The sequence below is a fragment of the Antechinus flavipes genome, chromosome 2 (genome assembly GCF_016432865.1).
Source record: "Antechinus flavipes isolate AdamAnt ecotype Samford, QLD, Australia chromosome 2, AdamAnt_v2, whole genome shotgun sequence".
Taxonomy (NCBI): domain Eukaryota; kingdom Metazoa; phylum Chordata; class Mammalia; order Dasyuromorphia; family Dasyuridae; genus Antechinus; species Antechinus flavipes.
In genome coordinates, this window is record NC_067399.1 from 391,624,253 (window position 1) to 391,912,610 (window position 288,358).

At 36.2% G+C, this 288,358-nt stretch overlaps 1 protein-coding gene across 1 annotated transcript; it reads right to left on the bottom strand.

Annotated features, from left to right (window-relative positions):
- Positions 1–56,873: 56,873 nt before the first annotated feature.
- FGF1 (fibroblast growth factor 1) lies at positions 56,874–199,995 on the bottom strand. Its single transcript, XM_051978635.1, has 5 exons — positions 199,724–199,995; positions 191,948–192,251; positions 105,628–105,831; positions 81,310–81,413; positions 56,874–61,375 (listed from the first exon to the last, which is right to left on the bottom strand). Exons 3-5 carry the CDS (start codon positions 105,794–105,796, stop codon positions 61,181–61,183), a joined length of 468 nt encoding a protein of 155 aa, XP_051834595.1. The 5' UTR covers positions 105,797–105,831; positions 191,948–192,251; positions 199,724–199,995; the 3' UTR covers positions 56,874–61,180.
- Between the last annotated feature and the right edge of the window lie 88,363 nt (positions 199,996–288,358).

Here is a 288,358-nt window from a genome sequence, read left to right on the forward strand (position 1 = left end):
GACTAAAGTGGACCCAGTAAAAAGGCTCAGGGTAAGGAGAAAATGCAACATGGAAAACATGACTGACTTGGTGAAAATGGGCAAGTGATGATTGCCTCAGGAAGCCCACGGCCATTCAGGGCAAGCAAACCTCCTGTGAGGCACTGTTTAGATAAAACTGTTAGGAGACAAGGGAAGGAGGAGCAGGCTGATCCTCAAAGAAATAACAACTGAAGCCAGGAGGAGGAAGGGAGTGGGAGGAAGGCCTGAAGCCCAGGACAGCAATTTCCTGGTGTATTTCTGCCACCTCTCAAGATCAGGTCCCCAAATTCATCATAAAAACCATAATTTCCTCTCAGACAGAAATGGCTTTCCTCAGGACTATGCAATAGAGAAAAGATGAGTTCAGGAATTGGGGAACCCACTTCCTGATGTCAGCATTTGGGGCTGAGTGATGAGCTTTAGTCATTATTTATTTAATAGGATAATAATTCAAAATTCTGCTAATCTTTGTTTAGTAACTGGGAGATTGCATTGGAAGGAAAGCAAAGTATCTGGCACGTTTTGATCTATAGATGCCTTTTGCAAGCATGATTAAGTCATTTCTTTCCTCTCTCACAACCAGCAATGAAATGTGAATACTTAAGGTTATTTCTTGAACTACATGTGACCCTGCAGAACCTCAACTAGACTGGATATTACCTGAAGGCAAAAAAAAATATGTAATATACATATATAATATAATAGATATAATAGATATTAGATAATATATTTAAGATAATATATAATAGATAAAATATTTACATTTTAAACATATGCATGATACCAATAACCTTATGTGTACATATATTTGAGTATATATGAATTCTTTATATCTACATGTGAATAGGTATAGCTACATACACATAAATATGTATTATATACATATGTGCACACACATATTTGCATGTAAATAAGTATTTGTATGTAAAAAAAATCCATATTTCTTCTATTGTAAATAACAGTTCTAGACATTCACTGAACATTGAGTATGTTTTGTTATCTAAGACTCCTATGAAACTCATTGATCCAAGGCACATATAAAACTTTTCAGTCTGCATCCACATTCCAGATAAAGTAGATTATGCTTTATTCCCTCATGAAAGTAAGGGGATATAGGAGAATTAAGAATGTTAATGCTATTAGAGTATTGTCTTGGAGAACAATCTTCATGCCTTCCCATGCCTTCTTGGCCATTATTGCCAAGGGCAGAATGCTCAGCTGACTGAAAACATAATTAATCTTGTGGTATTTCTGATGTTTTCAATTGTATGAATGACTCAAGGGAGGCTACTCTGTAGATCAAATTTAGACACAGGAATATAATTCAGTTCTATGCTCTGAGTTTTGGTGAACCATCTTTGTCTAACCACAGAGTGTCAGAATTGGAAGGGATCTTCAGAATAATCAAATCTGACTTCCTTATTTTGCCAAAATGGAAACTAAAGTACCAAGAAGGGAACTGGCTTGTCCAAAGTCACATAGGCAGCAGCAAAACCAGATCTAAATCTCAGACCTTTGGGCTCTGGTCTAATCTACTTCCCAAAGATTTCCAGTTGCTACTAAAATTACTTTTCATCTATGTAATATGTTTTATGTGTTTACATATGTCTACACAGCCTTCATATGTGTATATATGTATACACATACAAATATAAACATGCATATACACACATACATTCACAAATATAAATTGGCTTAGAGTCTGGAAAAATGTCAGGACATGAAGGGTTAACTACATCACTACAGAAGAAAAAGTAATTTGGAAGGACCTAATGCTGGGAACCAGTCCTTGAGAGAGCTGTGCCACAGGAACAAGAATGAAAATGGGGTGAGAATGCCTTTTGGTGAAGGAGCCAAATGGTCAAGTTCTAAAACCTCAAATCCAGGTAGGGGGTTTGGACATTTATTTTCGTTAATAAGCAGGAAGAAAGATAAGCCAGTTGCTCCCAAACCAATGAGGTTTCAGTCTCTGAATACTAAAATTGATCCATCTGGGTGATTTGATATTTAGTCCCGGCTACTTGGTGGGCAGCAAGGACTCTAACTGGTATCACTTGATTTTTCCACTTTTCTTTCTCTCTCCTCTCCTCTCCAATTACTGAGTCTTTCTGCCTAAGCTCAGATATAACACATTCATTTCAAAATGAACCTTGAATCTTTGCACCAAGCACCATTTAATTATCAAGACTAACTAGGAGAGTCTAACTTTCAGACTTAGAGATGCTTTAGAGAACTTAACTTAGAGATAATCAAATTGGTTCTTATTACAGAGAAAAGAGAGTGATATAATGGAAAGATTATTGGTTTGGAGTCAGAAAACCTAAGTTAAATCTTGGATCCATCACTTTCTATCTGTGTAGAGAGAGTCAGACTAGGTTAAGTTATTTCTGAAGTTCCATTCAGCTCTAAGCCTGTGAGTACAGGATGCACAGGACTGCATAGTGAAGCAGACACCAGCATTCTTGTGAGGAAGGTTTTGCCAGACTGAATGAGGAGGAAGTGGGGACATGGAAAGTCTTCATTTTGTTAACTTCCAAGCACTAGTGCCTCTTTTTATTAGCACGGGGAAACCTGGCCCTGGCCCCAACTTTCAGAACTGGGAGTAAAGATGGGAGTTGAAAATGCAAAGTCCCACAGTTGGGAAATGAGCTGTAAGACCTCAACACCTGAAAAATATTGACTGTTTCTTTTTTTAAGCTAATATTCCAAATTTCTTATGAAAGTCAACTTTAGACATCCAGGACACAGGAAGCAAGGAAGAGATTGACTGCCAACAGCCTCTGAGGGCTCAACTTTTTTTTTTTTAATAACATCCAGATGGATCCACAGAAATTGTTAGCATCTCAAAAAAAATCAGCTGCAGGAGAATTGAGATTCAAGTGGTTTAGGAAGGGGAGCTTGGAGGAGAAGTATATACTTGAGAGTCCCAAGGGGTCTGAGACTAAGACTGAAATATAAAACTTGGTGGTGATGGGAGGACTGCCTCCTAAGAAAAACCTGGAAGAGACATGGTGCTATAGATAGAGGGCTTCTACTGGTAAGCCTTCTGATGGGTCTTTGAACCAAACTACACTGTGTAGCTCTTTGGGGAGATGTATTTCTCTAACACTTCTTCCACTCCTTTTCCCTGAAAGAGGAAGTTCCTTGTTCCTGGAATGTAGCTGTTTGAGTGCAAATCACTGATGTGGAATCAAAAATAGGGTAGAGGAAGAGAGAACCCAAAAGCTTGTCTTAACTATTATTCTTCTCTCAGCTATGTGCTTTATTGTTCCAAAGCAACTGGTCCTTCCACTCCCAGAGATCCAGTCTCTCACCTGTGGTACTTCAAAGCCCATTAAGAATCAGCCATCTGACAGTTACCCCTACGTAATAGGGTTCAGCTGCATTGTTTGCCTGTGACAAGGGATTAGAACTGTAGGGAAGGAGTTGGGGGTGGGGAGTAGAGAGAACGGAGATAGCTTTCTTTTGGTGTAATTCTGTAGTCCTAAATCAGGAAACCTACAGAAGGAGGATGTGAACGGCTAGAGGATTCATATCCTGGAACTTCCAGCATGTAACGCCTGGAGCAGTTAATGAAAAAATATATTTGTATATCATTGCACATAACCTCCTTAATGGGGGAACCAATATTTCCTGCAACAAACAACATTACCAGAGAAAGACTAGGGGCACAGGGAGCCAGGACTGGTTATGCAGCATTAGCCAGGTAAAGCTTTTACAAGGAGCCATCTCTTTCCTTTGGGATTACACTGACATTTAAGTTTTGGCTTTCTGGTATTTCACTATGAGATTCTTCAGTGGAATGTGATGACTCTATGACATGCTGTTTCTTCCTTCCTCCCAAAATGAAGCCGGCCTGGGTTATTGCACGACCAAATGAACATATAGTCCTGCCAAGTTAATAGTAAGTTAAAATGACAGTGTGGGTTCCCACCACTAGGGATGTTAGAGACGAAATGCCTAGGGAATAAGAAAAATTCCCCTTGTGAATTCCAATCCTTGCTATTTTTATTTTCAGGGCACTGGATTTTCATTCAGATTTGTGTGCACAGAATTCAGTGTGGGATTTCCACTAGCAGTTCTAAAATGAGCATGTGGCTTCTTAGCACAGCCCTAAGGATCTAGGGAGGTAGTGAGGAAGGGAGGGAAAGCAATTTGGGCTTTGAGTCAAGTTTCAGTCCTAGCTACAGTGCCTCTTCTCTACATAACTTTAGGCAAGTCATTTTTACCTCTCTAAAACCTCAGTTTCCCCATTTATAAAATGGAGTTTCCCCTAGTGTCTATTCTGCAAGTTTTACAATATTTCAATTTATTTTTTTTTTACTCTGGACTTAGGATGGATGTCTTCCCAATGCAAACATTCCTTCCATCAGTGCAGATGATAATTAGCCTGCAGTTTAGAATCTTAGAGAATTGCTTGGTACTATAAGCATCTTACCTGTGTCTCCTGGACTTGTATTTTCAGAATTTTTATGAAATCATAGACCTCAAAGGCTTTCTGGTCCAACATCCTAATTTTATAAAGGAGCAATCAGGGGCAGGACTTAAAACCAGATTTTTCTAATCCTATGCCAGCCCTCTACCCATTTTGCCACACTGCTACTTAGAACTATAAAAATGTGAGTCCTTGTTATTTATAACTTTTTTTTGAGTGAAGCATTTGGGGTTAAGTGCTCATCTAGCGTCACACAACTAGAAAATGTTAAATGTCTGAGGTCATATTTAAACTCCCTTCCTCCAGGGCCAGTGCTCTACCACTGAGCCATTTACTTGCCCTTTACTTATATCTATTTAAAGATGAAATCTTGGTTTTAGGAAAAAACATAAATCAGGTCACAGAAACAAGTACAGATATAATGATTATGATGCTAGCTAGCATTTACATAGTCCTTTAAAGTTTGCTTTTATGTATATTATCTATTACATATATATATTCATACATATATATGCTTTACATATATTATTTTTATTTGCTCTTCATAGTAATCCTATGAATTACTATGAGTCTATATAATGCTTTGCAAAACTGAAAGTGCTACGTGAATGCTATTATCATCATTTTACAGATGAGGAAACCAAAGTTGGGAAATCAAGTGACTTGCCCAGGATCCTACATTTAATAAGTGTCTGAGGTCTATATTAAAGATGAGAAGGCTAGTTTCTCTTTTCTCTAAAAAGTGGCAAGTGAGATTTGGTTTTGAGGAGAGACAAAGTTTGGTAAAATGGAACAGGAAGAAAGATTCTTAGATTTAGGTATGAGGGAGGGGTCACTGGGCAATTATTATCTTGAGAGATAAAAGAAGGTAGGGATAATAGAGTGACATTTAAATTATCTGCCTGCTTGGTGCACAAATAGCAGATGAAGATGGTCCAGAAGAGGAAATTCTCCATGAGTTTATGGGTGTTTGCTTCTGAGCATCAGTGGTGTTAGAGCACAGCCCAGGAAAACATTTGGTACTACCCATTCAAGGGAGTCCCTCAAGGATGGAGGCCAAATGTGAGGTCACTTGGAGAACTCTGCTGTCAAGCCGAGAGTCCCAGTGATCTCTGCCCAGATGTAAACCAGTAAAGTTGTGTCCTAATTTCAGCATTTTGTGCTCAAGAAAAGTTTCTTTCAATGAGTTAACAGGGAAATCTTTTATAGCGGAACCTTTGAAATGCCATTCCTCTGAGCAATATATAATTTGATTATTTAATTTATCTCGTTTGTCAATGTTTTTCTCCTTTTATCTATATGCTTCCATAGTGTTTTATTGAGGAAAGAGCTATAAGGTTATTTGTTTTTTTTTTTTTTTAACAAGAATTGGGATCCAGAAATACTGGTTATGTTTAAGGTTTGAACATTGTGTTTTTTAACTGTTAACACTTTGCTCTTTCAGTTTGAAGACTTTTTATAGGCATATGCACATGATCTATATGCCTCCACAAAGACCCATTATGGTGTTACATATTAGCTCATATATAACCAGCCAAAGTTTGCAAAGCACCTTACTTATAGCTTCTCTCATTGGATCCTCATAACAAGGAGGCAGAAGTAGGTGCTACTTCCATTCCCATTTTACAAATGGAATAACTGGGGCTCAGGGGAACTGAATGAATTCAGGTCACATAGGTAATAAGAATCAGAATGGGAATTGAGTCCCAAACTTTTTGGCTACAGGTTCAGTGTCCTATACAATAGTTCATATCCCCTCATCCTAATGGAGATGACTGCGTTGTCAAAATTATTAAATAAAATGAAAACTCAGGTACTTTATATCAACTTGGAAAAAGAGTTCTGGCCCAGAAAAGGACTGTACATCTGCTGTCAGAGAATCATCCTAGCTAAAGCTGGAGATGTTTGTTATCAAGGTGACCTCAGGTGATTTTTTTTTTTTTTTTGAGTCACAGCAATTCGGTCTTCCTCAAGTCATAAGGGGAGTTGCAATCTGCATTAATTGTACTAAGGAAATCTTAGTTTCTTTCAAGATTCACATATAAGCAGCCTTTTCACATTTTCCCATTACTAATACACTCCAAATTTCTTTGTACTAATTTTCTACATAATTACTTAACTATATACCATTCCCCCACATGCCCCAGCAACAATAAATCCCTTGAAGGTAAGGATTGTTTCATTTTTTTCTTTGTATTCCTAGTGACTTGCATTGTCCCTGGCACATAGTAGGTCCTTAATCATAGGTCTTTCAAGTACTGAAGTATGTGACTGTATACATGTATTTGTTTTAATTTGTTATACAAAACTCATTCATAATGACATACATATATTTTCATATTCTCTGACCTATTATCCCAAGAATGGGAGAACTTGACCACTAAGGACAGAAGCAGCAAGAGTAGACATCTGGCTGGAGAGAGATGCTTAATGGACCCCCAAATGTTGTTTACTTCTTATATAATTTGCATATAGATTGGCAGCAGGCATGAATGCCTGGAGCTCATGCTGGCTATCTTCCTATAAATAGGGATTAGTCCTTCCTATGACTCAAACTTCTAAGGTCAAAGTTCTTGGACCATCTTCATTTCCTCATTCTGTGAGTTTCTATTCGCCATGCATCCGTTGCTGAATTCCCTTTTCCTTGAACCTTTAGATCCAAAATCCTATAGGCCCTTTCCGTAATATAATATCCTATTCATATATACTGACCGAATATTATCTCCATGTATGTAGGAAATCCTCTCTGATTTATTTCACAGGTGGTTTCAGTGATATTTAATTCATTGAGGAGGCAAAAGCCCTGGCTATGAAGATGATATTTTTAGTTCCTGCCTCTCTAGAGTTGGATAGATTTTTGTGGGCCTCCATTTAAAACAGATGATCTTGGGGTCCCTTTGAGTGATGCTATCCATTTGACTGGGGGTATTGGAACTGGCAGAAGAAACTGAAAGGGCACAAGATAATGAAATGTCTGGCTCTCATTTAGCTGCAAATGATTTAGCAGGAATAAGATTCTTAGTGATCCTTTTTATTTCCCAAAGCACTTTGTTAGACATGAAGACTTGGCAAAACTGTTCATGTTTTCTTTGCCCATGCCAGAGGCAGCATGGCACAGTAGAAAGAACATCTGAATGGGAGTCAGAGGACCTAAGTTCGAAACTTATTTATGTCACTGCCTATGAAACTATGGACAAGGCTCTTCCTCTCTTGCTGCCTTAGTTTCTTTACCTTTAAAATGAGGAGATGAGATTTCTAAGGTTTCTTTCAGCTTTTATGTCCATGATCCTATGATTTTATGGAACAAAAGTATCTTTAAAAAAGAAAAAGAAGAAGAAGAAAAAGTTAGACTAAGCTAACTTCCACTCTGATGTATTGTGAATCAGCAGTATTCTTTAGGGTGCCATTCTTGGCTGATATTAAGAATCACAGACCCAGTCTTTCCTGCCAACAGTGATTCATAGAAGCCTTTAGTCCCTGTAAGCCAATTAATTATAAAATACTAGGGAAGCCATTCTTTGTATTAGGTGAGATAAAGCATTCTGCTTTTTACCTGAACACCAGAAAACTAAAGGACTGAATGACTAATGAAATTTGTGTCCACCTGGCCCATCAACCACTGGGGCTGGTCTCAGCATGTTGCACTTCCTTCAATTTTTTCATCTCTCTAATTTGAATTCTAGATATGGATTTTAGAATCAGTCATGTCTAACTGCCTGGAAAAAAAAAGATTTGCCAGAAGGTTTCTATAGAACTCCCAAGTGCAAAATCCCACCAAATTAGTCCAGCAAAGCATCTCAATGCCAGTGAAAGAACTTGCCACTCTCTGGCTGATTTATAAATTCAAGTTTCCATCTGGGCCAGGATTTGAGAACAGATTTATTTTTCATTCACTTAGCTCTTTTGATTTGGAGGTTGCTGCCCAGATATAGCATGGACTCTGATTTTCAAAATGGCAAATTGGAAGCAGATATATAAAACAAGATTCTACTTGGCTACATCATTATGCTATAATAAAAAATGTTGGACTTTGTATTCTTTAGAGTACATCTTTAAAAAATAGGCATTATGGCATATCTCTGGGAAAACAGCAGAAATTTTTCCCATTTTCCAAGGTGGGGAAAGTAAAAGCACATAGAAGTAAATGTTCTTATTGAAGAAATTCACCCTGGGAGTCAGTACCAATGCTTACAAAAGTCTTTTGGGAGTTTTTACAAAATTGCTTTATTTTTTAAATAGTATTTTATTTTTCCAAACACATGCAAAGATAGTTTTCAATGTTCATCTTTGCAAAACTTTGTGTTCCAAATTTTTCTCCCTCCTTCTTCCTCCCCTCTCATTAAGGCAGCAAACGGTCTGATATAAGTTAAACATGTACAATTCTTCTAAACATATTAACATATCATTCTATGTAAGAAAAGTCAGATCAAAATAGGAAAAACCACAAAAAGGGGGGGAGGGAACTAACCAAACAAATAAGGGCTGAAAATGCTTATTTCACCAGCTCCTTTTCTCTTCTCAACCTTTCCTTTCTTCCTTAAAAAAAAAAGTTTTATTGATCCTTATCTTTACTTTTTTTTTTAATACTGCTAGTAGTTTCCAGTGACTCCTACCTCACCTCCTCCAACAAATAAAACCCTCCATTGTCACAAAATACAATTAAGCAAAATAAATCAACCCATTGGCCATATCTGACAATATTTGCCTCATTTTGCACATATAGTCCACTATTTCTCTGCCAAGATGCTTACACTGTCAAACTTTGGAGGGTTACAACTAGTTGCTGTGTAACGGTTTTGGATGTTTTGTCATTGTTGCTTTCTTTATATTATTATAATCATTGTGTATGTTGCTGCCTTGATTCTGCTTCATTCTTCATCAGTTCATACAAGTCTTCCCAAGTTTCTCTAAATTCTTCCTATTTGTCGTTCTTTGTAACTACACAGTAGTGTTCCATTTCATTCATTTACCACCCTTCCTTTTCCAGGGGCTACTCAAGACTATTTTGATACTGTCTCAATGAATCCCTATTTCAGTTTCCAATTAACATCTTAGAGTGCTCTCCAGGTGAGTATTTGGAATCAAACAACACAAATCTCTATTTGGAATCCAGATTTGTCCGATTATATTTCCATGTTGCCTGAATCCTTCTGTTACTGTTTGACTTTCCCTGGCAGGTGACTCCGTAGAGCAGGCTTGCGACTAAAGAGTATTTCCTTCAGCGCTGGCTTAGGGAGAAGGAATGGGTTTTGAAAAAGAGGTATCTTGTTTTTACCTAAGTCTCCGGCTCATTTCAAGCGGCAGGCTCTGCTGGGTAAGTAGCTATCCATCTCCTCCGAACTGCTGCTGTCTTGGAAGGAGGTAGCACCCTCTTCTGGGCTAAGTCCAAAGACCTTCTGCTCAGCCACAAGGTAAGCTGGGACAATACCAACAACAATAGCATCCTTCTCAGCTCTTCTGCCCTGTCACTGCCCCCTCCTGGCTTACTATTTGAATACCATCCTGGACCTGTCACAGTCACAGAGGGATAGGTAGAAGTCAAATCTTGGTAAATGCTTGAAGTTTAGTATTTATTTGAGTGCTAAGTGGGTGCAAAATATGGGCTCCGGACACTAGAGACACACCGAAGGAAGCAAATTATTCTGCCCTTGAAGTGAGAAACGGCAATTATCTGTCAGTCACGCAGAAACACAAAAAGCCAGGAAACACCCTAAAAACAATTACTGAGCGGACTCACTAAGGACACGTGCTAAGTGCTAGGTATTTAATAGAAACTAACTGGTATATAAGATCTGAAGGACTTTTGTGTAAGGCGATGATGGAGAGAAAAGTTTATGTTAGCTATCACCGGAGCATAGATTTAGAATCGTAAGGGATTTTTGAAGCCATTTAGTTCAGTCCTCTAATTGTTGCAGATCATGAATTGAAGCCAAGGGACATATAAGGTCACACAAATAACGGTGACAAGGATCCTAACATTAGTCTTCTGATTCCATGACTCTGTGAAAAGAAAATAAATATATCAAAGAACTGAAATCCATGGGATCTCTGCAGGCTGACCTAAAGTTTACTAAATACTATTTAGCATAGACAGCATTTGAAATATAGTTGGTATTTTATGGATACACTATCTCATTCATGTGCTTGTTTTATATTATTTATTATTCGTTCATTTAAGTTGTGTCTGACCTGTGACTCTATTTGGGGTTTTCTTGGAATGTTTTGCCATTTTCTTCTCTGGATCATTTTGCTGATGAGGAAACTGAGGTAAACAGGGTTAAGTGAGTTGACCAGGTTGTAAAGCTCATAAGATAATGTCAGATTTGAACATGAAAATGTGTCTTCTGATTTCCTGCCTGGCCCTCTATCTACTGTACTATTTAGCTTCCCCAGCTACCTAGCTGCCCATATTATTTTGCTCCTTAGAAAAGGTTATATTTTGATGTCAACTTCCCTCATTTTTTCTTTCCTTCCTTCTTTCCTTAGTTCATCTATTCCTTCATTTTTTCTTTCTTTGTTCTTTCCTTTGTTCTTTCTTTTTCCTTTCTTTTCCTTCTCTCCTTCCTTCCTTTCTTCTTTCACTCCCTCTATCCCTTTCTCCCTCCTTCCCTCTCTCTCTCCTTCCTTCCTTCCCAATTAAAAATTCTTTGAGCCATGTACTTGTACTTTAATACTTGCATTATAATGCCTCATTTAATTTATTAATCTAGTCCTTGGGATCTTGTATACATTGATCCACATATATGATATTTTAGAACTATATAGAGACTCAGATCTAATCTCATTTTACTGAGAAGATTATTTACCCAATGAAGTTAAGGAATTTTCTTAAGATCACAAAAGCAACAAAGCCAAAATTCAAATCCAAGTACTCACCTTCCAAATTCACTACTCTTTCCATCACTCCATATTGGCTTTGACATTGATTCTGTATGCAATTCCTTCCATATAATAAGATAAGCATCATCTTTTTAAAAATATTGATGCGGGGGTGATTTTTATATCACCTTCAGCAGTAATATCTATGCCATATAGATTAGTCTCTTTTTTTCCTTAAAAAGAAAATGAAAACTTCTTTAAGATTTAATTGGCCCAAAGGACTAAGGTAAGAGCCCTTGACATGACTTCCCAATTACCTAACCCACCAAACCCCCAACATAGGAAGAGTTAAGCTTTCTCATGCTTAACTGGCATCCCATTGCTGTAAGAATCAACATACTTTTCTGTTTTAATGTGTTACCATGGCAAATGTGCACATGAAAGAAGTTATATCTAACCAAACTAACACTATCTTTACAAAATATTCTTTCCATGCTATTGATTAGGAAACTTTAAAAAATATATACATTCTCAATGTAGTAATTCAAGGCAATTCCAATTAACTTGGGATGGAAAATGCCAACCACATCCATAGAGAGAATTGTAAAGACTGAATATGAAGAATTGAATAATGGTGAAGCATAATATTTTTGCCTTTTGTTTGCTTTTTTTCTCATGTTTTTTCCCTTTTTTTCTCATACAACATGACAAATGTAGAAATAAGTTTATTTTAAATATTTACCCTATATCGGATTACTTGATGTCTTGGGGAGAGAGGAGAGAAAAGGAGGGAGAGAGAAATATTTGGAACACAGTCTTACAAAAATAAATGTTGAAAACCATCCCTACATGTATTTAGAAAATAAAATACTGTTGTAATTTTTCAAAAAATTAAAATAAAAAATATAGATATTTTCTAAAGGTCTCATTTTATTCCTTCCCAAGCCTGAACCTTTTGACCTGGCCTGAGTCAGGCCTGGACATAACATTCTCTATTTCTCAAGAAATTCTTGGTGACTGCTGGAGAATCTCTTGGGATATTTTGTTGGTGAGGACACATTTGACATAAGCATTGTTCCAATATTAACAAATTACCTCTAGCTAGCCTCATTACTCATCAAAATATCATGCCTCATTTCTGTTTTTTTTTAATTTTACATTTTTAATGTTCAGTTCCAAGTTCATTTTCTCCCTCTAGGCCTTCCCCATCATTGGGAAGGCAAGAAGTAAGGTACTCATTCCACATTTGAAATCATTTAAAATATTTTCACATGTGTCATGCTTTAAAAAAAAAAGCAAGCAAAATTAAGGAAAAAATGTTGGAATAGGGTTTGAAATCAAGATTAATCAATATCAACAAAATTTCTCATGAAGATTTCCAAGATTGCATTAAACATTTCCTAAGAAATTTCTATAGTTTCCTCAGTGAGGAAACTCTATCAATGAAGGTTATCATCCTTTCTGCAACTTTTCTTTTTAGAGTATTGTCTAGAGATTTGAGAGATTAAGTGTTTACTTAAGATGATGCATACAATATGTGTCTAAGGTGGCACTTGAATTCATATTTTCTTAGTTTCATGACTAGTTCTATGTCCATTAGAGTCATGCTGCTTCTGTTATCTATAAAGCAGACTTAATACCCATAACTCTTGTGAGGATCAAATGAGATAATGTATATATGGTGCTTTGTTTTTATTACTATGTAGTAATTAGGTAGTAGAGTGAATAGAGAGATAGGTCTGGAGTCAGGAAGATCTGAGTTAGAATCTGGCCTCAGACATTTATTAGCTATGTGACCAAGTCACTTAAACCTATTTGCCTCAATTTCTTCATCTGTAAAATCAGCTGGAAAAGAAAACAGCAAATCATTCCAATATTTTTGCCAGGAAAACCCAAATGGAATTATAAAATGTCAGATAGGACTGAACAACAATAAAGATATGATACTTTGTTTTTATTACTATATAACTATTTACAAATAAACAGAAGTTTATGTATATATGACTCCCAGATTGTATATATAGATATGGTGACCATAGTTCCCAATTTCCAACAAATATTCCAATTCAGCAAACATTTATTCAATGCTCTCTGTGTATGAGGCTTTCCAAGAATTCCTTTTCATTGAATCATGGAAGTGAATCTTGGTTCTGGAAGACTACAGCAACACAAAGCGCATTGTGGTGTATTCTACCCAAGTCAGTTGGTCAACTAGCATTTATCAAGCATCTATTATGTGCCTAGCATTGGGCTATATGCTGGAATATAAAGAAAATTAAAAAAAAAAAAACAGCCTAGTTCCTGATCTTACTGATCTAACTGTCTTATTAGACAATAGGGGAGGCAACTTTAAAATAACTGTGTATAAACAAGATGCATACAAAATAAATGAGAGATCATCAACAGAGGGAACACAATAGTATGAAAGAGGATCTGGTTTCCTGTAGAAGGTGGGATTTTATCTGGTTCTTGAAGGAGCTTCCCAGGGAAGCCGGGAGGTGAAAATGACTGAGGAAAGTGTTCCAGACAAGGGTGACAGCCGATGAAAATGCACAGTGTGGGAATCTGGAGTGTCTTGCCTACAGGAGGACAGTAGCCCTGATCCCAAAGTGCATGATAGAGGAGTAAATCTTAAACCCAGGTTGACTAAAGATAGTAGATGTTGCTTAGTCTCAGGATATCAAGAAAATCATTCCCTAAAACATAGTACAGGAATGCTATCGCCTGTGAGATCACTTATTTGTTAAAGTATTAAACTTTGAGGCATTCCTGAGTGCAAGGCTAAGATGGACTGATTTCAAGAAAAGAAAACATAAGAGGGATTTGCAAACACTGTATATTAGGACACATCTCTGTGAAGTGAAAAGATCAATGAATTTGGAGGCAGAAGAACTGTGTTCAATTGCTTAATTTTTCACTTACCACCTGTATGAATTTGGGTAATTCAGCTCATTAAGCCTCTCTATTCCAGAATACATAGTAATGTAGGAGGCTCTAGGAATATGGCTGACTCAAGCAAAGAGCAGTTTGTGCTTTCTAAGAGCTTTCATTATGGCGGGAGGGGGTAGATGGGGGTAAAAGTCATTTAATTTCCCTTTGCTTCTATTTTTTTTATTTATAAAATGAGGAGCCTGAATCATTTATTAATATCCTTTTCAACTTCAAATTTTTAGATTTAGGCTTTTTGAGGACAGACTCATTTATATCTTTGAGATCTCAATCCTTCATAAAATGGTCATGCTATAGTATTTTCACCTTTGTTGTTTGTTTTTTTTCTTTCTTGTATTTTATTCTCTTTTGGTCTGATTTTTCTTGCATTATGACAAATATGGAAATATGTTTAAAAGGATTGCACCTATGTAACCTATATCAGATTGCTTGTTGTCTTGGGAGGAAGGAGAAAAATTTGGAACATAGTGTCTTACAAAAATGAATGTTGAAAACTGTCTTTATATGTATATGGAAAATAAAATACCATTAAGAAAAAAAAAAGAAATGGTCATGGTAAGTGATTAGTAAATGCTTTTTCATGGATTGCTTGGTCAATAATCTTCATTTTTGGTTTTAAAAAAGTCAACTTATATGTATAGAATGAATGTCTTATTTGCCTTCAGTGAAAAACCAGAACCTATGTTTGATCTCTCCTGGAATTTTTGCAATCAGGAAACCTTACAAAGACTTACCAGGTTCTTCTTGCTTTTTCCTGTATGAAGCATAAATCTCTTAGCTTCAAATTAAAGAAAAATCTGGGGCTGGGAAGTAGGGGAACTGTAGAAATACATCCAATGTTAAATGGTGCTTCTTGTAACTCTAATTCACTGTAATTCTGATTCACTGTAACTCTAAGCAAACTGAGGGGGATGGGGATAGAGAAATGTAAGCAGGAGGGCCTCAGCTTCCAGGCTCCTTTTCACAGACTGACATACTCTTGTCAGATTGCTTTATGAGGGCAGCATCCTGCTTTTTTCCTGCCTTCTTTCCATATGGGACCATTTCTGTGGAAGCCATCTCTTTACCTCTGTAGTTAATCGCTCCCTTCCTGCCCTCACCCCACACCCTCAGGCACAGGAGACTTCCTAAGTCACTCCTGAATTGGTTTCAAGTGCTAGCACCAAGGGTGGCCTCCCAGGACTGAACTGACTGATTTAGTCTAAGTGGCCTGTGACCCCCGAGGTCAAGGAAGCTTCCAATGTTTGATCTCTTTTCCCAGGAGGCTTCACTATGTCCACCCCCTTTGCCTCTTCCCTCCTGATTTCTCCTGTGAGATTAGAAAGGGTATGAGGACAAGTAAAACTTCGCAAGAGAACATCTTTCTTTGCCATGTTTTGGAGTGGTGTAGATTTTAAGGGATAGAGTCAGACAGAGAAGAGCCATAAGGTTATTTTAAAAAATATATGTTTATATATATATATATCGTTTTCTTTCAACACATACAAACCTCTAGTGTACTTCCAATCAAATTCTGGAAAACAGTTCTGTAAAACAATATTAAAAAATAAGGATCACTGAGAACCCATACAGTTTTATATTTTCCCATTTATTTAAAGAAAGACTGGGCATATTCGACAATTCAATTCAACAAACATTTATTAAATGCCTACATGCCATATATCATACCAGTTGTTGGGGACAAAGAAAATGGTAATAATAATAATAATAACAATAAGGATGATGATTTTTTTCATTTTTAATAATAGCTTTTTATTTTTCAAAATACATTCAAAGATAGTTTTCCAACATTCACCTATGCAAAACCTATTTTTCTCCCTCTTTTCCTCCCATAAGGAATAAGCAATCCAATATAGGTTAAACATGCAATTTTTCTAAATATATTTCCATATGTACAAGAATAGATCAAAAAGTGAAAAAAAATGAGGAAAAGAAAAAAAGCCAAGCAAACCAATAACAACAAAGTGAAAATACTGTGATTTGATCCACATTAAATATGAAGAGTTCTCTCTCTCTGGAAATGGATGGCTCTTTCCATCAAAAGTCTATTGGAATTGCCTTGAATCACGTTGAATCACCGCATTGTTGAAAAAAACCAAGTCTAGGGGCAGCTGGTGGTGCAGTAGATAGAACACCAGTCCTGAAGTCAGGAGGACCTGAGTTCAAATCAGACCTCAGATTCTTCCCAGCTGTGTGACCTTGAGTAAGTCACTTAACCCCAATTACCTCAGCAAAAAAAAAAAAAAAAAAAAACAAAAAAAGGAAGAAAAAAGGAAAAATCCAAGTGTAGGTGGTGATAATTTTTAAACTCTAGTCTTTATCCTCTACTGGCTTACAAATGCCTTATAAGTCAGTTATCTTCTTCCCATCAATGCAAAGGTAGAAGAGGAAGAAACCATGGTTGTAGGAATATTCTATATATACTCAGAAGCAGTGAATATTTGGCTAGTTTTGCTGAATTTTTCTTCTTTTTATTTTAATCTTTGTTACAAGGGAAAGCTTAGAGGTAAGGGACGGATGAAAGGATTTATTCAGAAATAAATGTGATACAAAACAAAAATCAAGTCACAAGCATTAAAAGAATAAATATCATTATTGTGGGGGGGGAAATAAGCTAGTACCAATGTTATCCAACACTTTTGATTTGAATATTGTTGTCTTTGAAAGTAATCATCTTTTACAAAGTTGTAATTAACTGTCTATACTATTCTTTTGATTCTGTTTTCTTCCCTTTATCACCTCACACAATTCTTCCTGCATTTCTTTGAATTCATCATTTTTATCATTCCTTGCATAATTCATTCAGCCATTTCCCATTCATTAGATGTTTCCAATTTTTTTGCTACTATAAATGTGTTTCTATGAATAATTTCATTCAGATGGGTCTTTTTATTTTTGGCATTCACCTCCTGTATATCCAAACTTGACTGCCGGGTAAAAGGTTAGGAATAATTTTGTACCTTTTCTTGCAAAAATTCAAAATTATCTTTCAGAATGGCTGGACCAATTCACAGTGGGATAATGTATGACTCAGAGCACTCTTATGACTCCCTATTGCTTCCAGAATAAAGTACAAACTCTTCAGCTGGGTATTGAACCCTTAACCTGTCTTTCTAGTCTTGTTATTTATTCAGACTCTATATTGCAGCCAAAGTAGTCTAATGCTTGTTTCCTGACCTTGTCCTGGTTTCCAGCTTACATGTTTTTATTCACAATGAACCCTATACCTGAAATCCTACTCTTGGAAGTTCCCACTCCCACCCCACCCCCCACATCTTTATCTTCTGAAATTCTTCCTTGAAGCCTAACTCAGGTACTATCTCCGTTATGAAGCTTTCCTTCATCCCTCAACTATATGTTGTCTGTCCCTCCTTGAATTTCTCATACTATTAGTTTGGACTTCTCCCAAGAATTTTTGTTTGATTAGGTACTGAACCAGAAATAAGTGTGCATTCAAAAGTCATTAATCAGCAGAAGTAAATCTCTTCTTTTTTGTTGCCTGCATAATGGAGATTTGGCACATATCCAGATCACCTATGATGGAGATATCCATTGTGGAGGATCCATGCATGGACATTCTGTGTTAGCTTGCTAACACATGGGTAGAGACAGCTCCATTCCATTGGCTACATAGTTGGAATTGTCTTTAAATATACCTGAAGCACAGTAGTTATCTTTCCCAGGTGGACCCCTCCTTCTTTCTGGTGGTCAGAAAGGAAGGATTCATTTGCTCATGGAAAGAATATAGTGCAGTAAGCTAAGCTGGGAAAGGTCACCTTCCCCTTCCCTTTAAGCTTTGCAACCCTCAGAAATGGAATTGGAGTTTTGTTCCCTTTTATTGTCCTTTTAAGTTCTAGGTATAGGAAATAGAGTTCTGAACAAGGAATTTCAGCTACTGGGACCTTGGACCCCAGGATTCTAAGCTAGATAAATGCCAACAGTCCAGCAAGGAAGTTTTGAGAAGCTAGAATCCAGAGAATCTTGGTAGCAGGTGCTTTGAACTGGGAGCTTGGTGAGACTAAGACTAAATAGAACTGAGCTAAATCATCAATGTCATACATCTCTTCTTGCTAGGGAGCAAAGTTGTGTACAGGAATTAATGGATTAATCATTATTGATCAGAGAAATGCAAATTAAGACAACTCTGAGATACCACTACACACCTGTCAGATTGGCTAAGATGACAGGAGAAAATAATGATGAATGTTGGAGGGGATGCGGGAAAACTGGGACACTAATGCATTGTTGGTGGAGTTGTGAACGAATCCAACCATTCTGGAGAGCAATCTGGAATTATGCCCAAAAAATTATCAAATTGTGCATACCCTTTGATCCAGCAGTGTTTCTATTGGGCTTATATCCCAAAGAAATACTAAAGAAGGGAAAGGGACCTGTATGTGCCAAAATGTTTGTAGCAGCCCTGTTTGTAGTGGCTAGAAACTGGAAAATGAATGGATGCCCATCAATTGGAGAATGGCTGGGTAAATTGTGGTATATGAATGTTATGGAATATTATTGTTCTGTAAGAAATGACCAGCAGGATGAATACAGAGAGGACTGGCGAGACTTACATGAACTGATGCTAAGTGAATTGAGCAGAACCAGGAGATCATTATACACTTCGACAACGATGTTGTATGAGGACATATTTTGATGGAAGTGGATTTCTTTGACAAAGAGACCTGAGTTTCAATTGATAAATGACGGACAAAAGCAGCTACACCCAAAGAAAGAACACTGGGAAACGAATGTAAACTATCTGCATTTTTGTTTTTCTTCCCGGGTTATTTATACCTTCTGAATCCAATTCTCCCTAAGCAACAAGAGAACCGTTCGGTTCTGCAAACATATATTGTATCTAGGATATACTGCAACATATCCAACATATAAAGGACTGCTTGCCATCTAGGGGAGGGGGTGGAGGGAGGGAGGGGAAAAAAAATCGGAACAGAAACGAGTGTCAATATAAAGTAATTATTAAATAAAAAATTAAAAAAAAAGGAATTAATGGATTAAAAATGCTTGTATGTCTGTTTTTATTTTACCTTTACTTCCCTGAAAAATTTAATCCTACTGTTAAATAGATAAATAGAACTGGGGTACTTAGACCTCAAAATAGTAGTAGCCTAATTTGTGTTGGTAGAGACTGAAATGAGGAAAGACAGAGAACCAGAATCTTGGTTAGAGATCAGAAATGTGCCTAGCATGGAGTGGATGGGGCTTTGCCACAGCCCTCCAAAATTCACTCAGAGGAGAATATTTCCTCCCTAGGGAAGTGTCCGCTTTCTTTTGTCAACTGCTCCAGCACCTCATTTCAAGGTCTTCCAGTAAGAAATGTTGCAGCTATCCCCAGACCATCCTCCTCTATTGTACCCCTGTCTTATGTCATGTCTTCCCTTTCAACCCCAAGGATGCTTTGGAAGCAGACTATCCTTTCTCCTAGTGTTCTCACACCTTCAATTAGATTCTACTCTATACTAGCACCTTTCTCCTCCATCATACTGTCCTCTGTGCACTGGTCATACCTTGAATAGACTTTTACTCAGGTGAAAAAAATTCCTAGCTCCAGTACTGCTAGGGACTGGTATCTAGCTGGCAGAAAGAGTGATCTATTTTTAGAATTGTGGAGGAGTCTCAATTCTTCATCTCTCTTCCATTTCTATTTAGTAAAATAGTTCTCTCCCACCAGCTCTGACCCTTTACAATCTTCCTTCTTCCACCCCCAAGGCAATTTCTCCTTTCAGGCCTCCCCTTTCAATTCTGAATAGAAAACAGGATTTGTCTCAAATGAAGGAGAAAAGAAAAATTCCAATTAAACAAATCCCACTGTTGGTACAGTAGTACTTATTGGTGACCAGTATTTTTGCCATTCATGGACATGTTCAGACTGTCTCTGAAAGATACATGAGCCGATTTATTCCAGATTGATATTGTTCTCTAACGGCTGGACTTCAGAAGGTTTATTTAATGTAAAAGGCAAATTGAAAATTGGGAAGATGGGGAAGACACTATAGGTCTGAAGGGTCTGTGACACTTTATGCCATTCCTAGAACAAAATAAATATAAAGTTAATGGGGATGGGGGAATGATTATAGTTTTATATTAAGGCTTCCCCCACCCCCCAAAAAAAATTAGGTCTTCGGTGCTTCTGGTGATGTGGAACAAAAACTCTTTGTAGGAAAATTGTTTTTACTTTTTAGCTGCAGGCATTTATATGACTAGGTCATAGAATAACAGAATCTGCAACTATTAGACTTGAAAAAGACCTTCAGGGGCAGCTAGATGGTGCAGTGGATAGAGTACCAGACCTAAAGTAAGGAGGACCTTGGTTCAAATCTGACCTCAAACACTTAATACTTCCTAATTATGTGACCTAGGCAAGTCACTTAATCCCAATGGCCTCAGCAAAAACAAAAAAAGAAAGAAAGAGACCTTCAAGGCTTTCTAGTCCAACCCCTTCATTTTATAGATGAAGAAAACGATATCCAGAGAGAGAAATCATTGAAACTCAAGATTTTTTGACTCTTAAGACTTGTGTTTCTTTCTGTGTTGTGTGCTGCGTCTCTGCCTTATTTGATTTTTGGAAAAAGAAAATATGTCGATATATTCTATATCCTATAGCAGGTAGTATTTCTGAGCTCTAGCATACTCATCTCTAAATTGAGAATGATAATAGTATCATTACCAGTGAGGTAGGGGAATACCATGTAAAAAGAGCAGGATTTGGGGTCATAGGTTAGGACCAGGATTTAAATACTCTCTTGGACACTATCTATGTGGCCTTGGGTTTAGCCCTTAACCTCCACAAGGTCAACTAAAAAAAATGAGGAAGTTGGATGGTCTCTGAGGTTACTTCTAGCTCTAGAACTATGATCCTATAAGCACAAATGGGCATGTTCAGTCTGTCTCTGGTTGGGTCTCTCTGTCTCTTGTAGGTCTCTGTGTATATGTCTCTGTCTCTCTTTTTCACACAAGACATACACAGAAAGACAGGAGGAGAGAGAAAGATAGAGAGACAGAGAAAGAAACAGAGACAGAAATAGAGAGAGGGGGAGAAGAAGGGGGGGGGGAGAGAGAGAGAGGAGAGAGAGAGAGACAGAGACAGAGACAAAGACAGAGACAGAGAGGAGAGAAGAGAGAGAGAGAGAGAGAGAGAGAGAGAGAGAGAGAGAAGAGAGAGAGAGAGAGAGAGAGACAGGAAGGGAGGGAGGAACAGAGTGAAGGAAAGAGAGAGGGAGAGAGAGACAGAGACAGAGACAGAGATAGAGGGAGGGATGAAGGGAGGAGAGAGAGAAGAGAGAGCAAGACAGAGAGAGACAGAGACAGAGACAAAGACAGAGAGAGACAGAGACAGAGAGAACTTGAAAAGAGAAAACACTTCCCAGTTAAAGGAGAAAAAACAAAGTAAAATGCAGTGACTGATAAAAACAATCAAGAACTGATTAGCATCTATTATATACTAGGCACTATATGAGGTGCTAAGGTGCTAAGGTTATAAAGACACAAATGCAATAATCTTTGTTTTGGAGAAGGTTACATTTGATCAAAGGAAACAATATGTATACATGTGAATATGTGAAAAATAGAGATGAAATAAACACAAGATCATTTTAGAGAGGGGAGTCACTTATAGCTGGAGAAAAAGCTTCATGTAGATCACATTGGAGATGAGGTTTAAAGGAAGTTAGGGGTTCTAAGAGGGAGAAAAAAGGACAGAGTATGTTCCAAGCATGGGAGGGTAAGGTAGTCTGTGACAAGTCAGAGCTGGAAGATAGAATGTCATCTGTGAGGAATAACAAGATCAGTTTATAGGTAACATTTATATAGTGCTTTAATGTTCACTAAGTGTATACACATCCACAAACACGTACACATACACACACACACATACATACATGTATATGTATATTAGATGGTATATGGATAGATAGATAAATAGATAGGTGTGTGTGCGCACACACGTGTATTTCGGCTATTGATACAGCACCAAAGCAGCAACCCTGGAGGTAAGAAGATCTGAGTTCAAATTTGGCCTGTGTGACCCTGGCCCAGTCTCTTAATTCTATTTGCCTCAGTTTCTTTATCTGTAAAATAAATTGGAGAATGAAATGACAAACCATTCCAGTGTCTTTGGAAAGAGGGAGAAAGGAAGGAAGGAAGGAGAAATGATACCAAACAATTTTCGAGATCATAGAATCATAGATCTAGAAATAAAAGGAGCCTCAGAGACCACTTAATCCAGAGGCATCAAAATGAAGCTCTGCTCCTGAGTGTGATAGGAACCAGATTAAAATGTAATAAATAAAGATACAATGGTATATTTTTAAATTAAGTCAAGTGTGCATCCACAAGAACCTAATATATTGATTTGTTTTTTTGTTGTTCTTTCAGTCACATCTAACTCTTTGTGATTCCATGTGGAATATTCTTGGCAAAGATGCTGGCATGATGATTTGCCATTTTCTTCCCCAGGTCATTTTGCAAATGAGAAAACTGACACAGTTAAATGACTTGCCCAGGGTCGGGCAGCTAATATGTAAGTATCTGATGCCCAGATTTGAATTTAGGAAGATAAGTCTTCCTGATTCCAGGCCTGGAATTCTCACCACTACGTCTTAAAGTATTGATTATACTAATGTACTGATTATATAATGCTAATACATTGATTATATAATGCTAGTATATTGATTATATAACACTAGTGTATTGATTATATCCTATAATGCTAATGTATTGATTATATAATGCTATTTGAGTTTAACACCATTGGTTTCATTTTGCTATGATTATTCAGTCATTCAGGAATGTCCAGCTCTTCATGACCTTGCCAGTCCTAGCACATGAATACTGTCCATAGAGTTTTCTTCACAAAAATAATGGAGTCATTTGCCATTTCTTTTTCCAGTGGATTATTCCAAGCAGAAGTTACATGACTCATTTTTACAAATGAAAAAACAAGGAGTAAGAAAAGCTAAATGAATTAATTGCTCAAGGTTATTCAAGTAATAAGCATTAGAACTGGGGTTTAAACCCAGGTTCCTGAATGTCAGAGTTCTTATTCCTCCCACTGTTCCATGAGATGATGGGTCCAGGGTTGGGAAGCAATCCAGAATACATGAAATCCATTGCAGAGCTTTTGGGGAAATTTTCTGGATCAATATGTGCTATCTAGGGAAAACTGGGAACCTAAATAAAGACTGTTGGAAAGGATGAGAAGCAGGAGAGTACTGGAAAATATTTAACAACTGCCTCTCAAAAAAAAAATGCATGCATGACACACTTTTGAGTTTAATTTGCATCATTTGCATTTTCTTCACTACTTTGTTAAGTCTAAACAATTGACAAAACATTAAATCAAGCCCTGACTTGTAGCATTTGCTAATTTTTTGAGGTGTAAATACTCACACTGTAAATTTAACAACTGGCTGTCAAGTCCAAACTTTCTCCAGTATGCACTTCTGATGGGAAGAGAATTTTAAGGACATGTTGTAAAAAGCAAGTTACCAGAAGGGCAGGAAAACTGGAACCTGGAAATAATATGGAAAAAAAATAAATAATTATCCTTTATGAATGAGAGGCAAATGGTGTGAAAACTAAAAACGAAGTTGCAAAACTTGGTTACATGTGGTTGAAGGGAACCCATGAATACAAAAAAAAAAAAAAAAAAGAAGAAGAAGAAAAAGAAGAAAGAAATAAAAAAAGACAGTCATTGGCTGAGAATATTTATTCCAGTATAGGCCAAAACCACTCATAACAAATTACACGGGACTGTCCAATTGATTTGCTTGTGCTGAAATTATACGGCATTAAATTTTGCTGGAATAAATGGCCACCAGTGGAACCTCAATGTTTTTGCTCTAATGGCATTTTTTGTAACAGGATTTAAATGGTACAACCCCCCAAAACACTGCCAACTGGTGCATGTGAAAATTCTTGTGTTTGTGAGCTGGTTTGCTGCTGTCATTTTAGTTATTTTTCAAAATAATAATGATTCTGTTAATTCACATTTTAGAGAATCAGAGAGAGATTAAATGACTTGCATGAAATTATACAGCAAATTAGTAACAGAACCAGGACCAATACTTCTAAACTTTCTGTGAAATCTATGAATGAATGCTTAGAAACAAAAATATTCAATATCAAATATCCAACCAACACTTTAAAATTTTTTAATAAGGTCTTTATTTTCCTCTCACCTCCGTTTCTAAACACATCTCTCTTCTCTCCCTTTCCCTAGAGTTATCCCCTATAATAAAAATGAAGAAGGAAGGAGTAAAGGCAAGAGGAGAAAAATCCAATAAAATTAATCAACTCATTCTCTTTTCTGTGGTGCTTAATAATCATCTAATCACAGTTTCATATGATAGATGAAAAAATTGAAGGTCAGAGGAATAGGATGATTTGCTAAAAATCACACAGGTAGTTATTACTAAAATCCCAAAGCCTATTAATATGGACTTCTCTCTTTATTGGTGGAGATGAGTATCCTAAGATTGGATGAGGAGTGGGTGTCATTGACAAAAGCAGGAGAATGGAGAGCTCTTCAGTTTTTTCAGACCTTTTTTGAGTTCAAGAGTCTCTTCCAGTTTTGCAGTTATTTTGATCACTTCTGGCTTCTTTCCAACTTTGAGAGAAAAGATAGACTATACCACTCTCACTTCAGGCTGCTGAAAGAAAGGACTCTGGAAGGAGCCAACATGAGAGGCCATGGCAATCTCTATCATATTGCAATCCCCATCTTGCTATACTAGACACTTGGGAGGAACTTCTTTTCAGAGATCTAACTCTTTCTTAGTTGAGCTCAGTTACCTCATTCCCAATGGGAAAGTTCCTTTACTCTGTATTGCCACTTTTTCTGATTTCTGTTTTTGCTACTGATTTGGATAAATAGGTTTCTTGGCTAATTGCTATGTGTTTATTCATTGTACAACTAGTATTTCTAGGAAAAGGATTGGTTCTTGGACATTAATATTAGGATCCTACTTCTCTTCCCCCACCCAGTAATGAAACAGCAATCAGAAATTAGTTTGAATTTAAAAATCACATCCCCTAATGATATTTAAGGGATCAGATAGATAACATTTTATTTTGGTATCCTCTCTCTCTCTGAGGAGAGCAGAGTAACCAAGCTTCTGTTGGCCTCAACTTCCTGCTTTCCCTTCTGACAGGAAATAGTCTTTCTTGGGAAAAGATGGGTGGGGTGGGAAGAGGCTAGAGATGTCTATTCTGCCTATATTCAAATCACACAATGGCACAAGCTGCATATGAGGGACAGACTTCTCTATTACCCCATAAAGTAAATGGTGGGGCTAGGATTTGAATCCAGGTCTCCTTGCTACAAATCCAACACCATTTCATTCAGCCAATAAAAAGGAGTGTCTTGTAGTCTGTGATAAGGATAGGGATAGGGATTCAACCTGTGATTTTAAAGATATAAGAGATTCCCTCTACAACTTCATCACACTTTTCTACAAATTATAATCTTAGAGAGTTTTGAGCAGAGATGTCAAGCACTCCATTCACTGGCCAACCCTCCCAAGTGCTTTCTTCTTGTTGTTTAGTCTGCTAGTTTTCTATTTGCTTGCTGCCTCCCGGTCTGGTAAAATTTAGTTATTTTCATTTGTCTTTTTTAGGCTAGGTGGTATACTGGATTGAGTACTGGGCCTGGAGTTAGGAAAACCTGAGTTCATATTTGATCTTGGACATTTCATAGCTGTGTGGCTTGGACAAACTACTTAACCACTGTTTGCCTGTTTCCTCAACTGTAGAATAGGGTTAATAATAACACCTACCTTGGAGAATTGTTGTGAGGATCCAAATGAGATAATATTTTGTAGCACAGTGGCTGCATGTAGTAGGTGCTTTATAAATGCTTATTCCTTTCTCTCCCTTCAAAAGGTGGTGACTTGGACTCCTGAGCCAATCAAATTCTAATGATAGTTTTTTTGCCTTTTAGAGAAAACAAACAAACCCTGGTCTACTATTTCCACACAAAAAACCCACACTGCTATGATTTAACACTTTCATGTTGTTCAGTCATGTACTATTCTTCATAACCCTATGGACCATGGGAGACCGATACTGTCTTGGAAAATATACTGAGGTGGTTTGCTATTTCTCTCTCCAGTGGATGAAGGCAAACAGAAATCAAATGGTTTTCCCAGAGTCATACAGTTAGTGTTTGAGGTCAGATTTGAATTCAGATTTTCCTGACTCCAGACCCAATGTTCTTATCCAGTGAGCCACTTGACTGCCTCATTTTACCAGTTATTTATTTGGTATTTTGAACAGAATACTCTGTAGGAGTATTCAGTATGTCTAAATGCAATGTGTCCAAAATAAAATTCTTCATCTTCTTCTCCTCCAACTCATCTCTCTTCTGAACTTCCTTATTCCTATTAAGGATGTTGTCATAGTTCCATTTCATGGTTAACTTCTTATGCTTAACTTAGTGGATCAGCTTGGTGAGTCACTTAATAGATCACTTATTGGATTAAAGTCTATTTTAATATAATCTTTTGAGTCTTCCTTATATTTATTCATATACTAACCTCATCAACTCTGACCTGGATTATTACATTAGCCTCTTAATTGGTCTCCCTATCACAAGTCATTCCCCTTTACTACTCCTCTAAATATCTGCCATAGTGATATTCCTAAAGAATGGACCTAGCAATATGTGTTAGGAGCAATACCCTAACTCTCCTCCCCATCCAGTTTTGGTTAACTTTACTGAAAAAGGTTGAAACATTCTTTGAGACTTGATTGGCTTGGGAGTCAAAGACTTAGACAATTGACAATTACTTCCTCATCATCTAAATGCACAGAATATCACTGAGACTAGTAGATCTTAATGTAAACTGAAGCAATGGAGTTTTCCTCATCTAAAACATTTCAAAATATAAAAGAATTGAGGTCATTTACTGTGAACTTCCTCTTCTCCCTTCTTTCTTATCTATTTCAATGACCTGCCACTCTCTCCTCTTTAACCCTTATTTCAAATAATGAAATAGCTTTACTCCTTACCAAAACTAACCTTTCTTCTTGTTCAAGTGATACCATTCCATCCTATCTCCTCCAACAGATTGTCCCCAGTCATTCCACTATTTCATTTATTTTCCGTCTCTTGCTGTCTTCTCATTCATTTTCTACTGCCTACAAGCATGCCCATATCTCCTCTAGTCTGAAAAGACCCTTACTTGATCCTTCCATCTCTGCTAAATATTATCCTATTTTTCTTCTGCCTTGTGCAGCTATACTCCTCAAAAAGGTCATCTACAATAGTTCTTCTACTTTTCTCTCATTCTCTTCTCAGTCCTTTACAATCTGGATTCTGATTTACATTCTGCTTTTTCCAAAGTTACTACTGATGCCTTTTTTTAAATGTTGTGTATTTATTTCATTAAACATTTCCCAATTACATTTTCATTTAAATTTTCAATAATATTTTATATTCCAAATACATGTAAAGATAATTTTCAACATTCATTTTATAAAACTTGTACTCCAAATTTTCTCCCTCCCTCCTTTACCTCCCCCTTTACCAAGGCAGCAAGTAATTGGATATAGGTTAAATATGTGCAATTCTTTTAAAAAGATTTCCATATTTGTCATGTTATATGAAGAAAATCAGACCAAAAGGGAAAAAATCATGAGCAATAAAATAAACAAAAAGTGAAAATACTATTCTTTGATCTATATTCAGTCTCCATGGTTCTCTCTCTAGATACAAATGTCATTTTCCAAATCAAATCTATTAGAATTGCCTTGAATCACCACATTGTTGAGAAGAGCCAAGTCCATCACAGTTGATCATCAATCTTGTTGTTACTGTATATGATATTCTCTTGGTTCTGCTCACTTCACTCAGCATCAGTTCATGTAACTCTTTCCAGGCCTTTCTGAAATTCCATTGATATCTTAGTGGCCAAATTCAATGGTCTTTTCTCAGGCCTAATTTTCTTTGACCTCTCTTTGACACTGCTGATCACTCACTTCTCCCAGATATTCTCTTCTCTATAAGTTTTTGGGATACCACTCTCTTCTGGTTTCCCTCCTACCTGCTATAATGACCTGCCTCTCATCTAACTGCTCCTTCTATGTCTCCTTTGCTGGATCCTCTTCCAAATCACATCTCCTAACCAGTATTCCTTGGGGTTCTCTTCTGGGTCCTCTTTTCTTCTCCAACTATACTGCTTTCCTTGGTGATCTCATCAGCTCCCATAAATTTAATTACCATCTTTATGCCAATGATTCTCAAATCTATCTCTCCTGTCTCTTTCTCCACACTCCAATCTTTCATCTTCAGCTGCCTTTTAAACAGCTTGAATTAGATGTCCAGCAGACACCTTAAACTCAATATGCTCCAAACAAAACTCATTATTTTTCCCCCCATACCCTTTCCCTCTCCTACCTTTCCTATTATTATGGAGGACAACACCATTCTCCCAGTCCTTCAGGTTTGCAACCAAGAAGATGCAAATTAATTCTTCTCTTTCACCCCAAATTGTTGCCAAAGCCTTTTGATTTCATCTTTTAAAAACATCCCCATTTGTCCCTTAACACTACTACTACTCTAGTACAGGCCCCTATCACACCATGCCTACAATAGCTTGATGGTGGGTCTGTCTGCCCCAAATCTCTCTCCATTCCAAGCCATTCTCCATTCATTCACTAAAGTGATTTTCCTAAAATGATTGTGTCATCTTCTGCTCAATAAACACCTTAGTTTCCTATTGCCCCAAGTACAAATATAAAATGCTTTGTCTGGCATTCAAATCCCTTCATAACCTAACCTCCTTCTACCTTTCCAATGTTCTTACACTTTACTCCCAACATGTACTTCCCGATCTAGTGATAGTGGCCTCCTGGCTGTTGTACAAAAAAGACACTCCATCTCTTGGTACTGGATGTTCTCCTAGTCTATTCTCCAAGCCTAGAGTGCTTGCTCTCTTTTCAACTTGGACTATTGACCTCCCTGGCTTTCCTTTAAGTATCAACTAAAATCCTACCTGTTACAGGAAGCCTTCTCCAATTCTTTTAATTCTAATGCCTTCTCTCTATTAATTATCTGCTATTTATCTTTTAGACAGCTAGCTTTGCACGTATTTGTTTGCATGTTGTCTATCCCTATTAGATTATAAACTCCTCAAGGGCAGAGACTGTTTTTTGGCCTTCTCTCACCTCCCCATACTCAGCACTTAATTATTATTATTTGCCTGTTTATTAAATGTTATTAGAATTGAATTTATTCTTAATAAATGTTTATTGAATTTAATTGAATTAAACACTCTTCTGCTTTGTTGTTGTTGTTAGGTTGTTTTTATGTGTATGTGACTCTTCATGATCTCATTTGGGTTTTCTTAGTAAGGATACTGGAATGGTTTGCCATTTCTTTCTCCAGCTCATTTTACAGAAGAGGAAACTGAGGCACACAGGGTTAAGTGACTTGCCCAGGATCACACATCTAATAAGTGTCTGAGGCCAGATTTGAACTCAGGGAAATGAGTCTTCTTGACTTCAGGCTTGGTACTCAATCCATTGTATCACTTAGCAGCTATGACTAAGCAAATCTTTTGTTAACATTAAATAAATTATCAAATTATTATAAATCTCATTTTATTCCATTATCAAACTTAACTACCAGAGGACTGCTCTGAATAAGGTCAAACCCAGACTACCACATAATTCTTCTAACTATAAAAGAAGCTTTAATAATTCCCCCTTGCCTCCTGGATAAAGCATAAACTCCTTTTGGCCACTTAAAACTCCTTCACACACCCAAACTGACTTTGCTGTTCCTCACAAGGGACATTCCACCTTTCAACTCTTTTGCCTTTGTGTATAAACTGTCCCTCTTGGGTATTGGAATGCATTCCATCCTCACTTCTACCACTTAGAATTCCTTATTTCCTTCAAAGCTAAACTTCTATATGAGGCCTTTTGTGACTCTCTTCAGCTGCTCTTTAATCCATTGACACTAACATCCTTGCTCTTCCTCATGCTATTCATTCCTTCTCCCAGTTCTGGGGTATTTCCCCAGCTTGTCTCTCATGCCTAGAATTCTGCCCTTTCTTACTTCCATCTCCTGTTCTCCTTCACTTCCTTTAAGTCCCAACTTCCTCCATTTTCCTTATTGAGGTCTTTTCTCTGTTTATTATTTCCACCTTATCCTGCATTTCTCTTATTTATACATATTGTTTGCATGTTGTCTCTCCCACTAGATTGGAGAGCAAGGAATGCTTTTTGCCTTTGTTTGTATCTGTAGCACTTAATACAATGCCTGACACATACGCAATTAATAAATGCTTATTGATTGACTGCTAGTGCTAAAAAGTTACCATATATTTACTTAGTATAGTTTTAATATCCTTTTGTAAATGAGGTGTTAAGGAATATTTCTACACCTGTACAAGACAAGAATATGTATTAGGGTATTAAAGTTTTTCTACAATGCAAAGTATGAACAATTCTCCAATTAAATTAGAAGGGGAAAATTCGATTGGCTTAGCTTAATTACTGGAGGCTTTGTATTGATAAGAACAATGAGGTGGGGAAGGGGAGAGAAAAATGAGAGGGGATTGTGGAGAGAGAAACACACAGAGAGAGAGAAAGAGAGGGGGGGGGAGAGACTTGTCTTTCCTGTTCCTTTCTTTTGATTTCATCTTTTAAAAACATCCCCATTTGTCCCTTAACACTACTACTATTCTAGTACAGACCCTTATCACACTATGCCTACAATAGCTTTAATAATTCCCCCTTGCCTCCTGGATCTTGCCTCTGGAAGACAGATAGAGAGAGACAGACAGACAGAGACAGACAGAGAACCAGAGAGAGAGAGACAGAGACAGAGACAGAGAGAGTGACAGAGAGAGACAGAGAGAGAGGAAGAGGAGCACTTTGGGAGGAAATGTTCTGGGGAGAGAGGAAGAGAAGGACAAAATTTATTCTCCTCTCCTTCCCAATGGAACTCAACAGTTCGAGAGTTTGTCCACTGATTACGATTCCATTTTTTCAAATCTAGTCTTGATTATATTAAATAGGTTTTCAATGGTGTTTAAATCTAGGAAATTCCTGTCTTTGAAGTCTATATAATTAGAATTTCCCTCCCCCCTCAAAGTGCTACAAACTCCAAAGCTTTATTTTCTTACTTTTATCTCACAAAACTCCCACTCTCAGAAGGATATTGGATTATTTGGCTAAAGAAATTCACCGTCAAGTATGAATGATCAACAGTCCTGATCCTCTAGAGAGTATTTACATTTTAAAAGAGAAACAGATTAATCCAAGAGAATTTCCATTTGGTAAAAATCTGTGGGAGATAATTCACTTTCCATGTAATTATCTGTTGTAGTTGGAGGATCATTGAACTTACAATTAGTGGTGTCTTGGGTTTAAAACTTGATTCTAACACTGTGTGACCATAGGAAAATACCTCAACGTCCCTGGATTTCAGGTTCCTCATATGCCAGATGTGGTTAATAATAACTATGCTGCCAATCTTACAAAATTGTTGGGAGGATAGGATCTTGTAGCATTAAAATATTATAGAAACATAAAGTACTGCTATTATTTTACCTGACTCTGACCCAATTGGAAAACAAATGAAGAACAAACCTGAACTCAGTTCTTATTGTTCAGGCAAATTATACTACTGGATATTCCCTGAACTCACCATGCTATTTTCTACTTCAAAGCATTACTATAACTCTTCTTCTTGAAGGAATTTTTGACCAAAGAAGAACTAGAGTACAATATGAAATGCAAAATTTATAATTTTGATTAATTTTTCATACAAACAAAACCAATGCAGACAAGGTTAGAAAGGAAGCTGTAAGCTGGGGGGAAGAGGTGGGGGTGGGGGAGGGAATTTATATTCCAGGGTTTTGATAAAGGCTTCATTTATAACATATATAAAGAATTGACTCAAATTTATAAGAATATAATCTATTCTCCAATTGATAAATGATCAAAGGTCATTTTCAGGTGAAGAACAATTTTCAGGTGAAGAAATTAAAACCATTTCTAGTCCTATGAAAAAATGCACTAAATCATATGCAAATTAAGACAACTCTAAGAGATCTCTCAGATTGCCTAAGATGACAGGAAAAGATAATGATGAATGTTGGAGGGCTTGTGGGAAAATTGGTACACTAATACATTGTTGATGGAGTTATGAACTGATTCTATCATTCTGGAGAGCAAGATGAAACTATGTCCAAAGGGCTATCCAACTGTGCATACCCTTTGATCCAGCAGTGTCTCTATTGGGCCTGTAATTCCAAAGAGAACATAAAAAAAAAAGAAAGGTCATAAAAAAAGGACCCACATGTGTAAAACTGAGTGGATTACCATCATTTGGAAAATGGCTGAATAAATTATGGTATATGAATGTTATGAAATATTATTGTTCTACAAGAAATGATCAGCAGGATGATTTTAGAAAGGCCTGGAGAGACTTACATGAGCTGATGCTAAGTGAAGTTAGTAGAAACAGGAGATCATTGTACACAGCAACAACAAGATTATATGATGATCATTTCTGATGAATGTGGCTCTTTTCAACAATGAGGTGACTCAGACCTATTCTAATGGTCTTGTAATAGAGAGTGAGGACTGTGGAGACTAAGTATAGATCCCAACATAGTATTTTTACTTTTTTATTGTTGTTTGAATTTTGTTTTCTTTCGCATTTTTTCCTTTTTGTTCTTATTTTTTCTTGTGCAGTATGACAATTGTGGAAATATGTATAGAAGAATTGCACATGTTTAACATATATTGGATTATTGCCATCTGGGGAGAGGGTGGAGGAAAGGGAGGGAGAAGAAAAATTTGGAACAAAAGGTTTTGCAAGGGTGAATGTTGAAAACTATCCATGCATTTGTTTTGAAAATAAAAAGCTTTATAATTTTTTTTAAAATAAGTCATCCTCACTTTGAGTAAAGTCCCTCATCTCCTCTTTTCAGAACCCTTAGCTGTCTGGTTCTCTTTGAAAATGAAAGATGACTGGGCTTCTACCCCAAAGAGATACTACAGAAGGGAAAGGGACCTGTATGTGCCAAAATGTTTGTGGCAGCCCTGTTTGTAGTGGCTAGAAACTGGAAAATGAATGGATGCCCATCAATTGGAGAATGGTTGGGTAAATTGTGGTATATGAATGTTATGGAATATTATTGCTCTGTAAGAAATGACCAGCAGGATGAATACAGAGAGGCTTGGAGAGACTTACATGAACTGATGCTGAGTGAAATGAGCAGAACCAGGAGATCATTATATACTTCAACAATGATACTATATGAAGATGTATTCTGATGGAAGTGGATTTCTTTGACAAAGAGAAGATCTAACTCAGTTTCAGTTGATCAATGATGGACAGAGGCAGCTACACCTAAAGAAAGAACATTGGGAAATGAATGTAAACTGTTTGCATTTTTGTTTTTCTTCCCGGGTTATTTTTACCTTCTGAATCCAATTCTTCCTGTGCAACAAGAGAACTATTCAGTTCTGCACACATATATTATATCTAGGATATACTGTGACATATTTAACATGTATAGGACTGCTTGCCATCTTGGGGAGGAGGTGGAGGGAGGGAGGGAAAAAGTCGGAACAGAAGTGAGTGCAAGGGATAATGTAAAAAATTACCCAGGCATGGTTTCTGTCAATAAAAAGTTATAATTATTAAAAAAAAAAAAGAAAATGAAAAATGAACAACTTCAAAGCTCCACTTAAGTTTTATCTCTTTTTTGAAGCCTTACCTGATCTCTCTATTAGTGGTCTTTCCCTAACCAAATGATGCTATATTTATATATCTTTATAACTGATGCCTCCCAGCATAGTGTAAGTTCCATGAGGACAGGAGTTCTTTCATTTTTTCCTATTTTTAAGTTTCTGGTCTAGTACAATGAGAATAGCAGTGCAAAAAAAATACTTTTTATTAGATTATTTATTAGACTTATTAGATTAAATTCTCAGCATTTGCCTTTTCAGTAATGATTCTTCCCACATCTGAACTCATATAGCACCTCTGTTTCATACACATTTATCATACATCATCTTCTATTCTAGTTATTTGAGTGTGTCTTCTATGGGCCAACTAGATTATATGCTTCATGTGGGGGAAATATTATGTCTTATTTTATTTTTAATTCTCTTAGCAGAAAGAAGCATGTTTTACTATTTGTTCTACACATTAAATATGTTCAATAAAAATTTGTCAAAGTGAAGTCATTGTTGTAGGGGAACAGCAAAGTTTCCTGTAGTCATAAAATAACACCTTCTAGAGTAAGAGGCCAGCACAGTCATTTGAAGAGAGACAAGGTAAAACCGTTAGGAGACCATGTTTCTGAGTCCCTTGCCCTCTCTAGATCTTCCAGTAAAGGTCACCTAGAAGTTTAGAATGTTAGAGCTAGAAGGAACCTTCTTGTGGCACATTCCTTTCTTTCTTTCTCTGTCAGACCAAACATTCCTTATGAACGGTATTCCTTCTTATTCTCTGAATCTTTGCCCATCTGGTATGTACTCTTTTTTCACCTCCACCCTTCAAAATTCCTAATTTACTTTAAGGCTCAGATCAAGCATTGCCTTCTCAAAGGGAAGAAGAGAAGTGAGGGAAGAAAGAGATGGAAGGAGGGTAGGAATAAGGAAAAAGAAGGAAGGGTAAGAGGAAAGAGGAAAAGGGAGAAAAAGAAAGAGACTTAGAAAAGGAAAAGGAACCGGGACAGGGAAAAGAAGACAAGAATGGAGACAGAGATAGAGAGTCTAACTTTTTTTTTTTTTATACAGTGGAGATATGTTGCTCCTCCAACAAGATTCAGTCTCCTTGATTGTCAGCCAGCCAATCATCTTTTAAATGATGATTCAAAGTGAATGGAGAGTGGATTTTAAAAACAGAAGAGAGTGGATTCCAGGTTTGGCTTAATGTTCAAAACCATATTTGCATGTGTTTGGAAAAATAAAATATATTGAAAACTTAAAAAAAAGAAAAGCATATCCTTTCCCATAATAGTAGTAATAGTTGTTGTTATTGTAATTGTAGTAATTGTAATAGTAATAATAGTGGTGGTGGTTGTTATTGTAGTAGTAACAGTAGTAGTAGTGGTGGTTGTAGTGGTAGTAGTAATGGTAGTGGTGGAGGTTATTGTATTAGTAGTAATAGTAGTAATGGTGGTGGTAGTGGTGGTTATTAACCTACTATTATAGTAGTGGTGGTGGCGGTGATGGTTGTACTAGTAATGGTGGTGGTGGTGGTGATTATTGTTGTAGTAGTACAAGGAATAGTAATAGTAGTAATAGCAGCCGCAGCAGCACCTTACATTTGTGAAGTAACACAACAACTTATGAGATATATAGTGGGTGTTTTGTTATTCTCATTTTGCAGATAGAAGAATTATGTCTGTGGGGATATAGATTCAGAAACTCAGGGAAAGTGACATGGGATGTCAGTCCCTGACTTATTCCCATTGACCTTGGTACCAGCACAAGCTGGATAGACTTGACTTAGGGATCTAACAATATGTACAAGTGATGAAGAGGTCAAAAAAGAAAAATGAGTGCAAGAACAGAAATAACAGGTGATGGCAGTGGGGAGGAATGAAGCAGGATGGTCTCATCCATGTGTCTCTCTTGCTCAGTCCCTGGGCCTTAGAAGCAGGAATCCTCTTCACTCTCAAGGTGATAAAAGTATCTGTGTGAGTGATCATTCCTGTCCTAGGGAACAGAGCAAGCTGAGGCAGCCCAGCATGGGAAACCAGCATGTGATGAAGCCCACAGTTTTGCAGCTGTCTGAGTCAGGTGGAAAAGCCTCATGCCCAGCTGGTATTTCCCCCCTGCTTCAGTGCCCATAATCGTCTCTGGCATGGCTGGTCACCTGCTTCCCAAGCAAGTGTCCTAAGTGACTGTCAGTAACTCCTTGCCTTATCCTGCCTTCTTGATGTCAGGAGGCAGAAGTTTATATTAAGCAGGTGAAATTCTTCATTTCTCTCTATGCAATGTAAAAATTGCAAGGGAGTGAGGAAAGACTGAGTTTTGGGGGGAAACATGAGTGCTGAGGGTTGAGATTTGCTACAGTTTCTGCTACTGTGGTTGTTATGGCCAATTTTTCTCTTGAGTTTACTAATCAAATTAAATTGTTTTTTACTATTAACTTGAGGTCTGAATCAATTTGAATAGCTTGGAACCACTGCAAAGAATGGTCAATGTTAAGATAGTGATTTAATAATGATAACAATAATAATTACAATAATAAAAATAATTTATATATTGCTTCAAGATTTGCTAAGTATTTGATATAGTGCTTCAAAATTTGCTAAGCATTCAGTTTTGAAGGGCTGCTAAGTGGCACAATAGATTGGATTTCAGGTTTGGAGTTGAGAAAACTCTTCTTCCTGAGTTCAAATCTGGCCTCACCCACTTACTACCCGGGCGATCCTGGACAAGTCATTTAACCCTGTTGCCTTAAAATTTCCTCATCTATGAAATGAGATAGAGAAAGAAATGGCAAATGACTCCAGTATCTTTGCCAAGAGGACCCCAAATGGCATCATGAAAAGTCAGACATAACAAAAAATAAATGAAGAACAATCCCATTTAATCTTCTGCAGCAGATCTGAGAAGTAGATGACATTATAAACTGCAATTAGCAGATGAAGAAACTGAGCCAGACAGTGGTTATGTGACTTTCTCAGGGTCACACAGCCAGTAAATATCCAAGACTAAATTTGCTAGCTAAGCCTAGGAACAATAGGGAATGGGCAGCAGTTTGGATGACCAACAGTCTCCATGCAAAGCACAATACTTTCATCCACCTCATGTTCTGACCACAAGCAGAAAACACTTATTATTCAGAAAAGGGATAAAGTTAACTAAGGCTCCATTAGCATATGAACTCCTTGTTACCACTTCATATCTCTCAGATTGGCTAAGATGACAGGAAAAGATACTGATACATGTTGGAGGAGACGTGGGGAAAAACTGGCACATTAATGTATTGTTGGTAGAATTGTGAAGTGATCCTACCATTTTGGAGAGCAATTTGGAACTATGCATTGCCACTATTGGATCTGGATCCCAAAGAGATCACAAAAAAAGGGAAAGGACCCATATGTGCAAAAATGTTTGTAACAACTCTTTTTGTAGTGGCAAGGAATTAGAAACTGAGTGGATATCCAATGGCTGGATAAGTTTTAGTATAAGAATGTAATGGAATACTATTGTTTTTTAAGAAATGATGAACAGGCTGATTAAAAAAAAAACCTGGAAAGACTGATATGAACTGATAGTAAGTGAGCAGAATCAGGAGAACATTGTACACACTAACAAGAGTATATGATGACCAACTTTGGTAGACTTAGTTCTCAGAAACGAGGTAATCCAAAACAATTCCAATAGATTTAGAATGGAAAATGCAATCTGTCTCTAGAGAACTATGGAGACTGAAGATGCATATTATTTTCACCTTTTTTATTTTTTTGCTTTTTCTTTCTCATAGCTTTTTCCCTTTTGGTCCTATTTTGCTTGTACCATGTGGCAAACATGGAAACATGTTTAAAAGGGCTGCATATGTTTAATCTGTATCAGATTTCTTGCTGTCTTGGAGAGGAGGGAGATAAGGGAGAAAAATCTGGAACTTGTATTCACACACACACAAAAGAAACATTCACAAAAATGAATGTTGAAAACTACCTTTACATGTATTTGGAAAAAATAAAATGCTATTAAGAAGGGAAAAAAGAATATGAACTTCTTAATGACAAAGACTATTTGTAACTTTTTTCCCCCATCCCTAGGTCTTAGCAAGGCATCTTGGTATATAAATGCTTATTGAATGACTAACTAAATAAAGAATTTCTCCAAAGTCTACCTCTAGAAATTAGTTGGTCTGAGCCACAAGCTCTTACTCCAAATATCATTGTTTTCTCACTATCCCTCTCTTAATAACTAATTATATGTGTAGTACTTCACACTTTCTCAAAATACTTTCACATCTATTAATCAATCAGTTTTTATCAGCATTGATTATTTATATTATTATCAAAAACATTTGTTAAATGACTACTGTGGGCCACGGATAAATTGGAGATAACAAAAAATGGCAAAAGATAATCCCTATCCTTAAATTCACAATCAATGTAAACACTATGTTGAGAAACAAAGTTATCAACTTTGGGAAACAAAGTAAAAAGGAAAACAATCTATTCCTTCTAGGAGTTTACATGCTACCAAGGGAAAAATATGTACATACAAGATATAGGAATGTACAAAGTAGATTTAAAGGAGATATAGGGTTTGGAGGAGGGAACTAGCACTGAGGTAATCAAGAAAAGCTTCATGTAGAAATTTTACTACAATATCAGACCTGATTTCTAGTCCCAGTGTCACTAATTTGGTATTATCACTTTTTTTCAATTAAACCTCAGTTTCTCATTGTAACAATCCAAAAGATTGGAAATTCTAACGTTAGCAGTTTTGCTTTACAGGTAAGGAAACTGAAGCTCAGAGATATGAACTCAATCACACATATAGAAAATATCTGACCTGGGATTCATGGGTATGTGTTTTTTTAAGGTGAGAAAACTGACTTTCCCAAAGCCACCAGCTATGGTGGTAATTATAGAAGACTAAAAATTAAACCTTTTCTAACAAACACATTTATTTATTTATTTATAAGCACATTTATAATTGAACATAAATAAATAGGACTTGATCCTTACTTACAATTCACTCCCTTCACAATTTAGGAGCTGGAAGGAATCTTAACAGTTTAACCCAATCTACCCACTGTGTAGGTGGGGAAACTGAGGCTTGGAGAGACAAAATACCTTGTCTAAGGCTACATAGAGCAAACAGATTTTTCTTTTCAATATAAGTGTGAACAGAACTATAAATTCTACAATTGTAGTATAAGCAAAATGCTTGAGGTTTACAAAATGCTCTCCAAAATGACTCTGAGTTAGACAGCCCAAATACTAATATCCACATTTTATAAACAACTGATTTTAAACTCAAAGAGATGAACTGACTTGCCTAGTTATGATGCTCACCAGTGTCAGTATTGGGATTAGTACCCAAGTTTCTTGGATCCAATTAGAAATACAATTTCGTGGAAAGTAGCTAACAGCAATTATTATTTGTTTTAGAGTACTTATCCATCATTTTTCTCTTTATTTTAAATCTTTTATTGATAGGTTTTGTTTTTATATAACCTATATGGGGAACATATGGGATATTCAAGGAGGAGGAGTATCTTTGATATGAAGACTAGCCAAACCCTTTCTATTCACCTTTGATGTCTACCTATTACCCAACTCTCATTTATGGCTCCCAGCTATAGCATGCACAGTAGCCACACTTCTGTAAAATCACCATAGCAGATAGGCTTAACCAGTTTAAGGGTAACCAGCAGGCTTCCAACCCATTGGTGACTTAGGGGGATGTGTGTCCCAAGTATATGAAGACTTCTCCTGGGCAGAATGGATGGATGAGAATAATTTGTTTCAAAGGACAATGAAGGTAGCTGAAGTAGGTATTACAGCATACTTGGAGCTTGATCAGACATCAAAGTCATCCATTACATCCTGGCCACTATCAATTGTATGGACTTTTATGTTGTTTCTAGACTTCAATGACTTTGAAAGAAAGAGTAGGTAGATAACTCTGGAATTACCTCACTTAAATTCAATGCATCCACAAGTCAAGACCTCACCTCATGATATCATCAGTCTTCTTCAAAAATGAAGCTGAACAACATTTTCTAGTTTCTTCCTTCCAGAGAAACATCCCTTTAAAAAGAAGTAGAAAAACTAACCTTTAACCAAGCACAATTAAACTTATTCATGATTTCAAAGTTGGTTGTAAAGATTACCCTCAAATTAATTATCTGTAGAAATCACTTCATCTTGGTATTATACCGAAATATATTTTAGGTCATTTTTCAGATCTATAGAAACCCTATTAGTTTCTAGAAAAGTGTTCTGTAGTATCAATATGTCCCTTTTGCTTACAGAACAAAGTATTCTAGGATCAGGTTTCATTCTGTTTCCATTTCTCAATACTCTATTTAAAACAGAGATAGGGAGGGTTAGAGTTTTGACACATTAGTTCACATTAAGTTGAAAGGAACCATGAATGAATAACTTAGTTAATTACATAATATAAGCAAAACAGCATAATTTTACAATTTTCTCTATAGAATGAAAAAAAACCCACTAGCTTATTAAACTGCTGGTGAAGAGTCAGGAGGGGATCTTTTATCAATAGTTTTGGAAAGTCTTTCCATTGTTTCTGGAAAATAGCCATTTTTACAAATAAAATACTTGTTCAAAATAGGACAGGTTTCTTCCCAATATGCATGTAGAATTATAGTGTTCAACTACATGAGCATATCTGTCTAGGTTGTAAAGAAAGAATGGTGTTGAAACCCATGTGCCCCTTACTACTTCAGTCCTTGAGAAGAGCAAAAAGTACTTTATAAAGATTGAAGTGCTATGTAAATATGGGTAATTAAGAAGAGACCTCACCAGCCATCTCATCCATCACTTTCCTGGCTTAGAATCCTTTTGCAGCATACTTGACAATCTAACCCCTGTTAGATGTCTGGTCAGGGATAGTCTCATTTTTGTCATTGTTTCCCTAGCACCTAGCAAAATGACTGACATATGGTATTAATAAATACTTATTGAATTGAATTGGATAGTGTAAACAAAAAGAGCCCTAAGTTGAAGCAAAGCATTGTGCAATTATAATGACTAATTTTGGCTCACATAAGAGAAGAGGAAGAACCCCCTCTCTTTTCAGTAAAGAGGTGGACTACAGGTTTGGAATTTCATATATATTGTCAGATGTAAACACTGTTAGCTGTCACCGTATTTCTTTGCTACAAGGCAAGATTCACCTGAGATGTATGGGGTTATACATAGAAAAACATCAAAAAACTTTTTTTTCCTTTAAGATGAAGGCACTTCTAGTTCCTGTCCAATTTGTAAAGGGAAGAAAAGAGCTTCTAACATGCAGGTAATTTATTCTCTACCTTTCCCCCTTCCAAATCTTCTGCTGAATAGCATGGTTCCCCCTTCTGATTTCTGTTTTTAACTTAGCATTCAAGCTTATTTCCCTACTGCCGTATACTTTCTGTGTATGTTAGCAGGGAGTATGTGAAATGAAATATCAGACATCTAGGCGCAGTACTGTAAACTTAAACTCAGGGCCTCCCAAGAAAAACTTTCAGTAAAGAAACTCTTGTTACCATTTATTTGTCTTCTCCCTTGAACTCCCCAGTCTTGTTCATACAATAAGACACCTCCACTTGTATAGATTGTTGTTAGAGCAAACAAAATCATCTCCTCTCCAAAAACTGGTATTTTCTCTTAGCTTTCCTTTTTTTTGTCATTGGTACCAATTGCCAAGAGTCAGAATCCTGGAGTCATTTTTAAAAATTTACTTCTTCTTCACTCTTACTTTTGTATGATCATTTGAATGAACCAGTCAATTCAACATAATTCTCATTACAAATATGTTGTGTGATATGATGAAATGATTTGGAGTCAGAGGAGTTAGGTATGAAAGTTAGCTCTACTATTTCCTAGTAATGTGAAAAGTTAGACATGTTATATTAGCTTTCTATGTCTCAATTTCCTTTTGTGACCAACTGGGAAGAGATGATCTTTGAGTGTCATTGTGGATAGCATTTGATTTAAGATTCTATGAAATCTATACTCTTTTTATGTTGTGTGGATGTGTAGGTTTTAACAAAATCTCTCCCATGGTCTTCCCATTCTAATTTACATAATAGCTATTTGAATATCTCTTATTTTCTCTATTGGACTATAAGTACCTTGAGGAGAGAGGTGATGCTTAAGATTATATACAATTAATAAATGATGAATAAATAAGAGAATGAATGTTTTGATGTTTTAGTGGTATTCCACTTAATTTATTCAAGAAAATACTGATTTGGTTTCATTTTGAACTGATTTAATAGAACACATCTTTCCTTCCCTTTTCCTTCCTAAATCAATTTACTTTTTTAAAATTTAAGTTTAGTTTAATGTTTATAAAACTCAGCTCAACTTTTTGGCCACTATTTGAGTCATACCCCTGGAACTAACATAATTATCATTGTCATCACTGTCACCATCTTCTCCTCTTTCTTCTGTGTTTTATTTATATATCTAAAATGTTTTGCTGATACTGTTAAATATCATTGTTACTTTCCAATAATCCATCTCCTCACAGGACCTTTGTACAAAATATTATTTTTAAAAAAGAACATATTGTCCGTGTCTGAAAAGATCTGCCTCATTCCATACCTATAACCCTTGACCATTACCAAGAGGAAGGAAGCATGCTTTTCTATCAGTCCTCTAAAGTCAGTATTCATCACTGCATTGATGTGAGTTACCTCATTTTTCAGTGTTGTTTCTTTTATATTATTATGGTCCTTGTGTAAATTTTTCTACTGATTCTGATTTACATTAGTTCATGCAGGTTTCCCCAAATTTCTCTCAATTCTTCATATTTGCCATCTCTCATGAAGCAATAATGCTATATGGTACTCACAGTACAATTTCTTAAGCCATTGCCCAATTTATAGGCTCTCACTTTTTTCATATATAAAGGACTTTTTCTATCTGTCTTCTACCTCTTCAAGATATATACCCACTAGCAGCATTAGTAGGTCAAAGTATTTAGTTATTTTTCTATTATGGTTCCAAATGGGTTTTTGGTATGGTTGGACCAAGTTATAACACTTCCATTAGTGTATTAGGATGGTTGTCTTCCAACTACCTCTTCATTTTTGCCTTTTGTCTTCTTTGCCAATCTGGTGGATAAGAAATGAAACCTGAGTTATAATTGCCTTCTCTATGAAGAAATCTGAAACCTTCTCTTCCTTTATAAATGCTTAGAGAACATGGGCTGCCTAATGCTCTTATGTTTTTCCTATCTATTTTACTATTAAGGATAAAGACCCTTACATGGAATCAACCCTAAAAGAACCTTCATATCTATTTGCCCCATTACCTTACCTTGTTAAAAATATGAAACAAGTCTTGTGGTTTCATTGAGGAGTCATTTTTCAAGCAAAGTATTACTGTTTTTCTCTTCTTGAGTATAAGGGACACATCTGAGGTAGTAATTCCCAAGTCTTGTGCTCTGAGCAGAAGGCCAACCCTGAGGTTAATGAGGTGTTAGAAGACAGCAAATTTAATTCCAATGTTGTACTTTCCAACTTTTTAATTGGGAATTTGAATGTGTCATTTGCTAATAAAACACACATAAATATATACATATATATGTATGTATGTATGTTTGTGTATATATGTGTGTATTTCCTCTTGCTGAGTGATACTCTAGGCAAGAAGGAATAGCAAATAAGTAAATGGCCAGATAGAGCAGATCTGTTATTCTCTGTTGGTTTCACCCAAGTGTGTCCCAGCTCACATCTACAGGTTTGTGATTGCCATTAATAACATCTCAGGGCTTTCCAGGGGCCAGGGCTGCCAGCACAGCATGTATTACCAAGGAAACCTGAGATGACTAGGATCTTTCTCTAACCTTTTTCCCCCCTCCTGGAGCCTGTTGGTTCACCTCCAAGGTTTCCCACAAATTTTCAGTGTGTTTATTAGATGGAGCACAGTTTTTGGCCTTTGTGAGACTGGCTACCGCCAGGTGCTCCTGGTGTTTAAGTCCAAAGTGTTTTAGTGGCTATCCATCATTATTAAGCAATCTGAGTGCATCATGCTGTGTGAGCCTTATTTCTGAGTGGATACAGTTCAAAGGTTGGAAGTTGGTGTCCCCGGGATGGAACCCAATAGTTGCTCTTTGCCATGACTCTTCAAGGAATATCCTTTTTGCTGTGGTGTGATGGGTGGGTATTCATAGCACTTTAAAAGCCATAATGTTTAAAAAAAAAAGTATGATCTCATAGATGTTTGAACAAATTATTTTAATTCCATGGGTCTTGGTATCCTAATCTATAAAATACTGGAGTTGGACTAGATGGTCTCTAAGGTTCTCATGTCTATGATCCTAACTATGATCCTGTACTCTGCATATATTTGTACTTCTCTGCCCCCAAGTGAATAAAGTGTAAGCAAGGAAAAGAATCTGAGCTAAATACCCAACAGGATGATGACGTAAGCAGAACAAGACATGACTTCTGGGAAGAAACTGAGACAGGACCTTTGATGCATGATTTTTTTTTAAATTTAAATAGAATTTTATTTTTTTCTCTCAGCTACAAGTCAAGAAAAATTTTGGCATTAATTTTTGCAAGATTTTGAGTTCCAAATTTTTCTCCCTTCCTCCTTCCCCTTATCTGTCTTCCAAAGATGGTAGACAATTTGATACATATGCTATCATGTAAAACATATTTCCATTTTAGTCATAGGTGTAAAAGAAGAGACAAAGCAAAAAAAGGAGAAAATTTAAAGTAAATGAAAAAAAGTGTTTCATTCTACGTTCCAAGTCCATCAGTTCTTTATCTAACTATGAAAAGTATTTTCATTTATGAGTCCTTTGTAGTTGTCTTTGATCATTGTGTTGCTGAGAAGAGCTGAGTCATTCATAGTTTGTCTCACAATGCTGCTGATACAATACACAACACTTTCCTGGTTCTGCTCATTTCATTTTGAATCAGTTCAAACAAGTCTTTCCAGATTTTTCTGAAATCTGCCTAGTCATCATTTCTTATTGCACAATATTATTCCATTAAATTCATAAACCATCAATGCAAGTTTACAAAACAAGGTTTTTAAGATATAATCTCTCTATCACCAGAAGAGATGAAGTAAATCTAGGAAACAGATCAACTTGAGAGGGGCAGTCATTGTCAGAAATTGCATGAGCAGTAGCTGTCGATATTGCCATTGTTTTGTTTCTTCATCCCCACTTTATTTTTCATGAAATGAGCAGGGGTCAATGTGCTCCTTCTGAGAGTTCCCAAAATTTTTTTATTAAAGTATACATATTACTGAAGATGTGATATCTGTCTTTTATTTATGTTATATTTGGGGAGGAAGGGTCACAAGGTATAACAAGTGCGAATTGTTCCTTTGTCTCAAGGGAGTTGGAGAAAAAACTTTTCCTATTAATCTCTAAAAAATCCTACAGAAGAAAGGAGTAGCTATTGAGAAAGAGATGTGCATAGATCTGGCTAGAACCTGTCAATCAGGAAAGCTATTCCCTATATGTTAGATAGGCAGCTTCTGGGGCAAATTAACTTTAAACATTTTTTTGTAATTTTATTTTTACTGATACTTTTTTGGTTTTACATCATATTTGTTTCTGAATTTATCCTTACCTAGCAAGTCAACACATGAAATAAATGCTAAAAAAAAAAAAAAAGAAAAAGAAAAAAAAAGAAAAGAAAGCAGTTTGGCAAACTAATCAAGCATTGATTATATCTAAGACTTTATGCAATATTCCATATCTTTAGTCCTCTACCTCTTAAGAGAAAGGAAGATGGGCACATTAAATGTTATAGGATATAGCTGTGATAGTTTGTTCCTAGGAATTCTATTTATGGGAACATAGGATCATAAATTATAGAGCTAGGGGGACTTTGGAAACCATCACATAATCTTTCTCTGCACTCCCCATCCCATTTTACAGGCGAGAAAATTGTGTCCTAGGAAAGTTAGGACTTGCCTCATATCCCCTAGCTAGTAAATATCTGGTACAGGATTTGAACCCAGAACCTCTTGATTTCAAGCCTCCTATTCACTTTGCCATTCTGCCTCACATTCAGTAGTTTTAAAGAAACTTTGCTATATTTGATTCCATCCAAACCAAGCCAACATAGCAATCATTATAGTAAAGAAAATTGAAAAAAGTAATTACACATGATTGAGATGACTTTGTAAGTTAGTGGACAATAATTATTGTTTTTTGTCTTTCGTTTTTGAAAGGGACTAATGACATCACAGAGTGATGTCTTGACTTGTTTGTGAATTGGATTTATGTAAGGCAGAATTGCACAAAATTATAATTCTCACTCTCTTTTTCAAAGTCACCGCAGACCAGTGGCAAGAAAAAAGCCAAGATGACTGTCAATGGCCCAGAATATAGTGAATGACCTTGATGATTTCAAAGAGAGAGTAAAGCTAATGACTTTGTGCAACTCTGCCTCACTTAAATCCAATTGATGCAAAAGTTATCACCAGGTGATGACTTGTGTCAAAAATGAAGAATGAACGACAACAGCATTCCTACTTCAATGCTTTTTCTTGTTCATATTCTCCTCATTCAGCACCCAGTGCATTCCGTGAATTCCCTTAGCTCCTCTAAACTTATCTGTTCTGTGACCCCTTCTGGATTTTAATTTGTTAAACAAATGAGCATTAGTGTGAGAAGAAAAATTAATGGCTTAATAGAACATTCCTTTCATATAACATATATGCATTTTTAACTTCTGGAAACTATAAACCCAAGGAGTTATTTGATCATGACAATTTTCAGCTCTATGACAGATAAATTGGGAAGATATTTTAGGGGTAAAACAATATTTTCATCACTTGTAGACCAAATCACACAGGCAGTCACAAATTCTGCTCACATATAAAAGCTTTTTTATCTTAAACTCTACTAAATGGAAATTTGTCAAGTGTTAAGCTGGGCTGAAGTTTACTTTCTGAAGTAAGCATTTTCTGCATAAATTAATTATGTAAACAAGATTTCTGGGTTATCTATGAATAGAAACTATTTCTAAGTCCTTTCATACTTTCATTTTCTCAAATGAATAATTTTGGTAATTACGTATAAGAGATTTGTACCATTTATATTAAAGACAAACATCTTCATGGATAATTTCAAAAGGTTTTGGTCTACATTTGTGGCTTCCCTTTCTCTTTGAAGAGCCCAAGGTCATTCACTACATTCTGGGCTATTGACAGTCATCTTAACTTTTTTCTTGCCACTTTCTTCCAAAGTCACTGAAGAATTTGTAAAAGAGAGGAAGTATGATGGCTTTAAGCAACTCTGCCTCCCATAAATTCAAGTTACAAACAAGTCAAGACAATGAAGGACAAACAATAACAATTATTGATCACTAACAAAGTCATCTCAATCATGTGTAACTACTTCTTTCAATTTTCTTTATTATAATGTTTGATGTCCTGGTGGATAAAATGTTATGAATGTCAAGAAGACTTTCATTCAAATCTAACCTCAGAAATTTACTAGCTGTGTGACCCAGAGAAATCACTTAATCCTGTTTGCCTCCATTTTTTTCATCTATAAAATGGGACAAATAATAGCTTCTAGAGTTGTTGTGAGAATCAAATGATCTAATAATTATAGAGAGTTTGACACAGCTCCTGGCATATTTTAGGTAGTACATAAATGTTTATTACCTTCCCCTTCTTTCATTTATTCAATGACTTTCAGATAATAAATAGCAGCGTCAGGATTAAAACATAAATCTCTCAAATCCACTGTTCTCTTGACTACCAAATACTTAAGAGACTGCCAGGCTGGTAGATCTGAGGAATGCTGGGCCATAATAAACCTGAATTTCAGCAAAGGCATTTGACCAATCCTTTCTGACATCCTGAGAACAAGGAGAAAAGTTAAGTTAAACAATAGTACAGTAAGGAAAATTTATAACCAGATTGAATGAAACCAACCCCCCCCAAAAATAATTAATGGATCCATAGCAAGCTGAAGAAATCTTTAATGGAGTGCTCCAGAGATTTTTCCTTGATTCTACACATTTTTTATGCATTGATTCTATGAATTTTTTTATTATGACTTGAATGAAGGTACAGTTATTAAATGACACAAAAGTCAAAAGCAAACAATGTCATCAAGCTAGTAGGATTATATGTGAAATTTAATCAATGTGAATTCTTACATTTGTATTCCAAAAATTCAGCTGCACATGTATAGATTAGAGGAAGCATAAATGAAGAATACTTCATATATAGAGGCAGGTAGATGCTGCAATGAATAGAATGCTGGACCTGGAGTCTGAAAGACTTGAGTTCAATGTGAGTTCAACTTTAGTAGTTACATGACCCTGGGCAAGTGATTTAACTTCTGTCTGCCTCAGTTTCCTCAAATGTAAAGAGAGGATAATAAAAGTGGAGATTGTGAGGATCAGATAATTGTTTAAAGTATTTTAGTGGTCTTAAAGCTATTTTTTTTAAAGATTTAATGGGAGAGGGGGGTTAGTGTATTACAACATAAGCCAATCATGTGACATGGTGACCAATAAAATTAATCTATAGATATTACTCCAAGGCTAATATGAAAACTAATCTAAGGCTAGACTGAGAGAGTCTAGGGATACAAGCTAATTTGATAAGTTCTTTTGCCTAGAAAGGTAGGGGGCATATGTACAGAAAGATAACTAGTTGTTATTTTTAGTTTAGTTATTTCAGTGACTCATTTGTGACTCTTTGTGACCTCTTTTGGGGTTTTCTTGCCCAAGACACTGAGGTGATTTGCCATTTGCTTCTTCAGTTTATTTTACAAATGAGGAAACCGAAGCAAACAGAATTAAGTGGCTTGCCCAGCATCATCCAGCTACTAAAGGTCTGAGATCAAATTGGAACTAAAGAAAATGAATCTTCCTGACTTTATGTACAACATGTTATTTACTGTTCTACCTAACTTCCCCTACTTCTGACATGTACTGGCTTTTTAATACAAAGCATAACCCTTAACTGTTCTCTGCCTCCCAAAACTACTAAGTCTGTAAGTTGCAGAATAGTCACTGAAATGTACTATGAGTTTCTTCATCAGTTCAGTCATGAGTATGCACTCCTTCCCCTTCAATTGGTGAATTTTAATTTTTTTTTTAATTTTCTGGTGAGAAAATGAATAATAATTAGTAGAAGTAGAGAATTCTCTCACAGAATCTGGGGGAATAAAAGTAGCCTAATCCCTTGATATTGTTGTTTTTAGGTGCACTATTTGGAGAATATGCAGCACATTTCTGAAGGGCAGTGTGGATGGGAGCATTTCCCTTCTTACATGTGTATAAACATGTTTTCTTCATCTATATACATACTGCTACTAGTAACATACTAAGCATTTGGCCCTTCCCACCAACACTGCCCCCAAATCCAGAACCTGGCATCAATTCTGAAGGTTTTATAACTTGCTTCCTTGTTTTTCTGTTCAGTAAAAGATTTTTTTAAAAAAATGATAAACAAGCCCATGCATTTGTTTTTGGATCAATTAATAATACTGTTATCAAAACTTGGAAGGAAAATCTGAATCTGGATCTCTGGAACTATATCCACTAATAGCTTAATTGTAACATATTTCTAATATTAATGAGACAAAAATACACAATAGCTGTTCCACTTTTCTCTTTCCCCTCACTTGACTGCTTTGGCAGTCTTGGGCTTTGGGTACTAGGGACTTTGTTGGGAATGAAAAGCATTTTCCTTAGCTCCACCTGCTGGACAAAATGGTTAAAAGCCACTGGGAGTAGTCCAAGTATTAGCAAGTATAACATTGGCCCCTAAAACTTCATGTCTGGAATGCATTTCTCAGAGCCTATGAGTTGAGCATGGGCCAGAAACGTGCACTTCAGTATTTATAATTTGTGTTCTTTGGCAGAATGTCTAGGGAAGTGTTATAATTCAGCTCTGTGTGTATGAGTGTGTATGAGTGTAGCATGTGTGTAAAAAAAGGAGGTGAGGAAGGAAGAAGGAAGAGGAGAAAATCTATAACCATATAAACTGATTCTCATATTATAGAATATCCTGATTTCTTCCCCTTCTATTCATCTTCCTCTGGATATATCCTAGTTTTCTAGTGCCTTTTCTTAAATGGAATACCAAGAGTTAAACAGCTTACTCTAGATGTGGTCTGACCAATGGGACTATCACTTCTTTTGAGCTAGACATTATATCTGTTAATGTAATAGATATTATTAGCATTTTTAGCAGCAATATCACACTATTGTATTCATTACAAAAAATGTTGGGGGGGGTAACGCAAAAATTTGGGGACTGTAAGGTAATCTCATCCCACTTTGTCTTTACCTTGAAAAACAGCATGTTGTGGTGAATGAATAGCTGGATTTGGGCTCAGGAAGGTCTATCCCTCAAATCCTGCCTCTTTTGGTTGTGGACTAATTGCGTGACCATAATGATTAAGTCATTTAATCTCAGTAACCTCAGCCAACACAGGATTCTCTCTGAGCATCTATATTACTGATTGCTTGCCCATCTGCATTAGAGGAAGGAATTTCCACACCAGCAATTCTCTATAATGATGAAGTTACAGATGAAGCACTTCCTCTCCCCTCAAAAAAAAGTCTTCACCTTTAAAGGCATATTACAAAATTTCTGGTTGTTTGGGGTGGGGGGTGGGGGTTTTTTGATTCTGTTTGGGTATCACAAAAGGTCCTGATTTCAATAGTGCTCCATTTGCAGTCTTTCCCAATGATAATGATGGTTTAAATGACATTGACTTCTGAGGTCCCTTCTAGCTCTAAATCTAGGACCAATCAATTAACAAGCATTTATAAAACACCTATTACATATCAGACACTGTGATAGGCTTTGGATCTTCTAATCCTACGAATTGTTAAGATGATTTTCTTCCAAGGAACTCAAACCATCAAGAAAATATAGGGGGAAGGTGTAGGATTTTGGAAGGCAAAATAGTTTCATAATGTAGGACTGTGATGGAGGCTGGGCCTATTGTTCAGATTTCAAAATGTTGGAGGGCACAAAGCAAAAACTCTCCTCTCATGCTGACATTTGGACACACTACAATGAGAATAACACCAGCTCAGTTCTTCACTACTGTTAAGTATAACATAACTTGTCTTTATGGCAAAAAGAGTCTGCTTATGACAGGAGAGAGAATTTTCTTGTTTCCCCTCTTGATATCACTGGGCTTATAATTTCCTCCTGTATTATGGCAGAAATAGCCCCCACCTCTACAATTTCCTAGATCTAGTGATGTAATAGGGCCTTCTCATGTAGATGTTCTGTTGTGTGGATACTTCAGGTTTTTCTGTTTATTTCCACTGGGGGTCTCTAAACTAAAACTTGACTTTTCCAGGTTATAACCATTCTTAGTCCTCTCTAACCTGGCAAGGTCACATAAAGCATATTCTATGAGCTAGTCTGGTCTTACTTCTCAGGGAAAAAACCCAGTTTATTTCAACTTGCTTTTTATTGATGGAATATAAACCACATGTATTACAAATACACAAGAAGATAACAGGAATCTTTGTGCCAATTGGCTTCACCAGCCATCTCAAATCTCATCTGTGTGTCTTGATCTCTAAGAAGTAAAGCAGTACCTGTTCTAGTTCCAAGAAACCAGCTCTGTCCAGAATTGCAGGCTGGATGTGAAGTTAGGACTGTGCAGTTTTATAACAAAAGAAATGGGAACCTCTTTTTCAAAAAAGTACTAATCTGGAGTAAGACAATGCTAGGCACTTTTTGACCACCCTGTTTTTCAATGCCAGGGGCTCAGTTGAATGTACTCATTAGAACTTCCAGCTATTTCTAACTAGATCTCTATTGTCCTCCATTAGTAGGATGGAGCATAGTCAGCTTGGGTCAATTGCCCTAGCCAGAAGCTATTTTATAGAATATTTTGGAGAATGAAGGGTCTGAACTGAAGCCTACATATAGTAAAATCCACCCTTTATGGGTTTCTGAGCTAGTCTTTGAAAATGAATGTCAAAGACAGGAAAAATATAAAACAGGGAGGGCTACAGTGAAATATATATCTATTAAACCATGCACAACATTTCTGTTTCTGTCTTTATCACCAAACACTGTGGCAGAGTAAAGTAAACCCTTAAATTTAACTTTGGTCCAAATAGGGTATGCTCAACCCTTAATTAAGGTTGATATAAAAGACATCAAGGACATATTGAGGTTTTGAATGTTTATATAACAAGACAGACACCAAGTTTCAGCAGCTGAACATGTAAATTTAGCCTCTATGTCAGATAGAGATTTAGAGGTAAGGAAGTAATTGGGGAAACAACTCCTCTCCACATTACAAACATTCTTAGCCCATTAGCAGACCAAAAAATAACTCCAACAATGGAGTCATTTTATCAAGCAAACCAATTTTGTGGTTTTAGGCTATGATGTGATTTTTCTCTTTTAATTTTGTAACTGTGGCAGAAAACCAACAGGGTAGGATGTCATAGTCAATATTTCAGCCACTACATGGCTACAAAGTTACAAGGCAAAGTCAGGCTGCAGATTTCTCGTGTAACCCGAGAAGATGTTGTATGAATTATGAGGGGACAGGTGATGACTTAATGGCTTCCAAGGTCAAAATCCCCTGAAAAGGTTCAGAAGAAATATACTCTGACCAGTGACAAGAGGAGTTTCCTTCATGTGTATCATAAGTTAAGGCTTTTTGTGGGTGCTGGATGGGAACATGGGGGAGAAAAGGGAGTGAGTTGCAGTTTCCATGGACCACTCGGTTAACGGTTGTCAATCCAAATGATACAAAGCAGGGTGTTGCTGAAGTTGGAGTACTGGGTCTGGAGTTTTGAGGAAAGATTCAAATCCTGCCTCTTTCATTTACTAATGGTGTGACCAGGGATGAATCATTTAATCTCTCGGAACCTCAAGCATCTTCCTTGGCCACAAGTGAATGGCAATCTGGAATGGTGAAGGAGTTTCTCAAGTAGATGAAGTCACATTTGCTTCATTTACACACACAACCCAAACTTTAATCCTTGGAGATTTTTCAATTGAGAGACATGTTGACAAATCCTGCTGTTTGGCCAGGCATTCCTAAACTGTTGGTATTGCTTTTGGAAAATTGTATTCACTATTGAGAAGGCAAAAACATAGATAAAAGCAAATGTGGATATAATATGTTGGGGCAACTAGTGACAGAGTGGAGAGAGTGCTGGGTCAGGAGTCAAGTAGACCTGAGTTCAAATATATTTTAGACATTTATTAGTTTTGAAACCCTGAACAAGTCACTTAACTCTGTTTGCCTCAGTTTCCTCATTTGAAAAATGAGCTGGAGAAGGAAATGGCAAACCACTTCTGTATCTTTGCTAAGAAAACTCCAAATGGGGTCACAAAGTGTTACATCACTGAAAATGACTCAATAGCAATAGTATATATTATTTGTATGATTTGTACTTATGCAAGAAGTCAATATATAAAACATAAAGATGTATGAAATGTGGGGATTTTCCCCTCTTGTACATGGAAGGCTCAGAGAAATGTGAACTGTGACTTCATTTAATGATAATAGTCACCCGGAAGAGAATAATTTTCTTATTTTTTTACCCACCCAAATCTTTGGAGGAAAAAATGATTTTTTTTCCTTTTTTGCTGACTTTTTTGTAACTTGTTCAGGATCACAGAGCTAGCAAAATGAAATTTTAAAATTTGTTCAACTGAGATTAGACATTTAAAAGCCTGGATGATCTGTACTTCTCTTCTAACAGTTTCTGTTTTCCTTTGAAGAGTGTATAAGTGGACATCTTTCTATGATTAAGTAATCAATAATTTTCCAGAAAATGATAATTTGAAATCAAGGTTTAGTACTTTCTCTTAGCATATGTGGAAAGTCCTCTACATGTTGTTTGGTGATTATTTTCAAAAGCATTTGGCAAGGAGGTTCGTAGGGATAAGATCAGGATTTCAAGATGGCATATTTAGAGCTGAAAAGGATTTCAAATATCATCTAGTCCAATGCCTCATTTTACAGAAGGTAGTTAAATGAGCCCAGGGAAGTTAAATGATTTGCCCTATATTACATAGTTAATAAGTGTCTGAGGCAGAATTTGAATACAGCTCTTCCTGATTTCTATTTCAGAATTCTATCTACTGTACCCTACTGTTGGAGAGAGTGATTATAGGTGAGGAAATGTCATCCAGTTATGACAAACAATTTTATTCCCTGAGGCAAATAACATAAATGTATCTTCTAATAAATTTTGTAATTCATTATATTAAAATAATATAAGAAATAATTAAAACAAATTCAGTTGAAAGAGGTTACTAGTGGCCTATAGTTAAAAGCATCTAGTAACTTCCCATTTTAACTAAACTCAGTTGTTTCTACAAAGCTTCTACATCGACTTCTACAAGTTCATATGTTAAATTTTCATGCTTTTATATTTTTCTGCTTTAGGACAAAGCCCCATTCATTCTTCTCTAGTCGTAGCTCTTATGGCACTGAGTTTCCTATTTGGGACTTTTCTATAAGGAGCACTTCAAAGATTATGGAAGAGAAGTAAAAGGACCAGAAGTTTTAAAATAAGCCTTCAGGCTTCCTGAGTACAAAAATCTGCTGAGTCCAAGATTACACTCAGTTGTGGTTACTTATGGAATTTACATTATTACATTCATTTTACATTATTAGTAGCAGATCAGGGTGGCAGAATTCACTGGTTTGTGCTGCTGCTGACTTTAGAACAGATGGTTTCTGGAAAACTGGATGTCCCATCACCATGTTTGTTCAGAAATAAATTGTGTCTTTGAAAACATTGAAATTCTCTGATAATATAGGATTGATCAGACAAAGGAAGGTTAGGGAGAGGAAAGATCCATCTCTGGTGTGGAGACTCATTACTCTAGGTATCTTGGAAAACCAAAAGAAAAACCGATCATGATATCTCATACATAGGCAGCATGAATACATACTACCTAATATTTGTCCATATGTTGATCCATGTGTTGTTGTTGTTATTGTTTGTTGTTGTTATTGTTGTTGCTAAATCATTCAATTGTGTTCAACTCTGAATGGATTTCTGTCCATGGAGTTTTCTTGGCAAAGATTATGGTGTAGTTTGCCATTTCCTTCTTTGATCTGTCTACTTAGGTTCTACCACAACTTTACCAGACATTGTTATATGGTTTAATGAAGATCTAGAAAGGCTTGGGTCCATATATTTATTATATTTATTTCAAGAGTTTTGCTTGGTCTGGCAGTTTAGGAAATTTGATAAGCAACATATGACACTCCTCTCTTTCCTTCCTCATATATATCATAATAGTCATTCTATTTACCTTCACCCAGTGGAATTCCCTAGTCAAAGCATGAGTTCCCCAACGATGAGTACTCACCAACTTGGAACTATGCCCAAAGAGCTATCAAACTATGCATATCCTTGGATCCAGCAGTGTTTCCACTGGTCTGCATAGCAGAGATCATAAAAGAGGGGAAAGAATCCACATGTGCAAAAATGTTTGTAGCAGCTCTTTTTCCAGTGACAAGGAACTGGAAATGGATGCCCACCAGTTGGGGAATGACTAAATAAGTTATGGTATATGAATGTGATGGAATATTATTGTTCTATAAGAAATAAGGAATCTGAAAAGACTACTTATATGAACTGATGCTGGTTAAGTGAACCAAGAGAACATTGTACACAGCAACAACAAGATTATGAGAAGATCAACTGGAATGGACTTGGTTCTTTTCAACAATGAGGTAATTCAAGGCAATTCCAACAGACTTGTGATGGAAAGTGCCACCCATAGGCAAACAGAGAACTATGGAGACTAAATGTGGATCAAATCATAGTATTTTCACCTTTGTTGTTTGTTCGCTTGTTTTTATTTTTGTTTTTATTTTTCCTTTCTTGGGTTTTTCCTCTTTGGGGCTGATTTTTCTTGTGCAGCATGTTAAATATAGAAATATGTTTAGAAGAATTGCACATATTTAACCTATATGGGATTACTTCTTGTTTTGGAAAAAGGGATGGGGATGATGAGGAGAGAGAGAGAAAAATTTAGAACACAAAGTTTTGCAAAGGTGAATGTTGAAAACTTATCTTTGCATGTATTTGAAAAAATGCTATTAAAAACATTTTGAAGTGAAATATATTTTAATATACTTTGAATGTATTTGTTTGTTTCCACTGGAGCATAAAACTAGAGTTCACCCCAGGAGAAACTGAACCCTAGGGAGGGAAATTTCATCAAAGTCTCAAGACAATGAATATCAGAACCTAAAATCCTCAGGCTCCAGTTGTTTCTACCATTTCTCCTATCCTGACCCTCCCACCAGCTGTCAAAAGAATAGAAACTCCTTGAGGACAAGAAACATTCTATTTTTGTCTTTATGTTCCTTAGAAAATCATACGAACACTATTCTATTTTGATGAAGTGGATAATAAAAAGAAAAAGTATAATCTAGGTTATAGGACTAATTTCTTTGGGGGGATTGGTGGATGGGAAGAGGATGGGCTCCCTGGGATATACTTCTTTGATCATGGTTCTTCTTGTTTTTCAGTCATATTTGACTTTTTGTGACTCCATTTGGGGCTTTCTTGGCAAAAATACTAGAGTGGTTGCCATTTTTTTCTCCAGGTCATTTTAAAGATGAAGAAACTGACCCAAACAAGGTTAAATGACTTGTCCAGAGTTATACAGCTAGTAAGTAAGGTTGGATTTGAACTCATATCTTCCTGAATCTAGGTTCAACCTTCTATCTACCTAGTTGCCCAACTGTGTCATCTAGATGCTTTATTTCTTAGATCACAGGTCCTCAAAGCCACAGATTCCCAGTTTTCGATATATGAATAAAAGTGATGAATAATATATGAATATGTGAATAAATACATGAATAAAAATGATGCCCCAAAAGGTGTTTCTTTGCTTCAGTAATGTTGAGAAGGATCCTTTAATGGGGAAGCTAACTGGACATTACATAGAAGAACATTAAAGGCATTCTCAAAGAGTCATTCTGTTATTCAACTTTTATTATCTTTGGTAAGATGCTGAGCCATACAAAATGGAGAATCACAGGAGATCATGACTAAGTTTCACTTGCAGCCCATTAGCTGTATCAAGTATGCTTCTAGTGAAGCTTAGGTCCTGACTTTCAACCTTATTTGGACTGGTTATTTTTCCCTCATTCAAAGGAAAGCTTCTGTTTTAGTTCCAGCCTGTACCCCTAGCCCTGGTCAGCTGTCTTGCACATGCTCACTGTTGGTCCCAAAGGGGCCACATCTGTCACCACTGCTGGGGGAAAAAATAACAACACAAAACAATTGAAATCCCAAAAGTTCCTGACAAGTAAGTAGGACAAGAGTGTCAGACCATACCTCGTTAAATGGATTCACAAACAGGGTCACATTATAGACAGGTCAGAGAGAAGTATACCCATAAGGGAAATAAAAAATAATGGGAGGGGATCCAGCCTTAATAACAAACCAGAGAAAGTTTCAATTGGATCAGGAGAGGAAAGAACCAAGCACAAGGCCACTAAGTTTTGGCACATTTTCTTTTAGGAATTAGAAAATTCTCCTCCTGGATTGCTGACACATTTGCACAGTTGATGTGGATACTATGGTATACTTTGACACACCCTTTGAAGATCTAAGAGGACATTATATTAGGGGATAACATGAGGTTTTTTCACTGATGGAAGTTGCTGGATCTTTAGAGAATGGGACATCTGGTACTCAATTTCATTTCCTCAGCCAACCGAGTTAAATGAATGAATCAGGCCACTGATTTTTACATAACAGAAAGGAAAGGATCTGCAATATGTTTCTTATATAACAAGCATCATGCCCTGGGAGAGCTCATAATGGCAAATTTTGGTGTTAGTGCATGGTGAGTCATTCTAGTCACAAACCAGCTAGGTCACATGACTTGGCAAACAAGTCCCAAATTGTTGTCACCCCTTTTCCCTATAGGTTTTTGTTAATCGTGAAAGCAAACTGAATCACTTCATGGAAAAACTCCATTTCTGGGCAGTGGAGTCTTTGATACTGTCAGGATGGTGCCTTGGAAACAGAGGCCCTGGGTTCAAACCCCATTTTAGCTACTTCCTAACTATCTGATCCTTGACCCCTCTGGGCCGCAATACATCATCTGTAAAAATGAGAGGCCTCTCAGGTGACCTCTGGTTTTCAGTCTATAATCCTATGATTCTTCTAACCATAGCCTTGTTCCTGAGCAGAATCAAAAAAGCAGCATTACTGGATTATTGTCAGCATCACAATGGTTCTGTGACAAAGAGGGTCTGCTTCTAAAATAACAAACTCCTTTCCTATGAGTTAGCAACGGTGCTTAATGTTTCTTGGATTAAACTCAACAATAAATCATTACAGACTATTAGAAATCCCTTGAATTTCCTCTTTGGATAACTTTTATTCTGGCCAAGGTATAAATGGCAGAGAGAAATCGTTGAGGATTGCATGATCCCTAGCTACTTCATAGAGTTTGTTAATAAGATCAAATGGGATAATTGATGTGAAAAAATAAGAAGAGATTACAGAAGGGAAAGGAGTGTAGAGTGGCATTATTAATTACAATCTTAGCCACTTCATTTGAATTATTCAGCAGCACTGTGACTTTAAACACCTTTTCAGGGAGCTGTAACTTTTCTTTCTAATCTCAATGTGACAGTTCTGTTGCCAAGGTGTTTTCTCACTTCACATTGGCACCTGTGATGAAAACTTCAATCAAACTTTGCTCAAGGTCCATAAGACCTTGCTCAAAGTTATGGTGCTGTCTCCTCTGTCTCCTCCTTTTTTTCTAATAGAGAATTCATAGCAGCACAACAGGAAACCAAAGACAAAGAAGAGAAAGAAACATCCTCTTTTGTGAATAAATGTAATATGAGTTATAGAGAATTGACTATCATATGATATAGCCATCATCCTTAATGAGTGAATATTAATGAGGTTTAACTGTGTTTGGTCTCTAGATAGTTTAAATATATGATGAAAACATATGCTCTCAATAAATAATGTGGAATAATAAAGCTATTAACAAGTTACCAGTATTGTAAGTCAGAGATGAGATCTATTTCTACTAGTTCGCTGGCTGTATGTTTTGAGTTTACTTCAAGCGAGAAGCATATTAATAATAACTGAAATATACTTTTCTTTTGGTAAGATAGTAGCTAGAGTTGTACCTTTTGTAAAATGTGCCTTTATAAGACCTCAAGATACTGTCCAAAAGGCATCTATTTCACCATTAGTGGAATACTTAAAGTCAGTATTTTTTTCTATAGCAGGAACTAGTAATTTTTGTGCCTGACAGAACTAGAATTAGCATGGGATAACTAGGATATCTCATCTTGGGAGGGAGGCATTCTTATTTAGAACAGACATTCACCAGACCTTTGCTCTTGGGTATAATTCTCATCCCTATTCCTTCACTTCTTTGATCAACCTACCCCAAAATATCTCGTCACTTTATACCATACCCTCAGCCACTCGAGACAATATGACATTAATCAGAGTACACTGAGCCTGGGGACAACCAACAAAAATGATGTTATTTTGATAGTATACAACTGCCTTCTCCCCACACATGCACACGTTTACTTTCCCCAGGTGCTAGAATTCCTAGCCATATCTTTGAGAATGGCACAGATTTGCTGAGTTGGTGGTGGATGAGGCAGGAGTGGCAGCTTGAGCCTGTCCTGGTTAGTGCAATCATTCAAAGGAGGAGAGCAATCTGGTCCTCAGAGAGACTCTAGAGTGCTTCTACCACACAGCATAGAGGTATGGGGGGTAGCAGATGGGTGTGAGGCAGAGTGTTGAGGCTTAGTAAAGGGGTAAATTACCCTAGGAGTGAGATGCCATAGCAATGACATCCTAGGAGGGGTCAGAGTCAGGATGAACAGTCTTCTGGTCTGCTTGGGGATGGTACTCTATGTTCTAGGCTATAATTCTGTTTTGTTACTTGCTTTGACTTTTTAAAATAATGTCATAAGTGTGATACAAGCAGTTCCTTGGAGTAGTTGGGGGCACACAGAAAGTAGGAGTTTCCCCAAGGTATGTGACCAGGGCATTTTAAGAATGATTAGTTGAAAGGGAGAGGATCTCTGCAAAGTTTCATCAAAATTTCAGAACTTAGAATTATAGTTCCTTAGCTCTCTTCTGTTCAGTCATGTGTCTTAGGGCTCCCAACATCTCTACATACTTGAGTCTACAAACTATTTGTAGTGGAAAAAAAAACTCTGAATTTGGAATCAGGAAGACAGAGGCAAATCTTGCCTCTATTCCTTACTAGCTATGTGACCTTTAGCAAATTACTTAACTGCTCTAGAGATCTCATTTTCCTCAACAAGTTAGACTAAATGACTTCCAAGATCTTCTATAGCTCTATAATCTCATGACCTCTGCTCAAAAAGGATAAAAGACTTCACTATATAATTACTTTCTCTCTCCTTTTTTCTAAACTCCTATTTGATGGCCCCTGCACAGTTTATCTCCCCTTTGTTGCAATCTACCACTTAAATGATCAACTCTTGTTTTTCCTGCTTTCATCCCTATCTCATACCCAACCTAAAACTTCCCTGGTATCTGCTGTTCCCAGCAACATTCTTCTCAATACCTTGGGAGGGTGAAGAAGCATAATGATTTTTATCAGCTAATTCTTCTCTTCTTCCTTCTCTTCCTTTGTTCTTTCTACCTCGAGACTCTCTTCCTTCCAAATTCTTGTCCGGCCTTTCCCAATTGCAGCCTGTCCATATCCACTTGATTCTGCCTCCCTGATCCCGTTTTCTGTGGGTGGCCCTCCCCACCCCAATCTTCTAATAAGTTATTCTGCTAATATTTGTGGGGTGTTAAAAGGAAGAGGGCACTGAGCCAGGTGTGTGGGGGAAAGAGCAGATGGGGTTTGCTCCCTCAGAGAGGAATTATATGCAGTTACTAATGACTCATTTGGCAAGTCCCTTAACACACTTCATTTGGCCCCATGCATGCACCTTTGCATTTGAGAAGCCGATCCTGCTGCTGAGATCCACATAACAACGGAAAATCAAAACATAGCCTGGGACATCCTGGCCTGTTGGCCCTAGCAGCATTTTGGTCCATTTGTGCCAAGCTTTACTAGTGCAAACAGCTTTGCATAGGAGGAACTAAGAATTTAAAAGCACAAAGCTTGCAAGTAAAAGTGGCTGTCGATGTCAGGGTCAGGCTAGCCAATAGGCAAAGGGACATTTGGGGATCCAGAAGAGAGGGAAGGAGGTGTTTGAGACTCCTGGGATTGTTCTGGAGTGGCCAACACCTGATTCAGATTTTTTTTACTCAGAGGACACAGGGAGGGGAAGGAATAGGATGGCTTTCTGTCCATAGTGAGTCCTGGGACCTTTTTTGCAGCTTCCATTTTTCTTGAGGCCCACAAACCAATTTTTCTCCGCATGCTTCTTAGATATGTAGGTGTTGTAATGATTCTCCTCCAATCTCTCCAGGAACAAGCATTCTTCAGTGGGTGTCTGCTATAAAAAAAAAAAAACAACAGAAAAATTAAAGCTATTAAAAATACCTTCTTTAATCTACTCTGAGATCTGCATTATTTGCTTCCCAAATCTTCTATTCACTTTAAATTGAGACTGTTAGCTGCATCTCCATAGATCACAACAAATTAAGGGTTGGCAATTACTTGATAAATATTGGCAATGCAGATAATTAATTTGGGTAATTCAGGTCTTGCAAAAATACTTATGCCTGAACACCTTGGGAAAAATTGGAGAGGAGAGAGACACTGGTTGTCCAGGTAATTTTGGCTGTTTTAAGACTGATTCAGTATCGGTTCAGTTAAACTATCCATTTTGATATAGATGTTCTCTGATATTTAGAAGCTCAATAGGAAATTGTCAACTTTTTAATTATTAGTTTCATTTTAAAATGAAAAGATGATGGAATCTTGAGTCCACTAGTGGTTAAAAAAACAAGAACCATTATTATCAATACTATTTTATCTCTTTTGAAACCATATGATTGACAGAATATCTATTTTTGTACATGTAGATTATGAGTCATATTCATCCTAGTTTTTAAACTGAATGGTTTAGAAAACAGAAATCCCTTGAGAATGTGAGAGACCAAATTAAATTTTTTTCAATACTTACTTTATTCTTATGTTTTATATTGGGCTGTATCTTGATTAAAATATTAAAAATCTAGGAAAAGAAGAAATACATTCTTTTCTAAACCTAGGATAATTTAGACAAAATCCTATTAAGGGAGGAGGAGAGTCTAGTCTACAGTATTTGCTCCATATGTAGCATTCACTAAATTCAAATTTGAAGTCCCCTTTGGAAGGAAAATGGTGAAATGCTAACATTTCATCCTGTTGAATTTCATTGAGAGGACAGATTTGTATAGAACCTTAGCATCATTACTGTGAATATAACTCTTATTATACAAGACTAAAGACTTAGAAAAGGCAAGAACTCTGGCTGGCTTGAAGTTGCTTTCTAAAAATAAATCTCTGATATATAATCTCTATCTCTAACCCTGACTTCTCTCCTAATCTCAGACTTTCATTTCTATAAGATAGGCCCCTTTCCAATTCTGAGATTTGGGGATTCTATCTTTAGCTGGATATCCCATTAACACCTCAAAATCATCAAGTCTGAAAGCAACCTTTTTCTCTTTTTATACAATCTGCTCCCCTCTTGACTTTGCCTTTTTAATAAAAAGTAAATTTTAATTACAGTCTAATACATTTCTAATCTTCTCTCCATCATAGAACACAAAAGAAAACAGCCAAAGCTGACTAACAAAAAGCTAAGTTTGACACAACATTTTGCCCCCACAATTACATACCTGTCTATAAAAGGAAGGAATCATCTCTTATCTGGACCTAACAATTAATCTAAATTCAGCTGCCTTTTATGTGACATTAGTTATTGTATATAATTTTAACCTGATTCTATTTACTTGACTTTATATCAGTTCATGCAAATCTTTCTTTAAATCTCAGAATTTTTAATATTTATTATTTCTTATAGCACATTTATATTCTATTATATTCATTCTCATCATTAGTATATCTATTTCCTAATTAACAGGCACTTATTTCCTCTTCAATTGGTTGTTCTGTATTGTTTTGGGTTTTTTTGCTGCCACACGCAAAAAAAAATTGCTATTATGAATATGTTCACATATATGGGGCATTTTTTGGTTTGTTTTGTTTTGTTTTGCTTTGGGGGGTAAGGTATATGTCCAATTATAGGGTCAGTGCATCAAAATATATTAATAATTTTAATAACTTTTTTTGAAAAATCCCAAATTTTTCCTCCTGAGTTTTCAATCATTATTAATTGCACCATCAATTATCTTGACATTATTTTAGTTCAGAGATGTCAAACATATAACCTGCAGACCACATGTAGCCCACACACTTTTGAGTGTTGCCTGAACTAGATCAAAATGTAGTTACTACCTGATTTTAATGTGCTGCTATAGTAGTAAAAAGTAAATATATAAATGTGTGGTTTTCTAAATCAATAATGGAGTCACACAGATCTGTACATATAGTTTATTGATTCTGTTTCTATTTGACTTTGACTATATGCTATAGACTCTGACTTTCTCAGGTTATACACATGATAAAATTCAAGACTTGTCAAATCTTGTCAATATTTCTCCTATCTATCTATTCCCACCAGATTTTAGGCCATTGTTGCCATTTACATAAACCATTACAATAATAAAGGAGGTAAAAAGACTCATATGTGCAAAAATATTTGTAGCAGCTCTTTTTGTTGTAACAAAGAATTGGAAAATGAGTAAATGTCCATCATTTGGGTATGGCTAAATAAGTTCTGATATATGAAGATAATAGAATATTGTTGTTCTATAAAAAATAATAAACAAGTTGATTTCAGAAAGGCCTGAAAAGATTTACACAAATTGATACTGAGAAAAACAAGTAAAACCAGATTCCCTCTCATTAGAACTTTAGTCAAATTGTCAACTATGTTAAGGAGGAAATTCTTGTATAGGTTTGGTTTGTTCTCAATGATCTTTCCTCATCTTCATTTATTGGCTTCCCTAGTTTCCTTTAAGTCCCAACTAAAATCCCATCTTATTCAGGAAAATCTTAAGAAAGATCAGATTAAGTTTCATTCATTATTACAAGGAAGAACTGGATTAAATATCACTATATCTACTTTAACACTTCAAGGGTCAGTGATTCATTCATCTGTTGATGGAGACCACAACACTGCCAGACTTTAGGAAAAAGTTAAATGAGTTGTTGTGGCTAAATAAGATTCATCCCCTATGGCCAATCCCTTGGTGGAGAGGTTCTCTGCATTGATCTGGGTGAGCCTCACTAAACTTGGCCATTCTGATTTACTGAAAACCTTCTGTAACTTATGCTTCAAAGAACATGAAAAGAATTCCACCATGAAAGATGACTTTAGTAATATTGACCCATTGTTTTACTGTATGTAAGTTTCCTGTAACTTTGTAATTTTCCCCATAGCTTGCCATTTTTATTCTATGCTTTCATAGTTTCTGGCTGCAAATACCCTTTGAAAGTCTGAAGAGCAGAGTTTCTTAAGTCTTTTGAGTCATGATCCTCTTTGGCTGTCTGGTGAAGCCTTTGGATCCCTTCTCTGAATAATGTTTTAATAAATATATAAAATAAAATACATAGGATTACAGAGGAAACCAAGTATATGTAAGTAAAGTTTGTGAGTTGTTTTTTTTTTAAACTCTCAGGAAGATTGCAGGCTTGCTTGGGGATAAAAGGGAAAGGAAAGAAACTGTGAGTCTAAATCTTCTGCCTGGGTCTGAGAAAAGAAGAAACTAAGTAGAAAAGTGGATTGTTATGATGGAAGAGTAAATGGGCACATCTCTGTAGCATATGATAGGGAAAAGCAAGGGCTAAATGCCAGAAGTGTCCCTGAAGAAAAAGGAAAAGTCATGTTGGCAGGAGACCCTGTTCATTCACAGAGTCCTAGAGTCGTCTATAGATCATCCTAGCATCACAGATTTTGAGCTGGAAGAGAACTTGGAGGTCGCCTGGTTCAACACTCTCATTTCACAAATAGTTAATTAAAATTAATTAAGTGATTAAGTAATTTTTAAAAAATTAAGTGATTTGCCTAAAGTCACCAAGTAGTTGGAGAGCCAGGATTTGCACTGGGCCATAGTTACCAAGAGCAACAAAAAACCCTGATAGGAAAGGATGATTTAGGGGTTGGAGAGCTTTATTGGCAAATTGGATATAATCCAAGATATCCAAGATGTCTGTTAGCATCATTTCCACCCTCTCATTTCTCTGATCTTTGCCTCAGAATTATTTCTCTTTTGCTATGATATAACCCAGATGTCCTTAATTCCTCTTGCCCTAGTGATAGTTCAAGTGATAGCCATTTTTCTCTCTGATGATTTCATCTGCTACACTTGCTACAGTGACAAGAGTATCAGATTTGGGAACACCCAGGTTGGAATCCCAGCACTGGCTATGACTAGTATCACATAAGTTAGCTGGGTTTCAATTTCTTCATCTGTGAAATAAGATCTTTAAGATGCCATCTAGCTCTTAATCTTATGACTCTATGAATCTTAGCACTGAAAAAAGTGCTTCATGAGGATTCATCTATAATAATTTGTTGATTTTACAGAGAAAGGAATAGAAACCCAAATGTGTGATCACCAGGCTTTCAAGAATTTGTCATCAAGCCAAATACTGACTTTTTAATATATCCACTAAATTTGTTTTTTGTTTTTTTAATGCATGTCAAATACCCTTTTCAATTATTTGTAATACATATTTTATGACTGGAAACTTTTTGTACAATTTGTTGTTCAGTCGTTTATTGAATGACTGTTATGGTCTGTGGAATCATGAAGAATTGGACATTATTGATGTCCAATTCTTCATGATCCCACGGACCATAACAACCAATAATGTCCATGAGATTTTCTTGGCAAAGATACTGGAATGATTTATATTTCCTTCTCCAGTGGATTAAGGCAAACAGAGGTTAAGTGTCTTGCCCAGGATCACATAGCTAGCAAGTTTCTAAGGCCAGATTTGATCTCTGGTTCCATTCTATCCACTGAGCTACCTAGCTGCCTCCTTTTTTGCACAATACACACCAATAAATATTTTGCTTTAAATACAATTAAGAACCTACTATGTGCCAGAGTGTATAGTAGGCAATGGAGATAGAAAGACAAAAATGAGATAGTACCTGTCATCAGGGAGCTCACATTCTAGTAGGGAAATAATATGCACATAAATAAGTATATACAAATTGCATACCAAAGTTAGGGGAGAACAATAACATGTGGAAGAACATAATGGTTGGCATTTATATAGAACTTTAAGATTTGCAAAGAGCTTTACTCTTTCAACTAACCTGGGGAGTTTAGTGAAATTATTATCTCCATTATACAGTTGCAGAAAATAAGGTAAAGAAAAGTTAAACAACTTGCTCAGGTTCACAGTTATGAAATATAGGAATTTAAACTCAAATTTTCTTGACTCCAGAATCAGGACTCTATCAACTACATCAAAGCTTTTTAAAATGTATTATAATATTGAGGTTGTGACACATATGTGACACATAATTGAATGCGAGAGTTGCAAAAAATTTTACAACAGTAAAAGGTATCAAATATTCCACCAAAATATAATTCTTTATGTAAAAATAAACATGTACATCAATCTCATTAGTATGCAGTTTACCTTTCATAAGTGATTTTTAAAAGTATATGTATATCAAAGAACTTTTTTGAAATAAATTTCCTGTAGATTTATTATCAGAAAATGTTTGATTTGTATACCTATTTTATATACCTATATACCTGGGGTTGCATAAAAATTCTTGGGCAAAAGGGTCACAAGTAGAAAAAGTTTAAGAAGGCCTTTACTATCCCATCTAGCAAGTAGGATAATGAAAGGCTTCTTATAAATTTCACATGAGAGAACATTGAATGAAATAAGGCAGGAAGTAAGGTATTACTATATTCTATGCTTGAAGGGACATTTGTCCTCTTTGTCCAGGGATTTGTACTCTTTCCCTTTGCTGCTAAATATTTTTATCAATGACTTGGATGATATATTTATCAATTATATAGATAACATTAAAATAGGAAGAATAGCTAATATGTTTGATGATAGAATCAAGATCCAAATAGATCCTTGTTAAAGATATAGTGGAAAATAATGGAATGAATCTAATTTGAACCATATAAATAGAATGAGTTTAAGTCTTATGCTTATATTCAAAGAATCAAATCTGCATGTATAGCATAATACCAATGTATGTTCTTATCTAATACCCATACAATGTAATTGGATATAGTAGGGTGGGATCTAGTCACAAAGTGGGGTATAAACACCCCATGATGTCACATTTAGCTCCTCACACCTTTTTAAACTATATGCATCCAATATCTGTACTTTTTTTGTGGATTTTGCTTGATTTCCTAACTGTTCTCATTTTAGCAGGTATATATTCTTAGAGATAGACCATCACCACATGATTGCACTCAAACTTCCTCAGGATTCTAAAGTAATCTTACTGAAGGGAAAGTAGAGGAGAGAATGTAGCTGATGACTGCACAGTTCTGTCTCACTTAAATCCAATTCATTTGCAAGACATCACCATCCTAATGTCACTGGTCCTCTTAAAGAATGAAGGATGAACAACAATAGTAATAATAACACTGAGGGGAAATACACTTCTACTCACCACTTGAACTTTTTTTTTATCAACACAGTCATTCACAAGGCAATGCATCCACACAGTGAGTAAATTCATATACTCACAATAATGTCATCTTTAGATCTTAGTAATTTTTTTAACATTAAGGCAAAAGAAACATTATAGATCCTAATGTACTAAATCAAAAGTATAAACATATACACATATACAGGCATGTATGCATACATACATACATACATACATGCATACATATATAAAATGGAGCTAAGCGGTATAGGGAATAGAGTGTTAGATCCAATGTCAGAAAGACTTATCTTCTCAAATTCAAATCTAGTCTCAGACATTTCCTAGTTGTCTGACTCTGGATAAATCTTTTGATCCTATTTGCCTCAGTTTCCTCATCTGTCAAATGATCTGGAGAAGGAAATGGCAAACTACTCCAGTATCTTTGCCAAGAAAATTCCAAGTGCAGTCATAGAGGGTTGTATATGACTAAAAAATGACCAAGCAACAACAAAATAAATTATAAATATACATATGAATCAAGTCAGACTCTTACTAGTATGCTCATTAGCTATGGTAAAGAATGGATACACATTTATGGAAACCTGACAGAAAAACTCACTGTTTGGTAAGAACTCACAATTTTAATTTGCAGGCTTCAGTGTTATTGTTTCATTCAGAACTATCTATATCACGCCTGACTCTTATCACTCCAGTCAGGAAAATGATCTTTTCTCTTCTGAGACATAGGCTTTACAAGCTCATTTAGTGAACCAATATTCTTAAAAGGGCATTTAGAAAGCATTAGCTCTTAATGTAAATAGTTTTCTTTAAGCAAGACTATTATCAGACTCTGCAAACTGTTTATCTCTGGTCTGTCCAAGTCAGCCCATTTATTCACTCAACCAGATGCAAAACTGCCCAATCAAAATCGCCTTTAGAGCAATACAATTCATCTTCTCTTTGACCTAATTCAACAGGATTCCACAGCTGCAAAGCCCCCTTCCTTCTCCTTCTCAAGCTAGAGGGGGCAGCAGAGAGCAACAAGCACAAAATGAAAACTTTATTTTGCTCTAACTCTAGCTGTTGAAGAAGGTCATTAGTGGCTAATAGGATTCTTGGCCAATAAAATCAATGATCTGAAAGCAATGACCTCTAATCAATGATCTTTGAATAATTCAGCTGAAACCTTCTCTCAGTTGTCTCTTTCCAGGTGCCATAGTTCCAGTGGAGTAGCTTTTCATAACCAAACCCTGCTTCCTCTCTTTCTCCCTCTTTCAACTAAGGTTCCTTTTCTCTTGTTACTGATGCTGCAATAGCTTACTCTTCATTTTCTGTGCTCAGTGATACAAACAGGAGCTTCCTGAATATTAGTGATTCACCTTTCACAAGTCACAACGGCCCCAATTTTCCTTATCAAATTTATAATCTTTAAAAATCATATTCAGGCTCTAAATATTTATGACTTCTCATTTTCTTATTTTTAGCCTTTTTAATCACAGAATATGGATTTAAAACATGCATATGTAAATTATAAAAGGTGCCTATCATTCCTTAGTTCTAAAGTCTCTAACAAAGGAGTATGTTTCTTTGGTGCCCTTAAAACTGTGTTTCTTTACCAAAAAAAAAAAAAAAAAATTCTCTAGACTTTAATAAAAAAGAAATCTTTCTCTATTTCTTTATAAATGCTCAGGGTGGGGTAATGGATGGATTAAAGTCAGTAAGATCTATGTACAATATGTACAGATACATACTAGCTATGTGACCCTGGACAAGTCACTTAAACTTTTTAAGTCTTCCAAAAAAAAGTACTTTGTGAACTGTAAAAGTGCCATGTAAATATTAGTTATTATTATGGGACAGCTAAGTGGTATAGTGGATATGATATTGGATTTTAAATCAAGAAGACCTAGATTTGAATCCTACTTCAGGTAGGAGTTTGTATTCATACGTTCAGGAGTATATAGATGTAATTGTTTTTTTCCAAGTCTTGAAAGCTTGGACCTACTTGCACCTGGAGCCTATTGCTACCTATTGTCTTGCCGACACTAGAAGATTCTCAGAACCTCTATTAAATTCCTCCTTTACTGGGACAAATCCAACTCAATATATTCCAGATGATATTGCCATTTCTGTGATTAACACACTCTTCTAGGTGAGTAACTTTAGGGAAGTGACAGGCTCTCTCAGCCTCAGATTCCTCATTTATAAAACTTGCATAGTAATATATTGCACCTATCTCCCAGAGATGTTATGAGGACATATATAAAGTTGTGAGGATTACATATATAAAATGCTTTACAAACCTTAGAGTATTATATAAATGCTATATATTAAGATATTCTTGCCCAAGTAAGGCATCACTCCTCATTATTAACTATCCAAGAGCTAAAAAATCCAACAAGATCCAAATCTTCAACTCCATAACACAGATAATTTTCCTTCCAAAACTTCCAAAATCCCATATATTTCTTCATACCCATATTTTAAGATAATACTCACACTAGGAATCAAATGTTCATAAGAGCAGCAATATCTTACATCTTTTGACAATTAAAAAAATCTTTTCCTTTACACAAAATGCCCTTTTTGTCATTAACTGTTTCTAGTGAAAAAGATCTCAAAGAAGCTGAAAGCCTTACAACAGCATGGTAAAAAAAAGACATTGTATGGAGAAAAACTGGGAAGTGTTAGATGAGGGCAAGTTCGGTGTGAGTCAGCAGTATTATTTGGCATCCAAAAAAGCCAAAATGATCTTGAACTGCCTACAAAGAGATGATGTGTCCTGAATGATCATCCCACAGTACCCTGCCCTAGTTAGACCACATCTGGAATATCAGTTTACAAAGATCAGTGTCAAAAAAGAGCATACTTGGAGAAGGGAAACCAAAATAGTGAAGAGATTTGAGACTGTACCCTAAGAGAATCAATTGAAGGCACCAAAACTGTTTAGCCTAAGGAAAGGTTTGAGAGAGGGTCCAAGAGATCTCTGCCTCAAGAGCAGAACTAAAATCAATTGGCATAAGTTGCAGAGAGGCAAATTTAAGCTCAGTGGTAAGGAAAATTTTCCTGGCAATTAGAGCAGTCCAAAGTGAAATAGGTTGCCTCAAGAAGTAATGAGTTCCCCTTCCCTGAAGGTGTTCAAACATAGAATGGACATTCACTTGCCAGAATTATTGTAAAAGGTTTCAGTTAGAAGATTCCTAATATTCATTCCCAACATGAGAATTATTGGTTCCACTAATCCTGGCTAATATTTGCTGAATATGAGTCCATGGAAAAGTCATTGTTTCCCAGATATAAGTTTTTTTTTTCAAGTCTCCACAATTATTTGGTGATATTTTGTTGAAGAAGGACTTTTATGCTTCTCATTATGTAGTGATGATGATGATATGGTGGTGGTGGTGGTAATGAGAGAGGGGTGTTTCCTTGGGTGGACTCCATGTTCCCATTATACTTGAGATCAAGAGAGAGCTTCACTTATTAGAAGGAAATTCTCAGGACTACACTTCCAAAGTAAGATTTGTCTGAGTAAAGAAGGGATTTAATAGAGAGATTCTGAGATTTTTTCAAAGTCAGCAAGACAAAAGGTAGCAATAGGCTCCAGATGCAAGCAGGTCCAGGATCTTCTCAAGACACGGGAAGAAATAACAACCACATCTATCCTCCTGAGGGTATGGAGACAAACCATGAAAGCTAAGATAGCATGAGGAGGGCTGGTGGGAGATGCAGAAACTTGGCTTAGATGTACTGAACTTTGACTTCCCAAGAGATCAATTCTCTAACTGCTCTAATAAGATTGAAAGGAACTTACTAGAAGATTCTAGTAGAAACTAATCCTTAACACCTTGTCTTGAATGATATGTCACTACTGTGTCCCAAAGACAGAGATTAACTTGAGAACATTTATGACCTGATTTAATTCCTTTTTATTTATCTTGCATTTGGTCTTAATTAAATGTCTTTTGCTCTTTTGTCACAAATTATTGGCATGGCCTGGCAAGGTATAATTGATAAAGAGCTAGGTGGTGAATTTTGATAAATTCTGACCATAAACAATGCATCAAACCTTGGAAGTATCAAGAGTCTTATTTGGAGAAGTCTAGCACATGATAACTCAGGTTTCTCTCTGAGGTTTATAAATCATCCTCTCCTTCTCCCTCCCCCCCCCCAACACTGCAAATTAGGTAATACAAGTATGGAATTTATCTTATAAGGTACAAATTTCCCATAGAGATTTCCCATAGAGAAAACTGGGACACTGATGCATTGTTGGTGGAGTTGTGAACGAATCCAACCATTCTGGAGAGCAATCTGGAATTATGCCCCAAAAGTTATCAAATTGTGCATACCCTTTGATTCAGCAGTGCTACTACTGGGCTTATATCCCAAAGAAATACTAAAGAAGGGAAAGGGACCTGTATGTGCCAAAATGTTTGTAGCAGCCCTGTTTGTAGTGGCTAGAAGCTGGAAAATGAATGGATGCCCATCAATTGGAGAATGGCTGGGTAAATTGTGGTATATGAATGTTATGGAATATTATTGTTCTGTAAGAAATGACCAACAGGATGAATACAGAGAGGCTTGGAGAGACTTACATGAACTGATGCTGAGTGAAATGAGCAGAACCAGGAGATCACTTTACACTTCGACAACGATATTGTATGAGGATGTATTCTGATGGAAGTGGATTTCTTTGACAAAGAGACCTAACTGAGTTTCAATTGATAAATGATGGACAGAAGCAGCTACACCCAAAGAAAGAACACTGGGAAACGAATGTGAACTATCTGCATTTTTGTTTTTCTTCCCGGGTTATTTTTACCTTCTGAATCCAATTCTCCCTGTGCAACAAGAAAACTGCTCGGTTCTGCACACATATATTGTATCTAAGATATACTGTAACATGTCTAACATATATAGGACTGCTTGCCATCGGGGGAGGGGGTGAAGGGAGGGAGGGGAAAAATCGGAACAGAGACGAGTGCAAAGGATAATGTTGTAAAAAAGTTACCCTGGCATGGATTCTGTCAATATAAAGTTATTATAAAATAAAATAAAATATGAAAAGAGATTTCCCATAAAGAAACCAGGTCCAGTGATATCTGATTGAGAGAATATAGGGAATTCTTCTAATTGGTTCCTAGTAACTATGGCTGGCAATGACTGGCAACTAAGAGGAGGATGAACTCTTCTTAAAGGAGCCTCCTTTCATGGTTTATATAAAATGCATTATTGGAGCCTGCCTCAGGTTTTGAACTTCTTTTTCACCTTACATTTTCTTCCAAAGTACAGCAAAGATTGTGTGGGGGGCTTCTATTTTTGCTACCTCCATCAAGAAAGATTTATGGCCACTTGCAGCAGAAGCAAATGAAAGTAGTAGATATGCTTGAATACAGTCTGTGAGGAGAGATGGTAAGAGTGAACTTTCCCCAATAACACTTGTGGCAGCAACTGGGGCACAAAAGATATACCCTGCAGAAATATGGCAGAAGCAGAAATAGTCAAGTATATGCCCAACCTTTGGGAGTTACCTCATAGACTCAAGAACTCCTGAGTTCAAGAGTTTGAGACCTGGAGCTTTAGAGAAGTACGTTCTAATGTTGTATATTCCTTGGAGAAAGAAGGAAGGAAGGAAATAAGCACTTATTGAGCACCTCCTATGTGCTAGGCACTATGTTAAATGCTTTACAAATTGTAAAGGGCTGAAACTCTGAGTTGATGCACTGGGGTCAGACAACCAAGCACTTGGGGCTAATTATGATTGGACAATACTCTATTAACATATGCTTGGAAAATGGCCCTTCCCACTATTCTATGCTGGTTCGATCTTTTGGTGTATACAAAGAATTGTGGGAAGGATTAGGGGGTGGAGTAAGACAAGCCAGAGTCACTTTGGCGGTAGGCGAGAAGAAGGAGGTCATGGAGATCTGTGCCCATTCCCTTCACTTCTACCCCTAAAGACTAAGAATAAAGACCAAGGGCTTTTGCTTCTCCCAACTTCTGCTGATTCTAAGGTATCCAGGGTGCTAACTTGGTCTTCACAACAAATGGTACTCATTTGGTCTTCGCAAAAACACTGAAAGGCAGGTACTATTATCATCCACATTTTATAGTTGAGGAAACTGAAACAGACAAATGTTAAATGACTTGCCCATTGTCATAAATTTATTAAGTGTTGAAGGCCATATCTGAACTCAGATTTTCTTGACTCTGGTCCCAGTGCTTTATCCACTGCACCAACATCCTGCAAGAAGATAATCCAAATAGTTCCTCGCCAGTATCCAACTAGAAGAATAAAGCTAATTAATTATTCAGACAATAGTGGTCCAACAGAGAGGAGATTATTTGTTCAGTAGTTTCTTATTTATTTATTTACTTTCATTTTATTTCTTTTAGATGGGAAATAGAAATAACAGATGATGTGAGACTAGAAGGAATTGAATATAACTCACAGGGAAAAAAAATTCTGCTATATTATCTGGATATTACCTTGAAAATAATCCAAACCCAAATTCAGATCCCTTCTAGGACTTAAAGTAAGGAGAGAGTTGAAAGGTTATTAAGGGCTTTTGGGGGGCTTCTATGAGTTGTTTTCAGGGGTATGGTAGGAAGTTTTTAACAAGTAGTTCTTCAGAAAAAAAATGTGCTCCCAATTAGTAGCATTACTGACATTTTCTCCATCACTTTCTTCAATCTAGACAATAAATCAAGCTCTGATTTGTAGCATTTGCTGCTTTCTAACAATTAATGAGAGCCCACTGAGCTGGCTCCAGCATCCCCTAGTCCTTTGCATCTTATGCTATTTTCACAGGGGCAAAATAAGATGTCCCATAACAAATATACATTTTGTACCTAGAGTTACTCTATGGGCAATGGAGAATATGAGAATACAGATATGAGCTATGCCGTGAGTATATTTTAAGATTTTCCTAGAGCACTCCAGCCAAAGAAAATAAATAATCTTTTGAAATTAGGTCTCTGGGATCAAACCTGATTCATGTGAACTCAAGATCAGATCTCCTTGGGAAGAAGAGAATTGCCATTTCATCATGCACTAGTCTCTTGTTTTTGAGGTAAAGGGATAAAATGTCATTTATCACACTAGATTTTATGCCTGTTCCCCCTCAGGAGAAGCAGAAACAACATTTCATTGAATACCAGATTTTTCCCTATTCTAGGGAAGGAGCAAAATGGCCTGGTCTACAAATCTATATGAACTCATTCAAAAATGATTATTTAATGATTAATAAATTTCCCTCTCATTAGAATTTCCCTTTTTCAGTGATTCTGCCCTCACCCCCAGCTGTTATTATTCAAAGCTCATTCTCTATCCCTCTGTCTATTTTCTTTTTCCCATTCTCCTCATACCAACCTCCTCCTCTATAACGTTCCACCTTAAAGCTACGCAAACCTTCTACTGTGCTTTCTGGAATACCTGCTCCATAAGTAAGAAACTTGCTTTTATCTTAAATCTTTGGGCTTTTACATTTCTTCCATCTTCTGACTGTCACTGAGCTCTGATTTCCCCTTAATGACACAGCCTCCCTGGACTACCTTTCTAGTGCTGACTGCACTTTAACTCAACATTCTGCCTCATGCACTTATTGGCCAAGATAGGAGAGTTAGAATATTCCTTTGCTCTTCATTGCCACTTCCAAGTTCTCCCTCTAACACCATTACTCAGTGTAATTCCTCTTCCTTTGAGATTTACTCCAATCCATATGGATCACTTATCAAAAATCCCATTAGCTATTATCTACCCACCTCTATGACACTTGCCTTCTTCCCTATATGAATATAATGCCTAATAGTCTTTCTCTCTTCTTTAACTTCTACCTTCATATTGTGAAACTTTAACATACATATTGATACCCCCTCAAATTTCTAGACTTCATAGTTCTTCAACTTAATAATTTCATATTACCCACTCTCCCATCCTATTTCAGCTACATTCAAAGATAATCTATCTTTTGTTCTAAGCTATGTGTTCTTTTTCAACTTTTTTCTTACTAAACTCTAATTTCATCGATTGATTCATTTTATTAAAACTCTTCATCTCTTGTAACCACTCTTTTGTCCTTATAGGCAAGTCGTTTCTTTATTCAGAATTTCTTCTTATAGTTATTACAGAATTACTCTCTTCATCTGAGTTTATCTCTTGGGCTTCTCTTAACATGTAATACATCTACATTATGCTTGGTGTTTTCTTCTGTTTATTCATATTGTCAGGGCAGTGGAAGGGACTTGTTCAGTAGGTATTCGTTTTTTCCTGTGCCTTTTGTAATTGGTATTACCTGAATGGAGTAGCTGATATTTGCCCTCTGCCTCAATCTGTGGTTTCTGTCTTAGTATCTCAGTGGTCCATTGCAGGTGTTGGCCAGTTCTATTTCTGTCTTTGTCTCCTTGCATTGTCCTCTAATTAGAAGTTGGTTTAAATCTCTGCTGTGGCTCTGACAGATCCCAGTGAAATTATTGGAGCTCACACCCATTGTGAGACTCCAGCACAGCAGCCTTTGTGCTAGTACTCAGACACTGAATTAACTGTCTCCTGCTATAGTTTCCATGATCCAAATAATGCATAGCTAGGTCCTGTTTCCCTGAGCAGTTAGCTAGAAAGCCTGCTTCTGTCCATTGCTTCTATTGTGGCAGAACAGGCCTGGGACATGACTTCAGGTGCCCAATTACTAGAACTCCTACTGTGCTGTGACCTCCCTATTCAATGCACCAGCTGACTTCAGATCTGTTTGCGAGAGATTGTGCTGCTGTTGCTGGCATAGTTCCTATCCCCCTCCTATGCTGGCTTTAGCTCCTTAGAGGAGTGTCTTCTGACTTCCCTGTCATGATCCTTCTCCATGCTAAGGCTAGCTTCTGCATATGCCTGAGTCTTTGATGCTTCTTTGGTATGACCCCCCAGCGCAACCAGCTTCTATCAGCTTCTGGTTTTCCTTTTTATGGAATTTTGCAGTAGATAAAAGAATTTAATTGTATTTCTTTTTTCCTCTCTTTTTCCTTGGTCTTCCTGGGGATACTTTTCATGTATTTGCTGGGAATATTGGTTTCTCTCTTTCTTTTTTTTTTTACTCTGCTATCTTAGCTGAAAGTCTTCCTTCTACCCTTGACTTAAGCATTCTTAAGTCTATTTTTTTAACTCTTTTTCTGCTTTGTGGATCCCAGTCCGATCTCTTATATGAATTGTGATCTAAAATTCATTTTAATTCCTACTATAAATGTAGTGTAGTAATCTAGGTTACTTTCAAATTGGAACTTACTTAGAGGTAGCTACGTGGCATAACATATAAAGTCTTAGATGTGGAATCAGGAAAATCTGAATTCAAATCTAGCTTCAGCCACATACCAGCTTTTTGACCCTGCTATTTGTCTCAGTTTCCTCATCTGTAAAATGAAGATAATTATAATACCTACCTCAGAGGATTATTATGAAGATAAAAATGAATTAATGATCATAAAGTACTTTGTAAACTTTAAATAACTATATGCTAATTATCATCATCATTATTATTTAACAAAACTTCAAAGAAACAGGGTAGAGATGGTTAGAGTGAGGAGATTCCTTGCAACTCCCTCTAATGATCTTAGGTACCCAGCAAATCAACCCAAGAACAAAACTGAATAGAACCAGGAAACTTGTGAAGTTCACTGTTTTTGAAGTATTTCTCACTAACAACCAAAATCATTGAAGCTGAAGTAATGTAGTACATATTGTATGGGGGTGAAGTCAAATCTAGTTCAAATTTGGCCTCAGATACTAGCTATGAAGCCATAAGCAAGGAACCTCTGTTTTCTTCATAAAATGGGGATAATGATAGCACCTCTCTCCTAGTGTTTTTGTGAAGATCAAATGAGATAACAAATATAAAACACTTAGTATAGTGTCTGGTAAAGAACAAGCACTATATAAGTGTTCCTTATTATTATTGTTATCCCTATACAAAAATTCCCAACTCTACAACCTTCTTAGACAATATTCAGGTGATACGGTTCCTATAACAAAGGCAATTGCTAGACTGATATTCCCACAGACCAGGCAAATGAGGGCTCTTACTGGCTCTAACTGGTCTCAGGTGTAGAGTTCTCTTTTCTTTTTCCAGCTATTTTCTGATTGCTTGAAAATCTTAATCAACATTGACTCTTCCAAATCTAAAAAACTTTCAAAAGTCACTAATGTATTCAATTATTACTGAGAAAATAAAGGTTTATTTTCATGCCTTGGTCCTAACATTAAGTTTGTAGTGTCTGTCCATCTTGGTCTGTAAGGATCCAAAGGTTTTTGATGGACTCAAAGCTTTGCCTAGAAGACTCTTAGATAAAGATGAAATCTTGATTCATCTCAATAGAGATTTAGCAATTAATGTCACTTCTAGGAAAGTCAAAATGGTCAAACATGATCTGAAAAACAGTGGCAATTTGGAGAGATACTTCAAGAGAAGTGAATGGAGCCAACAAACTAGGCTACAGGTTAATGATCTTGACTAATTCCTGGAAAACAAAGAGAACGTGATTAAAGGGATGACTGGTGAACTTTTAGAAAAGGAAGTAGTGGTCACAAAGGGGTAGCAAGGCTTCATCAAGAAAAGTTATGCCAAATCAAATTTACTTCTTTTTGTGAAACTGCTGGACTGGAAAATCAGAAGAAAAATGTAGGTACAATTTGTATTTGATAAAATATCTAGGACTTTTCTTGTGGAAAAGATGAAAAAAATGTTTCTTAGATCATAGTATAATTAAGAAGATTAAGAACTTGTTCAATCAATAAACTATATGTCAAGTGCTATGCTATAAGCACTGGTATACAAGGACAAAAGTAAAACATCTCTATCCTCAAGGAAGTTATAGTCTAAAAGAGGTGACAACCCTATTTACATAAATATATGCCCCCCCCCCAAAAAAGAATAAAAGGTAATTTAGGGAGGGCAGGCACTAGCATCTGGGAAGGATTAGGAAAAGCTTTATATAGAAATTGGAATCTGACCTGAAACAAGGGATTCCAAGAAGAGAGAAGAAGAGGAAAAACATTCAAAGCCTGAGGAGGCAGCCAATGTAAAGTCATGGAGGAAGGAAATGGAACATAGTGTGGAAGGAACAGCAAGTTGATCAGTATGGTCAGACCACAGATATGTGGAAGGAAGGAAGGTGTAAGAAAACTGGAAAGGCAGGATGAAAACAGTTTGTAAAAAGCATTAAATGCCATAAGAGAGGTTTTATTTTTCATCTCAGAGATCATGAAAAGAAATTAGATAGGTAGATAAAGGAATGTATTAATTGCTTACAGGCCTAGTGCTCTATGCTGGGAGTACAAATACTAGCAAAAAGAAAGATAATCTTTACCCTCGAGGAGCTTACTTTCTAGTGTGGGAAGACAGTAAACAAAATGGAGCTGAAAAGTGGAGGAGAGAATAAGGTATAAAAATCTGGAGAGTTAGGAGTGGAGCCCAAAGGGAAACAAGCATGGATAATCTCAGTATTTCCTCAAACTGAAGTTTCAGACAAGAATTCACCAATCAAACAAAGGGCTTTAAGGGTAAAGATCTCTCTGGAGTGAAAAGGCAGTTGGGAGAGAAGTAGAAAAGTTCAGTCAGGAAATTAGCTAGGGAAGAAATCATCATGAGAAGAGAGCCACTGAAGTTCATTGGTCAAGAGGGGGTGACACGGTCAGATCTGTGCTTAAAGAATATGAATTTATAATAGCCAAATAAAAGATGGAAGAGACCAAATACAAGGAGACCAAATTTAATTTAAAAAATGTATCAATGAAACATTTAAAAGAGAAGGCCATGTCTAGAATAAGAAAGGAAGTTATTGAAGTATGGGTTATACAATAAAGCTCTGATAATCAAAATATGGAGATAATTAATACAGACATAGCACACCAGGCATCATTCCCCAATGAATACATAGTCAAAGGATATGGGGGAGGGGGGAGATACTTCTCAAAAGACCCATAAATCATTAATAACCATCTGAAAGACTAATTCAAATAACCAATAATAAGAGAAATTCAAATTAAACTATAAGTTGACAAAAATAACGGTGTTGAGGTAGAGCAGTAAAAGACAGGCACACAAATACATTGTTAGTAGAGTCCTTATTTCAGAAAGCAAATTGGAATTATTAGGAGTGACTAAACTGTCTATATATTTTAATCAATAGATCCTACTCCTGTGAAAATACACTAAATAAGGTCAATGTTAGGAAGAAAAATCTCACATAAACCAAAATAGTCTTAACAGCATTTTTGGGGGGGAGAGGAGGGAAGGCATAGCAGCAAAAACTGGAATCAAGGTCTATTTATTGGTTAAACAAATTGCAGTTCTTGAAAGAAATGAACTATGTACCATGCAAAACAGTGAATAAAAGAATTCACTTTGCAAAATAGGGAATAATAAGGAAAGCTAATACTTTTATAGTATTCACTATGTACCAGGAATTATGCTAAGCTCTTTACAATTATTATTTCATTTGATCTTCACAACAACTCTGGGAGGTAGGTACAATTATTAACTCAGGAAACTAAGGCAAATAAAGCTAAAATATTGATTTGCCCAGAATAACAGAGCCAGAAAGAGTCTGAATCTGGATTTGAATTCAAGTTTATCCTGACTCCAGATCAGGTATTGCTGTTAGAGAATCTAGTGAGCAGAAACAGAAAAACTATTGCTACACAATGACTGCAACAATGTAAATGGAAATAACAAAAACTCCTAAATTAAATAATATTATTATAATGATTATGAAACTTGGCCCTGGAGAAGGGATGAAAAAAGGCTCTTTATCTTTTTTTTGTAGAGGAAGGGAAGACTGTTGGATATAAAATATTATATACATTGATATATTCAGTTCATGTGTCAGTTACTTCAAATGACTTAAAACAGCTATAAACTAGGAGTTTGGAAGAGTTGGGTTCAAATTCTGCCTCAGATACAAACTCCATTTCATTATTTGTAAAATGGGAATAATAATAATAATATCTGTTTCCAAAATTGTTGTTATCAAATGAGACCTATAAGAAATATATATATTTATAATATAAAATAAATTTATAAGAAATATCTAATAAATCTTGAAGTGCTACATAAATATTAGCTATTATTATTATAATAAATATTCTCTTCCCCTTCTCTTCCTCCCCCCTTTTTTTATATTTTTGGTATAAGGCATGACTTGTTTTGTCAGGGGAATGGGGTGAGATACATTCAGAAATTATGGTGATTTATCACTATACATAAAATGTATCAATAACGATCTTTAAAAACAAATAAAAGGGGCAGTGTTAAAAGTTCCACATGTGGCATATAGACTAATAGCAAAATAGTTATCCATCTTGAATCTTGAAATTTATGCATGTAGAAAAACTTAAAAGGCACATTGCAAAGGGAAATGGCAGTCTTACAGACAGGACAAAATCCTCCAAAAATGCTTGTAGAATTGAATCATGCCCCACAAGAGGGTGGCTGGTTAACCCCAACAAAAGCTTCCATCAATGTTTCCTCTGCCAGATGTGCATGATAATATAGTTCAATGTTTTGAGACACTTCTGCAAGCTCTTTAATTTTTTAAACCTAAAATAAAGCAGGGTAGGGGGTGGGAATTCAATTGGAAAAATAACAAACAGAGACTAATTGTTGCTTCTGTGTTACATTACTCAATACTACAAGATTTCTGGAAACCTCAAAACTTCCCTGTGTCTGGTACCGCATAAACCTCATACTTACTGAGCCGTATAAAAGTCCATCGGTGTCCATAGCCAAATACTGGCCAGACTCAGTGCTCTTTATATACACCTCACCCACGCTTTCCGCGCTTAGTTGCAGTTGAACTGAAATAAAAATAAAACAAGAAAAGTAAATAAACACCTAGCTGTTACAGATATGGCCAAGTGGCAGAGATGGTAAGCCATGGAAAATTAGACTCATTCATATCCCAAAACCCTTGAGGATGAGACCCAAAATTATAAAAACATAGAAATATAACCTCTTTTTCTTTCCCCTCCAAAAAAAAACTGTATTAGAGAATTAACAAATGATTCTACACAAATCCAGAAATCTATGTACCCTGTTTGGTAAGAAGATACTGAGCTTCACAATATTATTTTCCCTTAGTCTCCTCTCCTTCTCTCCTCCCTCTTCTCCAAATCTTGTATAAAACATTTGGAAGAAATGGCCTTTCAGTCCCAACATGCTGATTTCTACGTTCTAAAGTCCCTTCCAGATCTGAAACTCTCAGTTTTAAGGTTCCTTCCAGCTTAAACATTCTATATTTTAGGGTTCCTTCCAGCTTAAAGTCCCTTCCCAGTTCTGACACTCTGTTTTAAGATTCCTTTCAGTTGAGACACTCTGTGTTCTAAAACTCTTTCTAGTACTGCTATTTTATGTTGTCTTCCAAATTCTCTTGCAGAGTTGACATTCTATGTACTGAGATTTCTCCCTAACTTAGAAACAATATAAAAGGAACTATAATAATCTTTATTGGCCTCCATGATCCAGAGATGAATGGAATATAGAGCACAGCAAGGAATTACAGTCTGGACAAGTTCTACTCTGAGTAGAAAGTATTTTTCTCTTTCCATTGCTTGTTTTCTATAGGTGTGAGATGAGGGTAGAAGAATAGATTTTGATTCAAAGCTTTTTTTTGGAAAAATCTGAATAGTTATTTTTTCTCTAAACAGAAGGGAGCCCCTGCAAAACAGTATAGGTCTCTGTATCTGGAACACAGGGAAACTAACCATCATGTGTCTTGGCTAAACCATAGTGTCTACATCTACCTGGCTCTTATACAGGCAAGAGTGAATGATTGAGTGGAAACATGAAGTGGAAACATGAGAGCTCTTTTCTGCTTAAAAATGATGCTTTGGTGTGCACTAATAGACTTGTCCCAAGGACCAGTATTGGGTGCAGCAGGATGGCTTCGTAAGCCATTCATTCTTCTTGGCACCCAGTAGGAGTACAATATATGTTAAATGAATGAATATATTCAGGAGACCATGGAAATAAAGTTATTGGTAGTTTTACATATAAATACCTGAATTTAAATTAAACCCTAATCTTTCCTACCTTCTGCTTTACTAATTTTCCTTAATAAAACATGGAACAAGAACAGCTGCTTTTGGTATGCTTGATTTGAATAGGCTCTTAACTTTTTTTTTTTCTAATGGACCTCTTGCTTTATGTATTACTCTATCTCATTGCCTTGGTGACAAGATAAAGTAGAGGCTGTGTGATCTATAATTTACATACATATTATTTGATCACTGTTCCATACTTCCTTGACTCTACTCTATGCCATGGCTAGAGACTGTACCTTTTACCCCCATTAGCCATATGGTCAATGGTTTGCTCTTGGTTACAAAGTGGCCAATCACACATTTCCACCCCAGGCTGCCCCATTTAAAGGATACATCCATGTTACAGATCTATAATCTAAAGTTTTCTTTATTCTTTATCAGAAATGCTAAAGTCAGCTCCTATTGAAAGCCAATGTTAAATTTTCAATGTGAGCATATTGATAAATGCTCCAAATCAGAGTTTGATTTATTATTTTATTGATTGTCTAAACTTAACAAAGAGATGGGAAAAATATTAATAAGGCAGATTAAACTTTAAAATTAAATTAAAATTAAATTTTTAAAAAAGTTGTGTGTGTATGTTTTCCAAGGAGTCATTTATTAAGCATTTATTAGCACAATCCTGACTTTGATCCTCAATAAGGGTGATTTTTAAAAGGTAAAGGAAAAAGCTAGAGTGCCAGACCTGGCGTCTCCAGTATCTTTACCAATAAAATGCCAAATAGGGTCACAAAAAGTCATTCACAACTTTAAAAAAAATAGCTGCACAACAAGAAGGAAGATTTTTAAAAGGTAAAGGATATGAAAATCCTTATCCCCCAGGAAATCTTGGCCATTTGGACTTAGTCCCCTTTCCTGGGTTTCTTTAATGATTTGAAGTTGAAAAGTTCATTGAAAGGAGATGAGTGGATGGATAGCCACATGTCTATTTTCTCCTTAAAGCATTATCCAAGATTTGAAGCTGGAAGGGACCATGAGGTTACCTAGTACAATGCCCACACTTTACAGAGGAGGAAATTTAAGCCCCAAAGTGATTTGCCCAAAGTCACACAAATAGCAACTGGCAAACCTGGGATTTGAACTCCTTCCAGCCCAAATCCAACATTCTTTCCACAGCACCATTTCATCAGCTTGGCATGTCCTATTAGGGCAGGGGGAACAAAAAATCTACTTGACATTGTTAGACTAACATGTCATGTGTGAGATGAAACTAGTGACTATGGATGTATACTTTAAATAGAGTAGCCTCTGGTGGATATGTGTGCTGGAGGTAAAAGGTACAGTCTCTGGCCATATGTAGAGTAGAATCAAGGAAGTATGGAACAGTGACCAAAGCAAATAATATTTAATGTAGGCAGACTGTGAAGAAATGGACACTCTAGTAATAATAATAATAATTTATATAGTCCTTTGCATATATTACTTCATTTGAGGACTGAGTTAATCTTGCATGGGAGACACCCCAGAGATCATTACCTCCATTTTGCAGATGAGGAAACTGGCTCAAATGAAGTGAATTGTGATTTCAGGCAAGACCTGAACCCAGAATTTGAACTCGGGTCCTCTGACTCTAACTCCAGTATGATTTCCATTGTACCACACTCTGCTTCCAGCTAAATTAATTGGTCATAATTAGCCTAATAAGGCTGTTCTGAAAATGGGACTTATTGACTATTTTCCCTGCAGGCTATTTTCAAAGAGCAAGATAGTAGCTGCCATTTAACAAAGCATTATATTAAGAGCTAGAAAGACCTAAATTCAAATCCTGCTTCTGACATTTAACAGCTATGTGACTTTGTATATACTATTTAATTTCCATAATCTTCACTTTCCTCATCTCTAAAATGGAGATAATACCTACAGCTATCTCATGAAGTCATTGTGGAAGTCAAATGAGATAGTATATGTATTTTTACAAACTTTAAAGTGCTACATTCATGTCAATCATTCATATTATTATTATTATATAAACAGCTAGCTGGTAGCACAGTGAATAGAGAGGCAGGCCTAAGATCAGAAAGACTTTTCTTGATTAATTCTGGTAGACATGGCTCTTTTCAACAGTGAGGTAGTTCAGGCCAGTTCTAATAGTCTTATGATAGAGAGAGCCATCTGCGTTTAGAAAGAGGATTATGGGGACTAAGTGTGGATCACAATATAGTATTTTCACTTTTTTCTTGTTGTTTATTTGCATTTTGTTTTGTTTCTCATTTCTTTTCCTTTTTGATCTGATTTTTCTTTTGCAGCATGATAATTGTGGAAATATGTATAGAAGAATTGCATATGTTCAACATACATTGGATTCCTTGCTGTCTAAGGGAAGGGAGTGGGGAGAAGGAAGGGAGAAAAAAATGGAACACAAGGTTTTTCAAGAGTGAATGTTGAAAACTATGCATATGTTTTGAAAATAAAAAGCTCAAAATTTTTTTTCTTGAAAACAGGGACTACTTTATTTTTTCTGTTTTCTTTGTAGTGATTACCTCAGTGTTCAGAACATAATAAGTGCTTTTTCATATATTAATTAATTTCTTGAGCACTGAGAGGTTAATTATGTGCCATTAGGTGTCAAAAACATTGAATTCAGCTCTTTTGCTGAAAAAAAAGAAAGAAAAGAAAAAAAGACTCCTCTCCCTGAATTCAAATCTGGCCTCACAGATTCAGGGCAAGTCACTTAACCCTGTTTGCCTCAGTTTCCTCAGCTGTAAATGAGGTAGAGAAAGTAATGACAAATCATCCTGGTATCTCTTCTAAGAAAAGCCCAAATAGGGTCACCGAGGTAAAGACATGGTCAAAAACAAGAATAGCTATCAACACCATAAACACATAGAAAGTTACCTGCAAACTAAAAAAAGAATATCAAATCAACAAGTATTTATTAAGAATCTATTATGTGACAGGCACTGTGCCAAGAATGAAGATTTTTTAAAAAGGCAGAAGCCAGTCGCTACCCTCAAGGAGTATACAATCTAGTACTTAATTGTTTTAGATTTTCTAGGTACACTTTTAGACCAATGGGAATTCAAAAGGGGAATGGATCCTTGTGGAAAGTTTACACATTGAGCCTAGAGTTTATTATGATAACTTACTACTTGAGATGGGTCTGAGCTACTTTGGAGAAAGAGCTGTTCCTGCTGTCCTGGGGATGATGACTTATTTCCCTGTTATATGAAGGTGGACAGACATTTATAAGTCATTTCTACTACCTTTCACAATTTTAGAACATCTCAGAGAAAAGGAAAGATCTGGAGCCTGCTAAACACGATTCAATGCCCAGACAAGAGCTCCTCCACCAGGGTTATTCCACTGGCAAATGTTCCCTTAAGGAGTTCCCTCTGTAAATATTGTTTCTTCAGGATATCCAACTTTAATAGCTCATTTTCACTGGGTTCCTTTCTGGCAAAAGTTTCCAAACATATATCCTTCAGCAGGCCTGGTTGGCAACAGTGAGTGACACCCAGTCTGTGCTGTTCATGTTAGCTAACCATGTTTCCTTCCTTTTAGCATGACTGGAGTCCAGGTTTCCAAGCTTACATCCTTCTGCAGCTTCTGGTAAGAAATAGTGGTCAGGAATGAAAAGGGAGTGTGATGTGGAAGAAGGCCAGAGGGCCTCGGAAGGGAGGGAAATTTTCCCCAATTCTTTGACTTAAAAATAGAATTTGGAGGCACAGTATATTCTGAAAAACTGACTTTGAGGTCTGATAACCCGAGTTCAAATCCCACCCCTGCCACTTATCCGCTGTGTAGTCTAGGGCTTAATCACTTTAATGGCCTAAGATTTCTCATCTATAAAATGGGGAGGTGAGCTTCAGTGATTTGTTAGGAGCCTTCCTAGCTTAAATTCTATGATCCTAATGAACAAAAATAAGACGAAAAGAGAAGATAACTGGGGGTTCCATCCTGCCTCTGTGACCTCTTCTAACTTATAAAATCAGTTCCTACAATAAGACTTGCATTTCATTAGGGTAACAAACCCTTTAGAGCATAGGGAAGGAGAAAATCAATGCTATTTTGCCTCCTCTCTGTACTTCTAACTGGAAAAAGTGAGACATCAACCTGAAGATCAAGATTTGGAGGGTAGGTAGAAGGAATCACTTTTTCTTTAGGCTAATGGAAGTCTTATAGATGAAGTGGGTCAGGAGAAGCATCCAACAGTAATCAGGGTTTAAAGCCCATTTGAAAAAACTTCAAAATATTCTAGTCATGGAAGTCAGTGATTTTTTGCTAAGCAAGATAACTCACTTGAGTTCATTCTGTTCTTTGAAGAGGGAGAAGTCGGTTATCTAGTCTGTCAGAGATTGAGTAACACACTTCCCAAAAGCTGTCAAGGAAATTAATATACATTTCTTCACACAACTTTTGGTAATCTTATAAAATTAAAGAGAATGAATGGTATTTGTCACTACCTACTAGATAAGAGATCCTGCCTAAATTCAATTTGTTCAATTCAGTTCAATTCAGGAAACATTTATTACGTACCTACTGATGAGGGGAGTCCCAAAGCTTTCTCTTTCTCTCTCTTTGACTTTGGGGAGAATACTAAGCTCTCCCCTGAGAGACCCACCCCAGGGAATCAAGATAAAGTGGTTTTGTTCTGTTATTTGGGTGGGACTGGTTGAGTCCAGGATCACTCCTAACTCTATTGAGTTGGAAATTAGCCCAGAGATACTCATTCAATTCCAAGATTTTCTATTCTGATTCCAGCTCAAACTGCTCCCAGCTACCATCAAGAGCTGCCCCCAGCTTCTAGCCAAGGTTTCAAGTATAAAAAGAGGCAACTTGGGACTCACTTCTTGCCGAGGACCTAACATGCCATGCCAAGGAGCCTCTCTCTTCCCTTGGCGTAGCTGCAACCCTCTGCCCATTGAAATGATATTCTTTTTCAGCATTAACTTCTCTTTATCTTTCTTACCTATTTACCTTACAAGACTTTATATCTCTCTGTAGGGATTTCTCTGCTAGAAATTTTATATTCCTCTGTTGGGACCTTGCCACACAAGGAGTTCAGTCTTTCTATTCATGCATGGCAAAAGCTGACTTCCCAATACCAATAATAAACTTCTTTTTGCCAGTCTAACTTTTTGGGTTTATAAATTCCTTTACAAAGTTTCTCTGTGCCCACCAAAGGGGTTCCCACTACTCCTGCCCTGCTCCAAACTTATCATTTGGAGACACAACTCCAAACCTCTTCATTTGGTTCCTTGACCTAAACCCCAAACCTCATCACTACTAGTGTCAGACTCTATGCGGGGACTCCAGAAAATAAAGCTAAAAACAGCCTCTGCCTTCAAAGAACTTACATTCTGTTAGAGGAAAATACATACACACATACACACATACACACACACACACACACACACATATATATTTTTATATATATTAATAAATATGTTAATATATACATAGAAACATATGTATAGTTATATTTATTATATTTATGTGTATATAAATATAAAATAAATAATAGGTAATTTTTGATGGAGTGAGGGAATTTGAAAAGAATCATCTAACATTAATACCTGGGAAATAAAAAGACTTCTTCTTCTAGGAGGTAGAGATAAGGAAGGAAGCATTCCAGATACAATACTCATTCTGGACTAACTCTGCCAGTTTCCATTTTGGCAAGTTAAATCCCTCTGGATTTGTTAACTACTTTTCCCTTTAAAATTCTAGGGGTTGCTATTAAGGGTTAGGGGTGGTTTCCAATGTGGTTGTTCAAAAGCCACTATCCAGTATATTCCCCATTAATACTTAAATCAGTCGAACTTAATCAGTTTTTTTTAAATGATACAAAAATATCCTCTTCAAACCAGAGGCACACTCTCCAACAAGTATATACAAAATTCAGGGGAAAGTGGGCTCTAACTTAGAGAATAATGGGATATTTCATAGGTCTTGGGTGGAAGTCATTTTATTCCTTTGTGGATCCCTCCCAAAGTTTCCTTGAAATGTGAGAAGTTTTTGATGAGCTTTAAATATTGGTGACCTTGTACAATCCTGAAAACTGATAATCTTCCTTGTTTCTTGTTTGTACCTGGCCCCTGATACAGACTCTATACCATCCAATGCTGTTCTGGGGACACTGTTATAGGATGACAATGAGAAATCCAAATTTCTGGTGAGGGGAAGAAGAAAGAGACAGACACTTCTTTCTCTCCATCCATACAATCCCTTCTCAGTGACTTAACTGGAGTTGCTTTACCATGAAGTTGCCTAGTATTAGAATGCCAGATTCCCAAATAGCTTTGTATTTTAAGCAAGTCCCACAGGGGATGACTGGCTTTCTTTACCTAACCACAAGACATTTCCTATTTGGTTTCATCTGCTTCCATTCAATTAGTATTTGCAGTTATTCCTTCCACATTGTAGGGATTAGGGGGATGACACCCCCACAATCTGGAAAATACTCATAAAACTTTTTGGCCTTCCCTAATTCCAGAGAATAAGTCTGAATTATTATAGTATTAAAAGATAAAATATTATACAATCCTATACATCTATTTTATGCATTTCTGAGTTTCTAAACTTTTTTTGTGTTGTTTGCTGGTTTTCTCATGGCACTTATGGCTTCCAAAATACTCCCCCCCAAATCCTATTTAGTTTCTCATGCTTATCCACAACATATTGAAACTGTGTTGGAGAAAGTCAAAATGTGGAAGGAATAACCATAGTTCATTCCTTTGATGAATTGATTGATTTTATAACTCAAAGAAGTGTTCTAAGAAAAGTTTCAGGGTATAGAATATTGATAATCACATTAGTTGGGGTTGAATCAGTGGGATATCCCTTTTACACAAGGACAGGCTACAAAGACAAGAACACAGAAGATGGAATATCCCATAAGGGGAACACCAAGTAAGCTAATTGGCTAAAATTCAGTGTGTGGGATAAGTAGTAATGTATAGTCAGCATGGAAAGGTAGACTGGAGCCAGACTGTAAAGAGTTTAAAATCCAGACAGAAGAGAAAAGTCGCCTTTATAGCTGCTATGAATTGGCTCCTTTTTCATCATTAAATCACAGTGAGATTTAAACTGAGCTATTGCCCAGACTCATGTAGATCAGATCTTTAAATTGACCTAGAAATAAATATGGAAGGAAGGCAGATTTGACTATATCCCATATGGAATCATAGTGTTGGCTTGAGAAAGAGCTCAAATATTTAAAAATACTTAGAGAAATCAGACATTTCAAAATATATGTGTGTGGATATATATATATGGACATGTATATATATATCCATTCCTTTGCTTAGGTCCAGGCATTTTCTCTGTCTCACATGCCTAAAAGGTTCTGCTTCCACTTTGTTACTGCCCTCCCTGGCTTCATTTAAGTCTCAACTAAAATCATACTTTCCACAGGAAGATTTTCTTAATATCTCTTAATTCCAGAGTTTTCCTCTCTTATTTCCTATTTATTTTGCGTAAATGTCTTTTGACTCTCTTTGTATCTCTAATACTTAGCATAGTAAGCACTTAATAAGTGTTTGTTGAAATGAATTAAATATGTTCTATATTTGTTTCACATATATATATTTACAACATGCACATTTATAAATATATGTGTTTGTGTATGCTATATGTGTGCGTGTGTGTGTATGTGTCTTGGGGTAAATGACTTCAAAATTCCAATCCATCTCTATATTTTTGAGTTTGTGATCCCAAGGATACAAGATTCAATTAGAGTCTGTTAGGTGGCATAATGGATAGAAAATTGGATTCAGAGTTAAGCAGACTGAGTTCAAATCCTACTTACTATGATTCTAGGTACATCACTTAACCTCTGTCTGCCTCAGTTTCTTAACTGTAAAATGGGAATAATAATAATAACATCTACTTCACAGGATTGTTGCATAGATCAGCAACAGATCCTACAAAGATCTTATAACTCTAGGACCACAGGGACTCAGCTGAATTTCATCAAGTGCTGAAAGACCCTAGAAGACCTTGGTTTCTAAGAGAAAAACTATTAAAGAGCTGAGCATCCTGAACTGGCCCTGGGCCCTAAAGAATGAATTAAGGAACTTCTGATGTATGACATTCTGTTTCAGAGTACCAAGCCATCCTAGCATCTTCCTGTTCAGCACCAAGAATATTTTTTAATAAGGTTAGAACTGGTGCACTGAGCAGGGTTGGGGAATGTGATGAGAAGGCGCCTGCTTCCGCAGAGTCTCTGCTACCTCGGAGTTTGCTTTTCCACCTTCACTCCCTGAACAGGGGCTGAACAAAATTACGTGCCCAGTTTATTCTGGGTCTGAGACTTCCCGTCCTTTGCCATGTTTACCCGGAGTGAAGTCATCTTCATTGAGTCCACTGTGAGGTTGTTTTGTGTCAATGGTATTTATAATTAAAATGTGGCCACAAATCGGGCTTCATGAAGGAAAAGGAAGGAGGAGTGGGGTGGAAAATTTTTGGAGAAGATTCCAGTGGTTTAATTTCATATATATATGTACATATATACATACATACATACAGTATTTGCATACATATGTATGTATATGTGTATATGTGTGTATATTTTCACATTTTTTTTCCTTAAAGACTGTTCTTAGATTATGTAAAACTGTCTGTCCCCTTCTTCAAGAGCTGAACAATGCTGCTTGGAAAAGTTTGGTGTATTTCAGGGGAGGTATAACTGAAAAGTGTTTGGCTAAAAAGGCTTCCCACTGCTACACAATCAATTAACTGGCATAATACCTCCTTTGGCAGAATATGTGGTTGAAGTTAGACACTTTAAGGCCTTTGTTCTGTGCAAGGAGTTCTAGCCTGTCTGAAATTGGGGCTCTCTCTTCAGTTATCGGATAATCTTCCCATCTTTGATTGTCACATGAAAAAATTGTTTCACTTTTTTCAATCTCCAATTGATATAGGGCTTAAAGTAGCTTTTATACAAGCTATGTAAGAGTTTTAAACCACAGCACACTTACATAAATCCAAAAAAGGGGGGAAAATGGAGGAGTAAAGAAAAAAATGGCCTTAGAATCAGGAAAACCTGAATTGAACCCTATCTCTGAACCATACAAGCTATGTGACCTATGTGTCACCTCATTTTAGGCAATTCTAAAATTATAGGTTACAGATAAAATCATCTATCTACATGAGTAGAGAGCACATTAGAAGGTTCTGAAAAAGATGAGATTAGATAAATTATCTAATCTACATGAATAGAGGGCACACTAGATGGTTCCAAAACAAATGAGATTCTGGGTCTAATTCTCTCCAGAAAAGCAAAACAAGGAAATATAGATGGGTTAATTTCATATTTCATAAAAGGATTCAATACAAGATTATTAAAAAAAAGACTCATAGGACAGACATAAACTCATTAGATGAAGAAAAGATACTTCCTTATTGTGTTTGAATTTTATCTTGTAGGAGAATAAATTTAGAAAAAGAAGGATCTCATAAATTAGTTAATTCAATCCCCTCTTTTTGCAGATGAAGAAACTGAGATCCAGGCTGTGATGGGGAAGTGATGCTCAGAGGTCACACAGTAGTGCCAAGAATATGCCTAAATCTTTTGACTCCAAATCCAGCACTCTCTCCAAAGTATTATATTGCCACATGTTAAATGGCCTAGACACACAAAGAGGTATCTAGTCTATTTAAAATATCTGATCAATTTGTAACTTTTCAGGAACAGATTTACTATACACAAGGATATGCAGCAGTTGTAGTCAGGAAAAAAATCTATACTGTTCTCCATGAAACTTAGATACAATGTAGAGCAATGGAACAGTACTTTTTGAGTCAGAAGACCTTGGTTAAAATAGCACCTGCCCTCAGTTTTCTCAAGTATAAAATTAGGAAGTTGGACTAGAGTATACTCTGAGATCCTTTCTGATGCTAACCCTATGATTGGGAGATCCATGGAAGTAGAATGTTACTTCATACATTTCTTCTATATTTGTTGGTTTCAAGTTAATTTTGTGAGTTGTTAGTTATGATTGTTGACTAAGGGATTCCTCTTGAGAAATAAATCAGTTTTCCTTACCAGTCAGGAAAGTCCAGGGAAAACAGAATGGAACACAGAATCTCTTTGCCTTTCCCCAAAGTCATAGCAAGGTGGGACAACTGAGACTTTTCTCCCAATGTTTTAATATCTTGTGTTTCTTCTTCTTAGCAATTCTCTGGTTCATGTGACATAATCATCCCTGCTTCTTCATTTTACTCTAGACCACCACCACCTGAATCCTCAAATTCTCATAACTATGGTACTTCTCTTCCAAGACTCACCTTTCCTCACTGAACACTATCATTGTGCCTCGAACAAATTCAATTAATTGGGGTTGGAGGCATGGGATGATGCAGAAGACTACCTATCCCCATAAGATAAGTGAACATATCTTACCTATTTGAGAAAGTTCCCATTATACATAGTTCTATTAATAGGAGGTTTTCTAGTGTTTGACCAAGAAATCAAATTGTCAGTTGTTTCATTAATATTAATACATTTTCTGGTGGAAAGCAGGACTGACTAGTGTCTTCAGTAAACCAAATTAATTGGATTAGTTAACTGTCATTGTAGATGTTTCAGAAGTCACAGAAAGCAGAAGGGAAGGAAATATAAAGTTAACTAAGTGATAGAATGGATTAAATTCTGGCCCTAAAGTAAGGTTTTTGAGTTCAAATCCTGTCTCAGAAACTTACAAACTGCATCCTCTATCTTGGTTTCCTTATCTGGGTTGTTGAAAGGGTCAAATGAGATATTTATAAAGCACTTATCCCAGTACCTGTTAAGAAGTGAATTGAATAAGAATTCATGGGGGAATGGTGGCCAGTGGGGAGTGTTTTGAACAAGGAAGTTTTAAAAAAGTGATAGTTGAAGTCATAGGGTAAATTGCTTTTCCCCCTACCATAAAGGAAACTTCCCTCTTAATATTTATATAGCAACTCTCCAAGACTAAAAGTTGTAATGAAGATGTTGAGTTAAATTGGTGAAGGAAATTTCTTAATGAGGAGTTCCCTCTGTCAGTGAAATCAATCTCCAGGAGTTCTCCCTGGAAGGAAGATTACATGCAATGTTGCTTCACACATCAGCAAAGAATGACAAAAGGGAAAAGGAGTCTTCAGAAAACTGGGCAAGAGCCAAATAATCCCAAGAGGATTTACAGGTGAAACTAGAAAGACAACAAACCAATGAAAGATAGAATGACAGTAGCAGCAAATCCCAGCATTTCTATTACAAACTTTTCTCATCATAAATGATAATTACATTTGGATCTATATACCTCAGACTCTGGTGTACTAAAGGAGGAAATGGGAATGGTGCTTTAAAAAAACACAGGAAGGGTATCTGAGTCAGACACAGAATACCTAAGAAACATTCATTCCAGAAGTGACATTTTGAAAAAAACTGACATATCAGCCATGACCCTATTTGTAGAAATACCCTTGAGCTTTGTCCTGGGCTCTCTCAACTTTTTTCTCTACACTTTTTTTTTAGTTAGCTCATCAACTCACTTGAATTCATTATTATTTCAATATAAATGACTCCAAAATCTACAAGTCTAATCTTCATTTCACCTGAATTCTGATTCTAAATCTCCAAGTGTCTGTTGGATATTCCCGAATGTTCCTTAAGCATCTCACACTCAACACATCCAAAATGAAATGCATTATCTTTGTCTCTAAATCCAACCTTTTTTCAAACTTCTTTATTTCTTCCGGGGAACCATTATTTTCTAGTCATCCATTTTAGCAACCTTAATTTTCATTCATCCCTCAAATGTCCAATCAATTCCCAAATCTTTTCAATTTTGCCTTCTAAATACCTCTGGTTTCCAACCTCTTTTCTCTCCTCCTTCAACAACTCCATTTCAGTCCTTCATTACCTCTCATCTGGACTATCATAATAGATTCCTAATGGGTTTCCCTGCATCCAGTCTTTTCCCTCTCTAATCTGTCCCACAACCAATTTCCTACTTGATATTTCTAAAATGTAGGCATGATTATGTCCATTCACAGTTCAAGAAGTTTCAGTGTCTCCCTATAATGTCTTAAACAAAATCTAAATTCCTCTCTGGTATTTAAAGCCCTTTACAGTCTGGCTCCAGGTTATCTTTCCTGGCTTACAAATTATTCCTCTCCATGTAGTCTATGCTCCAGAAAAACTGATCCACCTCTTGTTCCTTGTGCATAACATTCCATATCTTACATCTCTGACTTTGTAATGGTATCCCCTATGACCAGAATGCCCTGCTTCTTTATCTTTACCTTTTGGAACTCCTACTTGTTTCAAGGAACTGCCCAAGCACCATTTCCTTGAAGACTTCTTTCATAATTCCCCTAGTTGTCAACACCACTTACTTAGAAATCACTTTGCATTTTTAAAATATTTATGTAGTCCTTCAAAAAGTCCTATGCCAATGTTTCATAGTGGTATGGAAGTAATTCTCAGAGGTGATGTCAGTTAAATGGCAGGTTCTATCATGCTGCAAAAACTTCAAGTATAACTCCATTAATAGATCATCTTTTTTATTATTTATTTTAGTTTTAATTTATGGAATAAAACAAGCATTTTCATAACAGAACATAAAAAGATGATTGAAAATGAAACTGCAAATATTTTTATGTACAACTTGCTATTCCTTTTAAATACAAAATAAAGGTAATCGTGTATTTTTTTTCTTTTTTTCTTCCCTCTCTCCAGTCAGTTTTCCAAAGTCCCGCTTAATGAATTATGGAGAGGTACATCACTAGTAAGCCAGTTATGGTTGTGGTTTTTTTTTGGGGGGGGGGAATTGTTAACTTATGAAACAAAGAAAATTTTTAAATGTCCTTCCATGTTATGGGGTTTTATTCCATTTCTACTATGATGCTGGAAGAGTGGAAGAGAGAGGGGGTAGACCAGAAACAAATTTTAATTTGACTGTTGGTACTCAAATGTAAAAGCCATTTTTCAATAAGTATCATGTAAACATATTTTTGGAGAAACCGAATTATATAAATCTTGATATTCTTTCTATAAAAGAAACACGAAGAAAGGTGTTGTTTGTATTATAAATGAGTTCTTAAAAAAAAAAAGAGTTTTGATAGACCTATGAATATGGTGAAACATCTATATGACGTATAAAATACAATAATTTAATAAATAGGAAAAGACCTATTATTGATGTGGGAGGTGTCCATGAATCAGCTAATTATGAACAGACTACCAACTTTTCAGAGCTAAGATTAAATAAATAATAAAAAAGAATATTAATGAAAAAAGATAGAATGCATAATTGAAATGACTCAACTCTTATTTATTGAAATAATCATTGAAAATCCAAAATTGACAATGAGCAAGAGAAATGCCATTGACACCAACTATAATTATTTTGTTTAAAAGTTTAATAAATAGGGGCAGCTAGGTGGCACAGTGGATAGAGCACCAGCCCTGAAGTCAGGAGGATCTGAGTTCAAATCTGACACTTAACACCTCCTAGCTATGTGATCCTGGGCAAGTCATTTAACCCCAATTGCCGCAGAGAAAAAAAAGTTTAATAATTAGAAATTAGTTGCCACAACAAGGAGATCAAAAAAGCATCTTATCTTATTCAGTAAACATTTGACTTCTTTGACATATGGAAAGAGATGGCTGCCAAAGACTACACTGGGCAAATTTGTAAAATCATATAAAGAAGGATAATGAATGACTATAATTGTCCCTTAAAGATGGAGAGCAGTTAAAACTAATTTGAGGAAACTTTTACAAGATAGCGACATAAGCAAAATCACACCGAAGGTACAATTCTGGATATACCAATAAGGTAGAAATGATATTAAGAACAAAGACAGGAAAAGCACCAGAGGTAATCCATATTGGGAACAATATAATTGTGAAGGCATTAAGGGAATGATATATGAGGTATATATGAAAGGAGAAGAAGATACCAGAGACATTAAGAAAATAGGGATTTATTGTTGTTGGAAAAGGTGGTCAATGTAACATCAGTAACTACTGACCTATATGTCTACTCTTCCACCTATATGAAATTTTTATGAGTCATTTATACATGGATTAAAGGCATGTTCAATGGGGATATTGGTGGGGAAGAAGGAGAGTTTTGCAAGGAATATTCAGCAGAAGACTCTTTCTTTACTATTTCACAATTATCCAAAGGAGATAAAAGTACAAGATCTCATTGTGCCTATTGTTTTTTCCGATGAATTTTATTGTTATTTTTTCTAGGTCAGTAAAATAGTTTCTTGGGAGTTTGGTATAACACTAAATAAATAAATTAGTTTAGGGAGTACTGTCATCTTTATTATATTCGCTCGACCTGTCAATGAGCACTTGATATTTTTCCAATTGCTTAGATCTGACTTTATTTGTGTGGAAAGTGTTTTATAGTTTTGTTTATATAGTTCCTGACTTTCCCTGTGCCAATTATTTTTTCACTATGAAAAACCTTTGATTTGGTAGAACAAAACACAATTTTACTCTTTTGTTTTGTTTTGTTTGGCATCAAGGTGTCTTCCATTTATTAATCAAGATTATTCAAAATTCTTTGGAAACTGAAAAAAAAATAGAGATATGAATGGTAGGTGTGAGCAGGTTGCAAAATACAACCAGGGCAGAACTCAAGAAGAAGAGGAATAAAGGATGCCCTCGAGAAATTGTATGATATACCCTTTGATCCAGCAGTGTTTCTATTGCGCTCATATCCCAAAAAGATGTTAAAGGAGGGAAAGGGACCCACATGTACAAAAAATGTTTGTGACAGTCCTTTTTGGCAAGAAACTGGAAACTAAGTGGATACCCATCAGTTGGAGAATGTCTATAAGTTGTGGTAGATGAATAGTATGGAATATTATTGTTCTATAAGAAACAATCAGCAAGATGATTTCAGAGAGGTCTGAAGAGATTTACATGAACTGATGCTAAAAAAAAATGAGCAAAACCAGGAGATCATTGTATAAAGCAATAACAAGATTATATGATGATCAATTCTGATGAAGTGGTTTGTTTTAATAATGAGATGATCCAGGCCAATTCCAATGATCTTATTGATGTAAACTGAGATCTTTTGGGGGAAAATGATGTAACCTTTGTGGGGGCCCAGATGTAAACTGGGTCCCCTTTGGGGAGACTCTCAAACCCTGGGAAAATCATACCTTTCCCAAACAAACCCTTCCCAAGTTAAGTGGTTTCATTCAATCAGAGATCTTGGTCAACCACCCTACATTGACATAACTGAGCTCTTTTGGGGGGTCGGAAATTGTACCTGCAAACTTGCACTTAAGTGATTTTATTCAATTGGGGATCTCTGTCTGATGGTTCTGTATTGATTAGCCCAGACAGCTCCGAGCCCAGGCCAAAACTTATCCCATATAATCAAGATTTTGTGAGAAGATCTAACTCAGTTTCAATTGATCTATGATGGATAGAAGCAGCTACACCCAAAGAAAGAACACTGGGAAATGAATGTAAACTGTTTGCATTTTTGTTTTTCTTCCAGGGTTATTTTTACCTTCTGAATCCAATTCTTCCTGTGCAACAAGAAAACTGTTTGGTTCTGCACACATATACTGTATCTAGGATATACTGTGACATATTTAACATGTAGAGGACTGCTTGCCATCTGGGGGAGGGGGTGAAGGGAGGGAGGGGAAAAGTCGGAACAAAAGTGAGTGCAAGGGATAATGCTGTAAAAAATTACCCAGGCGTGGATTCTGTCAATAAAAAATTATAATTATTTTTTTAAAAGAGAAAAAAAAAAGATTTGTTAATCCTCTGCCAAATTCCTAATGAGTTTTGCCCACTAAGAAAACTTCCTTCTTAGTGAACGATAAAATTCCCTTTTTGCCACACAGATTTCAGGTTTGCAAATTCTTTTGCATCAGACCTGCATCTCCAAGCAGAGGGGATGTCTCCCTCTATTCCCACACCTCATCATTATGATGAAGAGAGCCATTTACACCGAGAGAGAGAACTGTCGAAACTGAGTGTGGCTAACAACCTAGCATTTTCATTCTTTTTGTTGTTGTTTGCTTGCATTTTATTTTCTTTCTAATTTTTTCTTTTTGATTTGATTTTTCTTGTGCAGCAAGATATTTGTATAAATATGTGTGCATATATTGGATTTAATATATATCTTTTACCATGTTTAACATATATTGTTTTACCTGCCATCTAGGGGAGGTGGGAGGGGAAAGGGGGAAATTGGAACACAAGGTTTTGCAAGGGTTAATGTAGAAAAATTATCCATGCATATGTTTTGAAAATTAAAAAACTTTAATAAAAAAGTAAAAAAGAAATTGTATGATGAGGAGCAGCTACGTGGCATAATGGATAGAATACTATGTGACCCTGGAGTAAGAAAGACGTGAATTCAAATTTGGCCTCAGACACAAGACATTTACTAGCTTGGTGACCTTGAGCAAGTCACTTAACCCTGACTGCCTTACAAAACAAGAAAGAAAAAATAAAGGAAGGAAGGAAGGAAGGAAGGAAGGAAGGAAGGAAGGAAGGAAGAAAACAAGCACTTATTAAACATTTACTTTATGTTAGGCACCATGCTAAATGCTGAGGATACAAATACAAGCAAAAAAGAAAAAAAAAAGAAAAAAAGGAATTTACATTCAAATGAAGGAAATATAACATAAAAGGGAGCTGAAGAGTGGGGGGAGATATTTAAATCTGGCAGATAAAAACTACACTGATGAGCAGGGTCCAGAAAGCAAGAGAAGGGAAAAAACTCTAGATTACATTTAGAAAACTGTTTAGTAATTTTATAATCCCAAATTGAATCATAATATAAAACTCCATTTATTTTTAACAATGATATCTTCCCAGTGAAGCTGTATTGTTGTTAAACATGGAATGCAATAATTTCCAAATAAATAAAATGGAAGGTCCTTCAAAAGATAATAAAAAAAAATATGGTAAGTGTAATCAGGATTGCAGCCTATGTTTCTTGAAGCTAAGAAGCATTGTACAGTGGAAAGAGTACTGGCTCCCTTAGAATCTGCAACATTTCCATCTTTGATGCCTACCACTTGTGTTTCCTTCGAAAAGTCACTCAACTTCCTCAGGCCTCAACTTAGATCAAATGATCCATGAGGATCCTTTAACTATATGTCTATAATCATTTGATAAATGGCATAGGAAATATCCAGCACCAGCCCAATCATGAATGTACTAGTCTAGAGCAGCAATAGTAGATATCTATATCAAAATATCTAGAGAAAGAACTTAAGAGAATTGAATGGATTGTCTATGAAGGATGAGATATATGAATAGATTGCTATCTGTAACAATAAAGAAAATATCAATTATCAACCAAGTATTCATTAAGCTCTTATTAGGTACCATGTAGTGGATCTATAAAGAATGAAACAAAATCTACTCACAAATGGAGGAGAGAAAAATACACATGTAAATATAAGTAGCATAAATATAAAGTAAATATGAATAAATGCAAATATTTACATAAATATGAAGTAAATGCAAATATTCAAATTCAAAGAAGTTTAAGAGGCAGGGCACTACCATATTAAGGGAAGACTCAGGAAAAGCTTCATGCAGAAAATGGCACTTGAGATCTGTGAAGCCTATCATTTTATTTTATTTTTTAACCCTGCTGACTTCTTATGAACTACCCTCAGATCCAAGGAATTTGTGGATCAAGACAGCATTACAAATAAATGAGCTGACTGCTAATCAAGCTCAAATCAATGGCCAAGAAATATTAACTACGGCTATTCTTGTGGGACTGTGCTCAGCACGGTCATTCATAGATTTTAGGGTTGGGATGGAAACTTTGAAGTCATGGAAGCCAAGAATTTACAGATGAGCAAAATGAGGCTTAGGGCAGGTAAGCAATTTCCCCCAGTCACAGAGCAATAAGTATTAGATAGGATTGGAACTACGTCTTCCTACTTCTAAGATCAACACACCATCCCTTCTGGTTTACAATGACTGTTAACAGTTCCCTAAAATTAATCCCTCTCCCAACCAGAAGTTTGAGACAATTAGGTGGACCAGAGAATGAAAGAAGACTAATTCTCGCTATTTCAAATCTGGTCTAAGATTAACTACGTGACCCTGACCAAATCACTTAACACTGTGTGCCTCAATGTCTTCATTTATAAAATGAGCTGGAGAAGGAAAAAGCAAATCATTCCAACATTTTTGCTTAGAAAACCCCAAATGAGGTCATGAAGAGTCAGACATGATTGAAATGACTGAATAGCAAGAAAAACTAGGACTTTGAATTTGGGAAGGATTATATTAATTTGTTCTTCTCTCATTGAGGACAACAGTACACTTTCCTTACAGGGAGAAGCAGCTGAGCCTCAGAGTAGAAAGTGTTGAATGAATGTGATTTTGGATTCTTGATTCCCTGACCTACACCATACTCATTTCTGTCCTCATACCTCAACTTAGATCCATGTTCAGTGAAAAAAGCTGGGTTTCTGCTCTCAGGAACAAATTAAGTTGATGGACAAGCAGTGAATGGTAAAGTGTCACATAAAAGAATTTATGCCCAAGTGTTGTCAGAGGGATAGCAGAGCCATTTACTGAATTTAATTCATTTCATAGAATTAAAGACCATAGATGTACAACTGAGCGGCATATTAAAGAAAACCTAATCTAGTCACCTCCTTTGAAAGATGAGAAAATTGAAATCCAAGGAAGTCCCATATAGTATATACAGGCAGGTATCTGCTGTTAAACGTTTAACAACCAGCTTCAGGGGTTGAGATAAGAGAGCATTTCTGCACACACCATACACACACATTTAATGGCATTATTAGGCCTTAAATCTAGACAATCAACAAAGCAATAAATCAAGCCCTGATTTTTCAGCAATTACTGATTTCTCCATTTCTGAGGTATAAAATGCTCGCACTGAGCATTTAACATAGCTGGCTCTGTTAATCTACCCTGATCACAGGGATTTGAACACAGACTCTTTGCTTCCCAATTTCAAAAATTTAGTGGTAATTTACAACTGGAAGTGGTCTTAGAAATGGCCTAGTCTAATCCCTTCATTTGATAGCATCACCAGACTAGATATAGATTGGAAGATAATGGTAGAATAGCTCCAGAACTGTACCAGTATCTATAAAATATTAAAAGCCCTAAAAGAAGGCCTCCAGTGCACAGACCCTCAGCATTCCTAGGAGAAAGTCTCTAGAATTAAGAAATACCACAAATATTATCTTGGACTGGTTTGTGGAAAGCTGAGGTTTGCAGTTTTGCAGAGTAGTACTGATATCTTAATTCAGGCATGGATAACCTCGAACCAAAATCGAGAATCAGAAGTGTTAACATGCTGCTATGTATGGAGATTTTCAGAATTATTTATTATGATAAAAAGAAATGTAACCTGTGAAGAAATTTGATTCATTCCAGACTGCTTTGAGTTTCACAATTTAAAGGTTCCATATATAGCTTAGTACCCCAAAATGTGATTAAAGCAATTTCTTTCTCTCCTACCAGTTCAATGGTCAAGGATTGTTTTGGGTTCCCCCCCTTTTTTTGTCTTTCTACTCATAATGCTTACCATAAGGTCTCATACACAGTAGGTCCTTGATAATGTTTTGTTCAATTGAATTAAATTATTCTCACGTGCTCCTGAGAACTAGCTACTATCATTAAGATGTTCCCTAATTCAAGAGGAGGTAGGCTTTTTTATGTAAAAAAAAGCCAGAAGCACAGAGTCTCTATTTATTTATTTATTTCCAATACCCTTATAGAATAAGGATCATGAACTTATATAGAACATGACAATCCTGAACATCATCTAGGTACATCCCCTGAACCTGTTTATTCAGATGACACTTCAGTACAGTAAGTAGCAGCTGAAGAATTGGAACCCAGATCACAGCATTATAGAATAACATACACATCTGTAAAGGACTTTAGCGATCATTGAATCCAACCCTTTCATTTTACACATGAGCAAACTGAGACCTTGAGAACCTTAAGTGGCTTAGAGTCCTTAATACTCAAATGATGTGTACCTTATACTGCACCATACTACCTTAATTATATATGTGTGTGTATGTATAAGTATATACATGTATATATACATAGGTGTATGCATTATATATATGTATGTATGTATAAACACATATATACACATTTGTCTTTTGAGTCATATGAATAAGAAATCCATGGTAAAGACAGTCTTCAGAATCAAATCAAATATTTACTTATCTCCAAAGTTGCCCACTCAGGCCTTTACCCCAATCCAAAGAATTAGCACTGAGGAAAGAAGTGAAATGAGCTGAAGCAATGTATCAGACTAAAGTCTTAATAACCAGACTCTATCCCTTATCTCCCTAGGCAATTGTATAGAATTTTATGACTGATCAAGTGCCATAAGAATATAGGCACTATGAAAGTATATTATTTCTGAAATATATTACTTCCTATTTAGTGTGGTTACTGTAAACCCTTCTATACATATCCCTTCATGATTAAAGCTACCCCAGCTTTGACGCTAGATTGAATTCCTTAAAAAGCTACTCTTTTACTCACCTTTTGTCTAACCATTTTCTACCCACTTCTATTTTCCCCTATTTCTTCCTTTCCCTTGGAAAGTTTATTTAAATAATAATCTTTTTAAGAAAGGCTAAGCTCTAATTCCAGCTTCTATAACTATCTTTTGTAGATATTTATTTAGTATCTATTTCACTTGTGTCTAATTCTTCATGACGCCATTTGGGGTTTTCTTGGCAAAGACACTAGAGCAGTTTGCCATTTCCTTCTCCAGCTCATGTTATAGATGACAAAACTGAGGCAAACAGATGTAAGTGAGTTGCCCAGGATCACACAATTACTAAGTGTCTGAGGACAGATTTGAACTCAGGAAGATAAGTCTTCCTGACTTCAGATCAAGAGAACTAAATATTGGGATACCTCATTGCCTCTTCTATAATTATAAATTTTGTTAATACAGCAAGTATCTTTTATTTCATCAATATGCAAAGTTCCTTGTATATGCACCAAGGAAGATTAGTATTCTGCCTATATATTAGCATGTAAGTTTTGCCAGGAAAGTTTCCCAAGGCTCAGACAAGTTAAGGGACTTGAACACAGTCATATAGGAAAAAAATATATCAGAGACAAAGTATGAGGTGTGTGGAGAGGTATTTTGAACCCAAGTCTTCTTGACAAAACTTCAAAGCTCTATTCCATAAAACAAGGTGCCACTAAAAAAGTATATCAGCCAAAAATAGATACCATCAGTTAATTTATCACAACTGGGCATGAGTATCTAATATCAACCATACAATCAATGGAAGGAATGTATACACATGCATGTATGCACATACACATGTTGGGGGAGGAGAGACAGAGAGAAAGAGAAACAGAGACTGAGACTGAGACAAAGAGACAGAGACAGATGGAGAAAAATACATATATAGAGGCAGCTAGGTAGTTCAGGACAGAGCATGGGGTTAAAATCAGGAAGACCTGAGTACAAATTTGGCCGACAATGCTTACTACATATGTGACCCTGGGTAAGTCATTTAACTTCTTTTGGAGAAGGAAATAGCAAATCACTCCAGTATCCCATCCAAGAAAACCCCATAGACAATATTGATGTAATATGGTCCACAGGATCACAAAGAATTGGACACAATTGAACAACTAAACCACAAAAAAGATAGATAGATGACAGACAGATAGATATTAATAGAAGATGGAAGACACATTGATAATAAATATAGATAGAAGTTGGATAGAAAACAGACATAGATAGATAGATAGATAGACAGACAGAGGAATGGAATCCTTTTTCTAAAACCATACATTCATTTATCAATACTGTCTAAGAGTTGGAACTTGAGGGCAAGTTCCTAGCTGAACTATTACAGGGAACTGGCGGGAATCCTTACTGTTCTCCAGTTACTACAGGTCTGGAGAAGTACTTTAATGCTCTTGGTGACCACAACCACATCTGCATGATGTGTAGAAGTAAAGCTGTGTAATTTATTATGTGTAAGGCTAGGGTTATAAACTGGGATTTCACAAATCAAACTCAGTGTAAGCATAGCCTAGACAACCATACTTCCTTGAAATGAAGCCTGGCTATACACGCAGGAGTTACCTTCCCCGTCCCATCTGGCTTCTCATGTTACAGGAGTAGAATCTGGGCTGGAATCTAAGGTTGGATCCCTCATTAGTTACAGAACCTTGGGACAGTCGAGCATTGAGCTAGGGAGACATTTCACTCTGGCCTGGATTCTTCTCCTTCTTTACTAGAAAAGAATGTCAAGTTTTACATTATTTCCATAAAGGTCTTTCCAGATTTTTCTGTGTTCTTACTGGTTATAATTACATTACAATCTATTACATTGATGTGCCACAGTTCATGTAACCACTTCCCTATTACTGGACATATTGGACATTATTTTAGGTTGTTTCCAGTATTTCTTTTATAACTACATGAAGAATAATATCTTCACTAACCAGAATCACATGGGGAAATGTGAATGAGAATGAAAGGACAAAGAATCCTGAGAGAAACTTAGTAAGAAGGACTTAAAAAAAAAAAAAAAAAACTCTTAGGATACTTTGTTTTGAGAACATTTAATTTAAATGAAAATAATTATTCAGTAATTTTGCAGGTTCACTGTTAGATTTCCAGTAAAACATTTAATATGAGCTTGGTATAGGAGGAAAATACACTGGATTTGGAGTTGGAAGATTTGGGTTCAATTCTTCTGTACAGGAGCTGTGTGATCTTGGATGAGCCATAACATCTCCGGGTCTTTGTTTTGTCATCAATAAATGAAGGGATTGGACTAAATGGTTTCTAAGATCCCTTGAACCTCTCAACCTATAATCCAAACATCTTAATCTTATAAAATAATAATCTTATAATCCCTTATAAAAAAGGAAAGAAAAAGAAGGGAAAGCATAGAAAAGGAAAACCAAACCTTTCTTTCAGCCTTTCTAGTGAAAAGTTAGGGGAAAATATGAAGGTAAAGAAAATAATTATAAGAGATTAATTAGAGAAGTGCTTACTGTGTTGATCATTTCTGTCCCTTGTCCCATCCACTTTGCCATCAGGAAGAATCCTCAAAAAGTGGCCCCCATTGCTACAGTAGAGAAGCTTGGGCTTCTTGTAATTCCCCAGTGGCAGATTAAATCTTTCGGTCAGGGCTGTGAAGGTTGTGATCTCCCCTTCGGCCATGCCTCAGTTGTTGGCTTTTACCGGCCCTTTCAAGACTGAAAGAAATTGAACAGGCTCATAGTTAGCATAGCAGCAAAGAAGATGACATGTGTACTTTTAAAGGGCATCAAAGGGACTCAGGGGTAGAGCTTTTCTGTCAAGATAACTACAAAAGATTGCCAAGATGATGCCCATGGTTATCAGAGTTACCAGTTGGCAAGTGAAGACTGAGGATGGGGCTTCTTTAAGGGCAGACAGTTCTCAATGTGGGAGGGTTTTTGGTACATCTCACAGATCCCAATTGGACACAGGTTTGGCAAAAGAGGCATTCCTTTTTAAGCTTCAAATTTAATCATTTGGCCAAAGAAAAAAATGTAAGGTCCCTCCTTCTGATCCACACACATCCTCAAATTAAACACCAAAATGGCACTAAAATAACACCAAGGGGCTGGTTGAAAGCCACAAAAGCCAATGAGGTCAGGGCTGAGGCTTTCTCCCTCCACCCTCACACTGTTTTGACTAGGAATTGTAACAGCATCAGGGAACAGATAGCACAGATGGCCTTTGAGGCTTTGAGTCTGCAAGCAAAGGTACAGGAAGTCATTTTGGCTTTGGAGGCAGTCTGGCCTACTCTCAGTGACTGGGGAAGGGAAACCACAGCAGTGAACCTTTTATAACCTCTCAAATGACTGAAAAGAATAAAGGGTTAAGACAGGAAGGACATGCATCCCAGTTTCACGTCTTCAGAGTCAGGAAGAATTTAAAACCAAAGAGTATAGGAAGGATTTTTTTTTTAAATCAATGTTCTCTAAGCACTGAAAGATTGGAAGCTTCCTCAGAATAGGAAATATTTCATTTTTATTTTTGCATTCCCAAACTTAGCACAGTTCCAGACAAGGTAGGTGCTGAGTAAATGCTTATTGATTGACTGATCAAGCTATTTCATTATGAAGAACACCTCTGATTTTGTGCCTACCTTTTAAAAATCAAATCAAATCAAAACACGGTTTTACACACTATCTCCACAATACTCTCACCTAGAGTGTAAATTCTTCTTACTATACATAGAAGACAAATAAGGCAAAATAAAATTGTCTTACTCAATATCACATAGTCCCTTAGTAATGTTACCAGGATTGCTCTGATAGACTCTATTTTCTCTGATCTTTTCATCTCTTCTTTCCTTTTCTCTCCCTCTTCTTTATTTTCTTCACAAAATCATAGAATCTCGGATTTGAAAGAGACTTCCACATGTATCTAGTCTCATCCATACCCCCCAAAAAAGTTGTTTTGATGTTGTTTTTTGTTTCTTGTTTTCTAAGAGGACCAATAGCATCAGAGGGTGATATATTGACTCATGAATGAATTGGATTTACATGAGGCAGAATTGTACTGAATCATCAGACTCACTCTTTCTTCCAGAGGAAATGAAGTCCAGTAACAGGACAAAAGTCAAGACAACTGGTGATGAATCAGGATGCCGTGGATGTCCTTGGTGTCTTCAATATCTGACCAAGGGTCAAGCAATCCACAGTACCTGATTCAGCCACTTTCATGACTATTGGAACAAATTACTCTGATTTGCCCATTCTACCAGAGGATGTCTTCACACACCCCCAATTCAATGATGTGTTTGTGGCTCATCAATTACCCTCAATCTGATTCAGCCTGACTGCTGACATGGTTTTACTGGGGTGTGGACACTGCACATGCTACAGCTTCTTGGAACCATAGATGAGAGTTGAGTGTTAGATGGACACCAAAGTTGGTTGAGCAGCCCTGAAAAAGTCTCACAAGCCTCATAAGAGAGGTCTTCTTGAACACTCCACATGCCCCAAACTAAAAAAGTATTTCCATTGCAAAACACCTAAGTAGTCATCCAGCTTGTGATTGAAGACCTTCAGAGAAGAGGAATCCAGAGCATCCTAAGGAACTCTGTTCTCTGACAGCTGCAAATGTAAGGTTTTCCTTTATGTCAAGCCTAACTTTGTCTCTTTGCAACTTTCATTCATTGCTTCTGGTTCTGCCCTCAAAACAAGTCAAAAACATTTCTTTCATATGATTGCCTCTCTAATACTTAAATCCCTCTGATCGTTCCCTTCTCTGGGCTTTATCTGATCCTAATTTGACTTGGAATCTCTGGTTTCCTTCCAAGTCCCAACCAAAATAATATAAGAAGCCTTTATTGATCCCCCTTAATGCTATAGACTTTCCTGTATTATCTCTCATTTGTCCTGTTTATATCTTACTCATTATTCATCCACCTTTAGTGTCCACCTTCACCAACTTTGACTTGTGGCTCCAAGAAGCTGTAGTGTGCATAGGAGCCACAATACATAAAACTGTCTCAGCAGATAGCTTAAGTACAGGTTGTGGGCCACAAACCCATCATTGAGTTAGGTGGGGTGTCTACCCCAAACATGTGAAGTTCTAACAGCTATGAAAGAGGCTGAAGCAGGTACTGTGGAGTGCTTAGATCTTGGTCAGACATTGAAGACACCAAGATTATCCACAGCATCCAGACGATAATAGACTCCCAGCCTTTACATGATGATTAAATAGTTTATAGACCTCAAGTACAAAGAAAAATGACTCACCTTTCTAGCTCTTCCCTATCTTTTCCAGAGTGAAAAGAATAGCATTTTTGGAGTCCTTCATAGCTATTATTCAAACACCACTGTGTTTACAGAAGGCATTTCCTCTCAGAGCTGTAATTTGATTCTTGTCAAAAACACAAAGTATGCTGAAAATGAGGGTCCAAGAAGCAAAGTAGTGAAAAGTTTGGTAAACTATGAGAGTCAGACACTGTGAAGTAGTTAAATTATAGGGTGTCCCTAAAGTCTTAGGGAATTTGTAGGCTACTAGAGCTTACAACTATATTAAGACTTTGGGGACACTGTATATAAAATTAATCCCTTTTTATCATATAAAGCATGAAGAGGAATAAATAAATAAAGAGGAATTATTACCTTTCAGTATACCTATATTTTAAGTAATAGGTCAAAGTTCAGCCAACAATTCAATTCAATAAGCACTTATTAAGCATCTACTATGTATTCAGTTACTATACAAAAATGCTGAGACCAAAAAAAAAAAAAAAAAAAAAAAGAAAGAAAAAGAAATAGTCCCTGCCTTAACGAGGTTACATTCTACTAGAGCTGAAGGGTAGTGACAATATGTATAAAGCTAAGTAAATACAAATCCCATACAAAATAAATGCAAGATTATTAAAACACTAACAATTGAGTGGACCAGAGAGACCTCATATAGAATGTGGCACTTGAGTTTACTTTAGAGGATATTTTTAAGCATCTACAAAAGTTCCAAGATCACCTAAATTTTTGAAATCTTATAAATCAGAAGGCAGCTAGCATGTACAGTGGAGAGAGTTATGGGCTTAGAGCCAGGTATTTTTCTCTTCCTGGGTTCAAATCTGGCCTTGGACATTTACTAACTGTGTCCTGGCTAAGTCCCCTAATCTTATTTTCTTTAGTTTTCTCATTAGTAAAATGATCGGGTGAATGAAATGGAAAACTACCCAAATATCTCCAGAAACTCCAAATGGGCTCACAGAATCAGAAGCAATCAGAAGATAATGATTGAGCCACAACATAAAACAGAAAGCCTACTATCTTCATGAGGAGAGTCACCAAATCAATTCAAACTCTTCTAGTAAAGAATTAGCAGATAATGCTTTTACCCCTCTGTCATCTTGTCTCTTGACAAGATTTTCTAAAGAGAAATTTTCTAAAAGAAATCAAACAACAGCCTGTTAATCTGTCACTTGTTACTGTTATCTTTGACTTTTTGTGGGCATCCAAGCTTGAGAGGAAGTCTATGTATAATGTATAATAATATGACACATTTACTATCTGCAATAAGCCTAGTAGTTAAATAGTTGCAGCAAGAAGAAGCGCCTAATGGACTGGTAACATTTTTCACAAGCCAGTGGATCTTTTTTTTTAACTTTTCTGCAACATCAAAATGAAATCTTCTGAAGTCTTAGCATAGTTATGCAAAAGTCTACGCCTTTTGACATTCATTATAATTCTACACGCATTATTAAGCACCAAATTCATACATAGTACTTTGTCATTTGGACTATGGAAGGTCACCTACTTATATAAGCATGGGTATGAGCACACATCTACCTAAAAATATCCTACAAGAGTCTAACATTGGACCAGAGGCAAACATAATTGAAATTCTTCCCAAATATGGGAATTGGGAATTCTGGCTCTACCATACTTATTATATACATAAATGTTTTCTCCCACATTAGAATGCATATCCCTTGAATTCAGGACCTCTTTCACTTTCATCTTTGTAACTTAAGTGTTTAGTATAGTCCCTGGCCTATAATAGTTGCTTAATAAAGGCTTTCTCTATATGATCTTAAGCAAGTCACTTAACCTTATTGGACTCAGTGTTCTCATATATAAAATTTGAGCTGGAGAAGGAAATGGTAAACCACTCCAGCACCTTTGCCAAGACAACCCCAAATGGGAACATGAAGGGTCAGATACAAATGAAGCACTGAATGACTAAACAATTGCAACAAGAAAGCTTGCTCTCAATTCACAGAATTTTGGGACTTAGGAAACTTAGAAGCCATCTCTTCCAAGTCCCTCACTTCCTAGATGAAGTAATAATACAAGGGTTGCCCAGGATCACATAGTTAATAAAAAGGGAAGGGGAGGAAAAGGGGCAGAGCCATTCTTGACTTTTGTACATTCCATAAAATGATAATAATAACTGCCTCAACTACCAGATAAACTGTTGTTAAGATCAAATATTGAAAAAAGCTATAATAAAAATTAAAAAAAGGAAATGCTTTCCCATTCAGACCTCATGTATCACTGTGCTTATTATGTTCTAATGTATTCACCATGTAATGTCTTAGAGATAGCAGTTTGGGTGTCTTGTAAACTTGCTAGATGAAAAGTCCTTGAGGGCAGAAACAATGCCTTACCTCAAATTTATTTCTTCCCTGGGGTTAGTGTGTTTATTGGCACTCAATAAGTGGTTGATACATCTAGATGATTTAATTGAGATAGAGTTGGACATCTAGATGATTTAATTGAGATGGAGTTAGTGACAAAGATGAAAACTTAGATCTTCTGACTCCCAAGCTAGTATTCTTTTCACTATATGAGCATATACCAAAACCCATGGCAAAATATTGATGACATATTTTGGTCATATCTGTCCCCTTCTTTTAGAGAAGAGATACTTAACTTTTTTCATGTAATAGACAGCTTTGGCAGTGTGTAAAGTCTATGGACCATTTTCAGAATAATGTTTTTAAGTGCGAAAAAATTTACAAAGGAAACCAAGAATAATGAAATACAATTATCAAAATCATATATATGCATATTATGTGTGTATACACATACGTATCTATATGATATGGCATTTTATCTTATCAAATAAAATACTTTAAAAATAACAAAAAAAGATCAAATATTGAGATGATATGGGTGAAAACACTTGAATAATAGAAAAGTGCCATATAAACATAAAGTGTCATCACTTGTCATGGTAAAGTCCAATATGTAGAAATTTAATGGTGATTAATTTCAAAGAAACAAATCTGATTTTAAGAGAGTATTTTTCAGATTCATCATGTTTAACTATAATGAACTAATCCTCCCCTAATGTAAATGAATGTACCTCTTGTTTTCACAAATGTGGAACCAATATGGGCAACTAAATGGTGCAGTAGATAGAGCACTGGCCCTGGATGCAAGAGGACCTGAGTCTAAATGTGGTCTCAGACACTTAATACTTATTAGCTATGTGACCCTGGGCACTTAACTCCAATTGTCTCCAAAAACAAAATGATAAAACAAATATGGAACAAGAAACCAAGAGGCTAGAAAACATACCCATGGTGACATAAAAAACTCTACTTTCATCACTTTCCATTTCATCCTCGTCAAGAGTTGGGTTCTAAGAAAGTGACATATGTTCAGCATATTCTATGTTCTAGGAATCTTTGACCAGCTAGGAAGCCAGGTTAAAAGGAACCTTTCTGTGAGTTTCTAAGGAGCAGAATGCAGAAAATGTGGTTATTTTGTAGAGCATTGAAATATGCCAACTAGTGAGGAAAGAAGGATCCTGCAAATTGTTAGCCTGTTTCACATCAATAACCACTACAAGGTGTATGGGGTGATACTATAAAAAGAGAGGAAATAAATTCTCTTCTCAGAATCCTGCTTTAGAAGCTGCTCTTAAGAAAACATTTAGTAGAATGAGATGAGTACAATACAGGTGTTGCAGTGGACAAATGTCAGCAGTTTGAATGAATTTTTAATGAGTTTAGAAAATGGTGAAGGACACCAATCAACTATTTTGTTGTAGGGAACCTTGAAACCATACTAACAATCTTGTAATCAGTGAGCACAGATTAGAACTGAATGGAAATTGTATTCAAGAAATTTTTATTTAGGACTTATATACATGACTCAGGGCTGGGATCAGAAGATGCTAAGATCAATCTGACAAAAATTCTGGTGGTATTAGGATCAGGAGACACATGAGTTCATATCCCACCTCTCTACTTACTAACAGAATGACCACAGGCAAATAATTTAACCTCATTTAATCTCAGTTTCCCCACCTACAAAATTGGGATACTAATAACCAAAATATTTCAAAAGGTTGTTGTGATAATCAAATTAGGCAGTGAAGTAGCTAGGTGGCACAATAGATAAAATACTGGTCCCCAAATCAGGAAAACCTCAATTCAGGTCTCGTCTCAGGCATTTCCTACCTGTACACCCCTAGGCAAGGCACTTAACATCTGTCAGCTTCAGTTTCTTCAGCTATAAAATGAGGATAATAATAGCATCTACCTCCCAGGGTTATCATGAGGACCAAATAAAATAATATTTCTAATGTGCTTAGCACACTGCCTAGCACATCATAGGCGCTTAACAAATGGATGTTCTCTTTCCCTTAACCCAATAAATGCAAAATTTTTGCAAAGCTCCTAGTTCTATAAAAATATCAACTATCATTAGTATTAATAGAACTTATGTCAGGAAGGCATATGCAAATAAAGAGAACAGTGAGACAAAGGCAAAGAAAAGGTCTGGCAAAAGTCTATGAGAGATTTAAGGTCAGTAGAGGTGTTATAGGTAAACCACCTTGCTCTCTTGCTTTTCTGATTAAAATGAGATGTAGAAATCAGCTCACTTCAAGCATTCTGGACTATGTCCTTCAGAGTGCCCATTATCTGAGCCAGCCTGGCTTCTCTTTGAGCTGGTTACCTATAGGAAGAAAAGCATTAGCTTTTTTAATCCTTTCACTGAAAATCTCCAAAAGCAAGCTGAATAAAAACAAGTCAATCAACAAGCATTTATTATCTCAACTCTACTAGTCTGGGTGGGAAGAGGGGGAATGCTACTAAGGAAATATATAAATAATGGGATTGTTGCTGGCTCAAAGACCTTACTATTGGGGGGGGGAAGGGGAACAACATTCAAATATAAATAGATACAAATCATTCAATATGTGATAATAGCACATTTTGCTGTTTGGAATTCAGTCTGTTTTCAATCATGTCTGACTCTGGACTCAGTTTATGGTTTTCTTGGCAAAGACTGGGGTAGGTTGTTATTTTCTTCTACAAATTATGTGACAGATGAGGAAACTAAGGCAAAAAGAATTAAACTGACTTGTCCAACCTCATATACTAAGTGTCTGAGGCCAGATTTGAACGCAGCATTATGAGTCTTCCTGACTCTAAGCCTAGCACTCTGTCCACTGTACCAATTATACATATAAATAAATTTAAATGGGTATCAAAGATAAATACAAAGTAATTTCTGGGGTAGGAGTGGGAATAGTAAAAACCAAATGTGGAAGGAGGCACATAAGTTGAGCTTTGAAGGAACTAAAGTTTTATAAGAGATGGGGGTAAGGAAGGAGTACATTCCAGTTTGGCTGGGGATGGCAGTTGGAGAGTAGTGGGGGAAACCTGACACATGATTAAAAAAAAAAAAAAAAAGGTAGGAAGATGGAATATTTTGTAATGTTTTATAAAGAGAGCACAAGTAGGCATTTTGGCCAAAAAGTAAAGTGTGTAAGGAGAAATAATGTGTGACAAGCCTGAAAAATTAAAAGTGGCCAAAGACGGAGAGAGAAACTCTCATGTGAATAAAAACGTATTACCAGTAGTACTTTTCCAGATGAAGATATTGAGGCAGGCAGAAGCTAAGTGTTTTGCCAGGATTCAACCAGCTAGTAAATGTCTGAGATCAAAGCTGAACTTGGATCTTTCTAATTCTAGGTCTACTAGTCTATCCAGTGAGCCATCTAGCTGCCTCTAATTATATAATGATCACAACAATGTAAAGGAAAATAACTTTAAAATATTCCCTAACTGATTCAGAAGACTGATGATGAAACATTCTTCTTCATCTTTGGCAGACTGGTAGTTTGCCAAACTAGTGGTACAGGAAGAGAGATAAATTTTCAGATGTGGCTAATGTGTTTATTTTTCATTTGACTACACTTATTTGTTGCAAGTGAAAGCTTTTATTGGGAGAGAAGGAAGAATTAATAAGAAGTAACAGAACAGCAGAAAAAAATTTTAAAACAGAGAGAAGTTCAGAGAGGGACATAAACACAGTAAATTTATTACTATTTTGTTAAATTTAATACACACTTTTAAAAAACAAAATATATACAACATAAGTTTTTTGGGGGGTTATTAATGATTATGAAGCTTAAAATAAAAATAGAAATTTTTTAAGAAAGGTACTTTAGAGCCAGGATATAAAGATCATTTTATGCCTGAAGAGTTTGTTTTTTATCCTAGAAATAAGGAGGAAATTAGTCAGACCAGTGCTTTAGGAATATCATCTGACATTGTGTAGAAGACAAAGTGGAGAGGAGAGAGACTTGAGGCAAGATGACCGGTTGGTTGTTCTTGCAATAATCAAGGTGAGAGCTGATAAGGACTCGAAATACGTGTTTCAAGCAGAGATGTTTAATAGATAGAGGCAGCTAAGTGGTACAGTGAATAGAGCCCCAGCCCTAGAGTCAACAAGAAGTTCAAATCTGGCTCAAACACTTGACATTTACTAACTGTGTAACTTTGGGCAAGTCACTTAAACCCAATTGTCTTGCCAAAAATTTAATCTAATAAAAAAATTAAAAGAATCTGCAAGATTTGGCAGTTGATGATATGGGAAAGAGAAGTGGTTAGTGAAAATGAAGGCAAGAATATTATAATATATTATCATGATATTAAGAATAATATTAATATTATATATGATAAAGCACATTAGATATAACAATATACGTGAATATATAGTTATATATAATACCAAGGAGATAAACCTTGGTTGCTGGGAGGGTAATGGTGCCTTCAACAGAAATAGAGAAGTAAGGAAGAGATTTTTGAGGGACACATAATGAGCTCTGATGTAGGCAAGTTGATTTTGATATATTTGTGGGATATCTAATAGCATGATCTAATAAGCAACTGATGATTTGGGACTGGAGATGAAAACAGAGGTGACTGATTTTCAGGGATGTTATAGAGGGGCATGGATATAGGCTGAATGAGGCAGTTTTTAGGTCCCTGCCAACTCTGGGATTGGGCTATATGGCCTTCGAGACTACTTCCAAGTCTATAATTCTGAAGTTCTATGATTCCGTGGATTGAGTTTTATAGGGCTGTTTGATTTTGGATAGGACTAAGAAACCCAAAAGAGTTCCAGATTTTGTTACCTCTGCCAGGAAGTGTGAGGTTGGCAGAGAATCACTCACACACTCTAGTGAAGGGAAGTTTGCCTGAATAGACAGAGACAGTGTGTTCTTCTCTCTGGTCTTAGCCCCACCCTCATCTCATTGCACTAGATTTGAAAGTTGGAATACAGCTGTAGTTGGCTGGCATGAGTTGGGCCAACATGCCACCAAAAACTATATAGTTCTGCTTGGAGAGCTGAAATGTTATCTGCTAAAAAAATCCATGTTCTCTCTACAGTTTTTCCTATATTATACAACTAATTTATGTTGGAATGAGTTGTGAAACAGCAATTCCTGATAAGCAAATCAAAACTGTCCAGCAGTTATTAATTGCCTTTTATTTGCAATGTGTATGAGAGAGAAAATGGGTCTGTATCTCAAAGAGATCATAAAAGAGGGGAAATGACACATTTGTGCAAAAATATAATTGCCATTATAACTGGGAATTCTGTAGATCCTATTAAGGAATAATTGAATAAGTTATGGTATATGGATATAATGGAATATTATTGTTTTATAAGAAATGATGAGCAGGCTGATTTCAGAAAAGTATGGAAAGATTTACATGAACTGATGCTAAATGAAGTAAACAAAACCACAATAACATTATATGCAATAAAAACAAGATTATGTGATAATCAGCTATGATGGACTTGACTCTTTTTACCAATGAGGTGATACAAGACAATTCCTATAGATTTGTGACAGCCACATCCAGAAAAAGAACTATAGAGAAAGAACTATATAGAACTATAGAGACTTTGTGGATCAAAGCATAGTGTTTGCACATTTTTCGGTTTTGTTGTTTGTTTGGTTATTTTCTTTTTTTCTTTCTCGTGTTGTTTTTTCCCTTTTGATCTGATTTTTCTTGTGCAGCATGATGAATATGTTTAGAAGAATTGCACATGTTTAACTTGTATCAGATTGCTTGCTGTCAGAAAGTGGGGAGGGAGGAAGAAAGGGAGAAACATTTTGGAAAACTGTTTTGTAAAGGTGAATGTTGAAAATTATCTTTGTATTATATTTGGGAAAATATGATACTATTTTTAAAATGTGTGAGAGAGTATAGCACAGGATCAAAAGCTGGACTTGGAGCCAGGAAGAATGGGTTCAAATTCTGTCTCTGAGGCTTATTAGCCCATCTAAGCCTCAGATTACTCTTATAAAATAACATCTATAAATGTCTTATATCCCCAATGAAAGTAGAGTTTCCATACTAAGATCCTTGATATATTGACATGTATGGAAGGCAGTGCTGAAGACACAAAGATCAAGATATGGACATGGTTACTGCCCTCAAGTAAATTATAATCTAATAAAGTAATTAGTGAAATATAAAATCTTCTCAATGCCAATGAATCATTTGGAGAATTTATAATGATATTTTTTTTTACCATTTGCTTAAGAATCCTATAAGCCATAAGAAAGCCTATAAGCCAGGATGGCTAGGAGAAGTAATAATAATTCACAGATTTATATAATACATTGAAGTTTACAAATTACAAATTACACAATAATCCTACTATGTGGGTAATATTCATCATTCCTATTTCGTTGTTATTGTTCAAACATATGTGATTATTCATGGTCCCATTAAGTATTTTCTTGGCAAAAATACTGGAGGGGTTTGCCATTTCCTTCTCCAGCTCATTTTACAGATATGAATGCTGAAGCTAACAGGGTTAAGTTAGTTGCCCAGTTAGTTGTTCTTCTAAACATATCCATCAAGCTGCACAAGAAAAATCAGATCAAAAGGGAAAAAACAACACGAGAAAGAAAAAAAGAAACTAACCAATCAGGGGCCAGATTTGAACTCAGGAGATGAATCTTCCTGCCTTTAAACCCAGCACTCAATCCATTTGGACATCTAGCTGTTCTATTTCCATTTTACAGATGAGAAAAAACAAGGCTCAGAGAAATGAAATGTCATGGTTCAAACCATCAATAAGTCTCTACAGTATCAAAGTCCTCTAGAGTCCTGGCTCTTTTAATTACAGCATTATTGCCTCCTATTGATTTTTCTTTATAATTTCACCAAGCCTAAAAGCAGAGGTGTCTTGGAGAAATGATAACACGAATTCACTATCCTTTGACTTCCATTCATTGATCTGGGATCCTTCTAATACCATTCATAGGCCACAGGGAAAATAGATTTTCCCCTTGTCATAGGTAGTAATTTTTCTTAAATGAACATTGTGTGCACAAAAGGAAGAAGAGGATAATCTCTTATCTAAGTTGATAGAACTGGTCATTCTTGGTTATAAATGTCAAGGGCAAGGAAGGCTATAAGCTCACTAAGCAGCTCACCCATAGCTGTGGTTAATGAAATGCCATCCATGCTACCAACCAGTTCAATTAGACTTCAAGAGGCACTGAATAAGTCTATTCTCTGCATGGACTCTGGAGAAGTACTCTAACTTCTCAGAACTCTTAATCGAGAATTAAACATTTATATGCCTCTGTGTTATGTTTTCACAGGATCCTAACTCTAGAGTTGGAAGCAACCTCAGATAACATTTCTCTATTCCCCCTTCTCATTTTTTTTTACAGATGAGAAAACTGAGACCAGGCAGCTTAAGTAACTCAGCCAAGGAATAATTTGAACCCAAATCTTCTGATTCTGGAGTCAGAATGCTTTCCACTCTGCCATTCTGCTCTTTTCCTTCTTACTTTTATTCTGGTTAATCAGTTCTCTTTCCATCTGGCCTCTCCACTCCTGGCATGCTCCCTAGCCAGAAGGAATCATTCTACTGGATATCAGGAATACTTAGCAAGACCTTAGAGAAAAACAGTCTTCCCTCTGAGAGAGAAAACAGAAAGATGTCTGACTTGGCACCCTCTGAGGCCCCCAGTTTCTGTCTGAACTTTAAATCCAGTCCAGAGCTTCCTACAGGCTCCCAGCCATCATGAAAATCAGCACACATCACAAATGTAAATATCCTTTATGCAGAGCAATGTATTAAATCACTGGGGCTTTAACTTGAATATGGAGTTATTATGCAGTGTCTCTGGCAGCCTCTTCTTTTCCCCCCTTCCTCTTACCTTCTTCTACTGATGTTCCTCCAAAGAATCTGTTATGAAAGTTACAATCTCCAGAACCAACCCAGAGAGCACATTCCTTTATCTATTTCAACAGACCTTCCAGAACATAGGAGGGGGGAAGGTTTTGTTTTTTTTCCTGCTCTCCCCCTGACCTAGACATTTTTTACTTTTCCAAGACCAGCATTTGTGTGTTAGTTCTTTGGAAATGCATGGGTTTGTCCCAACACTGTGTCTCAACCAGAAATCTACTCTGGAACCCTCCATAAAGCAAGATTTGATTCACATAGCTTTCACTGAAGAAATGTATGAAAAATGGAAGAAAGGGGAAAGAGGAAGAGAATGACTCTTTAGCAGAAGTCACCCACTGGCCTCTAAGCTCTTTTTATGCTCTCCACTAGTCTGACAAATTTTGTAACCAAGTCAGACATTTTCCAGGAGTGAATTGTTTTCTTTAAAATGAGATCTTGAAGGTTTCAAATCTCAGGAACTGAATTATCTCTTCCAGAGATAACTCCTTTGGGGAGAATTAAATGGCACATTGCCTAAAAAGTCTTTCCTGTGGATTTGACCCCTGCCTTGACATCTTCCCTTGGGTGACCCAACTCAATATTGATCCACATTAGATCTAGTTTATCATGGTCCCTTTTTCACTCCTGTCATATTAAAGGAATGAGCCTCCATTCAAAACAGAATCTGGGTTAAGCTCAAGATACATTGATGGGACTGAGTTAGGGCTCCCCCAATTACCTAGAATACTAGGGTTTTAGGCTTAGCATTACCACTAGCTAACTTTGAAACGAGAGACAAGGACTAATGTTCTCTGGGCCCAAATTTCTTTTTTCTGCAAATGAAGGAGTTGAACCAGATGACTATTTTTTTCTATCTCTTCCAACACATAAAATTTTATAGATTAAATTAGAGCAAAAATTTTTTACCAAGTGGTTATTTGTACAATGCTGCACTAGAGATTTCACAGCTCTATTTCTCACTTCTCATTGTTAGTCTATCCATTGCCCAACTACTGATAGAGTTATTGAAAGAGCAGCCCTTTTTCCTGGGCTCGGGAAAAACCATGTTCTGTGAGCCTTGGTCATTACATCTATAAAGTCAGAGTGTTAGACTGGAATATCTCTCAATCATATAAGTCCGAAATCTTCAGCTTTTATCTTTCCAGCAGAATGTAAAGAATATAACTGGCCTCCTTGGAATCAGAACTATTTTTCTTTTGATGTTTGTATTGCCAGCATCTAACACAGTGCTTTGCACATAGTAGGCACCTACTAAGAACTCTTTGAACTGAACTGAGTGGAACTGTAAGTCTTAAAATACTACAGAAATGTAAATTGTTATTGTATTTGCCCTTATTCTATGACTAACCTAAGAAGGCCTAATGTCTTGCCTGAGACCACCCAGCAAGTCTGTGACAGAGCCAGTAGAAAGCTGTTTGCTTTCTAGGACATGGCGTTTATGTACCCTGAGCAAGGTTTGAAAAGTGTGCCCTATTTGTGTTACTGTCTCAATACAAAGTCTGAGCTTTCTCTGTAAAACAAGCAAGTTGACATCACAAAACAGAGACCTGTAAAACAGTAGGGAATGGAATTATCCATGATGGAAAATACATAGATTCATCAAAAATAAGTTGATTCCCATCAGACTATTAGGAGTCATAAATACAACATGTGAAGCTCACAAATCACAGAGCTATCCTTCAGGGGATTGCCCACCCTTCTGGGAAGGAGTAGATGTTCAAGCAAAACATGAAAATGTCCCTCCTGGCACCCCCTGTAATTTGCACCCTTGGCAACTGCCTACTTTGCCTACCCCACTGTCAGCTTTGGCTCTGTCTAAGCTGTCGTGTTGCCTCTCATCAACATCATCCCTTCCAAGGGCCTTGTGTTCATTCCAAGCTTTGAAATAAAGGACAAAACTCACATTTCTGCCAGACAGATTGTATCCAGGCTCCTCTGGAGGAGTAGCTAGCTGTCCTGGAGTGTGGTTTTGTATTTAAAGCGGCTGGATACCCAGAAAGAATCTAAAGTCCATCAAGCTATTTCACATGTCAGAGCCTATTCCAGGTCTTGAAATTGGGCCATAGAGGCCAGAGGCATCTACCCAGAGAGCTACATTCCTGCTAAGGCAATGGCATCCTGTGCTAGGCAGGAAACAAATGGGAGATTGGGGAGCTTAGAGCTGTGGCTTTGTAAAGATGGCCTGGGAGGTGTGAGAGCCAAATGGCAGAGAAAAAGCTGTCCTCTATAATTACCTGCCCAGAGACCTAAGCCTTTCTGGGGGATCGTTTTTGCAGAGCCTCTGAAAAGGAAGTGTAGAAATTGCTTCTTTATTTCACATCATTTCTTTTTAAGGACTTTGGCTATTTTTAGAGGCCCCTTTGGCTTGCCAGCTGCTTTGACTCTGCAAGAAAAGTTGAATGAAGACAACTTTTCCATCTGCATTGTTTGCTTTTTCTTGGTTTCATTGCCATTCTCATACTTCTGTGGCCATATAGTTGGTATTCCACACACAGGTCTGCTCACAGCTCTCCCTTTAGACAGTTGGCAAGGATGTGCTGGGCTTTACGGGAATGAAAGGGAGAAAGCAAGAGTACGCCAACCAAAGACAACATGAAGTGACTGATTATTTTTTTTTATTTTTCTGGGTGAAGGCCTAATTTTTAATGATGAAATAACTTGGAGGGGAGGTAAAATCTGTGTCCAAGAAATTGAGCTGAGAGATCTGTCCTATCCCCTGGTGTCTGAATCCCCTATAGGGAAAACAGATTCTGTTCCTAAGAGGAAACATATTTGAAATCCTACAGCAGTAGTCAGTCCAAGAGTACAGTTCTGAGTAGAATAGAACAAGTTTCACATCTCAACCACCCCAACTCAAATCAGCTCTCTTTGCATTTGGAAGGCAGCTAAATGTTACTGCCACCACTTCAGACCTTCTCTTCTGAGCTGACTTTTTTTTAAAGTGTTTGCTTTAAAAAAAAAAATGAGCTTTAGCTATCATTTCCATCGCCCTTTAGAACTGAATGAGTTTGTTCAATGTTGGTGGAAAACATGTCAGAGGACTTGGGTTCTAGTCCCAGCTCTGATGACTTTGGAAAAATCACTTAAGAGCTCTAGGATTCAATTTCTTCTTCTAAAATGAGGAGGCCATATTAGATGGCCTTTAAGATTCCTTCAAGTTCAATATCTAGAGCCTATGAACTGAGCCCTATTTGTTTCTCATAGGCCAAAGATTCTTGCTATAGAGAAACCATATTAAAAATGGACTCTTTAAAATGCCAAGTTCTGTAGCTCTATGAAACAACTGGAGAAAAGCAGAAAAGTCAAGGTGATTTTTCTCTCTGCTAATATGCTGTCTTCTTGGCCATGATTCAGTGGAGCCTGCAAAAAAATGACTCAAAGGTCATCCTTGAAGGTTCAAGTGCTTCTTTTGAATTGGGGGAAGAGTATGAAAGATAGATGTTTCCATAGATCGCGTGAACATCCTGATTTGATATTCATATAGGGCCCTACTGAACTGAAGTGCAGAAAAGGAACACACCTCCCTAATATTTTGCTGCTATCTATTCTAGGCCCCCTTTGGCTTTGATAATTGATGAATACTATACAAGTGAGAAGCTTAATGAATAAACATCTTATTTATGAAAAATATAAATTGAGTGTATTTGCATATGTGGGGAAGGAGGCATGCCCATATTATATGATTGCTTAACAAAAAGATTCACTGTAGAATTCTTTATTAAATTGTAAATTATAACCATTACCACAGACTTAAAACATTATTTGATTTATAAAATTCTATCTATACACAAAAACATTATAGTACAGTGAAAGGAGGACTGGATTAGGAGTCAGAGGACTTGGGTCCAAATAATATCTCCATTATTACTCCTTGTACAGTCTTGGGTAAGTAACTTCAGCATAGTGACCTTCATTTTCCTCATCTATAAAATTAGGGAATGTGCCAAGGTGCATAGAGTTTTTGGACAGGATGAATCTCTAAGGTCTTTCAGCTCTGAATTTTATTTGTTGTTCAGTTGTGTCTAACTTTTCATGACTCCATTTGGGGTTTTCTTGGCAGAGAATTAGAGTTCATCCTTTCCTTCTCTAACTCATTTCACAGATGAGGAAACTCAAACAAACAGGGTAAAGTGACTTCCCTAGGGTCACACAGCTAATAAAAGTCTGAGCCTGGATCTGAACTCATATCCTATTGACTCCAAATCCAGAGCTCTATCCATTGTGCCCCTTAGCTGCCACTGTTGTGTACTTTAAAAAGTATATATACATATATATATACACACCTACATATTTACATACACACACACACATATATATATGTGTATATGTATATATATATATATATATCATGAAGAATTTGCAAGAAAGGGAGGAACTTGTTTAAGTTCACTAATTATTTATATAAAAGTTCAAGTAACACCACAGTTCCATTAGTAGAGATGGCCCTGAATTTTCTCATTTCCATTATTTCAAAAAGCCGCACTAATGATTTCAAAAATCTAAAAGATAGTAAAATATCCAAAAGACAGAATGATGAGGGATGGAAATGGGTGGGAAGAGTGGAGAGGAATAGCTTAAATAAGATTTTTTTAAAATTGCAAACAAGCATCACCAGAATGATCAGAAAACACAGTATGTGGTGAATAGAAAGCTGGACTCAGAACAAGGAAAATCTGGGTTCAGGTCTTTCCACTGACACATGGGCCCAGGATAGGCCATTGAACCTTTCGATGTTTCTCTAGGCAACACTCTGTAAGTTATAGAGAAGATATCAATCTACACTAGCAGAGGGAGTGCTCTCCCCTGGGAGGCCTGTATAACAATGATATCACAAGCCTGGTCTTGATCTCTTTCTTTATTTTGTAAGTGGAGAAAGCCAAGCAATGTACTGGGCATATTGTGAGCATGAGTCATTCATTGGTTGGTTGGTTGGTTAGTTGTATCTATTGATAGAGGCTGAACAATTAAACTTTTGTATAGTTTTTAATAAATGCTTTTTGCCAAAGACCCTATTGATAGAGGCTGAACAATTAAACTTTTTATAGTTTTTAATAAATGCTTTTTGCCAAAGACCCCTTTGGGTATTTTCTCCTCCCTATCAGAATCTAAAAGCCATCTATCAATCAACAAGTATTTCATGGGAAAGAACTCTGAACTAGGAATCTTAAAAATTTGTATTCAAATTCTAGCTCTTCTACAGACAAATGATGTGACCTTTGAAAAGCCAAAAATTTAGGGCTAGAAGGACCCATAGAAATCATCAAATCCAACCATTCAAGAGAAACTGAGGTCTAAAGATGTGAAGAGATTTGCCCAAAGTCACTTGAACTTGAGGCAAGATTTAAATCAAAATCTTTCTCACTACGGGTCCAGTGTTCACTACATTCAGCTTCCTCTTGGTCTTTGTACCCAGTCTTGTACTAGGTGCAATAGAAAATACATGAAAAATATAAGCCCATAATGAGTTTACTGTCTTAAGGAAATAGGACATCTATAAGCCCAAGAATAAAAGCTATAAATTATGCAATATAGACAAGAAGCAAAGTGAAGAAAATAGCAGACTTATTAAAGCAAGAAGATGAGACAGGTTCTTAAATATCAGTTGGCTCATTCTTTCCCCTCCTAGATCATTCCTTTGTTGTGGCAAAGGGGCTTATGTAGCTCAATGAAACCATGAGTTGTGTCATGCAGGGTTACCCAAGACAGACAATTCATAATGCAGAGTTCCACTGGAGAAGAAAATAGCAAACCACTCCAGAGTCTTTGCCAAGAAAACTCCATGAACGGTAATAAAATGATGTAAGATATGACACCAGAAGATGAGTTCCTCAGATCAAAGTATCCAATACACTACTGGGGAAGAGTAGAGAACAACTACAAATAGTTCCCCAGGATTAATGAAGTCATTTAGCCAAAGCCTAAAGGAAACTAATAAAAGCAATGTCAGATGTTATATTTTTGGGCTCAAAGATTATTGTGTAGATAGTGACTGCAGTCATGAAATTTAAAAATGCTTGTTCTCTGGAAGAAAAGCTATAGCAAATCTGGACAGCATCCTAAAAAACAGAGATATGACCTTGTCACCAAAATCCATATAGTCAAAGATAAAGTTTTTTTCAATAGCAATATATAGCCATGAGAGCTGGGCTATAAGGAAAAGCTGAGGACCACAAAATCAATGCTTTCAAATTGTGCTGCCAGAAAAGAGTCCCTTGGACAGCAAGGATTCAAATCAAACAATACTTAAAGAAATTAATTCGGGGGAGGGGGAGGGGACAGCTAGGTGATGAAGTGGTCAGAATACCAGCTCTGAAGTCAGGAGGGCCTGAGTTCAAATCTGATCTCAGACACTTAACACTTCCTGGCTGTGTGACCCTGGGAAAGTCACTTAACCCCAATTGCCTCAGAAAAATAAAGTAGTGTCTGTGTGACTGGAGAGAAAGGATCAGATATAAGCACTGTTATGAAGGTAAAAATAGAAAAATTTGGCAACTTATTGGCTATGTGGGGTGAGGGAGAATGAGAAATGTAAGGTAATGCCAAGGTTCATAATCTTGATGATGGAATGATGCACACCTTTGCAAATATGGCCAATATACTGATTTGTTTAATTAACAGTACTTTATCAAAAAGACAGATTCTAGTACAGTGTGTGTGTGTGTGTGTGTGTGTGTGTGTGTGTGTGGTGTGTGAAGAATCATTTGGGAAAAAATAGCAATGTGCATTTTTAAAGCATCAATAATATAGAAGGAAGGAAGGAAGGAAGGAAGGAAGGAAGGAAGGAAGGAAGGAAGGAAGGAAGGAAGGAAGGAAGGAAGGAAGGAAGGAAGGAAGGATGCAATAAATTCTATCGGTTCTGAAAGATATGATTCATTTGACCAGATTTCCTTTATAGAATAAAGCACAGCATCCCCTATCTCCCCCCACCTCCAACAAAAATCTGTTTAGGAAAAGAGAGGGATAATTATTGATTCTTATTTTATCAACTTTCAGTTCACTATTGCCAGCTTCCTCCTAAGAGCCTCCTATAGAATTCCTAGTAACCACAGGAAATAAATAGTGAACACTTTAAGTGCTCTTATAAAACTAAGTTTGAATTGACTTCCTTCCCGTGGAAGGGCCTCCTGACCCTCAGACAGTTTTTGCAAGTGAATCTCATGCATTCTTTAAAGCTCTTTTTCTCTTCTGTTGTTCTCCCAGTGGATTTTGATTGGATGCATTCAGTCATGTCACTCGGAAATACCTTCTCACAGCCTTCTATGCCAGTTTATCGCCCTCTCTAATGCAGAGTTAGAGGGCAAATAGGGGCAGGAAATAATAGGGTGATGACATGTTAACTTTTTGTTTGTGCTCATCAGTCAATGAGCAGACATTTATTAAGTACCTATGATGTACCAGGCACTATGCTCTTGATAAACATCTCTTTACCTACTTTCTCAGTGACTGAATGCTATCTCTATCTATAATCTATGCTGATATCAATATTTACTTATGTGACAAGAGTTCCCCAGGTTCTTGGTCTGAATTATTGTCTTGCCTATAGCAATTAATGCTTCTCATATAATCTTGCATCACTCTCCAGTGTTTCATGAGTCTGTGCACCAAAAGGCTGAGATGACATCTTATACTTTTATATCTCTTTGAATGTATCTAGTAGATTGCTTAGCACATAATAGATGTTCAATAAATTCAATGTTGATTAAATCAAACTGCAAAGATGGAGATAGATTAGCCTATTCAAAGTGGATTTTGATAGTCTTTTTATAAAAGACTTTTGAGTGAGATATCAGTGGATCAAGTTCTCATTTAAAGCATGACACATATCAGAAGAGTTAGGTGGATTGCATTATGGACCAAAGAAAGGAATTCCCACATTGCTGAAACCAAAGATCCACTAAAGTGTTACCAAATATTATTTCCATGTTTTTTCTAGATTAAAAGAAAAAAAATAAGTATCAGTAACCAAAGTTACTAGGGCCTAAAAAAATCACTTGAGTCCTAGAAAATCCCCATAAAATACCTTAACTTTTGGATTATTGGGTGTCACATCCTGTTGATATAATCTAACTTTCACTGTAGGGCAACATTTGGAGTCCAAAGCTAATATCATTGTATTAGTGTAGTGAAATGGGAGAGAGTGTCTCTCTTCCTAGAAATGTTCAGCTTAGTGACATGGGGAGAAGGGAAATTAAATTACTTAAGCAAATTTGAAATGGCTACTTATTTTATCCTAGTGACTCCCTCCCAACTTTCATTCCTTTCCTCCTCATTTCCTTTTTGATTTAGAGGTCTACTTTTCAAGGTGGAGTGGAGTTTAATAAGAAGCCTTCAGAACTGCTACTTATGTACGGATCATAAAAAGCTCTCCTTAATTGGTTTCATAGCCACCTCGTAAAATGGGGCCTTGCTCCCCTCACCTGAACCTGCTCAGCAGACATACCAGTATTTGTGGAATTTAACTAGTGGCTATTTAAGTGTATGCTGTGCAGCTCCAGATATCTGAGTGTAGGTTTGAAGAATATAAATATTTAATATCAGCATATACCTATGACTCATGAAGTCGATAGAAGATAATGTCCAGAACAAGGGAAGTGTTCTTTCCAAGTCACCACATTTGAAGAAGGCCATTGACAAGCTGGAGTGTGTCCAAAGAAGACTAATTGAGATAGTGAAGAAACATGTCAACCTGACCTAGATTTGTTGACAGCCTTAAGGATAGAAGACTGGAAAGAGAAAAATGGAGATGACAAATATTTTCAAGGTCATCCTGTGGGAGCTATATTTGTTCTCTTTAAGATGGTAGAATTAGAACCAATTAGTGGGAGGTGCAAGAGTACAGACTTAGTTCATCATTAGAAAAAAACTTTCCAAAGATTAGAGCTGTCTAAAAAGAGAATAGATTTCCTTGGGAGATACCAAATTTCCCATCACTCAAAGAGAATGAGGGTGAACCAAATTCATTCTAGAGAGTGATTACAGGGGAAAATTCTATGATTTGAATTAAATTATTTCCGAAACCCTTTAAAAATATTAAGATTCCATGATTCTTTCACTCTTGCTACCATTCCAATGTTGATAGTACTTGGATGGCTCTTCACTCAGAGTTATGTATCTAGAGGTAACAAGAAAATAAGTAGGTATTGTCAAAAGAAAACATTAGATGAAGGAAGATTTATAGCCTGTAAGTTGCCTCTGAATTTTTGTACTTGTCATTGTCACTGTCTGAGAGGTTCTTAGGTTTTATATCTGACAGATTGCCAATTTCCTCATTCAAATGACTGAATAATGCTCACTTCCTCTATAAAGTCTTCCATGATTTTCTCTCCAACAATAGATAACTTAATAGTGAACATTTATATACAGTATATAAGTAATTTCTACAATAGACTTGGAAATTCCTGGATGGCAGATATTATGTCTTATATTTCTTTTCTGCCATCCATTGTACCTAGCACAGTGCTAAGCACATAACTAAGCTCAAAAAATACTTGTAGACTTGAAATCAACTCCAACTTAATGAATTAATAAAATAATATAATTCAAAATGCAGGAAACAAATTCCTTGTATTTAGCTTTGGGAGGTGTCTCTAGACTTACATTAAAAGGATTCTATCTTTCATATTCTAAGAATTCAAAACCTTTCTTTTTTTTTCTTTTTGCTGAGGCAATTGGGGTTAAGTGACTTGCCAGGGTAACACAGCTAAGAAGTGTTAAGTGTCTGAGGTCAAAGTTGAATTCAGGTCCTCCTGACTTCAGACTCTATCCAATTAGCTGCCCCTCAAAATATTTCTAATGTTCTGCAGATCTTACAGGAATATATAAATGTGAGTTAGCCTGGAAATCACAAATTCATTGAGTACAGAAACAGTCAGATTTTTTTTGTCTTTTTATCATCAATGCCTAGCAAATAGTAAGTGCTTAATAAATGTTTATTGGGGGGAAAATGCAAGTTCTGCCTTTGCCCAGGTTCTGGCTAACACAATCCATGCTTTTTACTATGTTATTACACTTCACTGTTGCTATTCACAAAAATCACAGGTTTTGAACTGGAAAAGAATTTTAGAGACCCCTTAATTTTACAGATGGGAAGTTGAGGCCCAGAGGGATTAACAAAAGTCAAATCTTAATCTTAATCTTAAAGTCAGGATTTGAATCCAGGTCCTCTGACTCTAAATACTGTTATTCTTCCCATTACATAAGGTTTTTAGTCGCAAGAGAATAGATCTGATTTTCTTAGACTTAAATGCAATCTACAATAACAGCTAAGAGATAAAAAGAATTAATAGATAATGTTAGAGCTAACAGCTAGATGGCACAAGCAAGGCCTGGAGTCAGGAAAACTCATCTGCATAAATTCAAATCTGACCCCAGACACTTAGTAGCTGTGTGATTCTGGACAAATCACTTTAACCTACTTTACCTCAGTTTCCTCATCTATAAAATGAGCTGGAGAAGGAAATGACACACCACTCCAGTATCTCTGCCAAGAAAACCCTAAATGGGGGTCTCAAACAGTTGGACACGACCGAACTGATTGACTTGTTGGAGCTGAAAGAGACCTGGGAGATCAAGGAATTGTCCCCTCTCTTTTACAGTCCTGACGTAGCTGCTTAGTGGCAAAACTAGGACTACACACACATCTCCTGATTCCTTTATCACCAGCATCATTGACTAGTTTCACAGTTCTAGGAAACTTCCAACTTTCCTATTTCTTTATCTTCCAGAAAATATTTTATGGAACCTGTGAAAAGAGCTCAGAGAGAAAGCAGAATCTGAGGTTCCCTCCATTCCAATTCCCCAGAAATAGTTACAAATCTACTTGATTTGTTTTCTTTAAAGGCAGTAGTCCCAGGGATACTGCCCAGTTTGATATGTTTATTTTTTCCCCATTTCTTTCCATTACTCATATTTCCTTTACTGAATTATTGTTTGTCCGTGTCAGGGGTGGGAAGGAGGAAAATAAACCATCTAGTGAGCAGGGATAAGTGGAATCTCTGCTTCTTTCTCACTGTGTTTGCTATACCCTAGGACTGAAACAGGAGGGCTCAGTGTCTGAGCTGCTGGAAACTGGAGGAAGACAATCAGCAAATACATCCAGGCCCTGAGTCTTTATTAGCAGGCAACCTTTCCCTGGGAGCTCTCTGCTTGTCACAGTGACACCTGGTGGAGAACCCAAATTTCACCAACTCATTAAGAAATGAGTAATTAAGGATCAAGGAGAAGGGGATCAGGTCTCATCATAGTGGCTCTGGAGAGGAAAGTCAGGCAGGTGACCTTGCCCAGCCCTCACTCATTTAAATCCCATTTTCTTGCATCTCTCTCAGGTCATGGTCCTTTTCCAGAACAAAGGACAAATAACAACCCCCATAACCAGCTATCTCATTGTGCTTTATTCAGAGAAAAACACAATTATAAGTAGAAAAGGCCTTTAGAATCATCTTGCTCAGGAATATGAGACTTGTAATACTATTATTAGGCCTGTTTCCCAAAGTGATTAGGGGAAAAGCAAAAGAATCTATATGTTCTTAAATATTTACAGCAGCTCTTCTTGTGATGGCAAAGAACTGGACATCGAAGGGATGCCCCTCAGTTGGGGTAATGGATAAACAAGTTGTGATATAGGATTGTGATGGAAAACTACAATGCTGTAAGAAATGATGTTGAGCTGGTTGATTTTAGAAAAACATAGAAAGACTTTCCTGAAATAAGGAAAAGTAAAGTGAGCAGAACCAAGAGAATGGTGTATACAATAATAGTAATATTGTTTGAAAAACAATAGTGAACAGCCAAGTTATTCTGAACATTTTAAATGTCCAAATCAACTATAAAGGACATATGAAGGAAGATGTTATCCACCTTCAGAAAAAGAACTGGGAAATAAAAGTATGTGTAGTATAATTTTATACAGATTTATAAATCTATGTCAAATGGTGGCCTTCTCTGGTACAGGGTGGGGAGGGAGGGAGAAAGACAGTTTGGAACTTAAAATGTAAGAAAAAATTAATTTTTTTAAAAAAGGAATATGATAGGACTTTATTGTATTCTAAGATCATACTCTGGCTTCTTTTTCCTCTTCTTTATGATGCTGTTCTTGATTGTACAAGGACCTCTGTGCTCAACATCTGTAAAAAATATATCTGAATTTCCTATGGAGAATCAATGAATCAAAAATTCCCCAAGATGTGCCATCTCCTGAGGAAAATTGTAATTCATAAGTATCCTTGGCCTGTGCATCCATGTGGCCTCTCATTAGAGAAAGAGTCATAGCCAGGTGGAGAAAGGAAAAAAAGAGATGGAACCTCAATGAAGAAAAAAAAAGTGGGAAAGGAGACATAAGCTGTGATACATGAGGAAGAACTGGTGTATTTAGTACAGCTTCACAGCCAATTTTTCTTGGCTACCCTAGATTAACTGTTTCTCTATATGTGTGAGAGAAAAATAGCAAGGCCATAACCCTGGGAAATGAGCTAAACTGGAGATTAAGTGTAGTCAATGATTTGGAATCATAGCTCTGGGCGTATACAGAATAAGTTGGATATTAAAGTCTTCTCAATAATAATTCAACAGCCATTAGCATTCTCACCCATGGTTACCTCTGGGGACGGCAGAATTTGGTTTTATTTTTCCTAAAAGCATCCTAAATAGTTAACTGTACTAGCACTAACAAACTACTGAATATAGGATAGATTTTATCATTGACAGAAAGCAGAAGAAATCAGACTCACGGCCATAAATGAGACTTTTCTAGTGCTTTCCACCTCTCGCAGGGACCTTTATGGTTGTTCCCACTTATAGTACCAACTGAGATTAATAATAATTTGGGGAAGGTTGGTAAGGAGTCAAGCAACCCTTCTTTCTGGAGGACCCACTTTGCCTTGGGACCTGAATGCATTACGTTATTCAGAGTATCATTAAAGGTATGAGTCAGGCTTGTTCTTCCATACCAGGCTTTATACCATGCTACTTCTTCTTCCCTTTTGGAATAGGGAGATGCTATGACCCAAGAACACTTCTCTAAAGGTATTACTGTCTTTTTTTCCTAATTTCTCTCACTGAGATTCCCATCTGGCTATGGCTTCTTTGCCCCCCCGCCCCCCAGCCCCATCCCCACCGCAGGAAGCTACATGGATATGCTGGCGAGGGAAATTTATGTATTATAATTGTTCACAGAAGATAGTATATCTTGGAGAATTTAGGATTCATTGATTGTCCATAGGAAGAACAGAAAAGATACACAGAAGCATCTTTACTGTTGATGAATAATGGAGTCAAAATTCTGAGACAAAATATAGAATGAGAAATCAAGAACTATGACTTCTATCCCTGGACTTACTAGCTTACTTTGAGCAAGTTATCTTTCCTTCTCTGGGATTAATACTTCTTCATTGAAGATGAACCCAATATACTTTTGAATTTGGAGTTTCTTTAGCTGGGACAGGAAATAAAGCTGTTAGAGGTCATCCTTTCTAATGTCTGATCAATTTTTTTCTGGCTCCTGATTTCTCCTTATAGTCTTGAATTAATGCCAATAGATAGGTGGTAGAGGAATTCTTAAATCTCTTATTTTTTTGAATAGTGCATCACAATTTTAGAAATACTTTTTGCAAAACTTTTACAAATTTCATTTGGTCTTTGCAACAACCTTGTAAGATATTGTTGTCTTTATCATCATCATCATCATCATCATCATCATCATCATCATTTTAGAAATGGGAAACCAAAGTTTAGAGAAGTTCTACTGTGCCCAAGGTCACACAGTTAGCTAATTACTTACATTAGAACTCAGATTTCTTTCTATAGTGTTTCTTTTTTTTATAGTTCCCCCCAGACTTTTATTTTCTATCATTCTATCATTCTACACTACCATGCTTTTCCAAAACAATCCTATGTCATTAGAAAAATCTGACAAGAAAAGGAGAGGGGAGAATATTATAAAATTCTATTATAAAGCAGGTGCTAGATAACAAAGGGAACACTATAACTAAAGTTATAGCAATATGTACACCATCGATGAAGGTGCTTTTTACTTAGAGGAAGAAGACCTAAACAGATAGAGGAAGAATGAGTAATGAGTATCCAAGATGATAGATCCAGATTCCAAAGAAATTCTCCTACCCCCTGTTGTTTCTATAACTTTACCTGACTACTCAGTAATAGCATATTTGTAAGGATCCTCGGTTCCCTTTATTTGACACAGCCCCTAACTTCTACAGGCTTTCCAGTGGTCTGGCTGTGTCTAGGTAGACTTGGTTTCTTAAGAGCGATTACTTTTGCAGCTTGATTTTGCTAAAGCAGACAGACAAGGACATAGGTGTGCCAGCAAAGTGAAATGCACATTATATGGGTATTTATTTCCACCTGGTTTGTACATTATTTTTCTAAACTTCTTAATTAGGTCAACTAAACATGAAATTTTGGTTTTGTTCCCTGAAATCTAGAACCTCTCAAATTCATTTTACAGGATAGGTGCATTCCTTATGAATATATATCAAATTAAGTCCAATTTTCAAATGCACTAGAGGTTCCTGTTAGTTCCTGCTATCATGAGATTCTTTGCAAGATGAATAATTATCTCTTTGGCAAACTTGGATTATCAGATATGCAGTTTGCTAAAAGGGGTAAACCTACAAATCATTATTATTTTGGGAACATGATTTTATCAAACCTATAACAAAGCAGGGTGCTTTAGAGTAAAATTTTACAATCTCTAATCTTCTACCCCTAGCTTATTCTTTGTGTTTCTTTCTCATGATCTTCATTTTTTACCACTCATGAGGATAGTCCATTTTTTTATTATTCTACAGCTGTATCATGCCTGGAAAAAGCTAGAAAGATGAAATTGTGTAATATTTTAAGCATCTGAACTACCGTTCAAGGTTTGCTTCATTTGGTGTAACAATTAAAGAAGACCCTAAAAATTTTAGATGGAGCTCAAAAATCGAACAGGTCTCTGGCTGTACTCAGCAGAAAGAACAGTTTGAATGATCTCTGATAGACTTGATCTTCACTGACATCCATTTGACTTCAGGAAAACAGCTGTGAAAGGAGGTAAGGGGAAAGGGTGGGGGTAGAGACCCCAGAAACAAAAGGGTTATATGAAGACAAGGGAAAAAACTGAAGGAAAGAGCCAGGTGTTTTAATTCCCTCTTTGCTGTAACTTATTAACTAAACTCAAGTTCATTTTCTTTGTCCCCTTGGACTGGGGTAAAGTTCTGAACACGGCCAGAGGGGATATTTTTGTGGGGCCTTTTTGGGGTCAAAAAACACACATTCAAGGAACTTTGGCTGCATCAGCAAATCCAGCTGTATTATGTGAGGAGTTTGACTGCTGCTGGCTCCCAACACAAAACAGATGTCTGGGGCCTTGTGTGTGAAGGGAACACCCTGGGATACTGCATTGGTGGGGTTTTGTCTTGCATCTTTAGAAAACAGGGAGATAGAGTCACATCATGTAATAAAAAGTCCACAATACAAGAAACGAAAGACCTCATGTCTGAGTAGCATCTAAAAATCAGCTTAAAAAGCCATCATAGGGGCAGCTAGATAGTGCAGTGGATAGAACACCAACTTCCAAGTCAGGGAGATCTCAGGCACTTAACACTTACTCAAGTCACTTAACCCCATTTGCCTAACAAAGAAATTTTTTAAAACCCCAATCCTCCCCCCCAAAAATGGCCATTCTGCATTAGTGACTGGAGTTAAAGGACTATGTTTAATGAACTGCTGATTCTTCCTGGACCTCTGGAGCTGTGAAGGAAATAATCACCCAAATGACCTGTTCATTCCAGAAACATGGAAACTGGAAGGGCACTCAGTCTATGCCTTCTATCTGGATCATGAGTCTTATCTCCAGCATCCATGACCAGGGGCCATGTACTCTTTAATTAAATTTGGGAGGCCATGTGGTACAATTGAATGAGAGCTAATTGAGGTGAGAGAGGGATTGTTAATATCAAAAATAAAGTGCTTTTTGGCAAAATATTTTTCTTCAATTAAACATGTCTAGGAATAATGACGAGGGTAGCTAGGTAGCACAGTAGATAGTATGTCAGGCCTGGAGTCAGGGATATCTGAATTCAAATCAATCTTAGACATTTCCTAATTGTATGACCTTGGGCAAGTCACTTGATCCTGTTTGTTTCAATTTTTTCATCTGTGAAATGAGCTAGAGAAGGAAATGGCACACTACTCCAGCATCCTTGCCAAAAAAGCCTCATATGGGGTCAGAAAGAGTTGGACATGATAGAAACAATAAGCTATAATGATTATTTATAACCTTAAATAAAATCATTTAGAAAATATTAATAAATGACTTCTGTAAAATGACATCCCAAGTCACTTTTTAAAAAGAAAAATGAAATAAACTTATTTTAAATTCTGAATAATACAATGGCAAATTAGCTATCTCCATCTTTTTACTTGGATCTATTTAATTCTGTAAAATTATGCTTTAAACTATTTTATGAAATTTTAATAGAATTTCTATTGTAAAACCCAAATTAATTTCATAAATGTTTATTTTCACATCATATGTGTTAATTTTTATTTTACTCAGCTTTTGAACTATGCACGTAGTTGTATACACTGCCTAATTTTTCAACTAGTAAAAATTTCATCATTAAAAAAAAAATGAAATGAGGGAATTTAAGTAACTGACCTTTACAATCCCTTCTAGTTCTAAATTAATGTTCCTGTAAACACCTTTGGTAACAGGAAACTCAGTGTCTCTTGAGGCAGCCTTTGACATTTGGGGACAATAATAATTGTTAGGAAAATTTTCCTTGTATTAAATCAAAATCTGCCTTCCTATAATAATAATAAAATAATAACATTAATAATAATAACAATATACATTTATGCAGCACTTTAAAATTGTACAAGTGGTATAAATTCTACTCACTGATCCTACTTCTACCTTCCAGGGCCAAGCAGAACAAGATGAAGTACTCTGAAGCCCAGTCAGGCATGGCATTAAGCTGACAAAGCTCTTTGCTTACAACCCTGGGAGGTGGGTAGAACCAGGATTTGTTCCTATTTTTTAGATGAGAAGACAAAAATTCAGAAAAAAAGGAAGTGACTTCCCAAAGCCACATGGCTGGTAAGTGGTAGGGCTGGAATGTGGATCAGGTCTACTGGCTCTAAGCCCAGAACTCTTCCCTCATCACCAAGCTGGGCTGTCTTGAACCAGAGAAAAGGAAGAGGATACAGACCAGGATCATGGTTGGAGTTCAGCCCACAAATAGTCTTTTCATTTTATGTGCTTGTTCTATTGTTGGTTGTAACAGATCCTGTGGAGTCCAGAAAATCTACTATTTGATTTTCTTTTGCTTTTTTTTTTTTAATGACCAAGTATGAATCTAGAAAGAAGAATGGCAAGAAAAACAACTTACAACCTCCCTTCTCCCTTTCTACTTTGTATTGCAATCTTGACCATGTTGGTCTATGAATATTTAAAAAATACTTATTGAAGGCTTGCTTAGCTTGTGTTCTAATGGTTATAAAAGCTGCCTTATAGCCATCTTTCTTCTATGAAATGGGATTTTCAGGCATTTTCTAAAGACATCACATAGCATTTAGGAGTAATTGGTGCATAGTTTCAAAACTGGAAGGAAAACTGATGAAAGGTTATTTTGTCCAGTGGTATCAAAATCAGCTAGAAATAGGAGCCATTAATCTATATGTAGCAATCCTTGCAAGTTGCATATTGACTTAGTTTTAAATTTGAACATTATCTGTGTTTTACTGTATTTTTATTTTTTTATATATTTCCCAATTACATTTTGATCTGGTTCAGGTCACATTCTCTAGTACTGTAGACCACATGTAGTGATTGAAAATTCTGAACTAGTTCTAACCCTCATTTTGCAGATAAGGAAATGAAACCCAGAGAGATTAAGTGGTTTGTCTAAGATCGCATAGATGTTATCCAATCACTGACTCTGTGAATGAAATCACTCACTTGAACTCAAGTCTTATATAACTTCCTATAACATATATTTTGTTGCATATTCAACTCAATATGCCTAAAATGGAACTCAATATAGTCTCCTTCCCTCAAAAAAAATATGTTTCTCTTTTCCAAACTGCTCAATTTCTATCTTCAGTTTAGCTACTCTGATCAAGACAATAATCCAAGATAATTCCAAAGGATCCATGATGGAAAATGCTATTTCCAGAGAGACAACTGATACATGGAATGCAGATTGAAGCATACTTTTTTCACTTTATTTTTCTTGAATTTTTTCATTTTTGTTTTTGAAACATGTCCAAAATGGAAATTTGGAGGGGAAAGCACTACCTTCCTTTCATTCACCCAAGTTTGCACCCTTGAATTATCCTTGACTTCTTTCTCCCTTAATCTTTTTATTCAAATGTTTTCTAAGTCCCATTGATACCAATTCTACAACATTATTCACACCTAATCCCATTTCTTTTGGGTCACAAAGTCTCTATCCTAGTTCAGACCTTCAATATTCTCCTGCCTTGCCTATTTCCATAACTTCTTCTTAGTCCTCCTGCCACTAGTTCTTTCCAATTCTTTCTCCTCATAGCTAATAAACATATATTTGATCATGTCATTCCCCTATTGCCTCTAGTACAAAACACAAAATCCTCATTCTAGCACTGAGCCACGTTCTGGGTCCCACGTGCCTTATAAATTATTTTATATTTTGACCGGATATGTATTCTCCATTCCAGATAAACCTGCCTTTCTATCTCTGGCCTCCATGCCTAGGCAAATATGGTATATCATGTATGACAGAAATTCCCTGCTCATCTTGGGATCAGAGACTCCTTCATTCAAAGCACATCATAGGAGCTATGTCCCACACAAAGTCTTTCCTGATCTCCCCAGTTGATAGTGTGCCCAAACTACCAAAATTATATTACTTTGTAGAGACTGGAAATTTTGGCATATATTTCATATCTTCCCCAATGTCAGCTCTACTCCTCACCCCCAAGAATGTAAGCTCCTTACAGGCTGATGTGGATTCAATATTTTTTTCTTTATATCTCCATTACTTTGTCCATGTTGTTGTGGAGGTAATTATTTAGTTGCTTCAGCCGTGTCTGACCCTATTTGGGGTTTTCTTGGCAAAGACACTGGAATGATTTAGCAGTTCCTTCTCCAGCTCTTTTTACAAATGAGGAAACTGAAGTAAACAGGATTAAGTGTCTGGCCCATCGTCTGAGAATATATTTGAACTAGAAAGGTGAGTCTTCCTGAATCCAGGTTCTGCACTCTATCCAACAAACCATCTAGCTGTCCCTTTGCCCATAAAAAGTGCTTTGAAAATATTTGTTAAATTGAGTGAAATTTGGGGAATAGACAGTTCCAGATGCTATAGCTTCATTAAGGATCAAAATGACATCTGTGTTCTCCTGCCTTTTTACAACTTGGTTTCTGAAGGCACTGATGCAGTTGAGATCTATTAAATGGCAGTTGAGCTGCTCCATCTTCAGAACATACCCACCAGTAAAGGGTAAATCCAACAGCAGACCATGTCACATTTTCTATTTCTTTTTTTTTCTGTCCCTCACTTTTCCCTTACTTAATGTATCCAATATTGTTTTCATGCTTTGTTCTCAGTGTGTATTTCTCCTAGTCGCCATTTCTCATTACTGTGAAGATCATCTCCACTAGCAAATTGCTCCAACGTCTCCTGAAATGTGAATATACCATTTCATAGAGAATATCAACATAGAGTAATCTCCAGAAGTTTCTACAAAACTGGGAAGGCCATACATTGTGTATTTATCATCCAAGGACCAGCCTAATTGAATAAGAAGAGGTTCATGGTCAGGAGGTTGGTCTCTAAGATGTGCATTTTCTTTGACCATAGAAATTCATAAAGACCATGAACTGAGGTATAGAAAGGTCATGGCCTGTGTCCTTAAAAGGACTACTACACTCATGAAATCAAGAATATTTTGAAGTAAAGTAAAAGGAAAGTATTTTTGTCCCGTGACTTTATTAAGTATTAGAGCATTCTAAACATCAGGCTAAGAATCTTGGTCTCCCAACATGACTAAAAGGGATCTAAAAAGGGGTGATTCTTCCCATAAGACAGTAGTAGCAAAGTCCTGGGTTTGCTAAAGGTTAAATTTTACCCAACAAGACAACCTCCTGAAATCTTCAATGCCCTCCCCCAAGATTGGCTCAGCCCATCTAACAAGTCCATCCTCCTTTAGTTGGAGTCTTTTTATTATGTTTCTGCCTCAGAAATGTCTAGACTAATTTCTGACAAAAGCAGAGCAGATCTAAGAAGGAAGAGATATTCTGAAACTTCACATAGACTCAATTACTTGCTGAATATCACTCACAGCTCAGATCATACAGTAAAATGTTGTCTCAACTCTTATTACAGGGAAGTCCATGATTCTTTAGGTTTCGGCAAGAATTTTTAAAGTGTGGTATTGCCTTAAGCAGGGAGAATGAAAGCTTGGCTACTTTTGGGGCTAGATGAGTAATCACCAAGGCATCCCTTGGCTTTAAATCCTGACATGTAATGCATTCATCTCTTTACCCTCCCATCTTAAAATGGAAAGTGACATTAGTCATAATGAAGAGTAGACAATATACAAACATAGGTGGGGACCCACCACAATAGAATGAATCCTCTTCAGTAATGAATGAAATCTCCTCATTCAAGGGCACTCCCAAAACTGACAGAATGTCTCAGTTTGCCAAGGATCTTGGAATACTTCATTGAGTAAATTCATCATGCAGTTCTTGCAGGAGCAATACAGTTAGTTCATAGACAGCAAAGTGTAGTGAAATGCTTCTTGGCTAAAAAGGCTGAATTGTGTGGTATGGGGTTGGATTTGTCTTCTTTGCATTTTCTTCCTCTTCATTCCCCATCACCTTTTGTATCAGATTCAGTCATATTATCATTGAATCTTCAATAGGATTTTCTAAAATCTGCGTGCTCACCATTTCTTATAGAACAATAGAATTCTATTACCTTCATGTACCACAACTTGTTCAGCCATTCCCCAATTGATGGTCATCCCCTCGATTTCCAGTTCTAGCAAAGAATCTCTTAATGATTTGATAACTGGCATCACTCTCTCAAATCCAAATGAGCACATTTATGTTCCCTTAGTTTGGAGTCTTTTATTATTTTTCTGCCTCAGAATTGTTTAGGCTACTTTCTGATGGAAGCAGAGCAGATCTGAGTAGAAACAGGTACTCTGAAATTCCACATAGGCTCAAATACTTGTTGAATACTAATCATAGCTCAGATCATGCGGTTAAATGTTGACCTCTATCACTTTCCTTAGCTCACCCTACTCTCCAACCCATCCTTGATATTCTGGTGAAATAACCCTATTTTTTTTTATCTCTCCTATTTTATTTCATTATATCAAGTTCCACTGCTTCCTTAGACATCCCATTCTACTTTTATCTTTTTGAAAGATTATAGTACTCAACAGTTATTGCTGGAAGAGAAGTTAGAAGGTCCACCTAAGCCAACCATCCTCAATATGTTGGAATAAATTTAAAATATTTTAATGAATTATTAGGAGTCCAAATCTGATTCCTAGTTTGAATTGCACATTTTAGTATCAATAAGTCACTTAAGCTCTTTGAACTCCTTTATAAAATGAGGAGTGGTGGTGTCTTCAAACTAATCAACACATTAAAGAAGAATGGGATAGTTAAGAAAGTAATGAACTCTCCATTACTGGAGTTTTCATGCAAAAGCTATATGACCTTTTATTGGAAATATTACAACAGGGATGTCTACTCAGAGAAAAGTTAGACTAGATAGCCTGTGAAGTTTGCTTCCAAATTTGAGATTTTATTACCGAGTTAAAGCCAAGGAAATAATCAGAATTAAAAATAAATTTCCGATATGAAAAACAGAATAAATCTTTCCACTGAAAAAACCACTTGTTTTAGAAAATCAAACTTATGTACATCTGAATTTGCAAAAAGGAAATATTTGGACTTGAGAGTAGTGCCAGTCATCAAATTATTAAAAGATTATTTGCTAGAATTGGAAACTGAGGGGATGCCCAGCAATTGGGAAATAATTGAACAAGCTATGATACATGAATATAATGGAATACTATTGTTCTATATGAAATGGTGAGCAGGCAGATTTCAGAAAATCTGCAAAGGACTTACATGAACAGATGCTGAGTGAAGTAAGCAGAACCAGGAAAATATTGTATAAAAAACAGTAACATTATATAATGATCAATTTTGATAGGGTTAGCTTTCCTCAGCAATGCAATGATAAAAGACGATTTCAAAAGACCCATGATGAAAAATGTTATCCATATCCAGAACTATGGAATCTGAATGCAGATCAAAACACATTATTTTCACTTTTTGATTGGGTTTTTTTCCTATAGTTTTTCACTTTTATTCTAATTATTTTTTCACAACATGACTAATGTGGAAATATGTTTAATATTGTTGTATATGTAAAATCTATATAAAATTGTTTGCCATTTTGAGGAGAGAGAAGAGAAAGAGGAAGGGGAAAAGTTATAGAACTCAAAATTTTTATAACAGTGAATGTCAAAAACTACCTTTACATATAATTGAAACAAATAAAAGACTATTAAAAATAAATAAAAATAAAAAGATATCTTTTTAAAATGTTGATGAATCTTTGCTCTACAAAATGTTTCATTGCAGGTTTCTTTAAATATGTTAGTGCATTTAAAATTTTATCTAACTTGCAAAATTAAACAAACACATGTACTATATAAAGCAGAACATATTTAGGATATTATTTGGAAACAAATAATGATTTAATCCGATGTCTTGCTAAAATCCAAAAATACTTTGTCTATGACATTTGCATGACCTATCACTCTAAGAACACAATCACAAAAGAAAATAAGAGCTAGTGACATAACTTGTTCTTAGTGAACCCACAAACTATTCATTTAGACTTCTCAGAATTTTGACTAGGCTCAGCTTTACTTTCTAGAATCCAATGATTTCCATTTTTTAAAAATTGTAATATTTTCCTATCTCTTGTCTTCTGGATATCTTCCTTTCCCCATAATTCCTAAAAGAACATTATTAATAACTCAATAATTTCCACCATCTTCAAATTCTCTTAATGCTATGGTTTATAATTTTTCTATGAATCTCTCATCAGATTTTTTGCAAAAGTCTTAATTTCAAAACCCTTAGTAGCTTAAAACTGCACTAAGAAATTGTTATTTGTCCTGAGCCACACATTTAACAGGTATCAGACTATCTTGAACTCAAATTTTCATGAATCCGAAATTAATTTTCTATCTATTATCCTAGGCAGAGGAAAATAACTGAATGAGGACATGAAGGGCCATCATGTGGGAGAGGAAATACTTTCATCTTATATTGCTACACAAGGCAAAACCAAGGTCAATGAATAGAAGTTACAGGGAAGCAAATTTTAGCTCCTTATTAGGAAGAACTTTCTAACAATTAGAGTTTTAAACAATGAAAGGAGTTAGCTCACAGAATAGTGAGATTGCTATTATTGGAAATGACCAAGTAGTGCTTGTCATTTATCAAGAATATTTAAATGTCATGGCTCTTTGTAATCCAACACAAGTTGTATAAGAGGATTCCATTGTATATTCTATCATGAATGTAAACATAATATATTTGTGATGCACATATATATGTTCCATTGTGAATATGCATAATAGATTTCATCTATTCTATTATGTACACAAACATATTATATATATATGTATATATGTAATATACATATATATGTTATGGGTAAAGGTCAGCTCAATATAAGGGTTCCTCTCTTTTTCAGATTAAAATTTTGCTGCTGGAAAGGGACACACTCTTATATAATTTGATATCTATCTGATGCTACTGAAATTCCATATATATATATATATATATAGACAAACATATGTATATGTATGTATGTGTATATGTATATATGTGTGTGCATCTGTGTTTGTATGTAAATGTGTGTGTGTGTGTGTGTGTGGTTCCAGACCTCTGTTTTTTTGGTGTAGGAAAGTCCCAATGAGGAAATCCCTTGCACTAATGCAATTGTACTATTGTTTATTCCTTTGACCATTATTTTATGGCATCTATCTAAACTTTGCACCTCCCCCAGAATACATCACAGTTTACTTCACACTAATATAATAAGTGAATGTTTATTCAATTAAATTCAATGATATGATTTCTAGACATTCCTTGTTACTACCATCACCATCACCCCATATTGTTCTCCTTTATAGATACATTTTATTTTATCAATATCCCTTTTAAAGGGTGGCACCTGGAATTAAGCAAAACATTCTAGATGTTATCTGATCATCACAAGGTAGAGTGCAGCTATGAACTGGACTCTAGAATTCACAATCATTGCTGTTGTTTGTTGTTGTTGTTGTTGTTGTTTATCATCATCATCATCATCATCATCAATCTGAAAATGCACTGAAGCACCTGGGATATCCCCTTTTAATTTCTCACTTAGGCTATATAACTGGCTTGCTTCCTTTTTCAGTCCTGTACAAAATGTCTCAAAAGTCTTAGTGCAGTTTTAGGCTTTAATGGTGGAAAACTACACTGAGACTTTTGATCATCCTGTATCTCTTTAATGGACTGACTATTATTATGGTATTTGTTTAATTTAAGAGAAATTGTGTTTAAGAAATCACTTTCATAATAGCTGTATGGGCAAAAGTCTTTATTTGTTGTTACAGACTCCAGATCCAGCACTTTATCCACTGTACCCTGGGCTCTTCCTTTAACTGTGTGATCTGGACAAATTTCCTTATCTCTGTGATCCTTAATTTCCTTAGCTCTAAAAGGACAGGGCTGGATTAGGTGATCTCCAAAGTCTTTCCCAGCTATCATATTTTTGTTTTTTTGTATCAATTAGACTATATCAATTAGCTATATATTCCATGAAAACCTGAATATCATGAATTCAGAGGAGTGAAAATGGCCTTGCAGAGTACCTAGTCATAATTATCAGGAAGGTTGAATAGTTTTCTGAAAAGTCAATCAGTTTTGGAGTCATAGGATCTGGGTTTGAATTTCAAACTTTGCTACCAAATGTGTGCCTTGCGCCTATGTGACTTTAAGCAAGTCACTTAACCCATCTGAGCTTCTGCTTTTTCCTCTGTAAAATGAGCTCTGATCCTTGCTATATAACTTCCATTACTCTGCACCTTTTCCCTTCTCCCTCATTCAATTCCCTCTTCCCCTTCTCCACTCTTCATATGGCATGCCAGCACAAGCAGCAACTGGACCACAAAAAAACAATACAAATGAACACAGGTTTGTCTTGTGTCTTAGTCGAGGTGTGGTTGCCTTGGCAGCAAGCTGCAGCTCAACACCTCATCCCACTCATGTCAATATACACACACTCATACAAGAGAGTTCTGCGGTCTCCAACCTGTGCACGCTTGTGCACGCCCCGTCCCCTTCACTTCCTTCTGCCCTGCATTTCCAGACAGAGTCAGAAATGGGCTCACATCAATGGGATTTTTTTTTCCAACATAATTTTCCATTTATAGATAGCTTTCTCCTGGGAGGTGCCATCTCTCTTCCTCTGTCTCATTCTCTTTGTTTATTTGGGGACAAACATATAGTTATTTTTTAGTCATTTGGTCAGCATCCCAGCTGGTGGGTGAAAACACAAATCCAGGGGCTAATATTCACAATACATCTTTATCTGTAGGCAGCTAATTAGGTCCATTGATTTAAATGAAATTTGTAATACAGAACTCAATATCTTTCCCTCTAAATTCTCACCACCTCCTTATTAATTTACAGGGCAACACAAATATCATCTTAGTTTCTCAGTCTTGCAGCCTAGAAACCATCCAGTATTCTTTACCATTTCTCACCTTCACAAACCCAAGCCACTATCTGCTTCATTAGAATGAACATTCCATGTAAATAGCCATTCTTTCTTTTTTTTTTTTAATTTTTCCCCAGTGCTGCATACAATGCTTGTTACATGCTGTTGTTTTTCAGCTGTTTTCCAAGCTTATGTTCATTGTTTCCATAATACTATCTATCAATCTCACCCTCTGCTATCCCCTTTTCCATTTTGCCTTCAGTCTTTTTCAACCAAATTTGTATTGAGTCCTGTCTTCTCATTATGTGACCAAAGGATTTAAGTTTCAGTATTTGCCCTTCCAATTAATATACTAAACTAATTTATTTTAGTATTGATTGATTTGATATCCTTGCTATCCAAGTTTTTAAACTTCCAGACTTTCCTTTCATCACCACCTGGCACATAGTAGGTACTTAACAAATGCTTGTTAATTAATTGATTGAAAAGTTCACAGTTTGACATATTTACATATGGTTGAAAAAAGGGTTTATACTGTGCTAAGGGGCAGTGAAAAAGAAAATGTCTCTCATTTTGGGGGAGGGAATAACTTTTTAAAAATATTTAAGTGGCTGAGTTTACTTGGTGCAGTTAAGGATTAAACCTATCAATTTTAACATGACATTGCTATCACATCTGAAATAAACCTGAGTGATATTTTGTTCTGGTAGAAATAAAAAAGTAAAAGAAAAAAGGTTTATAGATCATTGACTATGAAAAACCTAAGCCAGGGCACAGCTAAAAAGAAGGATGCAGTTAAAAGAAGAAAATCTAAATGTCTGTCTCCCAGTATAAACAAAGGCAGATTTTCTGAGGAAAAGGAGTGTTCTTGACAAAATATTCCTTGGGGCACATAAGTATTTCAAGACAGACTTTTAAATATGGCTCATCTGGACTGCATTCTCAAAAAAAAAAAAATAGAATGAAAGTTCATTGCAAACGTTCAAATTCAGCAAACAAACTAGGGATATAAACACTATCTCTAAAACAGATGAGGGTACTGACATTAAGTTTTTTCTATGTATGTGTATGTGGCATTAAACCCCTGGTGGAATGGACAGATGAGAACAATTTGTACCAACAGTCATGAAGGCAGTTGAAGCAGACTCTGTGAAGTGCTTAGAATATGGTCTGAGATTAAAGACACCAAGGTTATCTACTACCTACTGAACCATTTCCAGTTATCCTTACTTTTGCCTTGCCCCTGAACTTTGATGACTCCAAAAGAGAGGCTTATGATTTTGTGCAACTCTACCTCACATAAATGCAATTCACACACAAATCAAAACATCACCTATCTTTGAAAACAAAGAACAAACAACAACTTGATAAAAGGCCAATGTTGGTAATATAGTCCTTTCAAGCTATTTCATGATTGTTCTTTGATTTCTGCCATAGATGTTATTAGTATTCATTGTTTTAAAAAATTATTTTCATTGATACTCTTTTTTTAACATCACAATCATTTCTCATTGGTCCTTTACCACTCAGTATAGAAACCTACCATAGTCAAGTAAATCAATTCAAACCATTGACCATGTCTGAAAATATATGCTTCATTCTGCCTTTATTATCCACAATTTTTTTTCTACTGATAAATGGAAGACATACTTCACATTCAAATCCTCTAGAGCTAAAAACTGACCAAGGTACTGATCAGAATTTTGAAATTTTTTAACATTGTTTTTCCTTTAAAATATTGTGACCCCTGTGTAAATTGTTGTCTTTGTTATATTTACTTCATTGTGCTCATATATGTGTTCATATAAATCTTCCCAAGTTTTTCTGAATTTCTCATATTCATCATTTCTTGTGATACAATAATGTTCCATAATATAATATTATGTCAAAGAACTAAGTTTTATGAAATTATTTCATCACTAATAGTGTACTTGTTGAATTCCTATATTTCAATTTGTTCAACTCTCCTCAATTTCCTACTTTCCCAGTCCAAAAAAAAAAAAAAAAAGTGAACCTATAAATATTTCTATCCCTTGATCTTTTATTTCCTTTATGTATATGTATAGGTATTACTAGGTAAAGGAGTATGTTTAGTTTAGTGAATTTTTTAGCATAGTTTTCAAATTGTTATCATTGTTAGGATTTAGGTTACCACTGTTTTCAGTTCTGTCCCTTCAACAATATGCATTTGATCCAAAGTAACTGTTCACAAAACTGTTGTATTTCTGCTTAAGGTCCTAACGGTTGAGTAGCAATCTATTGATGTACCTCACAGTTTAAAACTGCATTTTAGCATCTCTCCTTAAATTCCATAAACTTTTTAGAGTAACTGGTAATTCAATCCAATTCAAACATTTATTAAACATCTGCTGAGCACCGAGAAGTACAGTGGGCCACCAAAGTTAAAGAGGACATGGTCTTTTTTGTCTCAGTTTATAACCTAGCAGAAAAAATAAGACACATTTTTAATTCTACTATCTGATATGACATAATGAGTGCTGGAGAGAAGAGCAAAACTAAATGGCATGTTGATGGACATTATACAAGAAGGATCAGGGAAGGTTTCATGGGGAAGGTGGCATTTGAATTGGGCTCTAAAATATGGACAAGAATTCAACAAATGTTAACATCTATGATGAAACTATATAACCAAATTCAATCATGTTTACCTAATTTGCATTTAATTTCAGTTGCCTATAGATAGTGTCATAATGGAAAATACCCTAGCCTTAGAATCAGGAAGATGTGTTCAAATCCTTCCTTATTTTATAGTTTTGTGATCCTATACAAGTCATTTGTATGAACCTCAGACTCAGATCTTTATATACTAATTGGGGAGAACAGTAATAGAATCTACCTCTCTGGTTGTTTTGAAGATTGGATGAAATAAGATTTATACAAAGTACTGTTCTTTCTAAAAGTTAGGAGGAAGAGGAAGAAGAGAAGAAAAAGAAGAGAAGAAAAGAAAAAAAGAGAAGGAGAAGAAGAAAAGGAGGAAGAGGAGAAGAAAAGGAGAAGGAGGAGAAGAAAAAAGAGGAGGAGGAAAAGAGGAAGAGGAGCAGCAGGAGGAGGAGGCAGAAGAAGAGGAAGAGGAGGAGGAGGAGGAGGAAGTGGGAGGAGAAAAAGACAGTGAGTTTCAGTGGACCCACTCATGCCTACTTTAGGTAAAGAAGAGGTATTTTAGCTACCTTTGCATTGCCTTCAATGCTGGTATACATTCACTGTCAGACCAGTCCATCTTGGGCTAAGATTCACAGCTCAGTGTGTGGGAGAGGGAGGAAATAAACACCAGGTGAGTCTCAGAAAAGCTGACACAGGCCCAGCTGTGGTGGTCTGCGTTTTGTCTCTGGCCCCTCAGTCATTTTTGTATGAGGCCCTAGCTGCTATCCTTGGAGATGGAAATCACATATCTGTTTTCCCAGGTGCGCCATGTGTTGTCTGAGCTGCCTTGGAGTCAGGATACAAAGTCCATTCAGATTCTGTTGGTGATTTGAGCTGCTGATTCAACCTGTGGATGACAGCTGAGCTCAATCCCCTTTCACTGGGGAAGACAGACTCACAACAGGTTCTTCTGTGATACAATGTTCTATAATATACACATTACATAAAATAAATCCATGGTCTAAACGACTGCATCTTTGATACTATGTATTTTGTCACTTTGAGTCCTAATATAGACCTCTTTAAACATTGTCCCAAATTCTCATTTCTGACTTGGCCTGCACCAAATATACTCTAACCTCCTCATTAAGCTTTTTGCTCCATCCTCTGTCTCCCCATTCCTTTCTTAGTCTCACTATACAGGCAAACATCTGAACATGTGTGAATCTCTGTGTTCGTTATTATTTATTGTTTAATGAGCTCCTGATTTAATCTTCCCTCTTCCCCTGCCCCCAGGGCAATTTGCTACTATAAATCACCCTGGTTAAAGTATAGGGGTGGGAGGGTGACTGTTATATGTGTCTTAAATTCCTTGGTGTAGCCTATAGAAAGTGCCTGAAGGCACATTGGGATTTCCTGCTCAAAAGAATGTAGTGCAGTTTCTGGGCATATCAGGACTATTTTAAGGTCATCATTATCATTTTTTAAAAAGACACAATTGCTTATAATCAGTTTGGATGTAACCTTGACATTACCAAAATATTATCCTATTATAATTATACATCCCGTAGTAGTGAGAAACAGAAAGCCTGTTTTTCTCGGGTTCATAGGAAGTTAAACATCAAATTCTACATTAGGATTCAATTCCTGCATCCTTTGGTCTTATTTTATTTCTTTATCTGATATTGGACAAGGTTTCATACAAGCTTTTGTGTGTGCTACTGTCTGCAGAACCTCCGGTCTATAAATGCAGCGGCTCAAGCAGAAGGAAGCACCTTTCCTTTTAAAGGGCCAGCCCTTACAGAGAGTTGATCCAATGACTGTAGCTTGAATGATCTGGAGGAGAGAGAAATCCAAGTGAGTGAGATTTCTCTCCCTAAACAAGAAGGGAAAAGAGTGTGTATGGGGGCTGAGGGAGAGGAAGAATTCTGGAGCTCTCTGAGTAGCATTTGTAAAGAGAGGATGGTACCAGTAACCACAACCTTTTCACAAGCTAATGGACCTATCCTAAGCTTGGCTCCCATAGCTGCCAAGGAAAACAGGCAGTTATTCGAAAAAATTGTTTTCTTTCATACCTCAGTCTCCTCCTCCTCTCCATTATTATTAAGGATTATGAAGATGTCCTTCAAAGAACTGAATACTCCCTTTTTTAAAGGGAAAAAGGCCAGAAACATTTCTATGTTCTAAGAACTTGCTCTGACTAAAATCATGATAAGTGGCATGTGAAACATTAACATGCTGCCTACCAAAGCATTGCTATTAGACAATAAAAGCAACTAGGTAGAATAATGGAGAGAATGTTGAAATTGGAGAACAAGATCTGAATTCAAATCCAGTCCCAGACACTAGCAATGTGACCCTAGGGAAGTCACTTACTCTGTCTACCTCAGTTTCTTCAACTGTAAAACGGAGACGAGAATAGCATCAACTTCCCAAAATTATTGTAAGAAACAAATGAGAGAATATATTATATAGAGAGCATTTTGCAAAATCTAAATGTAAGTATCAGCTATTATTATTGCTTACACTAATCATGGAATTTCAGAGACCATCTAGACAGGAAGAATATAATCGACCTGAGGTCATCCATTCTTTGCTTGTAGACATTCAATGAGAGGAAGTCTCTTGCCACCCAAACAAACCTGTTCCATTTTTGGACAGCTCTAATTGTTAGGAAACTTGTCTGTAGAGCAAAGCCTAAATTTTGCCCCTGTGACTTCTACTTGTTGCTTTTGATTTGGGCTGTACAGGCTGAATCTAATCTGTCTTCCACATCATGTTCCTTCATAACATGATCAAGGTAGAACTGGAAGAAAACTAGAGAAGCCATGAGTTCAGTCCTCTTGTTTCATAGATGAGGAAATTTGAGTTGTATATAGGTTAAGCCATTTACCCAAAGATACCCATGTAGTAAAGAATTGAAGGAGAATTTTAACCCAGGTCTTCTGATTCCAAAGCACAAATACTCAAAGACCCATTATGAGCTTCTTACTGCCTTCCCTCTGCTGATTATCTTCAACTTTCCAACTTATCTTGATAATTTCTTATTTTTATGTAGTTGTTTTTTCTGTTATCTCCCTCATTAGACTGCAAGCTGCCTTTGAGCAGGAAGTGTTTTTGCCTTTGTCTCCCTGGCACTTAACACAATGCACCTGGTTAATGCATGCTGACTTGGTTTGACTTACTTTGAATTTAGAAAGGCCACATTAAGAAAAAGGCAATTAGGTATCACAATTGGGGAAACTAGGTGACACAGTAGTCCTCCATAATCAGGAGGACCTGAGTTCAAATCCAGCCTTACTAGCTGGGTGACCTTGGGCTAGTCACATAGCCCCATCTACCTCAGTTTCCTTATCTATAAAATGAGCTGGAGACAAAAATGGCAAATCATTCCAATTTCTTTGCCAAGAAATCCCTTTCATAAATAATTGGGCATGACTGAAATGACTAATAAACAACAAACACAACAGAACTAAGTCATTGGGCTATGTTGGATACACAATTAAATGAGCTAGAATATCTAGAATATCTCCCTAGGTATGAAAATACAATAGAAAAGTTTTTTATTTTATTCACAGAAAAATAAATTATGTCCCATTTTTTAAAAATCACACTCCACAAGGTTTGTAATAGCATTGCTGTGTGGCACAAATCTTGGTCTCAGATAAATTGACTAACATCATGTAAAAGGTGTGTGGTGTTCTTCAACCTTTATTTGCTTTTATATATTCCTCTCCTCCATTTCATCACATTCTGAACTACCAGAATTGCTCCTGAAAACAAACATTGCTAAAGTTTAAAAAGCCTTTTAGGTTAATTCAGATGCAACAAAATGATCACTGAGGAAAAGCTTTTGGGAAACCAGTAGCTGAGGACAAATTCTTAAACACAGAGTTCTCTGTGTGTCTTAGGAACGAAACCCAAATATTGAGGAAAAAACCTGAGGTTTTAGTGGCTCAGACAGAAGAAACTCAAATAAGATGATGTACGGATGTTAGAACAGGAGAGCCAGCCCAGCTTCCAAATATTGAAAATTGAGATTTACTGCAGTTGAGAGGTTTGTGGAGAGGCTGCTACATTTGAGCTCCAGGAGAGGGCGCTCTGAGTTAAGTTTGTTACAAAACCCTAAATCTCCAGCAGCGTGGGCTGTTTTTATTAAAATCTACCCTGGTCTTCATCTTTTCATGTAGTTTTTAAAGTTCTCTATAGGGGAAGATGGGGGATTGTTTTGTTTTGTTTCTCCCTGAGTGTCAAAGAACCCTTTCTGGAAATGTGATTAAACTAATGGGTGACTGATTAAGTAAAAAGCCATATTAGTCTTCACTTATTGTTAAAAGTCAATAAAAAAAAAATGATCACTATAATCCTGCTTCCCTCTCTAAAATATGAAGAAACTTTTTATCATATATGCTGTAAATATACATAAAGTGTAAATGTGCTTATTTATTAATTTCCTAAGGAAATAGAAAGAGTGCTAGATTTAGCAGTAGAGGATCAGCTCCACCATTTAATATCTTTCTTACTTTAAGCTCTAGTCATCAGTTTCTTCAGTTTCACATACAGTTTCACAGTAAAGTGATGGTTTGGGTTAGATAACCTCTAAGATCCCTTGCAACACTAAACCTGTGAATCCTAATTTTCATTAGTCTGTTGTTAGCTTTGAAGTTTAGAGACTGCTCAAAATAGAAAATAAGAAAATCCTATGATCTACATGGGCTAGTTTTTCTCCTGACTACAACTTGATGACATTATAAGTGTCCATATAATTAAGAATAACATGAATAAAACCACCTTTACACCTTGATGTCTTTTACATATATATATATATATATATATATATATATATATATATATATATATATCCTTTGTTTTTACAGCACCTCTATTCCTCAACTACATCTTAATATTAAGAAAGAAAGGAAAGGAGGGAGGGAGGAAAGAAGGGAAGGAAGGAAGGAAGGAAGGAAGGAGGGAAGGAAGGAAGGAAGGAAGGAAGGAAGGAAGGAAGGAAGGAAGGAAGGAAGGAAGGAAGGAGGAAGGAAGGAAGGAAGGAAGGAAGGAAGGAAGGAAGGAAGGAAGGGAGGGAGGGAGGGAGGAAGGAAGGAAGGAAGGAGGAAGGAAGGAAGGAAGGAAGGAAGGAGAAAGGGAAGGGAGGGAGGAAGGGAGGGAGGGAGGAAGGAAGGAATAGAGGGAGGGAGGGAGGAGGAAGGAAGGGAGGAAGGAAGGAGGAAGGAAGGGAGGAAGGAAGGAAGGGAGAGAGGAAGGGGTGGAGGGAGGAAAGGAGGAAGGAAGGGAGGGAGAGAAGGAAGGAAGGGAGGAAGGGAGGGAGAGAAGGGAGGGAGAAAGGAAGAAGGGAGAAGGAAGGGAGGGAGGAAGGAAGGAATAGAGGGAGGGAGGAGGAAGGAAGGAGGAAGGAAGGAAGGGAGAGAGGAAGGAAGGAAGGGGTGGAGGGAGGAAAGGAGGAAGGAAGGGAGGGAGAGAAGGAAGGAAGGGAGGAAGGGAGGGAGAGAAGGGAGGGAGAGAAGGAAGGAAGGGAGGGAGGGAGGGAAGAAGAAGGAAAGGAGGGAGGAAGGAAGGAAGAAAAGGAGGGAGGGAGGAAAGAAGGGAAGGAAGGAAGGGATGGAGGGAGAAAGGAAAGAAGGAAGGAAAGAAGGAAGGAAGGAAGGGAGGGAGGGAGGGAAGAAGGAAGGAAGGAGAGAGGAAGGAAGGGAAGGAGGAAGGAAGGGGGAAGGGAAAGAGGGAGGGAGAAAGAAAAGAAGGGAATGAGGGAGAGAAGGAGAGAAGAAGAGAGGAAGGAAAGGAAGGAGGGAGGGAGAGAAGAAGGGAGGGACAGAGGGAGGGAGGGAGGAAAAGAAAGAAGTAAAGCAGAGAAGAAAAGAAAGAAAGGGAAAGAAGCAAGAAGATGAGTGTTTATTAAGAACTTCCCCTGTGCCAGGCACTATGTAAAGAGTTTCATTAAATCTTATTTGATCCTCTCAACAACCCTGAGGGATAGATAATATCATCCCCATTTTACAATTGAAGAAACAGAGTAAAAGTAACTGAAAGATATAGAAGATAGAACACTAAACTTGGATAAAGGAAGAACTGCATTCAAATACTCTTTCAGATACTTATTGGATTGTGAACCTGGGCAAGCAGTCTCTTCAAGCCTCAGTTTCTCATCTGTAAAATGGCAGTATTAATAGCACTTATTTGAAAGCCCTCCTGTAAGGATTGAATACAGTAATACCTATAAAGTGTTTTTCAAACTTTAAAGCACTATATAAATACCAGCTATTAACATGAAAAGGGACTTTCCAAACCTTGTCTGAAACTTCATTTGAAAAATAAACTCTTCTCTTTTACTTCCCACTCCCATAAAAAGAAATATTTTTTAAAATTCTTTGAATAAAAAAAGAAGTAAACACATTATGTAAAATTAACCTAATTTTGCTTTGGACTATAAATTAGGAAGGAAACTGCATCTTAAGTTCATAATCAATGGAATTACTGCTCAGTTTGATGGAATAAGTAAGGAATATGAGGCCTTGAGCAGATTTATCAGACTTTCTTTGACTTAATTGTTTTATTTGGTGATACCATTGTGACAAGGGGCAAAGCCTTTTTGTGCTGAAAACTGGGGATACAAAAAAAAAAGCATATCTGCCCTCAAGGGGAGATAAAAAGCAAACAATGTACAAGCAAGCTATATACAGAATAAATGAAGAATAATCAATATAGGAAAGGCATCGAATTGAGAAGAGAGAAAGTTTCCTGCAGAAAGCAGGAATTTAGCTGAGAAAAAAAGGCAGAGAAGTCAGGCCAGTAATATCAGAGTAAGAACTTGAATCAAACTCCTTCTGACTCTGAGGCCTGCTTTCTAGACACTCTATCAGACTACCTTTCAGAGTTTGTAAAATGAGCTGTTAATAATATTTTTAAAGGACACAATATCTCTTTTTTTCTTTTTAATTACTTTTTATTGATAGAATCCATGCCAGGGTAATTTTTTACAGCATTATCCCTTGCATTCATTTTTCCCCTCCCTCCCTCCACCCCCTCCCCCAGATGGCAAGCGGAGCTTTACATGTTGAATAGGTTACATTATATCCTAGATACAATATATGTTTGCAAAACCGAACAGTTTTCTTGTTGCACAGGGAGAATTGGATTCAGAAGGTATAAATAACCCAGGAAGAAAAACAAAAATGCAAGCAGTTTATATTCATTTCCCAGTGTTCTTTCTTTGGGTATAGTTGCTTCGGACACAATATCTCTTGATTCAAAGTGAGTTCAAAGAACAAACCAGAAATAAAGATTTAAAATATAAGATAGACTAATAGAGATTACCACTTTCATGCCACATGGAAGACATATATTTTTAAGCATTTAAAAACAGTTTATGGAACACTAATGAATTGTTGGTACAGTTATGAACTGATCCAATCATTCTGGAGAGTAAGTTGGAACTATGCTCAAAAGGTTACAAAATTGTTCATACCCTTTGACCTAGCAAGGTGACTATTGAGTCTGTATTTCAAAGAGATCATAAAAAAGGTGAAAGGACCCACATATGCAAAAAATGTTTATAGTAGCTCTTTTTGTAGTGACAAGGAAATGGAAATTGAATAGATACCCATCAGTTGGAGAATGGCTGATTAAGTTATAGTATATAAATGTAACAGAATATTACTATTCTAGAAGAAATGGTAAGCAGGATGATTTCAGAAAAGCCTGAAAAGACTTACATGGAAGTGATGCTGAGTGAAGTGAGCAGAACTAGAAGAACATTGTACACAATAACAGCAAAATTATATGATGATCAGCTACAATAGACTTAGCTCTGCTCAGCAATATAGTGATCCAAGATGATTCCAATCAACTTGGGATGGAAAGTGCCATCTGCATCCAGAGAAAGAACTGTGGAGACTGAATGCAGATCAAAGCACACTATTTTCACCTTTTTTTGCTTTTTCTCTCTCATGGCTTTTTCCTTTTGTTATAATTTTTCTTTTCCAACATGATTAATATGAAAATATGTTTAAAAATGATTATATATGTATAACCTATTTCAAATTGCTTGCTGTCTTGGGGAGAGAAAAGGTAAGGGAAAGAGAAAGAAAAAATTGAACTCAAGATATTACAAAAATGAATTTTGAAAACTATCTTTACACATAATAGGAAAAATAAAATACTATTGAATTTTAAAAGTCACTTATCTCTTTGTCTCAGTTTCCTCATGACTTAAATAGGTCATTATAGCATCTACCTCCCAGGATTGTTGTGAGAATCCAGTGAAATAATATTTGTAAAGTACTTAGGACAGTACCTCACACATAGAAGGCGCTATGTAAATGTTTATTATAATTGTGATTATTATCATTATATTTGTAAGCAGCTTAGTAAAAGCTAGTACATAGGGAGAGAATTTAGTATTAGAGTGAGGACAATAGAGAAGGAATGGCTGAAAAAGATCATAGGAGGATACATGCTGAGGCAAATAAATGTCTTAGCCAAGAAAAGGGCCTCCTCTTCATGAAAGACCTGAATGAAGGCGGATATAATAAAAGGAAGGCATCCAAGCGATGAGATGAGGAGGAGGGAACATGAAGAAGTTTTTGTCCAGTGACCTCATTTTTTTTCAGTGAAGTATAAGGTTATGTCCTCAGCTGAGTGGGTGGGAAGAGTTTTTTGGGAAGTTTAAGGAGGGGTGAAGAAGTTTGGAAAGGCCTGTGAGGTGCAAAAGGATAAGCTTGCCACAATGAGGGCTCAGTTAAGATTATGTAACAAAAATTTGTAGTGAACCCAGTTGGCACAATTTTGTAATATTCTCCAGCTCTATTGCATGAGAATAGAAATGAAGCTAGAGAATGGTGGGAGTAATCCAAGGCTGGAATTTGGCAAAGTATGATAGGCAAAAAGGACAAGGGGGAAAGGGACTCAGGTATGAAGTAACATAGAGTTGAATTGATTCACTAAGGTGTCAAGTTAGAGGAAGGAAGAAAGCACTACTAATGCAAAGGTGATGAGGAAAAAACTGAATGGTTGGCGGGATTGGAGATCATATGAGGATGAAGAATAAAGTTAGGTAGGAGGAGGCGGGAGAGAAAGGGAGAGAGAGGGAGAGAGAAAGGGAGAGAGAGGAAGAGGAGAGAAGGGGAGAGATAGAGAGGAAGAGAGGAGAGGGGAAGAGGGAGAGAGGAAAAGAGAGGGAAAGAGAATTATGATCAAATAAAGAACTTTCAAAAGTGCATGAACATAGAGGTGAAATGCTTAGGTATGATGATAGCAAGATGAAGGATATGTCCATCTCGATGTGTAGCTGAGATATAGTAGGGTTGGACATGGGAATCAAATAAATTGAGAAACAAAAAAATTTAATTTGATTTGATTTGAAAGAATACTGATATGTAACTTGCCTAAGAGTTGAAACAAAGAAAAACTGAGTCAGAGACCATTCCTAGAATATCCTGAGAGAACCTTTGGCATATAAAAGGTAGGAGCTGTACTAAAAAATAATAATATTAATAATTCAAGCAAATAGAAGCATGCTGGCTTTAAGATATTTTTTAAAATTTTGTAGCTGAGTAAAGCAGAGACTCAAGAGTTATTTTTCTATAGAGACTATCTGCTCTGGAGGCCTGGGGGAAGTGTTTGAGTACTCAGAAGAGATAGAGAAAGGTGGAACTCCTCAAATCAGAAAAGAATTTAGCTACAGGTGAAGAATAGAGAATTAAAAGGGAGAGGGAGCTGTTCCTGACAACACCTGATGATAATATAAGGAAAAAGCAATGCAATACAGACAAAAAGATTATAGGAGAGTATCCAAATCAAGCTCCAGTTTACCTCTCCTTCTGGAGCCCATTCAAGGCAGTATTGTAAGTTATAGATGCTGTGCAGATCTCTCTGAGCACAGAGGAATGTTATGAGTTCAACAGGAAACAATCATTAAGGGGTGCTCTCCCTCATTCTTGCCCACTCAGTTTCCATGCAGCAGACCCAGAAGGAGCAGGCATGGGTGAAAGCCTTCTCTCCTCCCAACATTCTTGCTATTTCTGCTCCCTTTCTCTTTTTTTTCTTGTGGCTTGACGATGACCCTTTCTTCAGTTTTTTTATCATTCTACTCTATGGATAGATCAATGTTTCCATTAACATTAAAACAAAATAATTTTCTATCGTGAGTCTTATGAACCTGGGAGTTTCAAGGGGAACTAGTGACTGCTCTTAATGGGGTGGAGCAGATAATAAAGTTCATAGGTTTCATCTGGATGGGTCAAAGAACCAGAGAGGTGAGAAGTTCCCAAAATGTTCTCAGGCATCACAATCACAGATCAAAACAACCCTGTCATCTTTCAAATGAACTTCAGAGAGGGTGAAGTTCCAACTTTACAGATGAAGTTGAGAAAAATTAAGTCAAATGTCCAGTCAAATAGGAGGAACCTCTGATACAAAGATGATATTTTGTTTTTTTATAAAGAGATTCCCCTGCCCCCCCCCCTTTCAGTGGATCTATGGAGAGGACAGAATGAAATGAAAGGGTCAGAAAACGAAAGTTTAGCATCAGAGACAGAATCAGAAAGGACCTTAGAAGCCAAATAGTTTTCCCTTTTTTAAAGATGAGGAAACTGAAGGTCAGAATGATTAAGTAACTTATCCAAGATTACTCAGGTAGTAAGTGGGAAAATTCCCAGGCAAGAAGCAAGTCCAAGTCATGCAAAATAAGTGATCTTTCCCCTGTAAAGTAGAGAAGCAAATACATTAATAATGGAGGGTTAGGCATAAGGATAGTAAGAGTCAAATGAACCAATATTTCTAAAATGATTTTATAAGACAAAGAAAATTTCTAAGCTACTGACATTTTGTTTCTCATCAAATCAGAAAATATAACGAGGAATAAAAGTGAAATTGTTGCTTCTCTACCCAGTATGACCAAATTCTTCTTTGCAAAAAAGGAAAAGGATTTGTAAACTGACTTCAAGAGTGATTCAGTGGCTAGAAGAGAAGGAAAGAGAATATTTCAGAGAGATGGGGAAACTACATTAAAAAGATTTCCTTTCTTCTGTATGGAAAACTATGGGAAGGAAATTCAAAAGATCAAGACAGGGAACAATGAATTAAACAGAGTTAGGATTAATGGGGGAAAACCAAGAGTACCCAACTAGAGATCAGAAGCCAATAGGAAAGAAATCAAGTCTTTGAGTAAAATGTTGAAGAAAAAAAAGACTTTTCTCACCACATGCTCACTTTTTTTTATCCTTAGCCCACCCATGTCAGTAGATCATTCAGGGATCTTGGAAGACCTACAACAATATGGAATGGCTAAGATAAGCCAATAAGTGATGAAGGCATGAATAAGCTTCTCAGACAAGGCAAGGTCAGTTTTGGGGGATAAATGCAGAGGTGGGGGGCCAAAGAGGCCAGGATGATGTGGGAATATAAAGTTCAGGGTCAAGGATGATGCTAGAGTTTCTGGCCTGGGAGTAAAGTATAAATTGGACTTTGGGAAGAGAAAAAGACATGTCAGAGAGACACTGGACAAAGAAGACTTGTTAAATAGAAAGGAAACAAAAAACGGAGCCGAGTGACTCAGGCATGACCCAAGTTGTTAATATCTTTCCAAAGATTTACCTGGTACTACAGCCAGAAAAATCTGTCCCCATAGACTGGGTACTCATAGAGTGAGTCCATGGTAGAGATGAGCAGTTTGTACTTTTAGAGGAATGGGGAAGAGGAAAAAAAAAGTTTTATCTGAAACTAAACCTCTCCATTGTTGTTACAATGGAAATAAGAAGGAATTAATGATAATCTATCCTTTCTCTTTTTTTCATAATTTTTCTCTTGGTGATTAGATCTTGGCTCTTCCAGGTACCTAATGGTTTCCATATTCTCTCTTTCTATTCCGAATGGGCCCCTTCCCTTATAAACCGCGAGACTCTGATACAAGAAAGTAGGAACAAACCTCTGAAGTCATATCAAGGGTCAACAGTCAATATTAGTCTTGTACCATCAAGAGGGAGGATATCTAAACTAAAATACACTCTAAGGATCTCCTACAGTACCTAATGGCCTTTCTCAGCTCCCTTTATCCTCAGCTCCAAATTACCCAGCACCTTTTACTCTGTCACCCTTTTCCCAAAGCCATGGTTTTTGTCCCTACCACCTACTTTCTTGCACATGAAACTTTGCAAACTGGTTTGATTGAAAAAGGCTTTGACTCTTTCTATCCCTGGGAAAAGTCCTCTCCAACTTCCAGTTAAAATTTTTTACCAACAATTTCTGAAGTCTCCCTCAGGCTTTTCTCTCTTCCCTCCCTAATCATTTCATTTTCCTGGACCTTTTTTTCCTACCTTTTCCCCCCATTTACTCTATATTGATCTTAGCAGTAAATATCTGAGCTCTCTGAGAAAAGTGTCATATAAATTAAGTATTATAGGATTCTGGCTATTTCTAGTTTAAGTCATGCTAGTCAAATACAATAGGTTAATGGGAATCTGAGAGTCTAGGAGTAAATCTGGGTGTAATGTAAGGAGAAACCCTGAGGAACAAAGATAGCAGGACTCCAGCTTAGCAGAAGCTGGCACTAACAATAGCTGGGGGTAAGAATTTGTTGGAACTAATATTACATAGGAACTAAACTAAATTGTGAACTTAAGCCTTCATTGCTCTATCACCCTACAATCCAAAGTGAAACAAAGAAGATTATGCGATTATATTCTCATGGTGTTGGGGAAAGTATTTATACTTTGTTCTTTGTGTTGTTAAAGTAATTATTCATTTGTAAAAAGCTATCCAATTTTAAGTGGCAAAATGGAAGTAAGGTGCTTGCCATTGGGCCTATAAAATGAGGAGAACACAGCTGGTGGGGGTTTGACGTAGTAGCAAGGAAAATGAACATCTTAAAAGACCCTGATTTCTAAGAAGTCTGAGGGAGTAATATGTAGCAGGCTTGGTCTTCAGAGAATGAAACCAGAACAGCCATTTGCACATAGACATAAAGGATGTGGGAAACTCTAGATCAGGGACTCTCCAACTCTGCCTTAATCAACAGTGTCTTTTCAATTATTTCAAAAGGTTTCACAACATTCTATCTTCACCCCAAAAAATGAATTTTCAAATTTTGGTTTATTTTCATTTGAAATATGAAGATATTGCCAACATAGTACTTTGAAGATTCCATGTGGTATTATATGAGGGTAAGGAGGACTTTTGTATTGTTGAAACTCTACAATGACTAGGGAAAATATACTCCCTGGTATTCAAGACCCTCTTCAATCTGTCACTCCCTGACTTTTCCCTTCTTATCTCCTATTACTCCTTCCACATTCTCTGTGCAACAGACAAAACTTGATTTTGCCCTAAATGTGACTTGTCCTTTGCTATACCTTACTCTAAGAAGAGTCTCCAACCTCTACTTTTCCCCTATTGAGTTCCCAAACATCCTTTAAAATCCAATTCAAATGCTATCTCCTTCAGGATATCTTCCCTGTTCCTCTCCACTCTCCTCCACTCTCTCCTACTATTCAACCCCTTCTAAATCCTTCCACCCCCACTTTGCCCCAGTTGCCTTCAATGAGTAAAAATAATATTCCCCATCAGCCCTTTGTTTTGTTAGTGTAATCATACATTATTTTGTAATATTGGGTATTATAACTATCTACATTAGCATCCTATCTCCTTCCCTGTATTCCCCATCTCTCATCCTGACTACAATCTATTTTGGTTAGTTCTGTCTTAATTTCTCTGCATACTATACTTACTTACTAAAGATTTGTTGTGTTGTAGGAAACCTTTAATTGAAGTAAACCTTAAGTATGACCTGTGTGAAATGGTAAGACAAGAGGATTTGGAGACAGAGGACCTAGGTGCAGATTCAACCTCTAATGACTGTTAAGATAAACTTGGAAAAGTCTGTAATCTCCCTTGGCCTCCATAGCCAGCTCCAAATACAAAATTCTATGATCTTATAATTTGGTTTTGAATCCTGCCTTAGCTCCTTAGGACCTGTCCATGTGAGTGACCCTGAGCAGGTTATTTAATTTCTCTAGGACTCCAAGTTTCCTCATCTATAAATGCAAGGGTTACTTTTAATTCCATGATCCATTATCCTTCTGTTCCTGTATTGTTATCTAATAAAGTTGGAATTTTAGAATTAGACTATTAAGCAGATGGTCATTTTGAGACTTTGCTAGAGATGATTTTGATGTCAGAGAATAAATATCTTCAAAAGACCAAACTATATGACACTGATCTGATTTGGAGACCTCTGAAACCCTGGCTTTTAATTTTCATTTGCCAGCTTTTGGCTTGATTGTATGATCCCCAAGGCTTCACCTATGGAGAAAAAAGTATCCCTATGGATTATGAGCTCGTTCATCATGGAAAGTTCCCTTTATAACTAACTATTCCTCTCTTCCAGCTATGGAGCTGCTGCTGTTCCTTGGCCCTCTTCCCACTTCTTCCTCTCCCTCCTTTGCTCTTCCTTCCCTGGCCCTGATCTTTGTTGACATGATACTTTGCAGAGGGCACCATGCAGACTTGGAAACTGCCTGCCTGCATTCACAAAGGCACGTCTGTCTGGAGCCAAGGAGGGCAGGGCCCAAAGGAGGTGGGGGGTTGGGTTGGGAGAGGGACTAGACTCAGCACCACTCCCCTAATTCAAGGAAATGGACCGGCTTAGTTCAGAAGGAGAATAGAAATAGGAGGAAAGAAAGCGTGCCCCTCCTTGTTAAATCTTTTGTTTTCAATTATTCTACCACAAAAATAACCATTAATGTATGAATATAAGTGTACTTAGATATTTGGGTTCTCCATCTGGAATAAAAGGAGGTTTGTGGTAAAGGGCAAAAAATCTGTTTGGAGTCAACAAGAAACTGTTCAATCCTTTGCCCCAAGATCAATCAAATGATATGGGTTTTAAAGCCACGTTGCTTAATTATAAATAGAAGAAAAGGGATCCAAGAATAAAGAAGTTTTAGAATTTGAAAGGATATTAAAGACCACAGGATCATAGATTCAGAGCTGAATCATGGCAAAGATACTGGAGTGTTTTCCATTTTCTTCTTCAGTGACTTCATTTTGTCAGGCAATTAGAAATGTGATTTGTCTAGAGTCACACAGCTAAGAAATATTGGAGGCTAGTTTTGAACTGAGACCATCCTGCCTCCATGCCCATTGCTTTATCCATTGAGCCATCAGCTGCCTGGCACAAGTGTGTCTGTTGACAGGATTCTAACATTAGGCATTATATCCTAAAATGTACATATCATCAAATGGCCATCAAGGGACTTAGTTCTAGTTCTCAATCTGCTTCTGACATACTGGATAAATTAGCTTTTCTGTGCTTCAATTTCAATGTGCCAGATTTGGAATCAGGAAGACCTGAGTTCAAATCCTTACTGGTTTTTGGCCCTAGTCAAGTCACTAAATTGTGAGCCTCAGTTTCCTTACTTATAAAATGGGAATAATGATGGCACTTATTTCACAGGCTTATTATAAGGATGAAATGAAATAACATATATACAGCACTTCAAAAACCCTTCAAGAATTACATACATGCTAGCTATTATTATTATTATTATTTTCTGTTAATGGCACATCTAAGATAATGGTGATGAAGTACTTTCTGTTTCTAAGAAACAGCTGTAAAACTAGACCAAAGGGAGTTAAATGAAGAGAAAGGATGGTTTTTCCAGTGCTTTTTGGGGGAGTTATTGGGAGTATAAAGAATCATTAGAATCTTGTTTTTAGCCTAGTAATAAATAACTCGCCTGAAGGTTGTGATATCTCACAACCAAGTCTGTAATCTCCAGTTCTCCTTGGGGACATCTTAATCTGGGGGGCAAGATATTACACACGCTGTGATCATTTAAACATTTTCCATAATTAAGCAATACCGGAAAAACTTGGCCTAGTCTTCAGAAATACTTAATAACACAGAAACTAAAAGACTGTGGTTTTTCCAGTCTCACTAAAATTATAAGGGGCAGCTACATCTCAAAAGTCAGAAAAGGTTTTGGAGCTTGAAGTCAGAGCGGCTGAGTTTGAATCTTTATTGTATTATTTATTGCCTATATGACCTTAGGTAAGAAACCCAAAGTCTATGGGCCTCAGTTTCCTTATCTGTAAAATGAGAGAGTTGGACTAGGTGACCTCTTAGATCCATCCTAGCTCTAAAAAACATGATGCTAAGTAGATGAGAATATGTTCCAATATTCAACCCAGACTACCAAGAGTATCACTTCTTTGGATTAGCTGATTCTAACCTGCCCAACAATTTTCAGCAATATTATAATAGAAAGTACAGGACAGCTAGGAGAAGTGGAGAGAGTGTCTAGCCTAGAGTAAGGTAAACTCATCTTTCAGAATTCTAATCTGGCCTCATTCACTTACTAGCTGTGCAACCCTAACAAGTCACAACACTATTTGCCTAAGTTTACTCATCTGTAAAATGAACTGATGAAGAAAATAGCAAATCACTCCAGTATCTATGTCAAGAAAACCCCAAATGGGGTCAAGGAGAGTTGGATGTGACTGAAAGACTGAAACACTATTTACTTAACAACAAAACAGTGGAAAATACAATGTAATTACAGAAGAACTGGCCCTGGACACATGATTTCAGTCAAATCAGTTATCCTCCTTAGGCCTTAAATTCACATTTGAGAAGTTTGGGTGATTTCTAAAGTCTCTTCCCAACTGTCTCTACACATACACACACACACACACACACACACACATACATACATACATACATACAGCAGACTTTTGAGCTTGCTCTGCATAATTAAAATCTTCTCCCTCACTTTTTAAAGTCCAAACAACCAGCAAAATAATAAATCAAGCCCTGATAGATTTGTCTATTTACAAGATCTAAAATCTTCACATTTAAAAATTTAATAATCAGTTCTTAGTAACCAGTTTCATCTGGCTCCAGCAAACTCCTAATCCTAAAAGATAGTGATCTAGATTTTTTTTTACTTTTATTTTATAATAACTTTTTATTGACAGAACCCATACCAGGTTAACTTGTTTTACAACATTATCCCTTGTACTCGCTTCTGTTCCGATTTTTCCCCTCCCTCCCTCCACCCCCCTCCCCTAGATGGCAAGCAGTCCTATATATGTTAAATATGTTGCAGTCTATCCTAGATACAATATATATTTGCAGAACCGAACAGTTCTCTTGTCGCACAGGGAGAATTGGATTCAGAAGGTAAAAATAACCCAGGAAGAAAAACAAAAATGCAAATAGTTTACATTCATTTCCCAGTGTTCTTTCTTTGGGTGTAGCTGCTTCTGTCCATCATTTATCAGTTGAAATGGAGTTAGGTCTCTTTGTCAAAGAAATGCACTTCCATCAGAATACATCCTCATACAATATCGTTGTTGAAGTGTATAATGATCTCCTGGTTCTGCTCATTTCACTTAGCATCAGTTCATGTAAGTCTCTCCAAGCCTCTCTGTATTCATCCTGCTGGTCATTCCTTACAGAGCAATAATATTCCATAACATTCATATACCACAATTTACCCAGCCAATTGATGGGCATCCATTCAATTTCCAATTTCTAGTCACTACAAACAGGACTGCCATAAACATTTTGGCACATACAGGTCCCTTTCCCTTCTTTAGTATTTCTTTGGGATATAAACCCAGTAGTAGTACTACTGGATCAAAGGGCATGCACAGTTTGATAATTTTTTGGGCATAATTCCAGATTGCTCTCCAGAATGGTTGGATTCGTTCACAACTCCACCAACAATGCATCAGTGTCCCAGTTTTCCCGCATTTCCTCCAACATTCATCATTATTTTTTCCTGTCATCTTAGCCAATCTGACAGGTGTGTAGTGATATCTCAGAGTTGTCTTAATTTGCATTTCTCTGATCAATAGTGATTTGGAACACTCTTTCATGTGAGTGGTAATAGTTTCAATTTCATCATCTGAAAATTATCTGTTCATATCCTTTGACCATTTATCAATTGGAGAATGACTTGATTTCTTATAAATTTGAGTCAATTCTCTATATATTTTGGAAATGAGGCCTTTATCAGAACCTTTAACTCTGAAGATGTTTTCCCAGTTTGTTGCTTCCCTTCTAATCTTGTTTGCATTAGTTTTGTTTGTACAAAGGCTTTTTAATTTGATATAATCAAAATTTTCTATTTTGTAATCAGTAATGGTCTCTAGTTTATCTTTGGTCACAAATTTCTTTCTCCTCCACAAATCTGAGAGATAAGATAGTGATCTAGATTAAGCAAACATTTTGATTTATTCATTATTTGACTTTTTTAAAAAAGAAAAATATTATGTATTTACAAACCATAAAAGTCAGGTTACTCATAGCTGTCATCAGATATTGTTGTTCAGTCATTTTTGACTGTTTCTGATCCTGTTTGGGGCTTTGTTGGTAACAATACTAGAGGCTTATCATTTCTTCTCTAGCTCATTTGACAGATGAGGAAACTGAGGCAAACAGGGGTAAAGTGACTTGCCTAGGGTCACAACTAAAAAGTGTCTGAAGCTGGATTTGAATTCAGGGCTTCCTACCTTCAGGTCTAAGTTCTATTCACTAAATTATCCAACTGACTTGTCATCTGGGTATAAACAATTTCTATCCAGTGCTTTAAATCTGGCTAATGTTGGTTTGATATAAATAGCCCTTCCCCACACCCCCAATGTTGACAATTAAAATAGATGGGCATTTCAATGGCATTTAAAGGATCACAATATCACAGGCCTAGATAAATGAGATAGTTCAATAGAGTCTAACCACTTCATTTTGCAGATCCAAGAACTAAGATCCAGAGGAGTTGAGACTTGCTCAGAATGACATAAATTATGAATCACAAGAGGGATCTGAACACAGATCCTCTGACTTTAGGTTCAATTATCTTTCCACTATATCATATTGCCTGAGAATTTGCATGAGCCTGAGAAATATACTAATAATAAACTTGGGTTTTTAAAAAGAAGAGAAAAAAAGTTTAATTCTCAGTGCTAGAGAAGAAATAAAGTCACATGCACATGTATTACACATGTTACACAATCAGACTGAACCTTTTTAAACTCAGCCACTAAATCAGCAGTTTTTTACCCTGCAGGTCAAAAATTCTTGTCTCTATGTGGACAGAAGAAGCATTCCCTTTTGTTACTTACTACACACTTCATCAGGTTATTTAGGAGGATGTCTGTGACCTTAAAGTGTCACCGAAATGCATTATTAATATTTCCCAGAGTTCTCTTAGGTAAGGTTCCTTGGATCCTGGACAGATTTTCAAGAATGATTTTGCTGTGTCATGTCTGCCTATATAAATCTAGTGGAGAATACTTTAAGAAGAGGAGACTCATTGACAGGACAGGAGTGAGGTCCTACCCCAAAGAACTGACCTTTTAACATTCCTCTAATATGAAAGGGAGATTGCATCATCTAACCAATCCCCTACAACCCAGAACAAGTCCTCTCCATAAAGACCTCTCTGATAATTCCAGAAAAATTCTTTGTTCCTTTCCCAGACCTCAGTACTTTTAATTGATCTCCTTGCCTCAAGTCTTTCTCCCTCACTAATTAATCTTTGACACAACTGTCAAAGTGTTATTCCCAAAGGTCACCTTCATTCCTATTCAATAACCTCCAGTGACTCCCTCTGGCCTCTAGAATATAATCCATATTTCTCTTATTTTTAAAGTCAGGCGAGAAGGTAAAGAAGAGCAAAATGATTGCACAACATACTTTTAAATTTAAACTGCAATAGTGCTATTTTCTCTATCACTTTGTTAAATCTGATATTCAAATCATTTTTTAGTGTGCCTCATTCTTCATGACCCTATGTGGGATTTTCTTGGCAATGACACTGGAGTGTCCTCCTACACATTTTACAGTTGAGGAAACTGAGGTAAACAGGGTTAAATGACCTCCCTAAGATCACACAGCTAGTGTCTAAGGCCAGGAAAATGAGTCTTCCTGACTCCAGGACAGCACTCTATCCACTGATCCATCTACCTCCCCTTTCTTTAGTCTGGACAACCAACAAAAGAATAAATTGAACCCCAATTTGTAGAGTTTGCAGATTTCTAAGGTTTAAATAATTACACTGAAAAAGTAATGGTTCTCAGGAGCCAGTTTGACCTGACTCTAGCACATTCAGTCATATGTATTTCCCTCTATTACTTGATCATACAGTCACAATGACTTTCTCGATATATAACACCTCCTATTTCTATGGCTTTGCCCAGGCTGCCTCACCCCAGTGCCTCCAAAACCTCCTCATCTCCATTTCTTTGAATCCTTGACATTCTTCAAAGTTTATCACAAGAATCATCTCCTACATGAGGTATCCATCTGATTCACTTTCCCCTAAGTTATTCATTATATATATTAAAATGTGGATACATTGTTTTTCATGATAGAATGCAAACTTGCGGAGGGCAAGAACTATTTCACTGCAGTATATGTTTTTGCTCTGTGCATAGCACAGTGGCTAGAGAATAGCAGGGGATTAACAAATGCTGGCCGACTGACTGATCTTATATATTTTTGGCTTAATTACTAATAATACTTCAATTAGCCAGAACTTCAGTAAATCAATTTACATTTGTTGGTGTTGTTATTTTTTTATTGCAATGGGTTTTTTTAAGTAGAGTTTGAAAAATGTTTTTAAATATTAAAAATGGAAAAAAGCTAAAAGAAATTATACTCATGAATAATTACCTATGCATATGTTTTGTAAATAAAAAAGCTTTAATAAAATTTAAAAGAAAGAAAATATATATTGTATATATATATACATATATTGTATATCTATACATATATATACACACAAGAATATATATATATATATTCTTGCTGACTCTTTAATTAAATTCTGCTCCATAACTTGCCTTGGTATTACTTAACTTTTCCCCAGTCAAAGATCCCTCCCTTATCTACTTCCGTCACTTTTGTTTCCCCACCTGCCCATCCCTTCCCCCTTATTTCTGTATAGATTTTGGACAGTGCTGTACTCTTTATGGTATACATGTAGTGTTCCTATTGAACCCATTCCCGATGTGAGTAGATTTTCAGAACTATGAGCCCTCTTCCTCCAGGAGGGAGAGATTTGTGAGAAAGAAAAAAAAATCCATCAGATTTATAACGAAAGGACCATTGGTTATTTAAGCTCTTTGAGCCTTAGTTTACTATTTTTTAAAATGAGAGTGTTTAAGAATCTATAAGTTCCCATTTAGATAATATAACATATAAGTAAAATACAGTATCACAAGAAAATAACATCATAAATAATATACATACATATATACACATCTATATTATTGTACAATGACTAAATCTAATTAAATTATTATACATAATTGTTATTCGTAATGATAATAACAACAATAGTTAACATTGATATAAAGCTTACTATGTGCTAAGGCACTATGCTAAGTGCTTTACAATTATTATCTCATTTGACCATCACAACAACCCTGAGAGGTAGATGCTATGGTTACTCCCATTTTACAGATGAGAAAACTGAAACAAATAGAGGTTAAGTCACTTGCATGGCTAGTGAGTGTCTGAGGCCAGATTTGAACTTCTGTGTTGCTGATTCCAAACCCATCACTATATCTATTGTAATTCTAAAAAATTCTTCAATATCAAACCAAGACTGAATTATATTAAATCAGCTGCAAATTACTGAAGCAAAAACACAGATTCAATACATTTGGGATTTTTAACAAGGATTAATACAAAAAAGGATTTTCTGTCTGAAATTCAGGTAAACAGAGATCTCAATTCCTAAAATAGCTCCATTATTTGAAATATTGTTATTGTTGTTATTGAATTGTTTCAGTTGTGTCCAACTTTTCATGACTTCATTTGGGGTTTTCTTGGCAAAGATATTGGAGTGATTTGCCATTTTCTTCTCTACTTCATTTTATAAATGAGAAAACTGAGGCAAGCCAAGGTTAACTAATAAGTATCCAAGGCTAGATTTGAACTCAAGAAGACGAATCTTCCTAATTTCAGCAACTGGGGTTAAGTAACTTGTCCAGGGTCACATAACCACTAATTATCAAGTGTCTAAGGCTAGATTTGAACTCAGATCCTTCTGACTCTAGGACTAATGCTCTATCCACTGAGTCACCTAGCTGCCCATTTGAAATATTACTGTATATTTAATTTGTAGTTTTATTTATATTGTTTTTGTTATTTTATAATTTTCTTACATGTATATCTTATCTCCCCAATTATATTGTAAACACTTTGAGGAAAAGAACCATGTCCTATAATAGTGGTCCACTTGTCTTGAACTCAGACTTCTAGCAACCCAACCAATTTCAACAGAGCTGAATTGTATTCTAGGGCAGAGGTTTTTAACCAAAGAACCATAAACTTAAAACTTCTAATATTTTGATATCTATGTGTTAATATAAACAGCTTTCTTTATAATCTTAGGTATTTTATTTTATGCTTTTAAAAAACAACATTTTAGGGCAGGTAGATATCACAGTGGAATCAGGAGGGCCCAGACATTTGACACTAGCTGTGTGACACTGGACAAACCACTCAACCCTGATTGCTTTGCCAAAAAAAATAAACAAATAAATAAAAATTAAAAATAACATTCTCAGAGAATGTCCATAGGTTTTTTCATACTGCCAGAAGAACCCCCAAAAGTTAAGAGTCCCTGGCTTATAAGAACCCCCTGAATAGTGGGGAAGTTCTTGCCTATAGAACTGAGGTCAGAAGTGAATGCCCTCTAAAGTTGCTGAACCCTAGTCAGCATATCTGAGAAATGTTAAATGTCCAGACCAGGCAAAATAGAAAGCATTTGAAATCCACATCTCATCTATTTTCTGTTTGTTTTCGAAAGAACAGGATCGAGGAAGGTACCAGATTTATTTAGTCAAAGATCCAAGAATTAGTTCCCCATTTTTTTTTTTTTTTTTTGGTAATTCTATGGTGGTAGATCCTGGAAGGAACTTAGACGTCATCTAATCAAATCCCCTTCCTTTTTAGATGAGGAACCTGAGACTCAGAGTTTAAGTGGTTTCCACAGTGCTGATTGGGTAGTTACTGAAAGAATTCAAATTCTAGCATAAGATTTACTCTACTTGATTCTAAATCTATTTCCATTCTGACAAGCCATTCAGCAGAATTGTAATCATGAAGTTGGTGGTGATTGCTCTCAGAAATGGGTGATTAAAATATATCCCACCTAGTTCCACTCCCGAAAAAGCTTTGAGCTCTGTCTTAGATGGCTCAGTTAAAGGCTAGTTTCTAGCAAGATTAGTAATTTTTCTTTCTCTGCCTTTTATGACCAGTTATCCTGGAAATCCCACAAGAGCAGATTTGGCCCAATCATTTTTACTCCCAAGCCAAAACCAGAAAAAGGACAGGGAGCCAAAGAGCAGTACTGTTGTTTTAAATAGAAACTGAGTTTTTTGTTGGCTTTGGGTTTTTCTGTTTTTGTTTTTTTTTTATTATTTTTTAACAAACCAGAGCAGAAGAAGCAAATATCCATTAAAGGCTTGATTCCATTGCCTAAAGGCATCATGGTCTAATAGATTTAAAGGAAATCTAGGTAACAGAAAAAAATATATTCCAGTCCCACCACCTATATACACAGCACTGAGCTAGTGAGAATTAGCCACCAAATTTAAGAGAATGCAAACTTTATGAGGACAGAGATTATTTTTGTTTTTGTCTTCATATCCCTAGTACTTGAGAAGTGTCTTTTTGACTGAGAAAGCAAAATTTAAGTTGGGGTCAGATCCTGCCTCTGACATATTTTGCTTCCAAGTAAGCAAATCTTTACCATAAACTTTAGAGCAGATACTGATTGGCAATTGAATGAATGAACATATATTTCTTAACTATTTACTACTCATAACACACTTTGCTAAGTGGATACACAACAAGAAAAATTCTGAGGGTCCAATTCTTTATGAGTTCACACTTTGATTGAGGGAGACAAAACATCAAAGTAAGGCAGCTACAAGGCAGCTAGAAAATCCTCAGGTTCCCATAGGAGAGAAGTCCTATATATGTAGTATATTTGTTTATATGTGTATATTTATATATGTTCCCAGGGGTCCTTGGGAAAAGGAGTTTCTTACTGAGAAGAGTTCCCTACATGTTGAAATCACAGGACTGGTCAAAAACAAAAACTCAAACCAGTGAATCAACAACTGTTCTTCAACTTTTAGACTTAGGAATTGAGAGTTTAATGACCTGTCCAGGATCATAGAGCTAGTATGTGTCAAAAGTCTTACTGATTCCAAAGTCCAGTTTGTATCTATTATACCATGCTATCTCTCATCTGCTACATAATAAGGAGTTAATAAATCCTTGCCGAATAAATGAATACAATCACTATCTTCAGGAAGTTTAATGGTTAATAATAAGAATTGCTCACTATTTTTATAGTACAATAGGATAATGGATATTGTAGTATACTACCTGAAGCAGGTTTTTAACTCAAACCTTCCTGATTATAGGCTCTGCATATCACATCAATTCCTGTTACAAACTTACAATTTTATAAAAAACAAAAACAAACAAAAAAAAAAACTTACAGAATATAAGTTTAGTATACAGCTTCTTAAACTTTTTCCACATACAATTCTTTTTCACCCAAGAAATTTTTACATGGTCCCAGGTATATAGGTATATAAATAGATGTACAAATCAAACATTTACTGATAATAATAATTTTGCAATCTCCACATTCAGTTACACAATCCCATATGGAGTTGCAACCCACAGTTTAAGAAGCTTTGATGTAGCAGGCCTAAGTTTTAGCTCTAATGTTAATTATCTACATGACCTTAAACTTTAGTTTTCATCTACTACTCCCTGGAGATGTTGGTGGCAATACATTGTAGAACACTTTGAAAAGAAGATATTGATAATGTCCTAAGGGATTTTTACAAGTGTTGTTGCCTTGTATCTGGCTGTAGAAATCAAGGTAGTGAGACTGGATAAAGGACCAAATGGACTAGCCTGGGAGTTTTGCTCTTCCTGGATAAGCTGTTCTTCCAAGAAAAAGCAGATTTGCCTAGTTCAGCTTCTGGGCCTATCTGTTGGCAAATGAATGTGGAGAGAATGGCCTGCTTGGACCTTCTGTTACTGATGAAAGTTTAAAAATAGAACCCTTGGGTGGAGACAAAAGCCTTTACAGTGGGCAAGAAAGAGGGGGGGGGGAGAGATAATGAGAAACATGAGCCACTCAAGCCCCGGTCCAGCAGGATGTGGGGTTGGCCAGGAAGGGAAGAAGATACTCACTCCTGGAATAGAATGACCCAGAGTGCCACAATGATCTGATTAGTCTAGGTCTGCTAAAAGGCAAAGAGCTTTCTTCTCTTAGCCAACAAAGTATCCAATCTAGAACAGGCTCCCTCCTAAAGAAAGAAGTGTACATATATGTACATATACATATACACACGTGAGTATATATATATATATATATATATATATATATATATATATATGTTTATAGGTGTGTATATTAATATGCGTGTGTATTTATGCATGTACATATATTTATATGTGCTTCTATATACATGCATGTGTGTATATATACAAGCATGTAAGTACACACAGATATAATTTATATTACATATGTGAATTTGTGACTTCTAAAATGGTAGCACAGCAAAAGCAATAGTTCAGAAATTTCAAGCCCTATTTCTTATATTTGTTAACTGTGTAATCTGGGGGCATGTCTCAGTCTTCTCATCTGTAAAATAAGGAAAATAATTGGTCTACTGGCTTCCCTATAGCATTTTTAGGAGCAAAGCCTTTTCTAAATCTTAAAGCCCTTTATGAATATGAGGGATTAATATTAAAACCACAATTTTGAGCAGATGAGCCTCTGAAGCAGAGATAGGAGCAGAAGACAACCCAGAAGCCTCTTTGGCTCAACTTCCCCTGACTCCCCTCAGGGCCCTGCACAATGTGAGAACTAAACCTTCCACCCAGGGTGGAGTCAAGCTAGGATTCCCAAGGTGTGGAGCCCTCCTCCCTCTGCTTCAGCAACTTGGCTTGTCTCTGTTCAGCTGCTAGGAGGGGTTGGGTAGGTCAGTGGGTCAGTAGAAACAACTTGAATATTGCCTTGGAAACCTCATGCCCTTACTTTCCTTCCATGGAATCCTTCCTATCCTTAAACTGTTTGTTATACAGTATTGAGCCTTAATTGGATAAGGGCAACAGGATAGCGAGAAGGAAAAAGTATTTTCTTTCATAATTGGGGAAGAACAATTCTCCAAACTTGTTAAAAGGAATGAAATAGATTAATAAACAATACATGTTTTGAGCTCACTGATAAATATCTTAATGTATTTTATTATAAATAGTATAACATAATATATATCATATACATTATTTAATATAAATATTGTTTGTCTTTTTTTTTTTTTTTGCTGAGGCAATTGGGGTTAAGTGACTTGCCCAGGGTCACATGGCTAGAAAGTATTAAGTTTCTGAGGCCATATTGGAACTCTAATGACTGCTCTATCTACTGTTCCACCTAGCTGTTCCTTATTTATCATCTTATAGATGGTAGGCACTTGATAAATACATGCTAGACTGAAATTCACAGTTTTAAACTAAATAACGCATAATTTTTCTTTGAATTCAAGCATAGAAGAGTTCCAATACAAATTGCTGAGGAGCATCTATAATTTCTTCAACCAGTCCTTAGCTAGACTTCTTTCCTGTGGTTTAATTGTGCTGAGAAAGATACAATAGGATAATGGTCTGTCTATGGAAAGAAAGAGACCCAAAAGAAGTGTAGCAGGCCAGCAAACCAGAAGAAAGGTTTAGAAAAAAGCACTGATTACCACTTGTATGACTTTAACCAGCCACTTAACATAATTTCCTAATCTATTAAATAAGGTAGGGAAATGGAGGGGGGTGGGAGAAGACCAGTAAGAGTGGGGACTAGATATCCTGTATCTAGATAGTCTGTCAGTTATTTTCAAGCTCTAAGCTGATCTTATGATCCTTTCTTAAGAATTTCCAGAAATGCAAGCCAGGCTGTGACAATCTGAAGAAAATAGTTTACTGTAGATTACTATTAAGAAATCATGAAAGACTAACATACAAAAATCTCTATGGGAACTTTGGAACAGATAGTACAATCACCAGGATCAGAATTAAAGCCAGAAAATCTATGGTCACCTCAGACTCCATCTATGTTCTCTCCCAAGAACTCGTGATTCTAGATTGCTAATCTTTCCTTTTCTTAATTTAAAAAAAAAAAAAAAGATCTACTCAAATAAAAGAAATACTAATAATAACAACCAACATTTATACAGTGCTCTAAAGCTTTCAAAGCACTTTACATATGTTATCTCATTTGGTACAATAAATTTTGGAGATAGGTTATATTATTATCTCCATTTACAAATTGGGAAACTGAAGCTCACAGAGATTGATTTACCTAGGGTCACACAGCTAGAAAGTGATTGAGACAGGATTTGAACTTAGGTCTCCTTGAATCCAAGGCCAATATCCTGTCAGGTGGCTTTATTTCTACATTAAATTCTTTATTTCTATATTACCTTGCAAACTCCATGAAACCTGGGAAGATTTGTAGGAACAGATACAAAGTGAAGTGAACAGAATCAGGAAAACAATTCATACAATGACTATTGAAAAGGAAAACATTGAAAGAAATTACAAACTGATCAATGCAATGATGAATCACAGGTCCACAAGGCTGACGCATGTTTCTTAATACTTGCTAAGGAGATGGTGAACTATAAGTACAGAATGAGACCAACATTTTTGGACCCTTTGTTTTGTTCATCATTGTTTGTTACAAGGGAGGGCTTTTGTCTTTAGTAGCTGGGAGAGTTGTGGAGGGATGTGGGGATTGGTGATACCAATATCTTTAAAAATATGAAAAGACCCTTATTGTAATATTTTTTAAAATACACAGGAAAAAAGTTCAGAAGGGAACACAGACAAGAAGGATATTATGGATTTTATTGCTTTCCATTTAATAGTTAATTAATAAACAAATTATCCCACATATGTAACCTATATTAGATTGCTTACCAATTCAGGGAAGTGAGGGGGGAATAGAGGGATAAAATTTGAACTTAAAACTTTATAAGAATTGGGGAAAATAAAAACATTATTTAAAAATTAAAATAAACAAGCTGTACATAATAGAGATTCATGGTTTCATATCCGATTCTATTTTCTGTTTTAAAAAAATTAAACATTGTAGCTTATTAATATAAAAATAATATTAGTTTCTTAATAGCGAGGACTATTTTTGTTGTTGTTGTTTGTATCTACTCACTACCTATTACAATGTCTTGCCAATCATTGGCACTTGATTAATGTGAATTGAATTGAATTGAATTAAAGAAATATTTCAGGATGATCTACATTAGAGAGATGATAACTTATATTTCAATAGTGTTTAAAATTTTATAACATGTTTTCCTTCCTTACAACAATTCTGTTTTCTGGGAAATATGAACATTACACTTTTCATTATGTAGATATGGAAACTGAAGCTAGGAGAGGGAAATGTTTTATGCTGCTATTTTTTCAATGAAATGCTCTTCAAGTACTCTGATCTAAAAAAGACTTCATAATCACTTTTAAAAATGTTGACCAGTCAAGTTTTAAGAAGGAAATTTGCCAATAAATTAAATTCCTTTCATTAGAGTTTTGCCCTAATGCTTCTTCTTGGCTTAGAATTAACTCTGAGTTCTCAAAGGCCATGCTAGTGAAAAACATTTAAGCCACTGATTAATCAATATACATTGATTAATCCCATTAGTATAATTGCCATCTGACTCATGGGAAAGTTGAGGAGCTGACTAATAGTAGAACAAGCTGTGGTAGGTCCTAGCAAGCTGAAATTACATTGACTATAATTATAATGACAGTATACACATTGGTCATCCAAGGACCAGTCTAGCTAAATTTAAAGTCTGACTAGTCTGAGAAGTGATAACTTCTTAGTCCTAGCAATGCTCAAAGATCAATCAATCAATAAGCATTTTTAAATATCTCCCAAGTGCTCAGCACTGTGCTAGACATGGCAGATACAAAGACAAAAGCTAAACAGTCCCTATCCTCATGATGCTGATATTGAAATGGGAAGATAATATACACACATTGGAAACAAACCAGATACAAAATAACCTTAAGGACAAAGGTATTAACATCTAAGGGGACCAGAAACACCCAATATGGAAATTAAGGCTTGAGCTGAATCTTGAAACAAATTAGGGATTCCAATAGGTGAAGGTAATGAGGAGGAGCAGGGATGGAGAATTACTGATTCAAAATTATGAAGACAATGGATGATAAAATGATGTGGTAAGAAAACAAAAAGATCACCATGGCTAACTATGAGTTAGTGGAAATGTTTAAGAAGTCTGGTAAGATGGGTCAGATTGTGGAGAGTTTTAAATCTCAAACTAAAAAGTATGTATATGTTCCTAAAGTTAATAGATGGCACCTAGAGTTTCTTGAGTGGTACTAAGAAGAGTGGATTGAGATGATCAGATCCACTCTTTAGGAAAAAATACTTCCAGGGCTACAATGAAAATAAATTGGCTTTGGAAAGAAACACAGATATCAATTAAGAAAATATTGCAGTAATTTAGGTGAAAGATGATAAGGGCCTGAACTAGATAGATGGCTGTTTGAATGGTAAGAAAGGAAGTTTTCCAGAGATGTTACAGTGATAGAAATAATAATTTTTGACATTTAACTAGGTATAAAGGGGTTGTATTATATATTTATAGACTAAGTAGATAGTGACAAAATCATAGATTCTTGAAGTGCTGACATGTGTTAATGAAGACCAACCAAATCCAAGTTTCTGAACACATTTCTAGAGTTTGGGTTCAATGGAGACCAACCTTAGATTTAGTTTTAATTTGGTTAAAATATAAGCCCTGTGACTGCTAAAGGCTTTCCCCTCCACTTTCCCTCTGCCCTGGTTATTTCAGTCAGGTCTAATTTCCCTTGGTTTTCTTGGCAAAGATACTGAAGTGATTTGTCATTTCCTTCTTTGGCTCATTTTATATATGAAGAAATTGAGGCAAACTGTTAAATCACTTGCCCAGGGTCACATAGTAAATATCTGAGTCCATATCTGAACTCACGAATATGAGTCTTCCTGATTTTAAGTCCAATGCTCTCTCTATTGTGCCACCTAGTTGCCCTCTTTCCTGTATACCTGAGATTATTACTATTATCAAATTTGAACCAAATTCCACTTCTACATAACTCACAAATTTAACAAGGAAGGATGAAAAAAGTCATTTTCTGGAAGCTTTTTATCCTCTCAAGGGTATTGGGTAGGCACTCTGTAACCATTGATTAATCAAGGATAACAACTTCTATAATTTCCATATGACTGATAGGGAAGCTGAGGAGCTGATTTGTCTGCCTCCCTGGACTACAAGTACAAATATGCTCAGTCAATAACTCTGGCCTACAGCCCTACCATCTTTTCCTCTTCTTGTGGTCTTCATACAGCCAAAAGAAGCTATTCCTTTGTATTTTTTATTTTAAGTTCTGACAATGATGAGAGAACAAGCTGGAATTTCCAAAGAAGTAGGAGTAGCAATGAATGATTAAAAAAACATTCATTACTTGCTTAAATATGTCAAGCTGAAGCTACTAATACAAAAGCAAAAGAAGTCTCTGTCCTTGATGAGCTTACATTCTGTAGGAGGAGACAACAGACATAGGGGAGGGGTAGCCAAAATGACACATTGGTCCAGAAACTCTGAGTATGAGGTCATCTGAAAGGAGGCCTGACAATCCAATAGAAAAATTGGTCTAACTTTGGCATTAATGTTTAAAAGGGAACCACACTGCACTGGCTTTGCCCAGATGAATAAAGTGAGTCACTTGTTGGTATTTGTGAGACATTTCCCAAAAACAGGGCTGGCACTACTTTTAGTATGACCTGTGCCCAAAAATCATTCCCATTTTGCTATAAACACTTCCATTCTTCAGGCAAAATTTCTCTTTAACTCCCTTCCCTTTTCTCTTTTGGTTCTCCCTCATTCACTTTCTTCTTCCTTTTTTCCCATTCCCTTTTCCACATCCCACCAATTCCTGTACTTCTTGCTAACTCTCAGCTGTCTATGGTACTTAAGCGAGCCAGGACAGCATCCCTATTTCCTAGGCTCCTAGCCTCCTTTCTCTTCCCATCAAAACTTAAGTCTCATGTACTTTTGTCTTGAGACCTTGTTCCTTCTCTTAGAAAATGAAATTTAATGTTTTAACCATGTGGGTTTGGGGAACTTTGAAGAGAAGCAAGCTGTATATTAGAACAGCTCCCTCCTCTTCCCTTGTCTGGCAGGATAGGAACAAGTTTGAAGTGTGAGTGCAGGTATGGAAATAGAGCTCCCAAGGCATCAGAGTCCACAAAATAAATGTGGGAGCCAGCCTGACTGCAAGCAGCCATACTTATTGGGTGGCAAGAAAGGGCAGAAGTCCGTTTTCTGAAAGTCATAATATACCCTGTGATTTCATCAGTGGAGAGAACTCCCAGCTTAAAAAAGCCCTCCATTGATACAGACCTACAACTCATTTGAAACTTGTTTTAGAGAATGGCCTGAGGCACTTGGAAGGTTAACTGACTTTTGTAGACAACTATTATGTGTCAGAGCCGAGATCTTAAGCCAGGTCTTCCTGACTCCAAAGTTGGCCAAAGGGCCATTCCCTATGCCAGCCTGGAAATGCTTGGACATGACCCTGATAATTACTTGTCTTCTGATTTTGTAGAACCAGAAATCTATGAGTGTTATTCAACATTTAATAAACATTTAGTGAACATTCACTACAAGAACAGTGCCAAGGGCTATGTTGCCCTGACTCCATCAAACCACTAGGGAAATAATTTTGTAACTATATCAATTAATCAATAGATACTTTTTAAACACCTACTTTGGGCCAGGCACTGCACTAGGTTCTGGGGATAATAAGTATTTAGAATAAAACAATTCCTACTTAGAGAGTTTATATTTTAATGGGGGAGAAAATGAATACAAATAAAAATATCACACACACACACACACACACACACATATATATATATATATATATATATCATGATTATAAAGTGAATATTTTTGAGTTGTTTCCGTCATGTCTGACTCTAAATGATCCCATTTGGGGTTTTCTTGGCAAAGATACTGAAGAGGTTTGCCATTTACTTCTCCAGTTCATTTTACAGATTAGGAACTGAGGTGAAGAGAGTAAAGTGACTTGCCCAGAGTCACACAACTAGTCTGAGGTTGGATTTAAACTCAGGCAACAGCAAGATTATATGATGATTAATTCTGATGGACATGGCTCTTTTCAACAATGAGGGAATTCAGGGCACTTCCAAAAGACTTATGATGGAGAGAGCCAGCTTCATCCAGAGAGAGGACTATGGGAACTGAATGTGGAACACAACATTTTCACCTTTGTTGTTGTTGTTGTTTGCTTGATTGTTTTTTCTTTCCCATTTTTTCTCTTTTGATCTGATTTTTCTTGTGCAGCATAATAAATGTAGAAATATGTTTAAAAGAACTGCACGTGTTTAACCTGTATTGGATTACTTGCTATCTAGGGAAGGGGAGAGGTGGAGAGGGAGGGAGAAAAACTTAGAACACAAGGTTTTGCAGAGTGAATGTTGAAAACTATCTTTGCATGTATTTTGAAAAATAAAAAGCTAGTATTATATAAAAACAAAGAAAAATGGAATGGTCATTATAAATTCAAAAAGGAGGTAGAGTATCACATGTAAAAAACAAAGAGAGGGCCAAATCCTAGAGGCAATAGGAAGCCACAAGAATGGGTTAAATAGGGGTGTCTCATACTCAGATCTGTGTTTAAGGGAAATTACTTTGGCAATAATGCATAGAATGGATTGGAATTAGGAGCGACAGAGAGCATTAGGGAACTATTGAAAAAAACCTAGGAGAGGAAGGGAGATGAGGGCCTTGATGTAAGAGATGTTATAAAGTTAGAAATTTGACAATTGATTGGCTAGAGGGAGTGAGAGAGAATGAAGAATCCAGGATAATTCCAAGGGTATGTACCTGGGAAACTGGAAGAATGGTGTTACCTTTAATAGAGATAGAGAAGTTTGCAAGAGGTGACAATTTAGAGGAAAAGATATTTAGTTCAGTTTTAAACATGTTAAGTTTAAGGTGTTTCTGGAATATTCAGTTCGAAATGTCTAAAAGACAATTGGTAGGGCAAGAAGAAAGTTTGGGAGAGAGACTAAGAGTGAATATATAAATATATAAATCAAATGCATAGAAATAATAGTTAAACCTCATGGAACTTGATGGAAGAGGAACACAAAAACAGAGGACAGAATGTAAAGGAGAAATAGCATTCGAAAAACATGCTCAATTAGTGAAATTTCCTAAAAGTATGCAATCTTAACTCTACTATCTCTCAAGTGCTTGAGATACAAAAGCAAAAATGAAAGAATATTCTTGCCTTTAAAGAGTATGTGTTTCAATGAAGTTATAGAATGTATAATATAAAGTCCTTTAGGGAAAGAGAAAGAATTTATAACTGGAGGAATCAAGGAAGGTTTCATGGAAAAGGCTGTAGATGAGTTGAGACTTCTTGGAAGATAAGTGTTCTGAGCAGCAAAGATAAGGAAGGAATGCATTCTCAAAATGAGAGAATGATTTGTGGAAAGGCACAGAAGCTGGCGGCGGACTATAAAGTTCAAGAAAAGGCTATGTGTTCAGTTTGGCTAAAATGGATCTTTTTTTTGTTTGGGAAATAATAGCCTATATCTCAGTTCATATGTATCATAAAAGCATATTTTCAGAAATTGATATTTGGTTTATTTAAGCCAAGATATATAATTGCACAGAATACATTGTAAGGAGTTTTACAGATGGCATGATACCATTGTTTTTTACATTTTTAATTTAGTATTAAAGAATGTTTCTTTTAGAATAGAAGCAAAAATACTAGGTTTGAAGTCACAGATCCTGAGTTCAAATATCAGCTCTATGGTCAAACTAAAGTTGCCTGCTTTCCCATTCTTATTTGATACTGTATTAGAAATGCTAACTATAACAAGACGATAAGAGGGAAATTAGAAGGTATATAAATATATATGACATAATAATGATATGTATATTTATATACCTTTTAATTTCCCTCTCACCTTATTTATGTATATACACATACAAAAGTATGTATTTATATATGTGTGTCTTTGTGTTTGTGTGTATTTTATGTGTAAAAGCAGAGAGAAAACTACCTTGTCCTTGCTTTTGGAGGAATATGGTAGTTTACTTGGAAAATCCCAGAGAATAAGAAACTAATCAAGATAATTAATAGTTTAAGTTAAATAGCAGCATACAAAAGAAATCCACAAACATCATCATCAGTATTTCTATTCAGTACTAAGTAAAACTGGTCAGAAAGTTCATTCTTGCATGTGCCAAGAGGAATTATGAGATTCCTTAATGGGGGATGATAGGTCTCAGCCTCTCTGGACCTGAAAGCTGCCCACACAAGGGAGGGATGATATGGGAATGCTTTCTAGTTTGACAGGTCAGTCTATAACTCAATTGAATTAGCAGAGTAGTTGGTTGGGCAGGCATGTACATTCCTACATTTCAATTCAACAAGTATTTATTAAGCACCTCCTATGGACAAGCCATAAATAAAATAACAGAGAGAAAAGGAGGGGGAAGGAGAGAGAGAGAGAGAGAGAGAGAGAGAGAGAGAGAGAGAGAGAGAGAGAGAGAGAAATGGAGGGAGCCAAAAAAATCCAGGGGCAGATGTAATACCCATGCTACAAAAATTCTTCTTAAAAACAGAAGCAATACATTTTACAAACTTCTTTTACAAGACAAAATGGCCCTGATACCCAAACAAGGAAGGGGCAGAGCAGAAAAAGAGAAAACTGCAGACCAATTTCACTGCCAAATAATAATGTAAAAATTGCAAATATAATCCTTTTTCTTCATCTGTAAAATGAGGGAGTTGAACTCAATGACTTCTAAGTCCCTTTGATAAGTAAATCTATGACCCTGTGAACTTTGCTAAGAGAACTACAGTTACACTGTTGGGAAATAATTTACTATGACTAAACTGGATTTAAATCAAAGGTATAAGAATGATTTAACTTAAGAGATAAATTAATATAATCATATAAACTAGAAATAACAACAACAAAAAACAACCATCATTTCAATAGTTGCAAGAAAGGTCTTAGACAAAGTACAGCATTTATTCGTTAAAAACATTAAAAAAAAAAAAAAAGTATAGACTTGGAAGGATCTTTCTATTTCTATTTAGCATGTTTTTAAAAGAAAAGAAATGATAAGAGAAAATGTATTTACAATGTATAAAATACCTGATAAGTAATCTTCTGAGACATTTGTGTCTCAGGGATGGGCCATGACAATATAACAAAAATTCAAAACTTACTTAAGTTAATATATAGAGTTAGTGCTAGGCCAATCACATTACCAAGAGAATACTTTATATAACTAGAAAAAATAACAAAATTCATTTAGAAAAGCAATATTTCTAAAATCTCAAAGAAAATCAGAAAATACTAACAAATTTGGTCTGGTTTTACTAGATTTCAAAACATATTACACAAATATTATTCAAATAAATACCTCAAATTATCTCAAATGGTCACCAAAACTATGTTTAATATTGTTTTAAAAAGAAATAAAAGAAACTCAAAGTAAAACAGACTAAATAAGTAAGAAACAGAAGCAATTAAAAGGTAAGGCCAAGAATACAAATTATCAGAGGAAGGATACCCTTTTTGAGAAAAATTGCAGGGAAAACTAGAAAACAGAAATTAGATTTAGACTAACATGTTTTGCCATGTGTCTTGTAGGTTTGCAAAAAGCTCAAAATAAATATATGAACTGATTGTAAAAAGTCACATCATTTTAAAAATGTAGATAAAAATAAATATATAAGTATAATTTGCATAACTATGACTGGAGGTAGAGTGGATCATGCTGAATTCTTAACAAATCAAGAGAGCGAAGAAATAATAAAAGAAAAACTAGACAATTTCAAACTACATAAAAATAAAAGGCTTTTGCATGAATAAAATCAATGAAATTAGAAAAAAGGGAAACTATAGAATATAAAAATTTATATTGAAATCTGATATCCAAGATATTTAACACCTAATACAGAAAGACACCAAGATGCATTCCCAGCAGATAGATAGACAGATAATGTGAACAAATAGTTTTGAAAGTACTGAAAACTAGAAACTGACCACTGGAAAATATACTCCATAATCAATATAAGTAAGAGAATACTGAGGCTACACATCATACACTGCAAATTAGCAAAAATGATAAAAATAAAAAGTCAGTGATGGAGAACAATTCTTTTTATCAATTTGGAATTAAGCAAAAAAAAAGTGATTAAGACATTCATTATATAACCAGTAATATGGAAATGTCTCTACTAGGCATATATCCCCAAGGAAGACAAAAGGAAAGGTCCAATATATACCAAAATGATAGGAAAGAAAGAAAGAGCTAGAAAGAGAGAAAGCAAGAAAAAAAAAAGAAAGAAGGAAGAGAAAAGGAGAGAAGGGAGAGGAGAGGAGAGCAGAGGAAATGAGAAGAATGCCTGAAAAAAAAATAGTATATTAATGTATGGCATAGTATTATAAAGCAAGAAATGATTCATATAAGGAATATAGTGAAACATGGGAATATTTGTTTAAACTGGTTCTGAAAATTGCTAGCTGTGTGACCTTAGGCAAGTCATTCAAATTTTTGGAACTTCATTTTTCTTTATTTGTAAAAGGAAGAAGTTACATTAGATAGTGTCTGACATCCCTTCCAGATCTGAACCAATAATCCTATCATATCAAGAGAAACGTGCAAAACCTTAAGAACAATCTGTACAACAATGTAAGTTAAAAGGTCACTAAAACGAAGTTAAACTTAAAAAATCAAGTGTATACTAAGAGCAAATAATGCAATGTAAATCTTTTGCTATGGCAGAAGGGCCAGTGACTAGGACAGAGAGTTGTACATAGTTTCAGATGTGAATATGGTATTATTTTCTTCATTACCAGGGGAGGTCCAAATGGAAGCAGGAGAGGGAAGATAGATCTTTTTTCCCCTTCAATTGTGCTATAAAAACAAAAGGAATTAATAAAACTTTTTTTTTCCACAAGCAACTGAGGTTTTTATGTGAATTAAGTGCCCATGATCCAGTGATCCAATCACTGAGTCTTTGTCTTAAGGTCAAAAATATCCAGGAAGCACCTATACATACCAAAATATTTATAGTGATGCATTATATTGTATATTTTAGCATATATATGTATATATAATATAGTAATAATAATTTGTAGTAACATATTAGTAAAAATCTAGAAACAAAATGGGAACTCAATCACTTAGGGTAATGGAAAGGGGAAAGGAATGTGCTAATCACTGTACTATGTGCTTTGCAAATATTATCTCATTTGATCTCATTTGAATGGCTGAGCAAACTACTTTATATGACTGACAGTTGTGCCATGAGAAACATGAAAAATTCAGAGGAATTTTGGAAGACTTGTTTAAACTAATGCGGAGCAAAATAAACAGAACCAGGAGAATCAAAATATTGATAATAACTGCAATAACTCCGCTGAAAACAATGCTAAAAAGAATCTAAATATAGATTAAAGGCAATGACTAATATGGGTTGCAGAGGTCAGATGATAAAACACACCTTCTTATGCTCAGTATGAAATGGGATCCGAGGAGAAAAAGGGGACTATCAGTATGGAATTTTGCCTATGCCGACAGATACAATTACTCTTTATTATCAGTTGGTTTTGTCTAAATAATTTAATTTATGACAAGAAGGGTTTTAAAATGGTCACAAGGAGGGGAGGAAGGGGAAATATTACCATAGTGTTTTAAAGCAAGTATCATTAAAACTTAAAAAAAAAAATTTCAGGGGCAGCTGGATGGCACAGTAGATAGAGCACCAGCCGTGGAGTCAGGAAGACCTGAGTTCAAATCCAACTTCAGACATTTGACAATTCCTAGCTGGATAAGTCACTTAAATCCAATTGCACATGCAAAATTAAAAAAAAAAATAGTTCTTCTGTTTCCTTCCTGGACAAATCACTTAATAAGTAACTAGCATTTATATAGTCCTTTTTAAGTTTTGCAAAGCACTTTACACATAAAATCTCAGTTGTTCTTCACAACAACCCTGTGAAGTAGATGTTATTATTATCCACATTTTATAGATGTGGAGAGAAATGTTAAGTAACTTGCCCAGAATCACACAACTAGTAAGCATCTGAGGCAGAATTTGAATTCAGATTTTTCCTGATTCCCATGTCTAGCTCTCTATCGAATGTAAATATTTGTTGTCATTCAGTTACTTTAGTCATATCTGACTCTTCATGATCCCATTTGCAATTTTCCTAGGTAAAAACACTAGAGGGGTTTGCCATTTCCTTCTCTAGTTCATTTGACAGACAAAGAAATTGAGGTAAATAGGGTTAAGTGATTTGCTTAATGTGACACAGCTAATAAATGTCTGAGGTCAGATTTGAACTTAGTTCTTTATTATTGTCCCAATGATAAACCTGTAGCTTCTCCTAACCTCTCTGAAGCTCAGTTTCCTTATTTGTAAAATGAGAGTGTTGAATTAAATAACTTCTAAAGAATCACCTAGGTAGCCTAGGTGGTTCATTGGATAGAGTGCTTGGTTTGGAGACTTAAATCTTCCCGAGTTCAAATTCAGTCTCAGAGATTCCCTAGCTATGAAACCCTGTGCAATTTACTTAACCCTGTTTGCCTCAGTTTCCTCATTTGTAAAATGAGCTGGAGAAGGAAAATGATGAACCACACAGTGGCAAAGACATAGTGTCTTTGCCAAGAAGATCCCAACCTGGGATCAAGAAGAATCAAATGTAACTGGAACTAACTCAAGAACAAAAAATATCACCCAGTTTTAAATCCTATAATCCTACTCCACTTGGAAATTTTAATACTTAATTTATGGTTTGGTTTGCACAGAGCCCCAGTGATAACAAATAAAGGTAGGAGGAAAAAAGTCTCCCTGCAATCTGTCCATCCAAATGGAACCCTAATTCAATAGTGTACATGCTCTACCTACAAAATCTGCTATTTAAGCTGAAATTCTTAGCAAATAACATAAAGACTGAAAAAGAGAAACAGTTTGTGTCTGAAGCCCAGTCTCCAAGGAAATTGACTGTGTTTTCTAAGAGATAAACATCATCCCAATAGCAAGCTAGTACTGTGCATTCCACAGCAAGGCTGACTTTCAGAACCTTTGCCCATTGCCAGGCTGGCTCATACCCAGACAGAGATGCTGACTCATTCTTCACAAAGATATCACCTTGTCATCCCCCTGTGGGAATTATAGCATTAATAATAAACATTTGCATTTAATGAATCACCATTGCAAATGAAAGGGGAAAAGCTGATCCCTTTGCTGGCCAATGCAGCAAATATTAAAATAGCCTGGAAGAGAAACTGAATCCTATATATTTCTACAAATAAATAAAAAATATACTTTAGGACAAATAATAATAATAATTCATATTTCTACAGGAGGCACACATTTGTGCCCTTTAAGGTTTTCAGCTCTTAACATAACCCCTGAAAGCTGTAGCTGTAATCTCTTATTATTATCTCTTTTACAGAGGAGGAAATCCTAGGCTTTCTGGCTTTCCCACAGTCAAACAATTAGTTTTTTAGGCAAGATTTGAATCTAAAACATGGGTAGTATTCTATCCATTATAGTCACTCAATCAGCACTTAATAAGTATTCATTAAGCATCTACTGTGTTCCAGGTATTAGATGGGATACAAGTACAAAAAATGAAAAAAATCCCAACTCTCCAAGAGTTTATACATAACTAAATAAAGACTGTTGCCCTCAGCAAATTGTTGGTTAGTTAACTAAAGCTTCATTTTTTATTAAACAATGGAATTTCCTTTCTCACTGGAAGGCCAAATTTCTCAAGTACCTCTCTCTCCAGGAGGCTTGTGCAACCTGGCATCAGTCCAGAGGCATAGGCATTGATGGCATGTGAGCCTGAGGATGTACCTGGTGATTGGCTGCCTCTGCTCCTCCTCCATGAGAGCTGGGAGAAGTCTGGGTTGCCATGGGGTGTGGCCTCCACAAGTGACTTTAGTTTGTCTTACCCTTTGAAAAGGAATCCTTCCCAAAGGTGCCAGACTGATGAGAGGTAATCCAGGTTACCCCTGGGTACCTGTATTATAACAATGTGTCATTCATTTTGTCATCTGTGTTAAATGCTGGAAGCTTAGGCGTGTGCACCTAGGGAATTTTATTTTTAATTTTTTCAGGGCAAACTTTCATTGACTACACAGTCACTGAAGATGCTATTTTTATTCATCAGACTAAAAGAACTAACACTTAATTAATTTTTTTTTTTAAGAGAGAGCTAAATTTTACTTGGGGACAGCTAGGTGACATAGAGATATTGTCAGAAAGTTTCATCCTGAGAATCATCTTCTTGAGTTCAAATCTGGTCTCAGAGATTTACTAATTGTGTGATCCTGGGCAAGTCATTTTACCCTGTTTGCCTCAGTTTCCTCATCTGTAAAATGAGCTAGAAAAGGAAATAGCAAACCACTCCAGTAATCTTTGCCAAAGAAATTCCAAATGGAGTCACAAAGAGTGGAATACATCTGAATAACAATAACAAATTTTATTTCCGGATATAAATGGGTTTGCCTGGATATACCTGTGTATTTCTGTGTGGCTAGAAGTGATACCAAATTTAGATAAGATCTTTGCCTTCCTGGAGCATTTGATTTATTGATAAAAAGGCATATACAAAGAGAACTATAAATAATAAAAATAACAATAAATAACATATTTATACAGTGCTTTGCCTGTTATCTCATTTGAACTATAACATAAAATAATACATAATTAGTGCTTATGAAAGGTTAAAAACAGGGGGCAGTTAGGTGGTGCAGTGGGTAGAGCACCAGTCCTCAAGTCAGGGGACCTGAGTTCAAATCTGCCCTCAGACACAACACTTCCTGGCTATGTGACCCTGGGCAAGTCACTTAACCCCAATTGTCTCAGCAAAAAAAAAAAAAAGAAGAAAAGAAAAGAAAAGAAAAAGAAAAAAAGAAAAGTTAAAAATAATGTTTTGTGTACATCACTGACTTAAAGTAAGGGATATCAAGGAAGGGTTCCAACAAGTGGGATTGGTCTCATCAGTAATACATGTGCTATGACATTTCCCCCCTCCCCATATTAGAGATAGATTTAGGAAGTATTTTCCAGTCCTCCAGGGCTGCTAGGGCCTTCCCCTCTGAGGCTACCTTTCATCTATTCTGCCTTTATCTTATATGTACTGAGTGCATGCTGGCTCTCCAATTAGAATATAAATTCCTTGAGAGCAGGAATTATTTGCTTTTTTCTTTTTATCTCCAACACTTGGCAAAGTGCTTAGTATAGTAAGTACTTAATAAATGCTTTTGATTTTCTAATTGATTTACATTGGTTTGTCCACACTGTGACATTGGGCATTTGTCTCTTATCTTTTTCTTTTCTCCAAACTGAATGGCTCATCCAATGTCAAACAAAAGAATTTTCTAGCACACTGACTTAAGATTTATGCCCCTGCTCAGTACTAGTCATGGTTCCCTCCTTATTCCATATAAGAGAAAGTACAAATCTGACATTTACAGCCCTTCACAATGGGGCTCTAACCTCTATTTCCAGTTATATTTCACATTCTTTTCCTTTACATAATCTATATTTCAGCCAGTCTGAACCACTAGCTATTCACCAACTCATTCTTCCCTCTCCTATCTCCATGTTTGCTCACAGGCTATGTCCCATTCCTGAAACATATTTCTTCTTCAGTTCTACTTATTGAAAGTAATCTTGGGGCAGCTAAGTGGTGCAATGGATAGAGCACCAGACCTGAAGTCAGGAGGACCTGAGTTCAAATCTGACCTCAGACACTTAACACTTCCTAGCTCTGTGACCCTGGGCAAGGCAAGTCATTTAACCCCAATTGCCTCAGAAAAAAAAAAAAAGAAAGAAAGAAAGAAAGAAAGAAGGTAATCTCCAATAGTAAGCCTCAACTAAATTAACAAATGAAGGGTCTGTCCCTCAATTTTTCTTTTTCATTACATCTGAATATCTCCTTTTCCCCTATCATTTTCCAATTTGTATCATATTCATTTGTGTACATGACATATATCCCCTTCTCATTAGATTATAATCTTAGGAGTTAGGACTATTGTGTGGCCCCAGCTCCTTGAAGAATAACTCAAAGATAGAAAGTGCTTTAAAAAAAAAAGCTGTTGAATTAAACTGAATTGGATTAAGTATGTAATCTATATTGTTAGAAGGACTAAGTAATTTCCATAGGGAATCTATTGAACAGATAGTTAAGGACCTACTGTGTGCAATGTACTGATAAGCTCTAAACTGAAATAAAACATAGCCTTGATCCTCATGGAAATCACTGTAAAATGAAGGAAAGGCTGGGGGGGGAGGGAGGGAGAGAGAGAGAGAGAGAGAGAGAGAGAGAGAGAGAGAGAGAGAGAGAGAGAGAAGGGGAAAGAGAGAAACAAAAAAATCACCATAATACATTACATTTTATGATAGATGTATTAGAGAGTATAAGCAACATGTTATATGAGGCTGAAAAGTAAGATTATTGCTGAACAGAGGCATCAATGATTGTTCCCTGAAGGAGTTAGTATTTACCTCAGTTTTGCAGAATGGATAGGAATTGCAATTTGAAGAGAGGAAGGAGAGGTTATACTAACCAAATTGGGCTCTAATTGACTTAATTGGCTACTTATTTAAAGCCACTTTATATGAAATGTGGCCTGGTAAAGAAGGTAGTCCAGCCTTAGAGTCTGGAAGAAATATTTTCAAGTTGTGTTACCCTATCACTTATCACTGTGTTACCCTCAATGCCCTAAGCATCTCTTTGACTTTGTTATAGATGAGTTGTTGATCTGTATCAGTGAAAGCAGTCCCCCACAAAAAAGAAACTCACAGGTCCAGACCAAAGGAGAATGATGATGATGATGATGATAAAACTATTGCTATAATGAAGCTTGTTTGAGTACTGGGATGAAGCACCTGAGTTATACAGAGAAAACTTACTTTTTCACCATTAAAAATGATAATGATAATTAAAAATGAAGTCCTAGACTTCTGCCCTAAGTAACATTTAATCAACAGACAAATTCCTAACTATGATAATTTCCTATTCTAAGAGGTCCTCATTACATGGTGGGACTATGTTTATCAGCTAACAAGATCAGCCAAACTGGTACACATAATGCCAAAGCCCTGAGGTGATTTCCAGGAACCTTAAGTCACTTCTGATTTTCACTCTAGCATAGTACAGAAAGCTCAGCTTACCTTACAGGCTATTTGGGCAATTATCCCATTGCCTTAGGGAAGTTAAAACCTGCCTCATCTCCATTCTTGGCAAAAACCAGTAGGTAAATTAGTTTTATCCAACCCTGCAACCCCAAAAGAATATCTCTGTTGCCACAAGTGACTCCGAAATACATTTACCCCTTTCCTTTCCCCAAATTCATTTCTCTTCTTCTCCCATTGATCAATTTTCCAATCTATCCATGAGCTTCTAGATGAAACATTTATTGGGAAAAGAAACAAAGTATACTATACATACAGAATATTCAGAGTCACTTTTTATAGCAGAAAAAAATGTTAGAAACAAAGCAAATATCCATTAATTATGGAGGGTATAAATAAATTACAGATTGTGAATGTAATGGAATATTATTGTCCTCTAAGAAATGACAAAGAAGGGGAAATCAAAGAAACATAGGAAGACCTGTATGAACTGATACAGAGTAAAGTAAGAAGGGTGGAGGGAGGGAGGTACATTCAATGGCAACAGTGATATAAACAAAAATAAAACAAAAAGGCAACTGAAATCAAAGTAAATTAAATGACCAATATTAAATCCAGAGATCAGATGACTACAGAAACCAAATCTGATAGATGTGGATGCAGTTGTATTGGCAAATTTTGCTGGACCATTTTTTGTTGTTACAAAGAAAGATTCAGTGGAGAGTATGGCATAGTGAAAAATTTAGAGGGAAAAAATTTATGTCAAAAAGCATAGACATTAATAGAAAAAAATAGAACTTTTCAAAAGAGAAGAGATAAGACTGAGAGAAGCATGAAAAAAATGATTAACCAATTACTTTGTCTAATGGAAACTCAGTTAAAGGTACCCAGTAAAAATTACCTATGGAGTCGCCAAGATGCCAACCTTCTGAACTCTAAATAGACACGCCAATAATACCTACACCTCCAGACCTCCAGTAGCATAAACAATATTGATAAGTCCTCCATCCACAATGAGCAATGGCTTTGGAGGATCGCTGAGTTTCAAAGCTGTCCAAAAGGGTGAGACATGCATGGTAAGATAGTGCTGGCCAAACTCACCAATGACCACAACCTTCTCCTGCTGACGAAGAATGACAAAGAAAGTCCAAATGGGGAAATTAAGTAAATGAGAAGGTTCCTGCATCACTAATTAATCACCAGTGACTCAGCTGGGGATGGGGTGACGGTGACAATGCACCGATAATATCATTTTGCTATTCTTACAGTCCCTAAAAGAAAGGGTTGCTTTCCCACTGCTTCCCAGAGAACCCTAAATAATACTTTTTTTCTTAAACCTGGACCAAGCTGTGTCTTACTTTCTATCCAGCTGTCCCTAAGTTTCTAAACATTAGCCGCCGGAACACTGACAGCCGGTGGTGTCTGCTTACAACTTTAATAGCGGTGACTTTTCCTCTTCATTCATTCCCTTCCTTTCTCCCTCCTCCTCCATTTCCCACATAGCCCTCCTCAGCACAGACACACAGAAACCAAGTTCAAGATGGAGATAGAAACTTTTTTCTCTCTGCTGACACCAGAACCTTACCTGCAGGAGCAGGACAAGGGCTGTCTCTCTGTTGCCCCAGTCAGTGGGGAAGGCAGGTTCACTGGGTCGCTGTTTCCCTCTCGCCTCAGGATCTGCAGTTCCCTTCTGTCACTGGGGTTGGGTGCTGCTGCTGCTTCTATTGCCGCTGCTCAGGCGTCTGCCTCCTCAGAAGTCCTTGGCCGGCTTCAGAAGCTCTGAGTTATTGCAGCTCCTTGTGGGGAAAGGTGGCGAGCTATGGCATGCACATCAGGTTGCTGGAATTCCTCCAGCCAGTGCCACAGAACGAGCTACTGGTCCCAGAACTCTGTGTGGGAAAGAGAGGCAGGGTGAGGATTCAGCTGAGCTCTCTGGTCTCTAGCTGTCTCGGGCTCTTGTTTATCTCTGGGCAAACAATTCCCCCCCAGACAGCCCTTCCCTCATGTACACACAACACACACAGAAATTCCCCCTTAGACAACTCTTCCCACACATATACACACTGACCAATTCCAGACAATTTTATCTCATGCTTTCTGCCGCGCACACACACACACACACACACACACACACACACACACACACCACTACATTTAAGAAAACTTGACTGAGAATAGAGATGTGGAATAATTCTAGACTTTCATCTGACAGACAGACAGACCAGGGAAGGGGGAGCAATGAGCCAAGTGGACTGAGAGATGGGGCAGTCGGGCTGCCTGCTCCCACAAGCATTTTTTTTAACGTGGTTTGTCTTAGGTCAGATGGCCCAGCTGAATGGACCACTGGCCTCAGCTGAGCAGCCTCCTGTTTATTTTGAGGCTTTAGTCACCAAGGAAACAGCAGGTCATAGCTCAGAAAAGCTTCTCCGAAATCGGCAAATCACAGGATGAAAGGGAGCTAGCTGTTTTCTCTTCCCTTTCGAATCTATCATCCGGTCAGTATGCACGTGTGTGTAGGTGTCTGTCTGTCTGCTTTCGTTGCTGAATCTCAAGGGAATGAGGGTAAAATTAAGCAAACAGCAACCCCCAGGTCAGGGATGGGAAGAGATGGGGTTAAGTCTGAGAGAAGATTTCAATCATCCTTACCTGAATCGACAAGTGAATTCTCACAGAAAACTTAGGTTTGTTCAGTGACGAATGTGTCAGAAAAAAATGGGAGCCTTTCCAGTGAGCATCTACACTGCAGTATGGGTCTTGCTGGAGTCCACCTGAATAGAAGGGCATGTGTGGGAGGCTGCCTATACTAGAATAAGCCGTTGACAGTAAGGTGAGAGAAGAGGCTATGATGAAAGACTGGTTCAGGAGATAGTCTTGGAAAGGCTAAATGGAAATGTGGTTACCAGTTTTCTGTAATTAAGGGAGGTTCTCTCCTCCTCAGGGAAATCTAAGGCCTGCTGCATGTATCTGTTGTTTGTATTGGCCTGTTAGCTACTCCCTGAATACAACACACCATCTCCCATTTCTATGCTTTTGCATAAGTGATTCCCCCATGTCTGGAATACACTCTTTCCTTCCCTCTGACATGAAGAATCCCTAGTTTCAACTCTTCCTACAGGAGACTTTTCAAAGATCCACCAATTAATAGCACTTTCTTTCCCCTTTGCATAAGACTTAGCAATTCTTTCCTGGGGAGCATGCTGCATTCTCCAGGAGAAGATAGATTTCTTGAAGGCAGGGATCGATTCATATTTTGGTCTACCTTTATATCTCCATTGCCTTGCAGACAGAGTCGAGTGACCTTGTCCATAGTAGAGGCTTAATAAATGCATTTTAGGAGAGCATGTGACAGCCCAACCAGCTACCCTGTTTCTGATTCATTCAAGTTATAGACTGACCTGTCAGAACTAGAAAGTATTCTCATCCCATCCTGACTCATGTGGGCAGCTGTCAGGACCAGGGTGGCTTTAGGGAACAACTTATTATCCTGTTTGAAGGAATCACAGAATTCCTCATGGTACATGCAAGGAGAAACTACCTTTTTGAATCTAAAAAGGAAAACTCAGAGTCTCTTTTATTAGTGCTAGGCTACTCAAAAATTCTGAGGATAAGTTAGTAGTATATTAGCTTCACCTGAAAAAGCATTCCAACATAACAAAACTGTGTTTTATCAAATGGAACTCTCATTCAATTGCCATTTCTACATATCACAAGATCATCTGGAAAATAAGTGGGTTGAACTGAATGATAATGGATACTCATAATAATTACCCTGAGCAATACATGCCCATCTGATTCATCTCAGACAGACTGCATTGTTTTTGTTTAATTTTCTCGGGCTCTGATTTTTAGTGTTCCCTATGAGATAGCAACTCCAATAATATTTGATAAAATAATAAGATATTTGGTTCAAAGATACTTTAAACATAATCCACCCCAATGGGAAAACTTATTTTTATCAGTAAGGAAAGCTAAGACCCAAACAAGTGAAGAAGTGCCCAGGGACACACAATTATCATGTAATAGAGTCTTAATAGAAACTCCTGTTTTCTTAGTTCAGTTTTTGATTTTTAACCATAATAATATTGTCTGACCATCTGGAATAAGAATTTGTTATTGGCAATTGTTTCAGTCATTTCCAACTCTTCGTGCCCTCTTTTGGGGTTTTCCTGGCAAAGATATCATGATGGTTTACTATTTCCTTCTCCAGGTCATTTCATAAATAAGGAAACTGAGGCAAACAAGGTTAAGTGACTTTTCCTGGGAGATACAACTAGTAAGTATCTGAGGACTGATTTGAACTCAGGAAGATGAGTTTTTATGAGTCCAGGTCTGACACTTTATTCACTGTCACCTAATTATTGAAAAAAGATACAAACACAAAATACTACTAGGAATTCAGTAAAACTTTATGATTAATATTGAGGGAGTAAAGCAAGAGAAAAGGAACAAGCATCTATTAAGCCCACTATGTGACAAGTACTGTGCTAAATGCTTCACAAAGATTCTTTCATTGATCCTCACAACAATCCTAGGAGGTAGGTGTAACTATTATCCCCATTTTACAGTTGAGGAAACTAAGACAAAAAATGACTTTTCCAGGCACACAACTAGTATCTGAGGCCAGATTTGAACTCAGTAAGATGAGTCTTCTCAACTCCAGGCCCGGCACTCTATCTACTATGTTTTTTGAGTATTTAGTTTTATAAATACCAAAGATGCTATTTGGAAAACAGAAACTCCAGATTCCCTCAGAGTTCATCCAGACCTTAAGGACTTGTGCAGTAATTAAGAATTGAGGTTTTCCCCCAATTATCCTTAAGGACATTAGAGGAGGAGAGAAAAGGACATGTTTTGGGGGAAAGCAAAAGACCTCCATTTCTTTCCCTCATTCTGGGAAGATGCTTGGATGAGTATGACTCACAGTTCCTCTGATAGAAAATGGCTAAGGCTATTCTTCCAGAACTTCAAATAAGATGTAAGGAAAGGTTTGTTTTGATTTGTTCTGTGATCAATGCATTTGAAAACCCGTTTGAAAAACATCCCTTTCCCTCTGAACCTCATGAAAAAGCTAAGCACAGGGAATTGAGTTGAGCTTAACAGGGAAATCTTTTTCATTTCCTTCTAATCTACAATTCCTCTCATTACTCCATTATTCTTCCCTTTCTTCAGTCCTCTCTTTTTGCTCTGGGCATCCTAAATTTAACCCAGCGTCTGGTTCTTGACTCCAGAGACTGACATTTTTGCATTTGAGTTAAATTTCTCTTTTCTATCGACATGTAAACAACTAACTGGGAGTGCAAACCAGACATCCTGAATTTTCTTAATAAAATAATTTGGGTTTATTCTGGTGCAACACATTTACATGTACATTAGACAGATCTTTAATTTCATCTTCAAGCTCCCATGAGCCACACAGGCAAACAAATCCCAGACAGACAAATTAGTCAAAATGAAAAACCAGGTGCTTGGTCCCTTCTCAACAAATCCACCTTGCATAAATTATTTATACATAGATTCATATATAGCATTAACCGAAGAGAAAGTGATGATATTCTAAAAATCAGACACATGACTAAAGGGTGGATAGTCCTAGAGGATAATGTATACCACCCTAAGAAGATGTGACAGCTGTGAAAATAATATTATCAGCAATCTGTTTGCCTACTGCAAGACAAATTGTTATTGGCTCAGAATGCTATGACTCCCTGGTAGCATGTAAACTTGAACAAATACTTAATTTTTCAGGGTCAAAGAATCATAGTTGTGAAGCTGGAATGTTCTGTAGGAGTCAGCTGGTCAAGGAGATGCTGCTGACATGCATCACAGCTATCCATGGCACAAGAAGTAAAAAATGAAGATTTCAGAGATTAACACCTTACCGGTGTATGGAGAAATACCTCAACAAGCTGTTTTGATGGGATTGAGCAAATATTGTTTTAAAAAAAAAACTTTTATGTTTCATGATTTTGGCTTTGTCTCCTTTAATCCAAATGAATGGGAATTGCAGAGAAACAGGGTTAGATTTGACTTAAAGGAAAATATCCTAATAATTAGAGCTGTCCAAAAGCAGAATGGCCTACTTGAGGAGGCAGTGATTCCCCATTCACTGGAGATCTTGAAACAGAAGCTGAATGACCATTTGTTGGATATGTTATAGAAGGGATTTTTGTTCAGGTAGGGGTTAGACTGGATGGCCTCTGAGCTTCCTTTCAATTCTGACATGCTATGATTCTTTAAACCTTGAAGACCAAAGTCTGGTCACCTTTCCAACCCTGTAAACCACTCTACTAGGGAGGGTTGCCAGCTTTGGTCTTACCTCAGGCAAAAGGGGTAAAGACACTGTGGACAGCTCTATGGTGACAGCCAGCAACCACGGAGCTCCATCACTAATGATGTGTGTGTGGCCAGTGGCGCCTGAGTCCCACCCCCAAGCAATGTTTGAGGAAAGACCACCTTAGTTATTAGCAAATAAATAAACAGACAGATGGATTTGGTTAGGGGATTCTTCCTTGGAAGATGCACTCTGGGCACATTTTGCTGCTTCAACGTGGAGCAGTATTCCGGGGAATGGTTGTACCCAACTTCAGAGACGCTCTAGGATCCTTCCTGCCACTTGGATGAGTGACGGTCTTGTGGAAGCCATTGGGAAGGCAGTTCTCAAATGACGCTGAGGAAAGTCATCCTAGGAATGTCAAAGTTTTCTTTTTCTTTAAGACCCATAATTTGGGCTGTTTGTTTTGTATAATCAAGAAGCAGGAAACATCAGTGGTAAGCTCAGGGTAAGTAAATGATGAATGGAAAGGGGAATGAAGGATCTTTAATAAGTCATCCAATCCCTAAGCCATTGAGGGCAAATGTATGCCAAAAAATCAAAAGGCATTTGTTGGCTGTCTACCTCAGTGTTGGGTGAGAATGCGGAGAGGAACAAGGACACCATGAAGCATTATTTGAGCCCTCATACTTATAAACTTCCTGGGGAGAGAAGACTAACATACATAAAATTATGAGAAAACAACTAAGTGTCCAGCTATACAGTCTTACCTTAGGGCAGTAGGAGTTCATAAAAGACAGGGACAGAGTAGGCTGGAGCAGATTTAGAAGCCTGAATGGAGGAAGTGGGGATTAAATCTAGGTCCAATGGGTAGGATACAGATGAGACTAAAAGATTTGGAAAGGCCCTTGGCATATATGGAAATGGAGGATGATATGAAGAATAGGAAAAAGTATTATTGATTTTCTTGTACAACATGTAAATAAGGAAATATGTTTTGAAGAACAGCACATGTTTAACCTATTATTGCTTGTTGTTCCCCCTTGTTGGGGAGGGGAAGAGGGAGAGAGAGAGGGAGAAAAATTTGGAACACAAATTTGATGAATGTTGAAAACTATTTTGTATATATTTGGAAAAAACCAAAATACTATTTTTTTTAAAAAAAAAAAAAAAAGCATGATCAAGAAGGGAAAAATGAGAGTGATGAGTGGGAGAGACAGAGTAGATCTGCCTGTACTTTTTTGTTTTAAATTTTGTTCTGTCCTATGACTTCATTGATGTAGGGAACTCCCTTCACAGAAGTAAATGGACTTCTGTCTATAGCTTTTAATCTTAAAGAGCAATTTGGGGCATGCAGGGTTTAAATGATTTGTCCTCATGGTTATACTACTAATCTGTATCAGTGGTAGCAATTTAATGGAGGTCCCCCTGGCTAGAAGGTAAAAGACTTCTTTCTACTGCATCATACTGCTTCCATTATTCTATGATGCCTCTTTTTGGTTGTTTTTCCTAATTTCAAGATTATCAGGGATGGAAATGCAATAATTTCTTGTAATAATCTGTTATAACCTTCAGGAATCATCTTCATAAGTTATCTTTAGCTAGCATGTAAATTGATTATATCTCATCCTCATATATACTATATACCATAAAGTGTGAAGGAGGGAACAGAGAAGAAGGTGCTCTGTGGCAATTCTAGATGATAAAGTATACTTAGACATAGAGCCTGTGCCCATGAGGATTTTGACAACCAATAATCAACATGGAAAGAACTAGTCCAAAATTTAAAAGGAAGTCCAACTCAAGAAGGACCAAATGAAGGGCTATCTAATAAAATAACCCCTTGAATAGAATTCCAGATAGTGAAAGGTTTAATGGACTCCCAAAGTGAATCACTCCATTTTCTACATGAAAGCTAGAACCATTTTCCTTTCACATGACAAAAAGAGCAACATGATACAGTGAAAGAATGTTGAAAATAAGATAAAAACTTAGCTGAGTTCAAATCCTGTGACTTTTAGCAAGTTATTTAACCTCTTTAAATGGGATTGAGATTTCTAGTACTTTAATTCATAGGTTTGTTATGAAGTTCAAATGAGATTATAGAATCAAAGATGTGACCTGGGAAAGACTTCAGAGGCCATGTACTCCAGCACAGGTAAGAGTGGTTACGTGAACGTGTCTAAGGTCTCACAGGTAATAAGCATTAATGGTAAGAGTTGAATCTAGTCCTTTTAATTCCAGAAACAATACTCTTTTCACTGAACCAATGTATGTGCAAAGCTTTTTAAACTTTCAAGTATCATGTAAATGTCAGTTATTGTTATTTTTAAAAATAAAGAATTGAAACCATAACAACAATAAAGGGATCCACACAGAAGCCTGGACTAGTCCACATATTAATAGGCATAAACATATGAAACCATGGATATGCAGAGATGTAGTTCTCTGCCATGCCTGCAAACCCCTCCCACAGCTCCCTGAGCAATTCTCCCCAATGGCTAGGCTTTCTTGCTTCTTTTTCAACCAAAGGAAGACATCTTTAGAGCTGGTAAAAAGAAATATAGTTTACAGGCCATGCAGGTGGGATGTGGGGGAGGGAAGGTTCTATATATCCATTCACTCTCCTTTGTCCAGACGCTAAGAAGACAAATGGCAGCATTTTATTTATTCCTCATTTCCTGCAGGGCTTCTTAAGAGCAGGCACTATCTCCCCTGTAATGGGATTGAGCTTAATGATTTCCTCGGAAATGGCTTCTCCTGTATAAGCAAAGGTAATTCAATTGGCAGGAAGAACCTCCCCCTTCAGGAATCATAGCTCTTGGAACACAGGCCTTTCTGAGAGTAGATGAGTCTCAGGATGCCAGAATCAAGAAGCCAAGGGCTTTCACTGCCCTTCCTATCCCATCTGCCCAGGACTGGGTACGATTTTCATAGAATGGGAGAAAGGGGCTGGCTCCTCGCAAGCATAGGGATCAAGGAGGAAAGGGGAGAAGGGTGTGTTTTGGAAACCTTTACATCAGCTGGGAAAGGAACTGGGAAAGGCTGGGCTTCAGGAATCTTAGCTCCTCAGGGGGGCCATACACTCACCTCCTTCCTCTGGCTCTGACGTACTTTCAGGGTCCGCTTCTGTATCAGGCACTGAGCAATCAAAAGCAGGGCCTCTAAGCTGCAGAAGGAAGGGAGTCACCACTCACAATCAGGAGGAGGGAGTTCCCTTAAATAAAGAGAGACTGCTACCCTCGGCCTCCTGAGGTCAGGGACTGAGTGGTCCACTTGCCTTCTCTCACACAGGTTCCCTCTCTAGCTGTAAATAGGGCTCATGAGGAAAAATACTCAGAGCTCCCAGGAGGAATGCACAGTGTAATACCACACCCCGTTCCAATATCTGATGGAGCTCCTGGGTGGGGGGGCCGGTTCGGCGGCCGATGGAAGCTGAGCTAATTGTAAAGGCCCTGACAAAGTGTGGATGACGTCAGGGAGCCCACTGAGGACACTAAAGGACAAGCACTTGGGTATTTATTTTTCCCCTTCATGTGATCTTATTTTTGGAGTAGACAGAAGAGCTATTTGGGGGCTGGAAATCAGCCAGATGAAAGGACAAGCATCTCTGAGAACTGCCTCCCTTCTCTCTGCATTATTTCAGGTTCCCAGCCTGGAAAAACCTCCACTCTAGTCCTTTCTGTTGCCTAGTTGTGGCACGGAGGTAAACCCAGTTATGGCAGATGAAGAACTAATTCTGGTAAGCTGTATCAGTTAAAAAGACTTTAGGATGGGGATTTGTATGTATGCTGCCTGAAAATTGGCTAGAAGAAGGGAACTGTAGAATTTTAGAGTTAGCTGGGACCTTGGTGGTCAGATAACCCAATTCATATCTCCCAAAATAATCCCCACTACAATATACCCAATAAGTGGTCATCCAACTTCTAAGTGCAGATCACCAGTAAGGAGGAAGTCCATTCCCCATTCTATTCTGGAATAGATCTAATAGTTGGGAAACTCTGATTGTTAGTGTGTGATCCTAAACCTAGAAAGGAGTCTTCATTCAGTATAATACTTTTAAGGCATCCTTCTAAAGAAGGAATCTTAATTTACCATTATTTTATGCCACTGGATTTTTTTCTTCCTTACTAGACTTACAACAGAATTCAGCCTGGTAGTAAAATGAATGAAATCATAAGATATATGTAAGCAAGTAGACAGGAACCATGGACCTTGCTGAAAATTTTATTCATTTCATCATTATCCCCTTTACCCCATTGATAGAAATACATGGCGCTTCTGTCAAGTTTCACCAGCAAATTATTTCAGTCCAGGGACAGGTTGGTGGCATTGTAAATAGATCACTTAGACCTGGAGTCAAGATCTGAGTTGAAATCCAGCCTCAGAGATTTACTAGTTGAGTAACTTTAAGCAAGTCATTTAACCACTCTCTGCCTCAGTTTTCTCAACCATAAAAGGAGGGATAAGACTTATATGTTATGTAAACACATGCCTCCCTAGTTTGTTATGAGGATCAAATGAAATAATATTTATAAAATGCTTGCCCAGCAGTCTGACCTCTTCCCTTGAATTCCACTTGAATCCCCTGAGCTTATCTGGCAGAATAATAATAATAATAATTAATATTTATATAGCACTTACTGTACTAAGTACTTCACAATAATGATCATTTAAAAAGTTAAGAAACAAAAACCAGTTGATTTTTCCCATATTTTTCTTTTCTAAATATGACTTAGAAGTGTTTAAAACATCAAGTTGAAAAGTTGAATGTAATATAATTTAAGGTGACCAATTATGGCTCTTTCCTTCTCTTGGAAATATAGAGGACTGTGGCTATGTAATGTCATACACGTCATAGAATATAGAGCTCTGTTGATCTGTTATTCTTTGTCACAGGGGGAGATTCATGGGTGGGAGGAGAAATGGGGAGGATATCTGGAAATGTGATATGAAAAAATAAAAGCCACCGATAATTTTGCTTAATTCACAGTTGACTCAGGCTTGGGATTTTATTGCCATGACTCTTCCCCTAAATTAAATTCTTAACTCTCTGGACTGAAAAAGAAGAGGAAGAAATTAAGACACTTTTCTATCCTCTCCATCTTAGGCAGTGATTCTATATTCAAGATGAATTATCAATGAGATCCATTAGCCTTGGCATTTATTTTCTAAAAGGAAATCACTCTGCAAATTTATACAAGGAGGGGCTGGTCTGGACCAAACTCAGCTCTCAGCATAAACTGAATTGCTTGTTCACTGTCTCCAGGAGAGGCCAAAAAAAAAAAAAAAAAAAATTATTTCAACAGCTTGTCAAATACTGACCCCTGCAGTCAGTAATACTGAATTACTCCAAGACAAAATATTGCCTGAAAAAGGATGCTGAGCAATACTCCAAGGACATCTGTAAGGTATCATGATGGCCCTGGAAAAAAAAAATGAATTTAGCACAGAAGAAGAAGAAGAATGAGTGAAATCTTGTCAAGAGAAAATTGTTTTTGGAATAGGCTTTTTGCCCTTAGGCTTCTTTGATATTCCAAAGAATTTGTGATTTTATCCATGTGAGCTCTCAAAAAAAACCCCACCTTAAAACTCTTAATTTCATCCTGTCAAACCCACCTGTTATTATTCTCTATCTCAAAAGAACTTTAAAAGCTCCAAATGGCCTTAGAAGGCAACAAATTCAAGTCTTTCATTTTATAAATCAGGAAACTGAAGTAGACAGGGATGAAATCCCCACAATCATAAAGCTAGTAAATGTTCAGGGATGTATTTGAACTCAAGTCTTGACTCCAGGCTCAGGATTTTACCTCATAGGCCACCTAGAGCCCAGTGGTATAGACTGAAACCCATTAATACTTCATTCTGTGACACTTTCCTTCTTCTCCTCTAGTAAATGCTCTATTAAGAGATCACTTAACATACAAAGGGTTCTTCCTCTAGACCTCTTGGCATTCTATAGTTACCAATAAAGGATAGAGGCTGTCTAAAAATTAAATCTCACTCTAGTAGTATGGCCAGATCACTTCCTTTACTAGATGAAATAATGCTTTAGCACCAGGAGAATATTTATGGATGCCCATCAATTGGGGAATAGCTGAATAAGTGATGGTATATGAATGTAATGGAATATTATTGTTCTATAAGAAATGACTAGCAGGATTATTTCAGAAAAGCCTGGAAAGACTTATATAAATTGAGTGAAGTGAGTAGAACCAGGAGATCATTGTACACAGAAACAGCAAGATTATGTGATGATCAACTGTGATCAGGATCAACAATGAGGTGATTCAAGACAATTCCAAGAGACTTAGGATGGAAAGTACCTTCTGCATCCACAGAGGGAATTATGGAGACTGAATGTGGATCAAGCAAGTATTTGCAACTTGTTATTATTGTTTGTTTGCTTGCTTGTTTTTTTTTCTTTCTCATGTTTTTTTCCCTTTTGATCTGATTTTTCTTCTGCAGCATGACTAATCCAGAAATATGTTTAAAAGAAGTGTCTTGGGGAGGGAGAAGAAGAAAAACTTGGAACACAGTATTTTGCAGAGATGAATGTTGAAATTATCTTTGCATATATTTGGAAAAAATAAAATACTATTTTTTTTAAAAGAACATTTATATTAAGAAGACAGACTAATAATTTAGAGAGATTCTAAGTGATTAAAAGCACTACTCTGTTTCCCAAAGGTGATTAAAAGTGGTTTGTGTCAGCAGTATTTACAAGCAAGCATGTTGTAATCTGAGGACCATATATCAACTGCTCAGAAATATTTCCTTCTTGTCATATGTAGTTATAACTTGGCCTAACTTTCTCACCATTAGAGTCACTAATGGTTTAGATAACAATAGTCATAGCAATGTCTCCAGAAGGCCTCTACTAAACTATGCATATGCTATCTGAGAATATCCTTAGAATACTTTCCCATTCTCTTTTATTTTACTTTTAATTTATGGAATAAAAAAGCATTTCCATGACATAGTGTAATAAAAAGATGATTTCACATGAAATCTTATATTTATTATGTGCAACCTACTATTCCTTTTAAACATATGTAAATTTCTTTTTTCCTTCATCCCTATCTTAATAGTAGCCATTTTATATATATATAAAACCTCCATGCCTTCTTCTTCTTCTTCTTCTTCTTCTTCTTCTTCTTCTTCTTCTTCTTCTTCTTCTTCTTCTCCTCCTCCTCCTCCTCCTCCTCCTCCTCTTTCTTCTCTCTCTCTCTCTCTCTCTCTCTCTCTCTCTCTCTGTTTCAGTCTCTTGCTGTTCTCTATCTGTGTCTCTGCCTCTGTCTCTCTGTCTTTCTGTTTGCCTAACTGTCTGTTTCTGTCTCTCTCTGTCTTTCTCTACTAAGAAGTCAAATTATTACTTTCTCTGCCCTGATTTTGCCCAGTCCATTCTCTTCCTTCCTCCACAGTGACACACAATACCCTAAGCATGGATGGCATTGTTTGGGGGAGAGGGAGAGAGAGAGCCAGGGAAGGATTTTTAAAGTTATCATCCTTTTCATCACATGCAACACATCTAGGGCTTCTAACTTTTAGGGCTTTGTAACAACAGCACCACTCAGAGGAAGCTTTCAGGAAGGGTTAGTTCACAGAAATACTGTGGAATCAGCAAGGTTTGGGTTTGTGGCTTTTCCTTTGAGGGCCCAATAAATATTCTGCCCAGAGCATGTATCTGGCTTCATTTGGCCACCAGAGTCCTCTCTGTGGCATCCCACCCACAACTAAAAAGGAACCCGTTCTTGTAGGGCTTCCCCACATCAAAATTGACCCATCCTTGCTTTCTACAGAGCTAGCTATTTTTTTTTCAGGTAGAATATTTATTAGAGATGAACTCACATTCTGTTTCTTCTACTCATTACTTGCCTTGGACTTTGGGAAGTTAATTCCCTTCACAATTTTGGTGAATTCCTCCAGGAGTTTCCGGTTTGTGGAAAGACCCAGAAGACCTGCCTTTCATCCTCTCCCAATCCTGTCCTTGACCTTCATTTGCCCTAATTCCTCTCCCTTGCTTTTTATTCCTTTTGTGGATTGTAAAGTGTAAACTCCTTAAAGTTAGGGCCTGTCTTTCTTTTTGTTCATATTTGTATCTCTAGTACTTAACATGGTCCCTGGTACCAAAAAAGTGGTTAATAAATGCTTGTTCCTTCCTTCTTTTCTTCAGTTTCCTCCTCTATAAAATGAAGGTGTTGTACTATCCAACACATGGCTCATTGTAGCTTTGGAAGACTGAAGCAGATTAAAATGTAATTGAAATATTTAACAAATTAAATAAAGATGTAATAGAACATTTAAAAAATCAAAATTTAGTAACTTTTACCTCCCCCCTTGCAAAAAAAAAAAAGGGGGAGGGGCTAAAAGAACTAAATTCCAACCAAAATAATAAATTCCAGAGTCCAGTAGAAGGATTAACTTGGAGTTAGGAAGAACTGAGTTCAAATTCTGCCCCCAATATTTACTATCTGTGACCCTAGATAAGACTTTTCATCCCTCACAACCTCTTCTTCATTTGTCAAATGGAGATGGTAATAATAGTGCCCACCTCATAAATTTTCCCTCTATTAATTATTCCTTACTTATCTTTTATATAGTTTTGTTTACTTATATTGATTGTATGCTGTTGTTTTCCCATTAGAGTGAGGATTTTGAGAGCAGGGATTGTCGTGTGTGTGTGTGTGTGTGTGTGTGTGTGTGTGTGTGTGTGTGTATGTGTGTGTGTGTATATGACTACAACTCATAACATATTGCTTGGCACCTAGTAGTCGCTAGATAAATGTTTATTCATTGATTAATTCAAAGTTGTTTAGAGGATCTAAGAACATACCTAAAATGCTTCACAAATTTTAAAATATTACATAAGTGCTAGTTGTTATTATTATTGAAATTATCTCATAGAACTAATAAAATAATTATAGTAATCTTCTTGATTTGTTTCATCTTTCATATCCATGTACCAGCAAAGTCTTGTTGCCATTGTTCTGTTTTGGTTTTTGAAACTATAGTCACAGTCAATGTGTATGTTATTCTAATTGTGCTCATCTTATTTTGAATCATTTTGGATAAGTTTTTGTATTCCTAATATTTATCATTTTATGTGGTACTACTTTATTTTGTTACATGAGATGCAGCGTGGTATACTAGAAGAACATTGAGTTAGAAATCAAGAGCTCTGGGTTCATAATCCTAGCTGAGATATTCTGTATACATGGTAGTGAAACTGTATATTATTGTGCCATTAAAAATGACAACTACAAAAAATAATTCCCAAATAGAAGAACTTATATGAAGAAATGAAGAATCAGAATATTATGTGTGTTTTTTAAAAGCAACAAAATTTGAAAAAAATACAGAAAGAAAAAATCAAGAGAGGTGGAAACAGCATATTTTTGTCATTATTTTGTTGAAATTAATATAAACATTTCAAACAAGTCATGTCATTTACATTTTATCATTTTATATAAAATCATTTTCTATTTCATTTGTTTATGTGAATGATTTTGTAGATGTTTACTGAATTAAAATTGTTTAAATATTAGAAACAAATTTAATCAAGGAGTCTAAAAAATGTTAATATCAAAATAAAATGAGAGAGTGGGCTAGGTGACCTTTAAATTTCTTTTAAAGAGTTTTAAAACAATGAATTCAACTTTGAGGAGGAGAGGGGGGAAAGATCAGACCTGTGATTTCATAGTGAAATTCTATGTGTTAAAGACAAGACTTAAACCCTGGCTTTGAGGGTAACTCTCTATTCACCCTGATGGCTATCTTTCCCAAACCAAGATCACAATTTATTTCCCAGTCACTAAAGATGTCAGTTCTTTTCTGCTTTTAGTTATTACAAATAAGGCACCCATAAAGGTGTCTGATCAAGATAGCATTTTTTTTTCCTTTCGTGAGTCCCTTTTTAGAATATCATCCTAGCACTGTCAGTTTGAAGGATCTGATAGGTTTTACAACTCACATTGTATGGTGCCTGCTGGACATATTGGTACCAAGTCATAAATGAGTGCTGCTAATGGATTAATATATCATTCCTTTTAAAGACCATACTTTAATTCTAGCTAGGCTCTCATAGAAGCAATGCTTTAACTTACATGATAACTAAAGTGAGTAGAACCAAAAGAACATTGTACACACTAATAACAAGATTATGTGACGATCAGCTGTGTGAACTTGGCTCTTTTCAACAATTCAAGGCAATTCCAATGGACTTGTAATGAAAAGAACCATCCATATCCATAAAGAGAACTATGAAGACTGAATGTGAATCAAAGTATAATATTTTCACCTTTTTGTTGTTGTTGCTTGTTTACTTGTTTTTTTTTCCTTGTGTTTTTTCTTTCACTTTTTGATCTGCTTTTTCTTGTACAGCATAACAAATATGGAAATATGTTTAGAAAAATTGCACATGTTTAACCTTTTAAAAAGTAATGCTTTAACCCACAGAAATGACTAGTAGGAATTTCAGGTGCTGTTCTAAGCCCCAGATTAGTCAGATGAGCTTTTTCTATCCAAAGGATCAAGGTATATTAGTGAGTCTTACCTCCAGACCTATTTAGAGAGGCTGCTTTAAGGCTCATAGATTTAGAGCTTCATGGTACCTTAAAGATCATTGAGTTCATTCCCTATCCTAGCCTTCCCTGCTGGCTTTATAGATGAGGAAATGAAGGTACAGAAGTACAAAAAGCTTAAGTGACTTGCCCAGAGTCACACAGCTAGTAGGTATCTGTGATGAAATCTGAGGTCTTCCAAACTCTAGATCCATTTCTTTATGTTGCTTTAAGGTCATTTCTTATTTTCTGGGTTGCAGGACCTAGGAAAGATTCTTCAACATGGTTTGCAAAACCCAAATCTAAAAACTATAAGGCAAAGCAACATAACAGTATTTTCCAATGTGTGGAAAGTGACACGGGGGAGATATTCAGAGTTTAAGCTCATGCAGAAGATCAAGCCAAAGAAAGTTTAATCCCAAATTGCTCAGTAGGGCAATCTTTGGGACAAGTTAGATAAATTGAGAAAGAAATGCCCTGTTTGTATGAGGTCAAACCCATTGAGTGCCGTAAGAGGATTGGGCAATGATGACTCTGTCTTCCCAAGTTTGATGACTGGATTCTTGATTACATGTTCAACCCTATTCAAAGTTAAAACTTGGGGTGCTACAGCAGGCTCTACCTCCCAAATATCAACAAGTTTGTGTCATTACAGGAAAGTGGCATGAATTCTTATATTCTTTTGCCAATATTGAAGTCTATAAAATGCACACACTTGGATTGAGGTATAATTTTTTTTTCATTTTATTTTTCTTGCTTTTTTGTAACAGCTAATTTGGAAATACTTTTTTTTGCATAATTTACATGTATAATTGATATAATATTGCTTGCCTTCTCAATAGTTGGGGGAGAAGCAGAAGGGAGAAAATTTAAAATTCAAAATTTTTAAAAAATGTTTAAAATAAATAATTTTTTAAAAAAATAAGGTATCTAGGATATACTGCAACATATTTAACATATATAGGACTGCTTGCCATCTAGGGGAGGGGGTGAAGGGAGGGAGGGGAAAAATCGGAACAGAAGCGAGTGCAAGGGATAATGTTGTAAAAAAAATTACCCTGGCATGGATTCTGTCAATATAAAGTTATTATAAAATAAAATAAAATATTAAAAAAATAAAATAAGGTATACACACAGAAATGGTTAGGCTAAGCCCTCAGGGGAAGGGCCTGTGATAATGTTGGAGCCATATTTTTAAGAGTAACTTGTAATATGACTTTTAGCTGTCAGTCAACTAAATTATATTCTATTTTGTTCACAAAATGAGATCATCATATGAGATTGAAGAATTTGTTGTGACAATTTTGAATTGAATAACTGCATCAACAATGATCACAAATCCGCAATGATAACAAACTTGTGTAAAGCCAGAAATAGGTGCTGTATTGTGGCAAATGAAAGAATAAAATGGGGCATGCCCTACCCTTAATGGGATGTATACAGCTAACATTGTACTGATGATTAATCTTCATTAGGATGGATACAAGAGCAAACACAAAATATAGCAAGAAGAGCCACTGTAAGTTCAAATTAGAGATGTGATAATAATCAGCATATCCCTATAGAGTAAGATATTCTATTTGATAAACCTGATAAAATGGGAGAGCTCATGGAAAAAAATAGCATGAATATTTTAAGAACATATTTTTAAAAGAAGTCAATACGGGCATAAAACAGACAGAATTGCAGGAAAAAATGCTGAACCTCCTAAATGAGATTCATGATCACTTGAAAAAATCTGACCCTACCATCCACATAGGAAAAACTAGGATCCTAAATTAAGATGATGGATAAAGATGCTTTTTCTAGACTGTGATATCTAGATAACTGGGCAACCTGTGGGAACTATTACATCAATATTTGTATTCTGAATAAACACTGCATATGAGCAATGAGGAGTGCTGCAATTTGGATGATTTTGCAGAAATTGAAAGTTTCTTTGAATGACTCCAAGCTTCCTCCTGAAACAAAGGCCTGTCTTTTAAAGATTAATATTCTTCCAATTATATGTCTGTGTGCAAGAGAACATCAGTCCCTGATGATATGATTATAACCACCAGGCTACTTGACCCAGAAAACAAAGACTTTATAAATACAGTCCTTGAGGATGATATAGTGCAGGCTCCAACTTATCTCATTTTGAGAAAGCTATATCTCTGATTTTAGGTTATTTTGTGTCAGGATGCTGGTCCCAAAACAATGCTGGTTGTATTGATTTAGTTTATGGTCAGAATGCTTACATTTTAATGGCCAGCTATAATGAGTAACAATAGGAAGGTGAGATGCCTAACCTATCCCCAATCCCAACTAACCTCTAAAGCATAAAATTAGCATTTCAGTGACATCCTGGAGCTAATGAGTAACAGTATTCTAATTCTTAACCTAATTACTCCCTAATGGTATTTGGTGTTCTCTCACCTTTTCCTATAAAAGTACCAATTCATCCTTTACTTTTTTACTAATTTCATTTTGAAACTTAGCCCACTTCCAACAGTACTATAATAATTAAATCTTTGTCTTTTGATTTGGAAGTGGTCCAAGCCTACAAATTATTTTGAGACACCTCATGACACCAGTCCAAAACCCGAATACTTTTTTTTTTGGTTCAGCCCCTATTCCCCAACATTTAGTGGCCCATATGGGTAAGAATGAATTTTACCTACTCCATCTCAAGCTAAGACTCCCTTTTATTTTTCTTCTCTTTCCAATAGCTAGAATACTGTAATGGGCTGAGACTTGAGTTGATGCACTGAGGTCCCAAGCACGTGAGGCTAAATAGTAATTGGACCATACTCTATTAATATATATGCTTGGAGACAGAATGGCCCCCGCCCACTCTTTGTGCAAGTCCTGATGTGTTGTATAGGAAATGACGATTTTGGTGGGTGGAGGCAAAGGAGTGGAAAGGGAAGTGGAAGGAGAGACTGCTGGCTGGCTTCTTGACACAGCTGCTCGCATTGCCATTGCGAAGGCCTTTCATCTCCAATCCCCCTCTGCTAGCCGGCTTCCTGTCGGAGCTGCCCATATTGCTATCACAATCCTTCTTGCCCATATTGCTATTGCAATCCTTTTTCACCTCTTCACTTCAATAATGATTGAAGATTTTTCCCTTAACCTGAATTCCTGACTCCGGCTGATTTTAAATATGCAGTCATCACAGGATACCCCCTAACACCTAGGAAGGCATGTTGGGGTTGTCATTGAGTTTTGCACTCAGCTAACTTCCCTTAATTGGAGAAACCTGACCTTGGGGGTACTTGCAATCCCTTCTAATTAGGTATACTTTATTTTAGGAACAATTGTCACTTGTCACCTTCCCTGGAATGTCAGAGGATACAAGTTGCTATAGAAATTGAAATTCTTTACAGCTTGTGGCAAAGATGGGATAGTCCATTTCTATATCCATCCCTAAAGACTCTCTCTCAGGCTACCTCTTAAAAAAAACAGAAACAAATTCAGCCTACAATGTCTCAAAAAGAAGATGCTTATTTTCTTTTGCAATACTGCTTGGCCTCAATTTACCCTAAAGCATCAGGAAAAATGGTCCATCAATGGTCTCTTACTATGATCTATTTTGCCACCAAGAGAGCAAATAGATTAAAATTTCATTGTCATAACTTTCATGGCTTTACCTCAAATCTGCAGTACAGGACAGTATAGGATATTACTGGCTAAATTTAGTGGAGGAGAATTCAAGATGGAGACTGAGACTAACCTCCTAAATGATTCTTTACTCTCCACCTCTCTGGAGTCATGAGGTTTCTCTTCTGTCCCTTTATGAAATCCAAGAAAACCCAAAAACTCCTCCCAGGACCACCCCCATCAAACTTTATGTCCAGCAACATTTCCTCAACTTCCCAGTCCCCTTCCCACAGGTCCTCCAGTGCCTCACACCCTGATCCAGATCCTGCAACCTCCCAGCCTCCATTCCTCAATCCCTCCCATACAAGGAGTGGGATCCTTTTTCTTCCTCCTCAAGAACCTGATTCATCCAGGAGATCATTATATACCTCAACAACGATATTGTTTTAGGATGTATTCTGATGGAAGTGGATCTCTTCGATAAAGAGAGCTAATTCATTTTCAATTGATCAAGTTTGGACAGAAGCAGCTACACCCAAAGAAAGAACACTGGGAAATGAATATAAACTGCTTGCATTTCTGTTTTTCTTCTCGGGTTATTTATACCTTCTGAATCCAATTCTCCCTGTGCAACAAGAGAACTGTTTGGTTCTGCACACATATATTGTATCTAGGATATACTGTAACTTATTTAACATATAAAGGACTGCTTGCCATCTGGGGAAGGGAGTGGAGTGAGGGAGGGGAAAAATCAGAATAGAAGTGAGTGCAAGGGATAATGTTGTAAAAAATTACCCTGGCATGAGTTCTGTCAATAAAAAGTTTTTTAAAAAAGACCCTGATTCATATGCCCCTCCTAAACTCTGCCCATTGAGAGAAGTAGTAGACTTTCAAAGTGGTTCATTCTGTTTTTCAATGTCAGTCTTTCCCAAATTAAAGAAAAACTTTGTTGTTACTCTGAAGACCCCACCAAATTTACTTAAGCTTTAAAGTCATTTTCCTCTAATTTGATCTTACTGGGGAATGTTAATATCATTTTATCTTCTTGTTGCACAATAGAAAAGAAAAAAAATTTGAGAAGTTTGCCAATGATATGACTGATTCCTTCTCCTCAAGTAGATATCTCCAAGAGGCTATTGATGCCCCAGTTGCAGATCCCAAGTGGGATTACTAGAGCGGAAGAGAGACTAAGAAAGAAAGGACACATGCTGACCTGCCTCACTGAAGGTGTGAAGAAGAGAATTGAGAAGCAGATTAATTATGAGAAACTTAGGGAAGTTACCCAGGGTGCCAAAGAAATCCCACCTTCTTTCAAGGGTGACTTGTAGAGCCTCTTAAGAAATATACCAATCTGGATCCCGCTTCTCCTGAAGATGTCACTGTCCTCAGCATGTATTTTATTGGTCAGTCTGCTCCAGACAGTCATAGGAAGCTGTAGAAGTTAGCCATGGGTCCTCAATCTCCCTAGGTCCAGCTTTTCAAGACAGTTTTTGAAGTTTTTAACAACAGGAGCAGGAATGCAATGCTAGGACTAGGAACAAAGAGCAGCCTCAGATTTTGACTGCCCCCATATATGGAATAAGAGCTTCACCCATGAAGTTCATGCTTCCAGTGTCCCTAACAGGGCTATTGTTCTCAAAACTGTCCTCAAAGGAAGCCCTCAGATCTGGGCCTTATGTGCAATCAAGAAGGGCATTGTAAGAGAGACTGCCTACAGTGGGGTTGAGCCCTCCCTCCCATTTTTCTGCTTCCCATCCTCCACAGCATCAGGATTGAAGGGTCCCGGAATTTATCCAGGCTCCCCCTTACTCATCACCATGGTCAAACCCAGGGTGATTTTGAATATTGCAGTTAAATCTATTAATTTTCTTATCGCTATGGAAGCCATTTACTCTATGCTCTGGTCCCACCTACCCCTCCCCTCATTGGGTGGTGAAGATTGATGAAAACTTAGAAAATGTTTTAAGATCTTCTCTTTGCCTTACCAGTTTGTGTATTTAAACACTCCTTTCCTGCCCTCTCCTCTTCCCTAACCCTTTTATTGGGGTGCGATTTGATAGTGAAATTAAGGACCCAGTTTTCCCTTCTTAGACCTCTGAAAGCACTTTTTATACTTCCCTTATATTCCATCTGAAATCTGAGAAGAAGTAGATTCTTCTGTCTGCCACCAGGGAATCTCAGGGAGAACTACTCAAGCCATCCCAGCCATAGTGCGACTCTAAGATCTTAATGTGTTCCCCCTCCAGCACCAGTATCCAATGAAGCCAGACAGGGATTACCACCCGTAATAGAAAAATTTCTCAAGTATAAGCTTCTGATTCCATGCCAGTATCCTTGTAATACTCTTATCCTCCTGGTTAAAAACCAAATGGGGAGTACCACATGGTGCCAGATCTCAGAGCTGATAATAAGACCATTATTTCTATTCATCTAATAATATCATTCTTCCTTATTTTCCAGGATTACATGTTGCTTTTCCACCTTGGTTCTTAAAGATCTTCTTTTGCATACCACTCCAGAAAGACTCACAGTTTCTTTTTGGTTTTGAGTGGGCATCTATCTGTTCAGGCACTAGGAAAAGACTTAAGAGATCTGGAACTAACAGCTATCTGATACATTTTGTAGATGACCGTCTTATCTGCAGTCCAATCTAGGCTTCTCTGGCTGCTGCCATACAATCTTTTCACATTCTAGATTCCCAGGATTATTGGGTATCCCTAGCTAAGGCACATATCACCTGTTAGTCTGTTAAATATCTGGGGCATGAACTGACCCCTCCCCTTCACCCCCCCTGCCTCTTCCTTCTCATTCACAGCAAAGAGAAAATAGACTATCTTGTCATTTCCTGAACCAGCCACAAAGAAACAGTGGGGTACTTTTCTATGTATGGCTGGATTTTGTAGAATTTGAACCCCAGTTTGGGGGTTATTGCAAAACCTTTTTATGATTCTATTCAAGATCCTGACATACTTCCCCTAGAATGGGCACCTGCCTAGGCTACGGCTTTTGAGACTTTGAAAACCAAATTTCTATTGTATCTAGGATATACTGTAACCTATTTAACATGTATAGGACTGCTTGCCATTTGGGGGAGGGGGTGGAGAGAGGGAGGGGAAAAATCGGAACAGAAGTGAGTGCAAGGGATAATGTTGTAAAAAATTACCCTGGCATGGGTTCTGTCAATAAAAAGTTATTTAAATTTTAAAAAAAAAGAAGAAGAAATCATTAAGTATCCATTGACTGAATAAATGATTAATATTTCTAAGAAAAAAAAAAGAAAACCAAGTTTCTCTGTTCCAGCACTACTACTACCTAATTTGCAGGGGCAGGGAGGGGGAGGGTGGGAAGCGGGGGAGACTTACATTCTGCATATTGATGAATGATGGAGTCAAGCCCTGGGAGTTTTAACTCAGTTTCTCGGGCCTGATACCATGCTTACTTTTCTAAACAACTTGATTCTATGGCCTTTGGGTGGCCCTCTTGCCTCAGAGCTGGAGATGTTACAAAATTTTTAATTGAAGAAGTGCCCAAACTTACTCTCTACTAGGTTCAGAACATTTTGGAAACTAAGGACCATCAGTGACTGGCCAGTGGAAAGTTTACTAAATATCAGGTCTCCTGCTGGATGCTGTAGATTTAACTCTGAAGGTGTGCCACACTGTTGATCCAACCATCCTACTTCCCAACACCACACAATCAGGTGATATTATTCATACCTGTGATGAAACTTTAAATTCTGTCCATTCTAGTTGCCCTGGCTTGAGGGACATTCTGCTTGGCAACCTGGATGATGAATGGTACACTGATGGGTCCAGCTTTGTTGAGGATAGGGAAAGGAAAGTAGTTTATTCTGTGGTTAGCCTTAATAGCACCTTTGAGGCTAAACCAAGTTCCCCTGGTATCTCTGCTCAGAGGCTCACTCATTGCGCTCCCAAGCTTTAAAATTGGGGAAAGGAATGAAGGTTAACATTTATATTGATTTGAAATATGCATTTTGTGTTTTACATGTCCATAGGACTAAATGGAAAGAAAGAGGATTTTTCACAGCTAAGCATCCCCTCCATTAAGCATTCAGGGGAAATCTTCACAGTTGCTGCAAAATGTCCATAAATCTAGAAAGGTTTCTGTTACATTTTGTAAAGGACCTCAAAAGGGGAATTCACTCCAGGTCAGGATTGGCTAGCAGAATGAGCCATCTGAGCTGCTACACATTTGCCTCCAACCATGACACCACTACTTCCCCAAGTCCCCAGCTCTTACATGTCTCCCTATAGTCCTCAAGATTAGACCATTGCTAAAGATAGAGGATATACTCTTTCCCCTTCTGGTGGTTTCAAATATCTTCAGGTCAAGCAAATGGAAACTTCTTTTTGGCCTACACCATGCAGCTTACTTGGGAAAAAAGCCCTCCAGTATCTTGTGAAACTTATTTTCACTAGTCACAAGCAAGGAAAAACCATTAGGCAGCTTTGTCAAGTCTGCCCAATTTGTGCCAAAGTGAATCCTGAAAGTGCCATTTAAATCTCCCAGAGCTGTTTTAAAACCTATTGAGAGGAGGATACCTATCCAGGAGAAAACTGGCAGATAGACTTTACAAATATGTCCCCATGCAGAGGTTTCACATTACTTGTTTTTTATTGACACCTTTTCCAATTGGGTGGAGGCCTTTCCTTGCATAATTGAAAAAGCTCAGTAAATATCAAAAGTTTTACTAAAGGAGATTATACCTCATTTTGGCCTGCCCAGCTCTTTACAGAGTTGTAGTGGCCCAGCCTTCAGGTCACAAATAACCCAAAGTGTGGCTGAGGTACTTAAAATTATTTATCATCTCCACTCTGCCTGTCATCCTCAATCTTCAGGAAAAGTGGAGAAAATGAATCATACTCTCAAGCAAGTCCTTACTGACTTATGCCTGGAGACTCACAAGGACTGAGTTTAAAATAAAAATAATTTAAAAATTAAAAAAAGAACTACTAGACTTCACATCACACCTCGGGAGAATATTAAATTCAGTCCCTTTGAACTTTTGTATCCATAGCCTTTCTTAACCTCTGATAGTCTTGAGGATTCAGGACAGCATTTGATCACTCAGTTTGCTACATAGCTCAGTACAATCCAGAAAGCGCTTTTCGAATAGCAAATGAGCATCTCCCCAAATCAGCAGATGCTTATATCCATATTGTCACCCCAGTAAATCCTGGGAACATGGTATACCTGAAATCTTGAAAGGCCCAAAAGACTGATCCATTGGGCACAAAATGGAAAGATCATTTTGACTCCCTAACTACTAATCCCTAACTTCAACCCTGACTCCAAGCTATAAAATGAGCATATCAGTGACATTCTAGACCTAATGAGTGTCAATAATGAAATTCCTAACCTAATTACCATTCATTTCCCCTCTCCCCAACATTACCTGGTTTTCTCTTTCCTTTTCCTATGAAATTATTTGTTCATCTCCTCACTTCCCTTCCCCTCCCCCCCCCAGCTAACTCCATTTTGAAACTTAACTTACTGCCAACAATGTTATAGTAATAAAATCTTGAATTGGAGATGGTCTAAGCCTAAAAATTCTTTTGAGAAACTTCATGATACAACTCCAAAATTATAATATTTGGGGGTTAAGCCCCAGCACCCTAACACCTCCCACAATTAAGTTGAGAATTCTAAAAGGCAACAAAAAGATACATAATGAATGTGAACAGGCTACACTACATTTAAAAATTATACAAGAGAAACATGAATTTTTAAAGTTTTTGATATCTACCTGCAGGAAAAGAACTGATAGAGTCTTTTTCCCCCTGAGGTAATTGAGGTTAAGTGACTTGCTCAAGGTCACAGAGCTAGGAAGTGTTAAATGTCTGAGATCACATTTGAACTCAGGTCCTCCTGACTTCAGGACTGGTGCACTATCCACTGAGCCACCTAGCTTCCTGAACTGATAGTCTTAATGCATATCAAAGCATGCTTTTTTTTTTCCTATTGTAAATTTTATTATCATTATGATGATATTTATTTATTTACAAAGCATATGCATGGGTAATTTTTCTAACATTGACCCTCGCAAAACCTTTTGTTTCAAATTTTCCCCAACTCCTTCCCTAGCTGGCAGGTAGTCCAATACATGTTAAATATGTTGAAATATATGTTAAATCCAATAAATGTATACATATTTTTACAGTTATCTTGCTGCCAAGAAAAATCAGATCAAGAAGGAAGGAAAGGGGAAACTGAGAAAGAAAACAAAATGCAAGCAAATAACAGAGTGAGAATGTTATCATCAAAGCATGCTTTTTAAAAACTTTTCTCACTTTTTTTTCCATCTATGTTCCCTTTTCCAACATAGCTAATATGGAAATATGTTTTACAGGTCTGTACATGTATAATCTAAATTAAAGTGCTTGGCTCCTAACAGAGGAGGAGGAGAGAAAGAAAAGGAGAGAATTTGGAACTCAAAAAAAAAAAATTCTAAAAAAGGGTTAAATTTTTTTACATGTAATTGAGAAAAATAAAATTAAAACATTCTTTTAAAAATATATTTTAAAAGTTAAAAAATAAATTAAATTTAAAAGTTTTATGCTGATATTTTTATTTTTACATAAACTACACCAACTCCCAGAAAGCCATTCTTTATAGCAAAGAATTTTTTTTTTAAAGGAAATCTATAGTAACATCAATCAACATCAAAAAGCATGATGTTACATACAAAGTTTATAGACTAAGGACTCAACAGAAGAGCAAAGAGAAATAACTTTCTGTATCCCTTTTTTGTGACTAAGTTTCATTAGAATTTAACAGCATTCAGTTTGGGTTGTTTTATGGTAGTGATTTCCATTGACTTTGTTATACTCTTTGTTTATATTATTTTCCTGGCTTTGTTTACTTTCCATCAGTTATACTTTGTTTCAATTCTTTGTTATCACAAAAAAAAATGTTGCTATTAATACTTTGGAGTATATGGAGCCTTTGTTTTCATCATTGACATTGGTATGTGTGTATGTAGGGGAGAGCAGTGGAACCTCTGGGTTAAAAGATAATACATATTTTATTTCCTTTATTTGCATAATTCGATATTGAGAAGCAGTGTGAATTAGTCTTTATAAAGGGACCCCATTTTTTGATTCAGTGAAAGGTATTTCTGGGAGTTTTAAAATGAGGAAGAAACTTAATCACTTTCTCCTATCTGTGAAATCTTAGACAAGTCTTTTGACTTCAGATGAGTGATTATGTGAGAAATCAGTATCCACAGTAGGTAGGGGCAAAAGAGGAAATCCATGTACAAAAGACCTGTATATCGAAATGAGATTTTTTTTATTAAAGCTTTTTATTTTTCAAAACATATGCATGGATAATTCTTCAACATTAATCCTTGCAAAACCTTGTGTTCCAGTTTCCACACCCTTCCTCCCATCCCCTCTCCTAAATGCCAAGTAATCCAATACATGTTAAGCATGATAAAAAAAAAAAGTTAAATTCAATATATGCATACATATTTATACAATTATCTTGCTGCACAAGAAAAATCAAATCAAACTGGAAAAAAATGAGAAAGAAAATAAGATGCAAGCAAGTAACAACAAAGACTGAAAATGCTATGCTGTGAAACACACTCAGTTTCCACAGTCCTTTCTCTGGGTGTACATGGCTCTCTTCATCACAAGACCATTGGAACTTGTCTGAATCACTGAAATGAGATTTTTTAAAGGCTATTTTTTTATAACCTACTAGAAAGAGGGACAGCTAAATGGTACAATGGATGGAGCACTGAGCTTAGAATCAGGGAGAACTCATCTTTATGAGCTCAAATCTGTCCTTAGATACTACTAGCTATGTGACTCTGAGCAAATCACTTAAGCTTGTTTCCTTCAGTTTCCTGATCTGTAAAATAAGCTGGAGAAGAAAATGACAAATCACTCCAGTATCTTTAGCAAGAAAACTTCAAAATGGGGTCAAAAGAAATTAGACACAATTAAACAATTGGAAAGAGGGGGAATACTTCCATATTCCAAGACTGTAACTAGAATAGAGAAATGGCTCTCAAGACTGCATTGATAAATGGTAACAATTTCTGATCAGCACAATACCCAAAGAGCTATCAAATTGTGCATATCTTTTCATCCAACAGTATCTCTTCTGGGTCTGTATCTCAAAGAGATCATAAAAAAGGGGAAAAGGACCTACACGTACAAAGATATTTGTAGCAGCCTTTTTTGTAGCAGCGAGGAACTGAAAATTGATTGGATGTCCATCAGCTGGGGAATGGCTGAATAAGTTATGATACACGAATGTAATGAAATACGATTGTGCTATAGGAAAAGATAAGCAGGCTGATTTCAGAAAACTCTGGAAAGACTTACATGAGCTGCTGCTGAGTGAAATAAGCAGAACCAAAAGAACATTGTATACACTAATAATATGTGATGGTCAACTGTGTTGGGCTCTTTTCAACTATGAGGTGATTCAAGGCAATTCCAATAGACTTGTGATGGCAAATGCCATCCGCTTCCAGAGAGAGAACTATGAAGACTGAATGTGGATCTAAGCATGGCATTTTTATCTTTTATTGTTGTTGTTTTCTAGCTTGTTTTTTTTCTTGTGCTTTTTCCCCCTTTAGATCTAATTTTTCTTGCGTAGCTTGACGAATGTGAAATATGTTTCAAAGAATTGTACATCTTATATTTGATTGCTTGCTGTTTGGGGATGGGTTGAGGACAGGGAGGGAGAAAAATTTGGAACACAAGGTTTTGCAAAAGTAAATGATACATTTGCATGTATTTGAAAAAATAAAAAGCCATTTACAAAAAGATAAACAAACATATTACACACACACACACACACACACACACACACACCACAGATCCTGATTGTCAAGATGGTTTGGCAGCTTCCCAAAATAGTGATATGTCAGCTCCAGAAATACCTATTCAACCTTCTCTCTTTTTTTTACAGGAAAAGTCCCATCTGTGATATAGATGTTTCCTTGTTTTTCAGGGGCTCCAGCATGATGATTAATGGAGAAGCAATGTGTTACCTGCTATCGCTGCTCCCAGATATATGTTTTGGAATTTTTAAGTGCAGTAATTGTTTGAGGAGGCAGAAGAGAAAGAAAGTAAAGTAGGGAGGAAATCTGGCTCATCCCACAGCTGACTTGGAGCCTGTTTTCATAGAGATAGGAGTTTGTTCTTCATAGCCTTGGCTGAACTTCTGAGAAACTTTCTGCACAGGTAGTCATGAGCTCATGCAAAAAAGAAAAGTGTCAAAGCTGTCTATGACCAGTATTTATGATTTCACTCTTACTGCTACTAATTGAGACTCTGGAATCTAAAACATGCCATAGATATATAATCAGACTAACATTTACACAGAGAATTTTGTCCAGTACTTCATATACTGGGCTGTCTTGCACCCTTGAGATGGTTCAATAGCTATTTTTCTCCAGCTAGAATAGGCCCTAATAAATGGTATGAAGGGAAGAGAAGGATGGAATAAATATTTATTAATCCCCTAAAATATGTCAGCACTCTGCTAAGTGCTTTCACAAATATTATCTCATTTGAACCTCATCTGGTAGATAGGAATTATTTATTTTGCCCATTTTACAACAGTAAACTGAGGAAGAAGGGGTAAATTACTTACTCAGAGTCACACAGCTATTAAGTATCTGAGGCCAGATTTGAACTCATGAGATCTTTCTGACTTCCAACTTGGCACTTTATGCACCTACTGACCTCTAAAAGTCAAGTTTTATTATTTTTATTAAAATTTAAAAGTTGTTTTATTAGACACCTTCTTTGTGCCAGGCACTGTGCTAAGCTTCACAGATTCAAAAAAAGGCAGAAACAGTCCTTATTCTCAAGAATGCTACAATGTAATAGGAAATATAAAATACAAATAACTATGCACAAACTAGCTAGAATAAATTGCAGATAAACTTAGAAAGCAGGGACTAAGAAGGAATAGGGAAGGAATTCTTATGCAAGGCACACTTTTTGCTGAAATTGGCATAAAGTTAAGTAAACCAAGCTTAAAATAAGGATGATAGCGATGTCATAGAAGAAACATATGACTTGGGGGAAAATGAGTCAAGCAGGCATCAAGAGTATGTTTGCTTTTTTTTTTTTTTTTAATTAATACATCAACACAATGAAATCAGATAAGAACTACATTTGGTTCAGGCAGTACTCAGGAGAGTTATAGGCCACAGGTTCATGTGTTTAACATCTCTGCTGTAGAAAATACCTAATTTAATGAAATCCTAGATTCATTCCACTGGAGAATAATAAAAATTAGTGTAAAAAGTTAGGTAATGTACCACACTCCTAATCCTTAAACTAAGCTATTTTTAAAATGAAGATTCCTTTTTCCTTAGCATTGATGCATAAAATAACAAGTCTGGAAATCTGTTACAAAGTAGGAGGAGAGTTTAATCTCAGCTGTGGATGGCTTTAAGATGTTAATTAGAACATTGCATTTTTTTTAAAATAGCACTGTGCAAAAAGACCAGACAAATAGGAAACATTTAAAAACAAGCCCAATTATTTTCCTTTGACACTTTCCATAAGATGAAATAATGTAGGTAACTTTCAGAGCTTCAACAGATAAAGAAATCCTTTTCTTTCTACAAAATGATATAAATTCCTTACCACCTAATCATAAATCCATGGATTTTTAAAATAAATGTTCAGTTTGGGCAATTTTCATTCTATGAAATTCCAAAGCTGTTTTAATCATGAGAGATTGCCTTAATCAATTGTTTAATAAGTCTAGTATGTAAGGATGAGACATTTCTCATCACTGAAATGTTTTTGTCAACTATACCTAACAAGATCCATAGGCCTTATTCACATTATAAATGACTGTAATTCAGGCAATTTTCTGTTTAAACCACAAGGGGACACCCTACACTTATCAACTGTTCTAGAGCTCAGATTGAAGCTGAGAAAAAAGTTGGACACTGAACTGATTTCAAATTCTTCTCTTAGGTGCCCACTATTGAATTTGAGTCTCTTTCTCTCCTCCACCTCCATCCTCATTCCTCTCCCCCCACCAAGTAACTGTGCTATCAGTTACATGCTCCAAACTAAACTCGATTATCTGATGCTGTCACAACTCCGCAGCATGAGTGAAATCCAAGACTCCATACTCCAGAGCCTCAGCATGGATACCAAAGTAAGAAGCATCATAGCTCTAAGGAGTTACTGTATTCAATGAATCAATAATCAGCAAATAACAAATAGTTGCAGAATGCCTTGTTCTGAGCATTATGTTAGGCATATAAAGTATGTGAACAAGGTTCCTGATCCCTGAGAAATTTGCAGTCATGTTGAGCAGAGTAATACATGTGAACAATTTAAGCCCATTAGGCTTAATTAATTAATTAATTAAGTGCTAGTCTGTATGGTATTCATTGTTATGTGTGAAAAGGGTGACAAGAAGGGAGGGGTACCAGCTTGCTAGAACACTTAGAGAACTCCATGAAAGATGTGGACCTTGCACTGGGCCTTGAATAAAGAGTGCAATTTGAAGAGATGGAGAGGACAGCAGTGAGACACTATAATGAAGAGAGAATTGAAATAGGAGTGAAAAGAGTTGAATTTGCATCAGGGATCTGTCACTACTTGAATGTCCTTGTCATTTAACTTCTCTGGGAATCAGTTTTCTCATCTTTAATAAGGAGGTTTCTAAGCTCTCTTCCTGCACTAATTCTAAAATCCTATAGGCACTCTAGGCAGAGTGTGGAGATTAACATAACATTAAAGTCCTCAACTCAACTTGGTTTATTCAACTTGATTCAGCTGTTATTTAATGAGCGTCTATCATTGTAAAGCCCTAAATAAATGCAAAATCCTATACTAGGTGAGGATGATACAAAGACAAAAGCAAAACAATACCTTGCAGAGCTTATATTCTACAGGATAATTGAGCATATATATATATATATATATATATATATATATATATATATATATATATATATATGCTCTATATATATATATATATATATATATATATATACAGATAAGGAAGCAAATTCTTTTTTAAAAAATTTAAATTTAAAACTTAAATAGAAAAAATGAAAGAGAAAAAGAAAAAATAAACATTGTCATGTACAGAACAGAACATGAAAAGATTCAAAGTAAGCAACAATAAATTTCCATTTCAAAAAAGTGTATATAATAATAGAATACATTGTATTCAGAACTGTCCATTTTTTCTTTGTTTCCTTGAAGATTTTCTTTTTTTTCTGCTGTGTACTTTTTACTTTATTTTTTTTTCTCTTTTCTCCCCCCCCCATCTCTCCAAAAGGCTATAGTTCAGCACAGATATATGTGTTTTACTATGTATGTGTGTGTAATTGTATATATACATATATATGTAAACACATATATTCATAAATATACCTGCATATACACATAGGCATTATCTCTTGTTTACTATCTCTACTGATTATTCTACTTTACTTCTACCTTCTACTAACTTGCCTTGCTATTACTTAACTTCCCCTCCACACCTCAGGGATTCCTCCTATACTTTCTCCTCTTACCCTTTCCCTACCTATTTCTCATTAATCTATACACTTTATCCCACTCCTGTTAATCTACAAAACCATCTCTATCCCACCGTATCCTATTCCCTCCCCCTCATTTCTTTATAAAGTTTGGAGAGTATTATACCCTTCTTGGAATGTATGCATCTGTGTGTATGGATATACATATAATGTTATGGCCTCCTTAACCCATTCTGAATGTGAGTTGGATTTCAAAACTACCAGCCCTCCACTCTCATTTAATTATTCTATGTTGGTTCTTTCTCTTGGCACCTCCTTTGTATAAGATAATTACTATTTTTATCTTTTTTTATTTCTTAGAATTTTTTTGTTTTTTAAAATCACATCATACTAAGCTCTACCCCAATATTTCTTTTGAACTACCCAATTATTAATGGCATTCTTATATGGTTTACATTTCCATGAATAAAGCAAACAGTTTATCTTTATTGGGTCCCTTGAAATTAGTTTTTGATGTTAGTTCTTAATTTTCTATTGAGTTTAGGTTTGTCTGTTAAAAAACTGACATTACAATGAATGTTAATTTTTTTATTCAGTATTATACTTAATATTATCAGATATACTATTTCCAGCCAAAACTCTAGTTCTTTTGATTGTTGATATATAATACTCTGGGACCTGTGGTCTTTTACTACAGACATTGATAGGTCTTCTGTGATTCTAATTGTAGCTCCAGCATATATGAATTGTTTTTATTTGTTCATTTCTTATAAAATTTTTCTTTAATCTAAAAATTTTGAAATTTAGTTTCTATGTGTTTTCCTTACAGGAGCTCTTTGAGGTGGTGATTGATGGATTATTTTTTCTATTTTTACTTTTCCCTCTTATTCTATCACTTCAGGACAATTTTCCTTGATTTTTTTTTTTTGTATTCTTGTGTCAAGGTTCTTTTTTTGGTCACAATTTTCAGGTAGTCCAATTATTCTTATATTTTTTTCTTCATAATCTGTTCTGTAGATCTGTTGTTTTTCTTATGAGATATGTCACATTTTCTTCTATTTTTTTTCATTCTTTATATTTTATTTAATTATTTCTTGGTCTCATAATTTCACTGGTCTTTTCTTTCCAAATTCTAATTTTCAAAGAGCCTTTTTTTCCTAAAGACTATAGATCTCCTATTCTCGTAGATTGACTTTCTTTTAATAATCTTGCTTTTCTTGGATTGTTCTTTTTTGTTGTTGTTTTTCCTCAATCTCTCTCATTTGATTTTTAAAGTCTTTTTTGAGTTCTTCTATACATCATTTTAGGCAGGTAACTAGTTAACATTTCTCCTTGGGTTAGGAGAGGAAGGAGAGTACTTCACTGTTGTCCTCTGAAGATGAACCCCAGTCTTCCCTCTTCCAATAGTAATTTTCTAAAATTTTCTTTCTCCTTTGACAACTCATTTTTTAAAAATAAGAGCTTGTTAGTGAAATCACTTCTAATGGGAGGGAGAGAGGTTTAGATAAGGTGCCTCTGGCTTTAGGTCTTCCTTCAGTTCTCTCCTCTAACCTGAAACCAAAAACCAAGAACTCCATCCTCCTGTAAGTGACCACAACCATCAGCTTCCCTGCCCCACTGCTTCTGTACTAGGTATACCGGTTCCATCCCACCGAGGGTCATGTCTCAGCAGCACAGCTGGGCCTGGCACTCCTAATCTTCCTGACTCAGACCTTCCAGCTCCTCACATTATCCAGGAGGTTCCTGTTGAGGCTACCTTTGAAACCCACTAGCTCCAAGTCTCAAGGTTTATTATTCAGCTGGGCTAGCCCAGAGATGTTTATACCTTACACCAGCCAAAGAGTCCAAGGGTCACTTTAGGGAGGAAAAAAAAAAAAAAAAACGCCTTCAAGTTGAACCTTGAAGGAAAAGAAGGACTTTGAGAGACAAGATTGAGTAAAGAAACTTGGAGGCAAAGGGAATAGTCTATAGTAATTCATGGAGATAAGAAGTGACAATGTGCAATGTTGCATAGAATATTGGACTCAGATTTGCCCAGGGTCACACAGCCAGGAAGTGTTAAGTGTCTGAGAGTGTCTCAGGTCCTCCTGACTTCAGGGCTAGTGCTCTATTCACTGTGCCACCTAGCTACCCCAAATGAGGTGATTGTGCTTAGAACAGTGCCTGACACATAATAGGCATTATATAAATTCTTATTTTCTTCCTTTTCCTTTTTTTTTTTTTTACTTCCCTTCCTTTTTGAACTCAATGATCTGCCCTGTCCAGTCCTAAATCTATAATTCTATTATCCTATAAATACAGAATTCTGGGAACAGCTAATAGTTCAATTCAACTGAAACATAGAGTACATAAAAAGGAATAAGTAAAAAGAAATAAGAATAGAAATGTGGATTGGAACCAAATCATGGAGAGCTTTAAATTCTCCACTGAAGAGTTTGTCATAGAGGTAATTGGAAAGCAGTAACCGTATTTGAACAGAAGAGTGATAAGATCTATACTATGTGTAGGATCTATGTTGACAATTGTGTGGAATTTGGATTGAAAAACAGGAAAGACCAAAAGCATAAATTTCAATTAAGAGACTAACATAATAATTCAGGGATGAGGTCCTGAGAACCTGAATTGAGGTAGAGGACATAAAGGAGGAGAGATGGGGACAAATGCAAGAGATATGAAGGCAAAATGGATAAAACTTGAGAACTTATTGCATTAAAGTGGAAAGGGAAAAAACAAGCATTTACTCAACCCCTACTATGTGCTAGTTATTTTATTAAGTAATTTACCTGAATGACTGATTGAAATAGGAAAGTTTGAAGGAGGGGAGTGTTTGGAGGAGAAAGATAACTCAATCTTATTGTTTTGTTTCAATACTTACAATGTTGAACTTGAGGTGTCCAGCAGCCAGTGATGATTCAGAACTGGATTTCTTCTGAAAATCTTCTGAGAGGTGAGAACTACATAAAGATATATACTAAGCCTTTGGGGACATCTTCTTGTAAAGGTTTGAAAGTCATCCACAAAAAGAAAATAACTGATCCGGTTACCAAAAATGAATAAAGCTAGAGAAGAAAAAAGGACCTGGGATAAAAATCTCTGAGAATCCAGTTAAGAAGATTGTGTAGGGAAAGGAAAGGGAATAAGCATTTATCAGGCACTGTGTGCTAAGTACTTTGTGGAAGGTAGTTGCTATTATCATCCCCAATTTAGAATTGAGGAAACTAAGGCAAACAAAGATTAAGTTACTTGTCTAAGGTCACACAGCTAATCAGTGGCTTCTTATCTTCAGATTCAGAACTTTATTTACTGAGCCATCAAATGTCATTAGGATTAGTAGTAAAGTTTTATAGATGTCCTTGAATGAGACTACTTAATCATAGAGGGAGGAAAAAAAAAAAAAAACAGGGTACCTAAGTATCATGGAAACCAAAGGAAAAGAAGAATGAAGGATGAAGGATGAAGGATGAAGAGATTATTGGCAGTATCAAGGTTATAGAGAAATGTAGTGTTCTCTTCTTTTGTATAATATAAAATGGTTCTCTCTGGGAACAGATTTCTTGGGGAGGTTTTCTGGAGGCAGCCTTAGTTTCGGTTCAGATCAATAATCACTTCAAATGCAGCCAGGAGTTAAAGAAGTTCTTTATTGTTTCTCCCAAAATAGCCCAGTTAGGTTTCTTTGGTTCCGAGAGCTCTTGTTGCTAGCTTCAGCCTCTCTCTGAATTTTGGTTCTGCCGGACTGCAGATTAGCTTCTCAATCTCCCGAACTGAACTCTCCCTCTGTCAATCTTCCTAAAAGACTTCTAGCTCTAGCTCAACTCTAACTCGTGGCTTCTTCTGAACTGACTCTTGACAGACTCACTGAAGCTCTTTTTATGCTCGGTGTAAAAGGCTGACTCCTCCTCCAAGAGTGGGATTATGGGAGGTGTGAATTCACAAAGTTACAAAGCTTTATGGAATATTATTGTTCTGTAAGGAATGACTAGCAGGATGAATATAGAGAGGACTGGCGAGACTTACATGAACTGATGCTAAATGAAATGAGCAGAACCAGGAGATTATTATATACCTCAACAATGATACTGTTTGAGGATGTATTCTGATGGAAGTGGATCTCTTCAATAAAGAGAGCTAATTCATTTTCAATTGATCAAGGATGGACAGAAGCAGCTACACCCAAAGAAAGAACACTGGGAAATGAATATAAACTGCTTGCATTTTTGTTTTTCTTCCTGCGTTATTTATACCTTCTGAATCCAATTCTCCCTGAGCAACAAGAAAACTTGTTCGGTTCTGCACATATGTATTGTATCTAGGATATACTGTAATCTATTCAACATGTAAAGGACTGCTTGCCATCTTGGGGAGAGGGTGGAGGGAAGGAGGGGAAAAATCGGAACAGAAGTGAGTGCAAGGGATAATGCTGTAAAAAATTACCCTGGCATGGGTTCTGTCAATAAAAAGTTATTTAAAAAAAAAAGTTACAAAGCTTACTTTGTGTATCTCCCGTATTTGTGAACTCCAATATATGAGCTCTAGTGTGTGACCTCTAATGTGTAAACTCTTAAAGGTGCAAACCTAAGCACACAAGCATTGCTTCCATCAATTCCATTTAGTACCTTGTTTCAAGTTCTGGCCCATAACATCTCCTTGTAGGATCAGATCAATCATACTGAACCATGCTAAATTAGATAATTATTGCCTCTATCAATTCTAATGACTTAACACTTTGTAAGGATTCCAACAGAGAAAGGTCAAGGATGTCAGTGAAAATGGAGATAAAACTACCAGATTGAGCAGTTAAGGGATAATTAGAAACCACAAGAAGATAGTGTCAAGAGAGTGACAGAGTTAGAAGCCAAGTTGAAAAGGACTGAGAAGTGAACGGGAGGTGAGAGAAGAGAGACAATAATTTTAGATGAATCTTTCTGGGAGTTTGTCAATGAAAGGAAAAAAAGATCTATTATGATAATGTGAGGCAATAATTGAAAGATTAAACAAAAGGTTTTTGTTCTTTGTTGTTGCTCTTCAAGGATGGATATTTCCTGTTTGCACAAGTATAAACTATATTGGATTGCTTAGCATCTCAGGGAGAAAGGAGGGAAGGAACGGAGGGAGAGATAGAATTTGGAACTCAAGACTAAATTTTTTTTAAACATTTTATATGTAATTATAGAAAAATAAAATATTAAAAAGGATGGATGTTCCCTATCTATTTCCATTCCTATTTCAATGCAGCTGTGAGCTCATCAATGTAATATTCTCTTAAAAGATACAGAAAATAATCTATACCGTATGACTCTTGCCTGGGCCATCTCAAACATTCACTAAGGGATCCACTGACCAAGTTTCAGGGACTTCTTCCCAATCTGTAGACATCACAAATGAAAGAGAACATAAGGATTATGTTATCTAGTCATCCCTTACTTTCACCTATTTGTTTATAAATAACCATCCTAGTAATACATCTATAGCATATAGCAAAGCATGTCCTTCCATTTGCACTGATAAGGTGAAGACCTAGGCTTGGAATGATATCAGATTTCCCCATTTTTAAATTCATAGCATTAAAGATGAAAAAATGAAAGGAACAGTATGGATCATTTGGTCAAACAAGCTCATTTTGCAAAAAGAGAGATTAAATGACCCATTGAAGATCATAAAGATAATAAGGGACAAAGCTGGGATTTAAACTCAGTCTTCTGGCTACAAAGCTAGTCATCTCCACTTTTTAGTGAATCACACCCCAAACTAAAGTAAATTCCATCATCTGATGTCCTCACAACTCTGCAGCTTGGGTGAAATGCAAGAGTCTATATTCTATCTAGAACCTCAGCATGTTCTTAAGGCTACCTCAAAGTAACTAATAAGTTACTGTATTTAATAAATCAGTCAGCAAATAATTACAGAGCATCTTGTATTCAATGTTATGCTCATGTGAGAAGCATGTGAACATGGTCCCTGACCCCTAAGCAATTTACAGTCCTGTTGAACAGACTAACACATATGAACAATATAAACTCATTAAGTGCTAGTCCATGTGGTATTAACTATATGTATGAAAAGAGTGCAAAGAAGGAAGAAATACGGAGCTTGTTAAGATAGTTTTAGAGAACTCCATGGAAGAGGCAGGACAGTAAAAGAGTCAGAGTTTGTGTAATGGTGGAGAAACTGAGGCAGGATAGAGATTAGAGATCAATTTAATATTTTATTTAAAAGCGAGAGACTTACTGGGATCAAATGGATCCATGGTTTGATCCCAGGGCTGAATGAAACTATCATCTCCAAGAATCCAGCCGTGAATGTCAGATACAAGATTCTTTCATAGGGTAACAAGAATGATGACCTAATGGGGGGAGGCACCTAGGATAACATAATAGAAGAGATCCTGGAGAGGCTCCTGATATTTTCTAATCATGTCTAAAATGGATAGAGGTCTTTATATAACCATTCCCTCTTAATGTTTGATGGGACTTATTGCATCAAACATTAAGAGGGAATGGCTATAATTTGAGGCAGAGTAATTGAATAAGACAATTAGGGAAACTGGGTCAGGACATTAAAAGGGAACTGTGGCACAACATTTGAACCTACATCTGCTGACTGAAAATCCACGGTTTTTTAAAGATAGCCTCCCATACCCTCTTCTTCTTTTTCTCCTGTGCTGGCCTTCCTCTCACTCCTCTGAATCCCTGTATCTTTTATTCTTTATACAAGGGGATCCTCACCTGTGAACACCTGAGGATATAATAAATAAATGAATACACTTTCTGTAGACTGAACAAAGATAAATTTCAAATATTTATTATGCACTACCCTTCTTCAAATGGATACAGATGTCATTGTGATTAACAAATAACATTAATAATGGCTGAATTGAACAGGAGGCAGACTCCAAGGTGGATAAGAAACTGTACTGCTTTGAATGACCCCTCCCCAGATGTCTCTGGGAAAGAAAAGTACATCTTCTCAATACTTACCTTCTTCTTTCCATTACTGCCATTGTGTGGCAATGAGTCATAGAATATTGAAGTAGAAAAACTAAAGTTGAAGAGCTTTAGAGAGACAACTGGGTGACTGGTGGACATGAATAAATTATAAATAGCATCACAAATAAGAAATTTTACAAAAGATGGCATTAAAACATAAACTCCTTGAGGGCAGAAATGGTTTCATTTTTAGCTATACATTACCTGGGCCTTGCACAGAATAGAAATTTAATAAATAATAAAATTTTCTTGGTTCATTCATTCCTTGATTAGAAAGACATGCAACCAGAAATAAAATGTGGAATAGTTATATAGTCAGGGCAAAGGCTAACTAACTCATAAACAATCCTCATCATTTGCTAGTATCCATGTAATATCCAGACTTCTAGCAAAAGGTCTCCAGCATGTTGGATAAACTTCCATGGGCAGATACATAGAATTTCATAGATAAGTCAACCAGAATGTTGGCTTTATATAAAATTTTATATATGCCAATATGTGACCTTTTTTTTTACATATCATCATTAGTTTAGAGCTAGAAGAGCCCTTAGAAGCCACTTAGTCACTCCTCATTTTGCAGAAATTAAAACTCAGGTGATTGGCCAAAGTCACACAAGTAGGAAATATTCAAGCCAGTATCTAATCCCAAGTACTCTGAAATCAGATCTACTATTCTCTCCACTCTGGGAGCTCCTCAGTGTACCACTGGACTAACAAAGAAGTTATTGTTATACCACTTCAATGTTTGCAAAGAATTTTTAATACATCATTTCATTCAAAGATAGGCAACCTGATTTAGTGGAAAGCTTTTAGGTTTTGGAGTCACCAAGTAATGAGTTCAAATCCTGCTTCTCATTGTATGACTTTGGGTAGGTCACGTAATCTCAAAATACCTCAGATACATGTTAAGATTATACTATAGTTACAGATAAGTTGCCCATATACATTTATGAAGAATGCAAAGGAGTCTACTCATCTACTCTGATGAAATTACAGATATGTGCATAATATGTGCACAGACACACATTCATCTCATTAAAACTTCATTTTTTTTTCATACTCTTCATGATTTTATTTGGGGTTTTCTTTTTTTTAATTTTTTTTAATTTTTATTTAATAATTACTTTATATTGACAGAATCCATGCCAGGGTAATTTTTTTTACAACATTATCCCTTGCACTCGTTTCTGTTCCGATTTTTTTCCCCTCCCTCCCTCCACCCCCTCCCCTAGATGGCAAGCAGTCCTTTATATGTTGGATATGTTGCAGTATATCCTAGATACAATATATGTTTGCAGAACCAATCAGACTTCCAAGAAAATATTTTAATGATTTAAAACTTCATTTTTAAATGTTATTGAATTCAATGTGAATTGAATTGTTTGTAGGATATAAATGGTACAAATATAATGGGGAAATTATTGAATTTTTTAACTGTTGAGAAAAAAAATCCTCTTTGTTGAAAAAGTTGGAAATCATGTGTCTATACCACTCATCTGACACTTGACCACATGTTGCATTGCTATTTATCTCTTTTTTTTTAAATAACTTTTCATTTACAAGTTATACGTATGGGTAATTTTTCAGCATTGACAATTGCAAGATCTTTTGTTCCAACTTTTCCCCTTCTTCCCCCCACCCCTTCCCCTAGATGGCAGGTTGACCAATACATGTTAAATATGTTGAAGTATAAGTTAAATACAATATAAGCATACATGTCCAAACAGTTATTTTGCTGTACAAAAAGAATCGGATTTTGAAATAGTGTACAATTAGCCTGTGAAGGAAATAAAAAATGCAGACAGACAAAAAACAGAGGGATTGGGAATTCTATGTAGTGGTTCATAATCATCTCCCAAAGTTCTTTTCCTAAGTATAGCTGGTTCAGTTCATTACTGCTCCATTGGAACTGATTTGGTTCATCTCATTGCTGAAGAGAGCCACATCCATCAGAATTGATCATCGTATAGTATTGTTGAAGTATATAATAATCTCATTTCACTCAGCATCAGTTCAGGTAAGTCTCTCCAGGCCTTTCTGAAGTCATCCTGCTGGTCATTTCTTATAGAACAATAATATTCCATAATATTCATATACCACAAGTTATTCAGTCATTCTCCAATTGATGGGCATTCACTCAGTTTCCAATTTCTGCCACTACAAACAGGGCTGCAACAAACATTTTGGCACATACAGGTCCTTTTCCCTTCTTTAGTATCTCTTTGGGATATAAGCCCAGTAGTAGCACTGCTGGATCAAAGGATATGCACAGTTTGATAACTTTTTGAGCATAGTTCCAAATAACTCTCCAGAATGGCTGGATGTGTTCACAATTCCACCAACAATGCATCAGTGTCCTAGTTTTCCCACATCCCCTCCAACATTCCACATTCTTTCCCTGTCATTCTAGCCAATCTGACAGATGTGTAGTGGTATCTCAGAATTGTCTTAATTGCATTTCTCTGATTAATAATGACTTAGAGTATTTATCTCTTTAGGTGTTTATCTTATGGTGTTAGTAGGGGCAACATTTATATAGGCATTTTTCTTTTTCTTTTTTTTTTAAATTACTTTATTTTTAATAGTATTTTATTTTTCCAAATACATACAAAGATAGTTTTCAACATTCACCTTTGCAAAACCTTGTGTTCCAAATTTTTCTCTCTCCCCTTCTTCCCTAACCCCCTAGATAGCAAGTGATTCTCCATAGAGTAAATATGTACAGTTCTTCTAAACATGGTTTCATATTCATCATGCTAAACAAGAAAAATCGAATCAAAAGGGAAAAATGAAAAGAAAAAAAAGAAAAAAAACAAGCAACAGCAACAAAAAAGTGAAAATTCAATCTCCATAGTTCTCTGAACCCAGATGGCACTTTCTATTACAAGTCTATTGGAATTGATGCATGTATTTTTCATTTGCCCATGCACACAATAGGCAAAATGTATTTTTATATTGAGAGAATTAACTATTAATAATTCAAGAGATTCAGAGCTCTCCCCTTCTTCCAAAGTCCTGATTTTAAAGTTCAGCATCTTGAAGGACATTGCTAATAATGAAGTTGGACTAACTTTCTTGTTTAAGACCCCACTCTGTGGAAGGTATCATGTTGGGTTCAAGCTTGAGAGGGATAAATGCTTGAATACATAGCCTAACAGTGACATGATGTCGCTCTCAATCCTTTAGTTTAACATAGTTCACCTTCCATTGTGTTATCCAATTAGAGTTGATTTCTATTCCTCAGGAATACCTATTCTTTGAAGGGTACATAAACTGTGAGCCTGAGAGGGAGTAATTGTCTTTGGTCTAAAAGAGATGGCCAGATGACATCCTTTTATTAATAACATGTTGCCCTTCTTAATAAATGATTAAATTACTCAGAAACTATGTCTCTCAAACCTTTTTAATCATTACTACATTAATATTAATATTTGTTAGGTTTGTTCAAGTGAGCATGAGATTAGGTAGATAAGGCTGGCTCATGGACACTTTAGTCACAGTAATGCATTTATTTCCAAATTATGTTTCTATTGATGTTTCCATTGTTGAAGCTAGTTCATTAAACCGAATTCAAAGCTGCTGACATCGATTAGTGAACAAACATTTAATTGCTTGATATATACCAGACAAAGACAAAAATTAAACTGTCCCCATTGTCCAACAGCTAAATTAAATTATATCACATACTAAGTTAATGCAAAATATATACTAAAAAATACAAGGTAAGTTGAAAGAGATGCAACTGGTAGCTGAGGCAATAAAGATTTCATGTGGAAGATGAAACTTGAACTGAATTTTGAGGGAAACGCGATTTTAAGAGATGGAGATGAGAATGCATTACAGGCATGGAAGACACTGTGGGCAAAGGTACACAGATACAAAAAAAAAAAAAAAAAAAAAACGATAGGATATCATATGTGAGAAACAGCCAGAAGACTAATCTGGCTGGATGACACTGTGCAAGAAGAGGAATAATTATAAAAAGGGCATAGGCCTTTAAAAGTCAACAGGAAATCTTTCTTTGATTCTAAAGACAATAGGGAACTATTGAAGTTTACTGAGTGAAGAAGTAATATAGTTAAACCTAGACTTTAGGGGGAAAGTACATGAAAATAAATTTGTAGAGCTCCCTGCTGTAACATATAACTCTTGTAAAATACAAACATACCTGCTTAAACAAAATAATTAACTTAGCTAATGGAAGCTAATTTCCAGGGTAGGTCATCTCTTGATTTTGAAGGTTTTGCCAGCAGACTGTAAATTCTGGCAAGTCCCAGGAAGCAGCATGATTTAATCCAAAGATTCAAATGCTAGTTGCACCACCTACTACCTGTGGGAGATTGGGTAAGCTACTTAACCTTTCTGGATCTTTATTTCCTAATGTCTAAAATAAAGTAGTAAAGTAAATGATTCCCAAGGTGCCTCTAATCAACTCTAATCCCAGCAAGCTGGAGAGGTTTTGAGTAGGTCTGCATCCTGTGGAACAGAGACAAGCTATATTTATTATCTGAGAAATGGCCTAATTAAGTTTGGAGATGCTCGTCACCAGGAGTTAAGCCAATATGTAATAGATTTCCTTGGCCCTGTACAGTCTCACATAAGTTTATAGCATCTAGTAAGGTATCTAGGAGCATTATAATTCTTTATGTCAAGGGACAGAGGACCCACATCAGTAAAAATCATAGTTCTTTGGTAATAACAAAGAAATAGTAACTAAATAAAAACATAATTCATAATCTGTTCTTTAATCTTTCTTCATTACAAACAATAACTTAATGAAATTTTTGGCTTTGCCTGTGACAGAAAAATTAGCTAGTGAAATTCCTCTTCAGAGGACAGTGGAAAGAATCCTAGAATTTGGAATCAAGGGACCTAAACAAATTCTGGCACTGCTAATTACTATGTGATCATAGACAAAGCACTCAACTTCATGAGGTCTCAGTCTTCTCATCTATAAAGTAAAAGGACTAGATTAGATAATTCCAGATGTTTCTTCCAGTTCTAGGTCCTATGCTTATGATTTTCTGTTGCCCACAGAATCTAGGAATATGTGATAATATAGTACCAAAGATATAGCTTTGTCTTAGAAAGACTCTCCTTCCCCTCACAACTCCCACTTTATTCAGCCCAATTCTTCCTATCTAAGGCTGGCATTGATAATGACTGAGAAAAATGAGTTTCCCTTGCAGAAAGCTTGGTAACTATCTGCAACCTGTGAACTGGCCCCAAGGATGAGTGGTCCATGTGGTAAACAATATGTAAGTCAATAATGATAGAAGTCTTGGGGGCTACTGCTCCACTGATTTATTTTTACTTTCTGAAACTGTTGTAGTGACAATTTCTTAGTTATTCACCCTAACAAGCAGCTCTCTCTTTTGTGATTACTATCAGCCATATGATCAAAAGGAAAAGCTCTTTAAAATGATGCAGTAAAACTTTATGCTATATAAATGGATACAAAAAATGCTTTACAATCTATAGCCACTTTTATTCTAGTATCGCAACTTCTCAGAATCACATGAATTCTGTTCATTGCCCAGATCTTCTGGAAAGTTGAGAGTTTTTTCTCCCCTATTCTGTTTTCCTATATATTTAGTTTAGTCAATTTTTTTCTCCTATCCATAATTATGAAGCAGTATTCCTTTCTTGGGCATTTAGGTGGAGCAATGGATGGAGTACTAGATCTGGAGTCAGGAAAATCTGAGTTTAAACCTGTGCACTTACACTTACTAGTAGTGTGATTCTGAGCAAATCATTTAATTTTTGTGTGCCTCAATTTTCTCCTCTGTAAATGGGAATAATAATAATAATAATATCTACTTCCCATTGTTGTGAGGATCAAATAAGATAATATTTGTAAAGGGCTTAACCTAGTACCTAAAACATAGTAAGTAGTACATTTAGTCACAATAATAACAATTATTATTATTAATCATGACTAGTATTTCTATAGCACCTCTGATTGCTACTAGTCAGATAATACTGGATAAATCCTTAAACTGTCTGAAACTCAATTTCCTGATCTGTAAGAGGGGAATGATAATAGCACCTACTTTACATAGTTATTGTCAACTGAGATAAAGTGTTTTATAAACCTTAAAGTACTATGCAACACTAAGATGAAAACATTTCCACTTCATTCCTTGAAAAGGACCCTTCAAGATAACTTTCTTATCCTCTTGTAATCCTTATGTCAGAGGCACTCCCAGGTACACTTTGAGAGATTTCTCACTCTTCTAGCTCATTTCTTCCATTCAGATGATCTAGGAACCCTACACAGTGTGATGTCATCAATTTTCCTTCAAAGTACTTGGTTCAGGAAGCTCAAAGAAGGAACAGGTTTATTTACTGGTTAGAGAAATCACATATGACTTAGAATAGAACTCATTTCTTGCCTTATAGCAAACTTCCTCCAGAATAACAGCAGTTACTTAAAATCACCTAGATAGTACCTCAGCAGGTATTGTTTCTGATGTGGCTCCTCAATATCCATCTCCTATTGATCCCCTTGTAATAATTTCTCATTAGCATTCCCTTCCAAGTTGCCTAGCTATTCATTGTTTTTCCTTTTTAATCCTCCATAGTACTAGTATACTATCTTCAATTGTCCAGCAGATGGCAACATTCTACTACACCCTCCAAGGTAGTGTCTCAATCATAACTCTGGGGGGATGTTCTCATAGTCATGGGAACATAAGAGCCTCACTTTAGATTTTTATTTTACTATATCTTACAATATTTGCAATTTACTAACATCTAGCCTAATGGAATTAGGAAGCAGTCAGGAACTTACCAATTAGTAAACATTTATTACGTGTTTGTTGTGGACTAATAATTGGGGATGTCAAACAAAACAAAATAGAACAAAATTGTTCCTGCCTTCAAGGAGCTTACATTTTAATGAGAGAGATAATATGTAGAAATCAGTATATACAGTATAAATGCAGAGTAAATGGAAGATGGTATTAGATGGTTGGCACTAGAAGGTGGAAGGATTGAAAAAGGCTTTCTGCAGAAGGCAGCCCTTGAACTGAGTCTTAAAGGAAAGGAATCAGAATGAGAAAGTGAATATTCCCGGCATGAGTGATCGTTAGTTTGAAGGCACAAGAGGTATGAGACTAAATACAGGGTACAAGGAAAGATCAACTAGGTCAGTATGGCGGGAGTAAGAGAGTATGAAGGGGAATAGAATGTAAAGATAAAAACTGGAAAAATAAATAGAGATCATGTGAAAAAAATTTAAATGATTAAGGACTTTATATGTGATCCTAGAGACTTAAGGGATATACTGGAGTTGATTAGCTATAGGAGCAACCTGGTCAAACCCATGTTTCAGGAAAATCATTTTGGTACCTATATGGAAGAAGGATTGAAGCACATTGATCAATCAGAAGATTATTGCAATAATCTAAATGAGAGGTTATGCCATACTAAACTAGTGTGCTGGCTGGGTGAGTGGAGAGGAGATATATATAAGGGATAATAGAGAAAAAGAAATTTCAAGATTTGGCAAATGAATAGGTGGAGCCAATCAAAGAGAAGAGTCAGGATGACTGACAAAGGTGGGAATCTAAGTGATTAGAAAAATGCTAATATTATCTACACTAACAAGGAAGTCTAGAAGAGGGAAAGGTTTGGAAAGTGATGAAGAATTCTGTTTGGGACATCATGAGTAAGAGATGCCTATGGGGCATCCAACTGGAAATGTCCACAAGCAATTAATTGTGATATAGGACTGGAGCTCACAAAAGAGAATAGGGCTACTTTGATCCAGCAGTGTTTCTACTGGGCTTGTATCCCAAAGAGATAATAAAGGAGAGAAAAGGTTCCACAAATGCAAAAATGTTTGTAGCAGCCCTTTTTGTAGTGGCAAGAAACTGGAAACTGAGTGGATGCCCATCAGTTGTAGAATGGCTAAATAAGTGATAATACATGAACGTTATAGAATAATATTGTTCTATAAGAAATGATCAGCAAGATAATTTCAGAGAGGCCTGTAGAGACTTACATGGATTGATACTAAGAGAAGTGAGCAGAACTAGAAGATCATTGTACACGGCAACAACAATATTATAAGAAAATCAGTTCTGATGGACGTGACTCTTTCCAGCAATGAGATGATTGAGGCCAGTTGCAATGATCTTGTGATGAAGACATGTACACCCAGAGAGAGGACTATGGGAACTGAGTGTGGATCACAACATAGCATTTTCACTCTTTTTGTTGTTTGCATGCATTTTTTTCTCATTTTTTTCCTTTTTGATCTGATTTTTCTTGTGCAGCATGATAATTGTATAAATATATATACATATATTGGATTTAACATGTATTTTAACATGTCTAATATATTAGATTGCTTGCCATTTAGGGGAGGGGGTGTGGGGAAGGGAGGGAAAAATTTGGAACACAAGGTTTTGAAAAGGTCAATGTTGAAAAATTATCCATGCATATGTTTTGAAAATGAAAAGCTATAATAAAAAAGAGAGAAAGAATAGGGCTAGATAAATAGAATTGGGAATTATTTGCATAATTGATCACTGAGCATGAGAAGTGATGAAATCACCAAGTGATAAAGTATGTAGAGTAGAGGACAGTAAGACAAAGCCTTGGAGTATTCCTGAATGAAGATCTAGCAAAAGATATGGAGAATTAAAAATGAGACAGGTAGAAGGAGAAACCAAGAAACAGCAGGATCACAAAAACCCAGAGAGTATCCAAGAGGGGAAACAATGAAAAGTGTCATTTGGTAAGGGTAAGTGATAATTCCGGCCCTAGAGTCAGTAAGACCTGTTTTCAAATTCAAATTAGATACTTACTGGGGAAATTACTTAACCATTTTTAATTCCTAAAAACAAAAACAAAAATTTTCATATGCTACAGAGAGATCAAGAATGATGAGAATAAAGAAGAGGTCATTAGGTAAGTAAATCTTCACTATCCTTTACAATTTTCAAAAGAATTTTCTTTTTTCATATTGAGTTAGGTCTAGTTGACTGCAGTCTGATGTTATTTTTTTCTTTAGCACCCATGAATGTAAAAGCTAAATGGCACCTCAAAATCCCATTTCTATTCTGAAGAATTCTTGTGTGTTTAATTAGGGAAAGTTTGTCACATTACCTTACGATACCTTTTATGCATTTTATGAAGTACTCACATTGTGTTAGGCATTGGGATACAAAAGAAAGTTCCTGCCCTTGAGGAATTTACCTTTTATCTGAAAGGAAGAAAAGGAAATGAATGTGACTGGTACAATATGCAGACAGAGAAGTAATCTCATACTAACTTTAGGGGAAGAGCACTTATAATTAGAGACAACAGATAAGCTTTCCTTAAAAGTTGGCATATTAGTGAAGCATTAAATAAGAAAGCTGAGGAGTCTAAGCATCTCGGCTCTCAGCAAGGGACATTATTCACTTCTTTCCTCAGACAACCAGGAAAGCAAAGTCAAGAAAGGCTCATCAATCACTTGACCACAAGAGTGATGGGTTTTTCATTTATTCCTATTGTCTGGTGGCTTGAGTCATGAAGAGTCATACTTTTCATGACCCCATTTGGAGTTTTCTTAGCAAATATACTGCAATGGTTTAACATTTTCTTCTGTGGCTTATTTTGTAGATGAAGAAATTGAGGCAAACAGAGTTAAGAGCCATGTCCATGGTCACACAGCTCGTAAGTGTCTAAGACCAGAATTATGAGTCTTCCTGACTTTATGCCCTGTGTTCTGTACACTAACTGCCTTTTTCCCCTACAGTAATATAAGAAAGATAGAGGGATTTTCCATATCAAACAAATCACAGTTCTTGAAACATTAAGAGAGATTTTAGAAGTACATCCATTCTGGTAGACACAATACAAGCAAGACTGAGCCATGAACAAACAATATTACTTCCTTGTAGTCATCTTAACTATGAGACTACACTAGCCTTAATAATCTGAAGTAGGATCTTCAGGTCATTGAATCACAGATTAAGACTTGAAAGGACCTTGAAGATCATCTAATTAAAAATCTCTTCTCCCATTTTACAGATGAGAAAACTGGGTCCCAAGTTCACATCGGTAATAAGTAGCAAGATCTAGCTCTGAACCCAGTCCTTTGAATCTAAGAAAGCAGAAGATCCTAGCCATCTGTGGGTGATAATTGTTCTAGACCAATTTGTTCATGAAAATCCTCTCTTAAAATTGTCTGTTTATCCTTGTCTCTCCCAGGAGGCAACACAGGCACATTGATGCAATTTTTTTAAAAAAATAACTTTTTATTGATAGAACCCATGCCAGGGTAATTTTTTACAGCATTATCCCTTGCACTCACTTCTGTTCTGATTTTTCCCCTCCCTCCCTCCACTCCTTCCCCCAGATGGCAAGCAATCCTTTACATGTTGAATAGGTTACAGTATATCCTAGATACAATACATGTGTGCAGAACTGAACAGTTTTCTTGTTGCTCAGGGAGAATTGCATTCAGAAGGTATAAATAACCCGGGAAGAAAAAAAAAAAATGCAAGCAGTTTATATTCATTTCCCAGTGTTCTTTCTTTGGGTGTAGCTGCTTCTGTCCATCATTGTTCAATTGAAACTGAATTGGCTCTCTTTATCGAAGAGATCCACTTCCATCAGAATACATCCTCAAACAGTATCGTTGTTGAGGTACATAATGCATTGATCCAATTTTGAGTTACACTCCAGCAAAATGCCGAGGTCAGACAATGATCCCTCTGTCCCTGCCACCTGTTGGCATCTAAGAAGTTAACCCAGATGCCAGCAACTGACTCTTTGTATTAGGAAGGCTTTGAAGAGCTTCTATCAACTTAGACCCAATATCCAGTCTAGGAGCAAATACTTTCTCCTTCCCTAGTGGATCGACTTCTCCAGGTCAATTCAGCTAAAACATCTCTATTGTTTTCACTGGTAAGGGACATTTTTGTAGTGCTAATGGCCCAAAAAGGTACTATTTAAATGGAACAGTGGATAAGGCACTGAACCTGGAGTTAGGAAGATCTGAATTCAAAGTCTGCCTTTGATGGTTACTAGTTATGTGACCTTGGACAAGTCATTAAAGGACTTTATCTGAGGTGATTTAAGGAAATTCAAAGACTTGAAATAGAAAGAGCTATCCATATCCTAAGAGAGAAGTATAAAGACTGAATGTGGAGCAAAGCATAACATGTTCACCTTTTGTTTTTTTGGTTTTTTTTGCTTGTATTGTTGCTTGTTTTGTTTTTTTTTTTCTTTCTTACATTTTTTTCCTTTTGATCTAATTTTTCTTGAGCAACATGATGAATATAGAAATATGTTGAGAAGAATTGCACATGTTTAACTGACATCAGATTGCTTGCTGTCTTGGGAAGGGGAGGAGAGAGGGAGAAAAAATGGAAACACAAGGTTTTACAAAGATGAAGGTTGAAAATTATCTTCACATATATTTGGAAAAAATAAAATACTATTAAAAAATTTAAAAGAAAAATTTCTTTGCTCTTCAGCAACTCAAGTTTGGCTAAAAAGTGAATCACTCTACCCAAAAGACATCAAAGGCCAAGGAGAAGGACCATACTCCTCATTACCACAAAAAGCACTGGATGAGGGTCCAAAAAAAAAAAAATCCTCATTCTTATACCTAATTTATCTTGAAGCAATCTACTTCACTCCTCTGGGGTTCAGTTTTCTATTCTATAAAATTGGACTAAAGGATCTTAAAGTCTCCTCCAAAGTTTGCCATTAGCTATTCCCATAAAGGACATCTCATTTTGGTACTTTTGCTTAGTCCCTTCTTACCTCTACTCTTTCATAGTACAGCTGGAGAGCCACTCCTACAATGAAACTTCTTGCTGATATTCTTAGTCATTGACCTACCTTCCTTCCTAAAAATTTATTTACAACTTGTTTCCTCCCAGTAAGCACCTAAAGGGCAGGGACTGTTCTTGGTATCCCACAACCTAGGACACTCTCTGACACATAATAAGCACTTAATAAATGTTGGCTGAATTAAATTGAATCCTACTCTATCCTTGTTTAAAGTCCTTCCAATTCCAGAAACATTGAATGAGAATAATAGTGAATGCAACAGACTGCTTAGGTGATGGGGGGAATAGGTGTCAGCAAAGTATTGCTTTAATGCTTGCTTAATACCATTTTGTATCTACAGGAGAAGTAGACAGACATCCAGGACTACCCAGTACTTCAGACTACATTCCTAAGCTCTTCAGTTCTCCCTCAATTTTGTCACTATCCAAAGTGATATTGCCATTTCCGTACTAGGGCATAGGATTCTCTTTTAGCTTATATTCCTAAATGTAAATACTTGAAAATGAGTGCCCTTTTTATTTAGAAATAAACTCCACTTAATCCTGAGATTGACTAAAACCCACATATGTGACAAGGACAGTTGCAGGATAATTAGCAAATACTGAAACTGAGGAGAAAATAGAGGAGAAAGATCGAAAAGTGAACATGCCTGGCTTTGTAACTTATTCTATTAAAATGTTAGTCATCTTCCATAAAATTATGATATAAAGAAATTTAACATTTAGCCTTGCAGACAATACTAAATATATAAGGTCTTGCTGGATTACTTCTTTTAAGTCTTACAGAATGTCCCATATAAAATATTCAAAATTAATTTGTGATCAGAATGTTATAATTTTGCATTTAGAGTTTTCATAATTATATGCAGAATAAATTTTATACTTCATAATTCATAATGTAATTTTTAATTTGAAGCTGTTAGAAGGCAAAAGTTATCATTGTAATTATAATAAACATTAAATAAATCTATAAAAATATTATGAGTAATATATTAAATTATCCTAGAGATTCATGGACTAGAGAATTTCTAAAGTTCCTTCCAGCTCTAGTATTCTGCAATTGTAGAAATAATAAACACTTTCATATGAATTAGTTTGTAGAACTTTTGCTCAGTGACAAGAGGGTCCATGGACAGCTTTCAAACACTGACAGTTTAGGGACTTGCTCAGGCTTACACAACCAGTACATATCAATTAGAACTTGAACTCAGGTCTTCCTGACCCCAAAAATGCTATTTTTCATATATCACTATGTAGTTAATAATTTATAGACTAGTTGCTTAAGGTTTGTGATAATAAACACATTAAGGAAATCATGGTGGTTGATACTAGAAGGATTGTATGGCACATTAAAAATTGTTTTCATCTCTCTTATTTGACCCTCAAAACAATTCTAAGAAGTTGAATATATTACAACACTAACAAAGAAAGTGAGTCCCAAAGGGGTGACTTAACAACAAGAAATCCATTTGGTACTATTAATTACTGAGTAACTTCCTTTACATTCTACTTAATTTGTGGATTGTCTAAGAAACAGTCAATAGTAAGACAATGTTCCTATATCCTAAGTAACCTCTAACAGAAGTATTGGGATAGATATTGGCGAAGAATTAGGGAGGAGTGGAGTCTCTGCATAAGCATTTTTATCCAGTAACGTTTTAGGTGTAAAACCTATCCCTTTTTGAAAAAGCCAGAGAAAAGAGATACCTATAAATTTGCACTTCAATGACAATATCAATAGTCCAGAGCACTGGATTTTACTCCTTTTACTCACCTCTCCATTATATTGGAAATCAGACCTTGCATTTTTATAAGGAAGAGAGTAGATTAAAATAAAACAACAACAACAACAATAACAAAAACCACAATATAGTGGTAGGGGAAAGGAAGAAGTATTTGATCTTGTTCTAGAGTCTATCCAGACAAACAGGAGAGGGATGAGCATTATACTTAGACCCAACCCCCCTGGCTTTTTCACTTGACATCTGAAGTTGCTTCTTCATTTGTAAATGAGGTTGGACTAGAAAGCTTTAAATCTATGATTTTCTCATGAGAGCATAGGATTCTCCCTTGGCTTGTATTCCTAAATGTAAATACTTGAAAATGAGTGGCCTTTTTATTTAGAAATAAGAATCTGTTACTTTGAACAAGACAAAAACCTGGTGGACCTCAGCTTTTTAATCAGTAAAATGAGAAATTTGGGCTAAGACAAATATGCTCTCTGCTTAGCATGGTCCAGGGGTGTGGAACCCACTAGCTTCCATGTTGGGGTAGATCTAATTGTTCAGAAGTTCTTCCTGACATTAAGTCTAAGGTGAAATTATGAGTCATGAGAGAAATTATTATTAATAATCAATAATTTCCAGAGCTTTAGATTTCCCCTTTTCCCTTAATTCTCATTGCAGTTTCTGAAGGTTGAGCTAATTTTTTCCTCTAACCAAATCCCATCTGGATGGAGAAGTCAGAAGTAAATGTCATAATCACAGCCCCTCATTGAAATATTCATTATTTCATTAACTGGTAACTAATCAAAATTGAATGCTATCCTCAGGAAAACCTCTTTTCCAATTGGTATAGAAGCCATGAACTTGTCCTGCAATGATTATTTTTATTCTAAGAGAAAAATGGTCAAATGACCATCCTTCTATTAAAATGATGGTATTATAAATAAAATCATTAAATTACCCAGAAATTATATCTCTTGAACCTTTTCAAACATTACAGTCAGAAGTTCAGGCATTTCATGGATATAGAAATTTGAACAGGGATAAATTGTTCAATTTAACAAGATTACAGCATGAAGCTTTTGTTTTGGCTTTGAACCTATGAAAGACATAGATACTCCACTGACATTATGACTTTATGTCTCCTTGATGGATGTGGATATACTCATCTTTCTGAGAGTCCAACCTCAAGAAAGGACTTATATATCCTTCAGATTTATAATATCACCCTTTTGGTTGTGGTTTGACTGTAGGATACAGAGTTTGAAGCCATGGAAGAGAGGTCTAGTAGAGAGAAGTAAACCAAATCTTCCCCCAGAAAGAAAAAATTCTATTGGTCAAATCCTTTGATACATTTTTAAGGACTTTTTGGCATAAACCCCAAGCAAGTAATGTATGATTCAACCAAAATTTTCATAGCAGCACTTTTATGTGTGTGTGTTAGCAAATGTAATACTCCCTACAGCAACCTCGCTGCCTCCTTTTTTATGTTATATTTATTTATATTTGTTGAATTTCAATTGAAAATTTCTTAATATTATTATAAAAATATTTTTGATCTCTCCTACCCCTGAAAAAAAACAGCTATATGGCTTAGTGGACCAGAGTGCTAGGCCTGAAGTCAGATATGGTTAGTTGTCAATTTGTTTTGCTTAATGGATTTCCTTTGTTATATGGGGAAGGGGACTTTACTGAGAACTGACAGTAAACATAAATTTTAAAACATCAATTAAAAAGAGAAAAGGGAAAAAGGAATTGTGCTTGAGTACCTGAACCAAGTCCCCAAAAGAGAAAAGGAGTTATCACATGACCCCAGAATTGAAGGAACAACAATAAACTAAGTCGTGACAAGGAGGTACAAACCCCGACTTTGCCCTTCCCCACTACTTTGAGGTATACATATTATATAGGCCAAATGGGAAGGATATTGCTTCTCTAGCACCCCAAAATGTGTTTACCTTCAGGGAGGACTTCAACTACAGGGTAGCACTACAGTTGTAGGTAAGACATGGCCTGAAATAAATGGCAAGTTGCTTCCACATATGTATGTTTATATGTATATACATACATATATACATATATATACACACACATATGTAAAATACAAAAAATATATAACAATATATATTTATACAATGTTTACATATTATAAATAAAAATTAAACAAATATCATCAATAAAATTTTATCAATAAATCATACAAAATTATAAATATGAATATAAATTTTGTGTATGTATATATATTAGTAGCTGAATGTCCAGCATTGGACTAAACACAGTAGAAAGCTACTTATTATTCAAAGAGTCTGCCAGCTTAGAAACATTCTGCTGGCACAATTGCCATGATATTCTTTTTCCTGGTGGTCTTCTGACTTTTAATGACTTGTCCTTGTTAATTATATTTAATCACAATGTAGATGCAGTAATTATAATTAGATTCTCCCAGAAAATTTGACTTCAACTTAGGATGTTGAAAATTCACTAAATGGCATCTGTTTTTGATGTCTCAAACAATAAGACATCCTCTCAAGAGGGTACTTTTGGGGCAGCTCAGCAATATTTATCTGGCAGCATGTTTCCTCCTTCCTTCCTGTTCCTAACTGCTGTTTGGCTCTAGTCATAGAGGCTGTGCAGTTTAGGGGATGGGGAATGGCCACAGAAGATTGTCATCCCCTATCAATGATTTATTTGTGTGATCACCTCAGGCATATAATGAAATTTCTCTAGTGAGCCTATCATTTCCTTCTCTCTGCCTTTGTCATTTACCTGCTCTCTATTCTTCACTGCCAACCAAAATCTCACCCTTTTTTCAAGTAATATCTTAGGTCTCACTTTCTCCACTGAGTCATACCTAATTATTTCAGCCCACATGTAGTCAGAGCTGAAAGGTGCCTTAGAGAAACTAGGGATTCTGAGGGCAGCTAGGTGGCACAGTGGACAGAGCACCAGACTTGGAGGATCTGAGTTCAAATGTGGTCTCAGACACTTAAGATTTCCTAGCTGTGTGACCGTGGGTAAGTCACTTAACCCCAATTGCCTAGCAAAAAAACAAAACAAAACAAAAAAATAAAAATTAAAAAACCTAGGGATTCTTAACCTAGAGTCCAATTGCAGACCATTGATAGATTTCAAGGGGTTCATGAACTTGGATGGGGGAAAAAAAGCACACATTTATTTCAATATAATTCATTTTCTTTGTAATTTTGTGTATCTTATTTTATACATTTAAAAACATTGTTCTGAGAAAGAATCTAGTGTTCACTAGGTTACAAAGAAGGCCATGATTCAAAAAGGTTAAGAACCCCCAATCTAATCCAACTCCTTCCTATTACAGAGAAATCTGAAGATCTGAAAGAAATACTTTGTACAGAGATCTTTTCCCTGAATTCTATGGCACTTATCTTCTGGACCACCCAATCTAGTGCTGAATTATTCATGATCTATGAGCTATTTTTTCCATATGTCAAATTAAAATAATGTCTCCTCAAGTACATTATAAACTCCTTCTGGGCAAAACCTTTCCTTTGCTTCTTTTCATGCCATCTATCAGATCTAGGACAGTATTGAGTCCATAGTGACATGAATCTCAGAGTATCCTTCTATAAATTACGAATAATTGTTTTATATGAAGGGAATTATGTACAAATTAAGAGCTAATGTATGTGTGTTTGTGTGTATGTGTGTGTGTGTGTGTACACATATTCAATTTATTGCCAAAGCCTTTCAATTTTGTCTTCCTAACATCTCTCATCACCTCCTGCCTAGACTACTGCAATGATTCCTGGTTGGTCTTTTTACCTCAAGTCTTCTCCCCTTCCATCATCCCCACTCCAGCACCCATAGCCATTCTGCAACTGTCAAAGTGATCTTCCTAAAGTGAGGTTTTGCCAGATCACTCCCTCTCCTAAATCAATAAACTCCACTGGTTTCTGTCCACTAGGATCAAATATAAAATTATCTAGCATTCAAAGACCTCCATACTTTGTCCCTCTCTTACCTTTCCAGCCTTCTTACACTTTACATTTTCCTTATATATTCTCTATGATCAAGTGACATGGATCTCTTTGCTGTTACCAGCATAAGAACATTCCTCTCTCAACTCTAGGCATTTTCACTGACTGTCTTTCCAAGCCTGGAATTCTCTTATCTTCATTTTCTGGCTTCCTTCAAGTCGTAGCTAAAAACCCCACTGTCTATATGAAGCCTTTCCTGATTCCTCACCTTTGATGATTATTTCCAATTTATCTTGTATACCTTATTTATACATAATTGTTTAAATTTTGTCTCCCATTAGACTATGAGACCAGAGAATGGTTTTTTGCCTTTCTTTGCATGTTCACTATGTATGTATGTAACTTAACTCAGTATGTTAGTATGTAGCAACTCAGTACTTAATATGTAACACATATTAGGAACTTAATAAATGATTGTTGACTAATGAACATTTTGAAAAAGGCAATGGATGGAAATGAATCAACTATATGTATATTTTTTACAACTATGTCCCTTATTCCCCCCTTTGTTAATACCTCATTTCCTCTTACTTCAAATTACTACTTTGGATTAATTTATTTGTATCTTCTTTAATGTCCTATTGGAATGCAAACTCCTTGAGGGCAGGGTCTACTTTTTTTTCTCTTTTACAAACCCAGAACTTACAACTAAAGGAGCTTTAAAAATGCTTGATGAATTGAACTAATTTTTGTTGACTAATGATTTTTTCTAATGGATGCACAAATGCCAGGGTAGAGATATTTTCTCCAGGTAGCACTTTCCCACTGAAGTATCAAATGGAAAATCTTGAGAGAAAAAAATTAGCTGTTGTACTAACAATACAAAAGGTATTGGTAATTCCACAGTAATTGCCAAACCAGAGGCTCCCAAGTAAATATTTATTTCTGAAACAAAGGTTTTATTTGAAAAATGTTTGCCAATGGAGTTGCAGCTTATATAGTTTAAGAACTATAAGTTCATTTGAAGGCAAATATCCTGTAAATGCAAAGAATTAGGCATTTGTAAAATATCTCAGGCTCTAGAGGTGAATGTGACTTCACAGATATAAGATATTATAAAGTCTTCTTAAAGGTAGTGAGTAGGTCTATAATCCTAGACTAGTTTGAGTCTAGACTAAGAGAGTAAGTCTCAGAATCCTACATATTTGATTTCCATTCTGTCTTTCAAGGACAAAGCTTTGTCATTGACTCATGAACAACTAGCCCAGAATGGATTACTTGTCAAAAAATGGGGAGGGTGGGGAGGGAGAAGAGGAATCATTGGATTACAAGGGCTAATTCTACAATGTTCTTCTAGATGCTAATTTGCTTCCTCTTTCCTCTCTTCAACCAAATTGTCGTTTTATTTTTAAAGTTCTATTGTTTTATGACAAAAAACTAGGGGGCTAGCTCCTCTTATTGTATGTGATTGCTGAATTACCCCATAGCTGGTCAGTCTTTGCTTATCTTTTATTCTTCTTTTAAAATGTATTGAACTCTTCTGGGTTTTTTTTAATCCCTTCTATTTCCAAATACATCCTTCCAACCTCCCCAGACCAGTGAGTCATCTCTTGTAATAATAATAAAAATAAAAACAACAAAAGAGAGTTCAACAAAAGCAACCAATACCTCTACTAAATCTAACAACAAAAGTAACATACCCCACCCATAGTCCTCCATCCAGGTAAATTTCCTTTCCTTAGAGTAACAGGAGTGATCAGTTGTTGAATACCTCCTTTTATCTGCTGAGATTATAGGGTGTGGACTTTTGTTCCATGAAGCTAGATATGTACCCTCATGACCTGCTGGAATGAAACAGGAAACTGACTGATGGCCTCCTGTAACTGGGGCTGTGTGGAAGATGAGAGACAAAGTGAATGCAATCTGTTTGGATAATCCTTCTGTGGAGTAAGCTGGAAATATTCACCTGCTTTTAATTCTATTCTTTCCTAAGCTTTTTCTCCTTTGGACTACTGAGGAAGAAGAGAAACAGTTCTCTAAGTCAACCCTACAGTTACAATGATAACTTGCAGCAGAAACACATGAAATTAAGTACATGTCTAGCTTCTTTTGGAAGTGTTCCGTATTGAGAGGAATCATAAAAATAAGCTGGAATTCTCCCGAGCAATCCAAGTATATTAGCTGTTACCTTAATTGTTGCTGTTTTTAGTGTAGACCAGTGATGCCAAACTCAAATAGAAATGAGTCTCTACTGCTTTATATTGACTTCTGTTGTTTGTTGTTGCTGTTCAGTCATTTTCAGTTGTATACAACTGTTCATGACCCTATTTGGGGTTTTTCTTAACAAAGATACTAGAATGTCTTGTCATTTCTTTCTCCAGTTCATTTTACAGATGGGGAAACTGAAGCAACAGGGTTAAGTGATTTGCCCAGGATCACAGTTAGGAAATGTCTGAGACTAGATTTGAATTCAAGAAGATTAATTTTTCCTGACTTCAGGCCCCCAACATGTTGTCCATTCCCTTGATTAGGGGGAAAAAAAAACACAACACATTGGTCTCTTTTCTCTGTTGATTATATTCTATTTATCCTGTGTGTAGTTTGTTCTTTAATGATTGCATATTGACTATCTCATTAGTTTATGAACTCCTTGAGACCAAGAACTGTTTTTTGGCTTTCTTTGTACCTCTAGCACTTAACACATTGCCTGTGCTAAGCTACATAATGGGTGCTTAATAAGTGCTTATTAACTGAAAAAAAAAATCACACATTGACATTATCGATGTATGATATTTTTATTAATTTATTAAAAAAAAACATTTCCCAATGTTTTTCCCAAAATATATGTATGGTTCATCTGTACTGGAGAGTGCCGACCACAAATTTGACAGCTTTGTTGTAGGTTGTCTATAAGTCTTCATTTCTAAGTACATAAGAAGGATCACTGTAAAAGGCTAGAATGCAAGTAAGGTTCTGCCTCAATTCTTCCTCTGGAAAAGGATATCAAATATCCTCAAGTCTTTCCCATTTGGTTCATCTTAAATCTCTTCCATTTTGGACAGTATGTATTTTGTTTTCATTGGAGAAATGAAAAGTTGGCCCCCTTTCTGCCAAGGCACTAATTAGCTTTATTCTAGATTGTAGGGGGAAAAAAAATCTTAATTCCTGTTTCCTGGCCCTTGTTTCTTAGCTACCAACTATCTCCTTCTCTGTTTCTTTCTCCATCTTTAATTGTGTCTCAGGAGCTTTCTCTGCCTTTGTCTTTCTCTCCCTTAATGTTCATTTTATCTTCCTGTGTTTGTTTTGCTCTAATAATTTTGGTTCTCCATCTCTGACAACGCCTACTTCACTTCCCCTTTCACAGTTAGTTGGTTTGTCACATGGAATTGTCGAGAAGGAATATACTCCTTTCCCTCTCTCCTGGCTTTGTTTTGTTTGATTTGATTTTCTTTTCTCTGTTTTTCTTCTTCTGTTCCTTTGTTTTGTTTTTCTTTGGTTAACTTCCCAGACTTCTCTCTGCAACACAGGAAGAAACAAAACAGGTGTTGAGGGCCTGGTTTTGATCAAGAACACAGCAAAAGCCCTGTCAGTGCCAGAACTAGAGATGATGTAATCAGTTGATTGCCAACACAATGAAGAAAAAGCAGAGCTCCAGGTCTTTACTATATCTTTGGTGTGTGGACACCAGAACCCAGAAAGTAAAAAAAGAATCAGCTTCATCTCTAATTCCAGAGAGAATTAGTGGACATTTGGGAGGTATGAATTGCTTGTAGTTCTTTTAAAGTAATAAATGACTTTCTATTTCTTTACTGGGAGATGGAAATCTGCTTGCAAGGTCACTGATTCCTTCAAGCAGCAGTAGGTCCTCCTAGAAGTTATTTCCTCTGAGACCATTCTCCAAGACTAAGCAGGTGCTAAGCCTCCTTCCTGGCTGACTCCTCAAGGAGCAGAGAATCAATTACATAGGGAAACAATGCCTTGAAATGGATGATGTATTCCCCAGATGTGTTTTACTCCTCTATCCCAGAGCTCTTACTCTTTTCCTGCTGGATAAGTGTGTCTCACTAGTTGAGGAGAGAGAAAGTCATCATCCTTTGGTTTTTCACAGCATACAGCCAGGTAGAAGGGTCATCAAAATGGCATCAGATGGTCTGACTTCAGAAAATGGTTCTACTGCTCACCATCTGTGTGACTCTGAGAAAGTAAATCTCCCTCAGTTTTTTGTTTTTTTTTTTTAATCTGTAAAATGAGGGAATTGAAGAAGCACCATGGGATAATGAATTAAACCTTAGAATCAATCTCTCTCCATTGTCTAGAACACCCAGAATCCAGAGAAGGTGATTCTCTGACTCTCCTCACTTTCCTCTTGAATGAGATGAAATGAGATCTTTCAAGACAGTTGTGAAAATCGAGTAAGGCTTCATCTACTTCAGAGTTTGAGTAGGCTTGAAGGGCTTTGAAGATTGAGTGAAGGGCATACCTAAGTCCCCTTCCTGCTATCCTCCCATTACATCAATGTCTCCCTATTTCAGTCAAATATGGGCAACTATGTACTTATTGGTCAAGTTCAATTTCTTGGGTAATTCCCGAGTTTAGAATGTAAGATCCTCAGCCAATAAGGATGAGGGTCAGTGGTGGGAGGGGGTATTTGCGTTAGGGATTAAAAGTGTTGACCCTGTCCCCTACGGTGCTTCCTCCCTTAGATTGTCTGCTCGATGGATGGGATGCCCTTTTCCCGAAAATGTATAATAAACTTTGCTTTGCTTCTAGAGATATCTCCAGCTTTTTTAATTAAATGGTGACCCCTCACCATTTCTGAACCACACACCCTTATCAGAAACTCACAAACAGACACTAACCCTGAGCTCACTCAGCCCCCTCCTTCCTTCTCCCACACTAACAGCAACAAGGCTGGAATCCAGAAGATTTGAGTTGGGGGTCTCTTTTGACCTCCTTTTCCTTTCACGTGAGTAAGGACAAGGCATCCAACCTCTCATTACTCCCAGGCAATTCTCTAAAACTTTAAATTACAAGTGAGTATTATGTTGGTAGAGGGTATATACAGAGGGTTCCCTACACAAAGAAGTCCCAGATTCTGGACTCCTCCCTTTCCACATACATACATAACATACATAAGCAAACAAACAAACAAATAAATGAATGAATAAATAAACAAAATAAAAAGGATTGGATTTACATAGTCTTTATTGAACTTGGCCTTTTGTTTCATAGAGAATTCATAGATGGGCATGACAAGAGGTTGAGTACACTAAAAGTTAGAGTGGTTAAACAACTTACCTAATATAACAAATAGTAAGGAACAAGCATTTCTTAAATTTCTATTACATGCCAGGCATTATACTAAATGCTGGTTAAAAAACAAACAAACAAACAAAAAAAAGAAATAGTTCTTTCCTTTGAAGAACTTACTTTTTTTTTAATAAAGCTTTTTATTTTTGAAACACATGCATAGATAATTTTCAACATTCACGCTTACAAAATCTTATATTCCAAATTCTTTGTCTTTCCCTTCTACCTCTGCTCCTAGATGAGAAATAATTCAATATATGTTAAACATGAGTTCTTTTATACATATTTCTACAATTATTGTGCTGCATAAGAAAAATCAGATCAAAAAGGAAAAAAATGAGAAAAAAAACAAAATGCAAGCAAACAACAGCAACCACAAAAAGTGAAAATACAATGTTGTAATCCACACTCAGTCTCCATAGTCCTCTCATTGGGAGCAAATGGTTATTTCCATCACAAGACCGTTGGAACTGGCCTAAATCACCTTGCTATTGAAAAGAACCAAGTCCATCAGAATTGGTCATCGCATAATCTTGTTGCCGTGTACAATGTCCTCTGAGTTCTACTCACTTTATTCAGCATCAGTAAGTCTGTCCAGGTCTCTCTGAAATCATCCTGCTGATTGTTTCTTATCAAACAATAATATTCTATAATATTCATATACCATAACTTGTTTAGCCATTCTCCAATTGATGGGCATTCACTCAGTTTCCAGTTTCTTGCCATTATAAAAAGGGCTCCTACAAACATTTTTGCACAGGTGGGTTCTTTTCCTTTTTTTATGGTCTCTTTGGCATACAGGCCCAGTGGAGACACTGTTGGATCAAAGGACACAGTTTTATAACCCATTGGGCATGGTTCCATATTGTTCTCCAGAATGATTGGGTCAGATCACAGCTCCACCAACAATGCATTATTGTCCCAGTTCTTCCACATCTCCTCCAACATTTATCATTATCTTTTCTTGTCATCTTAGTCAATCTGAGAGGTGTGCAATGGTACCTAAGAGCTGTCTTAATTTGCTGATCAATAGTAATTTAGAGCATTTTTTCATATGACTACAAATGGTATTAATTTTTTTATCTGAAAATTGTTCATATCCTTTGACCATTATTTATCAATTGAAGAATAGCTTGTGGTCCTATAAATTTGAGTCAATTCTCTACATATTTTGGAAATGAGGTCTTTATCATGATGACCACAGTTCCTTTTAATGTCCTGACCCAGTTTCTCTAATTGTCCTATTCAGTTACTCTGCCTCAGGTTATAACCATTCCCTCTTAATGTTTGATAAGATAAAGGTCTTATATCTTTAAGCTATAATCATTCCTTCTTAATGTTTGACAGGATAAAGGTCTATCCATTTTAGACATCATTAGAATATCAGGAGCCTGATGACCTAGAAAAAATAACAACAAAGTTCTTATGGCAAAACAAAAGGTCAAGAATTTCAAGGGAATTAATGAAAAAAAAATCAAATGAAGGTGGCTTAGCTGTACCAGACCTAAAATTATATTATAAAGCAGCAGTTACTAAAACCATCTGGTATTGGCTAAGAAATAGACTAGTTGATCAATGGAATAGGTTAGGTTCAAAGGACAAAACAGCCAATAACTTTAATAATCTAATGTTTGACAAATCCAAAGACCCCAGTTTTTGGGATAAGAATGCATTATTTGACAAAAATTGCTGGGAAAATTGGAAATTAGTATGGCAGAAACTAGGCATTGACCCACACTTAACACTGTACACCAAGATAAGGTCAAAATGGGTTCATGACCTAGGCATAAAGAATGAGATTATAAACAAATTGGAAGAGCATAGGAGAGTTTACCTCTCAGACCTGTGGAAGAGGGAGGAATTTATGACCAAAGAAGAACTAAAGATCACTATTGACCACAAAATAGAAAATTTTGATTATATCAAATTGAAAAGTTTTTGTACAAACAAAACAAACGCAGACAAGATTAGAAGGGAAACAATAAACTGGAAAAACATTTTTACAGTCAAAGATTCTGATAAAGGCCTCATTTCCAAAATATATAGAGAATTGACTCTAATTTATAAGAAATCAAACCATTCTCCAATTAATAAATGGTCAAAGGATATGAACAGACAATTCTCAGACGAAGAAATTGAAATTATTTATAGACATATGAAAATATGCTCCAAACCATTATTAATCAGAGAAATGAAAATTAAGACAACTCTGAGATACCACTACACACCTGTCAGATTGGCTAGAGTGACAGGGAAAGATAATGCGGAATGTTGGAGGGGATGTGGGAAAACAGGGACACTGATACATTGTTGGTGGAATTGTGAACACATCCAGCCATTCTGGAGAGCAATTTGGAGCTATGCTCAAAAAGTTATCAAACTGTGCATACCCTTTGATCCAGCAGTGTTTCTACTGGGCTTATACCCCAAAGAGATACTAAAGAAGGGAAAGGGACTTGTATGTGCCAAAATGTTTGTGGCAGCCTTGTTTATAGTGGCTAGAAGCTGGAAAATGAATGAATGCCCATTAATTGGAGAATGGTTGAGTAAATTGTGGTATATGAACGTTATGGAATATTATTGTTCTGTAAGGAATGACCAGCAGGATGAATACAGAGAGGACTGGCGAGACTTACTGAACTGATGCTAAGTGAAATGAGCAGAATCAGGAGATCATTATATACCTCAACAATGATACTGTTTGAGGATGTATTCTGATGGAAGTGGATCTCTTCGATAAAGAGAGCTAATTCAGTTTTAATTGATCAAGGATGGACAGAAGCAGCTACACCCAAAGAAAGAACACTGGGAAATGAATATAAACTGCTTGCATTCTTGTTTTTCTTCCCAGGTTATTTATATTTTCTGAATTCAATTCTCCCTGTGCAACAAGAAAACTGTTCGTTTCTGCACACATATATTGTATCTAGGATATACTGTAATCTATTTAACATGTATAGGACTGCTTGCCATCTGGGGGAGGGGGTGGAGGGAGAGAGGGGAAAAATCGGAACAGAAGTGAGTGCAAGGGATAATGCTGTAAAAAATTATCCTGGCATGGATTCTGTCAATAAAAAGTTATTAAAAAAAAAAAAAAAAAGAACATCTGGAGCCTTTCCAGTACCTCCCTTCATTATGTCATCCTAGATGCCTCCCCCCATTAGGTTATCCCCATCCAGGCACCTCCCCCATTATGTCATTGTTCTTGTTATCCTATAAAAGAGTCTTGTTGTCTGACATTCAGTGCTGGATTCTTTGAGATGATAGTGTCATTCAGCCCTGGGACCAAATATGGATCATTTGGTCCCAGAAAATCTCTCCATTTAATAAACTATTAAATTATTCTCTAATGTCTGTCTTGCTCAGTTTCTCCGGCATTACAATCAGAATCTTCAGATATAAAAATCTTCCCCAGTTTATTGCATTGCTTCTAATCTTGTCTGCATTGGTTTTGTTTGTACAAAACTTTTAAACTTAATATTATCAAAATTATCAATTTTGCATTCTAAAATGTACTCTAGTTTTCTTTGGCCAAAATTCTTTCCTTCTCCACAGATCTGAGAGGTAAACTATCCTTTCTTCTAATTTGCTTATAGAATCACTCTTTATGTCTAAATCATGAACCCATTTCAACCTTATCTTAGTATAGGGTGTTAGCTATGGATCAATGCCTAGTTTCTCCCATACTGATTTCCAGTTTTCCCAACAATTTTTTGTCAAATTGTGAGTTCTTATCCCAGAAGCGGGGGCTCTTTGGGTTTATCAAATACTAGATTACTATAGTCATAGATTATTGTGGAAGAGCTTACATAAATATAAATAAGGCAGGTAGGTGATGCAATGGATACAATACTGCTGGATTTGGAGTCAAGAAGAATTGCATTCAAATTTTTCCTCAAAACTAGCTATATAGCAGTAGGAAATTTTCTTAATCTCTCTATGCCTCAATTTCTCCATTTATAAAATGAGGATTATAATAGTACCTAACTCCTACAGTTATTGTGAGGATTATATGAGATGACATTTGTAAAGCACTTTGCAAATCTTAAAGGGCTACATAACAATTAACTATTGTAATCAAAGATATAAGCAACATTGAATCCCATGAGCAATAAAATGGCAAACTAGACATTTTTTTCCAATCTCCATGACTTCTTAAACCAAAAATTATGCACCAAAAATAAAACTCTCTCCATCATCCAGGATACCGAGAATCTAAAAGGAGGTAAATTTGGGGGCAGCTAGATGGTACAGTAGATAAAGTGCCAGCCCTGAAGTCAGGAGGACCTGAGTTCAAATCTGACCTCAGACATTTAACACTTCCTAGTTGTGTGACCCTAGAGAAGTCACTTAACCCCAATTGCCTCAGCAAAAAAAAAAAAAAAAAAAAGTAAATTTCACTCCCCAAATCCAGAAACAGATACTCATTGATCCTGAGCTCTTTCACCACCCTTCTTCCTTCTTCCACACTACTAGCAGCAAGATTAAACTAGCAGACCCAAGGATATACCACATAGGTTTACATCAAAATCCATACCTGAATCTTGATCTCCTCTCCTTTCTAGTGACATGAAGAGCCCAGCTCCAGGTTATGGCAGTTTGCTCCATCTTCAACAGTAAATTCGTCCAATAACAGTGCTGCAAAGTCTCAACTTCCAGTGCCAGGAAAAATACTCTGAAGAAGGAGTAGGATAGGGACCAGATCACCCAAAATTTGTTTGGGTCAAAGACTTGGATGAATTGTGAATTGTCCAGTGTGAGAAGAATCTAAGATGTTTGAGTCTAGACCCCAAAGAAACTGCAATCAGAGGAGACAAAGTCAGGATGTAAATAATAAGGAAAATTTTAAAAGACTGGAAGTACCAAAGATGTCAGGAAGAAGAAAATTCAGACTTTGAGCAGATAAATCAGCATGAAAAACATAACAGAAAGAAATATGGACTCTAGATCTAGCAAATGAGGTCAAGCATCTATGAATACACACTGAAAAATAAAGAAAAATGAAACATATGTAACAAAAATACAAGATAAATGTGGGGCAGGGAGAGGAAGTTAAGAGAGGGGAACATAAGAGAGGCTTGGCATAGAACAGAGCTTCTTAAATTTTTCCCAGTCATTACCCCTTTTTGCCTGACAAATTTTTATACAACATATAAGTATATAAAATAATTATGCTGACAGAGAAATTTATTTTAAAACAATTCTCTGGTATACATACAATTTTACCATTTATTCAAGGCAAAAACAAATTTGCATATTAATGAGATGGATGTGTTTGTTTATTTTTACATAAAGAATTAAATCTTGGAGGAATATTTGATATTTTTTACTGTTGCCAAACTTTTCACAAGCCCCACATTCAGTTACACAATCCCATATGAGATTGCAACCCATAATTTAAGATGCTTTGGCATAAAACATGCCCTTTGAGTAGAGTTTTGAATAAAATAAGGGATATTAAAAGGCAAAGGTGAGGTATGAATGCATTTCAGGCATGGGGGACAGTCAGAGTTAAAGTACAGAGACTGGAAATGGAGTCTTTTATGTAAGGAGCAGCAACAACATCAATTTAACAGTATTATAAGAGTACCCCATATGCTTATATAATGCTTAATAAAGTTAAAAAGATGATGTGAAGGGCTTTAAAATATTAAACAGAGGAATTTCTTGACCATATAAACAAAAAAGGAGCCTTCCAAGTTTATTGTGTAGGAGAAATAAAAATCAGATTGCACTTCAGGAAAAACACTTTGGCAGCTATACAGAGAATTTTGATTACAGAAGATAGAAATGTGAGGCAGGGAGACCAAGTATTATTACAGTAGTCTGGGTGAGAGGTGATGAGTCCATGTATTAGGATGGTAGCAATGTGGATAAACAGAAAAGGATGGATGGGAGAGATACTATATTTGGGAAAATGATAAGATTTGGCAACTTATTGGTATTATGGAATGAAGAAGAATGAGGAGTCAAGGATAACACCAAAGTTGTGAGTTTAAGTGACTGAATGGAGTGTGGAAATTTTGACAGAATAAGGAAGTTCAGAAGAGAAGCAAACTTGGAGAAAGCAAGGAGTTCAGTTTTGAATCTATTGAGTTAAGAGTTGTCTATAAGATATTCAATTTGTGATAACCAGTAAGAGTTAGAGATGCAAGACAGAGATTAGGACTGGTTGTATAACTTTGAAGATTTTTTTACATGGAGATAATACTTAAAATCCCTGGGAGTTAATAAGTTTACCAAGGAAGAAAGTGAGTAAAGGGGACCATTAAAAATCCAGAGGAAATCCAGAAAGAGAAGATGGTTAACAGTGTCAGATATTTCAGGGAAGATAAGAAGGATGAGAATCAAGATGAAGGTATCAGATTTGGCAATGAAAAGATGAGTAGTAACTCTGGTAAAAGCACTTTTAGTTTAGTGTTGAGTTAAGAAGATAGATTGCAAAAAAGCTGAAAGAAAGAGTGAGGACCAAAAGAAGAGGGGATGAATATGGACAGTTTTCTCAAAGAGTTGGCTGATAAAGGGGGAAAAGAAACAAGATAACTTCAAATCATTATCCTTATTACATATCTTTTTAGTTAGGCATTGGTTTTTGTTTTTTTCAGGATGGAGGAAACTTAAATGAATTTGTGGACAATAAGGGACAGATTGATGTTTAGATAGAAAGGATGATTGTTAGGGCTGTCTTTTGAGGAAATGGCAGGGAAGGATGAAAGGTACATATAAAATAATTTATATTGGTAAAGAGAAGGGTTTTGAAATGTAGAAAGGGGACTCATGGAGCTCACATTGAATGTCCTTTATATTCTCAGTAAAGTATTCAATTGAGTATGTAGAAGATGATATGGAAGGCTTAAGGAGAGAAGAGTCATTTATAAGTTTGTCACCTTAAAAGAAATCACTTCATTCTGTGTCCTAGTGATCTATCCTTATCATATCCAAGTCATTTTAATCAATGACTTAGATGAAGGCAAATAAAGTACTTGCTTATAAAATCTTTAGGTGATAGGAAGCTGGAAAAAATAATCAACATATTGAATGATAGAACCCAAATCCCAGGGAATCTTGACAATGGAGGGGAGGGGGGAAGAGCCATATCTAATTAAATTAAATGTAATTGGGATAAGTGCATTGGGACATGCATTGAAAAAAAATCAGCTTCACAAGGACAGTATAGGAAAGGCATGGCTAATCCATGTGAAAGAGATTCTAATGTTATCTAGACTTTATTGAGAGAAATAGTGTCCAGAAGATAGAAGGGGACAATTCCATTATACTCTGCCCTAGCTAAATCACATCTGCCATGTTCTGTTCAGTTCTATGCATCATACTCTTAAAATATCAATAAGACTGCAAGGGCAGGTAAAAGAGGCCACAATAGTAAAAGGACTGGAAGTCATATTATAGAAAGATCAGTTGATGGAACTGAAGAATAAGGAAAATCAGAGCAAAAAATGTTTCGTCTTTGTCCTAGTATTGCCAGCACCTAGGACAGTGCCTAGCATAGTATAGATGCTTTAAAAAATGTTCACTGAACAGAATTGACATAACTGTATAGCTATCTTCAAGGAGATAATTGGCTTATATGTGGAAGACTTTTTTTTCAATTGTCCTCAGAAATAGCATCTGAGAGCTCTTTTAATTGTGAACTACAGTGAAAGAAGTTTTTAAAAGTCATGAACTACATTAGAAAGAGCAATAATTTCAGGGTCAGAGGACCAATGGCCAAATCCCAGTTTTATGACACTACCTGTATGACTTTGGGTAAATCACTTGACTCCTATGACCCACAGTTTCCTTCTAAAATAAGGAGATTGGATCAGATTTTTAAGGTTTGTTTCAGCTCTAAATCTATAACTCTTTGAACAAAGAGTCTCAGAATGTAGAGTTTGTTAACAATAGAATGGGGATTCTATATGGTTGAATGAAGGAAGGTAATGATGAGGCAGACTGAGTAGAATAGGCTTAGGGAGATAAAGGTTTGAGGATGAAAAACAGAAGGTATTAAGGAAATGGAGGTCTTTAAGTAGGCTCATAGACCATCTTAGTAGCAACAGAAGGGGATAGTGTAGAATAGGTAGAATTTATCCCATAAGTAAAATTTAGTTATAAAGATTTTTTTTTTCCAGAGAACTCAAAATCAATTTTATTCACATAGTAATTACACTGTACTTGTATGGAAACTAAAGTGGAAACATATCCAAAATCTTTAAATTTATCAACCTGGAAGTAGGACCCCAGCTGTAGAAAACGACTTTTTTCTTTTAGATCACAATGCCTTTCCTATCTGAATTGAAGTACTTTAGAAGTTCATGGTCATGGTGAACTGTTTTTCTCAGGCCCTAGAGTATCTATTCTATGTAAAATCTGGAAAATAGATTCCTCAGCTTAAATCTCAACTCAAGGGACTTATCTTGACTAGCCAAAAACAACTCTTTGATTGTCCCAGTGTCCAATTTCTCAAATTTTGGTGCTGAAAGTTTGTTAGTTGATTTATTTTAGACTTGGTATAAGTGTATGTATATAATTTGTTGTTGTTGTTCAGTCATTTCAGTCATGTCTAACTCTTCATGACCCACTTTGAGATTTTCTTGGCAGAGATACCAAAGTAGTTTGCCATTTCTTTCTCCATCTCATTTTACAGAGGACGAACTAAGGCAACTGGTTAAGTGACTTGCTCATAATCACATTTAATAAGTGTTTGAAGCTAGATTTTAACTTAAGAAGTTGAGGCTTCCTGATTCCAAATTTGGCATTCTAACCATTGTGTCACCTAGCTGCTTGTGTATATAATGCATATTATATGATGAGATATATATATAAATATGTAAGGCATGTTATACATCATATGTATGTATATATACACATATTTTATAATGTGTTCTTATATATATGTATATACATATACAAGAAAGAGAGAAAGAGAGAGAGAGAGAGAGAGAGAGAGAAAGAGAGAGAGAGAGAGAGATTAAAGCAGTTATTTTAGTTATATGAGGAACTTTTGACTATAGAAATGTCTTATGTCAATGAAGGCTAATCCTCTGAAATTTAAGAGAATTGCCTAGACCTAGAGCACTGACTAGGGCCACAGGGGGAAGTATGTGAGAGGGATGTGATTTGAATTGAATTGAACTCTTATTTTCCTGGTTCAGATCTATCTTTCTATACCCTATGCCATGCTACTACTGCTCTATATACATGGTGTATAGAGAGACCATTATTCATGGGTCTTAATTACTTGCTATATATACAATTCCTTTACCCAAAGATTTACCCAAAGGGAAAACAAATTCAGACTAGTACAAATTTCAGTTTGTACTATGGAAGATATAAACTGTTAAGTTTTTTAACTTTGTTTAAATATTGAGGTGTTCACAAATTGGGGACAGCAAGAAAATTCAGTTCCTTGACTTGAGGAAGTTGATGGAGAGTTCTTTCTTCCTAAGATTCTTTCCTTCCTCTTCTTCCTCCCCCACTAATTTCAGACACTATAGAAAAGAGGAATATTCTAGCTTTTTAGACTTTTTTTGGTCAATAGTTTCACTTTGTTAACCATCTCACCTGGAGTATCTTTCATGAGCCCACTGAGGTAAGAGCCCTTTGAAGATCATCAGTGGGACATCATAATGAGTCTCAGAGAATCAGTGCCCCCTATAAAATACTTTTCAGCAGTACATTTAGTCTAAATGTGCCAAGCAAACATTTATTGTATGTTTATCATGGATATGATTTTTCTGTGTACCAAGAAGTCATTGGTAGAATTTTAACTATGTTGGATAGGAAATTATTCTGTGAATGGCTGGTCTCTGATATCCAGACCTATCATATACAATGGGATTTCATCTCTTATGTTTTGTTTTTTCTGAAATTTCCAGCTCAGGAAATTTCTTGCACGAATTCCTTGAAATAAACCTTTAAACCAATTATGTGGTAGTTAGCCGTATTGCTTTTTCAACTTTTGATAAAAATATTGGAAAAAATCCTGCTTGTCTTAATTTGAGAATCTAGACCTGTGCTTTCATTAAAATTAATACTCTAAGTACACACACACATACAGAGAAAAAACACTTTTTATTATTCTATTATATGTTATATTTTTAAAAAATCAATTGTTTCCCCTGGAAGAAAGTAAGTTCCTTGAAGGCAGGAACTGCTTATTTTTCCTATATTACCAGGCTATGCCACATACTAGAAATGTACTCCCCCCAGTTTCTTTTCCTACTCCTTCATTTTTCCTTGATGCTTAAATTTCATAAATACTTATGAATTGATTTTAATCAGTATGAAGAGCTCTCTAAGTGGAAAAGCCTTCTACTGATGCAGTATTTGCATCCATATTTGCAAACCATCCATAACTTAGAGAGACTAAGAATGTTGCTTGGAGTAAAATAAATTTTTTCTGGTCATATGACTAGTCTGTGCCAGAGGCAAGATTTGAATCTAGCTTCTCTATACACTATACATGAGACTTTCATTTTCTTAATTGTCATGTTAAAATGTTAATCTAAGTAGAAAGGAAGTTGGTCCAATTTGTGCCTTAGAAATCATTATAATTCAAGACTCCAGGGTCTTTAGAGAAGAAAGATTTTGAATTTCCTAATAGGGATTTCTAACTCTTAGACTTCTTTGATAAAGTTTCTTGGCCTAATATTCTGTCTGCTCAGTGATTGGAAAGCCACTCACCAATAACTGAAGTCCGGATTTGGAGTAAAATCTGAGGATTTGCTCAGAAATGCAGGTGGGAAATGCTAATTTTCTTTGGTAAATAAACATATCTCTCCTGGAGGGAAGAGGTGGAAGTGTTTCAAAGGTGACATATATGGGACTGTGATTGCCTATTTTTTTTGTTTGTTTTAAAGCTTTTTATATTGAAAATATATACATAGAAAAATTTTTGACATTTCCCCCTACAAAACCTTGTGTTCTAATTTTTTCCCTCTCTTTCCCTTACCCCCCTCTCCCAGTCAGCAAATGATCCAATATATGTTAAACATATGAAATCCCTCTATACATATTTCTACAAATATCATGCTGCACAAGAAAAATCAGATCAAAAAGGAAAAAAATGAGAAAGAAAAAATGCAAGCAAGTTTTTTTTTTCTTATCTATAATTACATATAGCTTTATTCCTATTCTCATCTCCAGGATCATTCAATAGCTTCTTTATTATTCTTTTCCCCAAAGCTTAGACTCCTGGGAAGTGAGAGATATGGAGAGATTGAGATAAAAGTATTTTCTGGAGAAAAATGAACAACTAACTCTCCCAAGCCCCAGGGACCAAGTTTCCTCTCTGAAGAACATTAGCACGTCACAGAGCCATGATAACATGTTCCATTTCTAACTTTGGTCTCCACTTCTTAATTAGCTCTGCCAAAAAAAACAATAGTTTTATAAACTGATTTATCTGATCATCAGTTACTGTGACATTGGATATTTAACTTCTTTGGAACTCAGTTTCTCCATTTGTAAAATTAAGGATTAGATTTTTTAAAAATTGTATTGATCTTTTCTTTTTACATCACCTAAATTTTTCTATTTCTTTATCTTTTTCCTCTCTCAGTGCTTAAGTAATCTTCATAAATACTTGTGAATTGATTTTAATCAGTAAGGGGAACAGAACACTCTGTTCCCCTTCCATATAATTTTAACATATAACTTTCCCCTTCCATACATAGTTTTTACAGAAAACAAGAAAAAGAAGAAGAGAAAAGCAATTAGTTATAATAGCTAGGACTTATATGGTACTTAAGATTGCAAAACACTGTATATGTATTATCTAATTTGAATCTCACTATTACCCTTTAAGGTAGGTGCTATTATAACCCCAATTTTATAGATAAGGGAATTGAAGTCAGAAGAGAATATGTGATTTTTCCTAGGGTCCTATAGCTATAAACTAATAAGTTATAATAATAATAGCTTAATAATAATAAGGCAGTATTTGAACTTATTATTTCGAACACCAGTCCTTCACTGTACCTATTGCACTACCTAACTTTGTAGCAAAACTAATTCAAACATCCAAAAATCTGAATGAGCAAAACCAATGAACACATCCCCAAATACTAATTAACAAAATCATCTAACATCCAAAAATCTGAAATTATAAACAATGTTTCATACCTGTGAATCTCCTTCCTCTGGAAATGAGTGGGAGGATATATTTCCTCATATTTCTTCTTTGCTACCATGCTTGTTCTTTCTGATTTTGAAACATTCATATTCTGTTGTTTTGTGCTTGTTGTCCTTTCCATATACATTGTTTTAAGTCACTATGAATGTTATTTTCTTGGCTTTGCTTATTTCATTCTGTATCAGATGCTGACAATCTTTGCATGTTTCTCTGTATTCATTATAGTCATCATTTCTAATAGCACAATAATATTCCATTACATTTATATATACCATAATTTGGTTAGCCATTTCCTCCAACTGACAAGCATCTATTTTATTTCCAATTCTTTGCTACCACAAAAAATGCTACTATGAATATTTTGGTCAATGTGGAGAGACCTCGGGGTATAAGCCTAGTAGTTGTGGAATGTCTGAAACAAAGGAAATGAATATTTTAGTCACTATATTTGTATAATTTCAAATTGTTTTCCAAAATAGTTATACTGTTTCAGAGTTCTATAAATGTACTAGTGTATCTATGTTCCACAACCTTCCGACAACAACCATTTCCATCTTTTGTCATATTTGCCAAACTGCTACATGTGAGATGAAACCTTAGGGTCATTTTGATTTATATTTCTCTTATTATTAATGATTTGGAGCATTCTTTCGTGTGATTGTTAATAGTTTATAGTTCTCAGAAATATCCATTTATGCCATTTGATCACTTCTTTAATGGGGAATAGTTTTTGATCTTCTATTTAATATGTACTTTGTTGTTGTTGAGTCATTTCAATTGTGTCAAACTTTCTGTGATCCTATTTAGGGTTCTCTTGAGAAAAATATTAGAGTGGTCTGCTGTTTCCTTCTCCACTTCATTTTTCACATGAGAAACTGAGATAAACAGGATTAAGTGACTTTCCCGGTCACATAGCTAGTTAGTATCTGAGACCAAATTCAAACTCATAAAGATAAAGCTTCCAGATTCTAAGTCTAACACTTTATCCACTGTTCTACCTACATGGCCATGATATAGACTTATGTGTGCTCTAGCAAACAAAGATTTGCGTTTCTAAATTCTCTTCCACCTCTAATTCATATGATGACATGGTTCATTAAATGATGAATGTGCTAGAATAATGGGACAATATTACCTGGATACTCTGATTATAAAAAAAGTTTGGTGTTTGCTTATAATTGGTTGTTTTCTGAGAACAATTTAGTAGTGTTCCAAAATTCACCTCAAAATTTTATTCAGGACTTTTTACAATTCTGAAGTGTACTTGGTTCCCAGTGACTTACAACAATGTATATAGAAAGAACAAACACAAGATAACAGAATGCAAATGTTTCAGAATCAGAAAGAACAAGCATGGTAGCAAAAAAGAAATATGAGAAAACACATCCTCCCACTCATTTGCAGAGGAGGAAGATCCACAGGTATGAAATTATGTAGGTAATTTGGGCAAATTACTTAATCTCTCCAGATCTCAGTTTCTTCACCTTCTTCACCAGAGTAAAGAAATTTAAATGTCCTTCCTGTCTATAAATTCATAATCCTATGATTTCCATGTTCTATAGCTCATTTAACTAAGGATAAGCTATGTGACATCTAACCTTTCATAATATTTCATAATTATTTCATAATAGTCACATTTTTAGGACTAGGGGATAGAAATGAACCTGAGATTTCACTAACACAGAACTGATGATAAAAGTCTTTCTTTGCCATTGAGAAAGATGTCTGGAACTGCTGAGAAGCTGTGACATGCCTAGGGTTAGGGAGTCAGTGAGTTTCAGAGATAGAATTAACTCTAGATCTGAGGCCATCTCTATCCACTGTTCCAATGCTGGCCTGTGATCCTCTATACATAGTACTTCAATTCAACAAGTCTTTATTTAACACCTATGAGCTAGTCTAGGTGCTAGTTAGGAACTAGCTAGGTCCTTTATTTTTCTCATTCTATTTTTACTTTAGTTTAGAAAGAAACAGAGAGAGATGAAGATAGAGAAAGAGAGAGATGGAGATAGAAAGAAAGAGCCCGTGAGAAAAAGAAAGAAGAGAGACATTGAGAAAGAAACAGAGAGAGATGGATAGACAAACACAAAGAAATAGAGAAGGAGACAGAGAGAAAGAGAAAGAGAAAGAAACAGATAGGGACAGAAAAAGATAATGGAACAGAGAGATAGAGAAAGGAGGCTCTAGAGACAAAGAGGCAGATCATAGGATGGATCAAGATAAGTAGGTAGATAAATAAAACTAGGCACTTACTATGTGCCAGATGCTATGCTAAGAACTTGTTATACAAATATCAATCATGGAGACAGTGCTTGTCTTCAAAGAGTTTACATTCTAATAGGAAAGATAACATATAATGAGGTGCTAGAAAGGGGAATGAGAAGGTACCCATAGGGGTTTGGCAAAGAGACTACAGAAAGTGGAATGGAGGCCTGATTTCGAATAAGATAAGACAGAAATTTTACCTGTTAGGTCTGGGACACCCAAGATGTTTACAAAGTATTTTCCTTAAAATAACTCTGGGGTTGATAGCACAACTGTCATTATCCCCACTCTATAGAAGATGAAACTGAAGATCAGAGAAACTTATTTGAATGTGGTATCTTTGTTAGTAAATATCTCTGTCCTCATTTCATTAAGTGGGGATAATCCCCACATTTCCTTTTCCTCCCAGAATCATTTAGTGAATTGATGAAATCCTATATGGAAAGTGTTCCTAGGAAGTGAATTATGATATCAGGGTATGATAATAAAGCTTATCAATAAGATCTTAGATCTGGAAAGGATCTTAGTAATCATCCACCCAGTCCTCTCATTTTTTATAAGGGGAAACTGAGGCTGAAAAGACAAAGGATGCCCATAGTTATTTTCTTTTTTCTGTTTTGAACTGTGGACTTTTGAGTAGGAAAGAGTGCCAGAGGCACAAATGGTCTCTGAGATGCAACAGTGAAGAGGCAGAACCAGACCCAGAATCTCTCAAGGGCCTGGTCTGAGCAATAATGCCCACTTTGATAACACCATCATGAATGATGCTCTTTTGGCATTTGTAGTTAAATAGCTGTGGAGGCAGGGTCAAGGACCTAATTTTCAGTGACATATTTGTGCAAATTATGTGGACAGCTTGGTGATTGTTCATGAGAACAGGGGATCATTCACCGGAATAGGGTTTATGTTCCACTGAAGTACCTTGAAGGGAAACAGGGGTTGGGGGAATGTTGTCTATACAAGAAGGCTCATAATCATGCATCACTGGAAAAGGAAGCATGAAAAGGATCCGAGTTTGGGCTCTTTTTAAATTAGTTCACTTCTATCTAATACCAGTCTACAGTATTCAATTTCAAATGTTACAATTTTTTTTTAAAGCATCCTTCTAAAAATTAAAGATATCTTTGGTATTTATATCACTTTCATTTCCAAATATATTTCTTCCCCCTCTACTACCTAGAACCAGTCTCTATAACAGAGAATTGAAAAAGACATATGCACAAAATTGATTAAGCAAAACTAATAAACTCATCAATTGAGTTTTGACAGTAATATACAATGTTTCACATCTATAGCCCCTCTACCTCTGCAACAAAGAGAAGAGGTGCAATTTCTCTCTCTCTCTTTTTTTTTTTTTTAAGACCAAGCTTGTTCATTATAATGATCTTTTGTTATTGGTCTTTTTAATCTTTTAAATAATAAGAATGAATGCCTCCCAAGAGTTGAAGTATTGGGAAGGGTAGGAAATGTACTTATGTGGTCATCCATATATGCATACAATTTATTTCCTCTTTTCCTCATTTCTTTGTTCATCTGTTTTCCCCATTCAACTTCCAGGAGGCATTAGAAACATAGAAATAAAGTGGATCTTATGAACAGACATAAAGAGCTAAGACCTGTGTGCAAAAATGTTCTCTTAAGGGTTGAAAAATGCAGAAATTTGCTTTGATTCTTTTCCCACAAGGAACTTATAAGCACCTGCAAAGAACACATCCTTCTAATTTTTTTTATTTCATTATAACACATAATTACAGTGTGATGTATACAACAGACACTCAAAGAATGAATAGGGGATTTGAAGGCACCTAGAAGCATTGCTTTGAGATCATGATTTAAGAGGACATCAAATCCTTCATCTTTCTCTTTAGGTCTCAGTTTCCTTATGTATAACATAAGGAAGATGTACTAGATGGAGTCTAAAGTCCATTTCAATTTGGTCTGTGATCCTCCTAATTCCTTTATCTTTATATTTTTCTTCATCAGACAAGGTTAGTAAAGAGGAGAGAAAGAGAGAGAGAGAGACAGGGAGACAAAGAGAGAAAGAGAGAGAGAGAGAGAGAGAGAGAAACACAGAGAAAGAAACAGAGAGAGAGAGAGAGAGAGAGAGAGAGAGAGAGAGAGAGAGAGAGAGAGAGAGAGAGAGAGAGGAGGATAATAAATGGCTAACCCATAGGCTTCACTGTGAACCTCTAGAAGTTTAGAGAAATATAGGAAAGTCCCCAGCATATTGGATGGAAATTCTGGAGCAAATTGATGGGGGCAATATGGACAAAAATCTCACAGGATAAGCAGTCATGGAACAGGTTTAATCTGCATTGTTGGTAGGAATGAATATCCATACTGCTAATAGATTAACTTGAATGATTGAGCTGACTGAAAACCAATTCTTCCCTATATTGACAGGGGTTGGCAACCTTTTAAGAGAGAAGAGCCATTTTTATAATATTTTAGATGATAATTTAAAAAAATAATTGAATATTTTATATGCAGATGTTTATATGTATTTATTTGTCTGATGCCAGAGTTATTAGACTAACCTTATCCAGACAGTTAACATATATAAGAACCCTCTCTTAGAACCAAGAAGATGGATTCAAATCCAGCTTTTGAAACTTGCTGACTCTGTGACCTTGGCAAGTCAATTTAACTTTTTAGTACCCCCAAACAACTCACTAAAACTATAACGTGTTTGCTTGCATTTTGTTTTCGTTCTCATTTTTTTCCTTTTTGATCTGATTTTTCTTGTGTAGCATGATAATTGTGGAAATATGTATAGAATAATTGCACATGTTTAACACAAATTGAATTACTAGCCATCTAGGGGAGGGGGTAAGAAGAGAGGGAGAAAAAAATTTGGAGCACAAGGTTTTGCAAGGGTGAATGTTGAAAACTATCTATGCATAGGGTTTGAAAATAAAGAGCTTTTTAAAAAGACTACAAATTGTAAAATAGTTATTTCTTCCTCTCCCTGCCAACACTTCAAAGTCCACTCAGAGATATTTGGGGGGCCCAGCTAGAAATAATTTCCTTAACCATATGGTCATCCCCTCTTTCCCCAGTCTTGCCAGGAGGAACTCAGAATACTTTCTCCATCCTGATCCTTACTTAGCCCTACTCTCCTCTTCTCAGAGGTAGTGGGCTATCTGTGAGACAAAAACCCTAATATCCAATGACTCTTTACATTCCCTGTTAGCTGAATTCACTTATTTGTGGTGTCCTCCTCAAATACAATGGGAATTCTTAGCAGGGACTGTCTTCTTTTTCATTTGTATTTGTCTTAAGATAGAACTTGGCACATAGTCTTAAATATTTGTTCTTCATTCATTCAACAGATGTTAAACTTTATTAGTAAAGAGAATTTTTTTAAACCAGGAATTCTTCCCTACACTAATATACTAATAATACAAAGTACATGTTTAGACACACAGACACATATGTATATATACAAATGTACACACACAGGTATGCACACATATATGTATATACATATACCTATATAGAGAGAGTTTTTCTTTCATTCGGTTATGTCCAACTCGACCAAAGCAAAGCAATATTGTCTGTGGTATTTTCTTGGCTAAGATATTGAAGAACTTTGCCATTTCTTTCTCCAAGTGGATTAAGACAAATGAAGGTTGAGTGACTTGTCCACAATCTAGTAAATATTTGAGGCTGGTTTTGAACTCAGATCTCTCTGATTCTCTGTCTCTCTTTGTCTTTCTGTCTATGTATATGAATATGTGTGTGTGTGTACACATATATGCACACATATATGTATATATGCACACACATATAAAACACACACACACATATATGTAGAGGGTGGAATTTTGGAGAAGTATACTTGAAACAAGGTGTTAACTCAGTGGAACTGATGAGATAATAGTTCTCTAGTTTACATATATACTTAGTACTTAGCATGGTGATGTAATGGTTCTCTAGTTCACACACACTCAGTATACTGTAATGATGTAATTGTAATACGGTATTTAAATTGGGGACAAAGTCAGATTCAGAGGGAAACTGGCTGAGACTGCCAGAGTGCTGGATGAGACTGGGTCAGACTGAGACTGGGTCAGATGACTGTTTAAGAGACAATAAAGACTTTGGACTCTATTCCTGACCATTCTCATGGTGACTATTCTGCTGAGACCAAGGCCCATCTGAAGGACCTCCAGAAAGCTAGCCCGAACATCACACATACATCTATAATATACACACATGCATTTATATACACATAACACACATCCATATCTGTGTAAAGATATGTATATCCATCTAGGGTGCCTAAATGATAGAACTATTAGATGGTTTGGATAGATATCATCTGAGCCTGGCTCAACAGTGAGGAGAATCAAAGGTCAAGCCTAATTGGGGGAGAACTAGACAGGTTCCAGAAATGTTCCTTTCTCCAGTCTACAAGTCAGGTTGAGCAGAGTAGCATTATTTTTATTTATCACCCTCAAATGTCTCTGGCCTAGAGGTCAGAGTTTATTCATGAAGGAAATCTACTTCTCTGAGCTCTCTTTAGGGGGAAAATAGCCTTTAGCTTTTATCTGGTGGCTTAACTTCTTCCTGCCAAAAGCTGCTTACATAAAAGAATACTTTTAACCATAAAGAGGACATGAATCCAAATTAAAGAGTAAACCAAAATTGAAAAAGTTATACAGATCATAATATAATAAAAAATATGCTAAAATGAATGAGCTATTCACATGTAAGTTTAAAAGACAAGATGGGACTGCTTTCTTTCTAAACCTACTTGACTTTCATGGGAATACTTTCTGTACGCCATGTATCCTTACCCCAAAATCTCTAGAACCAACTTGATTAATATTTTACACAGATGTAATTATAGCATTCTCTCCAACAATTAGCAGTCATGTCTCCCTCCATATGTAGTATGCAAAAAAAAAAAAAAAAAAAAAAAAAAACCAAAGATTCAAAGACTTTTTGTCAGAAGCCAGGTTACATTTTTGTACAGATATAGATATAGATAATGTAGATATATAACTGTAATTTCCACTTGGTAATAGAGAAATATTATACTAAAGACATCAGTGCTGTTTTCTAGCTTGTTAAATGATTTAATTTAATTTATCTTCCACTAATACCCTATTCCAGTACTTCATCATGGTATGGAGCTGACCCTGAGTTGTAAAAGCTCTATTGGTTGCGCACAAACAATAAAGTCTTGGCAATGCTTCCTTGAGGGCATGGATTATGTTATTTTTGTCTTCATATCTCCGGCACCTGGCACAGTGTCTGGCACAAAAAGGAGCTTAATAAATGTTTATTGAATTTAATTTGAAGAATTAAATCTAATTTGAATTTAATGTGATCTATGTCAGTGGAGGGAACATCCACAAAGATGAAATCATGAAGAATATATTAAATTCTTCATGATTTCATCTGTGTTTTTAATTTATAAATTTATAAAAGCTAGTAGAAAGACAAAATAATAATTATTTTTTGTTCCAAATAATTGAACAAATTGAAACAAACTGTTTCAAAAGACCCTTGTTAGAATATATGTATGTAACCTAGGAATTAAAGAGTCCTCTCTCCTCCGGCTTCTTTAATCTTTTCCCATTAACATATTAGTGCAATGAATTTGTGAAATTTGCTCATCAATCACCTTAAAAAACAAGAAGACCCTATGAAGAAATAATTTACATTATATAATATTAATAATTTAATAAATTAATTAATAATAAAATATTATAAAACATATAATGATAATAAAATTAATCAATAATATTAATATATTAACAAATTAATAAAATTAATACTGAGATGGTAAAAATAATAGTTATTGACATTTATATAAGCAGTTTTAAAACTTATTACATATATTCTCATTTATGTGTCACAACACTATGATGTAGGCACTATAAATATAGGTAACTGAGATTCAGAACAATGAAGTGACTTTCCTGTGCTCACATAGCTAACAGACATCAGAGGTAGGATTTGAACCCATGTCTCCCAGATTCCAAATCTATTACTTTATCTCTAAACTACTTTCTGTTTCTACCACACACACTCTCAAACCTCTTCACAGCAGTGAACAGACTGTGAAAACTTCACACAATTTTTGTTGCCACCTTCCAATAAAACACTATCCTCTGGCAAGATTCCAGGAATGCATTCCTTTCTCAAAACCATCTCTTAGAATTCCTGGGAGGCCTTTCCCCCAACTATTACTATGGTCTCTTCTTAAATATCTTGGATTTTTTTTTCTATTTATTTTCTTCATGTTTATTCTCTAAATACTTGTGTAAAGGTCGAGATCACTGAATGAAATGATCAATTACTCCAAACCCTTAAAATAAGTGATAAAAGGTTTAACTTTTATAGTTTAGTCAGGTGAGAATATATTTCAATCCATCAAAGACTTCAGACTAAACATGAAAAGTCTTAGAGAGCTATTGGATGAGCTGGAGTGACACTGACAGGACTCTCCTAATTGGTTAAGAGACCTGTTCTGTGGAGCTTGTAGAGAACTAGAAGCTGTTTGAAAAGCCTAAATTATTCAGTTGTCTGAAAGAAGAAAAGAGAGAAAACAGCTGCAGAAAAGTAATCATTTGAGAGGAGGCTAGTATTTCAAAATTGTCCTAGGTCTCCTTTCCTTCCTTAACCAAAGAGGGAGAGTGGTAAACTTTGGAGGAATAGAGAATAATAACTTTTCATTGGCATTCTAATAGCATCTTTGTAGCATTGATTGATGGCCGCACCTGTATGAAGAAGTCAAAAATAAACAGGATATAATGAAGGGCTGCAGATCCAAGACTTCACAAATAGCCCAATCAAAGATATACCACATGTCAGGGGAACATTTTTGATGTTATTTTAATATTTTATTATTTTATTTTTCAAGTAATAATTTTCAAAAGTTAATCTTTTTCTCCTACTATTATCCATATAGAGAAAATTAACAAACCAACCAACTCCCTAAACAAATCCTTCAATTCCTAGCTAGAGAAATATAACCTAGCAAAATAAACTTCCATATTAGCCATTTCTGAAACCGTATGAGGGGCATGATTTAGTGGATGGAGCCCTAAAGTCAGATGGACCTGAATTCAAATTTGATCTCGGATACTTATTAGCTGTGCAATCTTGGGCAATTCACTTAGTTGTCTCCAAATTACTCCCAATTGTCCCAATTGTTTCCAACACCCCTGACTGTCTTTCTTTGGTTTATGGCCTAATAGTTGAATAGCTAAGTCAGAAGGCATGCATTTTAATTACATATTGGGCACAGTTTCAAATTGCTTCCCAGAATGGCTGGACCAATTCATAACTCCACCCTAGCTTTGCCAGTCTGATAGCTGTGAAATGGAGCCTCAAAATTGCTTCAATTTGTATTTTTAAATTTATTTAGAGTACTTTTATTTATTTAGAGCACTTTTTCACATGATTATTGATAGCTTAAATTTCTTCCTTTGAAAATGGATTTTTTATTGGGGAATGGGTCTTAGTTAAAATTTGAATCAATTTCTTTTATATCTTGGAAATGAGTTTTTTTCTTTTGTTTTTCTCTTTCTTTCTTTCTTTCTTTTTACTGAGGCAATTGGGGTTAAGTGACTTGCCTAGGAAAACACAGCTAGGAAGTATTAAGTGTCTGAGGCCAGATTTGAATTCAGGTCCTCCTGACTTCAAGGTTGGTGCTCTATTCACTGTGCAACCTAGCTGCCCCCAAATGAGTCTATTTTCAAAGAAACTTGATGTGAAAAAATTTTTCCCTAGAAACCAGTTTTACCTTCTAATTTGTACTAATTAGATTTATTCTGAAAAAATTTAATTTTATAAAATTAAAAATTTTCATTTTTATCTTGTATGATCCTATATTTTCAGTGAAGTCTTTATGCTTCAATATATGTTTGATTTTTGTAGTTGTGCTTTTTATACCTGAGAAATATAGCTATGAATTCCTTCCTATTTGTATTTAATTATTGCCAAAGATCTATCATCTCTAACTATTCTAAAGTTCTATTCTAGCCTTTGATTTCTTTCTCATCTGTCTTTGGTTAGATTTGTCTAGGTCTGAAAGGAATACATTAACATGAAAAAGAAAACATCTTGAGTACTGTAAGAAAAGGACTTTCATGTCAGCCCTTTGCCACATGTTCCTTCCAAATTCATTTTCCCCTAGGGTCTATATATTTCTGGAAAAATAAGCCATAGACTTCTGGGGAGAATGTTTCATATCCAATTATACTGATGGAGTAAAATACTTTTCTAAAAGAGAATAGGGGAATAAGCATTTAAACACATGGCAGGCATTGTGCTAATCACAACTCTGTGAATTGGGTGCTTACCTTTCCATTTTATAGCTAAGAAAATTGTGGCAAATAGAGATTAAGTGACTTTCCTATGATCAGATAAGTGTTTGAGGCTAGATTTGAACTCGAGTCTTCCTGACTTTAGGTCCAATGTTCTATCAACTATACCAACTAGTTCTCCCTACTGGCTCATAAAGTTTGATTTACTAATCAATATAAATTGATAATCATGAAGTGAAGCACACTGAGAGGGGCTCATAAACTGTAGCATTAGAAAAACAATTTCCCATCCTGCAGATTTATTCCAAGTGCCTTGAAGGGACATAGTAGCCCCCTCCCTTGACCCTATTCATCAATGTAAGTGAGAACTAGGAGAGTAGTTTTACAGAATGTACTATATTTATACAGATACTTATCTCTCCAGCTGAAATATAAGCTTCAAAGGAACAGCAATTTTTTCATTCTTTGTATATGTATTCCTAGCATATAATGAATGCTTATTGATTTGATTGATTTAGTACAAGGAGCACAGATATAAAAGCATTGAGAAAGTGGGGATTATAGAAAGAAGACAGTGACTTAAAAAATAAAACACAAGGCAATGAAGGCTCTAACTTCTTATGAGGGCAAGGATAGATTGGTTTTTGTCTCTTTATTCTCAGCACTTAGTGGGATACTTTAAAAGTACTTGTAAAATGAACAGACGTTTGAAAGTTCTATTAGTTTTATTATACCCACATTCAAAAGAGGGTAATAATTCTATACATTACTGTGGACTCATTCTTCTATTTTGGTAAACTGAACCCCAAATAATTCCTTAGAGTTCTAGATGCTGCCTCCTGGACTCAGATGAAATGATCTCATAGAACATGATCTCAGCTTTCAGAATCTTAGATCTTGACATTTCATTCCACATCTAAAAAGAAAAAAGTGGAGGTCACAGTTTTGTATCCCCAATATTTGGAATACCAACTGGGATACTGTAGGTACTTAATAAATGCTTATTGATTAAATGATTGCCCCAAGTCTAGAGATCACATGTGGTTAATAGGAAACACATAAGATAAGGGTCAAAAGGCTGGAATCCATGGCAGCTCTCTCTCCTGAAGAAGTGGCTTAGATTTCAGATACACATGACATGGGAGTCATATCCCAGCCTGAAGCTCCAAAGGGCATCAGGCTCTAAGAACCTGATAGGGAAGTGACTATGTCATGACTCAAATACAGGACATGAAGTATTTGTAATGTCACCAGTTGGCATTCCAAGAACCATTGAGTCAAACCCAAACCTAGACAACATAAGGAATCAAATGCCCAATTCTCTCCATCTCAAGAGTGGCTAGGTAAGGCAGTCCTGTAATTCGAGTCAGTAACTATGAGACAAGAGACCTTATTTTTCTGCCTTCTTTCTATGATCTTGAATCACGTTGGGGTTCTCTGCTCTTAATTAATTTTTTTCCAATCTCTCTTATGCCTCAATTCCTGGATTAAGAAACCAACAATAAGATTGTTTTTCTTTTTCTTTTTCTTTTTTTTTCAAATCCAGGTTTATAATTTCCTCAGTGCCAGGGTAGTTCTAGGAGAGAGTTCATCCACTGATACATCTAAGATATGAGCTGGAGAATTGCCTTGGGACATGGAAAAAGAGATGTGTGACTCGCTAAGGCAGGGACTTTGACTCATGTCTTCCTACTAAAAGGTTCTAGTTTTGCCAGTCTTCCTCAAAACTCAAATATATGTGATAATAAATTTCCTGCAAAAGTTGGGAGACCGTCTCAAGCCAACAGCTTAATTTTTTTTAAGTACTTGATTTAGAAATTTCATTCACTCATAAATCAGCAAGAATTTATTAATCATGTAGGTGTACCATCTGTACCAGACAGCCCTGCTTACAAGGCTGGATTAGAATAGATTGGGTTTTTTTGTTTGTTTGTTTGTTTGGGTTTGTTTGGAATTTTTTTTGAGATAATAGATCCCTTCTGCCTCCATCATTGAACGATATAGGTTTTCTCACCCACCAGCTAAAAAACTGTCAAAAATAATTTGCTTCTTAAGAAACAGAGACAGATCGATAGCTAACTTAGAGGCAATCTCTCTAAAAGGTAGGTGACCTTGAGACATTAGAATCATTATGTTAGATTATAAGCACATATTACAAGCCTATAATCTAGGCTATTCCTTCAGGAGGTCAAAGAGCAGTTGAACAGTCTTTCAAGGCAATTTAAAAACCTATTTATTCCTCCTATTCCTTTGGCCAGATATAGCTCTTAGAGTTTTCTCATCTCACGGTTTGTCCATATTTTCTAGAACTACCTTTATCATTACTAGCTTCTGGTGCCAGCATCTTCCAACACCTGATCTCAAGGAAAATGTTTACTAGAATACCACAAGAAGACTGTTTTCACTGATAGTTCAAGCTCCAAAAAAGGCTCTTTCTTTTCCCCTCTGTTTTCGCTCCCTGGCCCCCACCCCTTTATTTTTTAATAATGCACAATCCCCCAGAGCAAGTGTGGTACATTTTTGAGTGGAAAATTGAAACCATCCCTGGGATAGGTTCAGACAATGGTCATAGAACGGGGTGTTCATAAACAGAACACATTAGACCACCCCGAAGGCCTTCTTCCCTTCCCCTGCTCATTCTTTCATTCACAGGCCATGAAAGGGTATGCACAGCTGTAGGGGTAATATCTCATATTAGCTCACTGTTGAGATACCAGAGATGAACAAAGTCTTAGGGAAAAATAGCTAAATCCTCCTAACAAAGGTCTTTCTGGAGACTGAATAACCAGAACTCTGTGTTGGTTTGGGGATGAAGGAAAAAGACAAAGATGTATCTTCTTGATTCCCCAAATTAAATTTAAGGACTTTTTGTGAGAAAGAAAGTTAATAGAGATTTCTAAGGGATGTCAAGATGTTTTTTCATGATTAAATTTTTCCTTTTGATTGGAGAATATTTTTCCAGGGGAATCATTACCTAAACAACACTGACCTGCTAATCATATTTTTATTCACAGAACAGATTTTGGCACTTGATTATATTTGGCACAGGGCTGCCATAGGATTATAATATTGGAGCTGGAAAGGACCTTAGACAAAACAGAATGCTAAAGCAGGAAGAGACCGCTGACATCTTCTAATTCACTAATCCTCCTATACTACAACTGCTAGCTCTGATGGGTGAGCTTATGCCTTATCTTCTTTGGAGACAGACATTTCCAAATTATGTTTTCATATGTCTCTTCCCCTGACTTTTAGCTTCCCTTTATATATCATTTTCCTCCATCAGAATATGTCAGTCAACAAGTTTTTATTATAATTGCTTACTGTGGTTGCCTTCCATCCCAGCTTAAGTAACTTTATGCAAGAAGTCTGAAACTACTGGCAATCAGTCCTGTTTCTATTTTACTTGAATATAGTTCGTGTATTGACTCCTCCATGACTGTAAGCTTCTTGAAAAGTGACACTTTTTTTGCTTCTCAGTGCTTAGCACAATGCTTGATTCTTGTAATTGCTCAATTGTTTTGGTCTCCTTCAATTCTTTGTGACCCCATTTAGAATTTTCTTGGCAAAGATACTGGAATAGTTTGCCATTTTCTTTTCAGTTCATTTTACAGATGAGAAAACTGAGGTAAACAAAGTTAAGTGACTTGTCCAGGATCAATAACTGTCAGAAGCTAATTTGAATTCAGGTCTTCCTGACTCCAGGCCCAAGACTTTGAGCATTGTGCCACCTAACTGCCCACCTAGCACCTGGAAGGTACTTAATAAATTCTAGTTGACTGACTAAACACTGGGGAGAGGGAAAAAAGGAAAAAGCAAACCCATAATTCACAACAGCATAGGGGAGACACAACATAGATAATTTGGTAGATATATTAGTCAGCTTAGCTAGGGATATAGGTAGAGTACTAGGTTTGGGGATAAATGAACTTGAGTTCAAATGTGACCTCAGCCACTTACTGATTGTGTGAACCCAGACAAGTTTGCCCCAGTTTCCTCATCTGTAAAATGAGAATAATAATAGCATCTACCTCTCAGCATTATTGTAAGGATCAAATGAGATAATAATTGTAAAAAATATTCATATTTATTATTTTATTTTATATTTATATATAAATATATTTAAAAATATTACATATTACATTTATTTTATTTTCATTTATTATATATAAATGTATTTTTATTATTTAAATTATCATTATATACAGAATAAATGGAAAATTGTTCGAAAGGGGAAAGTTTTAGAGTATAAGTTCTTTGAGAGCTTACACTAATTTGTGTCTATTTTTTTCTCCACTGTTTAGTACAATGCCTAACACATAGTAAGCATTTAAAACATGCTTTATCATTTATTCCTTTATTCATTTGAATTGCAGGACAATTGCTGAACTCCCTTGGTAGATGTAGTTTTCTTACTGAAAGGTAACTACACCGGGGAATCACAGATTAATCAGTAAGGCAACTGTTCTACAAATCAATTATATGCTAGTCTGGACTAAAAACAAAAATGAAATACTGCCTGTTCTCAAGTGAGTTCACATTCTATGGAGAATATATATAATATCAGATCATTTCAGTGGGATGAAGGAAGAGGAACTCCCTAGTGCCTGGAGAGGAGGATAGAGCACAGGCCTTTTTTAGGAGGTGATATCTGAGCTGAGTTTTTAAAGAAAACTAGGATTCTGAGGGGTGCAAGGTTAGAGGCAGTACATGGCAAAGATTCAAACCATACAAAGGTACATATATAAGAGCTAAATTGATGCATATGAGGAAGGACAAGAAAGACCATTTTTTCTGGACAAGACCATGCTCAGAGGAGAGTAACATATAATAAGCCTAGAAAGTTAGGTTGGAGTCTTGTGATGAAAAGCTTGAAATATCAACGTCATTTGTAATTGATTCTAGAGATACTGAGAAATCTGAAGAGAAACAGTGTGTGTGAGGGGTAAGGGGGAACCCAACTCACTTTAAAGAATATCAAGTTAGAAGGGGTTTTGGATTATCTAGCCCAACCAGTATTTGTTCTCTGCAACTTCCTCAACAAGGAACTACGAGGCCTTCACTTAAAGACCAGGAACCACTACCTCCTGAAGTAGTCTATTCTACTTCTGAATAATTCTAATTCAAGATAAATTTTTCTTAACATTTGAGTTTTTTGTAACTTCTCCCCATCCCCTCCCCTAGATGGCAAGTAATCTAAGTTAAACGTGTGCAGTTATTCTATACATATTTCCACAAATAACATGCTGCACAAGAAAAATCAGATTAAAAAGGAAAAAATTGAGAAAGAAAACAAAATGAGAGCAAACAACAAAAAAAGTGAAACTATTCTGCTATGATCCATACTTAGTTCTCACAGTCTTCTCTCTGGGTGTAGATGACTCTCTTCATCATAAGATCACTGGAACTGGTCTGAATCACCTCATTGTTGAAAAGAACCAAGTCCATCAGAATCAATCATCACATAATCTTGTTGCTATGTACAATGTTCATCTCACTTCACTTAGCATCAGTTCATGTAAGTCTCTCTAAGCCTTTTCTGAAATCATCCTGCTGATCGTTTCTGTTCATCTAGAATGGTCGGATCAGTTCACAACTTCAACAACAATGTATTAGTGTCTCAGTTTTCCCACATCCGCTCCAGCATTTATCATTGGCTTTTTCTATCATCTTAATTAATCTGAGAAATTTGAAGAAAAAAGTCTTCCACATGTAAGCCAATTATTTCCTTGAAGATAGCTATATGGTTATGTCAATACTATTCAGTGAAGAGTTGTCTTAATTTGCATTTCTCTAATCAACAGTGATTTAGAGCATTTTTCATATGACTAAAAATGGATTTAATTTCTTCATCTGAATATTGTCTGTTCATACTCTTTGACTATTTATCAATTGGAAAATGGCTTGTATTCTTATAAATTTGAGTCAATTCTCTAAATATTTTAGAAATGAGGCCTTTATCAGAACCCTTGAATATAAAAAATTTCCCCTGGTTTTCTGCTTCCCTTCTAATCTTGGCTGCATTGGTTTTGTTTGTACAAAACCTTTTTAATTTAATATATTCAAAATTATCTATTTTTGCATTTCATAATGTTCTCTAGTTCTTCTTTGGCCATAAATTCCTTCCTTCTCCACAGATCTGGGAGGTAGACTATCTCTTGTTCTCCTAATTTGCTTATAGTATAACACTTTATGTTTAAATAATAAACCTATTTTTACATTATTTTGCTATAAAGTGTTAGGTGTTGATCGATGTCTAATTTCTGCCATACTGTTTTCCAATTTTCCCAGTAATTGATTATTGTATCTTATGAACCTAACCTATTCCATTGATCCAGTGGTTTTGATGACTGCTGCTTTGTATATTTTTTATTTTGGTATAGCTAAGACACCTTCATTTGCATTTTTCATTAATTCCCTTGAAATTCTTGACTTTTTCTTCTTCCAGATGAATTTTAATGTTATTTTTCTAGCTCTATAAAATAATTTCTTGGAAGTTTGATTGGGATGGCACTAAACAGGTAGATTAATTTAGGTAGAATTGCCAGTTTTATTATATTAGTTCGGTCTACTACATGAGCACTTGATATATTCCAATTATTTAGGTCTAACTTTGTGTGAAAAGTGTTTTGTAATTGTTCTCATATAGTTCCTGGTTTTGTCATGGCAAGTAGACTCCCAAATATTTTATAATGTCTACAATTTTTTTAAAATGTAATTTCTTTTCTATCTCTTGCTGCTGGACTTTGACTTATGTGGATTCATTTTGTATCTTGCAACTTTGCTAAAGTTGTTAATTGTTTCTACTAGTTTTTTAATTGATTCTCTAGGATTCTCTAAGTATACCACTATATCATCTGCAAATAGTGATATTTTTGTTTCCTTAGTACCTACTCTAATTCCTTCAGTTTCTTTATCTTTTATTGCTGAAGTTAACATTTCTAATACAATATTGAAAAGTAATGGTGATAGCAGGCAACCTTGTTTCACCCTTGATCTTATTGGGAAAGTTTCTAGTTTATTCTCATTACATATGATGCTTGCTGATAATTTTGGATCATCTACTACTAATCATTTTAAGGAAAACTCTTTATTTCTGTGCTCCCTAGTGTTTTTAATAGGAATGGGTGCTGTATTTTGCCAAATGCTTTTTCTGCATCTATCGAAATAATCATGTGATTTCTTTAGTTTGGTTATTGATGTAGTCAATTATGCTGATAGTTTTCCTAATATTGACCAACCACAATTCTAAATGACACATGGTGAAATATGCTGTCCTCCAGATAGGAGACTTCTATCAGAATACAGGTTGAAATATTTTTTTTTCTTTTGGACATGGCTAATGTAGGAATTTGTTTTGCATGATTATACATATCTGTAATAGATTTTCTTTTCTTTTCTTTTTTTTTTTTTTTTTTTTTTTTTTTGCTTTCTCATTGGATAGGGAAGGGGATAGGTAAGAGAAAAAATTTGGAACTGAAAAAAGAAAAGAATAAAAGCTCCCCCGCGTTAATTATCTCTATGCAAATGACTAACAGAACTATCTATCTATCTATCTATCTATCTATCTATCTATCTATATATATATATATATACATATATATATACTTTTCCTTCCAAACCTGCTCCTCTTCTGAACTTCCCTATTTCTGTTGGGGATATCACCCAGATTCACAGACTTCGTTTTTTTCCTTAACTTCTCACTTTCCCTCATCCCCATACCCTCACTAAGCCAAGAGTTAATATCAACACTTATTAGGTGTCTACTATAGGCCAGGCATTGTGTCAAGTATTGGAGATACAAGTATTATCCCAATAATCATCAGCTGCCAAATTTTCAGTTCAACCTTTAAAGCCCTCTATAACCTGGCTTCTTCCTACTTGTAAGTAGGAAGTACACCTATTTCCACCTTCTTACACCTAACCCTTCACTGTGACTGAGAAACATCAGCTTCCCTGCCCTTTCTTGAATAAAACATTCCATCTCCAAGTCCTAAGCATTTAAAATGGCCTGTCCTTGTGCTTGAAACTCTCTGTTCTTCTATTCATCTTCCAGCTTTCCTGGCTTCCCTCAAGCCTCAGCTAAAGGCTCACCTTCCTCAGGAAATCTTTCCCAGGGCTTTTTAATCTTAGCACTTTCTCTCTGAGACTGTTTGCATGTTTTCACTCCCTGGCAGTGGGGACTATTTTTTGTCTTTTTTTGGATCCCCAGTGCTTAGCACTATGTCCACCACAGAGTAGACAAATAATAAATTCCACATGATTTACTAAAATCTTGTCATTATTACCTTCACGACATCTAGCTCTTTCTCTCTATTCATATAGCCGTCATTCTAGGGCACACATCATTACCTCCCAGACTGTTATAATAACCTCCTCATTGGTCCCTCTGCCTAAAAGTCTCTCCATGTTCCAGTCCAACCTCCTCACAGATGCTAAAGTGATTTTTCTAAGACACAGGTACAGCTGTCACCTCTTCTACTCAATAAATCTCACCAGCTCCATACTGACTGTAGGAACAGCTATCATGTTTATTTTAGCTTATTAAATTTATATTTTTAGTATAGATTTTGTAATTTACATAATTATTAGCATATCAGTTGCAAGGCAGTGACTAGTATTCCAGATTTCTGGATACATCTATGCTAGATTTTGCCATATACCAGAACATTAATAGACCCAGGCCCATGTCTAATTCCTATGGCAGTTGTAGTTATTTCCTGAGTCCCTGCCTCTTATTCCTTTACCAAATAACCCAAAAAATATCCTCATTACAGTAATCTTGCCCAGGAGTCAGTAAACTATAGTCCACTTACTTTTTGCTTTTGTATTGTCCAGAAACTAAAAATGGCTTTTACAGAATTAAGAAAATGTAAGACTTATTTTTTTAAAAAAGAAAGAAAATTGGCCTGTGAGCCGTAGTTTGGAAATCCCCTGGTCTAGACTAACTCATGCCTTGTCTCATGAGTGACAGGACAATCTCATATTACTGCCATGTTGCCTCTTTTTCTAAAATTCTAAATAAGTTTGAACCCTGAGAGTTTTAGGGGCTTGGATCAGTGTGCATCTTGCTGTGTGTCCAAGCTGCTAACCTGTATGAATAATTGGAAAGTTGTGGGGAGGGGAGGTACTTATATTGTTCCCTGTTGTGGTATCTGTTCATTTTTTGATGACTTCCATCCTTGTGGACTCAGACAGAGTAAGCTATTCCCCAATAATGACACTATTGGGGAATAGCTTACTCTGTCTGAAAATTGTCTAATGTGCTAGATTGTTAGAATGGTTTTGTAGAGGGAAAAAAGCCCTGGAGGAGGAAAGTTGCAAAGAGATTGGCTAGTGATGGAGGGAAGAATGAAGGGGTGGTGAGAGAGAAGTAGCAAGGGTGGTAAATAAAGACTTGCCAGATAGGGGAATAAGGGTGAGGAGCTTGGACTTCTGCCTGTCTGCATAATACAGACATGGTTTTAGTCTGGGAGGTTTCCTCTCCTCAATGATGAAGAATGGAGGAGAGGAAAGAGGTAGCAATGTTTTGCTAATAGAGAAGAAGCCTGATGAGGTAAAAGAGGAGAGTTTCTTTAAGAATTAATTCTAGCAGTGAGAAGTCAGGAAGCAGAAAGAGAGCAGTTGTGGTAAATGCTGTGGAAAGTGATCCATGTGGATGGCTAGAGAGGTAGGACAAACCAGAAGATGGGGATGAGGAGGACTCAGGAAGGGGTGGTGAGTCACCTTTAGAACAAATCATAGGTAGGGGACTCTTAATACAAGGAGGAGGCCACAGGTGTGAGTCCCCCCCAGCAGCAGTTAACTTCTATAACAGGATCCCCAATGAACAGCCAATTTACTGAATCTTTCACTATCTGCCCTACATATGCCTTGAACAGAAGAGTTTTTGATTTGTATGATAGAGAATTGAGACTGGGAGGTGGAGATGGTAGATTATAAAATGGTGAAAACTGGTTTGACTAGCATATCCCCAACCACTAGGGACACATGTATACTAAAATGTCACTGACCCAGAAGCCAGCCACTACCCATTTCCCTTGTTTTCTGTGGCAAAAACCTTTCCTAAGCCCCTGCTTTCATTCTTCCTTTCTCATTAAATAATTCAAAAATACTCTCATTTTAGTGATCTAGGCTAGCCCAGGCCAGTAGGTAGGGCAGTGAAGAGAGTGTAGAGTCTAGAATAAGGCAGATATTTTACCCTAGACACCTACTAGCTGTGTTTTTTGTGTATTTTTTTCTCCCTCCTTTCCCACCTCCACTAGAAGACAAGTAATCCAATATGTTAAATATGCGCAATTCTTCTATACATATTTCCACAATTATCATGCTGCACAAGAAAAAAATCAGATTAAAAAAGGAAAAAATGGGAAAGAAAACAAAATGCAAGCAAACAACAAAAAAAGTGAAAATACTATGTTGGGATCCATATTCAGTCCCGATGATCCACTCTCTCTGGATGTGAATGGCTCTCTCCATCCAAGTCTGTTGAAATTAGTCTGAATCATCTCATTCTTGAAAAGAGCCATGCCCATCAGAATTGATCATCACATGATTTTGTTGTCGCTGTGTATAATGTTCTTTTGGTTTTACTCACTTTACTTAGCATCAGTTTATGTAAGTCTCTCCATGTCTCTCTGAAATTATCTTGCTGATTGTTTCTTTCTTTTCTTTTTCTTTCTTTTTTTATGGCTTTTTATTAATAAGATATATGCATGGGTAAATTTTCATAATTGACAGTTGCCAAACCTTTTGTTCCAACTTTTTCCCTCCTTTCCCCCACCCTCTCCCCAAGATGGCAGGTTGACCAATACATGTTAAATATGTTAAAGTATAAGTTAAATACAATATATGTATACATGTCCTAACAGTTATTTTGCTGTACAAAAAGAATCAGACTTCGAAATAGTGTACAATTATCCTGTGAAGGAAATAAAAAAACTGCTGATTGTTTCTTATAGAATAATAATATTCCATTCCATTCATATACCATAGCTTATTCAGCCATTCTCCAATTGATGGACATCCATTCAGTTTCCACTTCTTTGCCATCACAAAAAGGGCTGCTATAAACATTTCTGTACATATATGGGTCCTTTTCCCTTTTTTATGATCTCTTTGGAATACAGACCCAGTAGAGACATGTTAGATCAAAGGATATGCACAGTTTGATTGCCCTTTGGGTATAGTTCCAAATTGCTTTCCAGAATGGTTGGATCAGTTCAGAACTTCACCAATAATATATCAGTATCCCACTTTTCCCACATCTCCTCCAACATTCATCGTTATCTTTTCCTATAATCTTAGCCAATCTGAGAAATACGTAGTGGTACCTCAGAGTTAACTTAATTTTCTTTAGAGCATTTTTATGTGACTAGAAATGATTTTAATTTCTTCTTTAATAATGAAAAATTGTCTGTTCACATTCTTTGACTATTTATCAGCTTGACACTGTATATAAATTTGAGTCTCAGGTGGTATTGGTACCATGGACCAGAATGTTCATGTTATTGACAGTCTGAGCCAACAGCCTGATTATGGAGCTTGAAGCTACTCACCTATGCTGTTCCCTCTTGACACTTGCCCTCCTTTCCTGGCCCCCATCCCTGTGAAGCTGTGTCATTCTTCTGAAACAGCTCCTTCCCCTTTTGCCCTGCAGTAAGTCATGAATAATAATGATACATGAATATGACATGTAAATATGTACCTACTCATATATTGAAGGGGCATGGTAAAAAATTTTTTTTACTGCTGAGAACAACCAGATTGTATCAGTAAATGAGGAAAGTCAGGAAATCACTAATAGAAATAATCTTCTCACTAAGGTTTGAAACAGAAAGACCTGAGAAATGTGAGTTGGGCTGACATAGACAAAGGGAGGGATATCTGTTTTTGCTCACTACTGGTAAAGTGAGCCTCACACAGAACTATTAACCCAGTGGTTCTCATTGTTTGTTGTGATTTTCTTCCAAGTGTGCCATAGATTAAGGGAATGTGCTTATATTTGCATATGTAAGTGTGAATCTCTTCGTATGCCTTAATATATTTGCCATGAAGAAAAAATATTTGGGAACCCCCTTTTAATTACTCTTTAGGGGGAGAAAAAAGGAAAGATGAAGGAGAAATAATGGAGAAAAAGCATTTAAAGTTTTTGTAGGCATGAAAAAGGTCTCAATATTCTTTTTAAAGTCTATCTGAAATAGCTCCTTATCCATGAATACTTTACCTGATTGCCCTATTTCTAGCCATATGAAAAGATTATTTTCATCCCAAGTCATTATTAATCAGAGAAATGCAAACTAAGACAACTCTGAGATACCACTACATACCTGTTGGACTGGCTAGAATGACAGGGAAAAATAATGCAGAATGTTGGAGGGGATGTGGGAAAACAGAGACACTGATACATTGTTGGTGGAATTGTGAACACATCCAGCCATTCGGGAGAACAATTTGGAACTATGCTCAAAAAGTTATCAAACTGTGCATACCCTTTGATCCAGCAGTGTTATACTGGGCTTATACCCCAAAGAGATTTTAAAGAAGAAAAAAGGACCTATGTGTGCAAGAATGTTTGTGGCAGCCCTGTTTGTAGTGGCTAGAAGCTGGAAAATGAATGGAT

Bases quoted from the DNA above. Each gene is read 5' to 3' on its own strand.
- FGF1 (XM_051978635.1), bottom strand. From the start codon at position 105,796: ATGGCCGAAGGGGAGATCACAACCTTCACAGCCCTGACCGAAAGATTT. The intron at 81,414-105,627 runs GTAAGCACTTCT...TTTTTATTTCAG, and splicing joins GGACAGAAATGATCAACACA to TTCAACTGCAACTAAGCGCG. The intron at 61,376-81,309 runs GTAAGTATGAGG...TTTTTTTTATAG, and splicing joins ATGGACTTTTATACGGCTCA to CAGACACCCACTGAAGAATG.